Source organism: Alnus glutinosa, chromosome 3 (genome assembly GCF_958979055.1).
Source record: "Alnus glutinosa chromosome 3, dhAlnGlut1.1, whole genome shotgun sequence".
Taxonomy (NCBI): Eukaryota; Viridiplantae; Streptophyta; class Magnoliopsida; order Fagales; family Betulaceae; genus Alnus; species Alnus glutinosa.
Genome location: NC_084888.1, coordinates 2,974,844 through 3,255,217, shown reverse-complemented (window position 1 = coordinate 3,255,217; position 280,374 = coordinate 2,974,844). Strand labels below are relative to the sequence as shown.

Below are 280,374 nucleotides of genomic sequence, written 5' to 3'. Positions count from 1 at the left end.
TGTTACCAGTAGATGTTGCTCTAAGCTGCTCAAAGAAGAGGACCTGCACGACAACTCGCAAGGGAAGCCGCTCATTTTGCACTGCATGCAAGCAGGCTTCTGCTGACAACTTCCGGCAGTCCATCAACCTGCATATTCTCTTCCTCTCGCTCTTATCGATGCCAGGGTGTTCCTGCACCAAAATTAAATCAACTAGTCAAAAACCAACAGTATTTCACTCTATTTTTGGGCATACAAGTATTTCACTGTGGACTCAAAACACAAACCTATATTGGCCATTGGGAAACTAAAAGCGAAAATTAAAATTTGGTTTGATTGTTGCCTGTTATTCCATTCTGGAGCTTACCTTCAGATACATGTCAATAGCACGGTAGATTCCATCATGAGATGGTCTTGAGAAGCTTGATACCATTTCAGCAAGATTGACAAATTTTGAAACAAGTAAACTGGGATCCTTTGCAATTTCAGCAAGGTAACCATCAACCAGCTTTGCTACTATCCCCTTGGAAGCATCTGGTACAAGCCTTGGGCTTCTAATCTCCTGGAATTCATTTTCCATGGGAGAATCAGTCCGAGCATTCTGCTCATGCATTACAAATTCCTCAACTAAGTTCTGCACTATATCAACATCATATATCGTTGTTTCCCCAGCTGGGGCTTGAATCAAAAGATCTGCCACTGTAGCCTCCTCAAGCTGCTGGCCTGTTCTCCTGATCAGTTCCCGTCTTTCCATTTCTCCACATTCTAACGTTATTGCTGCTCTCAACAGCTTAAATAAGAGACTGCACGGGAGAATGCCCTTCTCTGAGGGCAGTAGCTGTACTATGGTCTCCACCAATGATATATTCTTTATGACATCCCCGCCCTGAATCATACCCTTGCCAAGACCCGGCAACCTCCTCAGGGCATATGCATTTAAAGCTTCTCCAATAACATCACCAGAAACTTTGCCTTTTGTCTTTATTGTTGTTATGACCCGCTTGTATAAATCAAGTTGAAGCTCACAGAGGTCTTCTACCCACCAGTCGTTCGGAACCATCTGCTGTTTTCTAACGCCATTCCAAACTGGATCATTCCCATTCTCATATGGCAGCTTTTTTCTGTTATAGGTGTATGACCATTCCACCTTGGAAGTGTCAATGGAAGCCTTGGAAGCTATGGAATCAAGGCAGTGGCTGACCACCTTAAGTTCCTCAGACCACGGAAGGAGAGACTTTGTGGTTTGAAGAACAATAATTGAGTCTTTCCAACTCCGGAAGATGCTAGAATTGAGGAAGACATCAATCTTGTAGACAAGGTTGCCTTTCTCAATAGATTCATACATCTCAAGGTACTCGGCTGCGCATCGAGCTGCAACCACATTGTATGCGTTGAGAGTAACTGTCATACCATAACAAAATTTGGCACATATCTCAAAAGCAGCAGGCCCACCAGGAATATCCTGGATGTGGATTTCATAGCTGTTGTCCTCATTTGCAGTTGCAACCAGTTTCTGCAAGCGTGCACTCTTGGACAAAAGAGGAAACTACAGAGATATTACAGAGTATTAGATAACCAAACAAGTAACATATTGAAAAACCAATCGGCATAAAAAAAACTACTATAATTCTGTTTCTAAAACCCTTGCTGAGGGTTATTAAATCCAGACCAATCTGTCTGGCTAAGTAGGTTATACCATAAAAAAAAGTCCACCGCAATGGTTTGACATCCTTTGACTATAAATGGCTGTCCATGATTTCAGCCGCAACCAATGTAAAGTGAATGAACCAAGGTGACCTAGACAATTAGGTGGGTCTCAATTCCCACCTTTTAGATAAGGTTTTGAGAGGCATAGAAAATTACATGAACAGACTTGGTTAACTAAGTTTAAAGCCATAATTAAGTCTACCCATGTGCCTGAATGGGTTAGTGAGCTCAAAACATTATTTTGGGCCCATTCCATAATTTTCATACACAAGAAGCTATCAACTAAACTATTACACCCCATTAAAGCCTTGAAGGTCATATGGGTTTCATACCTTATGCAGATAGAATTTCACATCGCTGATGTTAATGGCTATGTCAGTTGCCAACTCAGTCGCCACATATCTGAAAGTACAAACAATCCTCTAAGTTAATAATAAACTTGATACACATATTTAATTAAGTTTGAAAAATGTAAGCATAAGCAGAACAAGAAAACACAGATATACATCACTTCATGGACAAAGCAGAATGAAAATTGTTAAAAAGTGAAAGAATCGGGACAAAGGCTTGTCATATCATTTCTCAGGCACCACACTTGATGGTTCTGGAATGAGAAAAGTTGAATAGCCTCCCCCTCAATCCCCTTTCAGAGTGCTTTATCCATTAGTTGTGAAGAAGGAAATAACATGCAAGATGATTTTAAAAATAATAATAATAATAATAATTATTATTATTATTATTATAGTTATAACAGTTATTATTCTTATCATCGTCATCATCATTATTATAGAAAATTGCAGGCGCATATCCCTAAAAAGAGACATTACAGATGTGGAAAGCTTGATGCTCATCAACCAAATTATCCCCATGCTATTATGTTTTAAAATCTAAAATTCATTTTCTTCAACAGTTGAAAGGAAGCTAGATGAAATCCTAATGAACCAACTACCCACTATACAGGAAAACCCTCTACTTTTTGAAGGTCGAACATAGACAACATATAGGCGAGTTTGCCTAGTGGTAATGCATAGTCATCATGGAGTACTTGCTGTGGGCTCAAATCCTAAAGTTTGCCGCAAAGATCTTCGACTACGAAGTTGTACAATGACATGTATAGACTTATTAAATGCAAAGAGTACATTTATAGTTCCATAAATTGAATAAGATGTCTGAAATGTTTACAGCCTATTTCTATACCCTGGGGCAGAATCATGGCATGTTTGAAACCCTTACTCAAAACTTTCAAGCTGATCGAATAGGCCTTGCTTTAAGATGATTGAATAGGCCAACTGACTCCAAATATAAATTGGAGTGACATTCATTAGCAAGTGGAAATCAAATTATACAGAATTGAGATGGTCACATTGAAATATGGGAACTGCTATAGGAGGATTCAATCTTTACCTAATATGATTATGGGGAAAAAGTCAAAACCCTGTAATTTTCAGAAGATGAAGAACTTATCCTTCATATGAAAGAATTGAGATGGTCACATTGAGATATGGGAACTGTTATAGGAGGATTCAATCATTATCAAATATGATTATGGGTAAAAAGCTGACACCCTTTAATATTCAGAAGAAACAACTTATCCTTCATATGATAAACAAGAACTGGAAAGTTCTCTCCGAAATGCCGCAAACAGAACATTCTCTTTGGGTGTGGTATGCAGAAACCCCGTAAATCTTTAGAAGCACAAGGGAAGTAAAAGAAAACCACTTTCAATTAAGCAATTTGTGTACCAAGCCCACACTATGGAGCTTGCAATGACTTTGTATATAATTTTTCGAACAAGCCATGCCCTAAAGAAAAAGGTTTTCTTTTTTTTCTTTTTTCTTTTTTTCTATTTTTAAAAAAGATTTTTCAGAGGAGTAAGTAGCTTCAGAAGATATCTCCTACGACAACATAAGGCATACAGAAAACAAGCACATCAAAGACAATTGCCAAAAAAAAAAAAAAAAAACCCACCAACAGTGGGGTACGATGAACAAACACAATAGCACATGACCCTAATAAATTTTCGGCATATACACACACACACACACACACACACAAGAGGTGGATCTTGAAAGAAGTACATCATACTCACCTAATATTGTCCCCATCAGTCTGAAAAGAATCAGGCTTAGATCCAAGTTTCATAAACTTCATTTTTGGCGAAGACAAAATTATATAGGAAGAGAACGGAAAAAGCAGAAGAACGACCACCAATAAAATCTAATCTTCCTCAAAGAATGGGAAGAGAATCGCAGAAGCAGGGTTGAGCACCTGAAAGAGATCAACTTTATGATGTTCAAAGTAAGGACGGATGGATCAAAGAAATTTTCCTAGTATGGCCTGATCTTTTCCACAAAACAAGGTCGGAGAGAGAGAGAGAGAGAGAGAGAGAGAGAGAGTGAGTGGAGTTGTGTGATTTTTACAAAGCCTTAACTTGAATGGGAAGAGACCCAAAGAAGTGGTTGCTTCCTAGATTGGTAACACGGCCCAAGGACCCCGGGCAAAGAGGGTCAGCTTAGGAGACATTGCCAACAGATTCCTTCCCAAAGATATATAAATTCCAAAGCCAGAGACACCCCCACTTGCTGAAAACTGACACCACCGCCCTACCCTTATTTGTTTATCGCTCTCATTCTAGATATTCCCTTTCTCTTTTTCTTTTGCTTTGTTTTTCCAATGGATCACAGACCACCAAGATCATTCATAGTCCACAAAGTCTCAGAAGCCCAAAACCCAGAATTCACATTCCTCTACAAATTCTCTTTCACCTCTTCCGTCTCTTGAACCCAGAACACACCTGCAGAAGAAAACAGCATATCTCGGTATGAGTCGAATCAACCACCAAAACAGAAGATAAAAAGGCATAACTTTTGGCTGTCTCTGTTGTAAAGACTACAGGCAAACGTCAGTAGCAACACAATTGTTTCAAACTAAATGGAAATTAAGGAGAATTGTAAGGATCAAATTCAGAATGTGAGACAGAAACGAATCCAAGGACATCCCTTGTTCTTTACCAAACAAAGCATATTGGGTCCCATCATACAAATAATTATTCATCTTGGATACACAAACAAATGAAAGAAATTCAACATAACCTAACAACTAAATACGGTATTGCATCAACAGAACTATCTCTGTTTGACAATAAGCAAGCAGGAGCGTACTCTAATGCACAAAACAGAATAAATAACAAGAAGCTGAAAGAACTGAATCCCACCTCAACTAAAGCAAACCAGGCCCAAATAACAACATTCAGAATCTCCCCTCCATAAGAATTCAGAAACTAAAACGATTGTATAAACGATAAAGAGACAGGACATTAAAGTAATTAGGACCTAGCCGTAAGAGGGGTCTCCAAAACCAACCTATTAAATGTCCCAATGCACTTCTCAGCTCACTTTGCCAAATAGGAAGAATCAAATATCAGTGGAACAACGACAAGAAACACAAAACATTCACTGCATGAGCACTATATCGGCAGAGGTAGAGAACCAACCCCACATACCACTGAAACCACCCAACAAAACCCAAAAAAGGCAGATATCAAAAAGATGAGCTGTTCGTCATCTTTGACAGCCACCGCAGCTACACCAAACACAAAAAGCCAACAAGGCTCAGAATGTTCCCACTCTTTCTATCTCATCCCCTTTGAATCAGCACCACCGCCCCCACCACCACCACCTTTCCCATATACTCGTGTTTTCGCCACCCCAAGATATATTAAAAACCAAAAATAAAGATATATAAAAACCAAAAAAATCTTTGAATATTAGTCCTACTTTGTGAAAAATGAGAAAAGGTACGCGATTTTCCACTCTCTTTCCCTCTTTATTTCTCTTTTAACGACGAAACTTTATTTTGTGCAGCTCTAAGCTAGCTAGAAAGCAAAGCTCTTTCACACACACAGAGCATGGGGTGTTCATGAGGCCCTACCTCTTCCTCTTCTTCTTCTCTCTCTCTCCACACCATTTAATGCACGCCAATCTGACAAGCACAGCTTTGTTGCCCCCCTTGCCAAATACAATCTGACTTTCCCAACTCGTTTTATATTTAGTGTATGTGTCTGTGACATAGAGAGAGAGAACTGGCCGTGTCCAAAGACAACGACCGATCCATCCCATTACCAAAAGAAAGAACCTTTATTTTTATTTTTTCTGAGCAAAAGAAAGAACCTTTTTTTTTCTAATATTATAATACTACCGAAAACTTTATAAAGATGAATGGACAAATGGGAAAAGTTGTCTCTTGATTTCTCGCGATATGTTACCAAACCTAAAGAGATGGGCCTGGAGCCCTGGACCAAACTGTGGGCATCACATGGCTCAGTGATGATGGCTTCTGCGAATCTCTCTCTCTCTTCAGAGATGAGGATATACTCCAGGAGGAACCCCCCACGGATGGTTATAGTCCAGTGCATTTGACCCAAAAGATCATTTTGTGGGAGGAATATGTAATTAAAATAGAAAGTGAATGGTAAATATAAGGTTTAAATTAAGGAGGAACCCCCCACGGATGGTTATAGTCCAGTGCATTTGACCCAAAAGATCATTTTGTGGGAGGAATATGTAATTAAAATAGAAAGTGAATGGTAAATATAAGGTTTAAATTAATGACGTTTCTTCTCGACAGCAAGTCCGAAATATAACAAAACTGAGGCCTATCAAAACAGGAGGCCACCATCTAAAGGTAAGTAGATCCAACAAAAGAAATATATACGAGGGAAAGTTGCCAGACGAAGTGGTTCTTCATTCATAAAGAATTAATGGTACTTTTACAAACTGTATCAATCAACTATACCTTCTTTTTTTCTGTGTCAAAGTGGAGATTTCAATTGGTTGATCATTATAAGCACAAATAGAGTGGCGATTCTTCTACCTACCCCGGATTCACTTAAAAAGCGACGTGAATTTTAAAAACACTAGCTTTCCGAGTTTGATATGATCATTTCTGATGATGCAGGAATCCACAATACCAAGTTCACGATTGAAAAAAATAAAAAACACATAAAATCACAAAACAAATTAGCTTAGAGGCCTACTGACGTGATTCGGCATAAAGATACCTCTGATGTCTAAGTCAGCGAATTAATTGAGTCTACTGAATAAAGGTTTCTCTTTTAGAAGAAGAGTGACGGAGTATCTTATAGACATTTTTGTGCAATGAATGTGATGAGCGGCTTATCTTTCTTTTTGGATGGAATTCTCCTCTCGTACAGTTCTGCCGGGTGTCACTTCTTGGATAGGTTGCTTATTGGTTGTCCATGGTTTGCGGTCATCAGCTGTTACAAGAGATGCATGTCCCTAATAAATAATAATCCTCATTTTGACGTGGTTTAGTTGTCATTAAACGTTAACCGCTATTGTGACCGAAGGAGAGTGGTGTTTTCCCACTGATTTCTGCATGGATTATCTAGAAATTTAGCTGACAGCATCGAGAATAAGATTCAACTTAATTAGGCGAAAGGAGTGATGTATAAGGTGGTTTTCAGTATAATTTATTCTCAGTGACCCAAGTCCAAGGAGATAAATCTGAATGTATCAGTTTCATTTGTTTGTGTGGAGTCGTCCAATCAACAAGATTAAGTCTCTCCTGGTGGACGAATTGTGACCACAATGCTTTCCCTTATCTAATCTTTTATTCCCCCACCCACATGCAATGAATCCGGCCTCCAATCCCCTGCCCCAATGTCGCTAAAAATCATCCAAAGATTGTATACATGCAATTACTTGGTTTATACTTGGACCATATTCTCCTTCTTTATAATTTCAACACATCCCGATAATAATGCTGAGATTTATTATTACTACTCTGCATCAAGAATCTCATCACTTTCATATAAATTCTAAAATATTTGCTTTGCGCACCTGATTTACACCTATAGATTCTGTGCAAGATGAGATCCATTTGTGCCGCGATCTTTAGAAAGATTCTGTCCAAAAGAACCGGTCGGTTTAGGCCAACATTGAAAATTAATGTTTTTCAAGGACTCACTATATTATTTTCAGTCAAAAGGACTCTTTTGTAACGAGAGAGGGGAAGCGCTAAGCTACTTATATCTGCACTATTACTTCAAGAGATTAGTCAAGTCATAGTTGGAGTTATCTTAGAATTGCTTATAAAGATAAATCTCACGTAATAAGAAACTTATACGAGACTTAACGCTCATGAACATCTTTATAATCCGGCCACTCACTTAATATGAATAAGAGAAATGCTAAAAATCATACTTTTATGATTTATCTCACCTTGCTAATGTGATATTGTCAATCCACCCTTATATCAATTTTTATTAAAAAAAAGAAAAAGAAAAGGAGTAACACTAAAAATCACATCTCTATTAGATCATTAATTGTTTTTTTTTTTTAAGAAAAAAAAAATCAAAGATTGGTTATGAGTGTGACGTCAGTATTATGAAATAGTTGTAAGATAAAAATATGATTTCTAACATTACTCTTAAAAAAAAAAAGAGTCCAAAAATCGATCGACATTACCATATAAGTGGGACAATTGTGTCGAACTTGATGAGGTGACACTCTTTTATCACATTTTGCAATCACAATACAATTCGTGCTTGTGGAGAATTTTAGGCCGTGCATTTGCTAACTTGGAACTTTAGCATCTCAATGGGATACCACACAAGCTAAGTAGATCAAGATGTGCCCACACAAGAGATAGATAGGGAGGAAACATTGTGGATATGAGTTATATATGTTCAGTCTGTGGGATTTATGACCTACCATGTGCTCTTGCTAGCTATAGTTGAATTAGGTTCTGCCCAACATTATCTGCTACTTTTCTGAAAGAATTGCCTTTGCAGCTCAATGAGAAATGGATTCAAATAGGGGACCATTTTTTATTTAATAATTGTTACTATTATGTTTTTCTTAGTAAATCAAGAGGGGACCAAATTGGTTAATAGTAAAAAAAATGCTATTTAGTAGACTATTATACAACTGTCATACAATTAGGATGGCGTGATAGTAAAAATCAATACTTTATTTATTATTTTTTGCAAGAATTTGTTGATCAAAGGGCCGATTTTTACTACTCTTTATAATATGGCAATCGTATAACATATTACTTTTTATACCTATTTATTACATTTATTTTATGTACACTGATTGGCATGACGTACGTAGTGTTTTTTTTTTTAATTAATTGTTATAAAAAATTACTTAAAACACGTTACGTCAACCTGTGTGAAATAGGTATAAAGAGTCACCGGTTAATATATGCAGCTTAATATGCTTTAAGGACACTCTTAACCCTATTTATGGATCTTGCATGTTGAAAAGAGCAGGATTTCAATACAAAAGCATCCAAAGAAAATTGGATAGAAGTGTAGTTGAATCACATTTACAGCTCACCAGAGTACTAAATATATTTGCAAGCAATTCTAAAGGAAGGGTTTATAATACTCAAATTTATTAACATCATTATGGCAAGGCACATGGCCAATTATTCTTATGTAAAAGCTAATCGCGTAGGATTCTCATGTGTACTCAAAAAATTGTGCCACAACCATGACCTAATTATGGTAGCCAATTCTTTTTTGAACATAACATTACTACCATGGGATAGTTAGGCAACGTTTTTAGGGTACTTTTTTATGTTTAAGTAAAAAATTAAAAATATTAACCGACGATTTAAAACACAGATTTTTTAAAACTACTTTTACCTTTACGACACATCGCAACAAAAAAAAAAAAAAAAAAGAAGTTAAAAAATACTCTTTAGAAAGTTTTGTCAAACAAATTCTTAACTTTTACTATAAGTCATTTACAAATTAACTTGTAAATTATCATGTCGGCACCAGATTCAACGTGCGTGGAAAAGACGTCATGGCTAGATACCCACGGGTAGGCCAAAGTCAATGCCCAAACGAGGAGGAGGAGATAATATGATTGTAGTCGTCAGTGCATGTGCGGAGGTAGCATCAGACGAAGCGGGCTGAAACTGTGTAGAAGCCCTGTTGGCACGTAAACTGCCGTATCAATTTAATCACTGACATAGTAATTGTCAAGTAAACAATCAAACTAATTTATAAGAAATTTGTAATAAAAATTATAACCCCCCTCTCAATACTCAAATATTTATGAACGTTGAACACGACCAGGAACCTGATACTGATAGTAGTAGGCGTTAAAAGTGCATGTGGTTCATCAATGAACATGGAACCTTCCTGGGTGATAGAGCATTTCTGTCAAGATTATCAGATTATAGAAGTTCCAGTTTCAAAAGCAAATCTCTATATTAGCTGCTCAGCTCTAAAAGTGTGATGATTATAGTGACATGAAAATCAGTTTCGAATCTCTCAACAATCATATCATATCATATCAACAGTTAGTTAAAGCATATGTGGTGGACTCAACCTTGGCCTTAGTTAACGTTAAAAGGCAGTTCTTGCTTCTTGTTGAAGCGCATGACTCAGCAACAGGTTTTCTTTCGATCTAGCTACTCCTATAAAATTAGGTTCCTATTCTCGAACCCAGCTAAAGCTTGTCACAAAATGTTCATAAAAGAGGCTCCATATAATTAAGAATACATTCATATAAACAAAAGGGAGCATCGCATCTCACTATTCTCGTGTCCCATATGGGTTAGATTCAATTTCAATTATAAAATTAAAATTTTATATCATTTAATATTCAAACCAAAATTTATTCAACTAAAAAATCAAATAAATTCCAACTTGGTGCATGATTGAGTCACGAAAAGCAGGATCGACCCAGATTTATGTGCAGAGAATATATTGATTGAATATGTTCCCTGGGAGACAGATCGATCGATCACACGCTAACCTACTCATGCATGAGTTATGAGTAGAAAGGGCCACGCCGGCCCCTGCATCAGATGCCTCTGGTTGCAGCTTATGAGGACCGTGGCATCATGATGATTGATGACCATTCTGATTTTATTTATTTTTAATGATGCCCATCCTGAATATATATATATATATGCAACTTGAACGAACGTACACGTACTTTCCATTGCAACTAAAAAAGGAACGACAAAACATGTATGCCTCATGCCTGTAGAGTATAGTGTGTCTTTATTTGAATTTTTGAAAATTTATAAAGAAACTTAATTATGGTATGAAATTCATACCATAACTGGACAAAAAGGGCCGTGTTCACTAATTACTAACCAACCGTATAAGGCACATGGATTAGCGCTTTTAGGAGTAGGAGTAGAGTAGGCGGTTAACAACTGCTAACGGCCTACTCTTATATAGAAATAATACAAATATTTATGTTATATATTTAATATAAAAAAATAACTTTGATACATGAAGTAATGTTTTTAATTTTATTAAAAAAAAAAAAAAAATCTTCCATTCGCTCTAGCCTCTAAATTTTTTATTTTCTTTGATAAAAAGCAAAGATTATACTTGGGATCACAATTTATTATCAATATTTTAAAATCTACAAAAAGTTCAAATCACTACATTTGAGCCTTTAAATCTAAGATTTCGGTGTCTTATTCAATTTTTTTTCCAATGTCCTACAAGGTCAATTAAGGGGGTTTGATGAAAATCTTATCGGCATTTGAATTGGTAAGCTTGTTATGCAACTTATATTATCTTATTTTTTCATGTTCATTTATGTATATGGATATATAATTCTTTACACTTTTCATGGTATATATTGTTTAATTTTACATGGAATGGAGGATTACAGTACTTTTGTCAATGGATACGACATGAATCCTTTCAATTACTTATTCGATAAGCCTTTATTTTAAAAAAATAATAAAAAAAAATATCCAAAAAGTTAGCATATAAAAAGCAGTTACCAACAGTTAATTATATGATTTAATAATCGCTAAACGCCTAAGCAGAGTAGTTACGATTGTTAAAATTCAATAATCATCTTAGACAGTTGCGGTTTGTAGTTATACCCAATAATTGCTAACGGCAATCATTTGTACAGCCTTAGGTACGATTGGACCAATCTTTTTTTTAAAAAAAAATAAAATAAATTAAAAAAAAAAAGTGTAATTTTTTTGACATAAGTGACGAATTCCATCCTAATTTTACTCGTGAGATTGAAAACGGCTATTATCTAATCGAAAGAAACATAAATTGGGTTTGTTTAATATATTTAACATTTTGGAACCTGTGCCCTCAAACTTGAAAGGGAACCTAGGCCCATTTGTTGTATAGTAAAATTGTTACATGAATAAGTAACGGATCTTGTAATACGTTTTTCAATAGAGAAATAAGTTGGACTTAGAATCTGCTTCTTCCTACTTATTTTGATAGATTGTTAGGTTTTGAGGGAATCTAAATCTTAGATTCTGAGAGAACCTAGACCTTTTAGATTCTCAAGAAATCTAGACCTTTTTAAACACAAGATTTAAATTAATTCTTTTCGTACTTTTTATTCACGTTGCTTCTCTTTAAATAGACTATAGAATAGTGTAGGATTAAACCACAAGTTGGTTAATTCCTACTTTGACTCCAATACGTGATGATAATCATCTACGTACCAATAACAATAGACTCCTACTAACATAATAAAACATAGACTTATCAACTCACAGAAATATACTCAACTTGACAATATTCAACCAATCTAAGAGATAAATAAACAAACTAAGTCTCAAACATTGAGACTACTCAACCAAAAAAGAATACTAAAACATAATACAACTCAAACGCTTAAACCATTCAAACTAAATATAAGAAAACAATATGATAAGGACTCAAGAATAAAGCAACGCAGAAGACTCTAATAACTCGGGTGATATCTCGTGCTCATCCATTTGATAACATAAAACCTTTTTTGTAAAAAGTTTTTCCCAAATTTTAGGTTGATCATTTTAGTTGTTTTATATTAATATTTTATTTTGTGAATGAAAGTTGTTATTTATAGGTTTTATAATTATATGAAAATATTTGATGATTTTTGGCGTGAGCCAAAAGTTGAAAAATATTTTCAGAGTATTTTCAAGTTTACAATCAAACAACAAAAAATAATCCTGTATAAGATTTTTTCTAAAATCAATAGACGCTTGGCAAATTATCGAAATTGGTTGGACTCCACCAGAGATAGAAATTGCTAAGCAAACTATTCATCAAAGACACTCTCGTGTTGTGAATGACAAAGTATGAATGCTCTATGCCAAATACTTTCCCCATTAGAATTCTCAAGAATTTCTTATTGTGAAACTGACCAAAAAGCATGGGAAATCCTAAAAACCACATATGAATTAATTAAACTTGTAAAATCTACAAAACTTCAAATGTTGGCTTCTCAATTTAAAGGAATTAAGATGTTGGAAAAAGAATATTTTAATGAATTTTATACTAAGATAAGTGATTTGTGTAATTCTATGATAAATCTTTGAAAGAAAATTTCTGATGCTAAACTCATTAAAAAGATTTTAAGATTTGTTTGAAAGATTTATGATAAAGGTTACCAATATTGAGGAAAACAAAAATCTTAATAATATGAAAATTGAAGAACTTGTTGGCTCTCTTCAAACTTATGAATTTTCTTTGCCTCATCTTAAGAAAACTAAATCCATTGCTTTTAAAACTGCTAAAAAAAATAAAACCAAATAATTAATCTAATAAGGATTCTGATGATGAGAATGGATTAGTTACGTTTGCTATATATAGAAATTTTTAAAAATTTATGAATTATAGTTAAAGAAAATTTATGAACAATAATGCTAAATTTTTTGAAAATCCCAAAGGAGATTCCAAAGGAACTGATTAAGAAAAATTTGAATCTGATAAATTTAAATTTTCTTTCTTGTGTATTTTTTTTTTTTTAAAAAAAAAAAGCTGCTAGCAAAAAATCGGATGCTTTACAGACAGAATGTTGTTTCATAGTATTGCAAAGGATCCTCAGCCGGTTAGGCTTAAAAGAGGGGCAAAATTGTCTCAACATTAAAATTAAAATTGAGACAATTTTGCCCCTCATATTAGCCTAAAAGCATTTCCAGCAACTTTCTAACCATTTTTCCTAAATATAGAGAACACAACTACTTTTTAGATAATATATTTTTGTGAATAAACAATTGAATGGGAAGTGAATAGTGTTTCTCAATACATTGGGACACTTCTCAGGTAAACGAAAATTTTAGGAAAGCTGCTATGGAGGGGTTTTTGTAATTTTCTTGAAATTTTTTATAAAACTTAAAGAACATGCCCTCTTTAGAGAAGCTGCTGTAAATACTCTAACCAAGGATCCTTTTCTCCTAGCATTACTCTTTGTTTGTGTTGATGTCAAATTTTCCACTATGACGAATCAACAACAGATTGGATCTCCACAAGAAGATTGACACATGAAATAGAACCTTCAGGCTTAATTCCTTGCTCCGAACCTGTAAAACAAAGGGGTGTTGGGGTTGTTTCGGTGTTGCCTCCTCCTACGGCCAAGTTAGGAGGAAATCAAGTATGATGTTCTCCGAGAAGAGAGAGAGAGAGAGTGAGAGAGAGTGTGTCCGTTACCTCAATAAATGTGTATATTAATTATATATCACCTGTATTCCCTCTTTTTCATAAAAAAAAGTTACTTCGGTGGTGGGGATTTGACGTTGTCTTATATTTGGAAGGGAGCAAGCGGGAGTCGAGAATCAAATCATCCGTCCCCTATTGTACTTGTTCCCCTATTTCATTAAACTCGTCCTTTTCCATTTCGTAACAGCGGTGGAGGGAATTTCCTCAACAGTTTGGTTCACGAGAAAGTCGTGAGCGAAGACTCTCTCTCGTGCAGTCACGAGAGCGCCGTGATCGTTCCCTCATTTTTCTATGCATTACGTACTGCTTCAAGCCTTCAAGAGCCCATCATATCGTATTATCGTGATTCCTTCTTTTGAGAAAACTCCATATTTTCCCATATTTCAAAGAGAAAAATCTCTTCATATTCGGAACCTTTAGCTCTTTTCTCTAGTTTTGATGGTGCGTTTCATTGCTCACCTCGGCTACCTCCCTCTAGTGTACTGATTACCTCATTACCCCCCCCTTAATGAACGGAGAGCAAGTGGTATTTTGGCGGCAATCCGAAGACTGGACTACTATCTAAGCCCATTTGAGGCCCAAGTGATTGGCCCATAGAGAATAGGTCGCTCCTAGAAGAATGGGTCTTCTGCTTTTCGGTGAAGTCGGTGCTATCTCAGCCCAGGATTTTTTGTTCGCATCGGTGGCGACTGGCAAGGGATTTGAACGTTGGCGTATCAGTATAACGTTACAATGGATCCAAGATCCATGGGAGATTTATTGAAGTAAGGTTCTTTCTAAATTGACGTGCTTTATGTTTGATTTGCTATTTGGGGTTTGCTTGATTTAATTGGTTTCTCTTCGTGTGAATTTCTAGGCACTTGGAGAAGCAGAGTGACCTCCTTCTGGATTCCTATAGATCAATGACACATGAACTGCATAGACTTCAGGTTCTTTCTAATTTACCCACTTGCTTTTTTATTATCTTGCTGTGCAGTTTTAGTCTCAATCCCTGTGAATCTTTGAAACTTTCAAGAATAGCCAATTGGGAACCTAGAAGAACGCAGTGTTGTTTCTTATCATGATATGCTTGGATTATCAGTACTTATCTCTTTCTCTGAATGTACTGTTTCAAACAAGTTACAAATTAAAAGTAAATATGCATACAAATTTCTATACATACTCCTTAAGAGCAATTCAATTGCATAGTGTATATTGAGAGAAGAAGAATATCATGTAGTTATTTCTTTCAGTTTTTTAATTTTAAATGGGTCATACTGAATCTTCCAGATTTATGATTTGCAGGTAGAAGAAGAAATGCTGATGCGCAAGTTTTACGAAATAATGACAGCCCATGGTCTACTTAAAAAGGTATGTTCATCTCGGAGTTTATACACTAATCTTAGAATGACCTAAGCATCTTATTTATCACTTTCAAGTGTTCCTGGGAAAACAAGATTTCTTATAGGAGCCTAAATAAATTCATTGTAATCTGGAATTTCTTAGATAAGAAACAAAAATATCGTGCATATCATTATCATCCGCAATACTTTTTGGGTCTTTGGATTTCTAGCAGATTGTTTGGCTTGATCCTTGTAGGTCACTATGATAGTTGATTTAAATTATGTTTGAAACCTAGTACAGTAAACAAAACTCCATAGTCCCTCACGTAACACCAAGCTCGAATGAGGTTTCTTTGTAGTTACTATGGGGAGTTAAGAAGGGATGCATTCACGCCACTGATTTCCTAAGTGTGGGGCTGCTGCTTGTAATTTTCCTGTGTCCATTGGTGGCAATTATGTTCTGTTGATTTGAGCTCTAAGAATGCAAATTGCACTTAGTAGATAGTCATGCTTTGTCTACATTTTGTTAAAGGAAATTATTATGCCCCCCCCCCCTCTCTCTCTCTCTCTCTCTCTTTTTCTCACACACACACACACACACACAACTTTACGATTAACAGTTTGTTTTTGTCAAATTATAAATCTTCTAGTTGAGTTTGTATGATTTTGTTTGAGAAAGTCAAGGAGACAATAGTACGTGGTCATGTTTTATCTATATTTTGTTAAAGGAAATTTATATCCTCGGTCTCTCTTTATCTGTGAACTTCACAATTAAGAGTTTCTTGGTGTCAAATTGCTTCCTTTTCAATGGCTAGTAGCCGTTACACTACACGGTTCTGCAGAATGCAGTATACTCTTTTTTGTTGGTTCTGTTTGTTGTTGCTGTCTTACTAGGCTTGTTTTGGGCTTGTATTTGCCCTGGTATGTGTAGAATTTGTTGTCTGTTGTAAGGGCTTAGTGGGACGGATTTGATCTCCTTTGCCCTGTGTGTAGTTTGCACCAGTTTATGGTGGGATTTTGTATTGGTGTTTGGTTCTATAAAGCTTTCTTTCATCTAAAAAAAAATTGTAGGATACAATTGACTACTTCACGACTAGAAAATATGATAAATTATATATCTTCGCATTGAGTTTGTTTGAGAAAGCCAAGGAGACAATACTTTCTCTGTTTTTATGTCCAGTATTGTTCAGAACCTGCAGTATTCCTTGAGTGATAGAAATATTTGGCATAACACTCCAGAATTATCGTTCTTTATTTTCTGTTAGTTATTCCATGGCTTTGTACCATTCAAGATGGAATGGTACAAAACCATAATCATAAGGACAGAAGTAAATTTTGGTGTTGTCTCTACCATCACCCCTCCTAGGATCCGACTTAGGCAACAAGCCCTTTCCTTTTTTGTTATTTGGTTTCCCATCATGAACTAAATCGTTGAATCTTAGCAGCTTGGTGGTTTTTGATTTAATAAGTATTATTAGGGTCAAGTTCAGTTCTGCCTTGTTAGATGGTTTCTACCATTTCAGTTTGGGCTTCTTTTTTTTTCAATGTTGGTCACCTGGTTTAGTTTCTCTAATGTTACACACTTGTGCAGAATCAAGACAGAAGTAATGTTCCTGATGATGGAGAAAATGGAGATTGCACTGCAATAGTCATTGCAACTAGCGATTCACAACTGTAAGGACATGAGGTTGGATTATCTCTATCATGAATTTATGTATTTTTTTTTTTAACATTGTCCTAGACAAAGAGCTCTTCTGCATATTCTTTTAAAATGGCTGAATTTTGTTTGCAAGTGTAAAAGAAAAAAATTTCCTTTTATTATTGAATCCAACAACTTTGAAGTTAGTAATGAGATGTCAAGAGTCTACCCTTTATGTTTAGATATTCACAAATTTCACATCCATTTGCACGCTTAAGATTGAATTTTGAACCTTTTATTGGTGAAATTTTTGAGTGGAAAGTTGATTCGAGAAAATTATGGTTCAAATGATTCGACATGAGCCGATTGACTAGGCATGCGAATGGATGTGAAATTTGTGATCATGCGTATCAATTGCTTAAATGTAGTGTTAGGCAATCATACCTGCGACATTATATAGAAAGTAATAGAAAACACACTGGTGATAGTTTTATTATCATATTGCCTTCCCACTGGAAAATCAAATTATGAGCCAGCCAGGCATGTCTATCGGACGGCAGAGCTACTCACTTCCACAAAATTTCGGGAAAACTTTTTCCAGAATTCCTAATAGCCACCAGGACCAACAAGCAGCTGTTCACGTTTACCTTCAATTCTTCAAACGAATTCGTATGCAGCGTAGCATAAGAGTGGATTTCATGGCTTTTGAATTGACAAGGTTGGCAAGTGAAATGTAAAATTCGTTATTGTGGTTTAGCCCATTTGCAAATTAGCTAGAAACTCCATGTGGTAAGCAAGAAATTAAATAAGTATATGCACCCAACCTTTGTTCAAAATTTTGACAAAAACTGTTAAAGAGTACCGCGTTTGCACTAATCATAGTAATACGTGTCATTTATAATAAATAAATAAATAACATATAAATATATTTAAGGGAAAAAGAAAACAAATTTTGAGGGAGCAGATGAGCCACCCCTTTTGGCCAAGATAGGGAATGGCTTGACCACCTCCTTGTAATTGTTTTTTTTTATTTTTATTTTTTTATTTTTATTGGAAATGACATGTATTGCAATATGATTAGTATTATCGTGACACCTTGGTAGTTTTCGTGAAAATTTTGGACAGAAGTTAGGTGCAATAACCTATTTGTATTTTTTTGCTTACCTCAAAGAGTTTCTAGCCATTTTTTTAATCCATTGAGCTAATTGCAAATGGGTGAAACCACGAGAATTAATTTTTGCATTTTCCTTGAAAAAATAACAATTTCAAAATGAAATTAAGTCTTTGGTAAAATCATGGTTGCTTTTAGAATCGCAATTGGACTTTTAAAATCGTGTGTTTTTAAAAAAGGGTAATGTTATATACTAAATTTTTATTCTAAACCTATCTCACAATGTTGATATGATACTCTCAATTAACCCTTAAATTTTTTATTTTTATTTTATTTTATTTTATTTTTTTTTGTCTAACAAGGATTGATCCAATAGTTGATTAGAATTGTCACATACACATCAACATTATGGGATAAGATCAAGAGCACTGCTATATCCACATTTTTATTATACAATTATCTTACAATACTAATGTGGCAATTTTAACTAGTCCTTTTTTTTTTTTTTTTCTTTTTTAAATAATTGATTCAACGGTTGGTTGGAATTTGACTACATTTTTAAATCGCCATTTTTTAAATCGTACCTTCAAAGAGAATAGTTTTTGCAATTTTGTTTAAAAATACATTTTTACCTTGCAAAATTGCATAACCAAACAGACTCATTAATATCAAGAAAAAATTCTAAGCATTGAATGGAATAAATAAAATTTGGACAAATTATTGAATACTCGGAAGCTACAAATACTCATGTAAGTGTTTGAGTAGGAAGTGTAAAAACCTAATGGAATCTTGGAAGTTGCAAACAATGAAAGGGAACAACCAGCAATTGAGAAAAGTGTTATAGATTGAAGCAGAAGAAAGTCTCCAGTTAAGTAACGCATCAAATACCTTGATCATCACTCTGATTATTTAGCATGATATGACATGAATAAAAAGAAAAAGAAAAAGAAAAGAAAAGTGCACGACTTTGTATATTCTTTTGCTTTTTGTCCCAATCTATACCTTGATCAACTACCTTAAGCCCCCGGCCCCCAACATTTTCGCTAATTTATTTTTCCACACCTATAAAAATTCATGGGACGTTACCATTATAACTTTGACATTAAAATGACTGCGAAAGATTAATTGAACTATAATTATAACGATAATATTGGAGATTTTACTGAAATATTCTGCGTTATATTCTTGGTTCCACAGTTCAATAAGCAAACATAATCAACATGTTGTGGATGTGTACTACTTGAGCGGTTATTTTTTTATTAGATAATTTCACTTTCTGAGCTCCCTTATTTATAGCTAACTTTTGGGCTCCGACATGAGATGGCAGAATTCATTTTTATTTTGTAACACGTTTATCGTTTGAACGAGATAATTTCTTAGTCATTAAAGAACTCTTATGCGTGAGATACATGACATTCAACACAGATTTTTGATGTAACACTTGGTATGATGTTAAATCCAACATAGTATTGTTGATGTGGCGTCTGATGTAAAATGCAAATGTGGCACGGTGATGTAACATCTAATCCATGGCACACAATCATGTTTGAATGGGATACATCTCTAATTTCATTTTTTAAGGCTATTACAAGTACAATTGGTTTACACGAATCTGTTGTCCATTTTTTTTTAAAATAAAATTCCGATTGTGGAACCCACGCTCTCCGGACAATCTAGAGTGTCTATTGCACTTGTCTGAAGTAGGTGGGTCCCACAGCCCTACTCTCTTAAAGCTATCCAAATTCTTGTAAAATTCAAACGGCCTAAATTTTTTTTTTTCAGCCTTTTGTTATTCCTTTGTTTTATTGTTTTTCTTTGAGAAAATGAAGATTTTTGCATGACAACCCAAAATAAATTAGTGCCTTTAAACTGGCAGAAAGATCTGCAACCCAAAACAAAACTTTTCCATTTCCATGGTCAAGTCAAACAAAGAGTTAAAGCGCGACTAAAGCAATTGTCTATCACCAAATCAGAGTGGCGCAGCGGAAGCGTGGTGGGCCCATAACCCACAGGTCCCAGGATCGAAACCTGGCTCTGATAAATTTTTTTCCTTCAACATCCAACACCAATTTAGCTCATAATCCACCCCCGTTCAAAATTTTATAACAGAATCACCAATCTAACGATATTCAAGCAAGTCTAAGAGACAAATTTCCGAAACTGGAGAAATTAAAGCCTACCCCTTTTGTTTCCCGTGCTTCTGTTGAGTTTACTTCATACAGATTCTGAGAGGAAACACTGCAATCGAAAATTACTCGTGATATGGCTTCTAAACTGTTGCTAATCCTTGAAAGAATGATGAGAAAACTAAAAATTGTTCCTTTTACCCGAAATTTCTTCGGAAACTTCGAAACAAGTTTCAACTATTATGCACAGTTAAGGCACACAATGAGACAATTTTAGGCCAAGAGGCAAGAGTCGTTAGTTCACAACTGAAGCTCATCATGTCAAGGACGCAATTTCTATCACAACATCCAGAGTCATTGGCAAATGATAGGTAGACGTGAAACGAATATAGTCAAAGGAGAAAAAGCAACAATTCTTGATTAGAGTATATTTCAAGGATAGAAGTCAAAAGAGGCTTTCTTTTTGTGCATAGACCCAATCTAAACTATACTTATCACTAGGATAAAGGGAACAAAAGAACAAAAGTCACCTTAGAATCAGAATTCCCATATTAACGGTAACAAAACAACCCTAACAATCTCCATTGAGGCTTCCATTAATGCATCTAGTTGAGAACAAACCGACAGTGAAGAAAACCTGCAACAACCACCCTGTATCAGTAAAAAAGATTCAAAAATCCAACCAATATTTTTCGTGATAATTCTTACAGGAAAATATTTAGAGAATGATTACTTGGGTCAGCATTGATTAGCATGGCAGTCTCTCCAAAGCTACAAGTTCCTCCGCTCCTCTTGTGCTTCTGCCAGTAGCTATTGAAGGCATAAGAAGCATGTGCAAAAATGGTGTCAGGATTGTAACAGTTACCATGTGGCTGAATCTCCTCACAATCAGCACCACCCGCACCACAGGCATAGTCCATTGCCTCTTGCAGTGTCTCTGCCGGAACAGAAGGCTTAGCCACGCACCAAAGCTTCTGGATCGCCCCTGTTTCTGGAGCTGGAGCACTGGGAGAAGCTGGATTACAAGGAGGCAATGTGAAACCGAAAGGCGGATTCGCTGGATCCATAACTGGAGGGATCTCTGGAGCAGAAGGGAAGGACAATGATGGCGGAGAAGCTATTTGGGAAAGTGGGGAATGTGGTTTCTTGGCTATATTTGCAGGAACAGAGTAGCTAATGAACGAGAGCTTCCTGGTCATGGACTTTCTCTCTTCTGGACTGGCCAACACTTTGATATTTTTGAGTTCAAAAAATCCAAGCTTTATAATGGACTCTGAGTGAGAAGAAACTAAGCTCACACTTTCATCTGACAAAGGAGAGAAATTTGGAGGTGGGTTCACTAAGTAAGTTGAGTTGGTATTCTCTAGAAACTGTAGCAGCGGTTTAATAACTTTCTCAGCCAAATCATCTCTGTAAAAAGCAGAGTATGGGTGCAAACAGTTGGAAGAGAAAGCAGCAGAGAGTTTGATTTCTTTCTCCAAACCCCACCTTGTAAGAGAGTGATAAATGTTCTTGAGAGATGGGAGGACCAAATCCAACTTATGCTCTTGGCCATTGTCGCAAAGCACAGTGTTACCCGCAACAATGGTGGTGATTTTGACGGCCGGGTAGTGAGCTAAAACATGGGTCCTGAGCCACGTTTCAGCCATTAAAACACTGCTTGAGACCTCATTGAGGTTTTCAGCACCCACAGAAACTGCTATTGGAAGAGCAGAGTGAGAGGATGCTTGGAAGACCTCCGGGTTTGTCTCATAAAGGTTTATAAGTTCAACAGATTCTTGACCTGTACCTGCAAAGAAGATGAAGGAAAGCAACGAAGATGAATAAGAAGCCCAAAAGAACGACATGAAAATGGAGCATTTTTTGGAACTGAGGAGGAGAGATTGTGGTTTTGGTTACCAGTAAGAGCATAGGAACAGAGAAAGAAAAGGTGAAAGAGCAACACCATCTTCAACATTTGTGTTGCAAACATCGTCACCTGGCAGAAGAGAAGTGGAATGCACTACACAACGGCTACAATCCTCCCTCTCCCTCCTCTGTGCACTGTTTATATGCACAGTCTCAGACTCAGAGTGCATAGGAAGCCACTAATTAATACGTGTGTACCGTTGCAAAAAAAAACAAAAAAAACGATCTGCCCTTTTCACGAAATGATTAAAAAAAATTACATTTATCTTGTAATTATCACCTTATTTGTAATATTCTCACAATGCTTTATTTTATTTGTATTTCTTTTCTGTGGCTAAAACAACAGAAATCTTTTGGCAGAGAGGACATTACAACTTTAATGATAGATAGGAAGACATTATAAAAATTGAAATGTTTTTGAAGTTAAATCTAATTTTGTTTTATAAAAAAATAGTGCATCAAATAGTATAAAACGTAAAAGAGTAAAGTTTAACAACGGCAGGGGTTTCCACTCTCCACCGCATAGAAATGAACGTTGGGCATGGCTGGATCCGGGTGTGGGTGTGGGTGTGTGTGCGCCCATAATTAGACGGGGGCTGAAGTTCCCCAGATTACAACGGGCATCGTACTTTTTGTTGCCGTATATGTCATCGTTGGGACGCGTGGAGAAAGAACAAAAAAGGCAGTGTGGGAAGTGTGAGCAACAGACAAAGACGACTACCACAGTTCTGTTTCTCTACCACGAGAGAGAGAGAGAGAGAGAGAGAAGAGTTGTCGTCCTCCTGTGGGAATCGAGCTTTGTTTTACTTTCTTTCTTCTGTTTGGACCTTGAACCAGACTGGACAATCACGAGACGCAACATGAAAAGGCCTAGGGCGCGTCGTTTCAATACATAATAATTTAAGCAGTACGTTTCCGGGAAAAACCGAAAAACAGAGAGAAAAGGCAGAGCTGGTTGGGACCCACCGGCAGTCGTGATCGTACGACGGAGAGAGACGACTTGGTTAGCAAGCAACCTGCACCACACAGGCTGAGGCTACACAGCTAAATGCTGTAATAGCTGTAAGCACAGGGGCGCATGATGGGCGTTAATTGTCCACCACAAATCACACCAAAAACGCTTTAAGGTGTTATGAAGGGCTTGATTGTTTAGGGACGGGACAGGACAGCATAGTGATGTTATTATTTATATAATTTTTTTTATCATTTTTTATATTTTTAACCACTAATTAACGTTAAAACATTCTTATTTTTTTTTTATTTTTTATATCACATAAATAATTTTTTATTACTATTCAAATAAAAAAATTCACTACAATACAAATTTTTTTTCACTTTTTTATACATTTTTTTTTATTTTATATCACATCATCACTTTTTACTAATTTCAAAACTAACAACCCACTACTCTGTGTACATGTTTTTGTCAAACAAGTCCAAAAATTTTTTGAGCACCATAAAACTCACAGGTTGTGGGGGCTCCTTTATCTCCAACAGTTTAAGATGATAAAAAATAAAAATAAAAACTTTTTTTTTTTTTTTTGAAGATTGTTGAAATTTTATAAAAATTAAAATAATTTAAAAGCATTTATATTTGGCCCATAACTTCTTCTTTTTTTTCTTTCTTTCTTTTTTTTTTTTTTTTTTTTCAGCTACTCACTTTTTTAAAGTATCTATATTTTTTTTCTCTCTTTTTCAACTATCTATGTTTACTAATTCATTAAATATTTTTCTTTAAAAAAATTGAGAGGAAAGAGAATGATCGAGATATATATATATATATATATTTGATGAGTAAACTATGCTCACCAAATTTGGTGAGCATTGTAGCAACTCATTAAATTTTTTACTAGAGTAGCTAAAGAAGTTTATGACTAGCTAAAATAACATTTGACTTTAATTTTAACAATTTTCAAATAATATATTTTGGCCTAGCTGCCTAGGAAATATTAATGGGATGCATATTTTTGGTGCAGCAATTATTGATTGCTACGTCTTTAATGTTGATTAGGATCCTCTACAATTATTTATTAGAATTTAAAAGAATTTGGCAAGTAATTGTGAGAGATTATTTATAAAACCTACCCGACCAAATAAAAATTGGGTTGTCCAACCATTTATCCGGTCAGGTAAGTCTCATAAATAGTCTCTTACAATTACCTGTCTGAATTTTTTCAAATTCAAACAAATAATTATAGAGCATCTCGATCCAATAAATGCAGCCGTTTCCGCTTAAAGAGAGGCGTATAGTTAAGCTTTGAGGAGGGCATTTTTGTCTCACCCATGTCCTTCCCTGTGGACTTTCGTGTGCTTTCAATATGTATGTGATGTGAAATGCGTTTCATTTTCATGGTGGTTACGACAGTGGAAGTATGGTCCATAATGTCAACCTTGGGCTCACATCGCACTAGGAAAGCATACTCGATTTTGAATGGGCTTTTCAACAATTTTACATAATGAACGTCATAATTAAGTTGCATGTAACCATGTGAAGAAATAGTTGATTGGTGACAAATAATAAATATTAGGATAAAGTTACAATGACATTTGAGATCTAAGGAAAAATATTCAAATGGGGCCGTTTTTATTTTATTTTTTTAAAAAAATGATTTTAAAATGATTCTTTAAACTTTTTGAGATTTATTTTTCATGTTTAAGTTTTGTTAAGATATTCTCAATAAATAACATGGGTTAATCTTTCTTGTAAGATAGTCGATTTTAAGTTTCTAATTATGATTAATTAGTTATGTACTAAAATCAATGGCATTAAGATAATAAGCGATCGCAACTCGTAACAAAGATTAACTAAAATAAATGGTGTCTCATAGTTAGTACACAATATAGAATATAAAAAATAAAGAATGATAGAACCAATAAACATAAAATTAAAAGTGATGATAGAAAATAAGATAAAAATAGAAATATAAAAAAGAAAATAGGTCATGCTTTTCGTCACTTTATATATATTTAAACACTGTTTGCATGTCAAATAGCCTACTTTCATTTTATTTTTCTTGAGGCCTTTCATTTTTTTTTTAGACAAATTTATAAAATGCCTTTTGTTTCCGAGCCTTCTATAAATTGGGGGCATTGGGCGAAGGCCTAATTGGCCTTATAATTGACCGACCCGGAATAAAGTTTTTCTTCAAATATGTTGGAAGAAAGTTCTTTCAATAAAGTGGGTCAACTTAGAGGGGTAAGAATTTTCTCGAACTTAATTTAAAAGAAAATTTTGTTTATTAATTAGTGGAGTATATTTCGCGCCAAGGCGGCGTCTCCTTCCAAGTTTGATAACTGTCTATTGGTGATGTTTTTGGATTATTGGGAAAATGATGTGTGGAAATTGATCAGCCAAGAAGCAGAGGCCATTCATGGTATATGTGCTTTTTTTTATTCGACTTGAAAATGAGGGAAAGGATATACGAAAAGGTCATGCAATTGCATGCTTGCCTTGTCAACAGGGAATGCCTTAAAAAATAATTAAAATAATTAAAAAAAGAAAAAAAGTTTTCGTGTTGTCTACTCCAAATGACTTTGGTTCAATTTACACCTCCATCGATCCCACTGCTTCCCCCCCCCCCCCCCCCCCCCTCTCTGTGGTAGCTGAGACCTCTGTAAAAATATATCCAATTGCTCAATTACAGTCATTTGGGCCATGCAATTAAATCATTGAGTATTATAATAGATTTGCTTCTTATTTAATATTTATGTTAAATATATATTTTTTTTTAATATTATTGGACAGTATTGGAATATTAAGTAAATTATTAAATTCATTATCTCCTATCAATTAAAGCTTTTGAGACCGCTGATAATTTACCGTAAATATAATACAAATTAAGATTTGTAAAAATCTTTTTTGCTAATTTGGCTTCTTTTTTTAATATTTTTTTTTAAGCTAATGTAACATGTGAGACTGGTCTAGCTTGCAGTGGATAACTTAATGTTATAGGGTGATGTTCCAATCCACGTGTCTATTTCTTTCTTTACATGCATGATAAAGGGTGATGTTGACGGAGGTATAGATGTTTTTCTTCTTCCTTCGGTTTGTTTGTGTTCCTTTATTCTAGACCGGTTCGATGGGCATGGCTCTAAAGCAAAGCTAGATGCTTGACGTGCTGCCTGAGATTAGAGATATATAGTCTAGCAATTAGCAAAACATGGCATATTGGCATGAGGCACCCTGATTTGATAAGTTGACTGTTTTCCCTTTTGAGATCCTAAGTTAAGGATAGAGATGATACTTACAGCCAAAATAAAGCATCATTAATCATGATTACTTACCCCCCCCCCCGGGCTAAAAAGGTATAAATTATGATTGAAATATTCCAAGTTTTTCCTTGGAGATTATGGGGCATTCTCAGGAAAAATAATTGAAGTTTTGATTCTGAAATTTGCCCTTACATTGTGAGTATTTTCATATATATATATATATATATATATATATATGAAGGAATTCTTGTTTGCATATCGGTCGTATTGATGTATGATTATAAAATTATATAAATCAATATTAATTAATTAGATTCATTTAATTAAATGAGCCAAACAATTTAATTCTAGGGAAAACTTCAATTTACCCCCATAAAGTTGTCACCGATTTGTAATTCAACCACCAATGTTTCAATTTTGTTAATTGCACCCCATTAAGTTTCAAAAATTTTCAATCCACCCCATTCCATCCAATTGAGCCGTCTGAAGAAACGGAAGTGGACCCACGTGAGTGGCACATGCGATTTTTTGTCCAAAGTTGACAAAAATACCCTTACTGAAACGACATCGTTTTGCCAAAACACTACCGTTTTATTAAGGGCATTTTCGGTAAGTCAGGACAATTTCGTTAATTCAGACGAATCAATTGGATGAATTGGCTGAATTGAAATTTTTTGAAACTTTATGGGGTGCAATTGACGAAATTGAAACATTGGTGGTTGAATTGCAAATCGGTGACAACTTCATGGGGTAAATTGAAGTTTTCCCTTAATTCTAATTCATTACTTTTATGTTGAGATCGTATATGTTTTCGAATCATGTACAAAAGTTGCCAACACTACCATCAATGACCATACACAAAAAAGTCCATATTTCAAACTACAAATTTATGAAAGTTGAATGATCGAGACATTTAGAAAGTTATATACTCAGGTTATAATTTAAAGACGTCTACAAAGGTAAAAGCATTCCCATTGTGTCTTTTTTCTTCTTCTTCTTCTTCTTTTTTTTTTTTTTTTTGTGAGTCATTGTGTCTTTTCTTTATTGGGAATATAAATCCCCTAGTCGTTTTTTTTTTTTTTTCTCCATTTAGTTTCTTTGTATTATTTGCTAGGGAAAAAAAGAAGTTATGAAATTAAAAAAACTCATTAAACAAGCCGCTTTGTTTGACGACACTTTTTAAGTGAGATTTTTTATTTTTAACAAAATGAAAAATCATTAATAAATAACTCTCAACACAAAATATTTAAAAAACATTTAAAATTCCCTTAACCTCTATATTACACTACAAATTTATTTGAGAAGAGATGTGTTATTTATACGAATTGTGTTACATTTATAACTTTTGTATAACTCTTATATAATTCTTAACAACTTTTTTTAAGAATAACTACTGGATATGTAAGATATAGGATAACATATCTAATTGTTAGTTTAAAAAAAAAAAAAATTTGTTAGAGTCATACAAAAATTATGTCAATAATTGTACAACAATAATTTATCTATTTGTACATACTTTTTAATTTGTATGCACATTAATATTTGGTGTAGCCGTGCAGGACCCATACATGTTGGACACATTCTATATGCATGAATTACACACTAAATAAGAGTGTGTAATACAAAAATGTGTATAGAAATAACACATATATTTTACAATAGCTTTATGCATTGGGTGAACCATAGAAGCTGGAGAGGCACTCTATCATTGAAATTGTCGTAATTGTTACTACCTCGGGCGATGCTGGTGGCGGTCGGAATACCTTCCCTTGGTACAAAATTAGTAAATTTGTCGATTTTAACGACTGAATTAGCACGGTGAACCAAAAACTCCTTACCGTCACCAACTTCGCCGCCGCCCACCACTTCCACAAGTAATACAATCGAGTGTTGCTTCCTTTGGCAATGTTCTATAATGACAACGACAATGATAGTATAATATTATCAATCATGCACTTTTTGCATAACTTAAGGGCCTCACCACAGCCTCGTAAAATATAAAACCAACGAAAAGTAATTGAAAAATCAATCAACAAGTTCAGCAATACGTGCCAAAAGGCCCAAGACCGATGGTCTTGAAAATTTGTCGGTCAGTGGGACCAAATAGATACTTTTAATTGCTCCATTCAGACAATCTAATTTAGGGGTTCGTTAATCTAATTATTCCACTCTACGATGTTGCGGTGTCAATTTGGTTTGCGTTGAATTTTAGTAAAAAATAGACACGTGTCACAATTCGAATGAATGGATTGAACATGTAATTTACTGAAATGTAGTAAATTAGTGGTTTGGTAATGCTTTTTAAGGTGTATTTTTTCTTTTGGATTGTAAATGTGTCGTAAAAGTAAAAGTTATTTTTTATTGTTTTGTAAGTATTTTTATTTATTGAATTGTTTATTCACTACTTTTACTTTTTTATTAAAAAGTAAAAAAGTAAAAAAAAAATACTGTCCTAAAGAGGGCTGCCAAACAGTGAATACACAAATAAATACATGTTACGTTAACCCAATAGCTGAAAGCGTGAGAAAGTTATAAAAGGATAATATTGTCTTTGAGTTTGTGGTGCTGTCCAGCAAAAGTGGAAAGGGATAAAGCATATGCTATTGGGCGTGTGCATGTCCCCCCAAACGGTGAGAGGGGGTCGGTGGATCAATCTAAGCAAGAATAAAAGGGCAAGAAAGCACAAAACGTTAACTGAGGCCATCGAACCTTTTCCCACGAAATTACACGTCTGACCTTGACCTCCCAAATCCCCAAACAAATTCCTTTTATTATTATTATTATTATTATTATTTTATTTTTCCTCGTTTTTGCACGACGTGTTTAAAATTAGTTATTAATCTTTCAATCAAACTCATAGTCCCATGAATCACGACCCTCCAAAACTGTCCATTCAAAATAAGCAATCTCCATAAAAATGAAAATTATTATTATTTTTTTTTTAAAAGTATTTTGTGTTGTTTGTGGTTTTTTGGTAATTCTAAATTAAAAATTATTTTTTAAAATTTTCCATAATTGATTACATTTGATTAAATTAATAAATCCTCGAATTAAAAAAAACTAAAACTTGATCCGTAATTAATATGATTAAAAGAATATCAGATGAATCGTGTTACTGCGTACATATACTTATACAGTCAGATTGCTTAGAGGAGAGGAGTTCAACAAGTGAACATGAACCTGGGAATAAAAGTGCTAAAAGAGTATAGACAGAGGACGCAGGATTAACGGCAAAGGAGGGGAAAAATGGTGGAATATGTGCTTTGCCCTCGGTCACAACGAAAGGGATAATCCATTCAGTTGGACAAAGAAGGACATGAACGTGGGATTTTAATATCGCCACTTAACATGGCCATCATCGTCCATTTACTTTTCACTTAGTTACGAAAAACAAAGTAAAAATAAATAGAAAAGGAAAAAAGGAAGTGCCCGCTATTTGCTGTCGTCGTCAGCTACTTGGGCATCCAGATCTCACATTCCAGAAAAGAACCTTCCCCTTCTCTTTTTTCTCTCTCAGACGCACGCGCTCTTACTCTCTCAAACAGAATTGCAAAACAAAAACGAGAAATGAATTGGGTGAAAGAAAATAAAATTAGAGAGAGCCAGAGAAATTCACCATGAAAGCAGCTCATCAGCATCATTGGAGCTTCTTTTTTATTCTTCTATCATTGGCTGCTAACCAAGGGGTTACAGGCGTTCTAAATTCTACCAGTGTTGCTGAAGCCAAAACTCACCGAAGAATTCTACACCAGCCATTGTTTCCGGCTGGTTCGGCGCCGCCACCTGGAACCGACTCAACTTCACCACCACCACCACCACCATCGCCACCATCGCCATCGGACCCCAGCTCCGGGTACCCGTTCTTCAGCGAAGGAGGGTCCGGCTCCGGTCAGGCTCAACCGCCTCCCTCAGCCACACCTTCCAATGGCGCCAACGTGCCAATCCCGGTGGCCACGCAGCCGACGAAGCAAACAAAAACCGTCGCGATCGCAATCTCTGTCGGAATCGTCACTCTCGGAATGCTCTCCGCGCTCGCGTTCTTCCTGTACCGCCACCGCGCCAAACACCCCGACGAGTCTTCGAAGAAGCTCGTCCGAGGGACCTCGCGGGGGCTTCCCGGCGACACGCGAGTCCCGCCTTCAAATTTTCTCTACATCGGGACCGTGGAGCCGGGTCCGATCAGCTCCGTCAGCGAGGCAAGCGGAGAAGATAACAGTAACAGTATCAGGTCGCCTTATCACAAGCTCAATTCGGTTAAGAGATCGGATCGGTACCGCCCGAGTCCTGAGTTGCATCCACTACCGCCTTTAACCAAGCCTCCGAACGCGAATTCCCCATCGCCGAGGTCCTCTTCCGACGAGGAAAGCCGCGACACATCGTTTCACTCCCCCAACTGCTCGTCGCTCAGCTATGAAGAGACTAGCTACTACACTCCCACGAGTTCGCGCACGGCTAATAATTACACTAATGCCACCGCTTCTGTTATTCCCCATTCCAAAAGGACTTCTCCTAAATCACGGCTTTCATCCTCGTCATCAACAAATCATGCTCCGCCGCCGCCGCCGCCTCCTCCGCCGCCCCCTTCGACCGCAATACCAGCAATTCCATACTCTCACGGAAGGCCAAGGTTTTCGTCGCCACCACCGCCACCGCCGAACTTGGCGCGTCTTCAGGCAACAATAAGCAATCCGGCTCCTCCGCCGCCGCCGCCGCCTCCTCCTCCTCCGACGCAGCGGAAGTTAGGAAGTTCGGAAGGGAGTGTTCGTGAAACGCCTCCTCCGCAAGTGTGGAGCAAGGCGCTGTCCTGGACTTCTAGCCCCAAGGCCATTTCTTCTGAGATTGGGATAACAATGCCAGCTCAAGAAGTTAGTCGAAGCGCGAGCTCTTGCGAGAAGCTTGATTGGGACGATGAAAAGGAAGGAGCAAAGCCCAAATTGAAGGCTCTCCACTGGGACAAAGTTCGGGCCACCTCAGACCGAGCCACAGTGTGGGACCAGCTCAAATCGAGCTCATTTCAGTAAGTACCAAGTAGTGTCAGTGCTAATGCTATGCGTTTGCTTGCTTTGATACAACACACACACACACACCAATTTTCTGATCTTGGGGATGCTGGATTTGCGTGGCAGATTGAATGAGGACATGATGGAGTCTCTTTTCGGGTGCAATCCCGCGAATTCGGTTCCGAGAGAGCCAACTAGAAAATCGGTTCTCCCTCCTGTTGAAAAGGAAAACAGGGTGTTAGACCCGAAGAAGTCACAGAACATAGCTATACTGTTAAGAGCACTGAATGTGACACGAGATGAGGTGTCTGAAGCTCTTTTAGATGGTACGTGATCTTCCTTTTCTTTCCCATGTCCGATTGGTGATTTGGTTCCATATTTGCTTAGATTATAACTTACAATAAAGTAGCACAAATTCTTTTAGGTCAGGAGGGAGTATCAACAAAAGGAACAGGATGGAAGATATCCAAAACAGAAATAAGAGTTCTAGAGCTTAGATGAGAAGCCATCATAATTTAGAATTACAATTGTATGTGATATAGTTAAAACATGTGCCACTCACAACATTTATGTTAGATTTCAAGTAATCACGTCAAATCCCTCATCAAAATGACTACCTTGCTTCATGAAATAAAGATTTTCAAAAAGCAATTAAATTCCCAGACCAAAAGAATGGTCGGTGTATCTCATTTTATAAATCGTTTTACATATATCATTAAACCAGGCACGCCCAAACCTATTATGCCCTAAATGGATTCTTGTTTATCTCGGTAGAGAGAAAGCCTGACCACAATATTTTGTTTGCTTTCCCCTTTTTCTATGTCAATTTATCCGATCCCTTTGATTTACGCAAAATTCATTACATCTCTTCTGCTTCAATCTGAAAACCTAAGTTCTAAAGCCTCCATGCCTGCATCATCATCTGGCACACACCAAAAATTAACCACAATCCCTTGCCGGAATCTAGAGAGCCCAATTTAGCATGGTATCCCAAGCAAAATAGTTTCATATATCTGTAAAGTTGCATGACTATTTAGCAACATCAGGGTAAGCATTCTGCTTAAAAGAAAGACTACATTTCTGTTACACTTTTTTTTTATAGATAGTGAAACTCATTGACCTAAGTAACAAATTTATGAGAAACATTTCCAAAAAAGGATCCTCATTAAACCTCTCCCCATATGTTACTATTTACCATGTCAACCAACCTGAAGCAACACTAGTTGCTCTCTGATTACAACTACCTCGTTAACTGCACATGCCTAATGTTTCTCAAGAAATTATATATCACAATATCATTACATCACTAGTGTCTGTGTCTAAGGTATCAAAGGAAGAAATAAAAAAATCAGATTTCTTGAAATGTCTACAATGGTCTTTGCGTTTGCATCCAACTTTCTATCTAGGTCCTGCATTTTTTCCATCTGCAGCATCACTTTGCATTATATGTTTGGCACAACAGGTAATCCGGAAGGCTTGGGTAGTGAGCTTTTGGAAACTCTGGTAAAGATGGCTCCAACTAAGGAGGAAGAGATAAAACTTCGAGACTACCATGGTGACACCTCAAAACTAGGGTCTGCAGAGCGTTTTCTTAAGGCAGTACTGGATATCCCGTTTGCATTTAAAAGAGTCGAAGCCATGCTATACAGAGCTAATTTTGATACGGAAGTCAAATACCTGAGAAAGTCTTTTCTAACCCTTGAGGTATTTTGGCTGAAAGTTAACAATTAAAAAGGTTTAATTCCATATTATTTTGATCTCTTAATTTCATCAATATTGACATGAAGAAACTCACACCTTAGATTTCTTATTTGTCAGGCAGCGAGTGATGAATTAAAGAACAGTCGATTATTCCTCAAACTCCTTGAAGCTGTTCTCAGGACAGGAAATCGAATGAATGTTGGGACCAATCGTGGTGATGCTAAAGCTTTTAAACTTGATACACTCTTAAAACTTGTAGATATAAAGGGAACGGATGGGAAGACAACATTGCTCCACTTTGTGGTCCAAGAGATTATTAGATCTGAAGGTGCAGGTACTGATTCTACAAATGAGAATGTTCAAAACAAAGTGACCCCAAAAATGGAGGATTATTTCAAGAAGCAGGGATTGCAGGTTGTGGCTGGGTTAAGCAGAGACCTCAGCAATGTCAAAAAAGCAGCAGGAATGGACTCAGATGTCTTAAGCAGCTATCTGTCAAAGCTTGAAATGGGACTTGACAAAGTCAGACTGGTTTTGCAATATGAGAAGCCAGATATGCAAGGGAAATTCTTTGACTCAATGAAACTATTTCTGAAAGAGGCTGAAGAAGAAATTGTTAGAATCAAGGCAGATGAAAAAAGGGCTTTATACATTGTGAAAGAGGTCACCGAATATTTCCATGGAAATGCGGCAAAGGAGGAAGCTCATCCTTTCAGAGTCTTCATGATTGTAAGAGATTTTCTAGGCGTACTGGATCATGTGTGCAAGGAAGTGGGGAGGTTGCAGGATAGAACGATGATGGGTTCTGCCAGATCCTTTCGGATATCTGCGACTGCTTCGCTACCAGTTCTCAATAGGTATAATGTGAGTAAAGATAGAAGTTCAGATGAGGAAAGCTTGTCTCCTTGAAATTATCCGAATGTGAAGTAATGAACCTCTTAAAAGGACAATCACATTAGTAGATATACTTCCACGGCTACAGACTCATTACGAGTACATCAAAGGAGTAGAAGGATGGAGATGTGAAAGCACTTCAGAAGGTCCATCATTGTTGAGAAAATCCGAGTCCGCCCATAGACGTAACATTCAATTAACAAAGCAAGGCTTCCAGAAGAAGAACCAGGTTTTTTATGAGATCAAAGATGCATACAGTCAAATGTTGGACATTAACTACTTTTACTATGATAGAAAGCAAGCTGTGACCCTCATCCGATTGGAAGAAAAGGGCATCAAAAGACGCACATATGATTACCTTCAGGCTTCAGGGAAGTGCACGGCCAGACCAAGTAATTTCTAAATGACAAAAAAAAAAAAAAAAAAACAAATTTCATATTTCCTCAATCCAACACAGATGCCATAGTGGAGATAGGTTCTCTTCTTTCTTTTAGATCGGATTCCCACACATTTTCGAGAAATCAGAATGTTTTGATGTTACTTGTGATGCTTTTTGTCTGCATTTATTTGATAAATTCCTAATAATAAGTAGCAGTTTTTCAGCAGTTTTTTTTTTTTTTTTAAAAATAATTTCCATTTGACAGGCTCTCTGCCACTGCCTGGCATTTAGATGATATCTGCCGGAGGAGTATGCTATTTTGAGTGGGTACATATTCCTGGTGCGGTCCTTGTTTAGCAATCGCCAAGGAGAAATATATAGAATAAAAAGACAAATAATATAGGATTTCACATAATATAGACCCAACTAGGTTTATCAATCAAAGGATTAAAGCTTTTGTGAGTAGAAGAAAAAAAAAGATGGTGCCCTAGTCACTACTATTTGAATGAAATGTGCACCAGCTATCAAACGGGCGACGATAAAAAAGATAAACGAACCAAAAGAAGACAGCTCCATTTCTGATACCGAACAAAGGTTAGCCTGAGTAGGAGTGGCTAGTGTTGTTTTCACATAATATGAGAATTACTTCACTCTTGATAAGTGTTAGCCATCTTAAGTCTCATTGATGTCTTGATGGGATTGGGTTACACAATGACTTAATTGGTCATGAGAAAGCGCTTGTAGTTTTTTGCTATTTAGGCCCCTTTTGAGCAATTTCTAGTATGTGCTACCATGGTAACACTAGGTAGAGTAGTCACAGTAGGTCACCCTCCTCCTGACCTTTTTTGAGTAGGAAAAAAAAAAAGAAAAGACGAGCTTTTGCAGCCTTGGCTTTGAAAAAGCGTTACAAAGGCTCACAAATTTTTTAATGAAGACCCGCAAATTAGTTGAGGGATCTAAGCTATTTAATTAAATGCGTAAGATTAAGCTTAACTTATATAATCTTATATCTATGGTTTCAAACGATTCGAACCCTACACAAAACATTTAAGGTTGGCAAATTTGGTAAAACTCGCAAATCTGACACAAACCCAACATAAAATTAACGGGTTACGACGGAATGAGTTTGACCCATTTAATTAAATGAGTTGAGTAAAATTGATATTTATAATTTCATACTTATATTTCGACATGATCCGAATACGATATGCGAATACAAATTGCAACCCTTACTATCCCATGGCCTCGTAGCCGTGCAAACCAAGGCCATAAGGGACAAAGGAACCTGGTCATGGACTTGTGTTGGAGCCCATTGTCCTTTCTAACCCCGGTACCAACCTTCAAAAACCCTAAAACTCAATTAATTGCTCCTTATAATGTAATTACCACATCATTGGAGATGAGACGCCGGTGCAGGAACATTTTGTTTTACAGTCCCTGCACAAACAAATGCTTTCAACACTGGTGACGACGATTGCTCAGTCATAAACTTGATTGCTTGCTCAATCGGGAACATCTCCATTTGATGGTCCAAGGATTATGACCGTGAAGGACTCAAGAGCCTCACTTTTCTTCGGAATAGACAACCAGTTTGTCGTGAAGCCTTGACTAGGCCTCAAAGGAAATGTCAAATCAGCTAGCAACACCTACAAAAAAATCTTGTTATTAGCCACATATCAATAGTTGGAGTTTTTTTTTCTTCTTTTTTTTTTTTTTTTTCTTTTAATTTTCTCTTATTTAAGATACATAAGAAACAACAACAAGAAGCTAAAGTTAAAATAAAGCATAAACAAAACTAAAATTTAAAGGTAGGGCTAAAGTTAAAGTTAAAATAAAGCATAAACAAAACTAAAATTTAAAGGTAGGGCTAAAGTTAAATCTAAACAAGCCTATAGAGAATCTTTATCGCTAATAATTGGGATAGAGGAGATAGTAGAAGGATAAGTAAGAATGCTGCTAAAGTTGAATTTGGATGCGGCCCAATGTGTCACAGAATGGGCGCAAAAGTTTGCACTTCTATTGATTTTATGGGCTAACTATCAAGAATCAGTTGGGATATAGTCAGTAATATTATATATAGTGGAGGGGATTCGCCAATCTTGGAATATACTAGGTTTTTGAAGAGCCAATATAACTGCTTGTCAGTCTTCTTCCAGAATAAATCGCTAGAGATGAAAAGAGAATGCCAATGAAGTAGCCAAACGAGTGGCTAAGGCTTCACCCATGTTTGGTGAACATCTGGGACTAATTTGAGAAGTCATTCTGATAATATGACCATTATGATTATGACAAACAGCTGCTTAAGCCGAGAAAGAGTATCTAATGGCTGTATCAAAGTTGATCTTGTACCAATTACTCAGAGGTCGGAGCCTTTTTTTTTACAGGGGGCTAGATAGATGATTTCAAATTGTAGAATGCTCAAGATAAATTTTATTTTTATTCCACGAGACTTGGAGAGCATCATAGGAGATACCATCGTGGAAAGCCTTATTGCAATAGAATCAGAGAAGATCACAAGTAACTGCTACAAAAATTTGAAAACGATGGTGATCAACTTTTGGGATATGTAAGGTAAGACTACAAGAAATAATAATCTTGATCTAGTCTAGCATATTAGAGAAATCCAGAGTTGTGGAGTTAAGCGTCTAGAAAGAGTTGCACCATACCACTCTAGCAAAGACACAATTGAAGAATAAATGTTGAAGTGAATCTTCCCCTACTTTGCAAAGAGGACAAGTTGTATCAGAGTTGAAAAAGGAGATTATGGACTTTAGTCGAGCCTTTGTTGGAAGAATATTCCAAGCAATTTTTCAGATAAAAACTCTAAGTCTGTCATTTAATTTCAGTTTCCATATGTCTTTCCATAAGGTAGTAGAGATTGGAGATATTGTAGCTGAAAAATTGTTATACAAAATAGCAAGATAGGCTAAGTTAGTTGTGAAATGACGTGAACATGAGGGAATCCAAGTAAAACTCGGTTAGGACTTTGTAGAGATACGAACATTGGAAATTTCTCGAGCAGATGTGGTATCAAATACAGAGTTTAGTGTCATCAAATTCCGTTGTGTAGTCCTAGGAATAATTAAATCCGAAATAAGTAGCGATGGAAAATTCTTATTGTGAGGAAATTTCGGAGATGGTTTGAATGAATGAATGGTTGGGATCCATGCAGTAGGCCATATAGTCACATATCAATAGTTGGAGCTCCTTTCAACTGGTCATAAGGTCTCTTGCTCTCTTGCTCCTTTTAACGACACTACTCAATCCAAAAGCTTAAATGAATAAATTTGAATCTAATTTTTATTATTATGGTATGTTTTTAATGTGGGACTTAGTTGTTCTTTACTCGCATGTGTTTAGCTCTCTTGCTACAATTTTCATCAAAATATATGTAATATTCTTGTTGGTGTGAATCTTTTGCAATACAGTCAATCCATTCTCTACTGTCTCATGAACAAAGTGATATTGAACATCAATATGTTTAGTTCGTGCATGAAATATAGGGTTCAAGTGGGAGAATGTCCAACAATGAGCAATATATCAAGCTTTTTGGTGCATTCCAGGGAATGATAAAGAAGGAATGTGGTTTGGGAGGAAGTACTGATCCTCTGCTTTATAAATTCACACTCAGATACAAAGGAACGCCACTAGCTTTTGGGCCAACATTTTCTCTACAAAGAGGCAATTACAACTAATTTACAGTCAAAGCTGATTCTAGGATAAGCAAACTTTGTTGTCACGTAGAACTGGCAACTGCCCATGAAAAGAAAGGTTCTCCTGGAATGATCTTTGCTGTCAATATATTTTTCGCCAATATTCTCCACTTAATCTCGTCCTTCTTGCTCTGCCTCATAATTCTTTCCTTAAAGTTCCTGAAATGGTGCAATACTTGGTCAGTGGTCACACTTGATTTCCTGTGTTTGATGAATATGCTGGTGTGGTGTTATATGGCTACTATAAGTGCAAGAAACTCAAATCTCCCAAACCATGAGAAGATGAAATGAAAGCACATGAAAATGAAGAGGAGAAAGAAGTGTAGGCTCACCTGCACAAAGGAACTCTACAAACACCAGAATTGGCACAAAGCCGGGAGTGTAACTCCAAAAGCTGCCACATTCTCTTGCAATGAACGCAGCCACCGGGGACTCTCAACTTGCAACCGGCAAAATGGCGGACAAGCAATTCCAGTCCCTTACAGGCTGTATACTTACAAGGGACCTGGTTTGCTTTGAAGTCCTTATCATGTGGGCCAATTGTCTGGCAACCATCTCTACATATATGAACAATAGCCTCCATTGCCTCATATAATTGCAGATAAATCTTTCTCTCATTTGATTTTCTGATCCTCTCCTTTTGCATCTGCAAATGAATTTAAAACATGACTCAGAATGAGAATAAAGACGGAGAGGGGATTTTCATGAGTCTCCCTCGTGGAATATCAGAAGAAGGAAAAAAAAGAAAGAAAATTAGAGCAAATTACATGATCTTCAACAGTTACAGACTCCAAAATTTCCCTTTCTAGCACTGGGTGGCTTTGCTTCATAGCTTGCCATCCTCCAGTAGCAGAAACAGCTTTGAAGTTCCTCAGAATCATACGGTGACATACGAAGTTAAGCCGAGGGGCATCACACAATAATGCAAGTTGAAAGACGTCAATCACATTCTCTATGGTAAGCAAACCCTGCTCTAGTTGTTGCGTGCACTCTTGCTTTAGCTGGGGAACCACAAACACATGTGAAAGTACCAACAAATGCAAGACAAATTCCTCCATTTCTTCTTTCTCATAACTACATATGAAACACCAATAACAATCAGCAGAGAGTAGTAACAGGAATAGGTGAAAAGGAGTTTAGCAAATGTTCAAAACATAGACTATGATTGGCAGAGTTTATACTTGTTGATTAAACATTCAGTGAAACAAATTTAAACTGGTTTTCAATCACAGACTATGATTGGCAGAGATTCAAGTAATCACTGGAAAAATGTAAGATTAAAAATCTTGGACATCTCTGTGGCATCTAAAGATAAATGTTGTTAAGATATTGATTAAATGATTAAATTTATCTCTTTCTATTAGTTTAAACTTTTAAGAAAAGCGGTGATTTAAGAAATGTTCCATGGTCGAGTTCTTAGGTCTTAACCAGATTGTCAAGATTGTACCTCCAGCAAACCCAGAAAATAGTAAGAACTGATTAGCAAAAATAATTACCAGGAAGAGTACAAGAATCTAATGAAAACTCGAACTGCGTCATGTGGAACACCTCGGATTGAAATTGATCGCCGTCGGCCATGTCTTTTTGACTTCTTTAACATGCCTTTCATCACAGGAGAAGCCATGCCCTGTCAGCAAACATCCAGTTAATGGATTGTTATGTTTATGCACTAAAGATACCATAACAACATCCAAAACCAATCAGAATCCAGATTAAACATATATGGAAACTGAATTAACTTACAAGAATATTAGCATGAGCATAGATGATGCCACCATTGTCAGTATTGACAGAAACATCAGCTCTATACCCTTCATCAAAGAGGCGCTCCCACAAATCTTTTGTTGCTGTAGAGACACAGCAGTACCCTCTAACCCGTGATCCATGATAACTGCTTGTTGCTGCACCAGGCAATGGAGGTGCCACTGGAGCAATTTTCTCTGAAACTAGGGGAGACCCCTCTCTGTTGCTGTCCATATTTCCTATCAATTTCTAAGTTACGCCTCTGCAAATGTAAATCAACGATGGAAATCAGTTTAGTTTCTTAAAATTGACATATGCGGGAGCTATATATATTCCTGAATACTTTAAAAAAGAATATGTGACTTGAATATCTTTAAGCACTGAAAAATATTGGTCCTTTGGCAGACACTAATTCAACAAAATCCAACTAAATTGTATCTTGGCTGGGATGAAATTTTCAGGGCATCTATCAAATCATAAGCATTCAATTGTCCAAAAATCTGCTATTTATGTTCACCATCAAAATTGAAATTTCAAGATCTTGGGGGTCCATGAGAAAAGAAAGATCAAAATTACCATTTAGAAATTAACCAGAAAATAGTGAAAGAGAGCAGCAGCCATATATGCAGACGTGCAGCAGAAATAGCATAACTAAAGGCCAACAGCACAAAAGGTAACACTACCTATAGATCAAAATTATGACACCAAAAGTTTGAACACCAAGAAACTAGAACATGCGAGAACTTTCTCTTGCTTTATATTTATACTGTAATACAATTAGGTCAGACAGCAGATCGAGGAAGGTTGGCTAAATGTGACGCATGGGGTCATAGTCTTTATATGGATCCAGTCCAAGGAACATATTGTAAAAGCTCGTGTATATAATGAGATTAACAGCACTCAAGTATTAAGGGAATAGATGATTCATGAATGATGGCTCCATCAGGAAGTGAAATTTATTTGTCCATTTGTCAAACTGATACAGCCAAGAATTAATGATGCAAAAGCGGACAAATTGAAAAAGCCGCCGATATAAATATCCTACAAAGAGACATTTTCAGTACTGTTCTTAACACCATAACAAAGCCAGCCGGCCGGCCATCCATTTGCAAAATTTTGTTTGACAATAACATAAAGTTGAAAATGAAAGGTTAAAACATACTTCAATTTGCCGCTTGTATTGATTTTTACCTTTTTACTGATCATAAAGCCTTTCTCTTCATGAATTTGTAAGGTAAATAACACTAACAACCAATTTTCCTTAAAGAAAATATCATTAAAAAAAAAAAAAAAAAAAAATGCTTTTTAAGACCATTTTTTCTGATACCACTTTCCTAACACAGAAAGATCAAAACCCAGAAAATTAAGCAAAAACCATCAACTTAAAAAAGAAGAGACCCATTGACATACCTTAGTATTAATCCGCCTGAAATGAAAACAGTGAAAAATGAAAGCGGCCTGAGAATCTCTTCTTCTACCTAATGTTCGTCCTCCCGACAAACCCTCTCAACGAATTCTTTTATCCTTCAAAACCACCCACTTTGCAAAAGCTTTATGATCCTCTTAACAAAACCAACACCTTATCCTCAACAACCGAAGACAATTGATATCAAACGGAGGTACGTGATGCGATTTCCAAACACAGAGAGAGAGAGAGAGAGAGAGAGAGAGAGTCTATATATAATGTCTCTCTGTCTCTCTGGGGGGCGAACCTTCGGACGAGGATTCCACAAATCATATATATATATATAAACTGTCTTTCACACATTGTCTATCTGTCGGTCTTCTCCTTTATGCAACAGAAATATCGGAAGGAAAGTAAGAACGTGCCTAATTTTGAGTTTTGTTTTTTAGCAAAAAAATATGAATATATTTCAATCACAAAAGAAATATTAAAAATAACTAACGTGCATGGTTTAGCCATTGCTGATACATGTACACATCAGAAGCCAGTTGGTCTTGAATCTTGATCCATATCCAGTCACGCATCACGATGACATTACCAAGTTGCTCACTCATGCGTGCCTTTTGTATTTTTTTTTAATTCGAGCTCAGAAAAAGCATGCTGTTCATTCCTCTACACCCATGTTTATTAATTAAACTGGACGCAGTGACGTATGTTCTTTTCTTTTCTTTTTTTTTTAATTTTATAATTAAGTTTATTATTGTTTATCAGAGTGGAGGCATATAACTATTAAACTATTCTCCCATGTACTTTCTAAAGGAATTTTTTTACTTAGTTTCAATTTTTTTATTATTTGGAGACGGAGATACAGCTAACTTTTGCTGGCAATGGATTGTCTTTATTACCCACTTGCACTCCTACTTGAAGCCATTTGTGAATTTTTAGGCCGATTTACCCGATCGGATAAAATTTGGGATTTGACATCCAACATGTGTAAAAAAATAAATTATGGGAACCGATTCTTTATTTTGTTATAGGGAGAGAAAATTATACATGCCGGTTCTTGCGGGTTTTTTTTTTTTTTTTTTGGGAGCTTGTATTTTTAGGTTCTTTGTTTATTTGTTATTTATATATTCTTATCTTGATTTACAGTTTACTGATTTAGTAACCGCTTTAAACTAGATTTTCTTAACTTTGTGGATAGAGAATGTTTTCTCTAATCACTCTTATGACCTTCGGGCATTATTGTTATTCGCCAATGGGCGATTGTAGCAACCTTCGTTGCTTTGTTCTTGTATCGGGTGTTCTGGACTTAATTATGTAACCATTTGGAGTCTATTTTTCCAGCAAAGAAGGAGGTTATTGTGTTCCAAAAAAAAAATTATGGGAGATTTTTTTTTTTTTTTATTTAATGGTTTAGATTTAATTTTAAGTTTTTCATTAAAAAAAATATATATTAAATTTAAACTGATGAAAAAAATTACAAAAACTTTCTTTTTTTTAAAAAAAAAAATTAATTAATTTTAACGAATGAACGGCCACATTTTGATAGCATCGTACGAAAGGTCCCAATTGAAATATGAGGAGGAATGTTTGTTGAGAGGTGGGTGAATCATGAATATTGAATGGCATGGTTGCATTATTGAATGAATGGGAATAATATAAGATTTAACGTTTCTAAACTTTTGGGCTCGTGGGTTATTAGACGGCTAGAATCCATTCGTCTTATTTTCTTTATTTTCTTTGAAAGATCCTCCTCAGTCCTCCCCCACCTTGTATCTTAGATTCTTACTGTTTCTATTTTGTTTTACATAGAAAAAAATAAAAATAGATCAACCGTCAAAAATCGCTCAATTTCAAGCCATGCGCGCGTAAAAGGTCAACAACGAACGTCTTTCCAAAATCTTTTCATTTTACCTTTTTTATAACAAGGAAAACGATATGAACGGTTCACCAATCCTCGATATGAACGGTTCTCCCTTTCCCGCATCGGAAAAAGAAGACAGCTAGGCCTTTCAAATTTTTTTAAAAAAAATTTGGTTTTCAAATGATGTGTCACAATCTCATGTGATTTATCATTTTAAAAAATGTGTCACAATCTTATGAAATTGTGCCACAATTTCATGGAATTGTGACACATCATTTCGGTGTTTGGTAGAGACGAAAATAATGGTCACCCTAAAAATGATTTTCGTTTGACTGAAAATGCTTAGCAAATTTCGAAAAATGATTTACGATTTTTAAAAGCGTAAATCATTTTTCCCAGACGGCAGATACAGTCGACCCTCTTTTAAACGATGCAATCAACCTTTACGCTCAAGCAGTCAACCATCGCCGAAATCCAGCGACTGTTGCTGGATTACAGCATACTGGATTCTGGTCATCTAGCCAGAACGGCTAGAATCAAGTACAAATGGCCAGATCACAGCAACATTATTCGGAATCCTGCCAGTCAGTAACGGAATCTCATCACCGGAGATTTTTTGTTGTTGGTGATTTTTTCGTATGAGCCAAACAATGAAAAATATTTTCAGAGAAATCATTTTTCTGAAAAATAATTTCGTTGAAAATATTTTATAACGAAAACCATTTTACATCGAAATAAATGAAGTATAAGTTTTCTTTTACTTCCAAATAGGTACTTGCGTCATTCTATTGTCTAACTAATTAACAATATGTCATGTCAAACCGACTGGTTAATGTCACATAATTTTTGTTTGACATTAAATTATAAACATATTCTAAGTAAAAAATAAAAAAGTTAAAACTCTTATTTATGGAATATTTATAATTTTAAGTAATTGAATCATGTACAATTAAGGGTGTACAATTAGTTGCGATTGCAGTTATTCCCTCCTAACCCCAACCGAATTAGGTGGTTATTTATTTTTAAATAACTGCAACTGTAACCGCCACCGACGGTTATACGTAGGAGTGAGCAAATCCCCGCAAAACCCGCCCCGCCCCGCAGAAACCGCCCCGTAGAGCCCAAAACCCGCACCCATGGTGCGGGTTTAGGGGTTTTTTTTAGCCCCCCCGCGCGGTGCGGGGCGGGTTGCGGGGGGGACCCTTGAATTTTTGCGGGTCCCCGCCCCGCAGGTTTTAAAAAAAAAAAAGAAAAAAGAAGGGGGGTGGGGGGCGAAAAACATAAAAAACACAGCAGGCAGTGTTTCTAAATTCTAACCTAACCCTAAACTTTTCTTCTTTAGGTTTGTAAGTCCTTGAGCCGTTGAGCGCCGCAGCCCTGAGCAGTGAGCACCGCATCCCTGAGCACCTCATCCCTGAGCGCCGCAACAGCCCTGCCACAGTGCCACTAGCCAGCCCGCATCACCAGCCACCACTCAGTGCACTCACCAGCCCTGCCCTGAGCGCCGCAGCCGTGCCACTAGCCACCTCGCTAGTCGTCGCCAGTCACCGGCCCTCCCCGCACGCACGGACACACGTCACACAACGGTAGGCGCCGCAGGCCGCAGCAGAGGAAGGGGAAGGAAGGCCCCTGTAGTCGACTAGTCGGCACTCGGCATGTATTTTCTGGGTTTGATTTACTATGCATTGCTGACTTGTTGTGAGATCTGAATATCTGATTGCTCAAAATTTCTAACTTTGGCTTTATGCCCATTCTTTCAAGTTTAAGCTATTTTAGTTATTTGAATGTGGGTTTGCATGAGTCGTCGATATCCAGGGTTCTGCTGTTCTTGGTATCGCAAGAAAATCCCTTTCGAATAAACAAAACTTCATGTTGGACAATAACCCATCATAACCCGCGGGGATCCCCGCATACCCGCAGGGATCCCCGCCCCTCAACCCCACCCCATCCCCACCCGCCCCGTGCGGGTGCAGGGGGCAATATGCGGGGTGCGGGGTGGGGGCAAAAAAACCCCATCCCCGCCCCCCCATGCTCAGCCCTAGTTATATGGTTATTAACCCGTAAGCACTTTTCATAAAAGTTTAAAACACTCTTTTTTTTCTTAAACCATAAATTATTGCACTATTTCAAATTTGTCCTGCTAATTAGCTTTCAAATGCTTCTCCAGAAAAGCATTGTTTTGCACCATATTTTGATAATCTACCAAGAACATTCCACAGTTTCAGAGGTTGAAGATTGCCCCGGATAGACAGTCAATTTAAATTCCTATATTACTAATACAGTGAACAGTGGTAATCAAATGCATACACAAATGAAATGAGGGAGCATTCAATAAGCAGAATATAAGTGGCATTGAATAAAAACATATGGCACGTTTTAATTATTAGTATTATTTTTATATTTCTTTTAAATATATATAATATATTATGAAACTTGTTAGTGGTTACTCAGTTATTAAACACTTTTGTCAATCCTTATAATCGGAACCGCTCTAGTCTAAGCAGTTATCCGGTTGTGGTTATTTTCGGTTGTACGGTAAACGGTTAATAACCGTCCGCTTGTATACCCCTACGTACAGTTATCACATGACATGTCAAACAAGAGTCACATAACATTAGTTGATTAATCTGACATGGCATACCGTTAATTAATTGGACAATAAGTTGATGGGAGAATCTATTTTAAGCCAAATGAAAACTTGAGGACGTCAATTTTTCCGTAAATAAAACTTTGGGAGTTTGGGGGGGCAAAAAAAAAGGGAGCTAGTCGGTTAATTTGTTATCTACCGGGGGGGGGGGGGGTTAATAATTCCTTACAACGCTTTATAAATAAAAATAACCATTCATAATTACAACTTTGACAATTTTTTAGAATAATAACAAATATGTGGATTTTGTTACAAATTAGTTTGAGGGCTGCCCATGTCAAACTGTACAATTTTCTTATAAATGTTACAAAGAAGCACGCCTGTGTCTGGGCTTAGAATGTGCCCAGGTGGGCCTATAAGATTCTTTGAGGGCTGCCCGTGAGCTAAGATCTACTCCATTCAGAGGCCCAGTGACCACAATCCGCACTCATGGCCCCTCGTAGAATGTTATAAATATTTGGGGAACATGCTACTCGGGCAGCTCATAATTTAGCCCAATGGGCCTCAAATATAATTTTGAGCCCATCCTAATTAGTAATCTTCTTGCCTCTTCTCTGATCTCAATAATTTAGGGGTGTGCAAAACCCGCAATCCCCGCCCCGCCCCGCCCCGCAATCCCCGCCCCGCCCCGCCCCGCAGAGGACCGGGTTTTCAAGTTTTTTTGCAGGTTAGGGTCTTAATTTGAGAAATTTATGCAGGGCGGGAAGGGTTGCGAGTTTAGCCTTTTAAAAAATGCGGGTCCCCACCCCGCCCCGCACCGCACAAAGGAGAAAAAAAGAAAAATAAAAATAAAATTCATGTTTCTTAGAATTTTATCTATAATTAATAGGGTTTTTAGTTTAGTTTACAAGGTTAATTTCATGGAAAATGTTCTTGTATGGAAATAGGAACGATTGAAAGATGTGTCAACATGTCGAAGGACTAAATTTAAGGAGCTTTAAAATTATAATTTTTTTCTTTAATGAAACAAAGTTGATTTCCTAAAAATTTGACTTTGCATTCATAAGATTCTGTGAAAAATTAATATAAATTTAATTTTTTTATTAAAAAAACCAGTATTTTTTCGAATTTTTTTTTTTTTACAAAATAAAATCAAAATTACATAAATGCCACTCAAAATACCCGCCCCGCCGGAACCCGCCCAGCACGGTTAGTCTTTATCAAGTGCGGTTTGCGGGTTGGAAATTTCTAACCCACAAAGGTGCGGGGCGGGGCCAAAAAAGGCGGAAACCCGCACCACCCCGCCCCATGCACACCCCTACTCAATATTATCTCCAGCAATTTTGATCTCAAATCGCAGAAAATGAATTGTTTATGAATTGTATTTTTTAAAATTTGTGATTTGAAAATGCAAAAAACTGTTTTTTCAAATCGCAGCTAAGATGGTGCTTTTTTGAAAACGCTAAATTTTAAAGACTAATCTGCGATTTTGCCAAATACTTAACTTTGTTTTTAAAAATCACTTTTTTAAATCAGACATTTTAAAATCACTATTTTTAAATTACACTTTTTAAAATCGTAAACCCAAACGGACCCTCAATGAGAATTAATTTTGTTCAATGAGGTTTTTTTTTTTTTTTTTTTTTTTTAATTTTTATTTAAAGCAACTTAATAAATTTTGATTCCATAGCAGCAACGCCTTTTGCCTCATATAATACTTTAAATCATCATGTACCATGTTAAAATTACGGATAATTGCACCGTTGGTCCCTGTGGTATGCCATAATTATTTTTCGCTTCATATGGTTTAAAAAGTTCATGGGAGGTCCTTGTGGTTAGCAATAATTACAAATCAATCCCTGGAGTCAAATTCCGTTCAAAATTTTAATAGATTCCGCCAAACGCTACGTCAGCGCCACGTGTCGCCATCTTATATCATAACCAAAATCAACATGCCCACAAATATCCATCGTGTGCCATTTTGTTTCCTTGGGTTTTCTCTTCCTTCTAGATTTTCTCATCTTGTACGGGAGTTATTTCTCTTCCCACACACATGTGAGTCTCTCTTTGTCAATATTACATGCCACACTGCCATTGTTTCCTCTATCAGCAAATATCACCCATCCAATTATCTCTTGTTGAAAAAAAAAGAAAAATGTCCAAAGAGGTTCGTGCCCATGGTTGGCCCAATTCCGGCCAAAGTTGCCGATGTCTAATTCCAGGCCATAGTAGCTAATACCGGCCAAAGTCGTTGATTTCCAAGTCCAAGCAATAGTAACTGCTGCTGGCCAAAGTCGTCGCAGTCAAAGTTTCGATCATAGAAGCCGATGTTCCCATTCAGGCTATAGTAACCATTTTTTTTTCTAGCCCTATGATGTTCAAAATCAAACCTCAACGTCCGTGATCTACTGTTGGGTTTGCGGGAGCGTATGGAGACAATCGTTACAAGTACTCAAGAGACAATAGTTACAAGAGTTACAAGATGATAAATTAGATTTATTGTTATTGATATAGAAGTAGAAGAGACTTGTAATGTTTAGACTATTTCTCTATAAAATAGTGTATTTGTATACAAACAAATAAATAAATGAATGAAAGATGTAGCCAACAAAAAAGCTTTGACGTGTGGACAGGGGCGGAGCTACCCCTGGCCTTGGGGGGCCTAGGCCCCCCCAAGGCCAGGGGTTTTCTCCCAAAAAAAAAAAAAATTAATTAATTTTATCCCTAAATTTTGTTATTTTTATAGTTTTGGCTCCCCCAAATTTTTTAATTTTTTTTTCAGTTTGGCCCCCCCAAATCTTAAATCCTAGCTCCGCCCTGCGTGTGGATGCAGGCGATAGGCTGAACCGCCTTAATTGTGTGTCTTTATTTCTTATTCCCATCTCTTTGCTATATTATATGTTTTTGCGCTTTGTTCTTATTTCTTTTAGCGACGTTTACAATATAACATACTCCCATTTATAAAAGAATAAGATAATATAAATAGATTTTAACTACAATTAGGTAATAATTTTCAAATGTGACTATGCAATAGACTTCCCCTTTAGTTAGGTTTCACAGCCATCTACTATAATTAGATCATAATTTTTAACTGTAATTTAAAATTTTGAATTACAAATATACTCTTAAGACAAATAGAGCATAATCGAAGTGGAAGTTTTCTGTTTGGTGCGATCCAGAATCCGTTTATGGTATCCAGAAGAGAAGAGCCAGAAGAAGTCGGAATTTGATGGTGAAAAGGCATACATATGGCATTGGAACCATGATTTTCCCCACCTAGTCTGCTGCATCTCTGCAACTGTAAGCAAGTGAACATCACATTCAGTCAAACCCAGCTGCTGACCATCTTGGGCTTGCAAATGTTTCAGAGTCAAAGGTTCTACTCCCAGCACCAAGACCCAAGCCTTGCCAGCTTACAACAATGCCATATTTTATATTTATATATATTATATATAATTTAATTGTTATATATTATGAGTGGGTGGCAACTTTGGATAGATGAGGAGCGTCTTATTCTTTCTTATTCTTCTTCTTCTTCATGGCGTGGTCCAGCCTTTCACACGTGAAGACGCTCCCCCACCCCCCCCCCCCCCCCGCCCCTCTGCTCTCTATTATATTCACGTGTGTTATCATACTTTCATCAATACTTTTATATAATAAGACCACTGGTGGACCTTTTTTATTTTCAATTTTTTTTGGTTTTTCTTTTGGAATGTGTGAAATCAACAAGCAATATTATTAACACTCGACAGTTTTTTTTTTTTTTGGCCATCCAAAAAGACAACCCGAATAATTTCTGGTGTACCCAAAAACCAGAACAAACTCAAGTGATTTTTTATTTTTTTTTTGGCAGTATTAAATAAATGAAAGTTATTTATGTTGGTTGATGATGACATTAAGTTGAAAGTATTGTCACAATAAGGGTTGCAATCTGGGTGGGATGGATTTAAGCAACCACTTGGGTAGATTTAATTTCCAAACCCTGAATTTTTTAGGGATATGAGGGATTTATTTCATGGTATATAATAGTGTATATGTTATTAAATGGTGAATATATAACAATGTTATTTAAATTTTTTTAAATGATCGTTAAATGCAACAAAATATATAATTTTGATCATAAAATAAATCCTCCCAATTTCACTTGAAATGGAGAGAGGATCCTAGTCCAAATTTGAGAGTGCTTTGGGTGATAAATTCTCACCCCCCAACAAGTAAAATGATGATTTTGGAAGGAATCAACTCGACCTATTTCAATGGCGTGTTGTGTTGATTGTAATTAGGAACGAAACCAAAATTTCTTATATATTTGGCAGGGCCAAAATATGAACGATGGGTCAAACCTATTTTTGATAGGAGCCTAGTTTAGTTTTTAAGCCTAAAAATACATATATATTCAACTTAATAAAAAGAATTTAAATGAAAAATTGAAAACCCGATTGATCTATTAATAGTTTAATCACTGATTGTAATGTTTGTAGTAATGATCTTAGGAAATATATAGTTTCGTTTGTTAATTTTTTTAGATGAGACTTTTTAATGTTTGTTTGAAAAAAATCAAAGATGAAAACTTAAGAATTTAAGAGGAAGGAACAAAAAAAAAAAAAAAAAAAAAAAAAAAAAATCTATAAATAAATAGTAAGAGTAGAGCAGCACTCACCATATAATTTGGTGAGATCAGTAATATTATTGTCTGACTATTATTAAGAGTTACATGAGATGGGAGCTCACCAATTATATTCATATTTTTTTTGGATCTTGCGTCCCTTCCTATATTTAATTTCTATATATATATATATATATAATTTAGCCTGTTATGATTCCATTAAAGAAGTACATGAGGACCAGAAGAGAAAAACTAACTTTATTCTTTTGCTCATCCTTAATGACACCCACATAATTAATTCACTAATAAAATACGATTTAGATAAGTAATCCAACTGTCTAACTAGTCAGAACATATCAGAGAGGGGAGTCTCTCTCTCTCTCTCTCTCTCTCTCTCTCAGTTGCAAATTAATAAAGATTGCATTTATTCTCAAAATTCTAGGTACCCCCACAGCACAAGGGAGCATCACAGATTCGCAGTGATTAATTATTAGAAATATATTTAACAAAAAGTAAGGAAAGTGAAAAGTGGATTAAGATTTAACAGTATTTTTATTTGTGTTTGGACCATCATTTGAAGCCATGTATTTCTACGGTATACTTGTATATATATACACATACGCTAAACATATTTTTATAAACCTTTTAATATATTCTGATCATTCTAAATTAATTTATGATATACTACTAATATTAGTTTGTTTTGTATTTATCATTCCCTAATAATTGCATTCACTCTTGCTTACACTTATTATTATTAGGGATAAGTACAAAATCAGATCATTTAGTTATACCCATTTGCAATTAGCTCCCTCTCATATAAAAGTTGGTTGGCAGTTTCCTATAGCAATTAGCAAGCAAAAAAAAAAAAATCTGTTTTATCTAATTCACTTAATTTAATTAAAATCCTTTTATCATCCATTGAATTATCTACTTGATAATGGTATTGCTGAATTGATCATCAACATAGGTCTTAAAATAGTTTTCTACGTAATTAAAAATAAAAAATAAAAATCCCAAATATGTTGAGATTGTAAATTTAAGTCAATAGGTAAATAGTATTGTTAATGTTACTATAATTTTTACTACACTATTTTTATAAACTGACGTAACAGTTCATAATTTGTAAAAATATTGTAGTAAAAAATTATAATAGCCCTAACGACGCCTGCCGAGACAAATTTGTTCCCAACAAAAATAGATAAATAAATTAGTAAATGTACACCACGTAAGCCAAAGTTAGTGCTTGTAAAATATTTAAGAGAATATGTGAGAATATCTCAAGCATCATGTTATATATATATATATATATAAAAAAAAACCCCCCACACGGCCACACACCACATTTCTCCTATCCCAGAATCCCCTTAAATAAAAGGAAGAAAAAGGAAAAGAAAAAGAAAAAGAAAAAGAAAACGGTAAAAGAAAAAACAATGGAGAAAGAAGAAATGTAGATGATGATGATGATGAAGCCCTACGACCAAATGAATCCCTTTAATCAAATGGGACAAAACTCACCATCACACAGCTGTCCCAAATTAGGGAAACCCACAAATCAATATGCACAAATTACTCTTTCACACAATATATATCACAATCTCTTATGATATGTGTGGTAAAAGATTTTTGTTTGTGAATTTTATGTTTGGATAGTAATAAAAGGTGATTGATGTTATATAAGATTTGAATTTTTTGTGATAAAAAAATAAAGAAAGTTGTTTAGTAATAATTTTGAAAAGATGTTAGAAAAAGTGAAAAACAAAAACGAAAATGGTTGCTAAACATAGCCCAATAGTTTGATTATGCGATTTGAAAATTTGATTTTTAAAAATGTGATTTGTTTCTTTTTTTTTTTTTTTTTTTTTATTTGTCGAACAAAATAGCATGTGCTACCCAATATATTGCTAAAAAAAAAGGGCCCGGAGGCTTACATGAGAAGGAGGTACAAGACTCCTACAACTCTAAGCCAGAATGATCTGACTTAAAAAACAGCTGCCTTAGCAGAAACTCAAACCTTACAGGAATTACATTTGAGCCTCTCTTTACATTAACGCACACTCTCAAACTAAAAAGAGGGTCGATCTATTTAACCAATAAAAATTCAAGTAAAATTTAAGCAGTACAAAGACAAATTGTACTGAAGAAATAAAGGAATACACAACACAATGGCAGAAAACCCAAATACAAGACGCCGGCAGTGGAAAAATGGCCAAACTTCGCTAGGGTGTCTACACGCGCCGACACCAGAGGTACCCAACATCAGATTCGATACCGTAGACCTCAGGCGTTGCTAAGCACGTCTTAAAAAGGCGGAATGTGGTCTTCACGCGTAGTCAGAAAGCAAAGACTCTCTGGCACGTGAGGACCACGCGCCGAGCTCCAGTGATCCACGCTGCCGATGCTTCCGGCAGTAGGGGCGGAAGACGACGGGGAACATTGCTGGGTGGCACGTGTTTAGCAGAAGTTGACAGATGTGCGTAGATTTGGCTTCAAAAACCGAGGAGAAAACACTTAAAATCCGGCCAAAAAATACACCGTCGACGACACAGGAGGCCGGCCACTCCCCAAACTGGACTCCTTGAGTTGAATCTCCCTGCCAGAAACCAGAAGAAAGAAAAACAAAGAAAACAAGAAACACACAAATCACCATAGCCCAGAAGAGCTAGGAGAAGATCAACCACTACCGGTTTTATCAGGGGAAACAAAAACCTCTACAGCTCAAAGGCTGAGAGGGAGGCAAAACACACAGCCAGGAGGAGGGAGGCAACCTCCCTCCTCCGGCCGAACAGCTCTCTCTATAGACTCTCTCTCTCTCTTTCTCTCTCTTTTTTTTTTTTTTTTTTTCTCTGGACTCTTTTGATCGGGACTTTAAAAATGTGGTTAAGTGTTTAGCAAAATCACAATTTATTTTTTAAAATTGTGCGTTTTCAAAAAAGTACCAATTTGCTTGCGATTTGAAAATTTAGATTTTTTACGTTTTCAAATAACAATTTTTTTAAAGTACAATCTCAAAAAATATATTTTATGCGATTTGGTTTAAAATAGTGTTTTTTAATCTACGAAATCAAAATGTCAAATGTACCTTTACTTGATTGTTGTCATTCATATAATGTGACAACAAAAATCAGCCTTTAAATAAACACTTATATAATAATAATAATAATAATAATAATAATAATAATAATTTTTAGTTTAATAAACGCGGAATAACAACCTGCTATATAGAATTACTCAATAAAATATCATAATCAAATGCTTAAATAGCAATTAATACTCCATTTTGCCTGGGGGCTCTACTTGTATATATTACGCAGAGCGTACACCATATACGATCTCCAACCGCTAATTAACGTAACGCCCCTCTATATCTCATCCGCTCATTTTGGCGGCACAAAAACCGCTACTCTTATCTCTCACAATCTTATTAACGTGGATTTAGCACTTAAATCCTACAAGTACCCAGATATGGTTTCTGTGCGATTTTCTTGAATATACATGAAATAGCAAGAATGGGGGACTCTGTCTCTGCCACTTTGTTCTCTCCCTCTTCCCTCTTGTGCAATGAAGACGAAGTTTTCTTGAGTGAAGAGTTCTTGGGCGAGGTAAAAACCTGCATGGACTTAGACTCATGTTTTGTTTCAGAGAACGAAGATGAGTATATCAAGAACTTGGTTCAGAGAGAGACTGCTATTGGTTTTGGATCCAAAAGCTGTGTATCATCCTCGTGTGATTGCTCAAGCACAAGCCGAAGCTGGTTGAAGGGTGCTCGCTTGGATGCCATTGAGTGGATTTTCAATGTTTGTTTCTCTCAGTAAAGCTTTTTTTTTTTTTTGGATTTTTGGATTTATAGCGGTTTTAATTCTTTTATTAATATTGAACCAGCTCTTGAAGTTAGTTTAATTTGTGTTTCTTGATTCAGGCTCGGGCAATCTTTGGTTTCCAATTCCATACAGCTTATGTATGCGTGACTTACTTTGATCGCTTTCTTTCAGCGCGATACATTGATGTAAAGCAAATTTCTTGATCTTTTGGTTAATGGGTTTTCCCTGTTTTCCAAGTTTATGTAATGGTGGTCGGATGTACGTTGTTGTTGTTGATGCAGGGTGAGAAACTTTGGACTATTCGATTGTTATCCGTGGCATGTTTGTCTTTGGCAGCGAAGATGGAGGAGTGTAAAGTGCCGGCCCTATCGGAATATCGGATGGAAGAAATCAATTTTGAGAACAGGATGATTAAGAAAATGGAGCTATTGGTCATGAAAACTTTGAACTGGAAATTGGGGTCAATAACTCCTTTTGCTTATCTGCATTATTTCATCAATAAATTCTGTGGTAAATCTAGACCGAAAGGATTGGTCTCTAGAGCTGTGGAACTTATTGTGGCCATCACAAGAGGTAAAATCAACGGCATTAAAGATTGGCTCCAAACTGGTTTGTGAGTTTTCTATGTTTTCTTATCAAGTTGAATTATTTGATGCAGAGATCAATTTAATGGATCATCGTCCTTCTGCCATAGCTGCAGCAGCAGTCTTAGTATCAATTGATGATCAATTCACCAAGAAAGAATTGGAGCTCAAGATGAGTGTATTCTCATTGTGGGGGTATCTAGAAAATGTGAGTTTCCTTGTTAGTACTAATTTTTTCCACTCAATGTAGCTGATCTTGTGCATTGAAAATGGATATCTTAAAATTTTGAATTAGAGCACCAAACAAGTGTGATTCTTTAAGCTGATTTATATTTTATATTGCACACAGGAACATATATTTGCCTGTTACAATATAATGCAGAACATAGAGATGGGAAAAGTGAAGACACCCAAGTCAGTAGTTTCCCAGAATTTATCATCAATGCCTTCAAGCTCAATTGATGTTATTGAGAATCCTTCTTCGACCATTGCTGCTGGAGCAAAGAGAAGACTTACTTTCACAGACAGTGATAGAACTTGCCCAGTAAAGAGAAGCCACCGGGCATAGTTAGCAGAAATTTGATCTTCATAGCAGAGATTTATTTGTGTTTATTAAATGCATTATAGGGTCTTTTTGACTGAGAGTTGATTCTTGATATTAGATTGGTTTATAGGTTTCATGAGTGTCATCTACCATCAATCCCATGGTATGACTTGGAGCTGATGATTGGGATTCCATTTTCAAAAACCCAACAAAAGCTTCAGCCAGTGACAACCAAGAAGATAGAGAAAAGCGAAAGTAAATAAATAAAAAGAGATAGCTTTAGCCTACAGTAAGAAGTAAGAAACTGACTGAGTGTTCAAAAGGCATCAAGGATGAAGTGAAGGCCAAGAGAGTGCCAGGAGGCCATTGAAGACTGTTTGTCTATAGTGATTCTTAGTAGTGTTTGCTTTCTTGAATGTTACCACTTTCTTACCCACTTTTTCAATTTTTTGTATTTCTTTTTTTTTTCCTCCCTTTTTTGTCATATGACAGGAAATACTTATTTTTGCATACATCACTTGCCACTATACCTTTTGATGAGGGGCTTGGGATGCTCCCTATGTCTTTCAAAAGGCTGAAAGCCATAAGGAATGAGGAATTGTTTTTGCTTGATTTGATACATCTGTGTTGCATTTGGGCCATTGAAAAGTATATAAAGGTGAATGTGATTATATTTGCTTAGAATGTTGGAGGTTCCTTTCCATGAGTGGGAAGCTTCCCTTTTACTGTTAGTTTGCACTGTTTTTTTGGGTCATGAAACTCCCAAGTATACTTATTGGAAATCAAATATGAAAAATAAACCAACAAAATATGTTTAAGTGCCCTAAATCAAATATATATATATATTATCCTATAAAGGTTGTGACCAAAAAATATCCTGAATAACCTATCGAAAAACATCAATGTTCTCATTAGATGCAACTTTTTTCTTGAAATTGCTAATGCTCACTAGGCCATTGTTTTCAACAACAAATTGTGAATGCTGCAATTTCGTTCCCTTCATTGATGTAGTAGGACCCATGTTCTATCATCATGAAGTTAGAGACCCTTGTTCTGGGGTAGGGTGGGGGGAATATGGGGCATGAGATTCATGGCAAAAATGGTGTCAGAGGCTCCACTCCTCCACATGCCCTCATGGGGGACTATAGGTATCTAGTCTGGCATCGTACAACCTTGTATTTTAGTTTACAGCAATTACCCTGCCGACTTCACTCTTCACTAAAATGCAGGATAATTGGTGCTTTGTAACCAAATATCTCCAGGGAAGCTGAATCAAACTGATCAATGGATGAAAAAAATCCAGCTATTTATATGCTAGACTATGCATTTGTAGTTCTTTTCTTTTGATGTATGGTCTATCATTGTTTCAAATGAAGATTCAAAGTGATAATGCAGTTCATCGCACGATCAATCTCAGACCAAGAATGCCTGTAAGAGGAAAAATAAAGATAGATCGAAAGATTGCCAGAGATACTGGCGAAGAGTGTTCTGATTTGGTTCCGTTTTGTAGAAAACACAATCATACTTATAACGCACCTTAAAATCATTTATTTTTCTATTTTAAATTTATGTACTAACAGAATGCCATTCATTGATGTAGTAAAATCATAAAAATGCTAATCAAGCTCAAATTCAGAGGTAAGAGGACGACCATATAAGCAACCGAGTGATGTAACATGCATGCTTAATATTACTGTGATTAACAAAATGTTGCAAGAGGATGAATGCAATTGGGGATGTCTCAATTAAGAGAAATGCTAGACTTTCCAAAATTTTGTTCCCGATTTTCCAAAATAATAAATCACACGAGATTGTGACATATTATTTGAGAACCAAATTTTGGAGAAATTTTTTGAAATGTGTAGCATTGCTCCTCAATTAATGGTGACAACATCAATATGAATGGCTTGGTTGTCATCTGACCATCAAATTTGGAATGTTATCACTCGTGCGTGATGTTACTCCTATAATAGTCCATTGAATACACTGAAATGAGCAGAGTTGTTGGACCACGTTACCATCCACATCAAACAGGAGGAACTTTTTTTTTGTCATCACACAATTTATTTGGCTTGAGTAAGGGAGGGATGAAATTGGATAACAATGTTTTGAGAACACATTTTGTTAGGAGGGACCAAAAATAATACTGACCTCAGAATGCATTTAGTTTTCATTTAATTTGAGGTATATCATAGTAACTATATTATTAGAAAGATTGACACTTTGAGGAAACTTTTAGTGAGATTATAATATAATATGTTGGGGGTAAAACCCAACTCAAAAGAGCCTAATGAGTTTGGGTCAAATTATGTTATATTGACAATTTATACTTGTGATATTCAAATGTGGGACTTAATCTTTTCCTACTCACCATATCGCTCTACTCCTCAAGCGGAAGTTTATCAATCTTATGAACTATCTCTAGAATTACTTGTACGAAGGGAAGCAATTTTTGTGCATCTATTCGCATTAAAGTTTAAGGTTAAATACGTTTTTAATACCTGAGTTTTGAAAACTTTATTTTTTCGTACTGAGTTTTAATTCGCATCACATATGGTACTTTAGTTTTGGGAAAAGATCAAATTAGTACCTCAATCAAGTTTTTCGTCGAAAAACTAACATTCTGCAGGGTTGACACGTGTTTAATTAAAAATATATATATATATATTAAAAACATAAAAAAAAAAAATGAAAAAAGAAAAGAAAATCTCTTGAGTAGTCTGGGGTAAAATTTGTTCAAGAGTTTTGGCCATTGGGAGTGATTGAACCACCCCCAAGGGCCACAGGGGTGGTTTGGCTACCCCCAAGGCCGTCTTTTTTTTTTTTTTTTCAACCACTTCGTGGCCTTTGGGAGTCCAAGGACCAAAACCTTTGAACATTTTTTACTTTTTTATTTTTATTTTTTTGCCATAGAATGGTTCGGCCACCTTAGACCAGTCAACCATCCTCTTGGCCAAAATGGGGTGGCCAGCCACCCTCATGGTGGCTAAGGGATGGCTGAGCCACCCCTTTTCTTTTTCTTTCTTTTTTTTTTTTTTTCAATTTTTTTAAGTTTTTAATATATATTTTTATTTTTATTTTTTAAATTAATTTTTAAAAAGTTTTTATTTTTTTATACCAAAACACGTGTCAACTCTCAGGGGTTGACACCTGACAGACCATTAATTTTTGAACGAAAAATTTGATTGGGATACTAATTTGGTCTTTTTCCACAATCGAGGTACCATCTGTGATACGAATTGAAACTCAGATATCAAAAAATAAAATTTTTAAAACTTAGGTACTAAAAATGTATTTAAACCTAAAGTTTATTCAACATTATGGCCGTTTGATTTTAGATTGCAACATGTCTGAATGATTCCAGATTGCAAGATGTCTCTAACCAACTTGGATCGACTGGTGGCCAACTGGGGCTTTCCTGAGTTTTTTTATTTTCCCGCCGCATCAGTACATACATTCTCCTCAAGGAAATTAGAATTCAAATTTGTAACCGAAAAAAGAAAAAGAAAAAGTCTATTCTTCCATCATAGAAACCTTCCCTGTTTCATAAATGTGATACATCCAAACAGGTTCAAGCAACTCCTTGAAACTATGCAATTGCTGCCTTTCATCTTCATCATTTTCTTCTTCTATTTCTCTCTGTATTTGAGGGTAGATGTCTTGAAGAGAAGCCAACATCATATTACCCCACTCTCTATCATCTTGTCTAAATAACTTCAGGCATACAAAGTGTACAAGTCCCAGTACCAACCCAAAGTCCTTCCTTTCGAGCCCAACTACTGAGCCAGTTAGGAATATCACCCCAACTGCATCCAGTATGTTGGGATTTCCTTTCAACAAGGTAACTATCATTCCCAGAAGCTTCTTGAACACTGGAAACTCCTTGGATTCAGAATCTCTGCCATCATCCTCTTGCGGGCTAACTTCACTTATTTCACTAAGCTCAGTCTTCGCTAAAATCAAGAGCCATGATGGAAAACGGAGTTTAATGCGATCAAGTACATGAAAATGCTTCCCTTCTCTTTGAGCCGGTTTCAGTATGTGCCCAGATCCTAATGCCAGAATCAAATCAGGGAGCCAAGGCTTTCCTACTGTAACAAGACGCGCGGCATAAGCAGAGCCCAAGTATAATTCAATCGAGGTGATTAGATCAAGCAAATTGTTGGCAAGATCAAAAGCTTCCAGAGGAAGTAGTGAAGCTTCGCTAACATCTCTGTGAACTAAATTAAGTAACTTGGCTGCATAGGTGAAGGAGCTCTTCAGACAGACAAATATATCTTTCAAATCATCCTCCTTAAACTGAAATTGGTCATGAGATTGTCGCCCTAAAGCAGAGATGATGTATTGCACATATCCCAACGTGAACTTTAAGAACTGTCCATAATAGTGAGACAGAAAGCCCATCATAGAGGCATCAACAACGAGCTTGAGAATTGCGGTAAGCATCTTCATCTCAATTGATACTCTTTTTTGTTCAGCACAAAAAGATCCTATATGAAAATTACAAAATGATTAGTCACTTGGAGATATTAGACATCACTAACATGATGCAATTAAACATCGGTTTTATTTTATCGAGAAACATAGTGCACATGCAGGTGAAAATTAAAATATTCTTATGAAGTCACCATTGTTTAATAAATTTACAGCTTTCCAGAAAGACTGGAATGTTAACAAAGTAACTGCCAAGTTGGCAAATGTGGTAGAACTACAATGAACATTTCCTACCTTAACTATAGAAGAGTCGCAGTTAGTTATTGTCAAGTAGAATGAACAAAATGTTTCAAAAAAATTATTTTCTGGAGTATTGACTAAAACTACAAAGAAACACTTGGATTCAAATCTTTGCCCCAGAAAGACAAATGTGCAACCACAGACAGATTAACACACAAAAAAGTTAAGAGGAGACTGAATTCTTAATGCAGAAATGCAGTCAATCACTATCATAGCCATTCTCCTGATTGTGAAAACCAAAACTAGAAACATCCTCATTGATTCTCTAGACTCAAATCTTACTGGTAATTACGAAGGTTTGGACCACAGAATCCTGTGGTTGGGAGAAAACCAGTGATTGGCCATCATAGACCAAGCAGGGATGGCATGTGCAGAACACTTGCATTATAAGGAGTAAGTGCATATCACTACTTTTCTGTTATGAAATAAAATTTCTAATCCAATTTGTATATACCATATCATGTTATTCGGACATCCAGCTCTATCTCACCAGAAGGAAGTGTCAAAATTACTTCTCATCACGTCATATGATAGAACCAACAACCCAACTTGTGTCTGTGCATAAGTGTATCTAATCTGTGCAATTTGTGCACTACACTCCGAGTCGGATACTTACCACTGTTACTTGGACTAGAGGCATCTGCTTGAGGTTCTCTGAATTGTTGTCCACGACAAGTGGCTGTCTTATGGTTAGCGTGCTCAAATTCTGAGGGAGACTTGCTGGACAAGTCATCTGCTCCAAGTAGCTTCTCTGTACAGTTAAGCATGTGATGCACTGTCTGTTCCAACACTGTCAGCTAAAATAGAAAATGGAGTTGGGAGCCCATTAGTGACATCATACTCCTCAGTATCAAAAACCAGGATTGAAAACATTAAAAAAAAGAAAAGAAAAAACACTTGCCTCCAGAAGTGATCTTGAGGAATTAGCCCTATTATTCTCCTCAGTACCATAATCTTTTGTACTATTTATGCTAACATTTTGAAGTGTCATATGCAGAGCAAGACTTGTATATGCCAGAATGGGATGTACGTCCATGTATTCACAATGAATGCACTGCACAATGCTGACTTCGGAGATGATCTTTAAAGCAAGAAATGACAGTTCTAAAGTTTTAGACTGCAATACAGCCTCACGAGAGTTCTCAGACATTAACAAGTCCGTGATTTGCCAGGATATTCCTACAGCAATGGAATAATCCTCCACAAAACTGGAAGGTCTTTTTCCATTGACATGTTTCCACTTCGCTGAAATTTTGCTGGAGGACTTAGATTTCTTCCTTTTTCCAGAGAAAACACTGTTCTTTGGTCTTTCAGTTCCAAATTTTATATGGCAACGATAGGCAGTTTTCTGCAAACGCACTGTTAGAGCTTCAAACATATCATCAAATCCCTCACAAGATAGGAACAACTTGTGGGCAGACCTCACTTCAGCTTGCCTTTCCACATTATCAGATATACCACTACAATTAGTGACTAGGGCCATGCATTCTTCAAAAAGCTCAACTACATTATCTGGAGAAATGGTGGAAACAATTTCGAGTACAGAAGATTGAGCACGGGCAGTAGATGCTGCACCAAACAAGAACTTCACTTTTTCACCGGCAAGTAACTCCTTGAGGGCATTTCTATAACATGGCTCACTTGCTAGGCTGTTGCAGAGGTAGGCACTAGCAACAAGTAAACCCTCAATCAGATATGCACTTAGCTTATCAGGTGACAAGACAAAGCTGATGAGTACTCTGATGAGTTCCATGAGAGACTTCAGAGATGCCCCTTCTGATGCGGCAAATTCACAAAACCTTGCTCCAGCCATAGGAGACCTAGTTATCAGTCTAATGCAGCGATTGCATGCCTCTTCAACAGCTACTTTTGGGGGAAAGTATGATGGTATAAGCAGTTTTGTTATTTTCTGAGCAACAAGTGGTTGATCATTTGCTAGTGTAGATAATAAGACATCCAACCCCACCACCTACAGAGAAATACAAAGCACAAAATCAACCAACCAATATGGATAAACGCATGAGATATAACCACTGCATTGTGATGTTTGATCTTGGGAATACCCCGTACCTTATTAAACTGAAAATTCCTAAGATCTCTTAAAAGGAGGAGATCTATTACGGCAACTCGTATGGAGAAGACATTATCCAGCATCAGATGCCCCAATCTTGGTAGAAGCACTTTAAGAATTTCATGAGATTGAGGATTGCCAAGCAAATAAATGATACCCTTCAATGTGGAGTGCCTAACCTCATAGCATATATCGTGTGACATGTCATCAAAAATTTTTGTAATTATCTTTGTAATGGATGCTGAAGGGATAATTTCCCAAAACAGATGAAGGATGCGACAAGAACCTTCCACCGCAACTACTCTTACATCGGGACAATCATCCGCAAGTAATCTCTCCAACAAAAAGAACTGTTTATCAAGTAACGTATCTTTCACCTCTTTTGTGGAATCAGGATCTTCAAGAGGGAATATGTCTAAAAGTAAATGCAATGCATTTACGCGAACATTAGAATTTGCAACCTGTCAAACAGAAACATGCAGCATGATTAAACACTGCTCTGATCCAGTTGATCCAAAACCATCCACTGATATTAGAATGCCATTGAGGTATTTAGACACCCTGATCACCAATATAATGAAAACCAGATCAGATAATTCACAAGTTGATATTAACTGTCATTGAGAAATTTAATCCTACAGACAATGCAAAAGGAGTACGCAAGACGCACCACTATGAAACTACGACCTGTGGCTACCTCACAACAAAATTATTGCATTGACAGAAAATATACCCATTTGATCGCAGAAAATAACAACAATGGCAGAAAAATATCTAAAAACTATCATCCGTACACCATTATAGACAATTCAATTTCACTAACAATAACCTTCAATAATCACAGACTAGCTAAAAACACAGACAAATGTACCTGTAAAGACCGAAATATCACAGGCTCAGCAAGCCGAAAAAGAAGCTTCTCAACCCCCTCCGTTGTCCGCTGACTTACAAACCCTCCCAAAACCCTCCTAATAGAGGCAGCAAGCGCTCCTGAGCTCGCATGTATAGCTCCTTCAATTAAACCCTGCAAAAACCGACTCTCAATCTCCTCCTTAGAATCCGCTTCCAAGGCCTTCCACGCCCGAAACAATATATCCCCGTACACGTCCAACATCGATTTCCTCCCAAACGGAATCTGAGAACGAATCATCGCCAACATTTCCTTCACAAGCTGATTGCTCAGCCCAAACGCAAACGCCACGAATCGCCGCCCCTCATCGGTTTTCAAAAACACCGGCGAGATCACGCACCGGATCAACAGGAGTTTCAAGTCCTCGATGCTCTCGTCCTCGAAATCAAACAGCGTAAACGCCTCGCGCAGTGCATACACTCTACGCACATCGACCTTCTTCTCCAAAGTCAGTGACTTGGACAGCAAGAAGGGCAGAGACTGAGAAATCAGAGCCTCCCGCCCGGGAAAATCCCCCTTCCACCACTCCTCGCACAAACTCGCTATCTCCGATGACAGAACCGAGTCCTCGAAGAGAATCATGCGATCGTGCAATGCACGAGCGCCAGGAAACAAATCGGACGGCGAGAACGCCTTTTTCGGGTGCGAGACGCATAAAGTCCCGATATATGCAAGAACTTCAAGGCCTTGGAGAAGCTTCTTCTTCTCGTCTCGGAGATCGGACTCATAATTTTCCGAATCAAGCTCGACCGGGGTCTTGGAATGGCGGGACGATCGTCGAAGGCGCTTGGTGGGAGGGGAGCGAGGGGACTCCGAAGGGTCATGTTTAGGGTTAGGGTTTGAGGGGTCAGCAGGGCTCTGGAAGGATTGGATGGACCGAGAAATGGAGCGGTTGAGAGAGAGAGGGAGAGAGGAAGAGAGGTCTGAGTTGGGGTTGATGCTGTGGATTACGGTTTTGAGAGTGGGTTTTGAGGATTTCAGGCTTAGTTTTGTGGCTGAGGACAGGAAGTCCTGGGCTGAGGATTTGAGGGAGGAACGGAGTCGCTTCTCCATGGGAGGAAGTGATTTGAGAGAGGGAATTGGAATTGGTACCGTTTGGTTTGAATTTTCGAGTGGGGTTTATTGATGCGAGTTTCGTTGGACCGCCGCATATGAGACGGGCCGAGCTACGAAGTGAACTCGGCCCAATGAGGGAAAAAAGAAGAGTTAAAGTGTTTATTTGAATTTGCAATTCAAATAAAAATGTAATTAAGCGTTCAATAAAATTTTAGTCTTTAAAATTGTGTTTTTCACATACGAACTTTCTTACCGGCAATGTGAAAAAGGTAAAAAATTATTTTTTTTTAAATTGTAATTTTTTTAAAAATGCACTCTCAAGCAATATATTTTCTGTAATTTAATTTAAAATCGCACTTCTAGTTAGCAAAATCACATTGCAATACGGATCAATGTTACATAAGTATGATATAACATAATTTGCTAAACCCATATGTTTAATGAGAGTGTGTCTCAACTTGTTTTATTATAATCTCACTAATAGGTTTCTCAAAGTGTCAATTTCCATAACATATTATATCAGAATAAATTAAAGTGAGTTGTATGGTACCTGGATGATAGTGGTGCATTTCATAATTAGAACGGAGACGGTACGCATGCATGGTCGGATAGTGTGCATACTGCATAGCATGGATAAAGCACACACAAGTAATTCTAGAGAGGATTGATAACTGATAAGATTGATAAATAAATATCACAAGCGTAAAGCGGCAATATAACATAATTTATATATATATATATATATATATACCCACGGCGTCAACTGTATACTCTCTAACCGCTAATTAACGCCCCTCTATGTATCTCATCCGCACATTTTGGCGCCACTAAAACCACTGCTTCCCCTGCATCTTCTCTCTCTGTGATTCTCTCAATCTTACTAGCGTGGATTTAGCACTTGTATATGGATGAAACAACAAGAACGCCGGGTACTCCGTTTAGTACTCCCACTAGCGTCTTATGTAATGAAGGAGAAGCTAGGGGTACTCCGTTTACTCCCTTTAGCGTCTTATGTAATGAAGATAAAGCTTTCTTGAATATGGGTGAAACGGGTACGCCGTTTCCTCCCTCTAGCTTCTTATTATGTGATGAAGATGAAGCTTTCTTGAATATGGATGAAAGAACAAGAAGGGGTGATCACTCTTACACTTTTCTTTCTCCGGACCTCTTGTGCCATGGAGGCGTCCAAACTTCCTTGAATAATGAGTTATACGAGGCAAAAACCTTTATGGGCTTAAATCTAAGCTTTGTTTCATGGGATGAAGACGAGCATATTCAAAACTTGGTTCAGAGAGAGAGTAGTACTGAATTCGGAATATCCAAAAGTTTTGTGACATCTTCCTGTGATCATTGCTCAAGCAAAAGTCAAAGTTGGTTGGAGGATGCTCGCTTGGAATCCATTGAGTGGATTTTCATGGTTTGTTGCTCTCAGTAAAGCTCCTGGTTTTCTTTTCTTTGGTTAATATAATATTGAAGTTTGACTTTCTTGATACAGGCTCGGGAATACTATGGTTTCCTTTACCATACAGCTTATATATGCGTGACTTATTTTGATCGTTTCCTTTCAATGCTGCCCATTGATGTAAGCAAAAATTCTTAAAATCTTTTTAGCTAATTAATGGGTTTCTCATGTTTTTCCAGATTTATGTCATGATTAATTTGATGTTATTGCTATTGATATATATATAGGATGGGGAGCTTTTGGCTATTCGATCGCTTGCCGTAGCATGTTTGTCTTTGGCAGCAAAAATGGAGGACAAGAAAATCACGGGGCTATCAGAACTGTCAGGCTACAATTTTGAGCGGGAGGTGACTTGGAAAAATGAGCTGATTGTTCTTGAAGCATTCGAATGGAAAATGATTCCAGTAACTCCTTTTCATTATCTGCATTATTTCATCAATAAATTCTGTGGTGTCGCTATACCGCCGGGAGAATTGGTCTCTAGAGCCGTGGAACTTATTATGGCTGCCATCAAAGGTAATATATACCGTTAAAGATTGGCTTCAAATGACTTCTGAGTTTTCTTCTCAAGTTGAGTTCTTTGATGCAGAGGTCAATTTAATGGATCATCGGCCATCTATTATAGCTGCGTCTGCAGTATTAAGAGCAATTGATGGTCAATTAACTAAAGAACAATTCCAGCTCAAGATGAATGGTGTGATTTCATTATGGGGATCTATAGAAAATGTGAGTTTTCTTGATAGGATTGAAATGGGAATCTTGAAATGTGAGTTTTCTGATTCTTATTTGATATTGCTCACAGGAACATGTGCTTTCCTCTTATTATATGATAGAGAACATAGCGATGGGAAAAGTTAAGACAGCCAGGCCGCCAGGAAGTTCCTCAATACATTCAAGCTTAATAGGTGTCATTGAGAGTTCTTCTCATCCACTTGCTGTTCGCATCAGGAGGAAACTTGGCTTACGGCCAACCAAGATCAAAAGAGAAGCTGCCAGTCATAGTTAGCGGAATTTGATCTTCTTAACAAAGATGGATTGATTTATTTTTATTGATTGATTGATATTACATTGGTTTGTAGGTGTCGACATCAGTACTGTTGTCTATCATCTATTGTACGATTTGTAGTTGATTAGGATTCCATTTTCAAAAACCCAACAGAAGTTTTAGCCAGTACGTGATCACTACCAAGAAGATAGAGATGAGGAAATTGAATGAATAAAAAGAGATATTTCTGGATCTCTCTCCTCCTTCCTCTCACGTAGGGTTGTAAACGAAGTAAAGTTACTCGCAAGGATTCGATCATTATATAATGTAAATTATGTAATAAATATATGATTCATCATTTATATCAACAAGACAACAACACTTGTTTTGTATGACTAATGATTAAATATAATCTAATCATGTAAATTATATAATATGATTTAACAATTCATACATGACATAATTAAGTGCGTGTGTATATATATATATATATTGTTATAACTATAAATTATAGTCATATAACATCACATAATTCATAAATTCTAACTCATAAGTATACAATTCATAATAATATAAATTATAAAGATTAGGAACTAGTGGTAGCTGGATCACTTTCACCACAAAAAGTTTGGTATTTCTTTTTTCGAGTCAAGTTGAGCTTAATTTTTAATTTTTAAAACTCGTCATATGAGTTCATGATAAATAAGCTCGAGAGCGGCTCAAGCTCATGATAAAAAAGCTTAAGCTCGTGATAAATTTAGATGTGCCAAGCTTAGACATGCACTACTCACTCGAGCTCAGCTCGTTTACATCCCTACTCTCAAGTCTTTATAGTTTTCTTTATCTATCTCAAAGGTACGTTGGGTACACAGAATAGTAATTCATTTAAAAATAGAAATGTTTATTATTAAAAATACAAAAAGTGGAATGGAATGATTATTCATATTCTTTTGTTTAGTAACAACATACGATGTTCTTACTCGAATTGAATAAAAATTCCTAAAATACCTATGCCCCATAAATTATTGTCCAAAAAAACCACTTTTTTTTTTCACCCAAAACAATAAATAAATAAATCATCATACAACATGGGTGGCTGGTCACCCTAATAGAACACTAGGGGTGGCCGCTCATCATTAAGGATACACTTATTTGGGTCCACATATGAGTAAGAGGGTTAGAATATAAATTAAATGATTAAATTCAATGGGCAAGGAGTACCACTTCCCTCGCTACTGCTGTAAGGTATGTGAGGATCCGCTACGACTTGAACAATAAAGTTCATCTAAATTAGCCTAGAGATAGCTCTCAAAGACCCTAATTAGGAGTCTGTTATCTCTTACACGATCTTCTTGTAAGCTTTTGAGATAAATAGTATGCGATTTAACAGCGACGATTGCCTCTAGTGCTATCGCATCGCCCCCTGTGTTTTCTTGGGGTGACCACCTACCCATAGAATATTAAGAATTTTTTATATATAAATTTTGGGTTTAAAAAAATAAAAAATAATGGGTTTTTGGGAAAGTCCATTTTGTTCTACTAAGAATATATATTCCTCAATTTAAAAGAATAGTCATTCATATAAGAATGGTTATTTCAATAAATAGTGTGTGATCAAATAAATGGATGATTATTTCGTTTCAAATATCTATTTTATTTTATTAAAAAATCATGTGAAAATTACATGCTTCACAAACAAATGTCAATTTAAGTTCCCTAACCCAATTTTCGAAAAAACTGTCCATAATTTACGTAATAGAATAATGTTGCCATAGACTAAGATAATGTTTAAACATTCATATATATAATAAGACTAAGAGAAAAGCATATGAATCATGAATGACATGCAATCAAATCACCATCACACAGGTGCCCCAAATCTAGGGAGGCCCAAAAGTCGCAGATAATTTATATCACAAGCTCCGAGCGAGCATTTTATAGAATTTTTTTTTTAATACATGAAAAAAAAAACTAAAGACAATAGAAAATGAAATTACAACAAACAAAGGTTTCACCGCAACAAGAAGAACTTAAGAATGAAAGTACGCAGAAACAATGGGCAATGACGGGAGCTTATTGACTTTTAGCATTGATGCAAAAAACCTGAGCGACCAATAAAAAAACTAGGGAAAGCTAATAAGATAAAGGAACAACACATTAGTAGGCGGAGTGTGCGACTATAGCTCATGGCGCATGAAGACTACGCGATAGCGATAACAGTCAGAAACTTCATGAAAGACTGGCGGCAACCATGGAAGGCGGTGGAGGCCGTGACTCGCGGTTGTGCAATGTCCACGCGTCAGTGCATGGTGGCCGAATAGGGGTGTGGCTGGTGGCAAGGTGAAGCGGAGAGAGCCCAAATCTTGGTGGAGAGGTGCGTGTGGTGGTGGGGCTCCCTGGAGTGCATAGATATGAGTTTGAAAAAAACAAATCTATGAACTACAAGGGTGGATCCGGGGTTGAGGGCGACATGTGGAAGCTACAAACGGATCTTCTGTGGTGGAGGAGACGTTAGTGAAGAGGTTGAACCAAGATAAATCGTCTGGGCGATAGATAGGACCTCATATGAGGCTTTTTGAGCCTAAGAAGAAGCGTGAGAGGGAGGGGGAAGAAGGAGGAGGGGAAAAGGGGGGAAGGGGGAGACTACCTCCTCCTCAACTACCAACAATATCAGGTAGAGTTTCTTCAGAGGAGAGACAACGGAGTGTTTTTCGCACAGAGCGTTTCTTGTATATGTACTTGATAGAGATTTCGAGTGTACTATATATATACCCACGGCGTCTACTGTATGAGGAGTGTTAGAGCATCTCCTTGTGTTCTCCTAGAATGACATAAATGTAATTTTTTTTATTAAAAAATTGCATTTATGCCATCCAAAAGGACATAGATGTAATTTTTTAATTACATCTATGCCATTCCAGGAGAACACTAAGAGAACACCAGAAGATGCTCTAACATTTCTCCTACTGTATACTCTCTAACCGCTAATTAAATCCCCTCTATATCTCATCCGCTCATTTTGGCGCCACTAAAACCGCTGCTTCCCCTGCACCCTCTCACTCACTCTCTCTCTCTCTCTCTCTCTCTCTCTCTCAATATTACTACCGTGGATTTAGCACTTAAATCCAAGAAATACCCACATATTGTTTCTGTGCGATTTTCTTGAATATGGATGAAAGAACAAGAACGAGTACTCCGTTTCCTCCCTCCAGCCACTTTAAATTTTGTGGTAAAAATGAAGATTTCGTCATTCCGTTTTCTCCCTCTAGCCTCTATTCCGATGCAGATGATGCTTTCTTGAATCTAGACTTGGATAAGTACATGCACGTAACAGGTAACTCTTTAACATTCCCTCTTCTCATGAAGCTGAGCCTCTTAGTTTCTTGAATTTAGAGTCATATATGTACTTTGTTGCAGAGAATGAAGATGATCACTATGTTCAATACTTGTTTGACACAGAGAGTAGCGCTGGCTTTGGATCCAAATGCTTTTTGTCATCCACAGATGATCTCTCAAGCACCGGTCAAAGATGGTTGAAGTGTGCTCGCTTGGATGCCATTCAGTGGGTTCTAAAAGTTTGTTTCTCTCACAAAAGCTCTGTTTTTTTTTCTTTTCTTTAATTACCGTTGAACCAGCTCTTGAAGTTTTCGTTTCTTGATTCAGTCTTGTGGGAAGTATAATTTCTCTTCCGATACAATTTTCTTATTCGTGACGTATTTCGATCGCTTCCTTTCTGTGCTCCCCATTGATGTAAGCAAACTTCTTCATATCCTCTGTTGCCTCTAGTGATTAAACAGAGAAAATTACAATTATCATTGTGAATGAGTTTACGATCTCCGGCGACGGAATGGTCCAAATTTATTGCCGTTAATGTATGTAGGAAGGGGAACTTTCGGCCACTCGGACACTAGCTGTGGGATGTTTTTCTTTGGCAATAAAGATGGAGGAGAATTCAGAGATAGCGCTAAAAAATTTGAAGGCGCTGCTGGAAGGTTGCGATTTTACGTGGGAGGTGATTTGGATGAGTGAGCTAATTGTTCTTGAAGCACTCGAATGGAAAATGACACCACTCTCTCCTTTTACTCATGTCCGTTATTTCTTCAATAAATTCTTTGATGAACTTCGACCGTCAGATTGGGTCTTAAAAGCTGCTCTACTTATGATGGACGTCACCAGAGGTAATCTATGATTGTATCAACGGTTCGTTTCAATTTGCAGTTTCAAAAAAACGCGAGACTTGACTATAAACTGATTTGTGAGTTTTCAATGTTTACTAATGGAGTTGAATTCTTTGTTGCAGAGATCAATTTAGTGGATCATCGGCCATCCATTGTAGCTGCCGCCACAGTATTAGTAACAATCGATCGACTGTTAACTAAAGAAGAATTGATGCTCATGGCTTCGTCTGTTGTCCCATCATGGGGGTCTATAGAAATTGTGAGTTTATCTCTCTGCGTTGAAAATGGATATCTTATTGAGAAATGATATTTTTGTATTTCTTACATATATTTATTATTATGTTGCATGCAGGAACAATTATTTTCGTTTTATAAGAGAACGTTGATGGCAAGTGTTGAGACACCCACGGCGGCAGTTCCCTCAAATTCAGCATCAATGCATTCGAGCTTATTCGATTTCATTGAGAGTTCTTCTCAGCCTGTTGCTGTTCGCATTAAGACAAAACTTGCTTGCTTTCGCAAACCGTCATCAGAAGAGAAGAGGAAGCTCGTCATGGTTAATTACTGGCCGGAATTTGATGATCTTCTTAGTTCTTAGCAAGTAGCAACGATTGTTTTTAATCGATTGCGTCAATTCTTGATATCAGATTGGTTTTAGGAGTCATAAGCTTACTTGATTTGTATTCCATTTTTCAAAAACCCGACAAAAGTTTCGGCCAACAACTGTGGACGGAACTAAGATTTTTTCTTATCGGGTCAAAGCATAAATAAGAAATATATTAGGATTTAAATCACGAATCAGAATACCCTGAACGTCCTCAAAATCACGAATCAGCCTCTCATCTTTTCTAATTATCAAAGTAACCCCTTCGTACCCACATATATAGAAATTCATACGCAAAAATATCAAAAATTAAGGGAGAAAATAAATTTAGTCCTTAGGTTTTTGTGCAATTTAAAATTAGTCATTATGGTCTTATGCAATTTAAATTTAGGCCATTTTTCTAATCAATTAATTGATCTGACATGACATAATGTTAATTAATTAATTAGAAGGTAGGTTGAGGGAGTGATATATTTGAAACTAGAATAATTGTGAAAACTAAAAACTTATGGAAACTAATAGCAAGAAAATCTAGAAACTAAATTTGATTTTTTTCCCAAAAATAAAATTTGAGTATTGGGGTAATAAAAGCTTTGCACAGAAACGGCTTCTGATTTTGGATTGAATAGCTAACCTCCGGTGAAAAAATTTATTAAATATCTCTAGTAATGATAGAGATCGGATGATTGGAAAGAAACTCCAATTATTTTTGACTGAAGGCAATCTAAACCTTTTATTTTATTTTTTTACTTAAACATCTTCAGTGATTTATTTATTGGAAGCAAGCCAAAATAGGATGCATGTGTATTATATATGTTTCATTACATTAGATAAAAACAAATAATTTCATGATAGTGATCTACTTGTTGCAATAAGTAAAAATTGAGCAATATAGAGGTTAAAAGTATAAAGATATATTATTCCCAAAGTTCAGCGCTTATATATATATATATGGAAAAAAATATAAAATCAATTATTGTGATTTCACTCATTTGCAATTAGCTCCCTTTAGTATAAAAATTGGTAAAACACTAATAGGTCTCTACACCCAACTTTTGTAAATTAGCCATTGAGAGTAGACGAAACCAAAGACAGAAGGAGAGGAAGGTTGGTATTGGCCATGGCCCTCCCTCTCTTTTGAAACGTACTAAGACTAAGTTTGGTGATGTGCACGTGGCTATTTATTTATGGAGAAACGATTGGGGTGTATTGTAGCCTACTGCACCCTCAATGACCTATTTGGGACATGGAGTCTGTACTCTGTACCAAGCATCTTAAGGAGCTAGTTAAAAGAATTGCTCAAAGATGCAAGAGACAATAGATTTTCACATGCACAGTTCTAAAAGCATATAGATTTATCAGTTAGGTTTCAATAGTTTCCTTTACTACATATTGTTTTAACTATTCATGAATTTTCGTGCATGGATGGAGTACTAGATATTTTTGACATTAAACCCGAAGTTATGGCTCATTTTCAATCCAAAACATCCTTAACATTTATGCCAATTCTTATAATGATTTTTTTTTTTAGTTATATCCTTCTAGTTTCTTTCTCTTCTCTCCCCTCTATTTCTCTCTGTCCTCTCTCAACTGACCACGGCTATGGCTCTCAAGTTCCATGGTGGAGGTGGGTATGGAGGGCACATGGCTATGGTGGTTGTTTGAGAGAGGGAGAGGGACGAGGGAGAGGGTGGGAGAGAGAGTGTGTTCAGAGAGAATGTATTTGAATGTATCACATTTATGACAATGAGGGATTTTGTGATCGAAGATAAAAAAAACTTAATGATTATAGGTTTACAACATACTTTATTCATTAAATAGAGACTTACATTATAGAATAAGATAATATTAATACAACTAACAAATCCTACCAAGATAAGATAATTAAACTTATTAAAAGATAATTATCCCTAATTGAAATATTTCTCTTCATCCATCCTAATCTTATTACGAAGGGAGACTTGGTGACTTTCACCAAGATCGTAACAATCCATCACACTTATGTACCAACGGCAACGGCAGCCCATTGCATGGTGCCTTTCACTCTGGAACTTAAAAATGTCTGGTATAAAATAATTAACCTTATTCACGTTTACTACCGGAGTAGATGAAGGAATTCTAGCTATTACAACGGGACCTTAGAAAATCAGTTCTTGGCTAACAAGCCAAATAAAAGCTGAGAATAAAAGGTAGGTCACACCAAGATATCTACAGGAGTAATGCTTTTCTTCACATTAAATTTTCACACAGCCAATGTTTCACACTAAATTTTCACACCAGCCGATGTAGTTTTACGTGAGAATACTTCTTCTGCCGACAAATTTGATGACTTGGGCTTTGACCCATGTGGCTCATACAGGGATCATCTTTAAGCCAGCAGCAATTGGCATACCCAAAAATCCAACGACTACACTAACGAACCACTGTGACAAAGTGAGAGGCGATGTGTTTGCAAATGTTCCCAGGAACTCTACGATTATGATTTGGAAGAAAGCAGTGCAACTGAGAACGCACACAAAAACATAGTTATCCAGTATGCCTTTGAAAACGTTTATTTCCTCCATTTCGCGTGAGCTTATCTCATTAAAAACCTGCAGAATCAAGTAGGGTTAGAAATTGAAGTAGAATTAACTAAGAAATTGAAACTACTCCATGTAAACTAATCTTTTGAGACTCCAACAAATTGCCATATTTGATTCAGACAAAAGGCCACATATGAGTTCTAAGACAAAATTTGCAACAAACTTGTGGCGAGTAGAAACGAACTGCAGAGTTGTTTGAAGGAACTCTGCTGAAAAGATGGTTATAACCTTGGATTCATTAATATTATTGTGTGATCATAGATCGGTGAACTGGCAAACCCGAGGATGTGATGCTCCAAATAATACACCCAACAGGTGTTCACAGTAACATGTACTTTATAATGCCCTGCCAGGGTTATCAAGTCCATATGGCCATTTGACAGTGGAAAAGTGGAGTAACAATGATCAATTCTCCAAAACCATATCTAGTTTAGCAATTATATGATATCCTACTTGAGTCCTATTGCTATCATAAGAAAGGGAACACACTTTTGGGGTTAATCCTTTTGGGCTGCAAAAGATAACCATCCTTTCCTTTCCCTTTTAATTGATGCGAAGGAAGGCATACGTAAATAATTGAAAGAAACTAATGAGTTCTTACTTGAAGTTGCAAATTTTAAATATATTTGGTCATGTCAATTCTAGACGCGGATCAAGATCCTCTACAACTCCTAGGATACTGTATCATGTACAATCCTTTAAATCTAAACCATTGTTTTCAAAATAAATGGTTAGGATTTTGTTACATCAACATCTATCACTTTTAACATGTGTTAAAATATGGTTAATGCTAAGGTGGAAAATGTTGGGTGGGAAAAGTGATAAATGCTGATATAGCAAAATCTCAACCATTTATTTCGAACATAATGGTAGAGATTTAAAGAATTGTATAAATACTCCAAAAATTGTAGAGGATCCTGATCCATCTCTACTTTCACATACTTGTTTATTATTGGTATGTTATCTGTACCCTTGGTCCTTCTCAACAAGTAGGGGACAGAATTTTTGTTTAAGCAAAGTCTACCCTACATACATTGGCATCGGCAAACAACATCCAAGAATTAAAAACTAAACCTGCTTGTCATCATATACAATTCAAAATATATCACATTATACCACTTCAAACATAGTGTTCAACAAGCAGTGCTTGTAGATCTTTCAGAAAAGTTACCTGGCAAAAGACAAATGAGTTGAAAATAAGGGTGTTTAGGATCAGATCAGAATCTGGGCCTTCAAGACGAAATAGTGCTTTCCCTCTTGTCTGAAGCAACCATATTACCACAAATTGATACACAGATTGCCCTAAGATATTCCTCCACATGACATTACTGATGAAGTTTCCTTTCCTTCCAACGGGGGAACGCTTCATTAAATCATCATTTGGAGGCTCAGTTGCAAGTGCAAGTGCTCCCAGTGTATCCATGATCATGTTGACCCACAATAGCTGAACAGCTGTGAGGGGTGCATTCCCTGAAGCATGATTTGATACAAAGGCATAAGCAGACTTGGTAAATGGTTCCTTTGACACAAAGGAAGGAACAAACTAAAAATGAAAACAGATCTAATATATAGGTTTTCTAACCTGTCAGACAAGCTGAAGAGAAGTTGACAATTAATGCAACCACGTTAACTGTCAGCTGAAACTGTACGAATTTTTGTATATTTATGTAAACTGAACGTCCCCATTTAGCCACTGTCACAATTGTTGAGAAATTATCATCCAGTATTATGACATCAGCACTCTCTTTAGCCACCTGAATTTAGTACAGATTAGTTGAAATTGTCGCAAGTTCATATATATAAAATAAAATAAAAAGTCCCAGGCCAAAATAAAAAAGAACTAAAAAACCTCAACCAATGAGAATAGACCGACCACTCCATCATATAAAGAAATGTAAACAGATCAACTATTTATGCTCCGACTCTTTATCTTTAGCATGAGCTATGCTAAACCTTTTAGTCACTTTCCTTGATTGAGGAACACATTTCCACCTAAGAGGAGCCTATAATGCCTATATACTATGTCAAGCCATTTTTGGCATTCCCACTGTACCAATGAACCACTTTCTTCAGATTTAGCCTATCTTACTCATTGTCCATACTACAAAAGAAACATAATAAGAAAATAAAATGCAGATGTTTCAAATAAAAATAGAACCTAGTTAAAAATAACATATTTTTAATGTATCTTTTTTATTTCCAGCAGCCATGCATGACTATCTTTTCAGAGGGCAGTGTAATAAATGCTGCACTTCGAAAGCACTATAGTGTCCTCACCTCAGTTCCTGCAATGCCCATTGCTAGTCCAATATCTGCTTCATGAAGTGCCGGGGCATCATTTGTTCCATCACCGGTCACAGCAACAACCTCACCCAATGAAGTACGCAAGTGCTTCACCAAAGTATGCTTGTCTAGAGGTGAAGATCGAGCCATAACCTATAGAAAAAGTGAAACTTTTGTGTCACTATTTAGAGAAAACTATACTCAATGTTAAAGTATTGATTATATGATTAAATTCACTATTTCTTATTTGTTTAAACTTTAAGATAAATGGTGATTTAACTCGATATTAGAGCATACGTCCTAAGTTCGAACTCTGACTCCACAGTTTACCTCATTTAAATTAAATATTTCACGTGTTAGGCATCACTTGTTGAAGGGAGTTTGAGCCCACACATGAAAGTGAATCTTAAAGTACTAATCAAATTATTAAATTCACAATTTCCTATTTAGCTTAAGCTTTTAGGATAAGTGGTGATGATCCAATCGGTTCGCAGATATTCTATAAATAAAATTGAAAAAGCACCTGAAGTTTAGGAATTATTTCAAGCATTTCTTCTTGACTCTTCTCTCGGAAGTTTGGACCTTCAATGGCTATACCGTCATCTGTTAGAATTCCACATTCCCTAGCTATAGCCTTTGCAGTATTAATATTGTCTCCTGTAACCATTCTTACAGTAATCCCAGCTGAACGGCAAACTGCAACAGATTCCTTTACACCAGGACGTACCGGATCTTTAATTCCCACCACTCCTATGCAGGTATACCCAGAAACAGGGATAGGATTCTCTGCAGAGAACCCTTTTTCCAGTTCCATATAAGCGAGACAGAGAGTTCGAAGAGCTTCACAAGCAAATTGATCAATTGTAACCTGAAGATGGTTAACAGATGCTTCATCAAGGGGAACAACATCGCCATTGGCATTGACCACCTTGTCACAGGCAGCCAAAATTATCTCCGAAGCACCTTTACAATGAGCTCGTAAACCTCCTTCAGGAAGCTCCAACACTACCCCCATCCGTTTCTTCACAGAGTTGAATGGCTCAACTTTAACAAGTTTAGATGCTTGCCGCTCAGCCTGAAAATCCCCACCAAGTGACAAGCCAAACTCCAATAAAGCAGTATCAGTGGGTGTTCCCAGTATCTCATATCTGCCATCTTTGTTAACAACAACTTCTCCCCCAGTGTTATTAAATATTGATTGTAGCATAAGTTTCACAGCCGAGTCTGGCAGTTCAGAGCACAAGCTAGAAGCGTCATTGGGTTTGCTCACTTCCTTGACGTTCATGCAAAAGCATGATTTTACAACAGTCATGTGGTTGGTAGTTAGAGTCCCAGTTTTGTCACTACAAATACACGTGGCTGATCCCATAGTCTCACAAGCTGCCAAATTGCGCACAAGTGCTTTATCATTCATCATTTTCTTCATGGCAAAGGCAAGGCTCAGTGTTACAGCCAATGGCAGCCCCTCTGGAACAGCGACAACGACAATTGTAACTGAAATGGCAAAAAATTCCAACATCTCCAATGCATCATCTCCTGACCAGCTCCAGTGAGTTCCCTCTTGCCATTTACGGTTCAGCAATCCTTGCACTAAAACTGCAAAGGTCACAACAGCAAAGAAAAGGCCTATCTTACCTATAATAGTTGCCACTCCATTCAATTTCACCTGCAATGGGGTTTCATCATCTCCGCCTTCACTAAGAGTTGCCATCAGTTTACCCCATTGGGTCCTCATCCCAACAGTGGTAACCAGCATCTTGCATGATCCATCTTGAACCTTAGTTCCAGAGAGAAGAAAAGGATTTTCAGCACTCGCCATTATGGGCTCACTCTCCCCAGTCAAACTTGATTCATCAATTAGCACAGAAAATCCTGAAACAAAAAGTCCATCTGCAGGGACTTGGTCCCCAATAGCAAGATGTACAATATCACCGGGAAGTAAATCATATATCGACATTTTCTGCCTGTATCCATTTCTTGTAACCTGGATAGCAATCTTCTTTTTTTCCTTGTCCAAATCCTTGAACTGTAAAGATTGACGATAATCACTTGTTGCCGTGACAAAGACAACCAACAAGATGCTTGCAACGATTCCAAGGCCATCATGGGCCCCTTTTGGCCATCCTTCCATAGTAATTCCAACGATCAAAGACACAAAAGCACAAACTCCAAGGATCATAAGAGTCATGTCCTGAAGGGCTTCCCAAACAAATACCCAAAAACTCCGTCCTACGCTCTCAGTAAATTTATTAATTCCATATAAGTCTTTTCTGCGATCCAATAAATCGCCATCAGTCGTGAGCCCATCGTTGGTTGATGTGGAGAGCTTTTCTGCAATACCTGCTACTCCACCATGAAATTTCAGCTTCTTTAGATCATGACCTTCAACAATAGATCCCAGTTCATCAGCACAAATCTGAAAACCTGCAGCTTTAGCTTCCTCAGGTACAGTGTAGTCACTAGGTTGCACCCCTGCGGACATTACAATACTGAGAATGGAGAATCTTTTGACGTAATATAATTTTTTTTTATAAATTATATATATATATATATTGAAGAAACTTACCTTGGATGAACTGTAATGCAGCTTTGGAAACCAAAACAGCAATCCTTAACTTCTCCTACAATATTCAACATAGAAAAGTAGTTAGTCTCCCAACTTTAAACCAAGTTATTATCATAATCTTAGTATAATGTTGTTTGGTAATCATCTGCACAAAAAGAATTCAGGTATCCAGAATTCTTTTTTTCTTTTTCTTTTTTCTAATGACAGGAACCCCCACAAGGTAGGGTCACTTCATATACCCAATCCTGAAGAGCAAACCCAGGACCCATGCAAGGCACCCCCCCTCCCAAGACTCCACTTCGCCACGACCGTGGCCCCAAAGAGTTGTTTGCACCCAAGGAAATTCGAAGTTTCGAACCTTCGACCTAATGGGAATACCCTTAAGTCCAAGGTCTTCACCACTTGAGCCAACCCCTTGGGGTTCCAGAATTCTATTTTACAACAAAGGCCTAAAAAGAAAGAACAAAAAAATCAGGGAATGCAATCATTGACAACAAGATCTAAGAAGAACCGAAAGTAACTGAAAAAGGAAAGGGTAATACAACTGAAAGGCGAGGTGCAAAGTATGTGAATAAAGAAAAGAGGCAAAAGTCATCTTTTCAAAAGATTCAAAATACTTCAGGAGTTATTAGAAATTTAAGCATTACGAAATAACCAACTTTTGTTTGTTGTCTTCATGATTATGGAAAATACTAATTATTCATATGAAACAATTCAAAGTGTTCATTCTGCTTTAAGAATTTTTTATGCAAAGCATATGCAAGAGGACATTTTACAAACACTTGATCATCAGAGGAGGAACATTAAAAGGAAGCCTAGACGTCCATAAGTTCAATCGTGTGATCCGTCTTGGTTGATTTTAGTTTCCGTGAACTTGAGTATTTTCCTATGTTAAGTCTTTTAATTTTTATGTAATAAGTCATTAAACTTTTTAATTAGGCATGTGTGCTGCAGGACAGATTTAGAACCGTTAGATTATATTTGAATTAGTGGTTGTGATCGCGTTTTAGCTGGGGCAGCAACGTATTGTCGTATTTAAGAGTTTTCTGAAGTTGTAATAGCTTTTTCCCATAGAATTGAATGAACTTTCAACCAACTTTGGTGGCCTTTCTCTCCCTTTCGCTTCAAGATTGAGTTTGGGTGTTCTTGCTAATTTGATAGCTTGGACTAACTCTCAGATTTCCTTCTTAAACTATTTTTTTCTCTCAATCATAATCAGAATTGCATCAATTTTGAAGTCATTTCAGCTTCTCTTTCTAAGGTAAAGCTCATCTCACCACTCACCAATTGTATTCCACCAATTATTCCTACATTGCAAATTTAAGTTTAGGCAGTAAACATACAAGTCAGCTAATGTGCTCCCTTAAATTGGGACATAGGTCATATGAACTGCAATGCTAAGTCAATCAATTACATGCAGTGGTGGAGCAAAACGTAGACAGTTGGGGGCCATGGCTCCCCTCAAAAGTTGATAAACACCAAATGGAAGATTCATATAAACAAACAAAAGAAGAAGAAGAAGAATGCTATATACAACACCAATATCCCACTATTGTAATATGGCATTGCAACCCACCCTTATATCGGCCCTTGTTAAAGAAAAAAAATCAATAGTTGATTGGCAAAATCACATCAACATAGTGGCCCTTAGTGGGATAGTAATAGAATAGTGATGTGTGGTATATAGCATTACTATATATATATAGTAGTAATGCTACGTACTACTCCCACCTCCATCTCACTGAATTGATGTGGTAGTGTTCATCAATCTTCGTTGAAAAAAAAAATCCAAAAGCTTACGAGCATTGTCATATCAGCTAAGTGAAATGAAGATGTAGTATTTAGCATTTACTCATCCCAAAAATAATGCAAAGCTTTGCTCCCATCATAAGTAACTTACTTTGTCATAGTAAGTCATGGCCTTGGCTCTTGAGATTGCCATCAGTGCCAAGCCTCAAGAATGAATATGTGGCATTTTTTGCATTCTTTTAGTTTGTGATGTATATATATACATTTTTTTTTGTATTCCTATATATATATATATATATTTATACACTTTGTGTTATAAAATCCTTATTTATTTTTTGTCAAAAAAAAAAAATGGGAATACCTTATACCAGGATGGGCTATAAATCCCTCATTTTACAGCAACCAATTATAAGTGAACGAATCATAAAAAAACCACAAAATACAATAAAAATGAAAACATCCAATCCTTTTTCAATAACCCCATTTTCAATCTCTCCCTCTATGACCCACTGCAAGTTTCCATGAAATTTCATGATGATGGAGAAGATGGCCGAATAAAGGAGAGAGTAACTTCTAGGCGAAAGAAGCGATTGCTTTTAGGTGTTAGGTCTCCTTGGTCTCTCTCTCTTTGATTGATTATTTCATTCAGAAGAACAATTGGATTTTGAGAGTTTTAGGAGAGGAGAGCAGAGATCAAAGAAAATGGGTATGTTGTCGAACAAGATCGAGAGGGACAAACTGAAACCTGGGGATCACATCTACTCCTAGAGGGAAGCCTATCTCTACTCCTACCACAGTCACACGCCCTCTCATTATTCTATTATTATGTTTATATATATATATATATATATATATTATTATTTTTGTTTATCAATCCTGCATTAGCTTCCTCGACAAATTGTTGATGATAGGATTTTTCTTCTTCTTCTTTTTCTTGTGCAAGAGATGAGCACAGGAAAAAAGAAGAAAAAAAATCCAGTATTTTGGTATAAAATTCGGTGTTTTCTTGTCTAATGTGTAGTGTATGTTTATATGATGTGTCAATATCTTATTGGAGGCTACAAAAGTTGAGTTTTACAACCCATCCTTATCAAAAGGGCTCTAAAAAAAATACTTATTTATTTCTATTTTGAATTGTGTTTATCAATTTTTATTTTTTTTTTTTTGTATAAACATAATATATAAAGAGAACAACAAAAAAAAATATATCATTACATTTTAGCTTGGCCCCCCTAAATATAAATTCCTGGCTCCCCCCACTGCTTACATGATTCTCTCTCATTTCTCTTTTTATTTTGATTGATTAAGGCACCCATGACTAAAAATTCCATCACAATAAACTTGATAAGGAACGGATAAGGGAGATCAATAGTGTTAATGGCACAAGTAGCCCATGTATATACTCCCACGTCAAGTAATAAAAAATTAACAATAAAGCCTAAATTAAACTTGTGATTAAGTTAATGTGTCAATATGTATAGAGTAATATTTCTTACACAACTCTAACAACTTTTTTTTTTAAAATCAACTATTGAATATTTAAGATCCACATGTAGGAAAACAAATCCAATGGTTGATCATAAAAAAATAAAAATAAATAAATAAAAAAGTAGTTAGAATTCTGCAAAAGTTGTGTAATAAATATTACTCATATGTATATTATGGTCCCATTTGACTTGTATGGTCCACATTTACGATAGAGATGTGAAGTATTCATTTCTTATTAAGGCTGCATTTGCTTCTACATTAGATGGTTTTTTGGGAAAGTATTTTCGGGAAAAATCACCTATTTTCCACCCTAAGACCTCGTTTGGTTTGCGGAATGGTCATTCCATTAGAAAAAATGAATAGCTATTCCTGAGGATAGAAGGCGGTGGAATGAAATGGCTATTCCTACTATTTTGTTTGGTAATAACTCACATTTTAATCCGAATTCAAAAAAAAAAAATTACTAAAAAACCCTACAAAATATATATAAAAATCAAATTAAATTAAAAAAAAAAAAATTGAAATAAACTGGTGGGTGGCCGACCATTCATTGGGGTGGTTGGTCACCCACCGTTGACCGGAGGTGGCTGCAGCCACCGTCGAGTGGCCTCCAGGGGTGGCCGCGGCCATCCCCGAAGCCCATCGAGGGTGGCCTGTGCGGTGCCCAGTTGCTCCAGGGGTGGTGCGTCCCCCCGAGGCATTCCGGGGGTGGTCGCACCACCCCTGGCCCTCCAGGGCGGCTGGGGTGGTCGGCCAACTACTTTGAAAGAAAATAAAGAGGTTTTTTTTTTTAGGAAAAATGTAGTCTTTACCTCAAGGAATACATATTTCTCTCATCTTTCTCTTCGTAAAAGGATAGCCATTCCAGCTATTCCATGGAATAAACCCCTACCAAGCTAAAGAATAGCTATTTCATGGAATAGACTCCTGTCAAACTAAAGAATAGCTATTTTTATGCCATAGTCATTCCATTTCGGGCCTAAGATTACTGTAAAAAATGTCTTCCATTTTTTGGTTGGTAAGAAAATATTTTTCCATCACAATTAGACCAACCGAAAACAATTCAAAATTTCCAAATACCACTCGTGCAGGCGTCTTGGAATTCAAGACTCAATTTTTATGAATCAAGATTGAATGATTTTTTATTTTTTTAAAAGGTTTTCAATTAAAATTGATTTTTTCTGTGAAGTAAATAAAAAAGAAAAAGGAAAAGCGAGAGACCTGATTGGTACGGCGCATAGCAGCAGCTTCGTAGCGCTTGGATAGATTGGCAGTGAAGCGAAACCGTCGCTTCGGGTTCTTCACAATTCCACACAGGTTCCTCCATCTCTGAAGCACCTCCTCTGAAGAGTGCTTCGGCTTCACTTCCCCAAAATTCTCATTCAAATAGCTCTCCATCATCACCACCACCTTCTTGCACTCTCACCTTAGCCTCATACAAATATAGCCTTCAAAAGGAAACAATGGGGAAATTGCAACAAGCCTTGGGAAATTTCAAGGACGCTTCCGGGAAAGGTAGGGTTAGGTGGATCTGACAAAGCTAAAACTAATTTTTCTGTTCCCAAATTTTTCAGAAATGGAGAAGAAGATGAAGAAGAAGGATCCGATTTTTGGTGCATTACTTGTGAGATTTCAGCTTACTTCTCTGCTCTTCCCCCTGGTTTTTTGGAAAGAATAATGTGCGGGTCAAGAGCTTTTACTCCGATTAACTGCTATTTTTTAGGTCTGTTTTGAAGGTATTGGACGTAAATAAATAGCATTCGTTCAATAAAGGGAGTAGTCCACGTCCCAATCGAATCAAATTATTACTTTATTGTAAATGTTTTTCTAAAATATAAATTGCGTTAATATTTTTTAAACTATTAAAATTTGTCAATATTTTTTTTATGACAAAAATATCCTTGTTTAAAAAACAAATTACCGGGTTGTTGAACCAACCCGGGTTGCACTCAATTTTCCACTTTCTTCTTCCCAAAACAAACCCCAGTCCACAAGCAGTGATTATTGTGGAAATACCCGCAAAAGCTCCAACGGATCCCACAATGCAAAACGCCAATCAACCCCTTCTCAAACCCCTGGATGTAGGTGATGGCCCCGGTGGTGATGGCGGTGGCGGTACTGACATTGAAACTTGGGTCAAACAAGGCTTGCAAATATTTGCAAAACCAGAATAGAGACTCTAAACATAAAACCAAAAAATTCACCGACGTTAATCCACAAGTAAAATTCGATCCCGACAAAATCGTTTCAAAGAAAACCCCTTGTTAGTTGTGCCATATTCACCAAATACTCTCCTCCGCCACCATCCCAACACGCCACCGATCCATTCACCCGCCTAATCCCACAACTACGGTTCGCCCCAAGCGTTAACGTCGAGAACTCCCAAGCCGAATTCGAAGGCACATCCAAACTGCCCAGAATCGTTGTTCCCTCTGCAAACCACAAACTCAAACTCATGGGGGTGGCTCGGGCCTCGAGGTGGTTTTCGAACCACCCGGTTTTGAGTTTTAGTTTTTTTTTTATTATTTATTATTTAAATTTATAAGAATTTTTTGTTTTATTGAGAAAAAAATTAAAGTTATTTTTATTTTTCTGCTGACTTTAAAAATATAAACAATTTTTTTTTCTCTAGAATTAAATAACAAAATCATATGGAATAATGCAGCATCAGTACCGGTAGTAACGCGGTTTTCCCTTTCTTGAAATACGCGGTTCTTTATTTAATTGTTGGTACGCGTTTACAACACGGAAAAATCATAAATGGACCGTTTGAAAAAGACCATGAAAGTGTACTGGAGTACCAAACGGACCGGCCATAATTGACATTTGCTTTCATAACGGGTTTAAAACGCGAAACTCGCTTTTATGGGATAGGTGGACCCGCAACAACTCGTCTCTTAGTCTTAGTAATATAAGCCGAATAGCCTATATTAGATTCATTTGAACGGCTCGAATCCAATCACTAAAATGTTCTTCAGAGTGATCTCTCGATTGCTACACTGATAAATGGGCCATTTGAGAAGGGCTCAAGAAATTGTATGAGAGTACCAAAGGGGATTGGCCATAATTGACATTTGCTTAGTATTGAGTTTTAAAGCTATAGTGATGCACGTAGGCCTCATTTATTCTAGGTAACTTCAATCGTGGAACTCACCTGAATGGGACTGGTGACCCGCAACTCTCCTCTCTAAGTAATATTGTAGACATGAAGAAATTTAAGGATAAGAGGACAAGTTCGAACCACATCATTTCTTATTTGAACCTAATCGCAAGATATTTTTCAGAGTGAGCTCCCAAAAACTTCAATCGCTATGACGCTTCAAACGCATTCGATCGAGGGTGTTCTCAAAGATGCTCCCAATAGCCCATTGGCAATAGCGTTTGTAGGTCGTTCGAACTGTGTGCAATTTGTAAGTCTTGTTTGAATGCGACTTAATCGTGTTCAAATGCGATTGCACCATGATAGTTTTGTACTTCGCTTTTCAGGGTTGTAACCCTGTTCTATTTAAGCAAATTAAGCCTAATAAAGACGATTTGGCTGCTACAATATGTTTTTTTCATCAATTTTTAAAAATAACAATGAAAAAAAAAAAAAAAACCCCTCTAAGAGTGCCTTTTCTTTTTAGAAGAACTGTGAAACTAAAAAAACAAAATTTTCATAAAGTTTAATATGTGAAACCAATATTTTTGTTCTTTATTTTTAATAAATTTTTCATCAAGTGTTTTATATCTTATTTGATATGTGAAACTAATATTTTTCCAAAAAACAAATTTCATAAAGGACATTACGAGTGGGTCATATATACAAAAATATACTGAGGGGACTTTTTTTCTTTTCTTTATAAATTCTGCGTTTGCCTTAATAAACTATCATTGTAAATTGTAATGGCCTTGTTAATAAAAGTATTTATAGAGATGAGGTTTTTCATTTTACGACATAAAGGTCGACAGGTCGCCACAATACTTATTTATTGCCCCCGACCCAAAAAAGAAAAGAAAAGAAAACAGAGAACCCAGAGAAGAACAAATTAAAAGAACTAAAAAAAGTAGTGAAATACACGACCACGACTCTTCCCAACTCGATTCAAAGATTAGGCAAGTCGCCATTGACTGGATCTAATTCACGCAACAAAATAAATGTGCTTGGTCTCTTTGAGTATGGAATTTCTCTTCTTGGATCGTATTGCACGCAATCAATATGTATTAATCTTGGTCTCTTCCTATGGGAATTCAGTTCCGGCTGCGGAGTCTGCTACGATGGTCAAAGTTTCACCGGCAATTGAGAAATTCTAGGGTTGGCAATCCGGGTCGGCGGATCGGGTTCGTGTCGACCCGGATGACCCGATTAATAATCGGGTTGAAAACCTGAAACCAAACACGACCCACCTGCAAAACGTGTTACCCGAACACGACCTGGGTAACACGTTTACCTTCAACCAAAGTACCAAACCAGCAAAGTAAACCCAATTTGTTAAGAGAAGACTGAGATTCAGAGAAGTAGAGAACCCATTGTTTATCAAAACAAAACCAATACAACTATACAAGCTAACAGTAACAGATCTAATGGAAAATTCACCTAAATCGACATGATTAAGCTCTGAAAAAAAAAAAAAAAAGTGAAAACAGGTTAATTCGTGAGGCTATGTGAACTGTGAAGGTTGATTCTCGAAGGAGGCGTGAAACTGTGAAAGTGAGAACAGAAAATTGAAAAGAAATGAGATGCGAGTCGTGGGTCTACCGGCGGTCATGGGTCAACCGGTCAAGCTCTTCCGGTCGTGAATCAGACGCGGGTCTGTCTTCCATTCTCCTCCCTTGCTGGCTCCGGTTTTGAATCAGACACCGGCGATCGTGGGTTTGTCATCTTCTGAGGGCAAGTCGAGCTTCTCCGGCGGTCGTGGGTTTGAGAGGGGGGAGGGAAAAGGTTGGCGCAGAGAGAGGGGAAAAGGCCGGTCCGGCCGGATGGTTGGCGAACTTGGCGGTCGGGCGGCTAGCGGCGGACTCCTGGGCTAGGGTTAGTGAGATTGTGAGTATCAGACTATCGGTGGATAGTGAATGAGAAATGAAAATCACAAATGGAAATGGGCATTTCAATTTTCGTAGCTTTCGTTTCGGTTCGGGTGGGTTTTTTTTTTTTTTAATAGTAACCGGGTCAGAATCGTGTCTGCGGGTCAACCCGCGGGTTGACCCGCCAGACACGATTGTAATCGGGTTGACCCGATTATGACCCGAACCCGATTACAGTAAACCTAGAAGGAGTTCTAACATTCCTCTTAATTAAGCAAGAATCCAAATTTTATTTCCATAATTTCGGAAATACCCTTCATACCCTTCTCGATCTCTTGGGAAGTGCTTGTCCTGATGAATATCATTATGTTGGATATCAATGATAACTGCTCTCCATGTCAATTATATTATTTCAGCTTAAATAATGCTGGAAGAAAGAGTTGAGTCTTCTAAAAATTTATGTGGCTTTTAAAATTATTATTAGATTTGTAATAAACTAATATTAGATATTGATTAAATCATAATTTAAAAAACTACATCAATTTTAAAACCACATAAAGAAAACATGGATCTTCTGTCTAGGAAGATGCGATTTGCACACTTTATTAACATTAGAAACTAACCAATGGAAACTCGCGTGATAATCGACAGTATAGTGGGAATATATTTTTTTTATTCAGGGGAAGCTTGGAGAACATTGAAGCAGTTCATACACATTTAATATAAAGGGAAAATTACAATTTAGCCTCTCAAATTACCACCCGTTTTGCGTTTAACCCTACAAATTGCCAACACTCCGACTCTAGCCCCCCAAACTACCAAAACTTTTGAAAAATGCCCCATTTGACGAAATATTCCCGTATTGCCCATGCCACATGTCATTTTTTAATTAAAAAATATTATTTAAAAAAAAAAACTAAAATTTAAAAAAAAAATTTAAAAAAAAAGTAAACTAAAAAAAACTTCATTTTTTTTTTCAAAAAAAAAAAGAGAAGGAAAATAGAGTGGCTCGCGGCTACCCCAATGGTCGAGGGGTGGCTCGCAGGCCACCCCTAGGGCTCGGGGGGTGGTGCGCGGCCACCCTTGAGGCCGGGTGTGGCCGCGCGGCTACCCCCAATGGCAGGGAGTGGCCGCGTGCCATCCCCCACCCCTAGGGCTTAGGGGGTGGCACGCAGCCACCCTTGGGGTCAGGGGTGGCCATGCGGCTACCCCTAGTGGTCGAGGGTGGCACGCGGCCACCCCGTCCCCAAGGGGGTGGCTCGGCAGCCACCAAAAACCCCATATTTTCTATTTTTTTTTTAAAAAAAAATTAGTTTTAAATTTTTTTTAGTTTTTTTTTAATTGGAAAATGACAAGTGGCAGGGATAATATGGAGATATTTCGCCAAATGAGGCCTTTTGCAAAGGTTTTAGTAGTTTGGTAGGCTAGAGTCGGAGTGTTGGCAGTTTGTGGGGCTAAACGCAAAACGAATAGTAATTTGAGGGGTTAAAATGATATTTTTCCTAATATAAAACTAGCTCTATCTACTTCTTAGTATTCACATGAGCAACAAAGCAGGATAGGGAATTGCAAATGACCGTTGTTATTAAAAGAGTAATGCTATATTCACACCAATATACGTGACATCATTAATTTATTATTATTTTTTTAAAAAAAAATAAAAATAACAATGACTAATTTAAAGGTGGATTGACAGTTTCATGTCAATATAATGAAATAATAGTGTTGTAATCTTCTTCAATTTTTCTCAAATTGGTTCATTATTCAAAACTAATTGATGGGCGTATTCTATAAGGCTTCAACCTTTTTTTTTTAACTATTTTCCAAGTCGATCTCAACTAAGATGAGTCGTCATGATAGGTTGTTAAAATATTAATTATATAATTATATATATATTTTTTTTACAAATTTAAGGGTTTGAAAAATAATAATTTGTGATTTAACATGCATGGCACCAAAGTACAGATTTTAAGTTTGAGCTATGACTCTAATATTTTAAATCTCATTTCAAGTAAATATTAATATATTGAGAGGAAGTTCGAACCTATGCGTGAGGGTGATGGTTAGAATATTAATTAAATCATTAAATTTATCATTTTTTGTTTATCAACTTAAGCTTTTGAGAACTGGTAATTTAACACATATAAGTTATTTAAATTTAATCATTGGGATAATTAACCATTTGCATACATGAATTTTTAAAATTGGACATACGTATAACTGGTGATTTAACACATATAGTAAAGCTATATGCAAGATTTATATCCTCCTCTTATCCCTTCAAAGATGACATGACTTTTAAAATAATCATTTAATCAAAATTTAATAATGATTCATCTCAAATCTAATGCTAATCACATTTGGGATATGAGTATTATATATAGTATTACTCGTATACGAAACATATGGCCAAAGAAGCAACGTTGAGCTTTCTTTTTAGGGTTAATTAACTTTTTAGTACCTCTAGTCTATCTATACGTTAAATGGATTCTTTAGTTTCAAAAAGTGTTGTATATGGTACTTATAGGAAAAAGGAAACAGAGGAGGGCGGTCATTATCTCTTTATTTTTTTTTACATGTCCACACAAGAGGGGAAAAAGAAATTCGAACTAATGACATCCGCTTTATGAGACGTAGTCCCCAACTGATTGAGCTATCCCTTGAGGACAATGGCGATCATTATCATGATGGCATCCTTGCCCATCTTTGATTTTTTAATACAACGGTAGGATAAGATTGTGAAGCAGAGAGACATGAAATTAAGAGTGTAATTAATGAATTTATAGAAAAGATAAGGATATATAAGACAAAAAATTTGATTAAATTATATGTGCGCGCGCGCACGCGCGTGCGAAGGGGGAAAAGTTTGAAATTAAGGGTGACCATAGGAATTTAACTAAACAAACAAACAAGGGAAACGAGTTTGAGATCTTGGCTGGTGTTAAGTCAAGAGTTCAGACCGTCGAAAGTTAGAAACAGACCAAGTGACATACTCCAAATGAGTGGGCTGATCCCAACAGGATTATGAGGTTGTAACGGTTGCTGATGGGGTTACTTCATCAACGTGGGCTTCAGGCCCAAATCGTAAGCTAGTTCTCCTAAAATTTTAAAAATAAAAATAAAAATATATATATATAAGTTGGGTTCAACCATGATCCAGTCACCATATAAATTGTTATAATATTATTTAAATAATTATATTGATTTTTTTATTAGTTTAAGCTTTTGAAATAATTGGTAATTTAACATGCATTGCACCAAAACAAATGTCTTAAGTTCGAACCACAATTTTACAATTTAATTTCATCTCAATTCAATAATTCATTAATAAAAAAAAATAAAAATAAAAATCAATCTTTAACAACAAAATTGGGAATGGAGGGGCCGTTTGTGGCAGACACTCTGTGTGGCGTAGTTGGGGTCTTGTTATCTTTTGAAGGATGTTGTGAACGTGGAGATCTAGAACTACCCCGGAAGACACCTAAATGCAGTGGTTAAAAATACAGGGATAAATCTCCGATGGCGATTTACGGGCAATCTGAGGTCGCTTGGAGAGAGGAAGGGTGGAATTTATTAAAGAATGGGCTTATGAGGAGAGTTGGGACTGAAAAAAAAAAAAAAAAAAAAAAAGATGTATCCCAACCTGTATGGCTCACATTCCCAGCAGGGAGCTCACTGAAGATACAATGGTGGCCGACATCATCGATCAGGACACTCATGGGTGGAATACTTCTTTGATTGCATAGGTGTTTGGGGAGGACGTACACAACAGTATCAATAGGCCATATCCTGATCATTAGCTCCTTTAATGGTAGAGATCAACAGTATCAATAGACTTATAGACACATGGGGAGTTCACAGTAAGAAATGCATAGCACCTTGCAAATACCTCTGCAATGTATGACAGAGGGGAGTGTTCTTATACGAGACGTTTCACAGATACTTGGAAAAGAATATGGAAGATGAAGGTTCCCATGTGGTTAAAGTTTTCATATGAAGCGTCTGTAATAATGCATTGTCTACTAAGGCTAATTTGTTTAAAAGAAAAATTGTTACATATCCATTATTTTCTTATATGTGGGTTGGAGGAGGAAACAATGGGCATGTACTATGGATTTTCCCAATAGCAAAACATGTGTAGAGTATGTATAGTCGCAAGCTTCGAAAGAGTCGCGTGGTCCTGCCGAATTTCTCCATATCGTGGGTAATATTTAGTGATGAACCTCAGGCTATAAAGCTCCCTTATAAGGGTTTGTGGAGGTAAACTTGGATGCAACAGTAGATAGGAAAAAGAGAAAGATGGGCATCATTGCAAGGGGGAAGTATTGGCATCATTGCAAGCTCTAAAAGATAATACAACTTACCCGACTGTTGTAGAATCAATAGCAGCTTTAAGGGCTATAATTTTCGCTAAAGAGTTGGGGTGGCAAAAGTTGGATCTAAAAAAAGATGTTTTTACAGGTAGTGTACGCATTACAAAAGAAGAACAAAATTTGGTCTCATTATGGCCAACTAATGGACGATGTCAGAATAGTGCTTATTTTTTTACGACAGTAAGGGTGTCACACGTAATAAGGAAAGCAAATGGTGCAGCTTATCGGCTGGTAAAGGATGCGCTTTGTCTTCAGGATGAAGTGGTTCACATGAAGGAAACCCCTCAGTAAATTAACAACATTGTAATGGCTAAACGTATTGTTCAAAATTTTTCTCATTAATGATATGAATGCGAGATTGATTTCAAAAAAGAAAAAAAAAAGAAAAAAAAAAAAAATCCAGAATTAGGATTCTCTAGATTTGTTAAGATAGTTATGGATTTTGTTCTTAAATTTTTTATTATTATATGCAAAGTTATGAGATAATGAGTCAGGTAAAAATTAAGGAAAATGCTAAAAAGACAATTTTAACTCAACCTCAAGGTACAATCGGGTGAGACCCATGTGTGAACCCCACTTCAATGTGTCTTGGGGTTGTGCGTGCATGAATCACGACTCAAAAATTAAGAATCCTCCTAATATGCAATAAAGAGTAAGTTCTAAATCATATAATTAACGGGTTTGGCTTAATCGCTATAAAAAAAACTATAAAATAAGTTTTATATTTTTTTTTCAATCTGATTTAATTTTACACTTTCTCTCTTTCTTATGCAAAATTTGAAATTAAAACTACACCTTTGATTTTTTTTTTTTTTGTACCGCATATCTAATAATTAAAAATATTACTTTAAGAATTTGGACCCACGCACGTAACATCTTCCGATCAATCAATCGACGGTTGGCAATACGCGTGTCACCCCCAAATCGGTCACAGCCGACCGATCACACATAATTTTGCCCACGTTCGTAGCCACCACGAAAATCGACCTCTTCCATTTCCTCAACCCTTTCTCTCTCTCTCTCTCTCTAAGCAAAGATGAGCAAGGGACCGGGACTCTTCTCGGACATCGGCAAGAAAGCCAAAGGTAATCGCACTCACTCACTGACGATCTAATCTCTCACTTGGCTCCGTTCGATTTGATTTCTCTGTTACAGATTCATACTTTGCATCGATAATCACTAGCTGTTGCTTCCTTTGTAGATCTTTTAACTAAGGACTACAACTCTGATCAGAAATTCACTATCTCCACCTACAGCGATGCTGGAGTGGTACGCAATCTAGCTTTTTTTCTTTTCTTTTCTTTTCTTTTTTTTTTTAAAAAAAATCATGAATTACATTTATTTGTTTCTAATTAGGGGAAATACGGATTAGATCGGTGATTAGAGTTTTGTGGATTTTCTTGTTATTAGTTGAATTTGAATTTCGTTTTGAAGTGATTTACAACAGCTTGTTTAGTTTTGCAAATACCAAAAATGTTGATTTAGCAACCATTGCAATTAGTTGGATGTGGAACCATATAAGTATTAGAAGTGTTTTGTTTTTCGATAATTTTAGACCCTCCTAAGTTGTTTCTCACTCTAGTATCTGTTTTTTCTGAATCAATAAGCAATTGCCAGTTGTTATATTCGATTTTATTAGTTGTATTCGATTGATTTAGATATAGTACTTATTGTTGAGTTTATAGGTTATTTTTCAGTATGATTTTGATTGTTAAGTTACAAATGCATGCTGCGGTACTGAACCCACGGCCGAACCTCCATCTCGTTGAAGGAGGTGCAGCTTGAGGGGAATGCTTTAATTGAAAACGTGGACTAGATAGAGTAGAGTGATGAAATAGTTTAGTGCTGAGAGGCCATAAGACACTGTCAGTTTTAGTTAAGTTTTGGACTGTATTTATCATTCACCGGCATAGTGTGGCTTGTGGGGCGGCTCATTGGCCGTTTTAAGATAGCGTGTGACTGGTACTTTATATGATTTTTCCAGCTGCTTTAGAAACTTCATCAAGCTTTAGTTCAGTGTACATGTTGCTTTCCATTAAACTTTAGAACTGTCCTTATGTTATTTGTTTGGGTCAAGATATTGTTAAGTTGACTCGAGTTGTGGCCATCATTTGTAAATAATTTTGCTGTTGTTATTGTGTATGGCACATTATTTGCATAATCAATTATGCTGCTATTTTATTTTTCCTGCAGGAGTTTTGATATAGTTCATCCACCGAAGTTCTATGTGTGTTTCATGCCAAAGATTCTTTTCGATTTTAGGACCTTAAATTTGTTGTATGCACAGATCTGAATGCAGTATTTGTTTTTGTCTTACTTTGAGCTCTTTTATGTCTTTCTAATGCAGCTGCTAATAGTTCTCTGTTTTTCTGAAATTTTGCTTGTTTATCTGTTGCTGTATTTCAATAGTTAATTCTATCAGATGCACTTAAAAGTTCTTTTCCAATAATTAGTAGCTAGAATGATCTGCCTGTGTCATAATTTTAATTGTCTTGGTTTTTGGTCATGCTTGCTTTGGAATGTCATTTGGTGGTCATGTTAGTTATTCCTTCTTTGACTGCTGTGTGTTTTGTGAATTTATGTGCATGTGGGAAGCAACAATATCAACTGCTCTTTTTTTGTTTTATCCTTTTCTTTCCTTCTATTTCCAGGCACTCACATCAACAGCGGTGAAGAAAGGAGGACTCTCAACTGGGGATGTGGCGGCACAGTACAAGTACAAGAATGTAGTTGTTGATGTCAAAGTTGATACAGAATCAAATGTGGGTTGCCTCCTTTGTTTGAAAATGTTAGTATAGCGAATGTACTTCTTGTTGAGTTATCTTGCATTGTTCATGCTGTCTTTGCAGATCGCAACAACCCTTACATTCACTGAGATTGTCCCATCAACAAAGACTATTGCCTCATTTAAGCTGCCCGATTATAACTCTGGCAAGGTATGAATCAGCTTCCTTCCTACTGGGAAATTGTTTAAATAATTGTTGTAGCCTTAACATATATGCCTATTCAATTTTATTTTATTCTCCTTTGCCAGTTGGAGGTCCAATACTTCCATGACCATGCAACCTTCACAACTGTCTTTGCTTTGAACCAATCCCCTGCCGTTGATGTTACGGCCACCATTGGTACCCCAAGCATTGCTTTCGGTGCAGAAGCAGGTTATGATACTACTTCTGGTAGTTTTACAAAGTACACTGCTGGCATTAGCGTGACAAAACCAGATTCATCTGCTTCTATAATATTGTAAGCTTTCATACTCATCAGCGAGGACATTTATTTCAACTTACTAAAATCTTAATTATATTGAAGTGGAGGAATTTTATTCATTACAATACTTCATTAATTACAGTATTGTAAGCTCTCTCTCAGGGGTGACAAGGGAGACAGTATAAAAGCATCATATGTGCATCACCTGGATCAATTTAAGAAGAGTGCTGCTGTTGGAGAGATCACAAGAAGATTCTCCACTAATGAGAACACTTTCACAGTTGGAGGGTCATACGCTGTTGACCAGCTGACAGTGGTGAAAGCAAAGCTCAACAACCAAGGGAGGCTTGGGGCTCTCCTGCAGCATGAGGTCATACCGAAGTCGGTGCTGACAATCTCTGGGGAACTCGATACCAAGGCCTTGGACAAAAATCCCAGGTTTGGGTTGGCTATTGCTCTCAAGCCCTGATGGTTTTCTGCCATTGGATGATGTGATGTTGGAATATATACTTTCTATGATTTTTTTCGGGTGGCGCAGCATGAAAGGGAGCGCATAATAATTAGTTCCACAGATATATTTGTTTCAGGTTCTCCATGACTGTCCTGTGGATCAATTGTTTTGATACCTGAGGTCTACCATTGTCTTCTGCTTCTCAGAATTTTAACTTTTTTTTCCCTTGCCCCGTTGTAGGCATCTTGATATTTGCACAATTCCCCTAATCCTTATCTGAGGAGTTTAGCTAATTCATATGTTTTTGGTGATGTCATCTTCAAAATAAGTTTCAAGTACCCGATCATTTTTTGCTCTGTTTTGGCAGATTGATTATCTCTATTATTAAATAAGCAAGAATCCAAACTTTCTTTCCATAATTTCGGAAATACCCTTCTCTTTTCTTTTTCTTTTATTTTTTTTTTTCTATCAAAATATCTTCTTTTTTGTCTCCATTTCCTCAAGCTCTCTTTTCTCATTTTCGCTCTTCTTCAAGAGAATTGGAGATGTGCACACAGGCTCTGGAATCTAATATAAATTAAACTAATTTCAGTACCAAGGATAAGTCATTTTTTTCCGTTGGAGTGTTGGGTGTTTAAACCTCATTGTATATCGGAGGCTCATTGAAGGATCCGAGTTCAGTGAATATAGAGACAGGAGTGCGATGTGCCATATTCAAACGAACCTGTGTTGAGCAGGTCTAGAAAGGGTGTCTGGCATCAGGTAATTGAGCTCCTCACTCAAAAGAGCTCAATTTGTTTGAAATGGCTAAAGAGTACAACCAGGTGGGCATGGTGAGGATCATTGGAAAGTTAATCCCACCTCGAAAGAAAGAGCCCTCCTAATTAGACAGGAAAGGAGTGGGACGACAGCTTATTGAGAAGCTCCTCATCAGTCCTCACATACGTTTACATGCTTTTTATCAGCCTAGCAAGACTGAATTGTGAACCCCAGAATATATGCTTTTATTCTAGGGATACTTGCAAACCTTTGCAAAGGAAAGCTTACAAACTGATGTAGAGCCCTTGTGGCATTTTATCATTTGAAAATTTTAGACACAGATTCCACGTAAGATTGGTTTTTAATCAAATTAAAAAACCGGCGACGTCCCAGCAATCCCGACTAGACCCCAACCACCGTTGACGTCTGGGTCAAGAAACCGTCGGGGTCTAGGTCCCAGCAATCCCAAACGGCCAGCGACGAAGGTTTCCCGACCTAAATCCCGATGGTTTTCGACGACATCTCAGCATGCGAACTAGAAGATCCGACCGGAAACCACCGATGCTAGTGTGGGTTTGGTGGGCTGGGGTACGGATCTCTTCCTCATCCGCACTATGCTTCCTTTGGCTTCCCACCGAGCCTCCAGATCCTCTTCCTTGGTCTTTGTCGTCGTCCACCGGCGTGGATTTCCGTTTCTCTGCGCCGTCTCTATCAAAGCTCACCGGTGGTAGAGGGTCAGGGTCTGGATGAAAATGATGCACATAGATCCGGTTAGGGCATGTGTTTGTGTTGGCCGCCACAGTCTTGGCCGAATCTCTTTTTCTTTTTCTTTTTCTTTTTGGAAATCAACCGATCGGATCTCTTTTGAGTTTTAATAAATGAGTTTTTTAATTAATAAAATGCTAAATGAATGTCATGTCAATTTGTAAACTTCAGTTTGTAAGTATCTCCAGCATTTCTAAAATGTGAACCCCTGAATACGTTTTATGTTAGACTTGGCATCCTTGTAAAGTTCTATATGGGCTTTTTCTTTAAAATAAAATAAAATAATACCTTTATTTCGCATTACTAAATACACCTAATTTATATGCGCTTTTTAAAATGGGCTTAATTCAAGTTTCGAACAAAATACACTTGTAAATCCCAAAAACAGTTTAACTCAAATCAATATCTCAGTTAGAACCACAAAACATCAAAGCTCCGTTTATTAAAGTTTTTGTTTTCTGTCAAAACAAAAATACTAACAAACAATCCAAACACAAAACAAGATTACTTGAGCAGCATAAATGTCTTTTATTAGCAGCAACACCAAAATCAACTGAACCACACATTGGCATACAGAAAAGCATAGACACTCCTAATTCTAAGCGAACACAAGATCCAGGATTCAGAAAAAATCCACATCTTGAAGCCAAAATCTGGTATATTTGTGCCTCACAGCGAAATAAGAAATAAGGGCAAAAAGTTCAGTTCTTGCAAAGCAAACAAAAGAGAAATCTAACTCAAATCAAGAAAGAAATACATAGAACATAATTTCATATATCTGCATCAACCACAGAAGGCAAAAAAAGCCAGTAACAATAACACAATTATGTAGATACTACTGCTTTATTATGGGTAAAACTGAGCATCACACCTTGCAATGTCAAGGTCATTTGTTGAGTAAAGTCCCTTCATTTATCTAACTAAATCTTACATACCAATAAACTTGGTTAGAAAAAATAGCACTTTAGAAGATCAAGAGAAATTTACCCCGACATCTTATATTCTCCGACCAAAACATGTTAATAAGATAAAATTACCAATGTCATTGTCCATCAAAGTGCTAATGTGGCTAATAAGATCAAAGGAATAGAGGCGGACTGATCATACCAAATGAAACTAAAAACCGGATGAAAGTACCAAATGCAACTCCAAAGTAAAAAAGATATTATCCACAAACTATCATCTTTTCCTTCTAATCTACAGCAAAGGACAGGATGCTATAATACTAAGTACATATCCAGTAGATCTTTTCCAAAGAACACTGCATTAATAAAACAGATAGGCCTAGCTAATAAAGTTACAAACTTATTTTCATTAGTTCTTTGCACACTTCAATTGTTATTTCCAGGCTTCCAGCAATCAATCAGAAAGCAAAACTCCACATCCGGCCATTCATTAAGATGAAAACATGTACTCTACTATAAATGAAAAACTTAAGAAAAGAAGATTAAAAAAAAAACCTAATCAAACCAAGTTATTCTCAGCTGTGAAAGACGATAGGTCGATAACAACCAAACATTTACACCAAATTCAGACTTCTAAGAACCAAAAAAGAAACCGCTATTTCAAACTTCTAAGAACCCAAAAAACCAAACTGTTATTCAATAACTAGAAAACTAACTAAACTAGTATCAGAGTTTTCACCACCAGCACAACACGGCTAGAAAGCAGAAGCAATATTGGCACATCCTTGGTAGAGAATCCAAAATATCAACGCTAACACTTACATATATACTAGAAAATAAAGAAACTAAATCACAATACATGTTATATAAGACCCACAAACAAGAATATAACACATGAAATGAAACCATAGCATCTTCCAAACACCAACCTCACCAAACAAACCGTACATCCACAGGATACTCAGTAGTCAGCATCAACTGATCAACCCAACGAAATTCCAACACCAAATAAAAAACACAATGAAAATATCCCGAAATCAAAACATCATACTCAAACCAATGCAGCAATTAACATTAAAAAACACAAAACCACACAAATCTTAAAGCAAACCAGAAAGATAATTATTACCAGAAAAAACTCAGAAACATCGAATGGATTAAAACCACAAAATCCAGGTCTCATAGAAACCATAAAATATTCAGATCCAACACATTCCATTCGATGAAATGAAAATAAATCCAGGTCTCATAGAAAACCTAAAATATTGGCACATCCTTGGTAGAGAATCCAAAATATCAACGCTAACACTTACATATATACTAGAAAATAAAGAAACTAAATAACAATACATGTTATATAAGACCCACAAACAAGAATATAACACATGAAATGAAACCATATCATCTTCCAAACGCCAACCTCACCAAACAAACCGTACATCCACAGGATACTCAGTAGTCAGCATCAAATGATCAACCCAACGAAATTCCAACACAAAATAAAAAACACAATGAAAATATCCCGAAATCAAAACATCATAATCAAACCAATGCAGCAATTAACATTAAAAAACACAAAACCACACAAACCTTAAAGCAAACCAAAAGATAATTATTACCAGAAAAACTCAGAAACATCGAATGGATTAAAACCACAAAATCCAGGTCTCATAGAAACCCTAAAATATTCAGATCCAACACATTCCATTCGAAAACATTCAAAAATACTCGTCCTTTAAGTACCAAGACTAACAAAAATAATACTATAATAAAAAAAGACAACTCTTCTAGCCAACTGAAAGCGGTTCACCAACTTAATCGACGGTCTGCATGATATCTTCAGCGGTGAACTTGGAGCCTTTCTCCTTGTCGGCGGCGGCGCGGCCCTTGGCCTTGCGGTCAAGCAGGGACTTGCGGTCCTTGTCGAGGCGGAGTTTGGTGATGAGAACCTTGGACGGGTTGATGCCGACGTTGACGGTGGATCCATTGACCTTCTCACGGGTGATCCGCTCGATGTGGATGACCCACTTGCGGCGGTACACCTGGACCACCTTGCCCTCGCGGCCCTTGTAGGTTCCACGCACCACCTGGACCTCATCGTCCTTGCGCACCGGCATCGACCGCACGTTGTACTTGCTGCGTAGATCGCCCGAGAGTGGCGCGCTCATCAGGACGCGCCGAACGCTTGACGGCGCTGTGAAGTGCGCCTTCCTGTTCTTCCGCCTGGAGCTCGTCACTCTCTTGTTGTACTTCATCTTCGCTCTATCTCTCTGTTTCTGAGGAAACGGCGACGCAAAATGGAAGAGGGAAAGGATACTAGGGTTTTGTTAATATACAGTTTCAATAAGGTTTTCGAGTTTTCACGTTTTTCTGTTTTATTACCTGTGTTTTTATTTATTTAATCGGTGGTATCTGAAGTTTGAAAAAAAATTAAAGAATAATTGTACTGTTGGTCCCTGTGGTATGTCATAATTATTTTTCACTCCCTATAGTTTAAAAAGTTTATAGAAAATCCCTGTGGTATGCAATAATTACGTTTTACTCCCTGGGTCGATTTTCCGTCCACCATTTTGACGGAATCTGTTAACCCTACACGTCAGTGCCACGTGTCGTTAATAAGATGGCGACACGTATCCATCTTAATAATAATAATAAAAATAATAAATAAATAAATAAACTTATTTTTTTTTTAACAATGGGGTGGCCGCGCGCCACCCCCGGCCACTAGGGAGGACGCGGCCACCCACCCCCAGGCCATTGGGGGAGGCCATGCGCCACCCCCGCCTGCCTATTTTCTATTTCTTTTTTTTTTTCTTTTTTTTTTTGTTTTTTAAAAAATAAGTTTATTTATTTTTTTTTTAATAAATTTATATTTTTTTATTAAGATAGATACGTGTTGCCATCTTATTGGCGACACATGGCGTTGACTTGTAAGGCTAACAGATTCCGTCAAATTGGTGGACGAAAAATTAACTCAGAGAGTAAAACGTAATTATGGTAATCCATAGGGACCTCTCATGCACTTTTTAAATCATAGGGAGTGAAAAATAATTATGGCATACCACATAGACCAACAGTGCAATTATTTCAAAAATTAACTCGGAACCTATTAAGTTTTTCGTCCAAAATTTAACCCATTACATTATATAAAAAAATAATAATAATTAATTAAAATTATAAAAAATAATTGAAAAAATAAAAATAGAAGGGGCCAAGGAGGTGGCTCAAATAACCCCTTTCTTTTATCTTTTCTTAACTCTTTTTTTTTTTTTTTTTTTTTTTAAGTATATATACTTTTTAATTTTTTTTACACAGTGCCTGGCAGACCGTTAAATTTTGAACGAAAAATTTAACAGAATTATCAAGTTGGTTATTTTCCCAAAACTCAAATAGCACTTATGAAACAAATGAAAACTCATGTACAAAAAAAGAAAAACAAACTCAAGTATTAATAAAGTATTTAACCCTAATATATATATGAATTAGATATAATATTTTTATCAACAAAAAATATTAATATAGTTGATAAAGAAAAAAAAAAAATGAATAAAAAAGTTGTGCTTTGCGAAGTCATGAAAATTCAGCACCCGCCAAATTTGTATGAGGAGTTTCATGCTTAGTAGTGTTAATATTGTCATAATAATAAGCCAAAAGAGACTTTATTATCTGGAAATGTCATAAGGTTCGGGTAAACTTTAGAAAAAATAAAATTTTGAAGGAAATTAAAAATATAATGATGTTCAACTTTTTTTTTTTTGATTCTCTCTTTTTGGCAACCAACAAATAAAATGTTTGCCAAAAGCGTAAAATGTTTGCAAAATTGCCATTTCCCAATAGCAGACCCAATTGGTACTTCCCGAGGACGGTGGTGGGTGGTAGTGGAGGTGACAGTAGCGATGGGACACTAGCTTTCATGACTCTCGACTTCTCGAGGGTGCTAGGGTTTCTGTTAATTTATAATGCAAATGCTATCCATTAACAAACGGAGTCGTATTCGTGTTAGGGGTTTGTGCGCGTTAGGGCTTCCATGTTGGGCTGTGTGGGCATTGTTCGGCCCGGGCTCAACGTTCTGGCCCATATCTTGTAAGCTTGTTTAAGTTTAGGTTTTTACTTATAGGCCCATATTACTATTGGACCAAACTTGGGTCACTTGCCATTGGCCCATACTTTCAATTGGACATTGCGACAACCAATATGTCAATAACCAGAAGAGAAATGATTTTTTTTCTTTTTTTTCTTTTCTTTTTCTCTATTGTACATTTCCTGTAATCTCTTTTCTAAATTAATCATTGAATTTGTAGAATTCAAAAAGACCCACATGTAGATCTTAAAGATTCAATAGTTGATTTACAAAAGAGATGTATGAAGACTCACATGTAAATCTTAAAGATTCAATAGTTGATTTACAAAAGAGATGTATGAAGACCCACATGCAGATCTTAAAGATCAATAGTTGATTTACAAAAGAGATGTATGAAATATGGACAGAAATTTTATACAAATCGATCTGTAGAAAATTTTTAACAACTCACATATAAGAGTGACATGTGTCCTTCAAGTATATAAAAATCACATATTTTTTTTTATTAATGCTGTTAAAAAAAATGTGAAAAGCACGTATTATTAAAATATATGATTCTCACACGATGAAGGACATGTGTCAATCTTATATATGGGTTTGTTGAAAAATTGTCCATTAAAGATGTACAAAAATTGTACATGTAAACATGTCTTATTTTTTATCTTGCTTAATTCATTGCGATAGGAAACATTAAAATCTCAAGATTTTCAATGATACTTTAATTGTTTTATTTCCTTTGATTTAATAATACTGGAGTTACTTATAAAATTTAATTTGTGAAGAATTAAGGAAACGTTCAACAATTAGCTGTAGTTGACGTTGAAAATACTTTCTGTTTAATTTAGAAAGCAAATAAGAATGATTATTGTTCAACATGGTCTCTATTTCTCTTTCCTATCCTACTTTGAAGAACCACACTGATCAACTTCCTTATCCCAAGGCTGGATTGTTCGGTTCTAAGTTGCCAAGGCTAGTTTTTCATAGAGTATATAGTTTGCATTATGTGTCCCGTGCGCACCAAACACAGTGCACACAAATTGAGAATGTCCCGTGGCACTCTAGTATGTGTCCTGTATATTTAGGAACATAATACAAGCCAAAGTTTTCCTATAAAATGAAGGATAGTCTAAAATTAAGAAATTCAAGCCATTTGTGTCATCGAAGGGCACCCTATTAAAAAGATGGCATATTAAGATCCAGGATTGAGAAAAAATCCACATCTTAAAGCCAAAATCTGGTATATTTGTGCCTCACAGAAATAAGAGATAAGGGCAAAAAGTTCAGAGTTTGCAAAGCAAACAAAAGAGAAATCTAATTTAAATCAAGAAAGAAATACACAGAATATAATTTCATATATCTGCGTCAATCACACAAGGCAAAAAAAAGCATAGTACTACATGCATATTCATGCGTCAGTAACCATAACACAATGATGTAGATGTTACTGCTTCATTATGGGTAAAACTGAGCATCACACCTAGCAATGTCAAAATCAGTTGTTGAGTAAAGTCCCTTCATTTATCTAACTAAAACTTACATATCAATAAACTTCGCTAGAAAAAACAGCACTTTAGAAGACCAAGAGAAATTTACCTCTACATCTTATACTCTCCGACCAAAACATGTTTAATAAGATAAAATTACCAATGTCATTGTCCATCAAAGTGCTAATGTGGCTACTAAGATCAAAGGAATAGAGGTTGGCTGATCATACCAAATGAAACTAAAAACCGGATGAAAGTACCAAATGCAACTCCAAAGTAAAAAAGATATTATCCACAAACTATCATCTTTTCCTTCTAATCTACCTCAAAGGACAGGATGCTATAATACTAAGTATATATCCAGTAGATCTTTTCAAAAGAACAGAACACTGCATTAATAAAACAGACAGGCCTAGTCAATACAGTTACAAACTTATTTCCATTAGTTCTTTGCACACTTCAATTGTTATTTTCAGGCTTCCAGCAATCAATCAGAATGCAAAACTCCACATCCGGCCATTCATTAAGATGAAAACATGTACTCTACTATAAATGTAAAACTTAACAAAAAAAGATGGAACCAAGTTATTCTCAGCTGTGAAAGAGGATGAGTCGATAACAACCAAACATTACACCAAATTCAGACCTTTAAGAAACAAAAAAGAACCCAAAAAACCAAACTGTTATTCAATAACTAGCAAACTAACTAAACTAGTATCAGAGTTTTCACCACCAGCACAAGACGGCTAGAAAGCAGAAGCAATATTGGCACATCCTTGGTAGAGAATCCAAAAGATCAACGCTAACACTTGCATCCTAGAAAATAAAGAAACTAAATCACAATACATGTTATATAAGACCCACAAACAAGCATATAACACATGACATGAAACCATATCATCTTCCAAACGCCAACTGCACCAAACAAACCGTACAGCCAAATGATACTCGGTAGTCAGCATCAAATGATAAACCCAACGAAATTCCAACACCAAATAAAAAAAACACAAAAAAATTATCCCGAAATCCAAACATCATAATCAAACCCATGCAGCAATTAACATTAAGAAACACAAAACCACACAAATCTTAACCCAACCCAAAGAGAAATTATTACCAGAAAAACTCAGAAACATCGAATGGATTAAAACCACAAAATCCAGATCTCATAGGAACCCTAAAATATTCAATCCAACATATTCCATTCGAAAACATTCAAAAATACTCGTCCTTTAAGTACCAAGATTGACAAAAATAACACTATAATAAAAAAAGACAACTTTGGTAGCAAACTGAAAGCGGTTCACCAACTTAATCGACGGTCTGCATGATATCTTCAGCGGTGAACTTGGAGCCTTTGTCCTTGTCGGCGGCGGCGCGGCCCTTGGCCTTGCGGTCAAGCAGGGACTTGCGGTCCTTGTCGAGGCGGAGTTTGGTGATGAGAACCTTGGACGGGTTGATGCCGACGTTGACGGTGGATCCATTGACCTTCTCACGGGTGATCCGCTCGATGTGGATGACCCACTTGCGGCGGTACACCTGGACCACCTTGCCCTCGCGGCCCTTGTAGGTTCCACGCACCACCTGGACCTCATCGTCCTTGCGCACCGGCATCGACCGCACGTTGTACTTGCTGCGCAGATCGCCCGAGAGTGGCGCGCTCATCAGCACCCGCCGAACGCTTGACGGCGCTGTGAAGTGCGCCTTCCTGTTCTTCCGCCTGGAGCTCGTCACTCTCTTGTTGTACTTCATCTTCGCTCTCTCTGTTTCTGAGGAAACGGCAAGGCAAAATGAGAGAGTGAAAGGATGCTAGGGTTTCTGTTAATTTAGGGTTTCTATGTTGGGCTGTGTGGGCATTGTTCGGTCCGGACTCATCGTTCTGGCCCATATCTTAGCTTGTTTGAGTTTAGGATTTTGCTTTATAGGCCGGCCCATATGACTATTGGGCCGATTTTGGGTCACTTGCCATTGGCCCACACCTTCAATTGGACTTGAGATTTTAATATTTCCTCTCGCAATAACCAGAATATTGATGGCAACAATTAGCTGCAGTTGACGTTGAAAATACTTTTCTGTTTAATTTCTGCAAGAAAGCAAATAAAAATGATTATTGTTCAACGTGGTTTCTATTTTCTTTCTTTCTTACCTACTTTAATTTGAAGAACCACATTGATCAACTTTATTATCACATGGCTGGCTTGCTCGGTTCTAAGTTGCCGAGGCTAGTTTTTTCATAGAGTTATATATAGCTTGCATTTTGTGTTCCATATGCACGGAACACAATGCGCACAAATTGAGAATGTCACATTAGTAATTAGAGACTTGTGGCACTCTAGTTTGTGTCTTGTGTGTTCAGGAACATAATATAGAGGAATGATAGGCAAGGCAAAACCAATCGGCCCCTGCCCCATTTTCATTAAAAGTGAGTTTTTATAATCAAAAGTAACTTGCTTTTGATTAAAAATATTATTTTTTTAATAAAAAGGATTTATTGGTTTGCCCCCGACTATCATTTTCCCATAATATAAACCAAAGTTTTCCTATAAAATGAGGACGGATATTTTAATTATAATTATGAAATTCAGGCCATTTGTGTCATCGAAAGGTTTGAAAAATGTCATCCTATTAAAAAGATAGCATATTATCGATGAGAATTAAGTATATTTTCATCAGTTTTATATAAAATTCTTGTTCTTTATGATAAAAAAAATAAAAAATAATAAAAATTTTGAGCTAAAAGTTGTCAGTTTATTTTCTAAAAAAAGAAGCGTTTACCAAGAGAAATTCGAAAAGAGTAATGCTAGGAGTTAAGGCTAGCATTTATGAGGCATCACATGCATGCCATTAATGCCTCCACCAATTCATCACCCAGCAAGGAATTCCTCACCTTCCCAAAAGGCAAAAGCCCTAATGGTAACAACAACAGCATAACATTTATAGTAGTCTGGAATATTAATAGTGTGTGGCGTCTCAGGGAAGAAGAGAAGCTAAGAAGGCAATGAGGGCTTGGAAGCATCTGGGAGTGGTGGAGACCATACATGAAGAAAAAGAATACGAATCCTCCTCCACCTCCCCTTCTCTCTCCCCTTCCATCTCTTCTCCTCCCACACCTCTCCATACCAAAGTACAGGCATGGTAAATAATTAATCTTCTTTTTTTTTTTCTTTCTTTTTCTTCTAGTCTTTATATCAGTTTCACTGTTCCAGAAAAACTCTCTGTGATATTTCAATGATAAGTTATGTTAATCAGGTCGCTAGCATGGGGGAAGAAGGCAGACATCTTGATACGCGTTCATGGAAGGTGTTTTCATCTGCACAAGGTTTGTCGATTCATCGCCATGTCTGCGTTGCTTGATCCACTCTATTTTCTTGTGAAGTTGCTCACTTAATTACATTTCCAACTAAAAACAAAGAATTTGAAGAGGTAAAATTTTAATTTTTAAAAAAATTATAAGAGTATTTTAGAAAAGAATTTGATGTCAGAAATCTCGATTATTAGGCCGATTTAATTTTTGTAAAAAATTTAGACTGTCTATAAGAGAAGGGAAATGTGAGATTTACATGTTCCGACAAAGTAGATCTGGATCCTAATATCTTAGATGTTCCGACAAAGTAGATCTGGATCCTAATATCTTAGGTTATCTGAAACAAGTGTGTTTCGCAGTCTCCCTTAAATTTTTGTAAAATTCAAATAGCTTAATAAGACAACCTCATCAAATTTTTTTGGTCAATTTTCTTATTTGTAAAAGTGAACAATAAAAATGATTTGGTTGCTTATTTTTCCCTAGTCCAGTGAAATTTTTCCAGTGAAATTTTTCCAGTGAAATTTTTCCTTATTTATATAATTCTTTTAGTTACCAAAAAAAAAAAAAAACTTAAAGCCATATAGCAGGTAAAGTAATTAATGAGAAAACAGGGGTTACTTATGACATGTCTTATGTTGTTCTTAACTTCTTAGGATGCTCTGACATCAAGAAGCGCCTACCTAAAACGGGAAATAGCGGGAATCTCGGAGTTTACACTATCTCCACCGTTAAAAATAACGGCCGAAACGTTCGCTCTCGTAGCGGACTTCTGCTACGGGACCAACATCGTCATAACGCCGTTCAACGTCGCGGCTCTCAGAACGGCAGCTGAGTTGCTGGGAATGACGGGGTCTGACGGCGAAGGCGAGGAGAACCTGCTGCAGATAACGGAGACCTACTTCCATCGGATTATTGCCGTTAACCGAGAGTACGCGTCGATAGTGTTCCGCTCGTGCCTTTCTCTGCTTCCCGAGGCCGAAACGACGGCGTATCTCGTGAGCCGGTGTGTTGAGGCATTGAGTTCGGTGGAGGATAACGGTAAAGGCCGCGGCAATGTCGCTTGTTTTGATGACGGTATACCGATGACCCCCGAGGATTTCATAATAGTCGCCGAGTCCATGCACCGCCGATTAACGAGCCATGACGTTCTTTATAGGACCGTTAATCTTTATTTCAAGGTCAGGCATCGAGGCATGTATTACTCTACTCTCTCCTATTAATTATTATTATTCTATGAAATATTATATGCCACAAAAAAATAGTGTTTGAATTTGTGAAAATCTACGTTGTCGAATGATATAAATTCTAGAGAATCTTATTTCCAAATTAGAAATGGACACTATCTTTATTAATAAATTTTACGGAAAATTACATTTACCGCATCTAATTACCTCCTTTTTTTAATGTCTACTACTCTTTTAATTTTTGCAATGTTTCTCAAATTTATTATTGGTTTGCAATTTTTTTTTTCTGCGACTCGAAATGATAAAAATATATTATATAAAAATTTACAATGTGAACGCTTTGTATTGATTTTTCTAATTTATTAAAAATCAAATCTACCTTGTAGGCCAGGAGCATGTAAATCTCGCATTTTCCTTATCTTAGACCGTCTCGTGATTTTTTATTTTATGGGCAGGGATGTAGTGGGAAGCTTACAGAGGAGCAGAAGACCCATATATGCAATTCCATTGACTGTAACAAGCTCTCGCCTCCACTCCTCTTAGAGGCAGTGCAAAACCCTACAATGCCACTGAGATTCATGGTCCAAGCCATGTTTGTGGAGCAGCTCAACACCCGGCGCTCTATTTTGTCCGCCACTGACAGCAGCCAACCTCGGTGCAGGCAGCCGCAACGGATCATCCTCAGCAGCAATAAAGTCGAGGACAGCCCCACAATTACCCTAGGCGCGATCCTTCAGCGTGAAACGGCGGCTCGCCAGGCTGCTCATCTCAAGGCCGCAATGGACGCCACCAGCTCCCGCATCGTGAGCCTGGAGAAAGAGCTGAGCGTCATGAAGAAGCTCTTGAACGAGTCTGAGACGCAGAGAATTAGCATAATGGAGTCCGCTCGGTCTGCGAGCTTCCATTACGGCTCACAGAATAAGATAGAAAGAGGTGAGAGACGATCGGCTTCCTCGGTGAGCTTGCGGTTTTGCGTGAGAGGAGAAAGAGTAGGAGAAGGGTCTTCGTCGTCCTTGGAGACTCCAAGAACAAGAAAGAATATGAGACGAAGGTTGATGGATGGCTTAAAGACTGCGTTTCGGGCATCCAAGAACAGGTTTGAGAGTAGTAAGTCAAGCAGGGTGGACGAAGATGAATATGCGGAGGTTACTTTCACATAGAAGCCATCGGCCATGGATGGCTCTGTAACATTTCTTCTTCTTCTTCTTCTCTTTGTGGATGTTTATATAATTTGATACGTGTAGGCAAAAACTAATTTTATTGTTCTTATTCTTTTAGAATTAAAGTTTGAGAATCTGCCTTAATAATATTAATGTACATATATGATGAGAGGAGGCCCTAAGGCATGTCTGATGTCTCAGTCATAAATTATATACTATAACTCGGTTGTTTGAATTTACTAATTAGGCAAAATTACCCTAAGATATAACTCGTTTGCTAATGCTTTTTTATGAGTTTTTTTTTTTTTTTTTTTTTGTTGTCTTTTAATTGTGATGTGACATAAAATAATAAAATAATTTTTTAAATATTTTGTGAATGTTTACGTGTAGAATTATTTATTAATTTTTTAACCTTTTTTTTTTTAGCTAGAAAGTCCTAAAAATAATTAGCTATAAAATGTTAATAATAATAATTAATTGGTACTTACAAATGGATACTGAATTATTGTACTTTATTTTGTTCCTTTCTTATGACAGAGACATCGGCCGGCCAGCCTAAAAGGTTTTCAATAGGAATTCCTCTACACCAGTCCCCGGTCCCCAGGTCCCCAATTAATCCATGTAATTTGCAACCGAAAGTCTGGCCTGATCTTAATTGTTTGAAGTTCCAAATTAATAAGGAAATAATTTGTCGACAAACATGCGGATTGATGTGACAAGGTACCCACCAATTCAGACAAAAATAAATCATAGCAGTTTACTACCAAAAAGTCCAAGCAATTGGGGTTGTTGAAGCACGTGTCTAATGATATTGATTTTTCAAATTTTTATTTTTCCAATCTTTTTTCTCAATTTACAGTTGACGTTGCCATGTTTCTTTTTTTCTACTCAAAACAATACTCTTCACAGGCCGGATAAATAATTTAAGTCGCGAAAATGGACATTGTAAGTTGTAACTATAATAATAAATGGCATGGGGGGGATATTACAAAATCAATAATAATTAGAGGAGATAAATATAGTTAACCCTATAATTTATTATGCTAATTATCGAACGAACACTCTAATCCTATTGATTTTATCTTTGTTAAGAGAGAAAGCAAGAGTTGCTTGTGAATTCACGTTTGATAGTGACGCGCGCTTTGCTTGCTTTGGAGTTTGCCTATAATAAAGTCATAAGGTATAAGTTATGGTGTTTTCTTCTTTTTCAATGCGTCTTTTGAAAGTGAATAAGGTTTATTGGACTTTCATATGGTGTCAGGGCCACAAATTTTTTACAATAATGAACATTTCCCTCCCGTTATTGTCTACATATTTGGTTATCAGTTGCCTTACGTGAATGAGCATATATGTTAAAATATCCTACATTGTTAAGATTTTCTTTACCTGAACACTTTATAAGTTATATATTGTATCTCCTTCTTTCTACGTCTTTTGAAAGTGAATAAAGTTTAGTGAACTTTCACAATCATCTCGATCATTCCAAGAGCGAGAAACATTTATCTCAGCTATACAACAAAAACCGGCTAACAAACTACGTACAAACAGCTAGCAACCTAGCTAGTAGCTAGCTATACAATAAAAGTCAAACCACTTCTTCAAAACTCTCTACTAAGAATCAAAGTAGGAATAGACTTGGATATGAAGATTCATCTTCTTTTCCTTAAGAATCTCCATGTCTGCAAAGAATCTCTCAATCTCGTGTAGCCAAGCTAAGAAATCATGAACAGATAGAATATTGAGATCAGTCATATCTATCAATATCGTTGCATGCAAATTCCATCGTCTTTGCAGATCACAGTTGATCCGGACTAATTCAATACCGTTAGCTGAGCAAGACCTATCTATATATTACGCAAATTAAGCTTGTCGAATCTCGTTTAAAGCTTCTTGTTGTATACAGTACACCGGAAGTCTATAAATTTGGCTTTTTTAGGAGTCTCTCTCTCTCTCTCTCTCGCGAGCGTCGTCGCCAAGCTGCATGTCGTTCTCCATTGGACACCATATTAAGAAAGGACAAGGATCCTCTCTAATTCTGTCATTTCATATTTTATTTTGGACAAATTTGATCCTTCAGTTCAACTAATTGGCTTCTTTCCGGCTCATTTGAATCGAAGATAATCCAAATGCTTCAAGAATGCGGAAAGTAAATAGAATAATGGAATTTCTCTTTGATCTTAAATGATCATCAAGCATCGTAAGAAAGAATGACAAAAAAAGAAAAAAGAAAAGCAACTGCGATTACGTAAATTTGATAACCGCCTAATGCAGTTGCGGTTAACGGTTAGAGGTTAAAGTTGTCGCTAATAAGCTTTATCAATGGGGCAATTGTGATGTCTTCACTACATTTTGATCGTCGCTAATGAAAGAGTACTGAAAGTAGCAATTTAGGTTTGAGGATAAAACTAAAAATAAATAAATAAAATTGGGGGGATAAAAATTTTATTTTTAAATGGTTATATATATGTGTGTATTTTAAAAATATTTTTAAAAAGACATGGTGGCTTGAGTGGCCGAACCATATATGTAGCTTCACCCCGTGGTTGATGTTCTTGTACGTAGTGCCTCTTATTAAAATAACTTAATAATAGACTCACTGATTCAACTATGAAATAAGATTTGATAAAAGCATTTATATACACTACATATCGTAATCTAGACCGAAATCCTTTAGTTATTGGAGGAGCTAGGTTTAGATCCCTTATTATTTCCTACCTAAAAGGAAGGGCAGCGATAAGAACATGGAATTATCAGAGGGACTCTTTTGTCTGAACATAGGAGCCCTTACCCGTGTAGAGGGCCCACAAGTGGCCCTGCTTAGGTAGAGGAGCTTCTCTCACATGCCTCAACTCAAAAATAAGGGAGCGCACAAGGATATGGTTATAATCAAGTCGAGTATTTAGGATCTGTTTGGGTTTGCAATTTTAAAAAGTGCGATTTAAAAATAGCGATTTTAAAATGTGCGATTTAAAAAAAGTGATTTTTAAAAACGCAGTTAAAAGTTTGGCAAAATCACAGTTTGGCCTTTAAAATCGCAGGTTAGTCTTTTAAAATACTGTGTTTTCAAAAAAGCACCACATTGTCTGCGATTTGAATAAGCACTTTTTTGCGTTTTCAAATCGCAATTTTTTAAAAATGCAGTTCCCAAACGGTTCATTTTCTGAGATTTGATTTAAAATCGCACTTTTTCTCTACGAAATCGCAATCCCAAACGCACCCTTAATATTCAAGTTTGGTTCATTTGATTTGATTTTTATTATTTATATTTTTTTTATTTTAACACGTGTTGAGCTCGAGTTTATCATCAAATTAGATAATTTGTTCAAACTCTTTTTATTTGTTTTTCAAACAAGCTTGAACTTATTCACAAGCTATTCAATTAACTTATTCATTCTATATATAAAGTAAATATATAAAATAAATGTCATGATTGTTTATTTATTTATTTTGTAAATTCATACTAATTATTAATTAGTTATTAATATGCTTACAATTTATTATTTGAGTAATTATAGAAATGAACTCAAATCTTAAAAAATCTAATCTCGAGTTTATATTTTTATCTTATAGTATGTATATACACTCATCACATGTATATATACAAAAACCCACTCATATACACACAAATACACATCCAAACTCATAAATACAATAATTAAAGTTTTATCTATTATATTATGAAGAAAATCTCTTTTTATCATTTTAAATATTTAATATGTTCTCATTACAAAGTTAAACATACTAAAAATAAAGTCATATAAGCCTATACAAGTTGAGCAGATCTAATTCAAGCCGAGATCGAGCCTATTCGCAACTCTATTCATTTATAGCCCTAAACAAGGGTAAGATGATAGATCCCCAATAACAAGAGATCCCTTTCCTATTAGAAGGCTCTCAAAAAAACTAAAATAAATCTTAAAATTTATAGAATAATCCAAAAAATAGTACAAAAGTTTTAGAATTACTACAAACACTTAAAAATATGAAAAAGAAATGCTTGTTTTCATTCTCTTACACATATCTTTCTTGTCCATATTTGTACAAAAAATGTGTAAATCAATCATTGAATTCGTGCAACCTACATATGAGTTTCACATATTTAATGATCGATTTAACGAAATAAATAAAAAAAGATGGACAAGAGATGTGTAGAAGAATGACATCAAACATATTTCAATATTAAATCATAGAGTTAATAGAAAAGCTTGAGAAAAATGAAATAAAATAAAGAAAAGAAAAGAAAAACAACCAATAACCCCTTCGGAGAGAACAAGATCTACTCCCCACGAGAGCATAGAGCACTTCCTTCAACTTGACTTCACCCTGTGTTTTATTCCGTACCAAATACAACAGTAAAAGCTAAAGAGAAATGGCACTTGTACTTCTAAAAGCTTGATTTCTAATTTGACAGTAAAAATTAACATTATATATCACACGCAGATTACTTCATCTAAAATTTAATGATAATTTTTGCTACTATATTATAGAACAGAAACGTAATCGCATTACAACTAAAGGGGGCCATGGCTCCATTGAATTTTTTTTTTTTTTTTTTATCAAGTTAAATGAGAAATTTTAGTTATATTCATCTTAGAGAATAAGCACTTGAAAATATTGATAGCATTTTTCTTATAAAAAAAAAAAAACACACGTCTCTCAAATTTTGTTGCAATATAAAATATAATTACGATCATTGTGGGACTAGCCATACCCTCAATATCGCTTAGAAAAATTGTTTTCTTACAACTTTCTCACAACCTTTACACAACCCTTTTTTACATTGTGTGAAACACACATGTGAGACCCACTGTATCCACGTGCATGAGTTCCACATGATGTGAGAGGAGTTGGGTGAGAGTTATATGGAATGAGTTATGCACCAATCATTCATCGATTTTTAAAATTATTATTAGATTTAAAATGAATTATTATTCAATTTTAGACTAATAATAATTTTTAAAAGTTATGCCATTTTTTAAGGGGTAAGAGTTTTTTTTTTCTAATATTACTTATAAGAAGACTCGTGTTCGTTTCGTATCGATCAGTAATTTTAAAAACTACAATAATTTTTGGAAAATGTTAGATTTACAATACCAATATAACAACTGTACAACAATCCCTCACATGAGGGTGGGCCCCAGTATGTGAGACCATGTTACTACGCCACATGAGGGTGGGTCTCACATACTGAGGCCCACCCTCATGTGAGAGATTGTTGTATTGGTGTTGTACAAGAACCAAATCCCATAATTTTTAGAGGATTCAAAAACCACCTCCTCATACGACATACGTCGTTATATAGCCTTACTCATTGCCTATAAATACACTACGTCCTCGTTCGACATGTCCGTAACCGTGCCACCAAATGACAGCGAGGCTCTCCACTATCTCCTGACTCCCTCCGTCTCTCGCCCTCTCGCACAACCCAACTCCATCTGCTCCAAATTTTATGCTCAACGTAAAACCATGTTACTCCGCCCGTAATCTTGACGCCGGGTTCGTTATTCATCCAACGCTTGAGAAATGGCCACGATACAAGCAGCCGGACCGTTTTCTCCGTCGCCGTTATCGAAGTCAGGGTTTGCGAGGATCGTGAAGACTAATGCGACAAGAATTGGCCTCCACGGCGTGGATTTCAGATCGAGCTTTCTCAAGCCGATCAAAGCAATGACGAACGATTGCGGCGCTGCCATTTCCGGTACGCTCTTCAATTTCATGTTTCTTTGGGCTCAAATGGAAGTTGAAGTTGTTCAAACTAACCGAGCTTGTTAAAAAAAAATATTTAAAATTAACTGGAAGTAAATTTTTTTTTTTTTTTTTTTTTTTTTTTTAACTATCCTTTTGGACTGGTAGTTAGGCTCCTGGTTGAAGAGCATGGACACCCAAACGAGGTCGTTTCTGTTATATTAATATCTTAAGTGAAATGTTTGACTTCTAAGGTTCATGATTAATCAGGCAATTTTTTAAGATCAATTTAGAGTTCTAATTTGAAGCAATTATCTAACTAGGTAAGAATCTGCGCCAGATGGCAAAAACCGTGGGGAAGGCGACGAACATTGTGTGGCACAAATGTTCAGTGGAGAAATGTGATAGGCAAGAGTTGCTTGTGCAAAAAGGATGTGTGATATGGATGACAGGTCTTAGTGGTTCAGGTTTGTGCAATCAGATTCCCCTTTTGCTTTTATGAATCGTTGAGTGGTGTTTGTGCTGGCAACTGCTGGTGATGGATGATGTATTTTAAGGTCTTAGATTCAAGTGGAGACATGTACTGTGTAATGCATATGCACGCAATAAAGTGTTTTTCTTGATATTACTTTTATGGGCTCTGTAGTTTTAAAGTTATATATGCTTGCAGAGAGCAATATCATGCTGATATACATATGCAAAATTAGCACTAAGGAGAATTTTGCTGAAGCCTACTTTATTTTTGTGAACCTTTTCTTTTTAAGTATTGATTTGTTAAGTTTCTTAAGGAATTATGTTAATTCTACTTCAACATGGGGTAGAGCCTTGTGTCAAACAGAGCATAGTGTTGCAAAAGCATGGATGATGGACCCTTTCACCTGAATCACAAGCTTCATAGGTGGAGTTGCTGGTGAGCAGCTCTTTTTATTGGCACCCATTGTGATGAGGTCATAATTAAAAATTGAAAAATATTGTAACAGTCTCTATTAGGTGGTATCTGGAAAGTTTGAGTAATTAAGTATTTTGAAGACCTTTGCTGACTCAGTAATCATGTTTGAGTGTGATCACATTCATCAGTCTGATGCATGCTGACTCAGTAATCATGTTTGAGTGCAATCAGATTCATCACTCTGAAGCAATTTTTATGGTAACCAATTAAAATTTGAGGTGATAGTGTCTAACATCTGTGGGACTTGGAATTTTCTTAATCTTATATGAATTCCAGTTAAGGTTGCAATTCATGCTCACGTGTCGGATTTGAGTCGTGTCGAAGCATTTGTAGAAGACTATATAGGTTAACTCTAACTCAACCTATTTAATTAAAGGGTCAGACATCTTAACCCTAATCTGCTAATTTCATGTTGGGTTCACGTCGAGTTCGTGGGGTCGTGTCAAAAATTGTCAACCCTTATGTTGAGTGTTAGGTTAAGGTCGTGTCGAGGCATGGGTAGAAGATTATATAGGTCAACCTTAACCCGATCAATTTAATTAAGAGAAATGCCACATACACTCACACTTCCAATTGCACACTCTCTGACGTGACAGTCAAAAGTTATCAATCTAAAATCTAATGGTGATTTTGACTGCTACGCCAGAGAGTGTGTACTTGAAAGTGTGAGAATGAGAGTATATGTAACACTTCTCTTTAATTAAACACTTTATAGGTCAATTCTAATTTAACTCATTTAATTAAATGGGTTAGGTCCCTCAACCTTAACCTGTTAATTTCGTGTTGGATCCATGTCGAATTTGTGCGTCGTGTAAAAAATTGTCAGCCCTAATTCTAGCATAGTTTACATCTATTGATATTACTCTCTTAGTCACTTGCAATCCATATTGTCACATTCTCTCTCTCTCTCTCTCTCTCTCTCTCTCTCTCTCATATATTGGAGTCTAATTTAAGGAAAAAGCACTTTGGCATGTGCTTTGAGTCGAGGCTTGCACTCAAGAGGAAAGCTGACCTACATTCTTGATGGTGACAATGTTCGGCATGGTCTTAACAGTGATCTTGGTTTTAAAGCAGAAGATCGTGCAGAAAACATACGAAGAATTGGTGGGTGTTTATTAAGTTTGTTCCCTAGTTCATCCAATATCTTTTATAATGATTTCAAACTCCATAATTTTCATGATTTTAGGTGAGGTAGCAAAGCTATTTGCAGATGCTGGCATCATTTGCATTGCCAGTTTGATATCTCCCTACAGGAAAGATAGAGATGCCTGCCGTGCATTATTGCCAGAAGGAGATTTCATTGAGGTATGCAGTTCTCATTGAGGCAGTTTGACTTATGAGGCATAGGTTTGAGCTGTTATCACCACCAGGATGAAGTGAAGGAGTTTTGAACCAGCAGATGGTTCTTGGTCGCCCGTGATGAACTGACAATGATTACATTTTATAGGTGTTCCTGGATGTGCCACTGGAAGTGTGTGAGACAAGGGACCCAAAGGGACTGTACAAGCTTGCACGATCTGGAAAGATCAAAGGTATTGTGTTGGATTTTATATAAGAATTTCTCAGTATACTGATGAGACATGGACCTCATGGTATCAAAATGAAGTTCTCCCTCTTGGAAATTCTAGGATGACCCTTGATAACTTATCTGCTATCCAATCTCATAATGTTGCTGTCACTAACTTTAGTCTGGAAGAATGTTTCTCTGTACCAAAAAGAAAAAGTCCACATTTTTTAAAATTAATGGTGTGAAATGCATGTCCATCACCTTTTCATATCACTTTTTTTCGTCATCTATATTCTGGTAATGCAGATCATATAGTCTTACTTAGTCTCTTACCATTTTTCTAGCCTGGGCTGGTATCCAGCCATCTGAAATATGATGTGGTCTTATCACTTCTCTGTTTAAAATAGGGTGTGAAATATTTATTTTGCATTCTGCAGGTTTTACAGGAATTGATGATCCATATGAACCACCAGTAAGTTGTGAGGTGCGTAGGGTTATAAAGGAAGATCATGCATGCTGATAGAATTGAATGTGCACAAATATGTACATGCCCTTGACATTTGTTTTTACTTAGAGAAACATGAGAATTCAATACATGAAAAAAAAAGTTGAGCAATTTTTTACTCTTAGGAGTTATGGGGTTGGGGACCGTTCTATCTTTTCTTTTTCCTTTTTCTCTAGGCCAGGAACATTATCAGTTGGCCAAAAAGAATTTATAACCTGGTTAGCCAACATTTTGGAGTGACAACGGGTTTCTTCTGATCAGCTGAATGATCAGATGAAAATGTGTCAAGGTGGGAAGTCTCTAAACATGGCTAGGTGCCCATTTAATTAGACTTGTTAGAATTTCCATCAGAAGGTGCCGAGCATTAGGATATAATTGGACATATTTAATCAGCCTTTGTTTTGTACTCATCTGACTTTTCACTTCATGCCCCTTTTTTTTTTTGGCTAAATAAAATGGGATTTATCTCTGAATGTTATTTTTGCAGATAGTATTACGACAGAAGGCAGGGGAATGTGTCCCCCCATGTGCTATGGCTGAAACTGTGATATCTTACTTGGAGGAGAAAGGCTACCTTCAGGCCTGATATGTGGGAAACGTCACTTATTTCCTGGTTGTTGATGCTTCTTTTTAACAGTAAAAAAATAATTATATGCTCCTTTCCTCTGATCAGGAAACAGCTCGTTGCCTGTCTGTTCTTTTATAAGGTTCCACTCCTAGGTTAATTAATCGATCGATTAATTATCGTCACTACTCACGTTCTGGAAGTCACTTTGTGCACAGCACTATGCATGCATGGCTTCATAATTTAGATATCAATAAATTAGATGGAACCACAGGAAAAGGACCTGCTGTAAATATTGTATCATTTGGTGACAACCGTGACATGATATCTATTATGGAATAGCTTGATGCCTTCAGTAATGCAATTCGGTTGTACCGTTGTGTTAATTGTCTATCAGAGACATTTAACTCGGTGGCTGCTATGGTTTGAGATGTTCCCAAATGAGAGAAGTAAGGTTTGGCTAAAAGAGAAAATAAAAAAAAGGAAAGAAAAGACGTGGGGAGAGGTTGGTTAAGCCGTATTCATTTTATTTTATTGTAATTAATAGTATACAAAATGGAGTAATGTTTTTAACACAACTCTAAAAACTTATTTTTAAGATTAATTATTGAATATTTATGGCTCACATGTAGAAAAACAAATCCAATGGTTAATCATAAAAAAATGTTCAATAGGAGTGACCCTCTACATGTTAACCAAAAACAAATCCAAGAGTTGTGTAAGAGTTATACATGAATCATTACTCTACAAAATGTCGTGTCAATAGGATTGATCCTCTCCGTTTTGGTTTAGATTCTGTTTTGTTGCATTTAATGATGTATGGGAAATTTTAAATAACGTGGAAGATATTTACTATGCGACAACATATACCCCATTGAATATATAAAGTCCAATCTCTTCCTTATCTAATAGTTCTTCTCCCGGATGTTGCTCGCACCTTGCAGAATGGCAAAGAATTAAACTGAAAATTAATCAAATGAAGGCGCATTACATAGTACATACCATATTTCATTTTTCAATTGCATATGCTCCAGATTGCCCAGAAACAATTGCTAGAAAAAAATTGGGAAAAACCCAGATTATTTAAGGCATCTGTAGAGTGAAAATCAAATGAAGGCCATGAATGCAAGGCCCGTTCTTCCACGTTGATGTCTATCAACGGACAAAAAGCAGAAAATGAGCGCCATGGTCATGGACACCGCAGCAGACCTGACAGCCTCAAAAGTGGTAGAGAAGCGCCGCTCCTGCAGACCCCAAAGGGTTGTAACAAACAGCCCCACCCCATCCACCACCATTGCTACCACATGTGCCATTGCTCCGAAAAGGACCACACTGCCACACAGCCAATAAAGGAGCCAGTAGCCCAGAAGATTTGAATCAGAAGTTGTCCGTTACTCAGAAGCTAGCTATCTCTTTCGGCGGTGAATGCATTAATGCAGGCGAAAGAGAAGGGGGAGGTGGGGGTGGGGGGTGGGTGGGGAATGGGGACCCTTCTCTTTTGCTTTATTAAAAGAAAGTATCACAAGGATGGGGTTTGCAACTTGAAGAATGAAGATAAAGAGACCGTTGCTTCCCCGTTGCTTCCCACTTTTTATCTTTCCTTGTAGATTGTCACCGTTATCTATTCAGCGAATCAGCATTTAGCTGGAAGGGAGCGGTAAGTTGCTTCAGGTGAAAAGGCTAGGAAAGTTGCTTCAATGGATTAATGTCATCTTTATTTTCTTATTCGGACGATCCTGACCTTAAAGTACTCACGTGTCAGTGAAGCACATGTGAGAATGTCTGTTCGTGTCTTTTTTCTTTTTCTTTTTTCCTGGGTAAATACAGAGACCTAAAAGAGGGCGGAGAGTTACGGATTTGGAAAATACAATTATACGTGTATAATATATATATTTTTTCAACCGTCTTGACGTAATTTTTTTATTTTTTATTTTATGAGAAAAGATTAAAATTAAATCTGAACCATTAAAAAAAATTACAATACCTAAGCCAAATTCATCCCAACCCCGATAAGCCAATATCACGCCAACCCGGATATGCCAATATCACGTCTTATCTCTTACGCCAATAAAGTATTAAAACCATAACTTTAGGAGTAATGCTACACACTCTCACTTCTTCATACTTATTTTCACTTCTTTATGTGATTTTTAAAACCACTATTGAATTTAAGATAAATCTTCATTGAATTTTAATTCAATAGTAATTTTAAAAGCCACCTAAAAAAAAAATGTAAAGCATAAAGGTGATTTTGTTGCATGAATTGATTTTGTTGGAGTAAAGGAGTTGTTTAGGAGGTATTTGGATAGTAATTGCTTTGTTTTGGTGAGAAAATGGTGGAAATTAGAGTCTTGGGTGTTTTCGAGTTGGAGAAAAAACACCGTCCAGCAATCTCGGTTAACCGAGTAAGGTTCTCGATAGTGTCTCAAAAACCCGAGAAATACGAAAAACATTAAACAAACAACCTAAACACAAAAACATTCATAAAAATATGAAAATATTTGAGATTTGAGATTTGCTACACATGCACCCTCATCCTCCCTCATCCTTCTTTTATAATAAAAAAATTGGTTTTAAGGAAAAAGTTGTCTCTGATGTGACATCATTGACAACTTTTTCCTTAAAATCAATTTTTTTAAGGAAAATGGGGAGATAAAGGAGGGATGAGGGGTGCATTTCTAGCATTTCTTCTTAAAAAATCGGATCTCAAGGCATATAGCATGTATAAGCAAATTAAGAGGCTTTTTTTTTTTTTTTTTTTCACCCCATGCCTTGGTTTAGCTTTTATTTTATGTTATGTTTCTTCTGCAGCTCAGGTCTCAGAAATTGTAGCCGTGACTCGTAAGCACAAGTACTTCGAAGATTGAATGTAAATTTTCAACACATGTATCTTGTTCTTGTAATTTTGGTAATGTGATTATTACCTTAATATTGATACTTACATATTTACGGAATCGGAAATCTGGCAATCCCATTTTTTCAAAGATATCCGGAAGCATGTCTGCATGTATTTAGCTTGGAAAAATGGTAATTACAACTTGGCTTGAATACATTGTTTAGTCCATCAGCTTTCGGGGTGAAGCAAAGCGCTCCAACCAAAGGGCGCAGAATAACTTAAATAACAGCATGTCAAAGCTTTTGAATATTAAGCCATACCAGTTGCGTGGAATTTCTACTTGATAGAGCGTTTCAACAATGGCAACGAATGCCGTAAATCATGGATGTTTCTCTGCCAAAAAGTTGAAAAGAATTACTGGGTTAGCGCTCACAAGGACAACCACATGCACAGAACAGTCTCTTGAAGAAACTTATTTCAACCCTGAAAATTTACCTTCATTTCTCTAGCAATGGAAGGTAGCCATCTCTCTCCCCTAATCCTCTTCAGTTCTGCAACTCTTTCTTCCTCTCTTTTAGCTGCTGCTTTTGCCGCTGCATCTTTTGCTTCCAGTCTAGCCAATGATTTTTGGCATGCATCTCTTGCAGAAGCCATTATATCTTCCGCATCAACAGCGACAGATTGGATTTGTCTTTTAAACTGTTAAGTATGGAGCAGAATAATACTGAATATTAGATAATGAGCCACTAATGAGCAATGAAGAATTGATAGAAAACTGAACAAACCTTCTTTGATTTCTGGTCGATCTCTTTTCCAGGAAGGATTCTTGGTCTCTTTCTTGGTGGTTGAAGTTCATCTGGGAGCATACATATAATCTTCAGTTGTTACATAGAATTTGGCATGTGACACACTTAAATGCATCACAAGGTCAACAACAGAGAAAGATCAAATATCTGCTTATTCAAACTCCTTCAGTGACATGTCAAAATTATGAAATCAGTCTGGCAGAACTAAGCAGGATATTTAACAATGTGTGGGTGATCTCTAAAACTCTGTTATATTAAAGGATTCGTATTGCATAATGCATATGGGGCAGCAAATGTTGGTTTTTTAAAGCAGCTTTGTAATCCAAGCATGCTACTTTTTCGCTGATAAATAAAACTACATCGAGAATGCAGTATGCAGTGTCTTTTTTTATAATTAATAATAATTAAAAAAAAAAAAAAAAAAAAAGGGAGATAACGACCCCTGCATTGTAACGAATATAACAACTTGAAATGGAAGATATCAAGAAGCAAGTGATATGACTGACAGTCACACTTCCCTTACATGTATCAATAAGAAAACAATCGGGTGAATGGTGCTGAATGTGGTGTGAGTAGACCTAGATGGAGATTGGAGTCTATAGGGACAATCATCAAGCATCGTCTAAAGTTCAAGTGCAAATGTTCTTTTAATCACATGTAAAAGCAGCCAAACTATATGATGAGATTGACTTACCTATATAATCAAACACTATTCCAGGGGGAGCATTTTTAAACAAGTGAATGCCACCTTCATTAATCTTGGGATCATTATCATGGACATCAATGGGATCTGTCACCATCACTAGTGTCTTTTCTAGCATATCATCCAAAAGCTTTTGTGCCTGTAAAGAAATTCAGTATTTAATGCACAAACTGGTAAGACAGTAATTAATCAAGATTTAGGACAGCAAAAAAATTATTATAAAGAAAGACAGGGCAATAGAGAGGCAAATACATGCCATTATTCCACATTGATGGCTACTTTCCTTTAATGTTACACAACTAAACCACCCATTCTGACGTTAAAATCACAAATGTTTAAACTAAGAACACCTTATAAGTTTCGGATGTTCATCCAAAGTTTCGATTGGTTCCACAAAGAAGCACATTGGCATCCAGCCATATCCAAATCCAATTTCTGAAGAGTGTTCCCATTACATAGTCCATTTGTATTCAAGCCTCTGCAGTCGGTTCATCCAAAACACCATCAACAAGTGCAGATTTACCTTCACTATGCTAACTACATTCTATTTAATCTTTCAAATTAACAAACACAAGTTCACTCAACCCGTGTGTAATACCTTTTATAAATTTCGCAGAGTACAATTATACTCCCAAGAACTGACTACAATACATCCGTATTGGAAAAACAAGTCCTATTAATTTATGGGTAAATCAGATAAGAGCCACCCTCATTAGAAACATAAGCCTAGTCCACTCCACTTTCCGAGTAAAAACTGACTCTTTCAATCTTATACTAATAGTGGGTTCTTTTTTTCTCTCTTGGGCACCAAATTCTCACCCCAAAAACTTCATCTACCACATAACATTGATGTAATGAAAAAAGAGGGAACAAGCCCAAATCTTTTAGCTCTGAACCCACTTACCTTGAGTTGATAGTGCTTGAGCTGTTGGGGTTTTTGTTTGTAAAGGCCTCCGCCACCATCACCACCACTATCATTACCATCATCATCATTGTGGGTAATCTGAGGGGTCGTCGAATGGTTGGAGGCAGCCGAAAAACCATTGATGAAGGAAGAAACACAAGCGTAGGAGGAGGAGGAGGTGGCGATGGAACTGATTGCCGCTTTCCACTCCGCATCTCCGTCTTCATCTCCACTGCTACACTCACTGCTCCGACCTCCCATTCTCTCCCACTTCCTCTGTGGCTCTGCCCAAAACTTCGTCCCCGGACTCTAAACCTTAGGGCAAAAAATAAATAAATGGGCTTTAGGCCCAGATATCATATCGGGCCTTATTGTGGGCCGGATTGTCCCAACGGTGACGCAGTCGGCGAAGGCAAAATCAGAACTCGTACGCCGAAAAGCGAAATCCCCTTCTCTCTTCCTCCGACCCTCCCTCTCTCACACACACACACGAACGCAGAACCTGAGCTCGAGTGTTTCGTTGAGTTGCAGAGATGGGGAAGAAGCAGCACAGCAAAGACAGGATGTTCATAACGAAGACAGAGTGGGCCACCGAATGGGGCGGCGCCAAATCCAAAGAGACCCGTACCCCCTTCAAACGCCTCCCCTTCTATTGTTGCGCGTACTTACTCACTCTATATCTCTCTCTCTCTCTCTGATTCAACCTCTTCCTGAAAATTCATTCTTTGTTCAATCTCTGATTGTGCAGGCTTACATTTACGCCCTTCGAGGACGCGGTGTGCACCGCCGATGGCAGCGTCTTCGATGTTCTGTACGTATATCAATTGGGGTTTGTTTCGAAATTTGAGAAACTCAAGTGGTGTTGGGTTTGATTTTGAAAAATTGGGTTTGCAGGCATATAATCCCGTACATTAGGAAATATGGGAAGAACCCGGTAACCGGAGCTCCGCTTAAGCAGGAGGATCTCATCCCACTAACCTTCCACAAGAACTCCGATGGTTTGTATCTCTGTTTGTGCATATTTGTTCATTTGTTGTTTATACAGAATTGAAGCCTTTCAAGAGGTGCCAAAAAAAATTTAAAATTTAGTTGTTAATGCGTGTTTACTCTAGGTGTGTTCGGATTTTGTATGTTATTTATGTTACCACAGAAGTGGTTTTGAGAAGCGAGTCAATTGGGTCTAGGATGTTGACTACAGTTGCCGTCTTGTGGCACTATTGAGAAGCTTTTGTTGCTTGTTTTAGTGGCTTATCTGAACCATCTCAGCTAAAGTGGAGGATGAGTTGGTCCTTCTATAAGGTGGGGACTGCAGATACATGTGCATAATGTAATAGAAAGAAGTGCGGATACATGTGGATGATGGGATTTCAGGCATTTTGGTTCAAGCTGCTACCATCCAAAATTATGGAAAAAGAGTATAATTTAGTGGTATTATGGATTTTCTTTATTTCTACTGTGAACAGCCATGTGCAGTGTAGGAAATCAACAAACAATTAAATTGTTGTTTGAAATTAGTAATCTTGTTGTCAACTGGCTTTACAAGCAGTCGTTCGTACTCATTCATTAGCTTGCTATCAATTATTGAGTCCTGAAAATAAGATAAGTACATGTCTTTGAGAAGTAGAGCATACTTTTGCTTCACTAATCCATTTAATACAGATTGCTAATGGCACTATCTATGTGAGCTCTTAGATACCAAATCAAAATGTTATGATCGCTATTTTAAGCTTCTAGTTATTGCTATTGTTTTTTCACACCTCTTCTTTAATTTCTTATCCTAGCTAATTCGAAAACTAATTCAAAACATTTTCACAATTTTTGCAGGAGAGTATCAGTGCCCTGTGTTAAACAAAGTTTTTACTGAATTTACACACATAGTTGCTGTGAAGACTACAGGAAATGTGTTCTGTTATGAGGTTTGTTTTTCTGTTGGTCAACTGTGACACTATACTTTCCTCCTAGTTATCTGTGGTTTTTATGTTTATATTCTTCATTTCTTTGCTTTTGTTACATAGGCAATTAAAGAATTGAACATTAAGACCAAGAACTGGAAGGAGCTCCTCACTGATGAACCATTTACTAAAGCAGATCTTATAACAATTCAGGTAGTAATTGCTTTGAGATATATCCAGTTTGTTTGTTGAAAGCTTGTTAGTGGTTTTTGCTAGCATTCATAGATGTTCTTATCTTTGTCGTTATGCTTTACAGAATCCTAACGCTTTAGACATCAAGGTTCTCCTGGATTTTGATCATGTTAAAAACAGTTTGAAAATTGATGATGAAGGTCAGTTTAGCCTCCTTGTAGGGTCACCATGGTGGGTGTGTGGTGTGTGTGTACTTTAATCATTTTATGATTTTGACTTGTATGTTTCCTTTTCCCAGAACTAAATAAAATGAGTTCAGATCCAACTTATAATATAAATGTCACTGGGGATATCAAGCAGATGCTGGAGGAGCTTGGAACTGAAAAAGGAAAGCAAACAGCACTGCTTGGGGGAGGTGGCAGCAAGGCACAAAAAGAAAGGGCTGCTGCACTTGCTGCAATTTTAGCTGCAAGGTCACGCATTAAAGAAGATTCTGAATCAAATTCGAATGGAGAGGTTAAATCTCAAACTTACAGTATCGTAGATGCTGCGTCTGCTTCAGTACATGGAAGAAGTGCTGCTGCTGCAAAAGCTGCAACAAGTGATAAAACTGCTGCTAGGATAGCTATGCACATGGCTGGTGAGAGGGCACCTGTGAATGCAAAGATGGTTAGTTTCCTATGTTAAGACTTCGTTTATACAAAACAATAAAATTTAGAAGCACCATTCCAATGATCAATTTGAAATTATATATTAGGGAACTAGGGCTATTGCATTACTAATTATGGCTGTATATTAGTTGTTTCCAACTCCATTTGGTATTGTTAGTTTGTTAGACTTTTTTGCCCATGTGTTTTATTTTCCAGGTGCTCTGTTCAGTTTTAACATGAGTTTTTGCTTCAGGTAAAGAGTCGTTTTACTACTGGTGCTGCTTCACGGTCCTTCACTTCTACCTCTTTTGATCCTGTCACTGAAAATGAATTTGAATATATCAAAGTTGAGAAAAATCCAAAGAAGAAAGGATATGTACAGCTGCACACAACACATGGTGATTTGAACATTGAGCTGCACTGTGATATTGCTCCCAGGGCATGTGAGAACTTCATCACTCTCTGTGAACGTGGCTATTATAATGGAGTAGCTTTCCATAGAAACATCCGGTATAGTGACAACTCTACTAAAATTAATTCAACGTATTCAATTTCTTGCTTAGTTTATTAGTATCACTTATTTGAAGTAGTCTTATCCAATTTATTTTAGGAATTTTATGATTCAAGGTGGTGATCCTACTGGTACGGGGAAAGGAGGTGAATCTATATGGGGAAAGCCTTTCAATGATGAACCGAATTCCAAGTTGCTTCACACTGGAAGGGGTGTTGTTAGTATGGCAAACAGTGGTCCCCACACAAATGGTTCTCAGTTTTTCATCCTTTACAAGTCTGCAAATCATTTAAACTTCAAACACACGGTTTTTGGTGGAGTTGTTGGTGGCTTGACTACCCTGGCAGTAATGGAAAAGGTTCCAGTTGATGATGATGACCGACCTCTGGTGAGTTACTGTCTTCGACTCTTCGGTATACTACTGATATATTACATTTTTTAAGCATTTTTTTATGCTTAGCGTGGTGTGGATTGATACTGTTATGTGTGGAGATGATTCAAAATACTGATTGATTTGTGTTCTGTGCTGAGCACTCTGCTGTGCTGTTCTTGTAATTGTCAATTGGTCTTGAGTTTGGAAGCTGTGTATAGAAAGCAATGATGTCGTATTCTGGTTGTACCGTTAATTCTAAAAAGATAGAAGATCAGGAAAGTTCAGGTCCAAAACTAGTTTCATCTTACCTTAAGGCGTGTATGGAAAAATATTTAATGCTTTTCATCTTACAAATCAATAGCAAAATTTGTTTTGGATTAGAGAGTACATTTACTTTAATCATAATGCTCTCTGAAACATTTACCTATCTAGATCAGGAGATTTATTTAGCTACTACTGCAAATTGCCTCATTTTTCATGTTCTCTTTCTATCACTTGTGCAGGAGGAGATTAAGATAACTAGTATAACAGTATTCGTCAATCCTTACACAGAACCCGACGAAGAAGAAGAGAAAGAGAAGGCCAAAGATGAGAAGAATGCTGAGGATGAAGATAATGTTAGTTTCGAGTTCTTTGATATCAGAGTACTGGCTTTTTTGGGCTTTTATTTTTAATCTTCCAATAATCATGTTGGTGTTTTTCCTTTTGTTCAGGATAAAATTGGGTCATGGTATAGCCATCCAGTTACGGGAAGAACAGATTCTGGAACTGCCAGTGGTGGTGTTGGAAGGTACTTGAAAGCAAGAAATTCACAAGGTAAATCTGCTGCTGTTGACACTAGTCTAACAGTAACAGCGACTGATGTAGCAAAGAAAAGGAAATTAGGAGTCTCAACAAAAGAATTCAAAGATTTTTCTAGTTGGTAAGAATTTTCACCATTGTACCCTATGTAAAAAGGAAATGCTATGGAGTTGTGTAGGCCAGCTTTATGACAGTTCTTTTAAGGGTAGGAAAAGTGAAAGAAGACCGACAGAAAGGGAACAACAGTAGGCTGCATTTGAATTTTTTCAGGCTAGTATAGTAGTATGTAACATTGAGTTGCTTTTGATCCGAAATTGTTTATATTTTTCATTAGAACAAAGCGCAGATTTTGTTCCAAAAATTGTGGTCCTCTTTTTCTCCTGTGAGAGCTTGCAATCACTGTTATCAGTCTCACCAGTAGAACGCTGCCTTTACATTTTTCTTTTTTGTTATGGGCAAGAACGCTGCCTTTACATGTTGGTGTTTATAGTGTGATGGTGAATCATCATAATCTCATTATTAGAATCCACTATAATTTGATGGTTTTGAGTTTAGCTTGCGTTCTGTGTGCACAAGATGTAAGGTGGGACTGCCACATCAACAATTAGGGACGTGTGACACTTTCAGCTTGTGTCTTATGTGTTTTGGTACATGACACAAGCCAAAGCCTTGAGTTTATATCTTTTAAACTTGCAAAAAAGTTCGAAGAATAAGGATATGGGTACTTGAATTACATACAATTCGGGGTAGTTCCACAAAGAGGGAGACCTACATGAAGCAGACGGGTCTCGCAGCCTCTTTTTTGTGGGATTGTTCGAATTCTGTGCTACACCTGAGTTATGAGCTTGACTATAATTTTACTCTTATGGGCCGTGCCCAAAAATTGCTGTGGTTGAAGCCTAGCTTGGTGACTGTCCTTACGGACGAAGAGAAACCTCAAGCTACATTTTTACTCTTATTTGTATTTCGTTTTAAAAAGCAGTTTTTGGGTTTTAAAACTTGAAAAAAATTGGGTTTCATCCACGGAAAACTTGGAGATTAGGATTTGTGGAAATCGATTTTTGGAACCAATTCATGAAAAATGGCCTGAAATTGAAAAAATATTTTAGATGTTTTCAGAACTTAAAAACAGGTTTCGCTTCACCAGTCTTTATTTATATGTATTTTTCTATTTTTTAAATTCTTTTTTCTTTTTCTTTTTTTCTCTCAAAAATAGTTTTTCAAGAACAAAATTGGAAACATATCCAAACAAGCCCTAAACTTAAAAACATGGATGATAAACGTTACTACAACGTTTTTCTTCGTCAATAATGGTTATTTATTTTTCCTAGAGATTTAGGTTGTTTTGTAAATGCAACAAGTTTGACATCCTGATAAGAAATCTGTTAGGGAAATATTTATCTCCTGTTTAGAGTGGGGCTAGATTAGCCCCTCAAGTTGGATCCCGGACTCCGGACTAGTCCCCGGATCTTGAGCCTTGGTCACTAGCAGCTCTCAGTATTTATGAGACCAGTCAAATCAAGTCAGAGAAGATATCAGACGTCTAGATAGAGCCTTGTGCTTGACAGGGGTAAAATGGACATATAGCATACAGGGGTAGAAAAGGGAGTATCAGAACTATTTAACAGCGGGATCTATTTTTCTCCACTCACTCTCTCCTTCTCCCCCTTCTTTAGACACTTGACTGACTTGATCATCGGAGGAGGCTTCACCGGCCAACCCCTGATGGGTCTTTGCTGTTTTGCAAGTCAAGACATGGACGTCTCTGATGATGCCACGTCACCGGACAAAAATTTGCATCAACAAAATCATACACCATTAAATTGACTTATCTCTATTAGTAAAAGAGAGTGATGTTGAGGATGGCCATTGGTGGCAAATATTCCAAAATAGGTGGTTCGGCCAATATAATAGGTGGTTTGGGGTAACCAAATCATTCCTTAATCAAATGAGGGTGGTTTAGTCACCCTCCAACGAGCAATCTAAGGGTGGTCAAACTGCTTCATTCTCCAAGGGGTGGTTTAGTCACCTCTAAACAGTCAGAGATGGTTGAACTGCTCAAAACTATCTTATGTGGGTGGTCGAATCGATCACTCCCTAATACCAAATTTTTTACTTTACCTTCCTTTTATTTGCTGTCGTAATCTAGACCGTTCATTTGCTCGTTTGAGGGTGGTCGAACCGTTTCCTTCTCCAAGGGGTTCTCTAAGCAGTCAGAGGTGGTTGAGCTGCTCTAAACTACCTTATGTGGGTGGTCGAACCGACTACTCCTTAATACCAAATTTTTTACTTTACCTTATTTTATTTGCTATCATAATCTAGACCGTTCATTTGAAATGAACAGTCCAGAAAAGAAGTATGGCATGGAATCTAAATCCGCATTTGTCATATGTAGGGCCTCCTAAAATCTCTAGCGCAAACAAAATTCTAAGAAAATGAGATAGACTGATAGTTTCACATAAAATTAAGGGCCAGGTGAAAAAAGAAACAGAAAAAGGAAAGGAAAAAAAAAAAAAAAGCAACAAGAGGCTTCGTTTGTTAAAAGTTTTGTTGTCCTTTTTTTTTTTTTTTTTTCAAAACAAAAACATTAACAAATAACCAAATACAATCATACTCACAAAAACTCAAAGATATTTTTCATATTTATGTAACATCATAATACCTTTTCAAGCTAAAAACAAAAAATACCACCCCAAAATATATTAACGTACAAATTTATTAAAGCCTATATGTAACTAATGGTTTACTTCATGCATGCTAGCTACGTGGGAGGACTTTGTCAATAATTAGCATTCCTTATAATTAGGGTGAGAGCAGCTGTGTGGCCCATCTGTTTTGGGCAGCTTAAACTGTGAGGCTCGCTTTATATATATATATATAGCTTATAAATAGGAATTTTCATTCTATTATCAAACAATTCAACATGATCAAAGTATAGTCTTATTAGGCATTAAAACGTTGAACATAGGCCTTTAAAGCCAAACCACCTCAAATATCTTATTTTCTTAATTTATTTCTCTCCGCTTTCCTTCTCTCATATATACCTAATTTAATTTTATTATTTTAACAGTAACAATGACATAGTAGTGATCTGATAAACTTGAGACATTGAGAAAGGAAAATAGACCATTAAACCAACTGGTCTTTGTACTATGTTAGAATTAAAGACCAGTTGGTTTAATGGTCTATTTTCCCTTATCAATGTCTCAAGTTTATGAGATCGATCATTAATTATGTCATTTTTAATTAATCTCCTTTAATTTTCCCTTTCCCTAGCTTTTCCTGTATTGCACAGAAAAAAAAAAAAAAAAAAAAAAAAAAAAAAAAAAAAACTGGTCTTAGAGACAGGGACGGAGTCAAACATTTTAATGGGAGGGGGCCAAATAATTTTTTTTCTTAAGTAGGGGTTAAAGTATGAATATATATTTAGGCAAATTTTAAGTAAATTAAAAATAACCCCGTTTTAATATTTTTATTATTCCCTTTAAATTAAAAATTAATAAGTAAAATTGAAAAGAGTTTTTTGAAAAATAAAAAATAAAAAATCTCAGTTTCTGTACTAAAATTAAGAAATTTGAGTTAGATGAATTGTGTGTTTCTCGACGTTCTCGCAAGACTTTACTTGAATGACATGGCTCTTAAAACTAACATTTTCTTACTCATTTTGTTAGAACAACCCACTCTAACTAACACAATAGCCCACTAACTATTATACAAAACACACTATATTCTACACAAAACAAATTATGCTAAACGCAACACAACAAATGAAATACATATCTTCTAGACTTTTCTAATGCCATCTAGCTATATTAAAATGAATCTCCATTTCATGTTATCTTTGGCCACACATCCTTAAGAAATTGAACTTTGTCAGGTGTGCGACTCCTCAAATCCACATCTGTCTTCTTCCAATACACTGATTTACTAAATCATTTTCATTTACTTTGAACAAAATCTCTACCTCTTTGTAAAACTCCTTCCATTGTTAGCATTCTCAGACATGCATGTCCGTTACTACCCGTGAAATATTAAAAGAAATTTTTTTGACAATAAAGCTATCAATCCAAATGAGATGAAACTAGTTAAAGAGAGGATAAAAGGGAATAGACCAAGGATCGAGCCACAAAAATTTCTTACTATAGGCCAAAAAAAACCTTAAATTCTTTTTTTTTTATTGTACCTTAATTTTTTTTTTCTCAAGAGTGGGGGGGGGGGGGCATGGCCCCACCGGCCCCCATCTCTCCGTCATTGCTTAGAAATCATTAATTAATATATAAACATATAACTTATTTAATTTTATTAATTTAACATAGTACAAAGACCAGTTGGTTTGGTCTATTTTCCCTTATCAATGTCTCGAGTTTATGAGATCACTAATTATGTCATTGTTAATTAATCTCCTTTTCCTTTTCCCTTTTCCTTTTAGTGTATTGCATAGAAATAAATAAATAAATAAAAAACAACTGGTCTTCCTTTGTTAAGTAATTACCATAATTAATTCGTTTAAATTAATAGGCAAACGCGTGGACAAGTTCCACTAAACCAAAGTTAGTGCAGCAGGTCAACTGGTCAACTGCCTTTAATTTCTGGCTGAGTGGATCGGAGGCTATAAACAAACCCATGATAATTAAGCTAGCATTAATTTCTGGCTGCCTCATGCCTGAATCCCCATTCGATTCTCACATATTCCTTTTTCAATCACAAGCAATTAATAATAGTTTATTACGGGAGACTAAACTAGGAGCAATGCTACAAATTAAATTAACACTCTCTTTTTCTTATTATTTTTTTAAAATTTTTTATTTACTTTCTATTGGTTTCTAACGTGCAATTGTCACATCGGACAAAAATATTTTCCTCTCGATCCAAATTAATATAATATAATACACATAAGAAAGGTTGGACCATCCAATTTGGTGGTTGCGATCATGACCAGCCTAGGCCTCGAACGTTTGGTTAGGATGGCTGGTTACTGCCAAGGGAGTGGTCGACACCCATGCAAAAGGTTGGGCAAATTCTTTTTTGGGTTGACGATTGAGGGCAGGGGAGTAAAATGGAAGTGTTTTTTTTTTTTTTTTTTTTTTTTTTTTTTTTTTTTTAATATTTTTGCTAAGCTAAACCTATTTTAAGTACTTGGTCTGAAAACCTTGTCAAGTTGCTATCGCCATCCCAATCCAAAAATGTTACGTGTCTTACTTATTTTTAATTTACTAGTAGCATTAATAATAGTTTGTTGGGTTAATTAGGACTAAACTAAACCCGGCCATCATACTCGGTCAAAGAAGTTCATCAATTAAGCTGCCATCGCCATCACAAACCAAAAGGGGGCCCATACTTAATTATTTTGACTTATGTTGGATGAGTAACATTAGGGCCGGGTTTGATATAATTGAATCTTGTTTTGTGATTGAGTCAAATAAGTTATGATCAATTTATTGTTAGAATATTTTCGGAAATTATTATTATTATTTATGTCAATTTAATATACTGATCGAATTAAAGACAATTACTCCAACCCATTTTAAAAGAAAAATTTGTTAATTCTAGCTATAAACAATGAATAAAGACCGACCAATTGTACGTTCTTAATTACGACAATGAATTGTTAATTAGTCTAACCAAATTAAACAGGAAAAATAAGAAGGAACTAACCCACCACCAACAAACCCATCTATTATTAATTAACTTGATTTCTTACATGCATTAGCACGCAACAAAGAAAAAAAATCTATTTTGTGGTTAGAGACAATGACATTTCATCTATATTGTTGTTATATTAATCCTGAAAAGGAATGTAATTAAGTAAACAATTGTGGGCTTCAGAAATCCATAAAACATCCCTTAATTTAATTAGGACCAAATTAAATGTATTTGTCTAATTTCTATCTATCATAAACAAACTACATATATATATATATATATATATATGTTTTGCAAGTGGGGATTCTTCGATCTAGGAGAATATTTCTTCAGATAATTCTTGGGAATCGAGTGGCCAAAGTCACCAAACTGCCCTTAATTCCCAGGGTAATCCACGACCGTAGGGGTGTACTTAATTGGATTGGAAGATGGGCAATGGGCAATACCCTCTGTACTTCTCTTCGCAATGATGATTTCCGAGAACACTATTTGAACCAGGGACAGAGAGCACAAACATGGGAATTTTTCTCATGATTGATGAAGAAAACCAAGAACAAGAAGAAACCCAAAAACATCCAACGAACAAACAAGTTTGTTGCATATATATTTATATATATATCCAACTCGACAAAAAATAAAAATCATTCGAAGGTCCTAGGTATAGGTATATATATATTCTATGTTCCTTCTCCATATTTTATAGTATGTGCATGGACATACCGAACCCAAAAAAAAAAAAAAAAAAAAAAAAAATACCATCCCACCACCAAGCCATTTAGTAAGTCGGAAAAAATTGATTTGCGTTAATTTGAACAAGCTGATGAATATTCTAAGCTGGCGAGATCGATGAGATTGTCTTTCTAGAAGGAAACTATATAAGAGTGATGAGGTTGACAATGGGAGAATGGATGAGAATTCAACTTGATATATAGGAAGATAAATGCAAGGATTTTTGGGATTGTGGCAGGGAGGAGATCGAGCTAGCTATAGTATATATGGTTGGAATATGTAGATCGATCGAGAAATGGCCTAAGCTTGGTGGGTGTGGGAGGTGTGTTTATAAACAATCCTATGAAAGTAGGAGAAAAGGTTAAAGGCACCGGCCAGGCATGCCCTAGATTTTGGGGAAGAGCATATATTGGTATTTGGATACTACATTATTATATCACATTTTCGTGTATGGGTTTATCAAAGAGTATAGAAAAGGAAAAAAGTAGGATGGGTATTTTGGCAGAGTTTGGAGATGGATTAGGAGGCAGGGAATGTGAGTGGGTTTGTGCTTGGGCTCGCGAGATGGTGGGTTTGATCATCATCATGCACGCCGGCAGCTTTAGTACTCATGTCTCTCTCTCTCTCTCTCTCTCTCTTTCCCTCCCAGTTGGCACGCCTGCTCCCACTAAAAAGCATGTGACATCCTCTCTCCCTTTCTCTGTCTCTCAAAGTTTGAAAAGCTAATCCACTAACCCATTTGCTGATCTCGACCTTGTAAACTTTTTCTCCTACCTTTTTTTTTTTTTCGTCTTTTGTCAGACAATTCTAATACTATAAACACAAGCAAAGGCCTATATCAGTCAATCCCCACTCTAAAATCTAAAATATAACCCATAAAGAGTAACCTAAGCTAGAAAAGAAACCTAATCTCTCTCATTCCTCATCGATTAAACCAAAAGAAAGCAACAAAACAAAAAAAAAAAAAAAAAATCCAACCCCACTTATATTAGATTCCCTCCTAATTATGTTTTCAAATTAATCTTCTCTATCTGCTAAATTCCAACTTGAAGATCCCTCCTTTAATCATTATATCTCTATCCCAATTCCCCCAGCTGTTAAAAACTCAAACACCCATCTCTCCATTCCATATCCCAACAAGACCAAAACAGACGACTCACAGTTTATTGATGTGGGTCTCTGAGGGTTGGTTAAATGGATACCTTGTTTAGGCTTGTCAGTCTTCAATCTGATCAATCTTTCAACTCCAGTAGAACCTCAAGCAGCTCTCGATCCTCCAGACAAAACAACCATCACTACCAACAAGATCAAGACGAAGAATGCTTCAACTTTTTCATGGATGAAGAAGACTTCTCCTCGTCTTCTTCTAAACACTACTATCCCTATCAACCCCACCCTTCCACCACCACCCCCACCCCAACCACCACAAACATAAGCACCCCGACAGAATTCTCCTTCTCACCCGCCCGTGATTTTAACTTCGAATTCTCCGGAAAGTGGGCGTCCGAGATACTCCTCGAGACCGCACGTGCCATCGCCGACAAGAATAGCTCGCGTGTCCAACAACTCATGTGGATGCTCAACGAGCTCAGCTCGCCTTACGGCGACACCGACCAGAAGCTCACCGCCTACTTCCTCCAGGCCTTGTTCAGCCGCATGACAGACTCTGGCGAGCGCTGTTACCGTAGCCTTGCTTCCGCATCGGATAAAACCTGCTCCTTCGAGTCAACGAGAAAAACGGTCTTGAAGTTCCAAGAGGTCAGCCCGTGGACTACGTTCGGACACGTAGCGTGTAATGGTGCAATCATGGAAGCCTTTGAAGGTGAGCCGAAGCTACATATAGTTGATTTCAGCAACACGTATTGTACACAGTGGCCAACTTTGCTGGAAGCCCTAGCCACCCGCACCGACGAAACCCCGCACCTCCGGCTGACGACGGTTATGGCCAGCAAATCCGACACCGCCGGAGGTGTGGCAGCGGTTCAGAAACTAATGAAAGAGATCGGTAGCAGAATGGAGAAGTTCGCTAGGCTCATGGGCGTGCCTTTCAAATTCAACGTCATCCACCATGGCGGCGATCTTTCTGACTTAAACCTAGATGAGTTAGACCTCAAAGACGATGAAGCGCTGGCAATCAACACTGTCAGCTCATTACATTCAATCACAGCCGTCGGTGACCGCCGCGATTATCTGATATCAGCTTTCCAGAGATTGCAGCCGAGGATAATCACTGTCGTCGAAGAAGAAGCTGATCTTGACGTTGGGATTGATGGGCTGGAGTTCGTAAAAGGGTTTGAAGAGTGCTTGAGATGGTTTAGGGTTTACTTCGAGGCTTTGGACGAGAGCTTTCCTCGGACGAGCAACGAGCGCTTGATGCTCGAGCGCGCGGCTGGGCGCGCCATCTTGGACCTGGTGGCTTGCGCGCCCTCTGACTCGGTCGAGCGGCGCGAGTCGGCTGCTCGCTGGTCTCGGCGCTTGCTTGTCGGCGGGTTCACCCCGGCCTCGTTCAGTGACGAAGTGTGTGATGATGTGCGCGCTTTGTTGAGGAGGTACAAGGAGGGTTGGTCAATGACACAGTGCTCGGACGTCGCCGGAATATTCTTGTCGTGGAAGGATCAGCCGGTGGTGTGGGCCAGTGCATGGAGGCCTTGACTACCGCGGCGGGGTTTCACACGCTTGGGCTTTATCCGCACGTGTAATAATTTTTTCTTTCTTTTTCTTTTTTTGGTGCGTGCATGGGTTGGAATTTGTGGGTGTGTTTTGAAAGAGAGAAAAGAGAGAGAGGGAAGGGATTTGCTTTTATTTGAATAGAAATGAAGTAAATTAATCTTCATTACGTACTCGATCTTGTTTTAATTACTACATTGTGATTATTTCTCGTTTTGTGAGGGAAAAAAAAAAAAAAAGGTTATGGTTTTGATTTTGATTTTAGTATATGTACGTAGGTCTGAATTTTAATGTTTTTGGTAGAGTTTTGTTTTCCTGTTAAGCTATGTTTATTACGTAGGAATGGAACCAAGATTGGAATGGTTATTTGGTTTATAGAATACCTATTTCTCTAAAAATGAGATGAATGCTCTTGAGGCCCCTCAGATCGAACAACCAGAGGTGAACCGGTCGCATCACCTCCGGAGCCCGGTGATCGATGTAATCGTATATATAATGTATTTCATAGGATGGATGTAATTATAAATGGATCATATATATGCATGTAGTTATACATGTTGAAGATCTAAACGTACAGTAGTAGAATTAATTCAATCATCAGGATTATAATTGCCATGCATGCACTTGGTTTATGCATGACATACAAGACGGAAATATTGGTCCAATTTTGACTAGAGATGGCCTGCTCAGTACTTGTCTATATCCTTAACCTATACAATTAAGACTGAAGCAGTTCATGTTAATTTACTTAATTGGAAGCATCTTTTATATATTTTCTTAATTAATTAAACTCTCAAGTTTTATAATATTGGGGTATATATATATAGTCCAAACTTGTCATATATATATATATATGGGAGTTGGTATTTGGTGTATTAATTAAGGTGATATCAGCTAGCTGAAGCATACTAAGAGCTAAAAAGAAGGGTAACGTTTTAAATACATATTTGAACAAGTAAAAGGTCATCATCTAATTTTGGGGCCTTAGAATCCTTGGACGCCCAGCGAGTTGGGTTGTGTTTGGAGAATCTCATAAAAAGGTATTTGGTCAATAGTGGCACCAAGAGGTTTTTAGTGGCCAGCACGCTGTTCGCGTTGATATGGTCTCCTCCTATTTTTTTAATCATCTTTCCATTGACAGAAAAAGCTTTAGCCTGCCTATCACTGCTGCCCCACCCACCAGAAAAAACTCTTTCATGGCTGTACGTTTTTGCCCCACAGAAGGAGAGGGAAGCGAAAGCACAGTGGGAAGTGGGAACTTCTTTTAAGAGTCGCACTCGCACATCTTATATCCTTCTGATGAGACTTGCCCCCTCCACGTTAACCTGCTTACGCCCTTTCCACGCTACTCTCCACCTCTCTTTCTTTCTTTCTTAATTTTAGTTTTTCTTTCTTTTTTTGAGTTTTAATTAGCTTTTTCATGTGGGTTTTTGTAAAAGGTATCGGAGCTGTCTTCTTTACCTTTAAGCTATGGTTCCTCTTTTATCAAATTGACAGGACCAGCTGTTTACTTTTTTAAGGCGCGCGCCATGGGGCCAGATTCTAGCGTAACGTACACACGTTGAACAGCATTTCTGGCCAAGCAAACGCGGCCAGGCCTTACTTACATGGCCCAAATATGAATCAGCCATACATCATATGACATATATCGCACTTACGGTCCAACCAATCGGAAGAGAAACGATAAATTTCTTTTTGGGAGCGATTTATCCTTAAGGGATTTATCGGAGAGCCACCGCCGCCGACGATCGCTATCTTCTACGTTCATCTTTGTTTGGGCACTAACATATAGTAATTATGTTTAATCAGACTACTTTTAATCTATATTAGCTAACCACTCCACCAGTCCGTTCTGTGTCGCGATCGTGGTCCATTCGAATGGCATGGCAAGCCAGTAGTCCTGAATATTATTTGGGGAGTGGGGGACCGAATTTGGCGAGACATTGTATCATGCTGAGTAAAGAGAAAAAGTTGAGACATTGTAGCATATATATATGTATGTACCTAGTGAGAGTTTGTATATGTTGAAGTAATTTTTCTAGTATCCGGCCGGACGGACTACTTGTAAAATAGATAAAATGGTCATTAGAAATTCGACGGTCCAAGGAAATTGGGACACTTCGATGTTTTAATTAAGTCCGTACATTGATTGATAAAATAATTGAATGTAAAATGTTTAAAGATAGCATATCTGGATGTGTCTAATTTTGGAGACTTCATGTGATAGTCTATTGGATACTTGTCACGTGACAGGCTTAGAGCTTTTTGATCAATGGTGGAGTCATTTTTTATATAGTGAGAGTTATTCTTCATGTAGTGGGCTGCTTGAGTGGATTCACCTGTAATTTATAATGCAGATTTCTCCCCTCACCAATGACTTTACTCCTAATTTAACTTTTTTCTTTTGGTTGGGCTAATAGACATTTTCAAGCTCAAATTGGCATGCATGGAAAAAAGTGTTTGAAATTGGTGATCATAAACAAGGGTGGGTGGTTAAGGTGGCCATTGAGGTTTGATTTGGTCGGAAAGAGTGATTGTTATTTTTAGGTAATGCCTATGCAAGCACGAGACTCTAGTGAAGTTTCTTCGACAGGAATTCCGTGCAATAGGATAGTCTCATGTGAGAAGCCGTCTGAACCCCACCCGTTCAAACAAGTACTCCGACAGCTCGAGCAAGTGGAATTCGGCTGCCAGACACCTGCCCAAGCAAAAGTGACTCAAACAGGCTTTCATATGGGCTGCCTTGTTGCGTAAAATCTAAATCCAGGTTTTTAAAAAAGAAAGCCCGAAACACATTTATCCTTAATTCCTCATCTTTCAATTAAGAAGTACCGTAGTAAAGAGATTCATGAAGAAGTGAAGTCACTCCACAAAGCCACAAAGGGTTGATCGACAATGCTTGAATTACTGAATTAATTATTAGCAAAATTTCAATTGAAAAAAAAAAAAAGGGGACAATCTGGGAAAAATACATCCTGCCTCAGAGCTAATATTAACATTACCTAAACAAAGGGGACCAAGGGGTGTGTAACTTCACTGGGCGTGTTTGAAACTGAACATTCTGTATCTAAGTCCTCATGCTGTGAAATATGCAAATCCCAAGACAACAATGTTAAGCAAGTGAAAGAGTGACCAAAGAACCATCAAATATATGAAAAACTGCATCACTTCAACCCACTCCACCCCTGAGGAAGTCTCCACTTTCTATGCCAATATATTGAGAGTCTTGACCACAAAGGGAATCCGAAATTATACTCAAGTGGGCGATCAGCTGGTCCCCCAACTATCAAAGGCAACCACACGTATCTTGAGTCCTTCAAGTCAGCTGGATTCCACCTATCTGCCATGAAAATATACAAGCCTGAAAAACCTGGCAGAGGAATCACAAATGTGCTCTGAGCAAAAAACGTTGTAAGTCGAAACATTTTGCTCCCTCCGACGCATGGATTTCCCATCGTCTCCCACGGCCCCATGATTGAGTCAGCCGCATGAGCTAGTGCCTCATTTGGGGCCCAACCAGTGCAGCCTGATGTGATCATGTAATAAGTTCTCTGGTGCTTGAACAAAGCAGGGGCTTCCCGGTGGTGTCCAACAAGAATCCTTCTCATGAACTGTGTCACATCAAGATAATCTTCAGTTAGTGGTCCGATATGAAGTTCACTATTGTCATCGGAGGAGTATATCAGATACGCTACACCATCATCATCTTTAAAGATAGTCATGTCCCTGCTTTCAAATCCATGAGGCCTTTTGCTATGGAGATAATTAAAAGGACCAGTGGGGTAATCACTAACGGCAACACCTACGGAGGCTTTGGTGTAATTGGTATCGTCAATATGCATCCACATTACATACTGTTCTGTCTTGTCGTTGTAAATCACTTTTGGCCTCTCAAGAACGTTTGATTTGTGGAGATCGTGGGTTTCATTTGATTCCTCTGCTGCCAGCACAATGCCCTCATTTTTCCATGTCCGCAAGTCCTTGGAAGAATAGCAACCAACTCCTATGATGTCAACCTGAACCATTACAAAGGAATTGGTGAATTTCGTCTGCAGTTGTGCTGAACTATTTAAATTATGTATATGATGTAAATACTGAAGATGGGGATGATAATAGCATAACATGGGTTATTGGCAACATAATAACAGCACCAATGTCGGTGTTGATGTCTCACATCATTAGGCAAACTCAAAGCAAAATAAACAAACCAGTGTTGGTCCCTGAAAAGTCATTTGTCTGCAATATCATGTGGTTACAACCAGAAAGGCCTAAGATAGTGAAGAGTGTGCCCTGGTTACATGAAGCAATTGTCTTTCTTTTTCATTCCAGCTTCTCAGTTTCAAGCCACCATATTCTTCTTTTTCAAAAGAAATGTTATCTTGAATTTATCTTCTCTCAACTTTTCATAACAGAATATTGGGTGGGACCTGCAGGTCTGAATTACAGTTTGAACACAATCTTACAGACAATAAGGTCATTGATAGCCATCTAAAGTTCAACAACATACTCTCATTGAAATGAGTAACGCAGTGGCGTGGTCAAACCATGTCATCCTCATATGAATCGTTATGATTTTCACAAATTCATAAAATGTTATCTAAACAATGTTTTTACTTCTGAAATTTGATAATTGCAACCATGTAGTACAAAGGCTAAAAGTTCAATCATATCCTCCCCGTCCATTGAATTTTGAATGACCAAATCATCCAGTTCAACCACTAATTATGGCAAGTAACGGGCATCACCCAAGCATCATTTGAATTCTACAAATTTGGTGTTTCCTCTTATATATAATGATGCATAGTAATTTGTGTACTGGATCTTATTTTGAGTTCAAAGAACATTAGAAGCAAATTATTCTACAAAGTTCCATTGCTACCCAATGATCAAGAGTTTTCAGATCTTTCTTTCTATGAGACAATATGCATCCATCTATAGATTATTTCATAGCCAATCATCGCTGTCAAACTGACATCTTCTTCCTAAGAAACAACTACCACCACAAGTTTACTCTAACTGGCAATAATTGAGATTCCTAGCAAAATTTCCGTGATGAATCCTTAGTTTGTGCAGATATTCATCACATCAATGAATCCAAACTATCAAACTCCTCAAGTATTAGCATAATTTGTGGGCCCCTTGAAGCTAATGCTAAACATTACCATAAGATTTCTCATCACAGGAAGCACTCTTAAATCACAACTATAAGTACAATCCCAACGTAGTGGTTTCAAAAAAAAAAATTGCACTTCAGCAAAACCAGAATGATAAAATGGGCGGGCAAATGCACAAGATAAGATGGCGGTACTTTCAAGTTGAGAAGATATGTGCCCAGAAAATGGAGAAAACTAATATCCACACCCATGCTAGAGATTATCATCCATATTGGGTTTTTCCTTGTCTATGTATCAGTATTCCATGTGTGAAATAACCCAAGTAACGGCACTTGTTCATACTGGTGGAACTTTCACAGTACCTACATCCATGGCCACACGGAGCCACTTAATATGAAAATAGAGATTAAAGAAAAATATGTTCAAGGGATCTGTACGTCAGACTCTAAAATTGCTAGAAAAAAATTGGGCATGATATGAGCCAAAGATAGAGTCATACCTTAACCACATATACCCAAAATTAAGGATTTTCTATCAAATAGACGAGACTGAACTTATATCTTCATCCTTCATCTAATGCATAATCTATTGAATATATAAAAATGGACTAGGTTAGACTTGAGATTCTCATAGCTCACACTTCCAGTATTTAATTAAAAGGTTTATTTCTAGTTGCCAAATTCCACATGAGCTGTAAGACATACTAGGATCTCTTGAAAAATCCATCCTACATTTCCTCTCTTAAACACTTTGAAGCAAATACTAAACCTAAGATCTTTAAATCCATAAATCCAATCTTTCAGCATCAGTGCTGGCACACGAATTTCAAACTGAATCTATCACAGTATAAAAATCATAAAAAAAGATTTCCATTATATTACGGGTGGCATTTCTACAATTTTCACTCACTTTTACTTCACATTAGAAGCAGAGGGAGTAACAATGCAGTTAATTAAAGAAGATTAAAGATGCTCATCTGAGCTGTTTGGCATGCAAACTTTGACGTCATATGTACCATTTAGGAGTGCAAATATTGTTTCCAGTTCAAAGATAATAGTCCACACTACCTTCTCCGCCAATCTGAAACCTACCACCCACAGGGAGTCCACCGGTAGGGTGGGGGTGTGTAGAAAGAGGCAGCAAAGGTTTTTATGCTCCTGAGTATTAAATGTTTCCCCAGGTTCAATAGTAAAAGTTCTGAGCAATTGAAGACCTAATTCTAAGTAAGTTTATGAGTTTGGATCATTTGGCAAGTCTATTGAAAAGTCTTGTTTTGGCACGATGTGTGGTGTGGGAAGGTACCTCTGAAAACTCTTTTGCCAGATCTGTTTCTTATTGCTAGTGGCAAGGATGCATGGGTGGAGGAGAGCATGCAGAGACAAAATGGCACAATTTTGTGGAATATTTTGTTTATTCGACCTATTCATGATTGGGAGGTGGAAGATGTTAGTAGATTTTTTGAGATGTTGTACTCTCTTAAAGTTAGAAGTGAGGGAGAGGATAAAATGTGTTGGATTCCAGCGCGAAATAAATCATTTGAGGTAAAGTCTTACTATAAGGTTTTACTTAGTCCTATACAATCTTCATTTCCGTGGAAAAGTATTTGGAAAGCTAAGATTCCCCCGAGAGTGGCTTTCTTTGTGCAGACGACGACTTTAGGAAAATCCTAACTGTGGACAATTTACGAAAGAGAAACATTATTGTGATGGAGTGGTGCTATATATGTAAGACTTTTGGAGAGTCCATTGATCATTTGTTTCTGCATTGTATGGGTTGCTACAGAGTTGTGGAGTACGATCTTGCAATTATTTGGGGTGGTGTGGGTAAAGCCGTGATCGGTGAAAGATATGTTGGGGAGTTAGAGGGGGCAAAATGGCAACCGGACGTTGATACCAATTTAGCGAATGACTCAATTGTGTTTGATGTGGTGTGTATGGAGGGAACGGAATGCACACTGTTTTGAAGATTGTGAGACTGGTTTGATGAACTTGAAGAAGTTAGTGATGCAAATGTTGTTTTTGTGGAGAGAGAAACTAAAGTCTATGTCTGAGTGTTCTTATTCTGAATTTCAAGATAGGTGTTCTCTTTTTTCTTTAAATTAGGGGTTTCATTTATACTTCCTGTGTACTGTGGGTTGCGCCCCTCTTCGCTTTTTTAATATACATTACTTATTAAAAAAAAAAAAAAAAAAGTCTATCAAAAAGTTTGTACTCGGGAGTCCTAATATGCATCCATGTAAATTCCTTCTCTGCTAAAAAAATGTTTCCACTCCCCTTTTAGATTATATTAAACAACAGAAAAGACACTCTTTCTTAGTTATTTTCCATGCGCATAGGCAGGGCAGTAAAAAGCGAGCAGCGCTACTCGTGAACATGCTCGGACTCGGCTCAGATTAGCTCGACTCGGGATCGATTTGTTTATTAAACAAATAGAGCTTGAACAAAAAATTCAAACTCGTATAAATTTAGGCTCGACTCATATAAGCTCGGCTCAACTCGTATAGGCTCGTATAAGCTTGTATAACTTCATTTGTATTATTTTTAACTTTGTAACGAGAACATATTAAGTATTTAAAAAAAAAAATGTTCTTATATATATAAGGTGAATTATTGTAATCGCGAGTCTGGATATAGAAATAAGTGTATTTGTGTGAATATGAATATGAATATATAAATATACTATAAGATAAACATATAAAATTGAGAGTAGATTATTTAAGATTTGAGTTAATTTCTCTAATTACCAAAACAATAAATCTTAACCATAATTAAGTAACTAATAATTAGTATTAATTTTAAAAAATAAAAATTAAACAATTGGGACATTTACTTTATATATGGAATGACTAAATAACTCGAGTTCGTTAAAAAAATAAATGAACAGAGCTTGAACAGATTATTTGGTTTGGTGATAAGCTTGAACTTGGCTCGTGTTCGAAAAAAAATTAAACGAACCGAGCTTGAACATTCAATACTCGGCTCGGCTCGATTCGATTACAACCCTGCACATAAGACTCAAAAATAGGATATAATACAACGAACTAAAATGAAGGATTGGACAAGGTATCCTTAAAGTAAGTACAACAACACGGCCTACTAGAAAGAGATAAAAGCAGATATAAAAGGCTGATATGAGCATCCATATTGATAAAACATTTCTAAGTAAGTAAATCCACCTCCCTGTTAACCAAGGATGCACCCATTTGAAGGCAACCTCAATTTCTATGCAATAATCAAGATTCATTTTTTGGGTTGCGCCCTTCTGCCGTTCTACGCTTTGATAATAAGATTGAATTATTTATCAAAAAAACAAAAAAAAATTAATTGACAATATCTTTACCCAGTGGAGGGGTTGGCTTAGTGATAAGGGGCTTACTGTCTTGTGATTTGGTGAGGGGGAGGACATGGGTTCGAGTCTCCATGGGTGCAATGCTAAGAGGACGAGACGCAGGCCTATTAATCCCTGCCTACCGGCTTCCTATCATTATGTCCTTTGTGGGGCTAGATTCAGGCTATAACTTAATTAGTCTTAAGGGAGTGCCTACAAATGCCTCGGGTTGCAAGCCCATCAAGGTCCCTCCTGGCTAGTGCTCCAGGTAGGAAGTTCCAACCTTTGGTTGCCCTCCCCTTACCCATTTTGCGCCCCAAAAAATTGACCATATCTTTAACTATGCCCACTATAGTTTTCCACCTAAGAATTAATTAGACCACTGTGTCTCTATATAACCTTTGGCTCTTGACATGTCTACAACCCATTAGAAGGGCACAATTCTGCAGTCTAATATCACAACCCATATCTATAGGCACGGAGAAGTTGTAGATAAACATACTATTATTATTCTAAAGATAGCACCAATATCAATTGGAATACGATTTCCCAAGGGGCAACTACCAATGTTTAGTTTGATTTATTAAGGTGCATAGGGGAAAACAAATCATATATAGAGGAAACAATATAACCCCACACAAGTGCCAGAAACTGAATCTTAAATTTTAGACCTAGATTGGAACAAAAAGGGAAAAAAAGGTTATATTAAGCAACTTTGGTGGAACCAACCATATTGGGTTTAATTTTGATTGGCATACATGACTACTCGTCTCCGCTTAAGTCAAGAGAACAAATCACAATATAAAACAAAGATTGATAACTAGCAGCAGCTATGTGATCACAATGCACGTAAACAGATATTTACACAGCTAACGTGGATATAAACTATGGTGATTGCATCTCTCAATCCTTAAGGCCTGAAATTATAAAATCAACCTATACTTAAGCATAACATTATAAATTCATAAATTTAAGTAACTTACCCTTGCCGCTGCTTTTTTGTGAGCATGGTAGGTAGGCCCATCTTTATACTCTCCATACCAATAGTATGTCCTTGATTTTTGATCATACAGAATACCCCCTCCATGGGCTTGAATAGGATTTCCATCAGTGTCCAACCACATTCTCCCTGGATAATAGTAAAAGCTATCATTCCCCACGTCCTTCATTGGATCTATAGCAGTTCTCTGATCTGGAAAGAATGTACTTCTAAGTTGGGAATTCTCATCCAGAAATTCGTCAATCAGTGTGGTTGGCCGTTTAGGTTTTCTTTTTGCTGCACGTGGAGATCTCTTTCTTGGTGGTGGCATCCGAATATTTTCTTCTTCAACCTCTAAGAGTTCACGGAATTGTGGGTGTTGGCTCATGCGCAATTGGATCTCTCCACCCACCCCATCTTTGTGGCGAGCAAGGGAGTATAGATGAAGCATAAGAACACATCCCACCAAGCTCCATACCACAGCAGACGTTGAACATCTGCCCCCTGCATTGCAATTGAAAGTGGTTGGTTTCCTGTATTTGTTCTTGATCCTCATTTTCTCTTTCTTTTTTTATCTCCAAGATGATGCTGCAATTAAGAAAGCGCAACCTATGGAGATCCAATAAATCCGACCAAATATGAGTCACAACCAAACACTAATCTAGGTTTTATAGAACGCAACTTCGGTTTTATTTCATGAAAATTAAAAGGAAAATAACAAAAAGAGTTGAAAGCAAGAATGAGATTTAAAAGATATAGTCACGTAAATTGATTCTAAAGGAGTAATCAATAAAATCAGAATACCATGCTTTTGTTCACAGTTTATAAGCAAAACTAAGTATTAACTGTATAATCACAAAAATTAATTGCCAATGATTCAATGTATAAAACTGACTAAAATTCAATCCCCAGTTCATGTTATTCCAAAATACTTAACCCCAACACTTTTTTCTTTTACACTAGAAAAGATGAAGAATAAACAATGATGAACTGATGTCAGAGGATGAAACAATTCACTGCAGCACAAGCCTTCTTAACTATATGAGGGGTAATTAATGAGAATGTATTTAACTCTCTGACCGCAAAGCAAGTAGTACACACCCAGATATTGTTAGTTGTAGAGGTCTAGAGGAAATGAAACCAACGGACTCATGAGGTTTAAAATCAAACATAAACCAGCAACCACAAACTATCACATACAAATGGGCACATCCAAAATTGAAAGTTTCGAAAGACACTTCAAGCCACTAAAACACGAATTCTTAAAAAAGTACAACACGGCAGACCCACCCCTGATTTCACAAATAAAATCAACAAAATATATCAAATACAAACACAAGCATGTCCAGCAAACACCTTACCCGCGAACCCACGAACCACGAGTGCAGCTAGATTCCCAGACATGGGTTCAGACCGGAGCCTCCAACAGTACGTTCAATAAGCAAGGCAAAGCAACCCACAACGTAGTTCGCTAAATCATACATCAATCCGACAACCTCATAAGATAATTCACCAATTCTGTCAGGCCCCAGAACCCTGTTCATTCACAGGGTTCACAGGAAAACAAGACAAGGGCTTTGAGTTTGGCTGCTTAGCTTAGCTTGTTGGTTGGAATTGGATCTGAGTCTGAGATTGATGACTATGACGATGATGACGACTTGGGACCAAAGGTCTTGCCAATGGGCTATGTCGCTGTTTGTATGTTTCTGTCTTGGGAGGGTCTCTCAGATAGATATGTCTGGAAGGCTTGCAATGAGAGATGGAGTAATTTCCTCGCCATGTTGATTCCATATTAATTAGATTTTCCTTCGAAGCATCCACCAAGATCTTTGACAGTTGAATAAAGGGCCAACGACAATGCCAAATTTACTATGAAGTTCTTATCTAAAGGTTACTTCTTACGAAAAATTATACTCTATTCTTTTTTTCTTTTTTTTCCCAAAATACTAGAAATAAATATAAATATTTTTAAAATTACAGTAATAATGGGTTTCTTTTGGAGATCACCTTTTGTTAATTAAAAGTTGCAATCTCTTTAATTGAATGAAATAGCCGTACCCATTTCTTGATTTTGAGATACTATAGGCTATGGCTATCTATGTTTGTTATTGTATTTGAATAAATAAAAAAATTATGAATAAAAAATAAATAAATAATAAGTGATTATAGAAGGGTGGCTTTGCAACCACCCTCACCTATCATGGCGGCCGCATAGCCACCCTTATCATGATAGGATGGCCCTAACAAAGACAAGAGTGGTCGTGCGGTCACCCTCTTCTACTTAGAGTCGTTATATGGCCATTCTTTTTTCTTTGTTTTAATTTTTTTAAAAATTAGCTAGCTTTTGTCTCTATAAAAGTAAAGCAGTCCATTAATCAAAATATTCCAGTTTTATAAAAAAAAATATGCTATGTATTTTAAGAAGTATTTTGTATTATGATTTATTTGTGTAATATAGTTGAGTCTGAATACATAAAACAGTAATAATAATAATACATTATGTTGGCAAACATAGCGGGTATGATTTTGTTGTTTGAGAAGCTTATCTAATTATTTTTATGAAAAGTGTGCATATATATAAACCTCTTAATTATGTGATTGATTAGATAATATAATGAAAAATGTGAGTAGTACTTCTCTCAATAGCCAAGGGTTTTTTTTTTTTTTTCTTCTTCTTTTTACCTCAAAACAAAAAAAAAGAAAAAAAAAAGAAGCAGTGCCTATTAGTACAAGTATTAATGATTATTGATTGGATGGTGCATGTACATAGGGATTTTTTGATAACCTCAAATGATTGGTCAAGAGTCAAACATAGAAATTTCGGTGTATGCCTTTTAGTGCATGCCAACTTTCCACCAAATATGAAACGAATTTTTCTTATTAGAGAAAATTATTGTTTTATTTATCTAATTTATCGGTGTATTAAATTGATATCAATCCGTGAAATATATTTATCAGTTTAATTTTTATTTTTATCAGTAATATAAAAATAATTACTGAAATTAATTCTTGAATAAGAATTTTTGATTTGGCACCAGCGATAAGAGGTAGTGAAGTAGGTAGGGACCGTTTGGTCATAACCAATTAAGAATGTCTCAGATTCGATAACTATGATTTGATATATTAATTAATTTAATTTAGTTGGCGTGATTAGTTGACCAATTATTATAATCCGACCATTATGTCTTTTCTACTTCTCTTGCCTGGCCTTTGGTGGGGCCACGGACTTGGATGAGATGAGCCAATTGGTTATATATAGGGGTATTTTAGTAATTTTACATTGTTTAAAATTACCAAAATACCTTTATTCACAACTAACTGGCTCCTCTCCCATTGAAATATAACCGGAGAGGATCCTAATTCGTGGGGCCACACAGCCTATCGAATTCCCTATTTTGGAGTTCAAAAACATTTTTATATTCACTAGCCGGAAAGCAACATCCTACTAAACAAGGTTTTATTTTTTTAAAAAAAAAAAGAAAAAAAAATTATGTATATATATATATATATATATATGCAAATTAATGTAAATAGATTTTAATATATTCTTCACTTTCTTCCCTAAACACAATTAAAGGAGTTCAAGAGTGAAGGCCCTATTAACTGCAGTCATGTGGTTGAGGGCTCAATAATTGTCTTGAATTAATTGCCGAATTATTAAAAAATTATTCTCATTTCTCTTAAGCTGCGTATATTAACCTCCATGATTTAATCCACGTCTTGCGACGATCGACAATGGAGTACTGTACTTTTTTGACTTCTTACAAGAAAAATTGAAAGGTAATAAGACCACCCCACGTACCCCCAGGAAAAAAAGAAAAAAAAAATTAAAAAAAAAAAAAAAAAAAAAGGGTAAGCATTTTTGTATGTACATTTGGTTGTAATTCATTATTTTGTATCTAGCTAGGAGACTAGGATTGGGGTTTGATGGAACATATAGAGAAGCATCTTCCTCTATCTTGATAAGCTTTTGCCACCCAAATTAAGACTAAAACAGCCATGACAATGGAGAGAGATAGCATTGATGACCATAATAATCGGATTGAAACCCTAAATGGCCTGCATTGATGCGAAACGACATCAGAAAATCTGTCCTTCACAAAGCTGCATTCTGTCAAACTCTTCAAATCTGGATATATATCCAGCAAATATTGGACCGAACGACTATAAGCCGAGACCATGTCGTAAGAGGCCTCAGGAAGAAACTTTCCTTCGCTTTGGCATTCCCCGCCGGAGTAATTATGTTGGTAACAGGTGAACCTAGCAAGAAACTTTTGCAGCCAAAGGTAAGCTTTTGTATTGATCTAAAACTCGGGGAAAGCTTCAAAAAGTCCCATGCTTCACAAACACACACAAAAAGAGAAAAATGAGACGACCTTGTTTCATGACACTTGGATCTTCATCAATTTGTTGTTTGAATTGTTAGACAACAAATATGAGAAAGATTAATGAAACCCACTTGTCAAAACAGGCGTGTTAGCAATTCAAACAACAAATGCATGAGAGTCCGAATCTACCAATCTAAACAAGTAGGTAGGTTGGGTCTCACGAGAGTTCTCTTACATTTGTTGCCTGAACTGTTAGCAATTCGGACTGTGAAATTGTCCCAAGTATTTTAATTAGCACACTATATATGCTGGTACTACTAGACCTACAACTGCATAGTCGTCTCCAACCTCGTGTCGACGCGTGTGAGCAAATTGTAAAAGAGTTATGGCCAAGTTGTGTGTATATATATAACACTTTTCTGTTTAATTTAGACTTGCTTACATGTGGCAAGTCGCCTACTGTAATAGCATCTTTTGGGCAGCTTTCCGGCGTGTAGCTGTAGTTAGGTGCTCCCGAGAAAGGTTCACAAATCTTTGGAACTCCAACTAAATCCTCGCTATGTTCATATAATTCAAGAAGCCTATAATACTCTGTTATTTTAGAATTCAACTGCGACACAAAAGACACATGCCCATGTGTTAAAACAAAACAATTCCGTATATATTTTGTGTATATGCATGTCAATAAGCAATTTAGTACCTCAGCTATAAAAGTATGGACGGTGAAGCCAATTCCAACCATTATCTTTTCTGAGGATGATGGATCCATGCATGGCAGTAACGAGCTCAGACTATTATCTTGTGGGTTTTGTTCAAAATCTGAGAAGGCTGAACATGTATCTTCTGCAAAACTGCCAACGTGAAAATTCAGCAATTGGTGCTCTGTTTCTGAAAGAGGAGGGCGGGAAGGTTTTACTTACGTGTGAAGGAAGAAATCAATGCCAGTCAAAACCCAGCATAGAGTTGTTAAGATCCAGCAGCAAAAGATTATACTGAAATGATAGCAGAAGAAAATGTGAGTGAAAAAAGATTCATATCTTCACCAGATTAAACTAAATGAACTCATAAATTTTACTCACGTTATGAATCCGGGATGCCAATGCAACAAGAGCAGAACTGAGCCAAAGCAGCAACCCGTTAGTCTAACCAAGTTAGTTTTCGTTACATCTTTGTTAGAATCGACCAGATATAAAAGTATGCACAGCACAAAAGAAAGATGTACAAGTTATATATGTGATGCAGTTAATCAAGAACAAAATATATTTCTTAGCATAGAAGAACGCCCCTTTTTCCCCTTTCATTCTAAAACTTGTTTCTATTTAGGGTGCTATAAAGTAGCATTTGGTGAATTCTTTTCCACTATATGATAGCATATAATTTATCTGAAATTGTCAATTAAAGCTTGCATTCAATGTGCAAAGCATCATCCCACTAACCAACTCTTGAAGATAAGGAAGAAGAGGTGATTTTTTTTTATCTTTAAGTGTTATGCGGAAGTAATTCATGCATTTAATAAATTAAGGGTGCAATTCGTCTTCGTGTGTCAAAACATGGGTATAAGATTATAAAAGGTAACCATAACCCGACCTATTTAATTAAATGAATCATACATCTCAATCTTAGCCGGCTAATTTTGTGTTGAATTTGCTATCCGTGTCAAAAATTGATATGCTTGAATGCCTAATTTTTACTTCAAATGCCATAAGGTAAAGGAAACATACCTAGTGCAGCAACCAACATGGCCAAGTTGATAGTTACAGTCACAAGATGAGCTATGTACCTACAAACACATAAGAAAATCAATATTAATTTTGCAGATCATATGAACGACGTGCTATATATATATAGCAGATACTTTTAGTTGGGGAGACATGGATGCTTACGAAGTATGAATTGCCTGATCAATCGAATGCCCACTCTTGTCAACAAAACTCTGGATGGCACGTGACTCTCTTCTGAGTCGATGGTTGGTCATGTTCAAGCTCAGAGACGTGGTTGGATCATATGGAAGTAAAATTGATTGCATTGCTGCCATTGCCTTTATTACTTGCTTGATTGTGTGACGGGCATGTTCTCCCATTTTGAGAATGGTTGTTTTCATTTTCTCTGTTCTCCACAAGGTGCTCTGATTTGCTGCAAGGACGAAACTGGATGCAACTCTTTGAAATCCAAATACATGCACATGCAGAGACTGGATTAGTAACACTGCTATAGCCTACAGCTATATATAGAAACATGGAATTATATATGGATCACTTTAGGCACTTACACGGCGAGAAGGGTGAAGAGCAGGACCAGCAAGAACATTAGGAAATAATGATGATCCAGATGCTTTAGAAATGGCCAAGAGCTGCTGCTTGGATTCTTTATGGTGATGAAGATCCCAAATCCCAGTCCACATAGCAACCAAACTCCCGCAATTGCATAGCCATGGACTCCTGTAAATGCCGCAGACTGGAAAAAATGAGAAGAAAACACAGTAAATCAAATCCCATTTTCTTTACCCCATAAATTATTATTGATTTTCTCACATGCATCTTCTTTTTCACTATCAACATCCTCTCAAGAAAGTGGACATCTAAGTGCCATCGTATCTTATATCTATTCTTTGTCTGGGAAAAATGGGACCCCTGCTCTGAAATGTTACATAAGTGGGTCCTGTCCCCTGTTCTCGAAAAGACAACAAAATATGGCAGAGGATGTTTTGGTTATAACGAGAAAAAGATGCATTGGAACTTACAACCCAGTAATGCTTGCTCCTAACATCGTAGCCTCCATTGTAGTAATGGAAGTGGCACAGAGGATCGGGCCTCTTGAAGTTGGGTTCCTCAGTAGGCGACCCGGACGCTACCCATGTTGGTGAAAACACCGAGGCGGAAACCAAGAAAAAAACAAAATGAAGAAGAATCCCATTTGGGTTGGACATGGCAGAAGCTGTTTGGATTTCCTGTCAAAATGGCAAAAGCTTTTAACTTGAGGGAGAGATAAAGACCAGGTAGAGAGAGGTTCCAGGTCTGACTTACTGACTAAGGTAAGGATAGCTTGTGGCTATGGTTTTCTGGAATATTTGTTATGTTGAAGAAACGAAAATGAGGTAACGAATCAGTGGGCGAAGTTTCTGCTTCCCAAATTCGAGGAATTGACCACTTTTTGCTGCTTCATGTCTTTCTACGTAAGCCTCTCTTTTTACGCCGCGTCTATATAAATAAATTTGTTTGTATCTTTTCTTTTTGCTTTCTTCTGCAATATTTATAGGGAAGGCGAACAGGGACGTAGCCTTTCCTTCCTTTTTGCGTGTATCTTTTCCCATGCAAATTTCTCTTGCTCGTTGATTAAGAATGATAGATTGACTTTAGGTTAGATTTATTTATGTATGTATGATCGTCTTTTAGGGATTTTTTTCTTTTCTTATTTAGGGTAATTAGAGTATTTTTCATTCCTATTTGTTATTTATTTATTTTTTTCCTGAATTTTATTTTCAATCTTCGATTCTTAATTTTTACGGTTAATATATGCTATCAGAACAATCTTAGTTCTACCCGCGTCATGCGTGCAAACGATCGATGTTGATTGTTGAGGCGGCGGTATAAGCAATTTTATGTTGGAATTGTTAATAATTCAAGTACTACTACCCGATATTTATTCGAACAATTATGCAAGTGAACTCCATATAAAGTTTGAGACTGACAATTTTTTACATGCTCCGCAAATTCGACACGAAAATTTTATACATAAAAATGTCAATAAAACTAAATAACTAATCTTATTGAATTTGAATATTGTACTTCAAAGAATGACGCGTCCTACGTTTTCAACAAGTAAACACAAACATTAACAAATTTTCTTCAAGAGAAGCTTGAAAAACATCATCCATGAGGGAATTTTTTTTAACTTAAGTTGGAGGTATGATTAGCCTTAGAGATTAAAGAAGGCTTTCTAGAACATAGACAAGAAGCATAAACACGGCATGTAGAGCCATGGCTTTAGATAATGGATTTTAATTTCCATCAGGAATAAGGTCCTCCCTGTTTTAAGTCAAATTGAAATGAATCATTCTATAGTTTATATTAAATTTTATAAATTTAATGGTATGAATGTGGTCATTTTTTTGCCATTTTGTTTAAAAATATACTCTTCGCCTGCAAAATCTCAAACATATCATTTAAAATTTTTAAATAACGTGGCACCGTATACACCGTTAGATACAACAAAACAAAATATAAACGTTTAAATGAAAATGAGTCTATTACTGATCAAAAAGGTTTGTGGAGCGTATACAACTTCTTTGTAACTAGGGGTCATGAAAATTGGACTTTCTAAGAGTTCACTTGGTTTTGCGGTGTTAAAAATAGTGATATCAAAACATGCAATTTGAAAACTCAATTTTTAAAATGTAATAGTAGAAACCATATTTTTATCCTATTACAATCTCATCATGCTAACGTGGCAACATCAATCAGCCATTGATTTTTTTTTTTTTTTTTAAAAAAAAACAATAGTTGATTGTCACTATTACGTAAGTAGAGTAGGATAGTGGTAAGATAGAAGTGTAATTTATAACATTACTTTTTTTAAAGATGCAATTAAACATTTTGTAAAATCATAATTTGACATTTATAATCTTAGTTTGGTCTTTTAAAATGGTCTCTTTAAAAGCACATCCATTGCCTCTAGGTTTTCAAATGGTCATTTTTTTAAAAAAACGTACTACTTTTGCCATGCTAATCGCGTAGTTAAAAAGGACTCTAAAATTATTATAATATTCTATTATATAGATTTTATCAAAGGAAAATGCTATTTTTTACAGGTATAATTGTGCTATTGGCCATTGAAATTAGTATAAATTATGAATTATTTTTTGTACTACAAAAAGTTTATGGAGGGTCCTTGTGATAAACTATAATTACAATTATTCCCTGAACCTATTTTTCGTCTACCAAGATAACAGAGTCCGTTAATTTACCACATTATACCCAATAAGAAATTGACACATGTCAATTGCAATAAAAAAATATAAAAATAAATAAAACTTAAATTTTTCTTTTTCTTTTTTAAGAAAAACCACCCCGGCCATGCGAACTCCCCCAGGCCTGGAGGTGGGTGTGTACCATCCCTTCACTATTTTCTATTTCTTTTTAAAAATAATTTCTAGGTTTTATTTATATATTTTTTATTGTAATCGACACGTGTCCATTTTTTATTAGGTATGACGTGGCAAATTAACGGAATTTGTTAATTTTGTGAACGAAAAATGAGTTTAGGAAGTAATTTGTAATTATAATTTATCATAATGACCCTTCATAAATTTGTTTATACCTCAATGAATGATTCGTAATTTAAGCGAATCTCATAAATCAGTAGTGCAATTATTTATTTTTCATTCTCCCAACATATTTAGCCGATGAGTCGAGCTTAATTCTTCTCGAAGTTTTTTTAATTTTTAATTTTCATTCTCTCAATAGGTGCGGCGCATGGCCAATGAATTTCGAGAACGTTGCACTATCACCTCCATTTGGAAAGCTCCTCCTCCCTCATTGGAACGTGTGGTCTACTCGCATTGACTGAGCGTGCTATTACCCTCACTCTCCGAACTTCTTTCACCTCCCAGAAATCTTCCCTCATTGGCTTGCGTCAGCGAAACTTGCGGGCCTTCTTTTCAGCTACAATCCACTCATACGGCTCTATTATCCTACTAAAGTTGGACCGTCCATCTGATTCCTACGGCTCAGATTTGTGGCAAATCGTACTCGTTGATAGTATTTGCTTTGTGTAGGGCGAAACCGGTGGCAAAGGAGGGAAGGAAGGTCTTGCAAAGGTGAATTGGATTTGGAGGCAGAGATCTCTCTCTGTCTCTTTCTGCGGAAACAGAGACTCATAGATCTCTTTCTCTGATCAACAATGGGTTTGTGGGAAGCATTTCTCAATTGGCTCCGAAGGTTTGCTTCTCTCTCTCTCTCTGTAGTTTATTTTCAATGCGTTTGTTTCAGGAATATTGATTTTCTTTTTCTTCGTGAATTATATTTTTGTTTCGTAGTATGAAGATTAAAAATTTCGATCAGAGGCTGACTTCTCTTCCTTGGAATGCATGCTTTTGTGTTACGCGATTTTACCTTTTGTGTAAAGAAAGAAAAAGCTCATGAATAGCTTTTCTTTGGCTTCTTTGTTGTTATCTTTTGTCTTAAAGAATCATGTGTGGAGTAAAGATTCATAAGTAAATGTTCATGCTTTGCTGATTGAGTAAGATCACTGTGTGTCTGGTGGTGTAGGAGGATTGGGGATTGAGAATATTATGAAAATTGAAATATATTGAACCTGGGTTTGTCGAATAAACATCAATTGTTACGCTTGGGGGATATTTGTGGCCACGGGAAGCTTTGATGCATTCAAGCAACCACAGTTATCTCAATCCAGCGCTAGAATCTTGGGCTTTAGCTGCTAAGAACTTTGATTTACTAAATGACAGAATGGATGTTGACAATTGTAGAGAACTGGGGATGAAGAAGATGTAGATTTTGCAACATTATACGTGATGAATTATGTCGTACATGTTTGATAAGATTATCACCTGTGAAAATTTTCTAATGAGCTTGATTTTTGAAACAATAAAGGCCCCATCTCTGCTGTGCGCTTACCTGCTTGGACCTAATTCATTCTTCCCGATCCAACCCCTTGCAGAAGGACCTCCAAGGAGTTCAGATTAACAAAGAAAATATTTTTCTTTTATTATTCTTTAGGAAGTGTCTGAGAAAAATAGGAGACCCATGCATTATCCCTTCAGGCCATCATATATAATGACCACCACAGACTTTCTTACCACTGTAAATTTTCTTAGCCATATTATCCGTCAGAAGCCTGATTAGAAAACCCCAAGTAACTACCACCTTTAAAGATGTGCGCATATCTTCATGCACTTAAATATATGGTACTTAAACTCCTCCCAGACCACCCCATAGGAAATCCTTTGAAGCCTTTTAATCTTGCAGAGTATTTCGGTTGCCTCATGAATCTGGTCACATCTTATGACAAGAATATTTCGATCTTTTACGTTTTGCTATTTGATTTTTCTGAGTGACCTTGATGGATCATTTGTTTAGAATTAATGACCTTACTATTTTGTAAATGTGATTGCAGCCTCTTTTTCAAGCAGGAAATGGAGCTATCTTTGATAGGACTCCAGAATGCTGGAAAGACGTCACTTGTAAATGTTGTTGCAGTAAGTAAATTACCATATTGACTGGTATTAGTATTCTTTTATTTTTGTCCCTTTGGGCTGATGCACTGAAAACTGGCTTGTTTGTCTTGTTCGTAGACTGGTGGATATAGTGAAGACATGATCCCAACGGTGAGTAATCTTTTCAAAAGGGATATACCTGATTTTACTTTTACTGGTAGATGATATATTTTACCCAAAGCTTGCATTTTATCCTTTCAATGACAATGTTTTACTTATTATCTTGCTGGGAATAAAATATATTTATTAATGCATATTATTGGATTTTCAGGTAGGATTCAATATGAGGAAGGTAACGAAAGGGAATGTCACCATAAAGTTGTGGGATCTTGGAGGTCAACCTAGGTTCCGCAGTATGTGGGAGCGATACTGTCGTGCAGTTTCTGCTATAGTGTATGGAACCACTTTACCATCTTAATTGTCTTGATGTGTTTGGATTTGACTCTAATGAATTGCACTTGGCAGTTTCAGCAAAAAAATTCATATTTGCCAACTTTTTAGGTTTCCAATGCATTCATTGTTTATGGGGCTTCCTTGCTTGTATTATTCTGTAAATTTATGTTTTGGATTGGATATTTATGCATGGTTTCTTGCGCAGTTGTCTATCACATCTCATACGAATACTAAATTGTAAATTTTAATACTGGCTCTTCATTTTAAGTTTTCAAATTGTATATGTTGTTCATCTTCAAGGCTTTGTTAAGCTTATAGTTTGGAAAAGATTGTATAAGATTCAGATCGTCTATCCACTAAACACTTGTGATTATTGGAAGTTTACTTTTTTATGACCTATTTACATACAACCATTCAAGCATTTGCATCTATGCAATTATACATGCATGCATCCATTTATCTTTGGCAGTCTAAATTTAAGAAATTCTGGAGATTCTAAAAGTTATAGTGAAATAGATATTAAATTGAACTACTCAAGTTCAGAAATTGTCTCTTCTTTGTCATCGGTGAAGGTTTGAAGACACTCAAAGTTTAGTGCATATACACATACACACATATATCCATGCATTATGTGCTTGTAGATAAGAATATATGTTTATATCCGATTTGTCAAATTATAACCGTTTCTCTTTCCTTTTTCATGGATGGGTGTCAAAGTGCTACCTGATGTTCATTGCTACTGATTGAAATGGTTTGATTGTCCATTTCTTCTTCATTCTAAGTTGATTTAACTTGCCTGCCCTTGTCAACTACTGTCTCCATATTGTTTCTGTTAGCTTTTCTTTTTCCTGTATATCTAGACAGAAAGCTATGCTCATTGACCTGATGAAAACTGGAATCCTCGTGTTATAATCAGTGACCATGATGCAAACCTAGTTGTCATTCAAATATGCCTTTGAATGGAGGTCTTACCTTTTTGGAAGCAGAACTTTACCTTGGTGTCGCAAAATTTTTGTATAGGGAATTGTGCCTTCACCAGTATGAGTTGTTATAATGACATTGACAGTGTGATAAGGGAAGTGTCTCAGTCGAATTTCCGTTTGCTGTGTCTGCCATTTGATATTTTCACTTTCCCCATAATTCCTCTTGCATGTTCAGTATAGTTGTATATGCTACTTTTCTTGTGTAATCTAAACTTTGTCTTTTCGCCAAATGTTTCTCAATCATGAACCTTGTTTCTTGATAAATCTCTGGTCAAATAGTGCATTTTTTCAATGCTTTGTTGATTAAACTAAGTAATTAGCAGTGGCATCAATTCATTATTTTATGATGCGCGAAGAACTTGTAATAACCTGTTCCTTTCTGCAGTTATGTTGTTGATGCGGCAGATCCCGACAATGTGAGTATCTCAAAAAGCGAGCTGCATGATTTGCTGAGCAAATCTTCACTGAGTGGTATCCCACTACTAGTGCTAGGGAACAAGGTTGACAAGCCAGGAGCTCTGTCTTTACCGGCTTTGACTGATCAAATGTAAGACACGTTTTTACTTTGTGTTGGGAACTTTCTCAAGCGATATTCCAAAATAAAGCCAATTTTGGTGAATGTTGAGATGATACGAAGTACCATCTCTTTCTTTTTGCTTCGTTATTCTGATACTGAAAATGGCATTATGCTCTGCAGGGGACTCAAGTCAATTACTGACAGAGAAGTTTGTTGCTACATGATCTCATGCAAGAATTCCACAAACATTGATTCAGTTATTGATTGGCTTATAAAGCATTCCAAATCAAAGAGCTGAGTGGGTTTTCTGTTTTATTTTGGTTTTGTGTGTTATATTTTCTCCTTGGTGGTGGGGCTGTCTAATCTGGTTGCTGATTGTTTTGTCAATGTTATTATTATTATTATTATTATTATTATTATTATTTTTCCTGAGATGCTATGCGTAAGGTACTGTATATTTCTTCCTACCTAATTGAGGATTACGAGATTTTGGTTTGATCTCCCCCCCTCCCCCCCTCTCTCTCTCTCTCTCTCTCTCTCTCTCTCTCTCTCTGCACTACAAACGTGCACCGTACGGGAAGGAGGAATGTGTTCCTTGTCCAACTGTCAGCTGATCGAGCAATGGATTGATTTTTAGATTCTGTACAACGAGACTGTCTATTTGAAAGATTATCTAACCCTATTTGCTCATTTGCTTGGATAGGTGTTCAGACAGTTTAAGGCCCAACTTATTCGAATTGTTCAAACATTTGTCCGACTAAATGAGGTTTGGATTGTCTCTTACGCGATGACCTAGACTTGCATGGGATCCCGGTCGTGAATCTTCGCCTATCTGTTGACTAACATCAACACATTTTTTTATTTTTTATTTTTAAGTTTTTTCGATAGTCTTAATCAGTCTACCCAAAAAACTAAAAATCGGTATCTTCAAATATATGATCATGGTAATGTACTGACTTTGGAAGTAAAAAATATTGAAATAATAAAACCTAAATCATTTAATTAAAATAATTATTTATCAAGACTATAAAAACTTGGTATTAATATAAGGAAAATGTTATTTGTACTCTACCAATACAATATGGACACAACACCCCCTTATATGGGAATGGATCTCACACCTCTTAATATAATTGTAGACTCAATATGACTTGACGTACTTTAACAAGTCACAAATACTAGATAAAATATGAATTACTTAAGTGAAAATAATTAATCAAATTATTGAGAACTCCGCATGCTGTAACCGTAGAGGCACCGTATTATAGTTGTAAAGAAACATTTGTTTTTTTTTTGAAAAACATAAAAAAATAAAAAACACGAGCCATTCCTGAGGCTTCTTCTTTTTTCTTTTTTGTAATTTTATTATTTTTAAGATATAATTAGAATTTTAGGGAGAATAATAGTATGATGTGTTTAATTTATTACATGACTGTAGGTGAGTTGGTACCTTGTTTACGTGACAGAAATTCTTCAGTAATTTAGATGAGAAATTTTCAAGTGAGTTTTAAAGTGATGAAAACATTGAAAATGAATTTTTTAAAACTTAAGATTAATTTGTAATTACATTAAAACTTAGGAATAATTAATTAATTATTTATTTTTGTTGAGCTTAGCCGCAGAGATACATGAATAAATTTATGGCTATATTTGTTATATGGAGTATTTTTTATTTGTAGTTTGAAAAAAAAAAATTAATGACATTAAAATAAAGTTATTTCTATATTTTTAAAAAATATTTTAAAATTAAATAATTTGTTAATATTTTTGTTCTAAAAATCATCCACTTCAATTTATTTATTTATTTATTATTATTATTTTCATATGGGGAGGGGGAAAGGGGAATTATATATATGTCGCTGCCTCTTATCAGTTAACTCCCCGCTTCCACCATGGAAGCTGTACAAGGTCCCCCTCTACTTCCCGCTCCCAAATTCGAACCAGACACCGAGAAAATCAAACGGAGGCTTATCCAGAAGGGCGTGCAACACCCAACCCCCAAAATCATCCACAACCTCCGCAAGAAACAAATCCAGAAACACAACCGCAAACTGAAGCGCCTTGCCCAAAAATCCCAGACCCCGCCACCCTCCGAGTCCCAGCAACTGGACCTCTCCGACGAGTCCCACTTCCAGACCATCAAGCACGAGTACAAGGAGTTCACCAAGGCGGTAAAGGGTGTGAAGAATAGTGCTTTGATGGTGGGGAAGCCATGGGAGAGGCTGGAGAGAGCTGGGCTCAGAGAGATTGCGAGTGAGAGTAGGGAGTACAGTGGAGAGAAGCTCAAGAGGGAGAAACTGAGGGAACTGAGGGAAATGTTTGAGGAGCGAAAGCTCGAGGATTTGCAGTGGGTTTTGGACGATGATGTGCTCGTGAAGGAGGAGTGGTTGGATGGTGAAAAGGGAAACTGGGAACCGGAAAAGCGGCGGCGCAGCGAGGCCGAGGTGGTTCGGTTTCTTGTTGATAGGTTTGTGTTTGAATCCTTTTTTTTCTTTTCTTTTTTGATTTGGGTTTCTTTAAATTTTATTTATTTATTTGGGTAATGAGTGAACTCGTGGTGTAGGCTAAGTGCTCGGGAGATTTCTAAGAGGGACTGGAAGTTTTCGAGGATTATGAAACTGTCGGGATTGCAGTTCACTGAGCGTCAGTTGCTTAAGATTGTGGGAGGGCTTGGGGATAAGCGACAGTGGAAGCAAGCGTTGTCTGTTGTGGAATGGGTGTACAATGATAAGGAACAAAGACATTATAAGAGCAGGTATTTTTTTGTGGGGTTTAATGCATTCATGCGTAAAGAATTAAAACTTTGTTAGAATTGCAATCCTGTCATTTTTGGAGGAAAAATTGGTTGAGCTCATAAATTTTTCTTCCTACTAAGAAATTTGATTCTATTTGTAGGTTTGTTTACACGAAACTCTTGGCAGTTCTTGGAAAGGCTCAGAGGCCCCAGGAAGCAATTTACATTTTCAATCTGATGCGTGTAATAATCACCACCTTTGTTATTTTTATTCGTTGATGTTTCCTCTTGAATGTTTATTTGATGTTACTGGATGGATTCTTACTCTTTAAGTGATTCAGGGAGATTTCCATTTATATCCAGATATGGCTGCATATCACAGCATTGCTGTTACGCTTGGTCAAGCTGGTCTTGTGAAAGAACTGATAAACACTATCGAATGCATGAGACATAAACCTTCTAAAAGAATAAAGAATGCACGGAAGAACTGGGACCCAAGCCTTGAACCTGATGTGGTTATATACAATGCAGTAAGGGAGCATAAAATTATGCAGCTGACTTAAAATTCCTCACATACATTAATCTGCTCAATGATAACATAACTTGATCTCTTCTGAATTTATTGCTAGGTCTTGAATGCTTGTGTTTCATCACACCAGTGGAAGGGTGTATCTTGGGTATTTGAGCAGTTGAGAATGAGTGGTCTGAAACCTAATGGAGCAACATATGGACTTGCAATGGAGGTAACTATGAATCATGGCATGCATTGGCATGAAATATTTCAAGCATGGTCTTTGTTGGTTGGAAACCTAAGTTACTAGAGCAATACAATATGATTTTAGAGGCCGAAAATCATAAGTAGAATGAACATCAGAAGTGGTGTCTTATATTTAAAATTTTTTGTGCTATTATCTTTTGTCAGATTTGTTGCTAGCAAAGCGGTATTTGGCTTATGATTTTCGCGGAGAATGATCAGAATACCATTAGTATTTAGATTATGGTGTTGTCCGGAATGTATTTATATGATGTTTGAGTTGATTTGTTACATATTATGATTGATCTGTTGGGTAGAACAATTGATTTGTAATGTAAAAATGCTATTGCGCCTTTGCAGTTGTGTGATATCCGGAGGAACCTAGACTTTTATCAATATATATGATGATTTGGTGTTGCAGTTATGCCATAGACATTATAATTTAGAATTAGATTTTAGTTCTTTAGAGGCTGTTTTTAACTTGTACTGAAATTGAGGTTGGTGTTATGAGTCATCTGACTAGGAGAAGTATCGCACATGCCAGATATTGTTTGTCCTCAAATTATATATGCATTCAAGTCTTACAGGAGGTGCTTGTTGAAAGGTAATGCTGAAATCTGGAAAGTATGACCTAGTCCATGAGTACTTCAGGAAGATGAAGAAAAGTTGGGAAGCTCCAAAAGCTCTTACTTACCGAGGTGATTTTAGCTATCCCTTTCTGTAATTGGTGTTGGTGTTTGGTGGCTCATACATCTTTGACATCTGACTTCCAGTTCTTGTTAGAGCTTTTTGGGAGGAACGCAAAATTAATGAAGCTGTGGAAGCGGTCAGGGATATGGAAAAAAGGGGAATTGTTGGAGCAGCCAGTGTATATTATGAGCTAGCATGCTGCCTTTGCAACAATGGGAGGTGGCAAGATGCTATGGAAGAGGTAAGTTTCTGTGTCTGTGGACTTTGGATCTGTTGTGACTGGATTTAATCTGGTCTGTTTTAATCATTTCTTGTCTGTTTATAGATATAACTCATTTGACTATTATTTTGCATAGTCTTTGCTTGCATTCCATTTTCTTCTTCATTTGATTTTCTACGTTGATCAGATAGGAAGCCTATATTTTTGTAAGATGAGGTAGGATAAAGAGCATTTATTCAGGCTGTGTTCCTACACTTTGGTAAAGTTGGTTTATTGCAACAACATTTTCATATTGGTTTAAATATATCAAATCGTTTCATTTCAAATTTTTAATGCTGGTTGTCTCCCGATCCATCTATATCGGTAACGGCCACTGTCAGCCACCCTCCCCAATGCTTACTCCATTCACAGCTGCTTTTAATTGTTTAACAATTCTAATCCTAAAGTGTTCCTTTGAACTTTTGAAGTTTGTGTGCCACTTTTTGTTTACTGTTTTTCACTGGATTCTCCTTTTGAAATAATTTTCTTCTTCCTTTTTAACTCGCTATGAAATTGGGAAAAAGGGGTAAATTTTATATCACTCATCCTTTTGCAAATCATGATGATATATACCTTGATGGCCACATGCTTCTTACCTGTGCTGGAACTAGATAAAATGAAAATGTAATGCTGTGACATTTGTCAAAAGCAGGATTTCTTGGCATCTCTTACTTCTAAGATCTGAAGAGTACTGTTTTTCTATGTTGTAATTATCCAGAAAGTTTATTTTTCTGTAAACAATGCCTGCAGGTTGATAAGATGAAAAAATTATCTCATACTAAACCTTTGGAGGTTACCTTTACCGGCATGATAATGTCTTCCATGGACGGTGGGCATATTGCTGATTGCGTATCTATCTTTGAACACATGAAAGCCCTTTGTGTGCCTAATATAGGGACCATAAATACGATGCTGAAAGTTTACGGCCGGAGTGATATGTTTTCTAAAGCTAAAGAGTTGTTTGAAGATGTTAAGAGAGCTAATTCTGATTCTTACACTTCCCTAAATGGTGGTGGTACTGCACTTATTCCAGATGAGTACACATATAGCTCAATGCTTGAGGCATCTGCTAGTGCACTGCAATGGGAATACTTTGAGTATGTGTATCGAGAGATGGCTCTCTCTGGGTACCAGCTGGATCAAAGTAAACATGCATCACTACTTGTGGAAGCATCAAGAGCTGGGAAGGTAAATCATGTCTGTAATTTTTTCTTCTTCTTCTTCCTATTTTCTCCATCTTCTTCTTAAATCTGCTGAAGTTGTCATCAATCCATTTTACCATGTTTGTTATATTGGAACTCTCTTAGTTTTTTGGTAAAACTCGAATAATCTAGAAAGTGAGCATGCTACGATAACTAAAAGACTAGACTTTCTCTTTTTCTTTTAAATGTTATTTGTCATCTGTTATTACCTATGCTTTTATTATATAAGCTCAGATGTGGATATATATAATTAAATAATTTGGCATCTATCATTTTTACTGAAGTGGTATCTGCTTGAGCATGCGTTTGACACTATTTTGGAAGCTGGAGAAGTTCCTCATCCTTTGTTCTTCAGCGAAATGGTAGTTCAAGCTACAGCTCAACATAGTTATGAGAGAGCTGTTACCTTGGTCAACACCATGGCTCTTGCCCCATTTCAGGTCAGTGAAAGACAGTGGACAAACCTTTTTGAGAGTAACGGAGACAGGATTAGTAAGGATAGTTTAGTGAAACTGTTGGCCGCTCTTGGTAATTGTGAGGTAGCATCGGAGGCCACTGTCTTAAACTTGTTAAGATCATTGCACTCCCTCTGCGGTTCTGGCACATCAGGAGCCATCTCAAGTTCTATTTTATCGAGAAGTGAAACCTCAGAGAAACCATCCATGGATGATTGTAACAGGGGATTTGATGGTTATACTAGAGCAAATATGCCAAACTATTCTGGAAATATGATGGATGAAAACCCTAACCTTGGCAGGGACGCTCTTGTTAAAGATAGCGATGTCATATCGGATATACGATCGGTTAATCATGCTAGCCCCAAAAGAGAGGTTGATGCTGATTCAGAGACAATCTCTCTGTCACCAAATCAAGGTTCTGGAACAGATGGAGAAACAAACCTTTTCACCACAGGAAAGGGATTAGCCAATGATGATGTAGAATCTGGTACTGGTCATCTGGCTAACAAGCTCGCAACTTTTGTATTAAATGGAAACTCAAATAATCTTGATGAGATGGAAATTGAAATGCCGATGAACGGAGTGGATTCTCGCGGATCTAACATTCCCACAGCATATGAAATACTTGAAACTTGGAAGGAAAGCAGGAAGAAGGATGGGATACTCTTCTCCTTTCAGTTTGGCGAGAGATGAATGCAAGTTCTCTTTTCAGCTTTCTATCATTTTATAGGAGCTATCATAACTTTGTTAATAGGTCAATTCAGCTGAATTTTTGTTCATAGGTTTGTATACTTTTATTTATGAAGGACAAGTTAGAAGCCATCAGCTATGGTTTGTAAAAGTAGTGGAAAGCTGTATCTTAATTTATCTCCAAATTTCCAGAAAGAAACAATTCCTGCATATTCTTCACCATCACTCTGTTTGAAGCAGCTTCTACAGGAGACAACTAAGAGAGAGTCTCATTTCTTTTGTGGTCTATTGAATTATGTAAATTTTCTTATAAATCAATTTTTCTCACTTTTATTTTTATTTATTTTTATTTAAAGATTTGTACCTATTTTTTTTTTTTTTTTTTTTAAAGATTAGTACCTATTTTAAACCCCATCATATCCCCGCTCTTTAGATACTCTTGCACATAGGTTAATGAAAATTTGCGTGGGCAAGATGGACAATTACAAACACTCACACTACTAATAAAGTGAATACAAAAAAAAAAAAAAATTGCAAAACAAAAACAAACTCTTTGAAATTCCTATATTGCCCTCACCTTCCAATTTCCTTCATATTCCGTCAGAGCTCGACGAGAACCTCTGTAGTAAACCCCCCAAAACCCTGAACTCTAAAGAGACCCAAACCCTAAATTCCCCTAGAATGTCCTCCATAACCACGAAAATCCCCTCCAAGTCGCTAACCAGGCTTTTCACCCTCACTCTGAGACCACCGTGCCGCACTCTCTGCACGGCTGCCGAGACTCGCACCCAGAAGCTCGAGCGAATCGCTGACGAGCTCTTGGACCTCACCAAGCTCGAACGCTACGACTACGCGATCCTCTCGAGGCTCAGGATGGGCCTCAACAAGTACGGGGCCGCGGTATCCGGGCTCGGCTCATCACCCGCCTCCGCCGGATCCGGGTCCGGGTCGGCCGACGGGGCCAAAGCTGCAGAGAAAACCGCGTTCGATATCAAGCTCGAGAAGTTCGACGCGGCAGCGAAGATCAAGATCATCAAAGAGGTAAGGACGTTCACGGATTTGGGTCTGAAGGAGGCTAAGGATTTGGTAGAGAAAGCACCTGTGGTGTTGAAGAAGGGTCTCACCAAAGAGGAGGCCGATCAGATCGTTTCCAAGTTCAAGGATTTGGGTGCTACTGTGGTATTGGAATGAACTTCATTCTTTTTTAACCTCCTTTTTTTTTCTTTTAAAATGTAGAATAATGGTTGTTTAGATTAATGGGAAATGAGATTTTTTTTTTATTGGAAATGGGTTTCTGTGATTGAGGCTGGAAATCGAAATTTGGGTGCTTCTGTATGATCCCAGTTTGAATGAGAAGTGATTCTGTTCAGACTTCGAATTTGTGTTCTTGTTCTGCTATATTGATTTTTTATTTCTTTCTCTCTCTCTCTCTCTCTCTCTTTTACTTTTTTTTTTTTAAAAAAAATTTATTATTATTTTTTTTAATTTAGGATAAGGATTGTTTAGAATAATAGAAAATGATAAGTTTTGATAACTGAGATTGGGTTTCTGGTATTGGGCTGGAAAAGGCTGAATTTAGGTGCATTTGTGATCCCCAGTTTTGATGGGAAATTATGTTCAGATTTGTGTTCTCTTGCTATAATGAAAGTGAGATTGTGTTCTTCATTTGCCTAGGCATAACACAAACACATTCTAATTTGGTACGTTCAAAGGTTGTCTTGCCCAAAGCCCCAAAATTTGGTTGATATGTTGGTGACCTATTGACCCATGGAAGTTTTATGCATGATCATTATCGTAAATTGTGTGCATGACAGTTTATTCTTCCACCAGATACATCTCATTCAAGCATGTTCGAGGACTTGTTTTTTCATCTTAAAGCAAATTGAAATTTCTCCTCTCATTTCTTTGAGAGATGGGTTGGATTCATGTATAGATGAAAAGTTTGTTTGCTTTTTTTGTTGGCTAAGAAAAAATCATGTTGGTGTTTATAGTTTAAAGATAGGGGAGCTCATAGCCTTAATTAACTCAGAGAAGAGAAAGAAATAGAGAGTTTTATTAAGAGTTTACACTTTTTTTTTTTTATATAAGTAAGAGTTTACACTGTTGATAGGCTAGGAAATGTTTGTGTTGACTGTTGAGGCATCTAGTTCTTTGGGATGTGAAATCTTTAGCTGCTTTCTGTTTGTTAGTTTTACTGCTAGCTTGTTCAGGGCACTGAGATGGGATTTTGGTGTCACATCAACCTTTCCCTTCCTTGATAGTCAGAAAATGTATAATAATTCAAGATATAATAACTCAAAATATAGCTTTTTTCGTTGAACCATATTTTATATTCATAAAAAACCAGGAATATGAAGGAATAACTATAGAAAAGTTGAGAAAGAAATGTTTTTGCTCCTCAAAAGACTTTTGTTTCATTCTACTTAGTACATGCTGTAATTTAGATTTGCTTTCACGATGAATGAAACTGGTGAATTTTAGAGCTCATGTGAACTACTAATTAAACCCTAGCACCGTGGCAAAGGATTAGGAATGGTTTGGAGTTTAATCCTTTATCATTGACCCAGAAAAATGGAGATTGTGCATGGGTTTGGAGGAAGATTCTTCATTTAGGAGGCATTATTGGACCTTTATTGAATGCTCATTTGTCTAGCAGAGTATGGAAGAATATTTTGAGCGAACGTTTGATCAATAGAGATACATAGGAATGGAATGATGAGCTCAATTAGACAGTAAATTCATTGAAGGGTAAGAGTGACCATTGACCAATAAGAGTGGTTTTCATTGATCTAACACACAAAAAATTAATTTTTGGAACAGAAATTATTTGTATGCCGACCATTGATCAACAAGAATAGTTTTTCTTTGATCTTATAGAAACAAAAAATTATGTTTCTCGATGAAGCAGCTTGATAGGTTTATAAAGGCAAAAATGACAAAATACAATTTTTTTTTTTTTTTTTTTTGAATATTTTATAGACTATCATCCTCTCTAGGGTTTTATCTTTTTTTTGAAGGGGAGGGGGCTGCGTCAGCATCACGACCCCATACAGACAAGTGTTTTTCTTTTATTGTCTTTCAAGTTTCAACTAAATATTTCTAGGCTATCAAGAAATGATTGGAGTTACTTATAAAAAAAAAAAAAAAAAAAAAAAAAAATAAAAAAAAAATAAAAAATAAAAAATGATTGGAGTTTAAGACCGTGAGTAAACGATAGTGTAATTAAAGCCCCCTTTTTTTCTTTTCTATTTTTCAAGGCATTTTACAACTGGGCTACTACTACCTTTGACTTTTGTGTTTTTAGCTTATATATATATATATATATATATTTTTTTTAATATTTTTTCTTCTAGTTAGGTGTTTTTTATTTTATTTTATTTATTTATTTATGGTTTTTTGTTTTATATATATATATATATATATATATATATATATATATATATATATATATATATATATATATATATATACTTTCTGCTTACTTGAATGGGGCATTTGCGACTTTTTAATAAATTTGCAATTAAAAAACATATTATAGGCCGTCGCCCAACAAGATGTCCATGCGACCTCAATAGTGCATATTATTTTTTCTTTGATGCAATGATTTGGAAAATCATGAGAAGGAAATCCAAACACAAGGCTTTCATTTGGCCATAAACACAAATCTTGGAAAATGTTTCTATCTTCATTTACTTTTCCACCGGCTAAAACAACAGTCACAACAACATCTAAATATATATCTACCTACGCACCTGAAGTCCCCCCTATATGTATTTCTCTCAGTAGTCTATTACTCTTCAGACTCTAGTTCTAAAAAATTGGAATAGCTATAAGATCCTAACAAAAAGATCACCGAAATAGCAAAGACAGATCACAGATCAATCTCCCATCTCCCAGATTTACAAGCCTAGCCATATATACAGTTATAGACATATCGGCAGAACACGAAAGCTGCACCAGTATGATGCTCAGCCCAATGCACAATTCACATTCAATGATCTGCATATCCATATGTGAAGTTCACACCATCTGAAAATCTGCAAAGATACAACTAGGATTAACAACCATAAAGGACACTAATGGGACTAAATTGGAATCAGGTGCAAGAATATTGCAGCACTAGATATAGGTTTGCCAGAATTAATCTTCTTATAGGTCAACAGTAACATTCTCCGCAGAAATTTCAGGAAGTAATGAACAAGAATGAGCAGTGTAGAAAACAAAAACAATATATACATATAAGAGAAGAGAGAAGCATATATGCTTTGGGTTTGGAAAATATGGAGCAGATGGGCATCAATTCATGATTGAAAAAATCGAGACGGGTGGCATCACCCCTTGGAAAAACAGTGGAATAAACTGCCATTAACCAGTGGTGCATTGCATATGTAGAGGATTGTATAAGTCTTTTCATGGTGTGAAGTAATAATAAAGACATCCGACATGTAAACCACGTGAGTTGCATATAGGTGTCTGTCCAAAATACCAGCTAAGCTCTCAGAAGTTAACTAAAGAGTAAGTCCTAAGTTTTAAAAGGATGGAAAAAATAGCATACTTCCCAACCTTAGCTTTTTGACAGGATGCAATGCAGCATCCTAACTATAATATCCCAAGACTCAGGATGCTGACACAGTTAAGTTAAAGGGCAAACATAAAAGAAACTTTTAAGAGAACGCTTTACCAAGCACGAAGTGTTCCACATTTCAATGCGCTCATTGCTGCTTTGGCAAAAACCTGAGCTGCTTCTGCTTCAGCTTCAGCTGCTTCAGCTTCCCTTGCTGCCTTTTCAGCCTCAGCGATAGCTGCTTCCGCTTCTGCAACTGCTCGTGCAGCAGCTGCTGCAGCCTCTTGTGCAGTCATACCCTTCATCTTTGACAGCTCTGCTTCGACCTGGGTTCTTGTAAGGATGTTGATCTCTCTCTTTTCTGCTCTGGAAGAATCCTTCTGCCTTTCCTCCAGGAGTAACAAGGAAGAGCTTCTTCTTTTTTCAGAAGCTGTCGAACCTGGTGCGATCTTGTACTTGTGTTTTATCTGTCAATGCAACAACCACAAAAGGTATCCAATTCTGAGGCATGATCATACTATTTATTTTACTGTAAAATTCTATCTCCATGCTTTATGAACTTCTTACTCAAATAGTAGTTAATGACCATCACAAACATACCTACACATGCATGTCACAAACATCAATTTTCATGTCATCACCGAATAAGACAATATAATCCTTTCTGCCTATGTACATCATTTAAAGTTTCTTTAAACCGTTTTCTGCAGCACAACCTTTCAGGAACATCCATGGTTATTAAAATGTTTTATCACCTAAATATCTCCATCATACAAGATAGATATTTATATAGCCTTCAAACATGATATGTATCAAATTTAAAACAATTTTCCCAATTTCAGGAACAAATGTTTCAATCAATTAGCTTCATCGGCTCATTAGTTTCCACAGACAACTGTTGGTTCGTTTTCCCTATCATTGTTACACCAATACTTGACGGATTGAGTACCTTGATCAATCTTCCATTTGCTGTCATATTTTTCAACTTTATGGACAATAGTTTCTTGAGATTTGGTGGTGCCCAGTATCGCTCCTACGAAAAAAGAAAACCAATAATGTTCAGAATAATTTCCAACACAAGCTTTGCAAGTGTTTCTAAAATTCCTGAACTGAACAGTTCATCTGAAGTTGGGTGAGATTCTCTGATGCTTTCTGACAAAACTGATAAAATATTTCATGAAATTTGATGCGACTTTCAATAGTCGAAGACAATTTATAAGCAGACTAATAAAAATATTAATATCATCAAAATCTGCTGGATACCAGCTAGTTTTGATTGGCAACTAACATCACCGCAGTGTTGGATCTAACAGTAAAATAGTAGCAGCAATCATGTTATAATAGTGTTTCTGTTCTGTTAAAAGAATCGTGCTTAAAAGAAAGTCATTTGCATTCACACTGCAACTGTATAAAAACCAATCTATTAGAAAGAAGTGAAGGTAGAAAAGGAGATCTGCTCAAGAAAAAAATTGAATATAAGGTCAGTACAACTTATAAGCATTACAAGCACTAGATGTTTTGAAGTTTGACCACGTATTATTTTGCAAGCATGATGTGCTTATGAAGTCACAGCTGAAAGCTACACAAGTGGAAATACCTCGATGTAAAAAGCAATTGCAGCCCTGTCAGAACCCCTTGGCTCCTTCAAATTGGTAATGGCCTCTAATATAAGCTTATCCAACCTACAGACATGCAAAGGAGGTTCCAACAGAAGAAATTAATAACGTCAAGAAAAACAGGATAACATGGTTCCCTTTACCAGATTCTTATGGGCTACAACATCTGGAGACCTCCGCCTCATATATGGAGGCTTTTTTTTTTTTTTCTTTTTTTTTTTTTAAGGTTTGTAATTTATTAAACCCGCGTCTTTAGCTGTAATAAACTGTAGCATTGATCGTGACGCTGTGCCATTTGCCAAATGGTATAACCATTAAAGACGTAATAAATATTTTCACAACAGATGGTACTTTAGAAATTTAGAAAGGAATGAACAATATGTTCCACTGACCTTTTTCAGTAGAGAAATGAAGTGTGCATTAGAGTTCAGAAAAATAATGAATGGCAGAAAATCTCATACGAACTCAAATGTAGGAGCAATGGTAAAAGTATGTGCTAAATAAACAAATGAGTTTTGTAGTCATAGCAGAAGAGGTACTCTCCATTTCTTCACTCCCAATAACTGGATGTATTAATGAATTACAACATTCCACCATCACTTGGCTACGGTTTGGGAAGAGTCCATGCGAAAAACATAAAGATTAGCATAATTTTGGACCATCTGATATATTTTTTGCCCACAATTTCTTAAAGAAAAGTAACACTAGATTTATATATTTAACTACTAGATCTAAATCAGATAAGTTAAGAATGAAAACTATTTTAGCACATGTCACCATCAAAAGTACCCAAGTTTTACATGTATATATAATATAATGATATCACAAGAGATGTAACCTTGCAAACGGCTCTTTTGAATCAGCAGTCTGAAGTGTTCCTCTAGAAATCGCAAGAGGCTTAGCATCAACAATTTCTGCATCACCTTGATGTACAGTACTCAGAACCATAGTGTTATCAGTAAGTTTTGGGGTTGGTAGATCCCTTTTAAGTGCAAGTTTGGCCTTCTGCCTTGACCCCCATATTGCCGTTACATTTATATTTCTCCATTTATCCTGTCCAAAGAATATAATACTCAACTCAATAAACCCCAACACATAATTGGAGATTGTCAGATGCAACAAACAGAAGCACCATCCATCTTATCAAATTCTAGATATTCAAAGCTGGAAGCTGATCACTCTTTCTTCTAAAACAGATACCTTGAGATCCACATTCGAACGTAGATGTAAGATGCCACTGAACTCCGGGTCTGTTAGTATTGTGCGCCATTTGCCTGCCCCATGTTTAATGACTCCAGCTTTAAGGGCTGCTTCTTCTTCTGCTGTCCATTTTTGCTTAGGAGCACCCATCAACAAACTAAAAAACCCTTCTTGAACAAATTATGAAAAGTTGATCCTGCCGCCTACCAGGACCCATGTACAGAATACAGATAATCAGACAATTAATAGAGATTACCCACATAGATACTGCACATACTTAGATAGCCAACAAAGAAATCTCAACCCAACATCCTGTTTTGAGTGTACATGTAAACCTTCAAGGACCGCAATCACCCAGAAAGAAAAACAAGGGAAAATGAATGATAATATAATTCTCACGAAACATAAAATAAAACCCAACAAATTAACATCCACTACTCCCATATACATTATAAGACTGAGCGAATACGCACAATTTCAACCACAAGTATCAAAGTTTACTCGAAATCAGCTCAGATTGAACGCAATGGGAGATAGATCCTACCGCATAGAAAACTGAAACAACATATAAAAAAAAAAAGCAGAAAAAGTTCATCCATTTGATGAACAAAATATCAGCTTGAATTGATTTGATTAACGTAAGAAACAGACCTCAACAGCCGCAAAAACGTATCAAAATCTTTTGTACCCAGAAATAAACGGACAGATTCTGAGACAATCCAATTCTCAATTTTACATCTGAGGGGGGTGTGGCAGAGAATTAGAGAGAAATAGGTGGGTTTCACGTGCTAATCATTTCGGATTATAAGCCAAATTTTGTTCGAACAGTTGTGATTTTTATTGACGAAATATAGGATTGAAAAACATGGACCTTTCTTTCTTGTCCGAGAAACACAGCTTTATATTGCTCTTCCAAAAAAACCTGCGACCTCTTTTTGAAATTAAAAATGTTCTCTGGAGTTTTGAAAATAGAACTACATCAGTGCTACCGTACAATATTATGCATTAGTGCCCTTTATTTTGCCAAGAAGACTATACAAAACCATATACAGAAGATTGGCTTTTCTTTTTCTTTTTCTTTTTGTAAATAGAGAGTCAGTTTTATATATATTTGTGTTTTTTAAAAACAAGCAAGTGCAATTACAATGTTTTTTAATATTTTTATTTTTTTTAATGTCTTGTTCAATTTATTATTGAGTTTCAATGTATCATTTCGTGAATCAAAAAGACAAGATTGAAAAAACGATAATTAGAGGAGATCAATGTAATTAACTCTAATTTATATTAATTGATTTAATATCTCGCTAGACTTAAACCAACCTATTTTATTAAATTCTTAGGTATTTTTTTTGTACTTTAAAAGGAAAGAAAAAAGAGAATTGACGGGAATACTTTCAAAAAAAAAAAAAAAACAATATGAGAAACAACCATTTACAACCGAGTATGCTCTATATTAAATTCTTAGGTTACCAGAAGTGAAGGTTGGTGCCTTGGTGGGGCAGTTTTCATATATCAAGAACTAAAAGGGGGTATCTTTCCAAAAAAAAGAAGTAAAAGGGGGTACACCAGCAAATTTACCAAAATGCGTTTTAGTCATTTTACGAACTGCATTTAGAGAAGGTAGTGGTTTAGTCGTAGATAGATTCGATGGCGAACTCTGTGCAACGCATCTCGAGCCAAGCGCGTTCTCTACGGGCCACACTAGCGCCATGGTCCAGATCATTCTCCGGCGACGCGTTGGCGGAGCTCCATCCCGGTGAGATCGGCATAGTCTCCGGAATCCCAGATGAACATCTTCGCCGTAGGGTACGACCCTGACCGACCTTCTTTTCCATAGAATTGATTTTTATTTTTTTTATTTTTTATCCATTTTCAAATGGGGCACATTCTTTCAGTGTTTTGAAATTTTTCCAAATGAATCACTTGCTTATTGATATTAGCTAGAGTTTGATGACTTTGTAATTCCAAGGGTTGGGGAATTTCATTTTGCCAAGTTAGCCGATTTTCTGTAGCTTTCGAATATCAAAACTTGAGCTAGGCATGCTTGCGAGCATTTTGGGATTTTTTCTTTTTTTTGGGTTGGGGGGGGAAGGGGGGAATGGAACGTTTATATATGTGTGTGTGTGTGAACGGTTTACGCAAGATCATTAATCAATAATGTAGAAAACTGGTTCGATACAGGCACTCTTAATCTCACAGAAATAAGTGAAAATTGTTGTATTTCCAGGCAGTGGATTGCTATGTATGGATTTCTGGGTGTTAAGAAAGAGTTTAGTTGAATGTTCGATGCGTGCGCGATTAAACTTTTTTTTTTGTTGATTGCTTGTGTACTCTAGCACTACTTGACCGATGTCTTTGGAAGTATGAAGTTGAGGCAATTTCTATGTTGTCATTGTTACTTTTATGTCAGTAGATCTCTGGAGCCAGCCTTTCACTTTATTGAGGACATGTGACAAGTCCTTGGTCCAAGAGAACTCAGGGCATAACTTGAGGGTGACCTGGTGCTTTTTATCACAGGAAGCTGTTATCAGTGGATTTGCATAGTTGCTTGTGTTATGACGCTTTTTTGCTTCATTTGATAATCTCATTGTGTTTAAGATTTTCTGTCAACTTCTTCACTTCAATCTTTACATGCATTGTAGGTTGTCATTTACTCGCCGGCTAGAACTGCGACTCAACAAGGATCTGGAAAAGTTGGAAAGTGGAAGATCAATTTTATGTCAACACAGAAGTAGGTTCTTTTATCTGTATAATTCCTCTTGGTGGAGAAGCCTTTATGGGTTATCACTTCAATCATGAAATCTATTCTCTTTTGCTTCAACAATTTTCTTTGGTGGGAATATTATCTAATGTGATTCATCATGGCTAGGTAGGTAAATAATGTTCGTCGAATGCAAACCTGTTCCCTAGGCTTTCTGCTAAGCAGCCTGAATATTCTCTTAGAAATGATACTTACATATGCTAACAATATGTTGTTCAATCCATGCATAATGACAAGATTGAGTTTTTCCTGAAATTTTCTAAATCATACCAAAATATTTGACATTTACGAGTTATTATATTTCAGTGATTTATTGTCAGTGGTTATTCTTTACTTTGTAAATTCTTAAATTATTTGTGATTTCATGGATTACGAAGTAATTTTAGAATAGCCCTGTACACTAAAATTATTAACTTTTACTCTACAATTTCTTTCTTGAATTCGGGCCAAAGAGGATGCACATGGTTTGCCTGCTTGGGCAACTGAAGGTCATGCCAGCTTAATGGGCAGCACACGTTATAAGTTCCCGTAGCATGCAGTCGAGTCCTTGATATGAATTTTTTAGTTTTCAATTGAACCATAGTTTTATAACCTTGATTACATAATTAATGATTTCTCCCCACCAACTAATACATTTGTAGGTGGGAAAATCCATTGATGGGCTGGACATCCACTGGAGATCCATATGCTAATGTTGGTGATGCTGGACTTGGTTTTGACAGTGAAGAAGCTGCAAAGTCGTTTGCAGAAAGGCATGGTTGGGAATATGTGGTATGTGTTGTTTAACTTTCTGAAAATTTGCTACTGTAAGGGATTTCTTTTCTGGTCTTTGACTCCAAGATCCTTTCAAATTTAATTATTTCAATGTTCATTCTCATACTTTTGTTGCCATCACATGCTTATCTGGTCTTTTTTAGATGTGTGTTTGAGCACACACAAGTTCACATCTCTGAGTTTGTGAGAATTCTGATAAGTATATGGTGGTAGTTGGACATGAAATACGAGTTGCAATTCTGCCTTTTGTTGTTCCTTGTTGAAATATTCAGCTGTTGATAGATATGCATCTGCATGTCTTTCATAATATATGTATCTTATCTTTATTTGTATCTTCCTGCTATGCATATATTGAGGGCATTATGTTCCATTACCTTTTCTATTTTTGAAAGTTGAAATTTTTGTAACTCTTGTGTGTATGTTCTTTTTTTTTTCTTTTTTTTTTTCTTATTTCAGTTTAAAAGTCTTTATGTTGTAATGGGCTTGTAGTATTACTATTATTACTTCTCTTTCAAATTGTTTAAGTTATTGAGTGAAAACCCCATTGATTATTCTTTGATGATTGCACATTTTTTCTTCAACTTCAACTTCTAGTTCCTATTAAACCTATTGACAAAAGTTCTTGAACTCATCTGCAGGTTAAGAGACACCAAACACCATTATTGAAGGTTTGAGATTCTTTCACCTTTTCTTATGAGATTCTTTTATATTTCCATGATCCTACAAATAGCATAATTTGTATCTTTAGAATTATACCGGCAGACTCACAATAGCTGTTGTTTGATTTGATATTGAGATAATGCTTTTGGATGGCCATAAGAATAGAGAACGGTCCCGAAGTTTTGTGAAATTCCAATTACTAGGTTCTAGCTTCTCACTGGTTATAAAGCTCAGACTCGCTGCACACAGTCACTACGGAACAGTTAATGGCATGGTTCTTTGAAATTTAGCCCCCCTTGCAGTCATTTATTCTTGACTAAGACTTTCCTTAAAGATTTGAATTCTCATTACAATTCTTTCTCTCAGTTCATGGTTTTGGTACCTTTTGTTTTCCTAGTATGTTGAACCGTAGAGATGGTTTTGTGATGGCTTTGAAGGTATTATCAGTAGCATAGTGGACTTGATGTTTAGGTGAACTAAGAGGTATGCCTGTCTTTAAGCTCAATCATTTTCCTTATTTGGTTGCTTTTCCTTCGGAGCTCTTCTTGTCTCCTTTTCCTTAGCAGTTCTTTGGGTGTTCTGTTGTATTGAGCATCAACTGGCCTATGTATACTGTCAGTGTTCTAGGCATTGACTCCCCCTCTCTACCTTTATTTATTTTTTCTTTTTCAGTAGTCCTTCTAATGTTGTACTCATCCTTTAATCCATGTTGGGAAGTAGAAGATATTATAGTTCCTGATATGTCCTACTTTGCCATTATGGTTTTGTTGTGATGCACGGATACATGACACATTGAAAGTGAATATATGTTCATCAGTTGATGCAATTTATGAGCACACTGGATTCCATTGAATGCCTTACTCTTTTGGGAGTTCGTATTGTACTGTCATAAGATCTTGTTTTTGGTATGCCTTTCAGAACGAAATCTTTACAACTGCTTAACTGTAAGAAGTTAAGGTCCTGGCCTCCTGGCCTCTACTCAAGATCTCATCAAAATTTATCTCAACATCACTATATGACCTTTCCTTGCATCTAGCTTGTTTCTTTCTCTTTTTCCACTTAGAAAATGATGCTTAATTTGAAAAAGGAGAAAGAAAACACAGTAGAACATCTCTTTTTAAAAGGAAAGCAATGCTTAATTGGTTTTTCAGTTTATGTAATTCTACTTGAAAAATTATTCTCTTAAAGCAGATTAGGACTTTTAATTTGTCCTCTTCCTTTTGTGTTCTAGTGAGTGATTATTTTTTTTATGCTTTTTGATTTTTTTGGGTCCCTGTATCTTTACTCATCAGCCAAAATGTGATTTGAACATTTGATGCTATAACTAATTTCCTAAAAAAATTCTCAGAAATTGTTAAGGTGACATATTTGTGGTAGATTCAACTGTAAATATGGAGGGTGGAAGAAAAATGTGTAGCAACCTTGAGATAGATGGAGCTAGTCATGCAGAACAATGATTTTAGATCCTGTGAATGTGCAAAAAAATTAAAAAGAAGAAAAAGAAAAATGGGCATCGGAGATAATGGTTTCAAACTCAAGTTTATCCTCCAGCCAGGCTCTACTTCCAGGGGTAAATATGTCTAGAATGTTGATTAAATGTAGCCAAATAAAGTTAATGGATTTAGATGGTTATGAGTCAGTGTGTGGCCAGCCTTGCATTGTTGCGTCAACACGTCTAAAGAAGTAACATGATAACGGCTGGCCCTAGTTTACTTTTTCATCTGCTTGTTCAAAATATCCATATCAGCTCTAACTATGCAGAGCCTTTTATGTTCTGGTTGCAGGTGAGGGCATATGCTGACAACTTCAGGTGGAAGGGCCCTCCAAAAGCTGAAGATTGATATATGTCCCACCATCTTTTCTCTTGGTTCTATCATAAAGGCAATGAGCCTTGCAGTTTTCTTTGTAGCACATTTTACCTTGAAAAGTCATTTGTCCTAAATGAGTTCCTTGATGTTAATAAATGGGAGTTATGATATGTACTCTTTTGCATAACTATAGCACATTTACGTTGCACTCCCTGGTGAATTGATTGATTGTGCCTCCATTTTATACATTCAAAGGGGTGTACTGCACCAGCTTCATTGCCTATTCCTCTGTTTGATCATCTTTACCAAGTGGTTCGCAGCCACTCATTGGGGTAAGTTGCTCGTTCTCTGCTTTGTGACTTTTGTATATTTCATTTTCACGTGTTGGCATCAGCTACCTCCTTGAGAAGTCATTTGTCCTACCACACCAGGGGCTGAAAATGCAAAATTGATTGTGAAGATGATTGGAAATTAAGACCGAATGCCACTCGAGCCCAATATCCAAGCTTCACATGCATCCACGTGGTATGAAACCAGTGGCTGAGTTCGACTTCCAAAAAAAAAAATATTGCAATTTGCATTCTTCTCCGTATTAAATAGTGTTCATATCCGGTTAAAGCACGATTCGTATCGGACTTTGTGTCCTTTTATTTAGCGGGTTTAAAATTTGCAATTTAAAAAATAGCAACTTTAAAACTCAGTCAATAAAATCGTGATTTTTATAAATGTAGTTTGTAAAATTGCGGTACCTTCATTTCCGGGTAGAAGTTTTGTATAAATGTATCTACGTGCTATTAAGTATTTTGATTTTCAGTTATTTTACTTCTTAAGAGGTGGAATAGAATAATCCGATTGTATGTAAAGCATTGTATATCCCATAATACGTCTCATTCTTCCACCCTTTTTCCGGAGTCAATTTTGAACTATTGAAAGTTCCTATTGCTCCTTATAAGACTTGTGGAACGACCTGCTGTTGGATTTGATTAATCGCTCTTTGTTGTTCATTTTTGCAAATTCCTAATTGTTCCATAGTATTATAAGCTGAATTAGTCAATATCCTTTTTTGTTACCTGGAATAGTGACGATTGAAATGGGAGTAGCTAACATTTAAAATTGTAGGTTGATCATTTTAAAAAATACATTTTATTGCTTACGAATTGAAAACGTAATTTTTATTTATTTATTTATTATTTAATTTTTTACATTTCAAACCACTATATTTTTGAAAAAAAAAACTCTTAAATCAACACTTTCCGCAACTTTGTTTTAACTTTTAAAACACGCATTTGACTTGCAAAATCGCAGGACTGAATGCAGTCTTATTAAATGTTTTGATGAACAAAATTGGGATATGAACATTTTTCTCCAGTACAAGTCAAACGCCTTTTTTTTTTCTCATCAATGTATAATGTATTCAAAATTTACAAGCCTTGAAAAATAACACAGCGATCTTCAACAAGGAGTAAAACCACCCCATCTCCGAAATTAACAGTAAAACAAACACGGTAGAAAGAATCACTATGTCCTTCATTATTCTTGTCTCAACAAAGCATCTTACCAATTACATTTCCTCATATATGTATTGAAAGGTAAGCCAACTTGTAAGCAATCCTTCATCATGATGGTGGATTGAGACATTTACAACCATCCTCTTAACATTATCTGAAATTGGCCAACTTCCAGGCATCAAGAAATGGTAGATATCCCAATACAATCTGAAAACTAGCCAAGTAAGCTTCAACAGGATGGTAGACTAGTTTAATAAAGAGGAAAACTCCAAAATTCTGATACAACATGTGATATCTACAGTATACTTTCTCTTTCTGATATACTATTTGTGATTTTCCAAGTTATAGTATTGCAACTCAAATGATTGCCCTATCAACAGTAATTCCACTTCTATCAGGTAGCAGCTTCTTCATATAATACTTAGATTTACGGGATAGATTGATCTTTCTCCTTTTCTTCTCTGGTATTGATTCAATTGAACATTCAGAGAAACCACGCCTCACAAACCTGTAAAACAAAAAGTTGATATTTATTTGTCAGAAGTGAGCATTTTACCCTATTTCAGTATGCCATATAAGTAATGACAATAAACTGAGTACTAAACAAATTAATATCTGCATGGAAGGCTGGGCCACCCATAACATGACATCTTCCAATTCTCTTTTCCCTTGCAATTAGTATACATCAATCGAATTTATTTCAAGCAGTAGGAAGTTGCATATACCAATCTGCAGTTCGGGTGGTAAGTAGGAAAAGCCTATCCAATCCAAGCGAGGAAGCCTTCTTCTCAATGTAATCTGCAGATTTTTACTCTTCAGTTATAACTTGGCGGACAAAGCTACAATAAATCTGGTAACTTTTATAGAAAAGAAATACAATAACTGCTCAAAACCACATCTTTAAAAAATAACGAAGCTTCTAAAGATTTTTTAAAGAGAGTGATTCTGCTATTTTTATTATTATTCCTCCTCCAATTTGTACTATTACTCCTTCAATTTCTATCAAAATAAACTAAGGACCACCGAATATAATGAACAAGACCACTAATATGTCCAACTCTGTGTATGCAAATCTCAGAGTTGTAGAAGCACTGTGAAACAGGGAAATTTAAAATCATACCAAGTAGTTTGTCTCCTTGTCCTTGCCCACGGCAATCAGGAGAAACTGCAAGAGCAGCAACCTCTCCACACTTCTCCTCGAAGAAAGGAAAAAGAGCAGCACAAGCAATGATCTGACCTTCTCTTTCCACGATGGCAAATGAATCAAGTGTGTCAAGAAGCTATTAACACAAAAAGCATGAAACACATAAATAGCAGTTCCAGTTCAAGAAAACTTATAACAAACAATGGGCCAGTCTTTGGTCTTAACATCAATAAGCACATCAGCAAAAAACTATTCAGACCTGTTGATTAGAAGTATGAAAAGGGAGGAGTGCAAACCTCTTGATCAGTCCGACGAACCAATGCGCCAGATTCTTCCAAAGGAAGTAATATTTGTCTTATCCCAGAGAAATCTGGGACCCTAGCCGTCCGAGTTCCTTCATAAAGGTCACTAATAGAATTAAAAGCACAAGTTAGTGAATGGGATCAAGAACAGCTTAATCAAAGTATAAACCAGCATCATGACTGCATCATTCTAACTATCAAATGTCAGCTTCATAATTTAGGAGCAGATTCATGCCATCTGTAGTAGATCATTTCCACGTAAATATAGTTTCGAAAACAACAAATCTCCCAGAACTATACTAATTAGTCATATGTGTTGCATATAGACCATAATCTTCTTATTTCTTAATTTTTTTACTCATTGGCATCTATAAATAGCACTCAGGGAGATGAGCCTAAAACTGCTTCATGCTTTGATGCTTCAAGAAAGCTGCACTTGGGACTGAAACAGTAACACCATTATAAAGCTTCACACGCTTATCAAATCATATGAGGGATAAGTTATCAAAACATGACAAACGTAAGGAATTATATTTATAAAAGGATGTCCCCAAAACAATTTACTGAAACAGGATGTAAGGTAAGCTCAGACCATAAAGGAAAATCAACTGGATAAGTGCTGATCATAAGGAAATGTCTCACACTCTCACTGCCAACCTATCACTTAGAATAATTTTTGGCAAATCTCTACTTTTAAGGGACTTTCAGTTGCAATCAGAACTTATTATGGGATAATCACCAATATGATGTCTTATATTGAAGAAAACAGGACCAGGTGGCTAAAAGAAAGAGGAGAAAAGGACCAAAATAGCAAAATAGGTTAGCCAGGTTCCCTGATTGACAAAACTAAATGACCTGCCTTTCAATGCCATCTTGGCACAAAGGGAAAAGGAAAAGAATAGATGCAGCAGGTCTGCAAGGAATGAAACCCACAAAGGCTCCAGGCCAATGAAGGTTATAAACCTAAGCATTACTCAACCTACAAATCACTCTAGTTTGGGAAGCCCAGTTTCCTGGTGTGTCCCAGAAGAGGCTTCCTAGACTGTGCTCATGCCACTTTCCAATCCTTCTTGAATGCGGTTACCTTAAAGGGGTAGTAGGTACTTCAAATTTGAAAACATGTGGCTGAAGTCTGAGGGTTTTGTGAATAGGATGAGAGACTGGTGGGACTCTAATCCTCGCCGAGCTTTATTTTGACTCGCAAGCTAAAGGCTTTGAAAGATGACTTAAGAAGATGGAATGGAGAGGTGTTTGGCTATGTAGGAAGGAAGAAAAAGATAATTTTGGAAGAGTTACGAGTTCTTGAAATCATTGAAGAAGAGAGGGCTTTAGGTTACGAGAGATTGAAAGAAGGCAAAGGTGTTAAGTGAGATAGAGAGCTCCATTCTCATGAAGTGAGTTAGAGGCAGAAATCTAGAGCCTTGTGGTTAAGAAAGGGTGATAAGTACATGAAGTTTTTTCATAGAATAGCCAACTCCAATAGAAGAAAGAACTCTATTGATTCTTTGTTAGTTTATGGTTAAATTTCTACTGATCGGTTGGAGATTAATGAGCATATTGTCTAGTTTTATAGAAATCTCTATACAGAGCAGTTCAATTGGCGACCTATGCTGGACGACCTTTCTTTTGATTCTGTTGGTGAGGTTGAGGCGTATTGGTTGGAGAGAGATTTTGAGAAATGAGAAATTTTGGAGGTAGTAAAAGCTATGAATGGTGACAAGGCGCTGGACCCCGACAGTTACTCTACGGCGTTCTTTCAAGCTTGCTAATATGTTTTAAAAGAAGATGTTATGAAAGTCTTTTGTGACATCCATGCTAGAGGTAAGTTTGAAAGAAACCTAAATGTTACATTCATCGCTCTCATTCCAACAATTTTCTGGGGCTATTGATCTTAAGGGTTTTCGCCCGATTAGTCTAGTGAGTGGCATTTACAAAATTAATGCCAAGGTTCTAGCTAACAGTCTAAAGATGGTTTTGGAGAAGGCAGATCCTAGACCATGTTCTCATTGCTAATGAATGCCTTGATAGTAGAATAAAATCCGGGGAGTCAGGTGTGCTTTGCAAATTGGACTTATAAAAAGATTATAATCATGTTAATTGGGATTTTCTGTTGTATATGCCAAGGAGTAGTTTTGTGGGGAAATGGTGTAGATAGCCAATTATATCACTTTGGTGCGTCTTTCTTTATTGGTGAACGACATCCCCACTAGTTTGTTTAGTAGTTCCCGTAACTTGATACAAGGGGATCCTATGTTTCTACTGTTGTTTGTCATTGTGATGAAGGCAATGGGTAGGATAATTTCTGCCGCAATGAGTGGGGGTTGTTGTCTAGCTTCTCAAAGGGGGATGGGAATGTTGGTGGATTTGATATCTATCATCTCCTATTTGCGAATGACAATTTAATTTTCTATGGGGAAGATCCAAACCACCTCCCAATCATCATGTGTCTCTCTAGAAAAGCTCACAATCCATTGGTTGGCACCACCCAAAAAATCTAAGTTGTTCGTAACAAAGGCATCCTGCGCTTGAGCAATACCAAAAAGGGTTGGAAAAGCCACCTTAAGGGTCGTGTCTCCACACCGCAAATCATGCTAGAAGCTGATCTTGGAGCCATCCCCCACAACAAATCTAGTAAAGGTAGAGAATGAATCCCAACCTTTTCTGATGAACTTCCACACCCCCACCCCAAAGCTCCTACCGGCTCAAAAGAACACCACCCACCCTAAGAACTGCCATATTTGGAATCCACCACAATTCTCCACTACGCATCTCTTTCAGTCCCCAATCGCCACAACCATTTACCTAGGAGAGCGCAGTTAAACATTCGCAAATTTCTTATCCCCAACCCACCCTCAGAGATCAAAGAACAAACCTTGGCCCAATTAACTAGATGATATTTGAATTCTTTACCTATTCCTTCCAATAAAAAGTCTCGTTGAAGCTTCTCAATACGATTGGCCACACAAGCAAGAATGGGGAAGGGAGACAAGAAGTACGTAGGCAAATTGGAAAGAGTGCTTTTAATAAGGGTGACTCTGCCGCCTTTTGACAAATTCATCCTTTTCCAGCTAGCCAACCAGTGCTACATCATTTCGGTGCTTCTTTTAAAGCCAAAAATATTTGTAATAGCATTATTGAGAAGGTGGAGCATTGTTTGAATGGCTGGAAGTGGTTGCTCGTCTAAAGCAGGTAGGATTACCTTAATCAAGAATACTTTATCTAATTTGCTTACATACTTCATGTCATTGTTTCCCCTCCCAGCTACTATTACCAATCGAATTGAGAAGTTGCAGCTGGATTTCTTGGGGAAGGTATGGCCCAAGGTATGTTCTCCGATCACTGAAGGGGATTTAAAATTTGCACATGTTCAGCCGAGCCCTTCTAGGGAAGTGGTTATGGCGTTAAGCCTATGAGAGGCTCTCTGGAGAAGGGTAGTGGCCTTAAATATGGCAATTAATGGGGTGGGTGGTGCTCTAATGAAGTCTCTGGGGGGTCTTATAAATTAGGGTGGATCTCAAGAAGTTCATTAGGAGGGAAAGGGAGGAGGTCTCTAGATTTTCTAGATTCAAGGTGAGTGATGGCTACAAGATTAAATTTTGACACGACGTATGGTGTGGGGATCAACCCCTTAAAGCAGCGTTTCCAGAGTTGTATATCATTGCTTGCCTAAGAGATGCTTTTGTGGCTGATCATCTTCAGTTTTCTAATGACTCCCTTCAGTTGAAAGTTAATTTTGTTAGTGCGGCACATGATTGGGAGTTGAAATTCTTTTCCTCGTTTTTCAATTAGTTGTATTCTATTAAGCTAGAACAGGATGGTCTTGACAAGCTTTATTGGATCCCCTCCAAGAAGGGGTTGTCTGATGTAAAATAGTTCTATAATAATGTCTTAATCCCCCATGACAGTAATTCCCCCCCTTCCCTTGGAGGTGTATTTGGCAAAGTAGGGCCCCTTTGAGAGTGGCTTTCTTCGCTTCGCTTCGTCTACCACTTTCTTTAAGATTTCTACAGTAAACAACTTAAGACAGCTGCATGGGTAAGAAGTGTGGGAAACTATTGACCACATTTTTACTCCATTGAGAGATAGCTAGTGCCTTAAGGAACTCTTTTGGTTTATACGGCTTAGTGTGGGTCATGCCTCGTAGAGGTGAAAATGTAGGCAGATAATAACTGTCTGCATCCATTATCTGCACCTAATCGCTATCTGCATATGTGAATGCAGACGCGGTTATAAAAACCAATTATCCGCTTATGCGGATAACGGTTTTAGGGTATACGGATACGGTTATATATCATATATATTTAATCAAATTCTCTAAAACGAGGTCGTTTGAATTTGGTAAGTTTAAGACCTTTAGGTTATGTTAGATTTTTTTCACTATTATCTCAAAGCCATACATCACTACATTTACTTTTTTATTTTCTTTGGGTAATCCAAATCTCGATTACTATATGAGGCAATGCCCCTCTATGGTTGATAATCGTAAATTGTATAACAAGTGAAATCTTAATTTATTTAAGCTTGCATATAATATATTTATAACCGCATTATTTAATCTTGCATATAGATTTAAATAGTAATTCAAAACGCTAATTCCCTCATATGCGAATAGCAGATAATAACCGCAATAACCGAGCAGATGTGTATAGTAATCACATGATGCGGGTGCAGATATTACTAATAACCGCATCTGCATTTACATTTGCACCCCTAAATTGCCTCATCAGATGAGAGATCTACTCACTTGTTGGAGAAGAAAGATCGGTAATTCTCAAAGTGAAGCTTTGGGGAAGATGAACCCGCTTTGTTTGATGTGGTGCATTTGGAGAGAGAAATGACCAGAGTTTTGAAGACAGTGAGAGGATGGTGGCAGAGCTAAAGGCCTTATTTTTTTCATACCCTGTTTTAATGGATAGCTGCTTTTGATTGTTTTCACATTTCTAGTTTTCATGACTTTTTTTTTCTCTCTTCTTTTTCTGTTTAGGTGTTTCTCTTGTATACTTCATATGTACTTGGGTGAGCTCGTCGATTTTTAATGAAATCCATTTACTTATAAAAATAAAAATGTGTCACATGGTGACTTGTTAGAATGCTAGTCAAAAGTCCACTAGGAAGCCAACCAACCAACTGGTGGACAAAATCTTGAGAAATGAAGATTAGACATGAGACATAGGGCATGGGACATTACTATTAGTATATAATGATAATATAAATACAAACAGCCATTAAGCCTACCAATAACAAGCACACACCTCTTAATCAGCACATAATTAATCAGCATAGGACATAAGTCACAGTTGAAAAATCAGTTTTTCACAAGATGATAGTCATACCTAGCTACCATAGTTCCCATCCCATCTCTTTTAAACAATTCCAACAATAGAACTCCACCTTTAGTGCCATCTAACAAATGCACTCTTTGAACACCCCCCTGACAATAAAGGACAAAATAATGTTGGCAAGGTGCTTCACACCAACATAAAAAGCAGTTGAAACTTCAAAGCATTAATACACATATCATGTGAAGAGGCTTTCCCGAACCTGAGAATTTGATGAGCCATTTTCCAAAGAAAAGATAAAATTATTCTTATAGTTACAATAGTAAAATGCAGCATTCTAGTGTGAGAAAAGATAAAATTATTTTTATAGTTATTAGTTACAGATAAAGCTGCAATAAAAAAAAATGAAGGATATACCACCTGCTGTGTCTTTTTGGTAAGTAATATACCACCTGCTCATATCCACAGTAGTGAAGGTCTTGACAATTACTTAGCGTTTTCTCAAGGTGTTATTACATAGAGTTGCACACCAGAATAACAACATTCCAAATTAAATGTAGTTAAATCATCATTAACCACATACTATACGATAAACTCAAAATGTATAATGAATCCCAGCCCACCAATCAGCAGCCACAAAGAGCTCATATAGATAGATAGAGTTTAACATTTGAGATCGACATAGATAATCGAGTTCTTAACAAAAGGAAGGCATCAAGTGCATTGGAGACTAGGCAAACTCTCTATCTTTAGATTTGCTTTTGTAAAAAAAATTTGCCAGGGACTCCAAGTCCAAATTATATAATTGATAAGGCGTAACACATGTTATTTATTAGTATCCTCCTATCCCCGCATCAGCAGTGTACAGCAAAAGATCAATTTTGATTAGTTTCAACATTATGAAAATCAAAAGCAAGTTTACAAAGAAGTTGAATGACTTCATCATTAAATAGATGGATTCAACTTCCTTCTATTGTTTTTTTTTTTTTTTTTTTTTTTCTATTTAATTAAGGAAATGTTCTGCATTGCCACTAGTCAGGAAAACAAAAAAATGATGAAATAGAAGGGCATCAGGAAACATCCATCACTACCGATGTTGATGGAAAGAAAATGGGTCAATCAAGGACTTACCTTACAAACAAAAGCTGCAGCAGCCAATTCCGAGAGGTAGCCATTTAATCGACTTTGCCGCTCGTGACCACCGATAGGAAAACCCTGTTCACCAGTCCAAATTCCATTCCCATTGTCAAAACCAACACCGTTGTGAAAGGTTGGATTATGTCTTTCAACAGAAACCTTCCCATTCTGAGAATAGACATGCCCATTAGAATCATTATGTCCAGGAGAAGTGAGATCCTCTTCACCAACAGCTTTCACATAGTTGGCAGCTATCTCACTTTGTTTAGCTCGTTCACGAATCAGCATGTCCGCCTCTTGAAGGGTCAAGAAGCGAATAAGGCGTCCACTCTCATCCAGAATTGGACCATCTATTAGGCAAATAAGCTTGTCCGCTCCAATAGCTAATGCGCAAGCAGTTGCAACTTCATATGTGCTGAAATTTGAAAAGCATAAAGCACCGGTAATCAGTAAACAGGCTTTAAGCATTTTTCACAAGAAGTTTAAATCCTTCTTTCTATTGGGTCACTTAAATCAAGTTATTAGATGACAGTGGTTAATGAGGCTTAGGTAGGTTAGAGCCTATAGGCAAGGGAAGCAGGGTTTAAACATGGTCAAATTCTTAATACCAAAGGAAATAAAGATTTAAAACTAAGAAGACTAGACCCTAATATTACAGGTTATAGTTGAAAAAAACCAAAATATCAAATGCCAGGTAAAAAAAAAGGAATACCAAACTCTATATAACATACTTGCAATTTAAAACTTCTCCAGAGCTAGAATAGCCCAAGTTGCTTAATATAACTATACAACCAGCATCAAGCCTCTCTCGCATGCGCGAAACATCAACTTTCTTAACTTCACCCGTTGCTCCATAATCGATGCCTTTGACAACTCCTCTTCTCTGCAAATGAAATCAACAAGCCTCAGACCAGCAAGAATACAGAAGAAATGACAGAAAACTCAAAACCTAAATAAAAAACCTCAGAAGGCCACCAATTCTTTAACAGAAAAGGGAATCAGAGACGGTTTTCTGAAGACATTGAATAAAGACTAAACATTCTTACCTTGGCTGCAAGAAAGTTACCACTTGCAACACTAACACCGACTTCATGCCAACGACTACTCTCACCGTGTCGACGAATGTTGCAAATTGAGGGGCCAGGAGAAAGTTTTGCCTCTAGCATCATACGGATCCCTCCTGCTGCTTCCGTTGCTGCTGCCAGGGCTACCTTGTCAGTTATCCTGTATTCACCAACAAACTTAGCCTTGCTTCCTGCAAGAAGTACACGGCTGTCAATTGCTATCAAAGCATTTCATGTTACTTGGAAAAAAAAAATTAGAAATCAGAAGTAGGTAAAGAATACATTATTTTAAAAAATTAGCATCATGGAGAATGAATCTGAAAGACAGCCATATTCCATTAACAATTTAGACTCTGAAGCTCAAAATTGCACATGTACAATAAGATACACCAGGGTTCAAAAGCAACAAGGTCCTCACTGACCTCTCTCCTCCAAAAGTTTGTCAATGTGGACATGGGTGCCCGGAACAATCACAAATCTTATCCCCAGATGATGCAGAAAAGCAATATCCTGCATACAGATATACTTACGCCATAAAAATGTGAACCAAAAAGCAGCCCACCTTGTTAGTGAACATAGCTCCAAAGGGTTACATATTAGGCGCACACAAAGACATACACCCGTTACAAAAACAAAAGAATCATACTTTAGCTAGTAAAATCTTCAAGCATTTTACCTACGACACAGAATCAAATCCTATATAAGAATTTAAGGGATGGGAGGGCGTCCACGTGTTTCGTAGCGCACAACTCAACGGGTTCGCCTGCAAGAACATGGAGAATTCTCTGTTCCGCACCTCGCTCACACACACACTCTTGCTCTCTCTTTAGTTCTACAACCTAACAGAGGCTGGTGCATCCCATAAAACCCAAGTGAAGAATTGTTTTTGTAATTGCAATTCTCAAAAACAAAAACCAAGAAATGTCAATTCCTTTACGTTTTCGTTTATTGCATTTTCTCACAAACCAAACAGATAACAAAGGATTGAGAAAACAAGAGGCCGTGCCTTGAGAATGGGATCCAAGAAAGGGCTAGCGACGTTTTCACCAGAAATAATCACAACGAAGGTGCTCCCCCTGTGAGCCCACAGGTAAGGCCACGCCTCACGAAACCACCGCACGAACTCCTCGTCCTCCGCCGAATTATAGCTCTCATCCACACCCTGACTCTCACCTTCCGGCTGGCTAAGCACGTTGCATCTCGCCCGAACTCCCTTCTCGCCCTCCACCACCGACGACAACGGCCTTAAAAGTCCAGTCCTCTCTGTCCTCAATTGGAGACGCTGGCGATGCCAGCAAATACTGCTTTTTTGACTGGGAAAAACCCTTGCGAGGTTTTGGAAAGTACCGTTGGAGGAGCTCAAAGTCGAAGCTGCCATGGCTGAATGGTGGTGGCGGTGGCGGCGGGGCCCACAGAAAAGAGAGATATTTTTGCCTAGCCGCCACGACCACACTTAGGTTCAGTATTGTCTAACCATGAACGCTTCTTTGTCTTGAACCCCCTCCATTTCAGGGCCAGCGTTCAACACAAGAGGCCCACCTCAGAAAAGAGAAAGGGACTGACTTTTGGACTTTTATTAATGTCTCATGGTGACGTGATATAAATGTCGTTTTTTTGTTTTTTGTTTTTTGTTTTTTGTTTTTTGTTTTAATCTATGGAGTCCTGCACTTACTTTACTTGCTGTCAAGCGTTTTGTTGTTTCATCTAATATTTTTCCTTTTAAGAGCATTTTCAACAACAAAATAGGCAAGTAGCTATTATGAATTTATGAGTGATTTTTCGTCCTCACCAAAATAAGCAGAATATAATTTTTACTTTTTAGTATAAATAATAAAAGTATTTTTAATAATAATAGTTAAAGTAACTAGTAAAAAAATAAAATTTCTTATTTTAGCTATTACTTTTTTTTAATATTCTCTCAAACAGAATCTCTATTCTATTCTCTACTTGCATTTAAATAATACTTTGTGTAGAAAAAAGTGCTAAAGAAATAAGGAGAGAAAAAGAGAAAGAAGGAAAGTGGAAGAGAAAATAAAAATAAAAAATAAAAAACTCTTTGTAATGTTCACACTAGAAAGAACAAATCTATTCTGTCTATTTTGTTAGTCAAAAAAAATCACTCATAATTGTCAAATTTGACTACTTTTAGGTATTTGACTAGCTTGTTGGAAATACTCTAAATAGGAAAAACCTATTCATTATTCACACTATAAACAGTTTTTTATTATTTTTTTCTTTCCCTCTTTCTTTCGCACTCTCTTCTGCACAAAATAATATTTAAAGAAAATAAATAGTATAATATATAATCTATTAAAGAGTGTATAAAAAAAAACAGTAGCTAAAGTAAAGAGTTGTACTTTTTCAATGGCTATTTTGACTATTATTATTGGAGATGCTCTTCCATTAAGGATGAACACTTAAAAATATGTGTATTTTTAATTTTTTTTTTTTTTTTTTTGTATTTTAAAAAGTATTTTATATTTTGAGTAATTAGTTTAAGTTATGGGTCAAAACTCAAAAAGTATTTGTGGTGGTGAGGTGAGCTTGAAATTGGTCCATTTCAACAACTGAAAATGTGAAGATGTTTGGTCATATGGGCAATAATTTTAAATTATAACTCTATGACCCTTACCAACTGAAACTTGCAGGATAATAATTATGACCACATCAACATCATTGGAAGCCCTGAAATGATTTTCTAACCACCAATGTGTTATCTGACTCAACATGTATGCCAAAGGTCACTTTAACTAAAATATTTGTTTAAATGGCCTTTTAAGTAACCCTGAAAAGATTTTCCAACCACCATTAATATATGTTACTCTATTTATTATATTTATATAAAAAAAAAAAAAAAAAAAAAATTATTTATTTAAAGGATTATTTAAAACACTTCACGCAAGGCTACGTCATTTTTTATAAAATGGTTGTAATAATCGGGGGTGAATATTGGCATTAATAAATCATTTCAATGGAGTATGTGTGGAAATGGTCGTAAGGAGAGAAAGACCAAAGAAAAAGGAAAGGAGCACCTTCGCAATGTCTTCCGAATCAGCGCACCACAGCATCGATCATGACACGTACCCCTTTAAAATATCGTAACCCACCTAATTAAAAACACGAGAAAATGACATATGTTTTGTTCAAATTATCACTTAATTGTTAATGTCTCTTTAAATTATTAATTGTATCAATGTTCTCTTCAAACTATTAAAAAAGATGAATGATAGAGTATCTCCTTGTGTTCTCCTGGAAAGACATACATATAATTTTTTAATTACATATATGTCATTGCAAGATAACACTAGGAGAACACCAGGAGATGTTCTAGCATTTCTCATTAAAAAATGTCAATATCTCTCTAAAACCAACAAAAATACAAAAATGAACCCTTAATTTTTTGAATAAGACAAAAATATCTTTATAAATTAGAAAAAATAAGTTAAAACTAAAAAAATAATTTTTTTAAAAAACAAAATTAAAGAAAAAACGATTGAAATTAAAAAAAAAATGAAAACTTTTTTAAAAAAAAAACGAAAAATAGCTGGAAATTATAAAAACAAAATTTACAAAAAAAAAAAAAAAAAAAAAAAAAAACCAGTTTTTTTTTTATAACTTTTTTTTACTTCATATTTTTTGTTTTATTTTTTAATTTTAATAATTTTATGTAGAGTATTTTTTATCGGACGTTTTTTTAGTAGTTTAAAAAAGATATTAAGAAAATTGATAATTTAAGAAATATTTACAGCGAGGCGGTAATTTGTAAAAGTTACGTGTACTTTCCCTGAAAAACATCAAAGTTCAACCAAAAGGACCCCGGATGTTGTGTTCCCACCGTTACACTTGTTGTAAATACTGTACGTCTTCCATACAGTAGGATTATGACGAAAACTCTAATGAATGAAAATTGACTTAGTGAGAGACCCTGGTTTAACAACTTTGGAGTGATCTCATCGTTGTTCAACGTGAGATATTTCTTCACTGTTTTTCTTTTTTCGTTTATCAGGGACTCCCTCAAACATTCTTCTTTTGGGTACTGTTATGCCACAAGTTTAGATGGTTCCCCCACCGCCTGCATAAAAGGTGTTAATAATTGAGCAGAACAAGCTTAGAAATGGTCGATCGGTCAGGTTTTGGGGCTTCCCAGCCCCGTTCAGGATTTGCCGGACTTTGACTTATTTGTACAAAAAAAGAAAAAAGATCTAACAGCTCTGTAGAGAACTTCAGAGAGAGAGAGAGAGAGAGAGAGAGAGAGAGAGAGAGAGAGAACCTTGACAAGGGTATCCAAGGAAGGAGTTGCAAGGAGTTCCCCTGCTATGACCACAACAAAGGTACTGCCTCTGTGAAGATAAACATATGGCTGCGCTTCTTGAAGGGCCTCCACAAACCTCTTGTCCTCCTCCGAGATATAATATTGATCTTCATCGGCGCCGTGTGATTTCACTTCACCCTCCAACCCTTTCGCCACCGAATTACTTGTCAGGTTTCTTTTTCCCACCATTTTCAGCCGCGGAGAAGCCCAAGGCCGAAGCCTCTGATTAATTCTCATGCTCAAACCAGAATTGAAGAAACCTGGCCTGCAGTGACAAGAAGGCAGCCATGCTGCTCCCCCCTGGTCTTGCAGCCAAGTCAACGGCCTTGATTTCGAAGTAGCAACAGCCATGTTATCTACACAGCCTCTTAAAAGAAGTATGGTACTAAATATATAGAGACGGCAAGAGAGGAAACGCGGCAAACCGCTGGAGTTAAGAGAGACTCCGTAGAAAGAGCAGGGTAAAGAAAAAAAACAAAAGCAGGCTAATCTCTTGGACGCTTGTTTCTGTATATCACCCCAAGTGGGCCTCTGTGAATGACGAACGGTAGATAATGACATGCAGCATGCCATCACTTTTACGGTTCTATTCTATTTCCCTTGCTGACGATGAATACAATGTATATTTTTTAGTCGAGAATAACCAATATATTATATGGCATGCGCGGACTAAGACGCCCTTAATCCTCAAGGCAACTACTTTACCTTACGTGAAATATTTTATTTTGTTACGTTTAACGGTATTAGTAAGGAATTTAGCCGATTAAGCCCTTTGACCCACCGGGACAGTCCAAGGATGGCTTATTAATAAAAATGAACTGACTTAAGCATCGAAACTATCTTCTGTCGGACCATCCTAACAAGCTTAGATTTTCAATATTCTCCTGTACCAAGTGCCCCCGAAGCTGAAAACTGCATCAACAGTACTAGTATTCATGTTCTTAGGTGAGTAATCTCAAATCATATTGCAAGGTAACTATGCTAGGTAAGTATGCAGAGGTAAATAGCACAGTGGTCTTGTTCAAGACAGGTGGAGATGAATATAATTTTCCAATAGGACCACTTGGGAAGCTAAAAGCCGACGAAGCAAAGTTAAAAAAGAACAAAAAAGATTGGTTCCCCGTGTTGCAACCACGTAATAAAACTAGAACAATGAATAAAATATTGAAAGAGAAATGTTTAGATCAGCATCAATATATATTATGTTACAAGGTTCCTGTGGAATATAGGTATCTCATCCATATTCCTTTTTTAATCGCATGGCATCCATACTTCTTGTTTTCCTTAGCTTTCCATGTCAAATAATTTACCTTTTTTTGTTCAATTATTGTGATAAGAAATGCATCTGTTCTGCATTATTAGGTCTTTTTGTTCAATTATTAGGTTTCTTTGTTCATCTAACATAAGAAATGTTATTCCTTCACAAGGATCTGTTCTGTTTTTTTTTTTTTTTTAAAAAAAAAAAAAGAAAAAAAAAGACCAGATTTAACTTTAATTTTTTTTTTTTTTTTTAAAGCCAAACGACGTCGTGAAAGGCTAAGAAAACGTTGGATGCAATTGACGTACGTCGTCTCTTCTTCGAGGCCAGCCTAGGAATGAGGAAAAAAAAGAAATTACTCTGTTTTTTCTTTTTCCAAGTAAAATTGCTCTGTTTTGGCCTCTTCACAACCAAACCAAATCTTTCCTAAATCTGCATAACTAATGAACAATCACACACCCAACAAGCCAAACACTTCCCACATGAAAAGTGAAAAAAACTCGAGCACTAACGGACAAACACTTTGACTCAACAAGGCAGCATTCTCAACAAACAAGGAAACTCAAGCAAAACCAAAGGCAACTCAAATCAACCCAAATGTTTCCCTTTTGTAAATGTCAAACACTTGTATAAATTGCCTATGAATGAATAAGATGGCAGAGCAGCAAGATTAACCAAACACCTTCTTTATGGTCTTCAAAATATCATCCAACCGTTCGGCTCGCACGCAGAAGAGGAACCTCAATTTTCTTTTATTCTTTTTTTTTTTTCCTAAGGAAGGGAAAATGTTTAGAGTACTGTACTTTTACTACAATTTTCAGAGTATATGATTGACAAGTCCGTCGATAATTAATTTAATTAAAAAGTGAATATTTTTGCTTAATCATATCAATTACAAACTGTCATAATAGTCTTTAAAAAAAATTTGTCATTTCATTAATTAATTATGAACTGTCATAATATAATAATTTTTTTAAAAAAAAAAATTGTAAGAAAAGTTGTAAATTAATGTCTCTCGCAGTCTCTTTTAAGGCAATACAAAATGCCAGTGTGCCACGACAGTGATCAATGATAGATTATGATGAATATTTTCAGTGATTAGCTTTTATCATTATGACAAACCTAGACGACATCTCAATTATGGTTAAAGAAAAGGAAAAGGATTATCAACATATATGGCACTATTATCAACATTTTGATAATGGTCACGGTGCTTTTGTGGTCTAATTTTTTCTAGGGGTCTTTAAATCAGTTAGATTAACCTGTTTTTAGAAGATCGAGTTTCAAGTGTTGGAAAAATAAACAAAATTTGGCACAAGTTTACCGGACAATCCCAATGTTTTCCCATAACATAAACAAGAAAAATGATTACATGTTTAAGTAGTGTTGTACATATATATATATCCCAATCAAATAGATCGATCGATCGATATCAACTTAGACATTAGAAGGAAGAATAAGCATGAAATCTACTCTTAATTAAGTCTTAACATGAAAGAAACGCTAACATATATAATGCCCCTACCTAATAATGCCTAATGCCTAATGCAATCACAAACGAATGACGAGGTGCGGCTGAATCGCTGAAGGTTCTCGATCGTCAGAAGCAAGCATCCAAAAGGCAACAACAACAGAGTGCCGCTAAACTGCAAATAGCACAAAACTTTGTCAATATATTTTCTCAAATTACCATATTAATTAGCTTCATCCATCTATAATAAAAATACAACCCAGCCTCCTCAAGTATTATCTTACAACTATTTCATAGCGCTGACGTATCAGTCTCAATCATCTTTAACGATAACTGAATTAATTGATTGAAACCATCACGTTAGCATTGCAATATACATCATTAATTAATTACTTTCTCCTAAACAGTTCGTCTTAATTAAAACGGAGCCATGTTATCGGCGACAAACATTTGCTCCTATTTTAGGGTACAACATACACAAATAAGGAACTCAAATACAAAAGAGGCCATCGATCTTCACCAAGTGAATACGTACTCTGCTATATCTTACACACACCTTGAAAAAAATAAAAGAAATAAAATCTGCTATTATATATAACATGGTAATTAACGATATTGCTCTTCTAGGCTTCAAATATTCCCTTCCGGAACATACAATATTAATCTAGGTAAAATATCCTATAACTAGGTACTTTGGTATGTTACGGTGTTACCAACCGATTTGGATCCGATCCACAAAGGATAAAATACATTTTTCGTGGGCAGTTCATAGTTCATGACAACAATGCTATGCAACAAGATAATTAAAGAAAAGACTTTTGAGTGCCCTAAACGGTTAGTTTGAGATGGTCGAACAGTACTCTTGGTCATGACAGTGGTTCGTCCACCTTTCAAGATCAATTTGAGAATGGCCAAACCACTATATGTTGGTTCGCCGGTTTGGAGTTGAGTGGTTCCGCCACCCAACAATCACCCAAAAGCCACCCTTTTTTATTTTTTATTTATTCCTATCACGACATGACCCGTTCATATATATATATATATATATTTTGCATTGGATTCAAATCCATTACCAAAACAAAAGAAAAAATAGCCAATATATATGCTGAACTATGACAAAGACCAAAAAGGGGCCAGAAATCTTCAAGTTTCACAGTCTTATATACCTAGACGATTCCAAATATATATATATATATATAATAAAATTATAAAACAATGCAACCCTCTTCAGAACCAACTCAAACAATTAAATATTGGCAAGCAATCTTTGGCATGAAATTTGCCAATCACTTGAAAAAGACTGTAAAACTGATTTCCAGTGCTGAGAGACAGAGAGAGAGAGAGAGAGAGAGAGAGAGAGAGGCACATACCATCCTTCAAGGAAACCTTGTTCTTGCCTAGGAGGCTGCTGGCTGTAGTACTGTGGAGCATAGCCCTGCTGCGGCGGGTACCCCGGCTGCTGAGGGTAACCTTGGACAGGGTACCCTGGTGGAGGATAAGCATCCTTTGGATACCCTATAAGTATATATATATATTTATATATACAGATGATCAATAACAGAAACCTTATATATATATAGCAGATGATCAATAACAGAAACCCATCGCTAGTACAGTGCGTACCTTGAGGAGGAGGAACACCGACGGGAGCCTGCTGCTGGTTGTAGTAACTCATGATTTCTCTCTTCACAAGAATTCTCCTGCGCTTAACCAAAGATTTTCAGAATGAGAGGAAAAAGTGTGAGCCTTTGGGGATGCTCTTTATAGAAAAATAAAGGCGGCGAAGGCCGAGTCTGGAACCTGAACGAAGCTTCTTTCAGTGGCCAAACCGACTAGCTAGCTCTTCAATGAATTACGGCGAGGCACACGGCCACAGGCACGGTGCCGTTCTGGTTTACCAATAAAAAAGAATAAAGTTGTCGGCAACCCCACGCGTTAAGCAATAAGGAAGAAAGTCGAAGCAGCTTGTTCAACTTTTTCAACTTTAGACATCAAAGCCTGAAGAAAGGAATGAGAATACAGATAAAACAGCTAATAATTATCATGACAAAAATAAATAAAAAATTAGGCATCATGAAAAGGCATTTATTTGTTAATATTTTTTATTTTTTATTTTTAGCTTAAAAAAGTATTCTAACTTGAGATTAATGTTTTTTACACAGTACATCCACTTATTTTGAAAAACTCAAACAAACGAGAGAGCCCTATTTGTAAAAAATTAAAAATTAAGAATTTTTTTTTTTAATCCCTTCTCTACTTAGGTCACCTTAATTTTTATAATAGCTTTCTGAATTTTTAAAAAATAGTTTTTTATTCATTTTTTATTTTAGTTTTTTTTTTTTAAAATAAGGGTATTATTATTTGTAAAAAAAATTGACATTTTTTACACACGTTGATAGTTTGATAGATCACTTTAACACACTTCAAAATTCAAAAAGTCATTCTAAAATCAACTGTTTAGAGAGTTTTTTTTTTAACATAAATTTTCTACAAACTGGTTTGTAGGAAATTTTATACAATCAACATATAAAAATGACATATGTCATTTAAACATGTGATAAACCAATGTTTTTTTATTAATGTTTTTTCTTTTACGGCCTTGATTGCTGCACTACAGCAGCACAACACTCCCCCTCACATGAGGATGTGGCCCAGTGTGTGAGCTTCACCCTCATGTGAGGGATATTGTGCACATGTGGTGTTGGTGTAGTGAAAATAACATTTCCCTTTTTTTATTATCAAAATACCACTTTTATCGAAATATGTCTATTATATTCCTGACACGTGTCATTTTTCAATTATATATAGCCACGCACATTTTTTTTATTTTTTTTTTTAGTTTTTTTAATATATATATATAATAATTATATATTAAAAAATTAATTTTATTATTTATTAATTAAAAAATGATACGTGACAGTAGCATTATAGGCATATTTTGACAAAATCAATTTTTTAAAATTTTTTAATAATTTGAAGGCTACTTCCAAAACGATGGTAGTTTGGAAACTAAAATATAATTTTCTCATCCTTTTAAATAATAAGTTAACTTTTTTTTTTCTATTATTTTTCTAATTGAATGAAGCGGTAACGACAATTTGTCTGTCAGTCTTCTATGCCAAAAGCAAACGGTGTCAAATTTGAAACAAGCGAATCACGACCCTTTGTTTTGTTCTTCTGGGCAATTTGTAATATAATAAAGAAAATAATTCGTCCAATCACCCTTACCTCATTCAAAAATGCAAGGAGGGCCTGAGACATGATGATGATCGATGACCCCACTGACCAAGATGATATCATGATGCACCCTAACATTTATTATTCTCAACTTTATTTAATCTAAACTTGAAAGGAGCCTGACAAATATATAACCACGCCTAGGGTTTTTTATTTTTTTTTATTTATTTTTCAATTGAAAGAAAAGTTAAACACATAAAAAAATAAAAACAAAAGCGAAAATAATAAAATAGAGACCAAATAATTTTATGTGGTTTGGTCTATGACTTTTGTCGGATAAAGCTCAAAAGGTTACATTTTTGCTCTTATTGCTTGATTATTTTATAATATATAATACTCATATTTATAGAAGAATTGAAATAGATAAGAATGATAATCAAATCTGATTGATCTGATTATCATCAAATATAATTACAATCAACTTTATAAAAGGAAAGTAACGTACAATATCAATATAATATATTTTCTTTCAATATAGGAAATATCTTCTCTAATATTCTGGAAATATATTCTCTAACATCCCCTAATATATAGAGAATATATTCTCTAACATCGAAGATATTCAAATTTGCCATTGCAAGTATTGTAGATGAGTAATGTTAAAATTTATATTCCTATTTTACTGTATTTTTGTGACTGTCTATTTTTTAGATTAATTATTGTTAAAAATAAATTAAAAGTTGATGAACACTGTCAGATAAGGATATGATTTTAAAAATTTATCATTATAAATAGCCGGACAAATACCAAGGCTTTTGATCAGTCATTGTTTATAAAAAAAATTAAAGCTGATCAGTACTGTCACATCAACTTAGTAAGATGAAAGTGTGATTTTATATATTTTCGATTCTAAATAATCTGACAAATACCAAGGCTTTACATCAGTCATTGTTTAAAAAAAAATTAAAGCTGATCAGTACTGTCACATCAACTTATTAAGATGAAAGTGTGATTTTATATATTTTCGATTCTAAATAATCTGACAAATACCAAGGCTTTACATCAGTCATTGTTTAAAAAAAAATTAAAGCTGATCAGTACTGTTATATCAACTTAATAAGATGAAAGTGTGATTTTTTATATTTTCAGTTCTAAATAATCTGACAAATACCAAGGCTTCGACTCTTCATTTGAACTTTCTTAAAATTAATTAGCCCCTTCCATAAATTATAGTCCTAGGTTAATTTTTTTTTTTTTTTTTTTTTTTTTATAGCCTAATATTAGTTTATTATAATTTTTTTTAAAAAAAAAAAGAAAAAAAAAAAAATCTTTCATTAAAGAAATAACGTAAACTACACTTTATCCCTTCAAACTTTTACCCTTTCCAGATATACCACGAAACTTTAAATCGTTGCAACTGGCTCTAATTCAAAGTTTCGGTATTAGTTCACCCACTCCGTCCAAATCAATCGTTAACTCGGGCGGAAAATATAGGTATAATTACACATGATATGATTTTCAAAAAAAGCTCTAACAAAAATCCAAAATAAGTCATATTGATATTGACACTCCCCACGACAAAAACAAAACCTAACCCTTTTTTTTTATAAAGCGTTGGTAAAAGTAATTTTTTCCACATCATGGTGAAAACGAAACTTCGAATTAGGGGACGAGTTGCCGCGATTTAAAATTTCTTGTACATGTGAATAGGTGATATTTTGGGGTGAAGTGTAATTTACCTGAAGAAAAAAAAATTACAAATTATTTTAGATTGGCAAAAATTTTCTTCAAATTGGATTGAAAAAAAAAAATTTATTGAATTCAATCTTTTAAATTGATATCTGTCTATTGAGCATGTAATTGAAAAAAAAAGACGTCCTTTATAGATTTTGATGAATAGACCTTGGATGATATCTGCTAGTCATAGAAAATTGAGTTTAGGCAAAATTTAGCGCAACTGTTAGTCAAGCCTAAAGTAGTTCACTAATGGGTCTTGTCTTGGGAGGTTAGCTGTGTTTGTTTGGAGAAAAATATGGGGCTTTTGAAGTAGGAAAAGAAGAGAAAAAGACAAACAAACTGTAGCCTTATTTGTCCCGTCTTCCTGTTACGGAGACAAGATCATTATGCACATCGATGTCTTACACAATTCCCTGTCCCCTTAGAGAGAGAGAGAGAGAGCCTTGAAACTAATTTCTTAAACAATCTTCAAAATTATGTTTATCCTAAGTACAAGTACAACACCACCTTCTGCGAAAAAGCTAAGATTGGTGAAGCAGAGGCCACCAAGATTACTCCGTGAGTCCGTGTTATCCATAGCCACTCTATAAGCAGTGGGACACATTAAGGATATTAGTGTCCAAATAGCATACTAATCAATCCCCTCCTGTTCAAGTTACCCTATCTGGCTGGAGAGAAAAGAGAGGAAAAATATCATGATGGTCAATTGATCCTAATCCAAAAAGGTAGCCAAAAAATTATGGCTTACTCTGCATAACTATACACCAGACAATGTTACAAGATTGTGACGAATCTTTGGATTTTGTTCATTCCATACTCTGAACTTTGTAGCATCTCAAATGCGCTGCACTGCCTTAGCAAGGAACATGACAGCTGCTTAAGACCAGAAGAGCCACTTCCGACGCCGATAGGCTCTACCTTTGCTGGGTTTTACAGTGATTCTTTCTGCATTATCAATAACCCAATTGCTGAAATCAGGTGAAGAAACAAGTTCTTCCAAGGCTTTCTCTGTGGAGCCTCTCGTGAACGTTTCCCACTCGGCCTTCGAAAATATTTTCCTTTCAGGTGTAGCATGGAACGTAGAAGGGTATAACCCTGAATCTGACAGCAGACAAGGTGCTGTCCTGGTAAAACCTGAAGGATAGAATGTGTAAAGACGTATAATATTTCTTTTTCATTAATCAGATTAGTCAAATTAAGAATACAAGAGATCAATCAAACCTCGATCAGCAGAATTGCATGGAGCCAAGGTGAAATTTTTGGTTCCAGGCGTAAAGAACTTGGAGTTATCATCACTCCGAGTCTTGTATATATTTTCATCATGTGAATCTCCAAAAGGAGAAGAATCAGGCATCCGAGATCTTTTGCGTTTCTTTTTTGGAGATTTTACCATATTCCTGTAGAAGAATTCCACAAATGTAATGCATTACAAACCAAAGGGCACAAGCACAAATGAAAAGAAATATGCATGATGAAATTGCAGAATGCAGATAGTTTAAGACAAGTTGTTATTTATTAGAGCTCAGAAGGTTCGAAAAAATATGCAAATATGTCACATTTTTTTTCCAGGCCAAGTTAACAAATCATCTTCAGATTACTAGAAAGTAGAAACTGAGAATGTTTATCCCCACCCCCCAAATCAGCAAATTGTTTGTAATTGCATTTTCTGCATTATCAAAATTTGGAGACACCTATTAAACACGTTGGTGTTGAAGACCTTAATGGATGAAATGGAAGCAGATCCTGAAACCCTGATGATGGGAGGTAATCGTTAAGCTCCGGAATTGTAAAATCATACTTGTACAGGTGACGAAGGAATCTCAATCTACAGATTCTGCTCAATAAAGACGAGACCACTATTCCAGATATTAAAGCTTCTGCTGCAAGAAGAGGATCTGCAGAACCCTGGAAGCAACACACTAGTCAAAATTGTTCCGGGCCTTCAGAAAATGAGACAACTCATGTGTAGTAAATTGGATCATGGTTTTCCAAAAAAATAAAAAGAAAAAATATTGGTGGAGATGAAGAATTTGATATTTCTGAGATCAAAGAAATGAAACCTGAAGAATCATAACAGCAGCCAAGAGACGGATGGACCATGCAACAAAGTGAGATGTGCTTATATCAACTGATCCCTCTTCTGTCAGGACAAGCTTGCGGACTACCCAGAAGCCCATCCATGCCCCAGTAAGAGCAACAAAAGCCAGCAGAAATATTGCCAACTGCAATTCAAAGTTTTGAGAAACATCTCAACTTCTTAATTTGCCAAGCATTATCATCAGTGACTGCCCGCAGTCCTTGCATATTTATCACAACTACATGAATCTAAAGAGCAGGGCTTTATTTTCTAATTTAGATTAAGCTGTCACTATAACAGCAAATGCCTGCTTTAGCATAAAGGCCAAGTGCAACAGATTGGAAATTCTAATACACAAAACAGAAATCTAAATAAAATGACAAAAACAACAATGACACCAAATGATCAACACAAAGAATATTGGTGTACTTTTATGGTTTCATGTGAATCAAGTATTCAAATTTTAATTTCCACACCCAATATTACATACACTCCCAAATGGGACTCTTTTCTTTTTAACAAGTAGAGATCAATAAATTGAAGAGAGCCATTGAAAACTAAGAAAAGAGGATGAGACCCAAAAAAGAAGAGACCTTTACTTTTTATTATGTTAAAACTTCCACCACAAAATCTTGTAGGTATTAGGGAAATTTCTATGTAACTACTTCAAGGAGGCATCCCATTTTGAACAGGGATATATATAATTTTACCCCCTTTTCTTTGGGGGAAAAAGGTAGACAGATAGTTGTTTATTAGCATATTCCAAACGTAGAATTGCCCTAAACCACTTAATAATGTTACAGCAAAAATAAGTACTAACAGAGGTTTTGCCAGTCTCTCAACTGAAACTGGATAATGCACATGACTTGTGTTTGTATTTTAACTTGTGAAGAAAGCTAAACCATTACTCATTTCATTTGGATTGATAAGATTTAACTCATTCACACCCACTTCTCTACCACCGTAGCCAAAGCCAACACAATAAAGCTCAACCAACAATTTATGTATCCAAGTAAAACAGATAAATACTCGTGTAAATAAAACAAAAACAACAAAAAACAAAAACAAAAACAAAAGAAATCAAAGATGTCGACAAATAAGTAACTCCTATATACCAGAAATGCAAAGCCAATGGACTTGTTTGGTAAGTAATTGTATTTTAGAATATTTGTGTGTTGTATGGTAAGAAGTGATTGATGTGATATAAAATTTGAGAATGTTTTATAGAAAAGTGAAAAAGTTTTGTTTTGTAGAGGTTTTTTTATTTGAATAGTAATAAAATATTATTAATGTGATATAAAAAGTATAAAAAAGTTAGAATGTTTTTTATTTGATTTTTTTGGGAGAAGTGAAAAGAAAAAGATGGAGAGTTGGGAATGGTTTGTCAAACAAGCCCCAATGATTTTTGTTCACTAATTACTCATTCACATGTACAGTTAAAACAACGTCTTCCCAGCAAACAAAAGAATAACATGCAGAAAGAAGGATCTAGATGAAAGACCATGAAGTTATTCTCTCTTCACAGCAGATTTACATACATACAGGATTGTACATGTCTTCACTGATTCCTATCTCCGTAAGTACGGCACGGCACAATCCAGGTAAGTAACGGAGGAAAAAAGATCCCAAACCAACCTGACAAAAAAGATTGTATTTGAATAATGTCTTTCATCTAAATGAGGGGGTCAAAAGAGAGTCGACTTAAGTTTGATACCCACAGCAGATGAGTATATAAAAATTGCGAGCGAGTTCTTTCGACCAGTCGGCAGAAGCTTCATCCCCTGTCAATAACCAACAAGAATATTGCCATATTACAATATCAGAAAATGATGCCAAAGCAACAAAAATAATTTCTTCAGATGGTCGAGACAAAGAAATCATTCAAAGCCTCAATCCCATAAAGAAGCTGACATAAATGATAATAACAAGTCCGATAAATCAAGAGCTAATAATAAAATGATAGAATTAGAAATATGCATTAAGAAAAACTCAAAACTGAATGCAAAGCATATACATGTTCCAAACTTCCAACTGAAACTTGAACCCAGACAATTCTTTTGGCCAGTTAGGAATCCTAATCGTAATAGCAAAAGACAGTAACAAAGCTGGAAGAGCCAATTTTAACAAAAAGAAGGAATGCCACAAAAGATGTCCAATAGAAGTCAACTATCATACTTTTGCTCCCACTAATACTGAGGTTACCAATTTGAACCAAAACAAAGATGCCACCGATGAATATCAAATAGACACCACTAAAAACAAAATCGAGAAGTGAGATACTGATAAACCTGATACACGTAACTCCAAATTTCGTGCTGATAGCAAAAATACAAATAAAATAATAGGAAAAAAAAATGATGAAAAAAAAAATCTTAGGGGGAGTTTGGCAAAATTCTCAAAAAACACTTTTCAAACAGTAGTTATCTAAATGAGTTTTTAGATGTGGCCCTCAAAGAAAGAAATTTCAATTGTTTTTTGCAAGCCACTTACCCAAAAATATGCAAAAGTTAGGTATAACTGATTAATTAACATGAATTAAATACTTATTCGTAAGTCCAATAAATTTTAACAGAAAATCCAGATTATATTTACAGCTTAAAAATTGTAAATGGAATCCAATTATTAATAGTAAAGGAAATAAAAATTATATTACCTGAAAAAGGATCATCAATATTACAAGGATGACTCCAATTGAGATTGCACTTCCATAATAAAACACTAATGACTTGCTTAGAGAGGACGCGAGGCTCATCAAAACTATGCCCAGGACTAAACATATTATGCGATATAAGAAAAATTCTGCAAAACAAAATAACGGTCATTGAACAGGTTACTAGCGTAAAAATTATGGTAGGAGGGAAATCCTTCAAAATATAAACTAAAAAAAGTACCTTCTTCAATGGACACCATAAAGTTTTCTAAGGATGAACCAGCAGTCCTTATGTCTAAGATCCTGTTGTCAAAAGGTGACATGGACCGAACCCAAGAACCCTTGGCAACTTTCTCCCACTGACCTTGAGGGCACATCCCTATCCTTAGAGACATATTCCTGCAAAGGAAACATACTACTCTTATTTAATAAACAAATACTTTTAGATTGGTACCATATGCTTCAATCATTATTGGCCACGTCTACTCTTATTTCCAACCATTTAAGAATGCATAGAAGAAAACCTTTACTTATTCCTTAGTCAATAATTAAGATGAATGGGCACCTCATAAAAATAACTTTGTTCTGCATGTGCTCCTTAATTCAAGATATCAATCAATAATATTAAGTTTATCTAACCAAATGCAAAAACGCTGATATTTGAGACTGTTATTTTATTTCAGCCAAGAACACACTTCCGCACACATACTTCCCACAATTTTCAATAACAGATATAGACTGTATAGCAGAACGCTTTATCTTGAAAAAACACAAAATTGCCGCATGTAAGCCAACTTCTCCAAAGCAACAGCTAAGTTCTGAGAATTTGTAACATCGAGATTTGAGAGTATTGAATTATAAAACAGTAAACTATTTGTCCCATAAAGTCAAATCAGACTCAGATATGACATGTCTGGTGTGAAAACCACATGGTAGGATGACTCACCTATGGAAACAAATCTCAGGATTCGGTATACGAATGCTTGGATCTTTTTGTGATACATTCACCTTCACTGAGTGGGCAAATTTTTTCAAATTTTTAAGCCTTGACAATCCACGGATATGAACTCTTTCACAGACCACTGAAGTGCCGGGCTTCGAACCTGGAGAATTTTTCACTGGCAGACCGCTTGATAGCTGCAGCCTATTAGATTGAGCAACAACTGTGAAACCAAAAAGATAAAAGCAGAGTATCACTATCTATCCAAATATTCAAATGCACAAAACCCATCTCCACCTCCAGATGCTCCTAATATTAGTCTCACTCCCACAAAGGTTCACGTTAATTGCCAAAACAACAACAAAACAAAAAGAGAGAAAATGAAAGGAGAATACTCTATAACAATCTCCCTTCTTGAGCCTAATAAAGAAATTCCCATTCCATTCCTCATTCCTTCTGAGAATTCAAACAGCAGGCATAAAATCCAAATGCCACAGTACAATGAACAGAGAACATAACATCCAAGCTGGTATACCTTGCATCATATATGATCCAACATTGAAGACTTAATGAAATGCCATGAAATAATGAAACAAGAACTAAATGAGTTTTCTTTGCATGCTAATCTCTCGCTACCCTAGATTAGAAAACAAGCATTTGCACGTAAATAAGAAAAAACATCAAGAACATTTTTACCCACTAAAGGCGATAAATATGTGTTGCTAACCAACACTCAGTTTAAAAAAAAAAAAAAAAAAAAAAAAAAAAAAAAAAAAAATGGGATAAGGAAAACAGAAAAGTCGTATTTTGCTTTCATATTTTTCACAAAGAAACTACAATCAAGTATTTTACATCCAGTCAGAAAGTAAGAAACTTTCACGTCCTATTTCTACTTAATCTCTTCTAATTATCTCCGAAGCCAAACAAAACCATATCCAATTTCTACTACTGAATGCTTTACAAACTCTAAACCCTAGATTTTGGAATATCCGAGAGGCACAGCCAAATTCAAAGCGTAGTGGAAGAGAAACTACCCAAAGAGCGTTCAGTGACGGGGGCAGCGGAGGCCCGAGCCGGAATCACGAGGAAGAGAAGCCAGAGAATACGGGCGAGGATCCGAACCGGGTTTGCAGAACCCATGGTTTCGGAATTCCGAGAGGAAAAGGCGCGCATTGAAAATACGGCCAAGTTGAGAGGGCAATTCTGCTATTTTGCAGGGGCGCTACAGCTTAAATTGGGCCTTACCGACTTTAATCCAGGCCCGAATATAATCGGTTTAAACTTTTTAAATTGTAAAACTACATTTACCCCCTCAAATTATACCCAATTGTAATATTTCTCTCAAACTTTAAAAAAGTTGCATTCACCCCCTCCAGTTACCAAACCCTTTCCTCTCAAATCACCAAATCCTTTCACTTAGCCCCGTGGGTCTCCTTAGCTTGGCCGTGGTGCATGAACAAGGAAATTTCCTTTTTAATCTAAGTACATAATTGTATTTTTCACATAAATAATAGTGGTATAATCAACATTCTATTCATTTTTCATTGGAATTAATGGCAAAATCCTAACACAAGGTGACTATATAATTTGAGGGGGTTAATTGCAACTTTTTAAAGTCTAGGAAGACATTGCAATTTAAATGTAGACGGTGTATTTTACCCAAAATTGTAATACACGTACATCGTACTTTTATCCTACTATTTGGATATCGTAGTCTCCATCAGTCTTTTATTAAAAAACGAAAAAAGAAAATTAAAAATTAATAGGCACCGTCACATCAACCCATAGAGTGGGACGGAAGCTAAGTATTTATAATTATTCTTCAATTAATAGTGCCAAATGCCCAATAATGTGGTAAAAGGATGATTATACATGGAAATTTATTGTCATTAAAAAATTTAAATGACATGATAATATATACGATGGTTATTAAATTTGTGAAATTTAATTTGAACCATGAAATAAATAAGATTTTATTCCCATTTTGTTTATAAACTTGGCTACGTTTATTAAATTTTTTTGTTTTCTCTTATCTTCTCAAAAAAACAGAAACATTAACAAATAATTCAAATACAAAGTATTCATAAAAACAATTTTCAGTTTTTGAACACATCAAAATACTTTTCCTAACCAAAAACAAATGCATCCCCCCAAAACTAACAAAATTTGCATTTATCTCGGATATTGATATATAATTTATGGTAAAACTTTATATAGTCCTCCAGTCTCTTCCGCTAAACTTAAATCAAGATTTTTTATATTTATTTATCTAAATTTAAAAGAATTTAAATTGGTGATTATGAGAAACTATTTGTAAGACTTATATAACGGGATAAATAATTAAATAATTAAACAAATTAATTTTTATTTGGAAGAAAAGATGGGAGCTCAGACGCACGATTTCTCGCATTAGGAAAAGCACCTTCATTGCCAACGTGTTATGGTAAATTAGACAAGGACAAACACATGGCACAAAAATCTTTTGTGCTTATGATTAAAGGGTGGGATGATTGTACCATTGACCAATATTTCAATCGGACGACACAAACGTCGTACAGTTTCTGATTTTAAAAAAGGAACTAGTGGTGGAAGCACTACTGCACTATTGTGTTTGTTAATGGCTTTTATTTTTTTATTTTTTTAAGTGTCTTTATTTGATATAAAACTGAAAATATTTTTATGTATTTAAGGAGTGCTTTCTGATTTTGATTGTTTGTTAATGTCTTTGATAGCAAAAACACAAAACAATGTGGTTGATATATATAAAAGACAGAAAACAAAGACTTTGTTTTATAACATTTTTTTTACTGTCTAATATTGTTTTATATTTTCATAACAAAAACATTAATAAACAACTCAAAACTACACTCATTTTAAACAAAAATTAAGAATAAAAAACACCATCTAAAAAGCTTTATTGAATGTTTACATGTTTTCTTTTAAGGTCTCTCGTTTGTTTAGACGTAAACTATACAATTGCATGCTTAAATTATAAGCAATATAAACAGGTAATTACACTGGATCTCAATCAAACCCCCAAAAGCCTTCTATACACACTATCTTCCTCCAATCCTTCGCATCTCCTCGTGGTCGTATTTTTCTCTTCCTCGCAATTCTAGATTGCAAACAAACAACGAAAAATAACCATTTTTTTCTAAAATAATGTTTCACATAAAATAATTTAGGGACAACCCAAGTTTCGTGCAAGTAAATCAAAAATAAAAGGAAATTGTCAGATGACTCGGCCCTATAAATTGTTGGAATATAAGCCAAGAAAACTGGATGACAATTATACCGATTATAAGTTGAACAAAAACGTGAAACCTTTCCTGTTAAGTGATTTGAAAGAAGAAGTTAAAATGAAGTCTTTCTTGATCAGCAGAAGATCCAATAGATAAAAACAGGAAAATTGAAATACTTTCTGTTGAATTAATTGGTGAGTGCAAAAGTTAGTGCTTGCATTAATTTTTTTATATTGACTAATTAAATAAGGAGGTGGGCAAACCAAAAGCGTCTGATATTAATGGAAGAAATTCTCCATTCATTAGAGAGATCGATTATCCAAACAAAAAGAGGAAGCTTCCTGCACCCTGGTAAAGAAGTCCTCATTGTCACTACATTTTTTTTTTCTTTTTCTTCACTTTTGTGTTGGATAAAAATTTCGGGAAGTAAAGACGCCTCTAAAAAGTGATGTTCATTTTAACTACGTGAAAAATACATATTTTCTTATTAATTATGTTACTAAAAAAGCACGTTAGAAGCAAATGCTATTAAACAGACATGTGCTAAGAAACACATTACATTTTTAGAAGTTGGATTGTATGAAGTCCTACAACTGAAGTTTTCGTCCGTTTGTTTTTGTACATGAAAAAAAAAAAAAAAAAAAAAAAAAAAAAAGGAACGTAATTTTGTGAATTGAAATCACTCTAAATGAACTATCTCTATATTTTAGATGTGGACTAATATGGTCATGGTTTTAAGTTAGTACATCTAACAGTATATATGCGGTCAATATTAACACATTTTTTAATAAATTCAAATTATATAATGTCATGCATACCTGTTAAATGTTAAACTTTAAATCCTGACGGTATTCATTTGTAGAAGATCATTGTCCCTGCTCAACGGTGTGGTGACTAATCACATGATCAAATTAAGAGTCATAAATCAGAACCCGGCCACCTCCATGAAAGCACCCCACGACTTCATGCATTCATGGCCTCATGAGGTGTAAAGCGATGAGACGGTGTCGGCTGTTATAGAGTTGAATACCATAATTGAGAGCTGCAAGATCTCCTGCAGCAGACAAAGACATTTCCTTCCCTTCCTCTCGATCTCTTCATCTCCCCCTTTTTTTTTTCTTTTTTTTCTTTTTTTTTTTTGACAATAATTCTGATTTCAGTTTCAGAAAGCTACAGTAAATACCAGTGCAAGTCAGAAGCATATCTTTAATGCCAACTTAAAAAAAAAAAAAAAAAAAAAAAAAAGGCGGATATGAGTAAAGTGAAATTGATATAAGTCCAAATTTTGTTTTGTTATATTTAATAGGTATATATCTTGCCATGTCATTTAAATACTTTAAATAACGTAACAACATATTTACCATTAAATATGTAAAATTTAATATGATTCATCTCGATTTTAAAGGATCTTATTCTCAACTAATAACCAATGTCTATGGCATCTTAAACAAACAAAAACTAGAAAAGCTAGAAAAATTTAGAAATGTCTTAGGCAAGTAAGTGTCGAATATCCAAACTACAATTTAGGGTAGTCAATTTCTGACGCAACCTGCGAATCCGACACAAAATTAGCATGTTAGAATTTAGTGTAATAAGATTTAAGTCAAACCGGGTCAACTTGACTAGACACGATTAATAAACAGATCAATCTATTTAACCTACAATTGACCCATGTAACATATATAAATTTAAATTACATTTCAACTCTATCTACCTCTCAATTAATTAAATAATTAATGTTGATGCTTAGTGAGAAGGTTTTATCATGTTATTTGTTAGAAGTTAGATTATTTTTATTAATTATGACCAGCTAATTGGATACTGATTGTCAAAAATCTAGTTGTGGGTATGCATAATTGATAAAATTTATACTTATAAGATATGAACTTGTGCTAATTAGGTCGTACCAAGAATTTGGGTCAACTTAATTCATTTATATTAAACAGGTCGAAACAGGTTGAAATGAGTCGTGTTCGAATCAATTCAATATAATTTGTTTTATTAAACAAGATTATATAGAACGGGTCGTATTGTGCCATGGTTAAATGATTTGACATGTTTAATTAAATAAACCAAGTTAAAATTAACCCATATAATCGATTACACACCAACCCAAATACCCAATCCATGAACCCATTGATCAATAGATAGCCGGCGGCTAATTACAATTAAGGAGATCGAGGGGGTAATCTAATTCTAAATTCAGAGTTTCACGAGTGTCCAAATTGAGCTACGTACATCTAACACAAACCCTAGCAAGGTCTACAGGCAACATGTTTTCCAAATTAGAAAGAAGAGAACATATATTATATATATATATATATATATATATATTAAACGTTTGAAAAGAGATCGAGAGGAGGTTTGGTTGCTTGTTTTATTGGGTGGGGGAGACGATGAAAGCGAGAAGCATCGCTCGGTAGTGCGTTCAAGTTCCAACCTCTGCAATGCTCTGCAAGGCTGGCCTCCAGTGGCCCCCACCACCATGATACCTGCCCACACCTCCTCTAATACTGCTGCTGACCGTGCTGCCCCCGTTGCTTCCCTGACGGTGAACCTCCTGCTCCGTCTGAAAAAGAGAGAAGCACGCACAGGCATGGATAATGGATATTAATCAGTCAGTAGTCACACGCGTTAGGAAAGTGACAATTCACTCAAGGAACAAAAAGTATGTCCTTGTACAAGATTCTGCATCGAAATTATTTTATGTTAATTTGGAGCGTTAATGTTTTTCTTAAAAAAGAAGAAGAAGAACCAAATATTATCAAACAAAAGTCAATACAACGAGGTTGATGCCCACTATATTGAAGCAGTGTTTGGGACGTAACATAGCGTAAAATAAAAATAAATAAATAAATAAATAAAATGCTGAAAACAAATGGGGTCTTAAGTTTTACAAAAGTTGCAATTGTAAAGCATTTTGGTATGTCTACTTTTTGGTTCAATGGCCCACAGACCACATAAAGAAAAAGTTGATTCATTAGAGGCAGAAGAACAAACAGGTCAGTGAGCTAGTGGAAGAGCTTTTGCGTTATTTCTTGAGGTGCCTTTTCTTTCTTTGTCGTTGCTCAATGCTCATAATAAGAGACAAGCAAATGGTACTGGAGAATGAGAGTGATCCTTTCAGGCGAAAGACGACAAGCATGGGTTTAAAAGAATTAGTAATGTTAAAAATCATATTTTTTATTTTATTATTAATAATTAATTTTTTATTTTTTATTTTTTTTTTTAAATAAGAATTTATTTAAAAATTAATTGGCACTGTTAAGTAAACACGATGGGATAATAATTCTAACGTTGATTGCTTTTAAAGTATACACGAACTTTAGCCACCTCGTTGTATAGCAATCAATTCTCGTTAATTTACTTTTTAAAAAGAAATTGAAATATTATATACAAAAATTTATAAAGTATAGAATATAGATACACCTTAATTAAAGAGAAAAAATATATAAAATATATATATAAACCTACTTAGAAAGATAAAAAAATATAAAATATATATACCCCTAATAAATAATGTCTAAATTACAAAATTCTGCTTGCTATAGCTTTATAGCTTCAAACTACCATGAACATACGGGGATCCTCGACTCCTACGTTCAAGTCATCACAAAATAAAGGCAACCAACTACTAATTAAACCAATTACTTAAAATTCAGACATTTATAATAGACACAGGTAGCATGCATTGAGATCCACGTATAAAAGTATCTATTTCATGCTTATAAGAAAGAAAAAAAAAAAAAAAGAAAAAAAAAAGGAGAGAACAAAAAGGGATATTTAATCATCATAATTTCTAGCTAGATTCCTTACTAGTTTATCATGGGAAGAAAATATTAATGGCCATGTTTGTTAACAAGTTATATATATATATATATATATATATATATATATATCAAAGGCATATTCCGAGCTAATTAAGTAGCACCCTCAATATAACTATATATAATATTATATCTTACAAATTATCCGAAGACAACTTGGGACAAAATAAAGCGTGTTTGCCATAGAAGTCCAGATTATGCCTTGAAACCTGTAATCTAAACAAGGCCCAGATTATTCCAAACCTAGACGAGCTAGATAAGATTTAAAATTAAGGAATCCATAAGAAATCACCCTTACCTTATGTTCTATAATCTCACGCTTTTTCTCTTACCGATTTATATTCTTATTCTTTAACCTTTTGGGTACTAAATAAAGATGCCCTTTATTTGTTGAAATGACAAAAGGAATAAATAAATAAATAAATAAATAAGATTCCCAAAAAATCACATCCTACAATGACGAGATTACGCTAACAAGTTTTAGTAGTAATTAAAGAGCAAATCAATGAAGGGTTTTAACTTTTAACGTAAAAAGATGTTTACCTCAACAGAACCGGAGTTCTCGAATTTCGGTTTCGGATTCCTTCTCGTCTCAACGCCAACACCAAACCCAAGCCCTCCTTTCTCAAGCAACTTGCCCAGTTTCACGCATTTCTTCGCAGCAAACTCCTTCAACACATCTAAAACAGCACACAAACGTAAAAATAAAATCCAACAAGAAAAACGACAAATCTGACCATGACCATGTAATGGTAACACTATAGTACCTTCGAAGCTAATCAAACGATAAGCGTGGCCGATGAGCAACGTGTCATCCGGCCGGAGAAGCTTGAGCTGCTTCAATGGCGTCCCGTTCTCGGACTTGGACGTCGGGGAGGTCACCACGTGTGCCACGTAGTGCCCCGGGTTGGAGTTCATGACCTCGTGAGCGCTCACCGACCAGTAAACCCTCTCCACCTTGTTCCCCGGGTGTTGAATGACCACCGTCGCCGCCTCCGACGCCTGACAGTTCCCCATCTCGCCGATCAAACACCGCCAACGATCTAACAAAGCTCGGTTCTATAACTATTTAGTGCTTTCTTAAAGCCGTTTGAAGAGGGAAACGTTTTGCTTCAGGGGCGCGCGTTAAATGAGATGGTCAGCCAGTGTACGTAGGGTGAAAACGGACATGATCTAAAGGCGTATTAAATTGAATGTCCCTGCTATTAGGGAAGCTCCCCGTCGTCGTCGTCGTCGTCCTCGGGCTTCGGTGATTGACGTGCCAATGAGGTCACCAACGTAAAGTCGGACCCAGTTTCTGAGAGTTTCTCTGAGGGGAAATGAGAAAATGTTTAAAAAAGGCAGAGGGAAGAGAAGTGTGTGGGTTTGGAGGAATTAATGATGAAATGCTGGGGGGTGCTTAAATTACATCATCAGCTAATGAAGAGGAAGCGTAAATGGTGTACGAGCCAACAGAAACTCTTTGAGACGTGTTTAGATCTGCAAAAACACCTTGGGTTCCGTCTTGAGCTCTGACTTCTGTGACACAGAGCGCGTGTGCGTGAGTGGGGCCGCTCTGGATCTCTATTTATTTCCGGTTTTATTCGTCTTAATCTGATAAAAGCAAAAGTACATTCGAGATTATATATATTTTTTCAAAATAAAAAATTCATTTTTTTTTTTTTTTTTTTTTTTTTTTTATATATATCACATGAAATATTTTAAACATATAAGAAAAAATTTCACTTAAATTCACTAGTCTTTCGTTACTTTTATAAAAAAAATATATAAACTTTAAAAGTTGTCAATTTAAAATATCAATCTTTAATTTTTGAGAAAAATATATATTAGCCTCCCAAACTACCACCCTTTCTCCGGATGGCACTCCGAACTACCAACACTTGCACTCCGACCCTCCAAACTACCACTTTCTGATTTTTTGGCCCCATCCGTCTATTTATACCGTTAATTCTAACAGAAATTTGCCAAAAACTCGAAAATACCCCTCCCTTAACCGTGAGAATTTCAAAATGTAGGAGGGGTATTTTCGAAATTCTGTTTAAAATTGACGGTATAAATGGACGGATTGGGCCAAAAAATCAAAAAGTGGTTGTTTTAGGGGGCCAGAATCTAAGCATTGGTAGTTTGGGGGGCCATCCAGAGAAAGGGTGGTAGTTTGGGGGGTAATATATATTTTTCTCTTATTTTTTTTTTAATTTCAATCTTATGTTAGAATTTTTTATTAAATCCTATCAAAAATCTTAAAATATTCAGGTATAAGTATTTTTGTAAATTCTGACCAACATTTAAATCTTAGCAATTTTTTTCTTTCTTTTTTTCCTAAAAAAAATATGAGTATTTCAGAAATTTTTATAGGATTTAACGAAAAATTTGAGCGGATGGTTGAAATTAAAAAAAATTGAAATATGAATACCTTAAATTAAAACCTTTTAAAGTTTAAATACTTTTTTATAAAAGTAATGAAAAATCATAAATTATAAGTGAAATTTTTTGAAAATAAAAAATACAGTCTAAAAATATTAAGAATATATGTGTTTTTTCTTTTAAAAAAAAAAAAATACAATCGGGTTTTGATGCTGAGGTGGACACTCAAAATTGGGATGTGACGGAGAGATTGAAAGACGTAAGATTCCAGCTTCTGTCTCTCCATTTTATTTTTCCCTCTTTTTCACATTTGTAGATTCGTTTTCAACTTTCACTGAGCAAATGGTAGGGTCGGTTGTGATTCGTGGGCGATTTCTTTTCACGCAAAGACGCACGCAAAAATCAATTATAGCTATTTTATTTGGGCATGTTATAATAATATAAAAAAATAATTTTTGTAGAACACATTGATGTATAATATTTACACAACAAAGATATATAAGTGAAACCAATATATATAACACATTCTAATAATACAAAGAGAATTGCATGTATTATTTTTAAATTCGACTAAATCATAATTTCTAATATTAATATAATAAAATTAAAAATTCTTATTTAGAGAGTCAAAAACTTTCTCTAATAAATGTGGGACCATTGGTGCATTCCCGTCACATGTTACATGTGGGCTACTTTCGTTTTCAATGGGTCTAGATTGTTGAATATGGTGGAGGGGAAATTGATTAGCAATTAACTGCCCGTACAGTATGCAATAGGGGCAGCTATGTGAGGGTATATGGGCTTCTACCTTTTATTATTATTATTATTTACAAAATGATGGATTAAAATTTGTGTAAGATACACATAGCCTCGTATATTCAATGATAACTTTAAAAAGTGAGAGGATAGGAGAAGGACTACGAAAGGAAATGAATATTTTCTTTTTCTTTTTCTTTTTTTTTATTATTATTATTTTTTCGAATTGTCCGAACAAATGTTCGAGCAAATGGGGATTTCACCTGCTTTAGCTGTTAATAATACATTTAAGATGAACAACTCGTTGCACCTGATCCGAACAAGAATACGTTTTTTTTTTAAGAGCGAACAAGAATACATAAGTAATAAGTGATGTTACATGTATTTAAAAAAAGAAAAAAAAGTGAACGTTACATGTGGCCTCGTGTACTGTGTTTGATTAGCTCTCAAATTCTTTATGTTTTGACATTAATTTGATCAATTTGACTCACCAACAAAAAATGGTTCACCTTCTTGATCCTCCCTCTAATCGAAATGAAAGGCTACCAAGCTGTCTGAAACAGGGAATGAGTTTGCTTAGTATAGTAATTAACAAAACCCTAACCATAGGTTTAGGGTTTCACCATCATAACCGGCCTCGTGACACAATCTTGACAACCACTGATTATGAGTTGAACAGAACATCCAAGCCGGTTGTGAAAGTGGGGTTCTAACTAATTTGTTGGATTCCACTTAATTTATCCAACATTTTCAAACCTTTACCAAACAATGAGAGAGCCTTTACCACCTAAATTAAGGAGTTAGGCTAATTGCTTTTTCACATATTAGCTTACTGGTCAAACACGCTGTGGTCCTTTTGGAGGGTAAAAGGCCACCACTCATAATGAATTAGCACCTAATTAATTGTGTGCTTGTGTGCCGCCCGTTGTCAACTTTGCAAACGCAAAAGAAGATTTTTTTTTTTTTTTTCAAGTGAAATTGAGATCAATTATTTTTTTATGGTCAATATTTTATGTTCCTGTTGAATATGTTGTCATGTCATTTAAAAATTTTAAACGAAGCAACGTTGTGTACACAATTAAATAAAACAAATTAAAATCATAACCATTAAATAACTAAATTGATATTTTCACAAGCACCCACTCTCCCTTTAGGTTGAGACATATCAAATTAGGAGGTGCTACAAAAACATCACTTACACACTCTTTACACATTCATCCTCTTACATGGGATGGAGTGGGGCCTACGTGGTGTGAGTCCTCCATGTGAGAGGGTAGGTGCGTAAGGCTATCTCCAACAGAGTAGTTATTTTAACCAAAATAGTCAAATATGACTATTTTGAACATTTTTTCCCCTCCAACAGATTAGCCACTATAACTTTTTATCTTCAACATTGAATAGTGAATAGCCAACACTGGCTATTCACTGTTCACCTGTTTATAAATTTTTTATTAATATTTTCTCTCTCTTCTTCTCCCTCTTTATCATTTAATAAAAGAAAATGATTAAAAAACAATATTTTAATGAAATGAAGAGTAGAATAAAGAGTATTGTTGGAGTGTTTTTAACTGTTGGAGTAGTTAAAGTAAATATTTGTAGTTTTTGAGTAGCTACTTTAACTTTAACTGCTGGAGATAGCCTAAGGAGTGTATGTAAAGTATGTTTTTTTATCCTTTCCTTATCAAAATATATTGGGCGATAGGAAAAAGGAAAACTACTCTTCTTTCGAAATGCAATAGAAATAAAATTAGTGGAAAAAGAAACTTCACCCCCCCGGCCCATTGGGCTGCAGAGTGAATTGGTTTGCTGAATTGTATAAGGGCTTGCCAAACTTTCCACTATGGGCTTTTACCACGTCCATGTCCATCCCAAAAAAATTAGGCCAATTTATGGTCATGGGCCGGAGCTGATCAGAAGTCAACCACGGAGCCGGGTTCTAATGATATTTAATGGCCCATTCACAACGGAGTCTTTAAAGAGTCATTTTCTTCATATTTTAAACGGCATTATCTTAAATTCACTCTCCATCCGACTTTTTTAAGTTTTTTTTGGTCCTTTATTTTAAAGAGTAATGCTATTTGGGATACGATACATTTATAACTTCTATATAATTATAATATTTTGATTTGTTTTCTACATGTGAATCCTATATATCAAATGATCAATTTTTATTTTTATTTTTTTTAAATAATTGTTAAGAGTTGTAAAAAAGTTGTAAATGTATCATATCTTAGTAGATGAGAAATGATTGTTGTACGACCATTGACACAACTTTTGTACAATTTCAACAATATTTTTTTTTTCAAACTAACCATTGGATTTGTTTTCTTATATGTGGGTCATACATATCCAATAGTTGATTTTAAAAAAAGTTATTAGAGTTATACAAAAGTCATACAGAATATGTAAACATATCATATTGCAATACGATTATGATACAATTGGGATGGAGATATGATATGTTTACAACTTCGTACAACTCTTGTACAACCCCAACAACTTGTACAAGAGCTGTACAAAGTTGTAAACGTAGCATATCTTATTAGGATGACGTGAGAATAAAAATGAACCTTTAGATCAATAAGGACTTTGCAAAAAAAAAAATCAATGTCTGATTTTCACGAGATATGATTGTAAAAGTGATAAAAAAAATAAGGGTGATAAGTGAAATTTTCTCTTTATATAAATATAAATATAAAAGTCTTGAATGTTCCTCTAATTCAAAATAACGTCTCTCATACTTAGATTAATTATTCAAAATCATACTGGCATAGCATACTATTTTATCCAAATATGCATGAAAGGTGATCCCCATCAGGCATCAACTGCCTCATTACAGTCATCATCAGTGCACCCTCTTTTTTGGCTGATAGAATTGCATCCCATACCACCATTATAGCAGCCCTCTCCTCGGCCATTCGGTCAAGGAATTATAATATCAGACGATTCATATCCCTTTGGATTCATATCCCATTTTATTAGTACTGTTTTTTTTTTTTTTTTTTGCACTGTAAACTGTTTTTGGGTCCCCCACACCCAGCGTTTGCATTTTTTTTTTCCCCAGTTTCACCGGAATGGCTCAGAAAAAAAGAATGTGAGGCAACATCTACTCTGTTGTTATGTTCATATATAATGTACCCATGGACAATTTTTCCTACGTACCCTACAAAAGTTGTATCATTTTCTGCTCTATATGGAACAACCAATTTTCTCCTTGAACTAAGTACCATCGTGGAGATAACCAGCTTCTAGCTAGAATTGCGATGGGCATTCCAGAGAATGGTTTATGATTTGAAAGAAACCATGAAAAGTCGTATTCCTTTCAACAGCTAGCCCAAGAATATATGGCCCTACCCATATTTGGCTGCTCTTCAACGAAGCTTCATGGCAAAATTCTGTAGGGGCCAATTTGATTTTGCCATCTCATGATATATATATATATATGGCTTTCCCAGATGTAAATCATCCGACCCTGATAGCACGGCTTAAATTTCTCCACCCCCACTTGAAAGAGAGAGCGAAAATTGATGATCAGCTACAATATGTCGACCTTGTCCTCGGACCACTCAGCTAGTCCTAACTTATTATACTGCAGTGAAGTAGCCGCTGATGTGGTTCGGCAGGATTTGTATGAACACTCTCATACAACTCTGGATTGCCTGTCGGACGATGAGAACTCTATTGTCAGTGTCTTCGATTCTGAGACTGATCAAATGCTGGAAATTGAATCAATACATCGGCTACGTGGAAATCCTGGAATTGTTGGGGCTAGAAAAGACGCTGTCAATTGGATGTTGAAGGTACACACACACACATACATATATATAACATCAAATATTTGGTTCTTGTATGATTTCCTTCTTAATGATTTGCTTCTTTCAGGTGCATGCTTACTACAAGTTTAGGCCTGAAACGGCATATCTTTCTGTAAACTATCTGGATTGTTTTCTCGCCTCTCATACATTGCCGGTAATTAATCATGATCATTACCTCCGTTAATTAATTTCAGAACCACAACCGAGAAATTAAATCACAATGTCTGACAGAATATGTGCCAACTCGTGTTGCTCGTGTGTAGCAAGGGAAAGGGTGGCCGCTGCAGCTATTATCCGTTGCTTGCTTGGCCCTGGCAGCAAAAATGGAAGAAACAAGCGTGCCCCTTCTATTAGACCTCCAGGTGAAGGGACCCAAATTCTTGTTCAAGCCAAAAACAGTTCAAAGGATGGAGCTCTTCGTCATGTCCAATCTGAAGTGGCGATTGCGCAGGACTACCCCTTTTGATTTCCTCCACTATTTCGTTGCTAAGCTTTCATGTCTTGGCTCTCCACTAAGTGATTCCAGTCAAGTTTTCTCGCGTGCCTCGGATCTTATTATCAGCACATGTGAAGGTAATTCCTGCAGAATATTAAAACTCTCTCTCTCTCTCTCTCTCTCTCTCTCTCTCTCTCTCTCTAATTATAGCTTACATCGATGTTTTTTACAGTGATCGACTTCTTGGATTATCCTCCATCATCAATAGCAGCAGCTGCCGTGCTATGTGCAACAGATCAAAATATGGAAGACCAGGAGTTGAGCTACTTCCATAAGAGAGTAAGCAAAGTAAGCCTCATTTTGCAATTGTAAATTATCAATAATCTGCTGCCTATAATATGGCTAGCTAGGCATAGTCTTTGTAGTCTACATTTAGAAAGCTAGTTATTCCATGCCACATCAAAGCAAGATTGCTGTGTGGCTTGCAAGACTCTAATCTACTTTTATAGAAAAGAAATTCCGAGTTTTCCTCGTGACCTTTTATGAAGTGACAAACAAATATAATATACGATAAAGAATAATACTATTTTTCTTACCCATTTCACAATCTCAGAACGTCATGTATTTTAAGTAATTTTTTTTTTCTTTCTTTAAGTAGCTAACATCGTAAACCACTTAAAACACGCAACTTCTGCTAGTATGAAATGAGTGTACGTGATAAATAGAAGTCAAGAGTAGCAAATAGGCTTATGTTGGTGGGTAAAATACACACAGAATGTGAACTTATGCTTACGAGTAATGCTATAAAAAAGTACTAGAGTCCTCCCAAATGTCATATGACTTTAAAATCACCATTGGATCCAAATCCAACAATGATCATCTCAAATTCAATGGTGATTTTAAAAGGCATATGATATTTGAGAGGACACAATAAAACTCTAATCTTCCTTATAGCATTACTATATGCTTACATTTGATGCAACATTGTCACCATGTCCTTTTTTTTTAACTTCTATCAAGACCAGACACACACAAAGTGGATCTTGTGGTCCTTATAACAAGATAGAAAGAGTGATAGCTATAGCATACACTCGAAAATGACCCAAGCATTTGTACTTCTAAGCCCTCAAATGTGAAGAAACAGAAGCATACACATTTTCTTACAATAATTGTCTATTCTGGATGTAGGAATTGGTGAAAAAATGTCGCAATCTTATGAAGCAAAAGAAGTGCATTCTGGCACACGTTAAACGACAGAAGTTGCAGCCAGCACCACCAAGCCCTGTTGGCATGCTTTATTCGGTGATTGGCAGAAGCTGCAGTGCTCAAAAAACAGGGGTAACAAGGATTTGAAGTCAAGCCAAGAGTCACCAGGGAACTAGTGCTGAAATTAAATGTTTTTTTTTCTTCTCTTTTCTTTTCTTTTAAATAACCCTCCTATTTCTTCATTTCTTTGAAGGTTTTTTTAGTACGTGTGTGACTACTGCAAGATGGTTGTGAACTTGTGAAGGAAGGAAGTTTTTTCACATATGCAAAAAATAAGATGTTTGACAATATTTATCTTTGAGTTGGACAAATTCCAGTTTTCTTATCACCTTAAATTTTTGGGATTCGTGTGATTATTTAAGATGGTTTTGAATTCGAACCTTGAGTTTAAAATTTGCAGTGATCAAACTAGTTACCACATAGATAAGGCGACTTGAAATATAAATTGCCTAGATCCTGACAATTGCTGGCTGAAAATATTGACAAATTAAAGACAAGCAAAGCCAAAGTTGATGAGAGCAAAGAAGTCTTTTTTGGTTGCAGACAAAAATGACCCAAGCAAGCTAAGTGACATGAAATATGACATAATGATAGATAGATTATATACATAAATATATGTTGTTCTTTCCCTGTTCCAGTACTTTACTGGTACAGAATTCTTATCAACATGTCACTGCAACAAAATAAGGATTAATTATGAAATAATTCTAATAAGTTGGGTAGTCTTGGGTCTCTCAACTTCAAAAATTTGTTCATAAGGTGGAGTTTTTTCTTATACATATAAACTGACCACCCATACAACTCCTTCTACACAACTAATGTGGGATAAATCCTACCAATAAGTGCATGCATGGAGACTTATTCTGAAGATTAATTATGAAATTATTGTCTAAAATGATATGATTAGGTGACAGCATGTGATTAGTGAAAGCTAAGGGAATCCCATTTAAGACCCTGATTGGCAATCTCCTTTTTTTTTCTTCACTTCTTTAAAAAAAAAATCAATTTCAAAATATTTTTAATTTTTTTTTACTTTTTATATCACATAGACATTTATTTATTACTATTTAAATAATTAAAAAAAAAACTCATTACAAAACATTTTTTTTTTCATTTTTTCATATAAATTATTTCAACTTTATGTCATATTAATCACATTTTACTATCACTAAAAAAAAAAAAAAAAAAAAAATCCTCCCCCAATATAAAAAGAGAAAATTGCCAAACGGGCCTAAAATTTTCACAGTAAAGAAGATGGCACTCCCAAATGTGTTAACAGAACTATAGAAGCTTTTACAGAAGCATGAAACATGCGAGGGCTAAAAGGCAGAAGGAAGGATCCCAGCGAGGCAGCGATTCCCAGGAGGGGAGCTAGCCCATAGCTGTAGGGCATGCAGAACAAACATTGTTTTTGATTGTTGGACACTTTCATCGATTTTCGAGTTCAAAGTAGTGACTGCAAATAATAATTGACGTGAAAAAGCCAAAAAGGAACCTTCTCTTCTCCTGCAAGAAACTCGAGAGGACAATTTTACCTATCAAATTTCACTAATATCCCTTCCAGTTCAAATGAACAGAAGAGGATTTAAATGCTCTCTGTTTTGGCTTAGCCATCAACTTGCTCTTTCAATTATCTTTTTTTTTTCTTTTCTTTTTTTTTTTCTTTTTTTTTTTCTTTTTTTTTAAAAAAATGGACTCTTAATAATTTATACATAGAATTCATATAGAATTTACCTGTTTAATTAAATTTTGAGTTGTCTAATCACCTATTCGGACAAGTAAATTTCATGCTATCCAAATTGCTGTAATTTATTTGACTAAAAAATTGCTAGAGATTCTTATCCCTCTTTTCCAGATTAAATGTCTGAGAAGTCAAAATTGGGCAAGGCACTTGTCTCACTTCTTTTTAGATTTCAGACCAATTGTTATATTAGAATATTAATTAAATAATTATATTCACCCTCGCTTATTAGATTAAATTATTAGAATAAATAATTAGGGTTAACTAGATTTACCTCTTCTAGTTACTATTCTTTTTGCAATATCCTCAAATGTTTCAATTTTTACAATGTCCTTGGGAAGTATATATATATATTTTTTAATTTTTTAATTTTTATTTTGCAATGTCCCTCCAATTTACCATTTGAGTTGCAATGTTCCCATTTTGTGACCCAAAATGAAAAAGAAAAAAAAAAAAAAAAAAAAACCGCTCCACAAGATAAAATAAATAAATAAATAAATAAAACTGCCCATTTCCTGATTTTTTTTTTTTTAAAAAAAAAAAATTGTAGAGTGTATTTTTATCATTTTGGATCGCAGTAAGTAGACATTGCAACCCCAATAATAGTTTGTTTGGGAGGTGGGAGGGGAGAGGGGTAAACGTAATTTTCTCAAGAAGTGCCGAGTTAAATTAAACCTTGATTTTATAGTTTTATTCCCCATTTCACATAAATATTCTACTAGTTATATTTCACATATTCATGAAGAGTTTAACTCTTTATATGTGAGAGAATTGTGTTAAAAATATATTAATTAAATAATTAAATTTGTCAGTTTTTATTAATTTAACATCTTGAATAAATTGTAATTTAACATATTCAAAATATATAATATTACCAAACTTGTAGATTTTTGTCTCTAAACTATTGCAAATAGTTGATCGAGTCAAGATGCGTGTAGATATCAATTACATCCTCAAGAAGTGAATTGATTCAGACGGAAGATGCGAAAATGGTACGATAATTACTGCAAATAATTAATGTTATGGCTCCATTGATTGTACCATGCACTTGCTGCGTTACTTCCCATCAATTTCAAGTACAATTCTTTTACTTACAAAAAATAAAAAATAAAAAAATAAAAAAAGTATAATTCTTTTGAATTAATATCCATATAGGCAAATCTTTTGCCCGAAAGTACCATTTTATATATATAACTTATTTTTCCCTGTGCAAAACGGGAGAAAGGAACAGGACTAATATTTTTAAACATCCCAAAATGAAGTAGAGGACTAATACTCCCTCTCTCTGTCTTACTCCCTCTCAATTATTCTAACTTGAGCAAGGCTACTGTACGTCTTGTGACCTTTATGAAAAGTATACAAGCTAAGGGTGCCACGTCGGGTGGGATATTAATTATCTGTATTAATTATCCGTAACTACCCTCCATTAGTATGTAAGGATATAATTAGCAAAAATTATTATCCGCACAAGTGTATAGCGGTTTTAAGTATGCGGTTTGCATATTATTTATACCAAAATGACGTCGTTTTGTATTGAGAAATTATTTATACACTCATTTTTCACAACAGCCCAACAACAAGCTGACGTGGCTAGTAGTATTTTATTATTTTTTTACAAAAAGAAAACAAAACAAAACAAAAAAAGTAATAAAATATTATCAGCCACATCAGCTTGTTGTGGGACTGTTGTGAGAAATGAGTGTAGAAATCATTTCTCTTTTGTATTAAGTATATGTTATGTTTACATTAGTTTGATTGGCTATGTTGCTTTCTCGTGTAACACTTAAATAAAAATGTAAAAATAATGTAAAATCAATATATTTTCAAAATAATATGGCTTAAAAAAAAAAAAAAAAAAAAAAAAAAAAAAAAAAAAACTCAAAACACGAAAAATCGACTTAAATTATTTTTAAAATCATTTAAAATAGGCCATAATAGAGACTCAAATATTGCCCAAAATACCCATTACATAATATGTGGATAGCGAAATATAACTGCTTTTAATAACCAAATGAATGAGATTAGTAAAAACATAATACATATGTAAATATCTAAAAATAATATCCGCCTTTTACAAAATGATTACAAATATTACAAATAACCGTATCTGTATGTATAACGTTGGTGCCAATTCTTCGTGCACTTGTATGGTCCCCACCTCAATGTGCCTTAGTATTGTATCATTGTTGTACATTGTGAATATTTTGATCATTTTCCATTTAAAATACATGGCCTAACTTATGTCTTATGTGTACATGCAAGAGATACAAACCATGGAATAGGAACCTCTCTCCATTTCGAGCCGGCTCTTTATTTAGGAGAATAAAATTATCTAAGAATAAAATAAAATAATTTAATTAATTATCCCTTTTAAAATAAAAATAAAAAACCCACTCGTCTCCATTTCAATTCACCACTTAATGGAATCATACATAGGAGTTTTCTCTAGGGGTATTCGTGCGGGCCTACATGCAATGAGCAAGCCTGCCTAGTATGGGCCTAATCCAGTAGCCCAATTATGTGGTGAGTTAAGGACAAATGGAGAAAGCCCACGAAGTTGTACTTTTTTGGAAAATTTGTGTTTCAAAGATGCTTATAACAACATCCATCTCAGTGTCCTCAAGAAGCAGCTCAATCGGGTGGGGATCACGTCTCATGAAGCGGAGGTCATTAGTTCGAATCTCCCCTCCCCCCTCCCCCCTCCCCCCTCTTGTGTGAACATGTCAAAAAAAAAAAAAAAAAATCAATCTCAGTCTTAGCCTTTTATTTCGAAATTTTTTAACAGAATTTGACTTCAGGGATCGATTTGTAATTATTGATTACCACGATAACCTCCCATGAAATTTTTGAACTATAGAGAGTGAAAAATAATTATGACACAGGGACCAACGATACAATTATCTCTATATATAATAAATTCATCAAAACGACGTTATTTTGGTGTTTGATACAAAAATGACGTCATTTTAGATTAAATATAAGTTATGTTTACATTTATTTGGTTGGCTGTATTGCTTTTTCGTGTAACACAAAAATGCAAAAATAATGTGAAATCAATATATTTTCAAAAGAATATGGCTTAAAAAAATTAAAACAAGTCCAAAACACTAAAAATTAACTTAAATTTTTTTAAATTTTTTTTAAAATAGGCAATAATAGATACGCAAAAAATGCCCAAAATACCTATTACATAATATGTGGATAGCAAAAAATAATCGTTTTTAATAATCGCACGGATGAGGTTAGTAAAAATACAATACAGATGTAAATATCTAAAAGTGATATCCGCTTTTTACAAATATGACTACAAATATTATAAATAACTATATTCGCATGTACAATATTAGTGCCACGTTGATAATTTGAAATGCATGACACCCTAACTTATGTCGTCTTATGTGTACATGCACGAGATACAAACCAAGGAATAGGATCCTCTCTCTCCATTTCGAGCCGGTTCTTTTATTTAGGAGAATAAAATTTATCTAAGAATAAAATAAAATAAATTAATTTTGTCCCTTTTGAAATAAAAATAAAGAACCCAACCCACTCGTCTCCATTTCAATTCAATTATCCCATGCACAAACCAAAGCCTCTAGGAGTATTCGTGCGGGCCTACATGTAATGGGCAAGCCTGACTAGTATGGGCCTAATCCAGTAGCCCAATTTTTACTTTTAGCGTACTCCTGGCTTCGGTTAAAGTAAAAAAAATTAAAAATGTTTTTTACTAACAAATAAACTTTTTATATATTAAAAATACTTTTTAAAATTTCTAACGTAATGGCACTTAAGATTTTTACAAGATGCAGGTAGTTTTTCCTTTTTTTTATTTTATTTTTTAATTAGATAAGATAAAATTCATTAAAATTAAAATAAATTTATAAGAAGGGATGGTGGCTCTAATAAACACCCTAGTAACGAAGTTCATACAGAAACTGAAAATGGGCCAACAAATTGATTCGATCTGATATCTTTTTTGTCAGAAGGTCGAAAGGGGTTTCTGAATTGGTATTTTTAAAGCAGTTTAAAGAATGAGTCCAACGACAGAAGCTCTAAATAGTTCATAATAATAACTATTGAAAAAGTATAACTTTATACTTTAGTTTTTATAATGAAAAGTAAGTGGGAGAGAGGATGGGATATGTGAATATTATAATGTTTTAATTTTAATTTTTTTTAATATTTTATTAGTTATAGAATGAAAAGTGAATAGACCGTAGATCATATTCACTATTCATTTTATAAATAAAATATTTGCTTTGTCTCATCTGTTTGATTAAAAAAAAAAAATTAATAATAATCAGATTTAACTATTTTAAAACATTTAATTAGTCTACTAAAGATGTTTTAAACGAGAAATATGTCCATTTCTTAGACTTTCTGTCATTTCACTTCCAAGTAATGCGCAACTTGTCCTATCGTGACAATAACTCACCAAAGTCTTCTCTCAATTCTCTTTTTAATTATTCATTCTTTATTCTTTAAGCCTAAAAAAAAAAAAGAATAAGGGAAAAAAGAATAAGTATATATTATTCTATAAAATAAAAATAAGATGTAGACTGTTTTCTAAAAGTGATTGTTCTTCGAAAAGTATTTCAATTCTTGGCATTGTTATGGAAGCATTTGTAAGAAAAAAATGGAATTATTCTTTAAAATTTGAAGAAAATTTTAAAAGATCGAATATGAATGCTCTTACTCATTCTGTCTTCCACAAGACATGATGTTGGACTTGTTTGACAAAGAACAGAACATAATAAAGTAGTGAGTTGTTAGTTTTGGAATTAGTAAAAAGTGATAATGTGATATAAAATAAAAAGAATTTGTATATAAAAGTGAAAAAATTTTGTATTGTAGTGAATTTTTTTATTTGAATAGTAATAAAAAATTATTGATGTGATATAAAAAGTAAAAAAAGTGAAAATGTTTTGATGTGAATTGTTGTTGGAAAAAAAAAAAAAAATGTGAATAGTGACCGGCACTATTCTGTATTGTCTCTGAACTTAACAAACAAACCCGTTATATCTCAAAAGCGTGAATAATACGCTTTCATGGTTAATAGTCTTCAAAATGAAAATTTTGGAAAGTTTACTGTAGCACATATTGAGCTTTTTGTTTTTTGATTTTTTTTTAGTCTCTCATCTCCTTTTGTTTAATCATCTCTCCCTCTCTCTTCTCCTATTGTTTTAAAAAAACAATTTTGTTTTTTAAAATATAATATTTAAAGAAAGTAAAAAGTTTAATAGATGGTCTATTAGAGTTTAGAGTTTGTATTAAAATAAAATGGTAGTTAAAATGAAAAAAAAAATGGTATTTTAAGTAGCTAAAATAACATTATTGCTAAAGCTTGAATGCTTGAATGCCACGACGTGAAATATTGGTTCTATTTGATAACTACTCTCCCCTCCCTTTATTTTCACTTTTTAGAAAAAAGAAAAAAGAAAAAAAATTCAATTTCAAAACATTCTAATTTTTTTTTTCATTTTTTATATAACATAAATAATTTCTGATTACTATTCAAATAAAAAAATCAACTACAAAACAAAACTTTTTTCACTTTCTCATACAAATTATTTTTACTTTATATCATATTAATCTCTTTCTTACTAAGACTAATGATGTGCTTGAAATTGCGATTTCATAAACCAAAAATGTAATTTTAAACCAAATCATTTGAAAATTGCGTTTTTAAAAACTTATGATTTAAAAACGTAGAAATCTGTTTTTCAAATCATAGACAAATGAGTGTTTTTTGAAAATATAAAATTTTAAAGGTTAATCTCCGATTTTAAATGCCAAATTATAATTTTGCGTTTCTAAAAATTTCATTTTAAAATTACAAACCTAAACGGACCTTAAAAAAAAAAAAAAAAATCACTTTAACAATTTTTACCGAACACACTTGGACTGGAGGTGTTGAAGACAATACAAGAGAGGTGTCGATTGGTTATTAACTTATGAGTAATAATTCACCACAAAAAAAAAAATATATAATTTTTTACTACCTTGTCTATGTTATAAAATGATCTTCTACTACCTTTTGAGTTTTTTTTATTCATTTTTAACCGAAGGATTATCTTGTCCCGTAGACAAAGTAGCGAAAAAAAAAAAACATCTTTTGAATGATGATGAATCATTGCTCTTAACTTATTACAGAGGGGATATTGGATTTTGCAGTCTCCATAAGCAAATAAAGGGAGGACACCTGCTATGAAAAGGAGGAGGTGGCCGAGAAGAAGGCGACCGAACCTCCCACTAAAACCACCATAAGCCTCTCTCTCTCTCTCTCTCTCTCTCTCTCTCTCTCTTTTTGCCTCGCTGGCACTATTTGAACCGTTAATTTTCCAGAAAAATCAATAGCAACCCATCTCCAACGCTAGCGTCCAAAATTGATGGACAGAAACACTGCCAAAATGATCAATTTGGGTCCGCAAGAAGTCCATCTCCAAAATATTTTTACGCAAAAAGAAAAATATCTTGGCATCTTTCGTTTCCCACAAGTCATATTCGCCGACATCGTGTCAGGCCCAACAAACTCCTACATTGGCATCTCCGCATCTCATCGAAGAATCTCTCTCTATACAAATTGTTCACACGGTTTACGTCGAGATGTCTTGTGGGTATCTCCGACTGCCAAGAACTATCGATCAAACCGTGCCCTTCGTGTCATTACATATAATTCGACAGTAGTAATTTGTTGCGGCATCTCCTGAAGAAACTGATTGATCTCCGCCTGGAATATCTTATTATATTTTTATTGTATAAAGAAGATATAGAAGAACCCGAATAATCTCAATCTGGGGCTTCGTTCAAGCCTGGTGGTTCTTCGATTTCAGGTTCTCTCTTGTTTTTCTCATCTGGGTTTTCACTCGCTTGCCTCATTTCTTTTCCTTTTACCATAAATTTCGGTTCTTTGCAAATCTTTTGAAAAGAAAGAAGATTTTGATTAAAATTATGCTAATACAGCTGGGTGGATCTTTAGGCCACAAATATTACAAGACACTGTATATTTATGTTCGATGGTTTCTCTCCTCTCTTAATAAAGTAAGAATAAAAAAATCTTTAAGAAAAAAGTGAGCCAAAATGAGTCGAAATTTGATGAGTGGATGTCTTAGGACAGTTTTCGATACGGCAGGCTTCCGAATGTCTAAATTAGCTTACGGTAAAAATATATATTAAATGCATAAAATAATAAGTCTGTCGGTTCTATTTGAGGTATGAGCCTATGGGCAAAAAGGTGGAGTCCAACTCCCGTTAACAGTTCAACCGGGAGTTTGATTGTTAACCATATTCCTCAAGAAATTTTTATTGGACCCAAATAGAGACTCTACCCAAGTTCGATGCCCAACACTGTTAGAATTTTGATTTTTTATATGTTTCCTACATTTTTATTTTTTGTAGAATAATATTTGTGTATTGGATTGATCAGAGGATGGGTGAGGATATCAAAGAATCTTCTGAATCGATGGAGAATCATCAGACACGATCGTTAAAGGAAGGGAAAGGAAATAGTTTGTGGAAGAAGGTGAAGTACCAGCTGGTTGAATACCACTCTTTGCCTGGGTATTTGAGGGACAATGAGTACATCGTGGGCCATTACCGGCCCGAATGGCCATTGAAGCAGGTCTTGCTTAGCATGTTCACCATTCACAATGAGACGCTAAATGTTTGGACGTAAGGCTTACTGTTCCTTCTTTTTCTACGGAGTTCATTTATTATTCATGTTGTGAACTTGTGATTGTAATGGAAATCTTTTGGTTGGAGATAACTGAGGAAAGAAGATTCTTGGTTGTGTATGTAACCTCTTCTTTCTTTTCTTTTCTTTTTTTATTTTAATGGGAGTTGCTAAAAAAAGGACTTAAGTATGAAATGCTAACAATTTTCTTTCTTCTGTTGTTTCTCGAAAGGAATACCAATGGAAGAAATGTGCTAATTGACAGGAAGTGTCCTCAAAGTAATAAAGATTTAGGCTTATAATGACGAAGTTAAAACCTTTGAAGTGTCATGGTTTCATTTCATTGCACGTGGATTAGTCAAAACGATCAATCCAATCCAAACTTCTTTGTGGAATCTAATAAATTATTGCCTGATATAAGACGAGAAAAGAGATAAATATGGTGGTCTAAAAGGCTAAGTCGCCAAGGGTCTTTCGAACTAAATTGCATTCTTCGCCTTCATAAACAAGCATGGAGAATGAGGTCATGGAGTCAGTCTCTTGTGGGTGGGTGAGTTGTATTTACCTATAAAAGAATAAAGAGGTTAAATCGTGGTTAACAGTATATTTGGTTAGGAGTATCCCCTGTGGTGCGTGTGTACATTTACCAAGAAAAAAGAATGTGCTGAATTTGTAAGAACTCTTAGCAATTAGCCAGATCTATGGGATTGATCATGGTACTACATTTGGTTATGTGTGTCTATTTGGTTAGGATAAATCATGGTTTGCTTTCTTTTCTTTCTGCAACATATATCCACTACTTCCCCTATGTTTACTGGAATAGGCTGTTGGAAGGATTGTTTCTTGATTCGCAGTTCAGACAGATATAAAGATTTCCTTGTCATTTAAACTTTCTTATCAGTAAGCTTATGCTTTTTGTACAGGCATTTGATTGGGTTCTTCTTCTTCCTTTCCCTGACCATATACACTGCAATGAAGGTTCCAAAGGTTGTAGATTTGCACTCTCTACAACATGTTCCTGATGTGCTGAAAAAGGCCGACCTGCACAAAGTGCATGCAGAACTCTTGACATGCCTCCCTTCCTTGCCCAATATTTCTGATCTGCACAGACTTAGGGAGGAGTTGAAGACTACATTACCTTCAGTGGATTTGCTTCCATCACTCTCGGGTTGGAATGTCATGGAACTCCTATATAATTGCCTGCCTGAGCGATTTTCCAGTGGCAACCATACTGATGTTTGCGTTTTGGTAATTCTATCATCCTTAATGCTTGAAAGCTGGTGGTAATCTTAAAAGATTATTCATATTTACTTGATTATTTTAATTAATTTTGTTGTTCATTTATGTTTGTCCTTATAGCAGTATTTCACAGTTCTTTCTCAGATTTTTCTTGGCACAACATGTATTTTTTATTTTGAAAGGGGCAACATTTGTGATGAACTGTTGGAGGATTTCATTATAGTTTAAAATCAATATCCAATCTCTCTCTCTCTCTCTCTCTCTCTCTCTTCCCCCTTCCCCCCCCCCAGGTCTTTTCATTCTCACCCTATACTTAGTTAAAATGCAATTAATCCCAATACCAGCCAGTTACAGTCTACGATAGATATTTATTGAACTCATTCACAAATCCAGTGTAGTTTTATTGGATGATGAGATTAGGAAGTCTGTGTTGAGAGGGTTTGATCCAGAATGGGGATGATAAATGGTTGTGTTAGTTAGAAGTGGTATTGGTACTAGATAAAGACTACCAACTGTGAATTTGAAGCTTGTAGAAAGCATTGACATCATTTGTCGAGAGAAATTGAAATCCAGGCTTTAATAGTCTCCGGGTAGATGTGTTGAGGCATCAACTGATTGACAGAAATATTGAGTTCTGGTGAGGTTTCTTGTGCAGTAGCAGTAGTGGTTGAAGTAGAAAAATGTATCTTAGTAACGCATATCTGTTAAAATTGCATTATATGTTGATATGTTTCCTACCAATATGCCATCCACTTTGAAGTATCACAACAGCAGAATTCCATGAACGAGTTGTGGTGTGGATGGATGTGGCTTGGCTATGTTTGGGAGACTTCAGTTTTGGAGATTTGGAATGTTCATAATATTTATAAACAAAAAAGGAAAGAAGAAAAGGAGGAGTGATGTTACACCTCTTGTGAGAAATTTTATTTTTTGGTGGTTGATTAGAAATGTGGTCTTGGCATATTTTTGGACCTTCTCCACCAAAGACAATATGGTAGAACCTCTTTGATGCTGCCATGCTGGTCGTGCATAATTATTTTGGGATGGTGATTCTTTCATAATGCTCTCACTAACTGCTTATAATAAGTCTTCATTAAATCAGCACTTTTTGTATTTTTTTCATTCTACCACAGAAACTTCTTTTTCCTTCTTTTTTTTGGCCTATATTCACATCACTAGTTAATGCAAATCTTTAGGGCCATAGTAGTCAATAATTTCCTGCTGGAACCAAGGTGTTAATAGGTTCTTGGTGAGAGAAATATTATATAATTGAAGATTATACCTGAAAATATGGTTTTCTGGTGCAATTAGTGAGAGCATAAACAATTGAAATCATTCTTAGTACATAATCTGATGTGTTTTAAATTGTTTCTTAAAGCTACATGCAGCTAATGTCTTCTTTTTCTTCTGCTTTAATGCAGCGTAGCATGAAGGAAGACTTTCTATATATTATAGCACCCTTGATGGTGAGACCAATCACGCGGTGGCCATTTTTTGCATTTTTGGGTGGGGCCATGTTTTGCTTGCTAGCCAGCAGCATTTGCCACCTGCTCAATTGCCACTCTGAACGCGTATCATACATCATGCTCAGGCTTGATTATGCTGGAATTGCTGCCCTTATATCTACCTCCTTCTTTCCTCCAGTCTACTACTCCTTCATGTGCAACCCCTTCTTCTGCAACCTCTACTTGGGATTTATAACCCTCTTGGGAATTGCCACGGTTTTGGTTTCTCTCCTACCGGTCTTTCAAACCCCGAAGTTCCGAGTCATTCGTGCATCTCTCTTCTTTGGCATGGGCTTCAGTGGGATAGCACCAATCCTGCACAAGCTTATCTTGTTCTGGGGCCAACCTGAGGTTCTCCACACAACTGGATATGAGTTGCTGATGGGAGCTTTCTACGGGCTTGGAGCTTTGGTTTATGCCACAAGGATTCCTGAACGATGGATGCCGGGGAAATTCGACCTTGCAGGGCAGAGCCACCAACTATTTCATGTATTAGTAGTTGCTGGAGCGTACACTCATTATCGTGCAGGGTTGGTTTATCTCAGGTGGCGTGATCTTCAAGGCTGTTAATCTTGAATCACGATTAGATTTAGTGGTTAGTGAGGTCTTGTCTATTGTAATTGTCAAATTATTGCGGGAGTGGAGGTTCTCTCCAATAATCATTTCTGTAAATTTACGCATTCTAACAAATGTGGAATTTGATGGTTTGATTTTCATCAGAATAGGAAAATTGGAATGGAGTGATGCGCACCAATCAGGGTTGGATCTGTGTCTCTACCAATGGTTCTGAATTTGTAATTTTGTATGGATAAATAAGTTTGTAATGGGATGGTTTGGGCAAATTTGGTTAGAATAAAGTGCTGTGGTAATGGGTTAGTGTTGTGCTCATGTTCTAGCTGGATTTGTAGACTTGACAATGCTTCTGAATTCATAATGGATGACTTGACTGGTTTTGTGATTAGATAATATTGGCAAAATTTTGGGTAGAATTCAACATTATCCACACGAACATCTTGATTACAATTTCCAGTCTTATTCCACCGCCACCACACTACAAGAGAAGTGGGCAAAAGAAATTGCAACTTCAACATGTCTTTCCCATGTTCTCTCTCTCTCATCCGCTCAGCAAGAAAAGGGATGAAATTTGATAAAACGAATCGCGTGCTTTCATTGAGAGTCGAACTCAAGACCTCCCGCTTACTAAACGGGTGCTCTAACCAACTGAGCTATGAAAGCTTGCTGATGTCTTAAGCCAGTAAATATAAATAAAATACTATTTTTCTAGACAATTAAAAATGTCGCTTTCTCCATCCAAAATCCCCGCCATAAATCTCGTCAGCCAAACGAAGCGAAAGAGTCGTAGCAAATCTACTCTGTCTCCCTAAAAAGCCTCTTCCAAATCTGGCACGAAAGCATTAAACTCTCATTGATCCCCAGCAAGGCAGCAACCCCCATATTAAGCAACTTCCCAGAGCACCCACCCTTCAAAACCTTCAAAAATGGCCTCTTATCTTTTCCTCTTCTCCCCATGGCCCCCAAACCCACCTTCCCTAACAAAGCCTGCGCGTCTCTCTCCTATGCCTCTCTCTTTCTCGTTGGATCACTTTTGCTTCTTCTTCTACTCCTTTGCCCCTTCCGGTCCTTCCTAAACCCTAACCCTTATTTCGGGTCCAATCTGACAGAACCAAATGTGCCCGACCCTCCCGACCCGAACTTCTATGACGACCCGGAGCTGACCTATTCCGTTGACAAAACCGTGAAGAACTGGGACGAGAAGCGAAGCCATTGGCTGAAGCGTCATCCATCGCTCGCCGCTGGATCACGCAATCGGATTCTGGTGATCACGGGATCACAGGCGTCCCCTTGTAAGAACCCCATCGGCGATCACTTACTCCTCAGGCTCTTCAAGAACAAGCTCGACTACTGCCGAATCCACGGCTACGATTTGTTCTACAACAACGCCTACCTGCACCCCAAGATGAATTCTTATTGGGCCAAGCTCCCGGTGGTCCGGGCCGCCATGATTGCCCACCCCGAGGCAGAGTGGATCTGGTGGGTCGACTCCGATGCCGTTTTCACTGATATGGAGTTCAAGCTCCCACTGGACCGCTACAAAGCCCATAATCTTGTGGTCCATGGGTGGCCCAATATGGTCTACGAGGACAAAGATAACAAGAGCTGGACGGGTCTCAACGCTGGGGTGTTTCTGATCAGGAATTGTCAGTGGGCTATGGACCTCATTGATATATGGGCTTCTATGGGCCCTAAGAGCCCAAACTACGAGAAGTGGGGCCATGTCCTTCAAATGACGTTTAAGGACAAGCCGTTCCCTCTCCCAGACGACCAATCCTCTCTGATTTATTTGCTCTTCACGAATAAACCCAAATGGGGGGACAAGACCTACCTAGAGAGCGAGTATTACTTTCAAGGGTATTGGATAGGGTTAGTGAAGATGTATGATAACATCGCCAAGAGGTACACGAAGATTGATATACACACGCCCATTTTGAGGAGAAGACACGCGGAAAAACTTAGCGAGTATTACGCTGCGCTGAGAGAGCCGTACCTTGAGAACGCGGGTTATGAGAGTGGAAATGGTAAGAGGCCCTTTGTCACGCACTTCACGGGGTGTCAGCCTTGTAATGGAGAACACAATCCTTTGTATGCTGGGGACATGTGCTGGAACGAGATTCAAAGGGCTTTGAATTTTGCTGACAATCAGGTGCTTCGCAAGTATGGTTTTGTGCACCCGGATCTACTGAATCCCTCCTTGGTGGCTCCTCTTCCATTTGATTACCCTGCCTGATCGGTCATCATGATCGAAGGTATGAACAATAACTTGCTTTTATGGTTCAGATTACTAGTAATTTAAGTATTAAATGTAAGAGTTTTTAGTGCTTCGGCCTCCGGATCCTATACTCTTTTACATCTGTGTTTGAATTGTTAGCAAATTATTGTAAATTCCTATCCGAATCCTAGTTTTAATTGCAATTAAACCGAATTGGAACATATAGACGTGTTGATGGGATTGGGAGAAAAAGCCAAATCCACTTTTCAAAATCATGTTCTTTATTTGGTGTCTAATTTGTTTGTATACTTGATTGGCCAAATAGTTTGAAATGACTTGTTTACTTTTGTATGTTTATGATATTTTTAGTTACTGTTGTTTTAAAATCATAGAAGTTGTTTGGGCAGACTTAAAGGTCTGCGAGGATCATGGCAAATCTGTCCAACATTGAAAGATAATTATGCCTTCACTTTCACTTTTATAATAGGGATAATTGCACCGGAGGTCCTTGTGGTATACCATAATTATTTTTCACTCCCTATGGTTTAAAAAGTTCACTGGAGGTCCTCGTGATATGCAATAATTACAAATCAATCCCTGGCGTCAAATTCTGTTAAAATTTTTAACAGATTCCGTCAAATGCCACGTCAGCGCCACGTGTCGTCATCTTATTGGTGACACGTGGCGCTGACATGTCTAATTTTAATAAAATAATATAAATTTATTAAAAAATAAATAAAAAATACTTATTTTTTTTAAAAAAAAAAAACAAAAAACAAAAAAAAAAAAGAAAAAAACAAAAATGGGAAAGGGGTGGCCTGGCCACCCCCAAAAGGGGTGGCCAGGCCACCAACAGCCCATGGGGGTGGCCGCGCGCCACCCCCAGAGGCCGCCGGCGGTGGCGCGCGGCCACCCCCAGTGGCCGGGGGTGGCGCACGGCCACCCCCAGGCCATTGGGGGTGGCCGCGCGCCACCCCTAGATCTTCTAAGGGTGGCCCGATGGCCACCCCCGGCCACTGGGGGTGGCCGCGCACCACCCCCAGAGGCCACCTGGGGTGGCGCGAGGCCACCCCCAGTGGCCGGGGGTGGCCATCGGGCCACCCTTAGTAGATCTAGGGGTGGCCCGAAGGCCACCCCCTGGGCCTTGGGGGTGGCCGCGCGCCACCCCCGGCCACTGGGGGTGGCCGCGCGCCACCCCCTGCAGCCACTGGGGGTGGCGCGCGGCCACCCCCAGTGGCTGGGGGCGGCCAGGCCACCCCCAAAGGGGTGGCTGGGCCACCCCTTCAGCTTTTTTTTTTTTTTGTTTTTTTTTTTGAATTTTTTTTATAAAAAAATAAGTATTTTTATTTATTTTTTAATAAATTTATATTTTTTATTACGATAGACACGTGTCGCCATCTTATTGGCAACACGTGGCGCTGACGTGGCATTTGACGGAATCTGTTAAAAATTTTAACAGAATTTGACGCCAGGGATCGATTTGTAATTATTGCATATCACGAGGACCTCCAGTGAACTTTTTAAACCATAGGGAGTGAAAAATAATTATGGTATACCACAGGGACCTCCGGTGCAATTATCCCTTTATAATAACTGAATATTTTTCTGTTCATTTCAATCGGAGGGATCCAACTTCAATACTGTAATTTAATAAAGGGTCCAAATTGTGAAAAAGTTACCGGCATCGTTTTTGGTAAACTCAAAACTTTTAAAGCAAGCCTACACTTGACGCCGTTTGGGGGTAGGAAATGTGAAAAACCTTCTCTATTTCGACCCCATCAAACCACCCCCACCGCTTACCCCCTGCTACCACCACCGGCCACCACACCCAGACATACAGTACAATACCACCACCAAGTCATGCATCGGTATGTACTTTCGTCAACTTTAAACTTGCCGTGGACAGCACCGATCGAACCTTTCCATTTCTTTCACTGTAATTTATTCTTCCTCTCACCTTCATGAATGGATTCATTGTTAAAAGTAAAGCTTAATTTTTGGTACGAATACATGAGGTCTGTTTTAGAGTTTTCGAATTAGGTGTTGAATTTTCATCTTTCCTTCACACAGGAAAAGTATATATTTCTTCCTGTTTTTGTTTCTGAATTCCAACCATGGGTTCTCGGCACAAAAGATAGCAAGAGCCTAAAAAATCATGGGTTAAAAAAAAAAAAAAAAGTTAAAAAAACAAAAAGCATATCCTATATAGTCCTAAGATCTTATTCCTGGTATCATTAGAAACAACGACAGAATCAACGTTTCTCTTTATCCCAACTGTAACATTAGATATGCTTAATGAAGAATTAGAACAAGAAGAAGATGATGACGATGTAGACAAAGATGAAGAAGCTGAGGCTGTAGCTAAAGAACCCAGATAAGGAAAATTCTTGGCCATCAAAATTCTAGCATATTGACCCGTCACTCGTGGACCTTGCTGGGTCCTGCAAGCACCACCAAGACTCAACCCAAGACCCAACTCAAGTTCAAACTCAGCTGGGCAAGAAGAAGAAAAAAATTACAATGGCAGACCAAGAGGGCATGAGCACGTGCGAGACGGTCATGGAGCGTGGCCTCCGTTGCTGGGCTTGCCGCCAAGAACTAGTTTGCACAGATGTGGACTCTTAAACGGCGTCAAACACAAGACCACACAAGAAACGTTTGCTTCAATCAAGTTTGAGTTTACCAAAAACGAAGCCGTTAACTTTGGAACAACTTGGGCCCTCTATTAAAATACAGACAATGAGCTACAATCTGAGCTTTTTATTAAATTACAGCACAAGTGCTGTAGTTGAAGCCGGATCCGAACCGGAGAGAATCCTTTTCCTTCACAGCTTCTCCGATACACTAAATGGGCGGTGTTAACGACGTAGAAGGAAAGTAAAAGTTAAAACCGACAGGTATACGGAAAGAATGTTAAGTTTGCAGGCAAGTCCAAAGCAAGGCAAGGCAAAGCAAAGCAACACCAGAAAATGAAAATCTAAGCCGAGAGTGGCGGTGCATTTCCACGTGTTAGGTCGTGGGACCTCACCCTCGACCGTAATTACCCCACTAATCAGGGAAACTTTCTTTGGAGGTTGAGGCTTATTACTCACAAGTCGTCAGTGACTCACGGCTGTGAAATGTAAAACCCTCGCTGCCAAAATTAGATTGGTGTAAAAGTTCGCATGCAGCCAGCAATCTCTTGCGCTACATTAAAGGGGTTCAACGATCATAACGCTTGAAATGGTGTCACCTGAGCTGCCTCAGCTCCACACCTCTCCTCCCATGGCTAAACCCGCCGTACGGAACAAAGCCTCTTTCTCGCTCGCCAACAGTCTCCTCTTTCTCGGCGGAGCATTTGTCGCTCTTTTGCTTGTTTGGAGCCTCTGGTCCTTCGTTAGCCCTAGCTCCAACCCCACCGGGATTTTCGGGCCCTTAGGCTTAGGCGGCTCTCAATCCAAGTCCACCAGTGATTCGCGAAATTGCGTGGCGGATGTTGACCGGCGCTACGACCCGGACGAGACTACCTTCTACGACGAACCGGAGATGAGCTACTCGCTTGGGAAACCGGTGAAGGACTGGGACGAGAAGCGGAGAGATTGGCTAAAGCAGCATCCGTCATTCGTCGCCGGAGGACGTGATCGCGTTCTTATGTTGACTGGATCGCAGCCGTCGCCTTGTAAGAATCCCGTCGGTGACCACTTGCTGTTGAGGTTCTTCAAGAACAAGGTTGACTACTGTCGGGTCCACGGCTGCGATGTCTTCTACAACAACGTCTTTCTGCACCCGAAGATGGGCTCTTACTGGGCCTAGCTTCCCGTGGTCCGGGCTGCCATGCTGGCCCACCCCTGGGTTGACTCGGACGCGTTGATCACGGACATGGATTTCAAGCTCCCCCTGGACCGCTACAAGGATCACAACCTTATCGCTCACGGCTGGGCCCACGAGATTTACGATGAGAAGAGCTGGACGGGCCTGAACTCCGGGGTGTTCCTCATAAGGAACTGTCAGTGGTCCATGGACCTATTGGACGCGTGGGCCGTGATGGGCCCGCAGACCTCGGAATCCCACAAGTGGAGCCAAATCGTCAGATCAACGTTGAAGAACCTGATGTTCCCGGAGTCGGACGATCAGTCGGCCCTGATTTACCTGATCTTCAAAGAGAAAGCAAAATGGGCGGACAAGATTTATTTAGAGGGCGAGTACTACTTCGAGGGTTACTGGCACGAGATACTGGGGACGCTAGATAACATCACCAACAGGTACATGGATATGGAGAGAGAGGACGCCACGTTGAGGAGGAGGCACGCGGAGAAAGTGAGCGAGCGATACGCTGCGTTTTGGGAAGAGCGTCATCTAAAGGAGGCTGGGAACGGAAGAGGGAGCTGGAGAAGGCCGTTCATCACGCACTTCGCGGGGTGTCAGCCGTGCAGCGGGAACCACAATGAGATGTACACCGGGAACTCGTGCGGGGATGGGATGCGAAAGGCTTTGAATTTCGCGGACAATCAGGTGCTTCGCAACTTCGGTTTCGTGCACCCGGATCCACTGGATTCCTCCGTCTCGACTGTGCCGTTTGATTACCCTTGGTAAAAACAAAGTAATACTATTACCGTGTGAGATACGGCGTGCAATTGTGTATTAAAATCTAGTAGATCGAGTAGACTATGAAATGTAGGTTACTGGTCAAATTACTTTTAAATTAGTTCATGATCGAAGGATAATCTCCCTATGATGGGAGAATCATGGGCTCGTTTGTTAAGTGCCGGAACATAACACAGTAGTGGTCATATCCTATTATTTTAATTAACAACAATATCCTATCAAATATAATAAACTGTTTATGACCCGATAACCCGTTTATGGCATTTTCTTGAATTTTTATTTATTTATTTTTTTTTTTTTAAAAAAAAACAATCGGGTTGACACGCTAACCCGACGGGTAAACACTAACCCGACCCACTAACCCGAATTGCCAAGCCTATCTGCAAGTATGGTTTTGTGCACCCGAATCTACTAAATTCCTTGGTGGCTCCTTTACCGTTTGATTACTCCGCCTGATTGGTCATCATGATCGAAGGTACGAACAATATATAACTTGCCTTTAGATTTAAGATAGACCTTTACAAGTTTAAATTGCTAGTAATATGAGTGTTAAATGTGAAAGTTTTTTGTGCTCTGGCTCTTATATTATTTCATATCGGTGTTCAAATTGTTAACAATCAGAATAGTAAATTCTTGTAAATTTCTATCCGAATCCTAATTTTAATTGCAATTAAATTATTAAACGTTATTGGAACATATGGACATGTGTTGATGGGATTGGGAGAAAAATCCAAATTCACTTTCCAAAATCATGTTCTTTGTTTGGTGTCTAATTTGTTTGTATACTTGATTGGCCAAATATTTCAAATGGCTTGTGTACTTTTGTATGTTTATGATATTTTTAGTTATTGTTGTTTTAAAATCATAGAAGTTGTTTGGGCAGACTTAAAGGTCCATGAGGATCATGGCAAATCTGACCCTTGAGAGAGGCGTGGTTCCTCCCTTGTAGAATGGACTATTGCCTTTTTTATTGAGAGAATGGCCTAGCTATTTAACTTTCTTTAGACGTCGTCCTCAGGGGACTTTTGGATTTAGCGTCAAATGAATCTATGCGAATATTCATTTTGAGAGTTCCTGGAAGTAGGGTTTCAAGCGAGATTAAGGAGCAATTCATGGTTCTAAATTTAAGGGTGCTGTGCTCAATTTTAAGGGAAATAGGAAATTAAGTTTCGCCTTCTACTTATATGAGTCATGTACTTAAAAGAAACACGCGGATGATCTTTGAGAGTATAAGATGCTGGATAAAGATTCTTAACAATTTGTTGTCTAATCTATTTGTTGGTAATTTGAATAGCAAATGTGAAACAACAATTACGGGTTTTTTCTTTTTTTCTTTTTTTTTTTCCAACAACAGTTGCTAACCTTACCGCCACCCTCACTAACCTCACCGTCGCAAACACTAGGAGCCCCGGATCACTCTTTGGTTGCTTCCGGGGTGGTGGCCACATGGGTGGTTTGCCAGAGTGGGGATGAAAATGACAATACGGTTGGTGAGGATGGCGTTGGGGGTTTGGCAATGGAAAAGAGAGATGTTTCGAGGGTTTTAACATTTAGAATGACGTGTCATAACCTTAGCCGTTCACTTTAATATTATATCCTATCTCAATCCATATTTTGGTTTGTTTTTTCTTCCTTCCTTTTTTCGCTTTTAGCTATGAGAGCGTAGCGGTATCTTTGCTTTTGAAGGCCTAAAACAGTGCATGATTGGAAGATAATTTCCACTTTCAGTAACTTTGTGTGATGGAGGCATCATTTTGTTGGGTGGGTGCCTCGTGTTACTATAAAGAACTGACCTGTTTTGACTCAATTATGGTGCTTTTTGAACGAACGCACGAAAGGGCCTTATCTCTCCCATCTCTCACGTGTAAACTTTTAATGGATTTGGTGTCTTAAACTGATGCCTCTATACTCTGTAAATTTGGCTGAAGTATTTGTAGTCTATACTTAATGTTAAATATTTCATGAAAATTAAATTTAGAGTATTAAAAAAACTATAGAAGATGTAATGCAATTCTTATTACAGAGCGGAAGCGAAATCCCTACATCTTTACATTCTTTCTATTGTACCATCCAACTATCCAAGCCAGAAATATAAAATATTATAGAAGACACGAATAGTACTGATTGCGTGGAGGAAACACTTGAAATCATACTTTATTATTCAAACACGGCTAGCACATATCCGTTCAATTCTAATTAATTAAGCCGTGGGGCCTCTAATTGGGTGCATGAAGGCAGTACGTGAAGGCCATTTTGGATGACTGTCTCGTAATTATCTTTTTAATTAAGCCGCATGGCCTATATGCCTTACAAATGCACATTATGCACAACAATATCTGTAAATTATAAAGGATTTATATTACAATTTGTATTGCCCCAATTATTTTTTTATTTTTTATTTTTTATTTATTTTTTAGTAAGCAGAAAAACGGACTCACTTTAGTTGCAGATAGGCAGCAAATGGGTGTGTGAATCTGATGCTTAATTAGATTCTTAATTAGATTCCTAATTAGATTCCAGAATGCATCGATTTTGGTCAATTCTTCTATTTCATTTTTAATAGAACAAAAATTGCGATTAAGAGTAATAAAATAGTAACGTTTCAGAAGGAGCTATAATAAATCATGTGTCAGTCATTTTAATTAACAACAATATCCTATCAAATATTGTAAATTAATTTTCAAAATCAACGGTATGGATGAAGCTCGTGATTCGCGAATAACTAGCACGATGTTAGAAGGAAAGTAAAACCGACAGGTATACGGAAAGAATGGCAAGTTTTCAGGCAAGTCCAAAGCAAAAGCAGAAAATCTAACCCGAGATGTGTCGGTGCATTTCCACGTGTTAGGTCGTGGGACCTCACCCTCGACCGTACTTCACGCCCTATCCCATTCAAGCTTTGCCCATTTTCTCTCGCCCCCATGACACCCTCATCGCAATTACCCCACTAATCAGGGGAACTATCTTTGGAGGCTTATTAGTCACAAGTCGTCAGTGACTCACGGCGGTGAAATGTAAAACCCTCGCTGCCAAAATTAGATTGGTGTAAAAGTTGACATGCGGCCAGCAATCTCTTGTGCTACATTAAAGGCGTTCAACCCTCATAACCCTTGAAATGGTGTCACCTGAGCTGCCTCAGCTCCACACCTCTCCTCCCATGGCTAAACCCGCCGCACGGAACAAAGCCTCTTTCTCGCTCGCCGACAGTCTTCTCTTTCTCGGCGGAGCATTTGTCGCTCTTTTGCTTGTTTGGAGCCTCTGGTCCATCGTTAGCCCTAGCCCCAACCCCACCGGAATTTTCGGGACCTTCGGCTTAGGCGGCTCTCAATCCAAGTCCAGCATTGATTCGCGAAATTGCGGGGCGGATGTTGACCGGCGCTACGACCCGGACGAGACGACCTTCTACGACGAACCGGAGATGAGCTACTCGCTTGGGAAACCGGTCAAGGACTGGGACGAGAAGCGGAGAGAGTGGCTGAAGCAGCATCCGTCGTTCGCCGCCGGAGCACGTGATCGCGTTCTTATGTTGACTGGATCGCAGCCGTCGCCTTGTAAGAATCCCATCGGCGACCACTTGCTGCTGAGGTTCTTCAAGAACAAGGTTGACTACTGTCGGATCCACGGCTGCGATGTCTTCTACAACAACGTCTTTCTGCACCCGAAGATGGTCTCGTACTGGGCCAAGCTTCCAGTGGTCAGGGCCGCCATGCTAGCCCACCCGGAGGCCGAGTGGATCTGGTGGGTTGATTCGGACGCGTTGATCACGGACATGGATTTCAAGCTCCCCCTGGACCGCTACAAGGATCACAACCTTGTCGCTCACGGCTGGTTCCACGTGATTTACGATGAGAAGAGCTGGACGGGCCTGAACGCCGGGGTGTTCCTCATACGGAACTGTCAGTGGTCCATGGACCTAATAGACGTGTGGGCAGGCATGGGCCCGCAGAGCCCGGAATACCACAAGTGGGGCCAAATCCTCAGATCAACGTTCAAGGACAAGCTGTTCCCGGAGTCGGACGATCAGTCGGCCCTGATTTACCTGATCTACAAAGAGAAAGCAAAATGGGCGGACAAGATTTATTTAGAGGGCGAGTACTACTTCGAGGGTTACTGGCACGAGATACTGGGGACGCTGGATAACATCACCGACAGGTACACGGATATGGAGAGAGAGGACGCCACACTGAGGAGGAGGCACGCGGAGAAAGTGAGCGAGCGATACGCTGCGTTTAGGGAAGAGCGTCATCTGAAGGAGGCTGGGAACGGAAGAGGGAGCTGGAGAAGGCCGTTCATCACGCACTTCACGGGGTGTCAGCCGTGCAGCGGGAACCACAATGAGATGTACACTGGGAACTCGTGCTGGGATGGGATGCGAAAGGCTTTGAATTTCGCGGACAATCAAGTGCTTCGCAACTTCGGTTTCGTGCACCCGGATCCACTGGATTCCTCCGTCTCGACTGTGCCGTTTGATTACCCTTGGTAAAAACAAAGTATTTACTATTACCGTGTGAGATACGGCGTGCCATTGTGCATTAAAATCTAGTAGAGTAAGACTATGAAATGTAGGTTATTGTTCAAATTTACTTTTAAAAATTAGTGCATGATCGAAGGATAATCTCCCTTATGATGGGAGAATCATGTTTTGTTCCTTTCTTTTCTATTTTAAAAGATATTTATTAGGTTATGGCGCTTTTTCAATTGCATCAACGGCCATAAACCTTACACGAAGTAGGACGCCACTTCAAAGTCCTAGTTTCCTAATTTCCATTGGTCATTGGACTGTGTATCCAGGTCATCAGATCCAATTGGCCGATCATGTCCAATAATGTATAAATTATTGGTACATTATTTAAAAATTTTAAATAAATAAAACAAAATTTCAATCTTAAAATAGTTTTTTTATTTTTTTTGTCTATTTAAAGCGAGACGAAGAAGGTCCCTGATCCGTTTGTGTCTAGTAGCATTGATTTTCCATGTCCATCTGTCGCAGTTAATAACGTAAACCATCAAGCGTGAGCCTTGTCAATTATTTATACCTTTTATTAATGGACCTGTTGTTGTTAGGAGTCTCATTCATGAAAGTTTTGAACCATATATGTCTGAGACGGGGGCAAAAGTGTGGTGAGGGGCAAGTGGGCAACTAGACACCATAAATTCTCGTGCTTTACTTAGCCATACGATGTTCTTTGTAATTCAAATGTACGTTACAAAAGGATTTTTTTCATTTCAAATAAAATTGAAAATATTTAAAAAATATATATATATATTTTAACATTGACTTAATAGATACAGTTAAATACACACTTTAAATCTAGATCATAAAATTGATACTATTCATTTTATTTGAAATAAAGATGATCCTGTTACGATTAGCTTGTGCAACAATCCAACCTTACGTGGCATAAAGCTTGAGCTCATATATAAATTCATAACCGCATCGCATAACCAAAATTAAGTTTTCTTTGGTGTTTTGAATATTCCTTAAACCTCTTTTTAGGATTTATTTTAGATGGGTTTAAGCCTTTTTTTAATGAGTTGAAGGTTTCAAAATATAACAAGTTCAAGAATTTATTATTGTTTTGTTTTGATGAACAACGATCAATTTCATTAAATTCAAAATGAAAATCATATATTAAACGCTTTATATTTTTTTGTAATATATATATATATATATATATATATATATATATATATATATATATATATATATAGGCAATTAACGGTTATTATTCGCCTCTACCTACTGCTAACTGCCCATATATCAAACACACTAAAACGACGTCACTTTATATTTTATTATTATATATATAGACAGTTAGAGGTTATTATCCACCTCTACCTACTCCTAAAATTACTAATTGCTCTAGGGTGGTTAACAATTTTAATAACAGGTAGAGGCTAGGGCGGTCAGCAATTTTATTCAACTGCCTACAAAAGCAATTATATGCTTATACGGTTAGCACTTGGTTAATAACCGCCTGCTTACACCCCAACCTACAAGCATATTCAGAGAACTCTTTTCATGAATCCATTGCGCTTCAACAAAATGGAGCCCATAATTGAATTTAGCACGTCAAATGGATATCCTGAAAATGGTTCTACGTAGGCCGCAGTCCGCTTCTGCAGGAGCACGTGATAAATGTTTCCTACAGTATAAAGTAGGTAAAAAGTCAGGATCATCAATCCAAGTGGGTGCCTCATCTCTGCTTTGGCGGAATGCAGAAGAGTCTGACAGCTCGAACATGCACAAATAAATTTCCTGTGAGAATAGATGCAGATACTGAACATGCACAATGAAAACTACCAAACTACTGTTAATCCAAACTAGGTGGATGAAAAACAGAGAAAAACTTTCAAGACACCATGGTATTGGCATCATCTTCGTCACCATCTCCGGTTTCATTGATGTACTGGTTCTGAAACTCTATCAAGTACTGTGTTGATCTCTTCACATCCAAAAACAGATGATAAACTCGGTTAATGTCTTCCATCTCCACAATCTTTCCCTTCCGCTTCAGGCAAGCCAATGCAGCAGCTGTGATGAGATGAATGGCATATCTCAATGATGTTTCCACACCAATTTTGGTCAACAAACACCTTGCGTCTTCAGACATTTCCACATCTTCCTCTTGGCATCTGATGTCTAAAATCTTGCGGATTTCATCCTCTGTGTAAGGTTGGGTTGTGATGATAAGTAGGCGATCAAGGAGGTCGATTGGAATCCCATGTGGGGATTTGTAATTTGTGCCTCGGATTGTAGTAATCCCACGGTTGGTAGCAACAACTAATATTGGAGCCATCTCATTTTCCAAAGCACGATTCAGGAAAGAAAAGCATTCAATGTCAAGCATGTGCACCTCATCAATGAAGAGGACACCGGGTATAATCTCTGCCTTCCCTTCCTCCCTCCACTCTGCCACCTTTGTGTCAATTTGTTCCCTCACTTCTGCACGGATTTCACCAGTATCGCCAGTGAAGAGAGCCAGAAATCCCTGTGTCCTGAAATTCATGGGTAAGACGATAAGTGATAGAAACAGTGTAGTACCCTGCATAGATTGATCTGGGGCGTGGGGGGAGAGATATCCTCTTCATAAACCTAGTTGTTATACACATAAAATAATAATAATAATAAATCTTGTGAAAGCAGCACCAAGTGTGAACAGAAACTGTAGACAAAATTCCTCTTTGAATTAATTTAAGAGAAATATATCTGAACAATGAACAAGAATTCAACAAAGAAAGAAGTTTTGAACTTCTTTACACTGAAAAGTAAATGGATTAGAATGGATGCTTTGATGGTATAAAGGAGAACTCTAGTATTATAAACCAACAATTCCATCAGCCAAATTCTTCCAAACTTATTGCTTTCCTTCACAAAATTTAATTCTAGGAATCTTAAGTTAGTGAGTCCTGTGGTTCTCCCACTTTGGACAAATGGTACATAAATATGCTTTCATACTAAAAGAAAGCAAGAGGGTGCAGAAATATGCATCCATGTATGTCACATATTCCACTAGCCACAATCTATTATACTTGGCAAGTTTACATTAAGCACATCTCATACCATGCCAGTCTTACTCTAATGAGGACTATACATTTTCCTACCTTCTAAACTTTAGTATATTATCATTAGCATTTTCTTCAATATTTAGGTTAGGATAATCAACTAATTATGAGAAATGCTAGGGGTACCAAATTTTTTACCAAGAGATGAGTACCAAGATGATGTGAAACTTATTCATTAGAGATGATCAAAATAGTTAATAAAAAAAAATGATACGGGTACTAATGAATAAGCTCCACATCATCTTAGTACCCATCTCTTGGTAAAAGATTTTATACCTCTAATATTTCTCGTTTAGAAATGGAATCTTCAAGCTGCAAGAATAATCAGTTGATTGTGCATTCAGCTCTAATATATCCATAGTAAAACCAGTATGTAGTCCTGCACAATTTGATTTAGGCGTGTTTAGTCCAAAAGGAAATAGCACACTCAAGGGTAGTCAAAAGTTGTCCCATTTATAAGATAAGCCCGATCACTTCTCAAATGTACTGTATTTACTTCCAACTGAATTCAACATCCCCCTTTATCCACAACGAAGAGGCCCTTAAATCTCAATCATTACAATGTGAGCAGATCAATGTCTGACCAAAGACATAATATGAGGCCAAGTAGTTGAAGAGGCCAAGCATGATCTCCAACTACTCAGCTGTTTCTCATTATTTACCATAACAGGGAGCAAACTCGGAAAATATCTTATTGACATAATAGGCATAGAACTAAGACTCAGTCCCAACTCAGCGAAAGAGAGTGTGTATATGCAAATTCGTTTAGCTTTGTTCTACTGAGAATCAATTCTAACTCAGTTAGAACTTTTGTTTAACTTAATCAAGAGAGTTCAAAAAAAGAAGCTTTCGCTTCTCTATCAAGTAGGAGGACGGCAAACAAACTAACAGTGCAGTAACAAAAATTCACTGGTGGTGGTGGAAGCAACAGACGCAATAGTAACACCAACGACAGCAACCAGGGCCGGCCCTCAGGGATCCTCAACATACAGGAAAATAGTCTCAAAAATCACAGGAAATCTCTTATTAAGAAGAGCAATTCATATAGACACATTGAACAAATCTGCCATGCCCAGCTTCCATAAAACGAGATTAGCTACATAAATGAAGAAAAAACAAACACCCAAAACACCCGCATCACGCTCACACTTCTAACAACACCAAAGCATCGAACTTCGCATATTCAAAACGAGAAAATTAATCTTTCTGCTTTCAAAGAATACCACATACCTGCTGTTGATGACATCGATCTCGTGAAGCGAGACGCAATGCACGACTTCCTTGCGCTTCTGGAGCTCCCCATCGGGGCACTGCACGAACTTGGTTTGAGGCCCCATGGCGTCGTATTCCCTGGATCTTGAGAACGACCTCCCGAGCTTGGTGATCTTCCCGGAGGTCTTGTCGATGGCCACCACGTCTCCGCTCTGCACCTTCTCCTTCCCCAGCGCCTCGATCATCTTCGCGCCCAGGTCGTACACTGTCTCCATCTCCGTCGACTTCAGGGTCAGCTTACCGGTCTTGGAGGCTGCTCCGGCGACGGCTGGGCGGTCGATCTGGATCTCCACGACCTCTCCCTCGATGACCTCGGTCTCCTCCTTGATGCGCACGCCGATGGCCTTGCGGAAAGCCTGGGTTAAGGCTTCGGTCTTCGACATCTCCAGCGAGAAGAGCTCGCTGCCGGCGAGCATGGCGAACGGGGTCTCCTGGCCAAGCGACTTGGCCAGGCCCATGGCGATGGCGGTCTTGCCGGTTCCGGGCTGACCCGCCAGGAGGACCGCTCGACCAGCGATCTTGCCTTCCTTGATCATATGGAGGATGACGCCGGCAGCCTTGCGGGCTGCGGTCTGGCCCACCATGCCATCCGAGACTTGGCGGGGCTCGAGGGCCGAATCCAGACCCAGGCCACGGATGTGGGAGTGTGCGCCTATGCGCTCTATCCGCGTTAGGTCTCGGCTCTCTGAGAGTTTCAGCTCCGCCATGGCTCTTCCGTATAACGGTGGCGGTGGGAGACTAGTGGTACGAGAGGGGAAGAGAGCGCGTTAGGGTTTTAGGGGTTTTCTAGATTTTGAATGTGAAGCCAATCTTTCTTTCTTCTGAGTTGGCCACTGCGCTAACCTTTTCTATTTCTCAATATTTAACCTGTCACGTTTTAACATGGTGAAATTTTAATCAAATTTATATAAGAAAATATGCTCAAATTTCTAGAGGAGTTTTACAGAGATTAATGCTGGTAATTATTCTTATCTCAATTTTTTTTTTTTTTTTTTTTTTTGGAACATGTAACATTTGCTTCAATCTATAACTGAGAAAGCCCAAAGGGCTGTACAGAGAAAGGGAATTCAACAAGACCCCTAAACTAGCCAGAATGATCTGACTTAAAAAACTGCTAGAGCAGAAACATCAAATTTTACTAGAATTATATTTGAGCTTCTTTTACATTAACAGAGTACCTCAAATAAAAAAAGGCCGATCTAGCAACTAGCCAACAGAAATTCCAATAAAATTTGAGCAATGCATAGACAAACTGTGCAGGAAGAAATAAAATGAATACACAACATAAAGTAGAAAAAACCTAAAAAAAGGTTGCCAATAGTAGAGGAAGAAGCGGAATCCGCCGGAAACGGCGGCGCGTGAAGGACACTCGCCATCACCGATCCCACCCAGTCGTAGAGTAGACCTCAACCAACACCATGCACAGCCAAAAGAAGCGGGACGTGGCCGTAGTCTCAATTAGTAGGTAGATTAGTTATTGTTAAAAAAAAAAAAAAAAAAAAAAAAAGAAGAAGTTAAAATCGTAACATTAACATTGTAATATCAAAATATAATATTTAATATATTTTTTTTTTTACAAATATTGTGTCCCAAATAAAGACTCGTGGACACAAGCACCGAGAATGACTTATACGTTTGTGAATTATACATAAAATGGTTAATTAAAAGTTTAAAAAACGAGCCATTCTACACATCCTCCTCTCATCCTCTCTTATTACCCTTTTATAATAAAAAAATTAATTTTTATTAAAAAGTTGTCTCTGATGGTCACATCAGAGACAACTTTTTAATAAAAATTAATTTTTTTAAGGAAAAGAGGGTGATGAGGGGAGATGAGTGGAAGATCTTTAGCATTTTCCTTAAAAAACATGTCCATCTGATTCTCTACTCCTCTTTCTCTTTTTTTCTTTTTCTTTTTTTAAAAAAATTCTCTTTAATCAAAGAGTTAGTATATATTTGAAAAAAATAAAAAATTTACCAAAAAAAGGAATAAAGAAAGATATTTAAATGATATAAAGTAAAAATAGATAATTAGACTAATAATACATTTGAAAAGTCATTGGTTGAAATTTAGATAGAAATGTAAAGAATCTATATGAATGCGGTAAGGGTGCTATTCATCGGTTATTTCGAGTTATGAGTTTGTTTTTAAATAAATTTGTGAAAATTATTCTAAATATTTTTTTCAAAATTAAAAATTAAAAATTTCAAACTACAAAAATTGAAAAGAACGAAATGTGAATTGCATTCCGTAAGATCAGCTTCTATAACTCAACTGGACAGGGCTTCTTAACACTAATTTAGCTTATGTGATGTGAATTTTTGATGGGTGTGGGACAACAAATAGTACTTCATATGACACTTATGCAATTAGAGAGCTAATGCACGTTTTTTTTTTTTTTTTTTTTTTTTTTTTTTTTTTTGTATATCTGCAGTCTATTTCTTTTGTAAATTAATTATTAAATATGTAAAACCCACAAATTTAATAAGCAATTTGCGAAAAAACTCTACAAAGATAAACACCAAATGAAAAATAAAAAATCATTTCTCATGCAATTATATGCAATTTGGGGTGCATAATCTTGTCAAATGAATCATTCCCGACTTTCTTGTTCTTAACATGTGTGACTGTGTGAGTTCATTTCGTTTGTCAATATTTTTTAGAGTTTTTTCTTTGAAAAGGTGTAGTGATGTAATAATTTTGGGTGTTTTGTGTTTTAAAAACATAAAATAAAAAGAATGAAAAAGCTTTGTTTGCTAATTCACTTCTCTTTCCTTTTTTAAGTTTTTTTCTTTTTACCCAAAAAGTCAAAACATTAACAAACAACTTTCCTCACGAAAAAAAATTAAAACTCATTTTATCTTTATATCACATCAAAATGTTTTTTTTTTTTTTTTTTTGACAAAAAAACACAAAATATAACCCTTAAAAAAAGGTTACCAAACACCACCTTTATCTTTAGGGATAATTGCACCGGAGGTCCCTGTGGTATACCATAATTATTTTTCACTCCCTATGGTTTAAAAAGTTCACTGGAGGTCCTCGTGATATGCAATAATTACAAATCGATCCCTGGCGTCAAATTCTGTTAAAATTTTTAACAGATTCCGTCAAATGCCACGTCAGCGCCACATGTCGTCATCTTATTGGTGACACGTGGCGCTGACATGTCTAATTTTAATAAAATAATATAAATTTATTAAAAAATAAATAAAAAATACTTATTTTTTTAAAAAGAAAAACAAAAAACAAAAAAAAAAAGAAAAAAACAAAAATGGGAAAGGGGTGGCCTGGCCACCCCCAAAAGGGGTGGCCTGGCCGCCCCCAGCCACTGGGGGTGGCCGCGCGCCACCCCCAGTGGCTGCAGGGGGTGGCGCGCGGCCACCCCCAGTGGCCGGGGGTGGCGCGCGGCCACCCCCAAGGCCCAGGGGGTGGCCTTCGGGCCACCCCTAGATCTTCTAAGGGTGGCCCGATGGCCACCCCCGGCCACTGGGGGTGGCCGCGCACCACCCCCAGAGGCCACCTGGGGTGGCGCGCGGCCACCCCCAGTGGCTGGGGGTGGCCATCGGGCCACCCTTAGTAGATCTAGGGGTGGCCCGAAGGCCACCCCCTGGCCTTGGGGGTGGCCGCGCGCCACCCCCGGCCTTGGGGGTGGCCGCGCGCCACCCCCTGCAGCCACTGGGGGTGGCGGCCGGCCACCCCCAGTGGCTGGGGGCGGCCAGGCCACCCCCAAAGGGGTGGCTGGGCCACCCCTTCAGCTTCTTTTTTTTTTTGTTTTTTTTTTTGAATTTTTTTTATAAAAAAATAAGTATTTTTATTTATTTTTTAATAAATTTATATTTTTTATTACGATAGACACGTGTCGCCATCTTATTGGCGACACGTGGCGCTGACGTGGCATTTGACGGAATCTGTTAAAAATTTTAACAGAATTTGACGCCAGGGATCGATTTGTAATTATTGCATATCACGAGGACCTCCAGTGAACTTTTTAAACCATAGGGAGTGAAAAATAATTATGGTATACCACAGGGACCTCCGGTGCAATTATCCCTTATCTTTATGCCCATGCCCAGGGAGCTGAATGCTAATACAAGTTAGGAAAAAGATTTTTACATCACTTTGTTGCACAATATTTACATAACAAGACTCACCGGTAGAATTCATGCATATACTCACGAGTCCCGCTAATGAATCTTGTTATTTACATAACAAGACTCACCGATAGAATTCATGCATGTACTCACGAGTCCCGCTAATGAATCTTGTTATTTACATAACAAGACTCACCAGTAGAATTCATGCATGTACTCACTAGTCCCGCTAATGAATCTTGTTGTGCAAATGTTGTCCACCAAACACTTCTCTATAAGTAATATATCAGAGGAATCAAAATAAATGTTCGTCATTTTACATCAAAAGAAGCATCAAAATAAACAAGGACTTTCGGCAGTGTCTCTGTCATTTCAACCATTCAACATTCCATGGTATTCATCAAAAACCTGCACTGGCCGTTCCATTGGGTATCTGCGGCTCTATGGCTTCACCCTGTGCAGATTTCACCACGGCAACACGATTTCAGGTGAACCCACGTCCTCAGCACAAGGCTGGTCATTTTGATTGCAATTCTCCATATTAGATGACTTCAATCTTTCCTTTGCCAGCCTTTTAGCCATCCTTCTGTGCTTCAGTTTTGTTTGGTTAGCAGAAGCAGCCTCCTCTCCTAAACAAATACATAACACAAAGGGACGGCTTTACTCAGGCACGTGAAACAATTGAATATGACATTAAGTTTCTGTGCGTGTGTGGATCTTCACCTGAGTTGTCAGCTGTAGCATCAACTTTCTTCTCAGCGGTATTACGTCGACTATCTGGAGGTTCTGTCTCAACATCACCACCTCCACCGCCACAGTAACCAGCTTCGCTTTCACTTGTTGAAGGTAACAACGGCCCAATAATATTTCCTCGGCGGGATGCATCCTCCTTGAGCTTCTTCTTGCCTTCACCATAGTTGTCAACTGTAGCATCAACTCCCTTCTCAGCGGCATTACGACGAACACCTGGAGGTTCTGTCTCAACATCACGACCTCCACCGCCACAGTCACCAGCTTCACTTTCACTTGTTGAAGGTAACAACGGCCCAGCAATATTTCCGCGGCGGAACGCGTCCTCCTTGAGCTTCTTCTTGCGAAGCCTCTTCCTCTGAGCCCTCGGCAGCTTCCGACGAGGCCCGGATTCTCCATCTGTATCATCGCATGCAGAGCAACCACTCTCTTCCAAATCGTCTGCATTTTCACTCAATTGGTAAAATTGCTGATTGCGAACAATTTTTATATAAAAATAGTTCGCAAATTGAAACCTGGAATAAGATCCATATCGAAGTTTTCCCGTAATATGTTCACCGGTTCGTTTTCCTCCTCCTCTTCCCACAGTACTTGTGGAGGAGGCGGAGGTTGGGGAAAGAGCATGTTGACGACGGCTTCATTGAACCTGCGTCGTTTTTCTTCTAGGCGCATTGTTTTGAAATACAGAGAAAAGCTCAAAGAGACAGCTGAATGTCAATTTTAGTGCTCAAAAAGCTGTTTTGTGGGAAACCGAAACAATGCTGTTACACTGTTCCGACCCAAATACTACTAGCCACTCTCTCTCTCTCTCTCTCTCTAAAAATCCTGGAAAATCAAGAGAAATGGACAAAGAATCATGTAGAACGGTCGAAAGAAGAAGGAAGCAGGAGGACTTGGTGAGAGCGGCGGAAAGCGAATGAAGAGGAAGGGAAATCGGTGAGACGAGGAGGGAATTTTCCTTCCAAAATATTTTGATTTTCTGGTTGATTCGTGGAATTATTTCATCATTGTATTTGGTGAATGAATATGTAAGACTAAGAGAGAAAACGCGAAATTCTCATCTCAATTTTGGGTGTAAGAAGATGTATCTAAAGTGTTTGACAGAATGTACGCAAGAAATTTCACCTTTTATTTTGGAATCTTGATTGCTGCATTGGATCTGGTCGATGTTGAACTTGTTTGATGAGTTGAATTCAAGACGACGTTGAATAGAACGACGACGACGTGATGTTGATCCTCTCTGCCTTCTCGGTCTTTGCTGCATCGCAAGTATTGTCATTATCATAAGCAAATCGTCATCGGAGTCTGACGAAAAAAACATTTGGGCCCGGCGAAATAAAGAGAGACCCATTCTCTGCGAAATTGCAAGTTTTTCAGGTGAATGAAAAGTGAAGAGTATAACTTCTATGACTCCTATTTATATTGAAAGCAGGTGACTATTGGAAAAATGTTAGATTATTTTATTAAAATAATTTATCCCTCCATTTCAATGTTTTCAAAATTCCCTCCGCATGCTCCACTTTTTTGTTTTTATTTTTGTTTTTTCTTTTTTTTGAGATGCTTGAAAAAGAAAATTACATGAACGGAAACTCAATTAATTAGGACTGAACAACCCAAAAGACACAAATCTAATAAAATAAATACGCGAATGCAATACTTTCAAAGATGTGAGCTAATTAATTATTGACATAGATGCCAAGAACCTAAACCACCGTTAAAGAGATTTAAAGTGGTGTATAAAATTCAAAGGATCCAAACACCGATTGCGGTACTATTACAGGGAGTACAGAGAAGTTGATAAATTCCTATTATCAAATTTCATCCAAAATCGTAATAGATTTCGTTAGTTTGCAGCATTATATCTAATTATATAATGATACATGTCACTCATAATAAATAATATATAAAAACTATAAATATATAACTTATATAAAAATTAAAAACTAGTTTTTAATTTATTAATATTAAAACTAGAATTATATTTTAATTTAAAACTAAGAGTTACATTGTAAGATATATGTTTGCATTTGAAAAAGTAGATAGTTAAAATATAAGGAGTAACTTTTTAGACAAATTTTAGTAAACTTTTTCTTTCAAAAAAAAAAAAAAAATAGTTAACTTTCAAGAACCCAATACTCCAATGCAACAACATATTCTCTTCAAAATCTTATTTGGCTCCGTTGGATAAAACTTTATCTTTTATTTTATCTTATCAAAATAAAAGTAATAACAAACAATTCAAATATAAAACATTTTTAAAAACATAAAACCAAATTTCACCTTTGCCTTATATATATATATATATATATATATATATAATTTTTTTTTTTTTTTTTAAAAAAAAAACACCTGCTAGAAGCTTTACACTATGAATATGGCTACTTTTCACATCTATTTAATATATTCATTTCATATTGATAAACGTAGCGTATTTTAAGTGATTTTTTTTTTTTTTTTAAAAAGAATTACATAAAAAATTACTTAAATTACAACGCATCAGTCAGTGTAAAATGAGTATAATAAATAGACGTGAATAAGCATTACTCTTACATTGGGTTGGATTGGTAATGAACGTGGCATGCTTTAAGTGATTTTTTAAAAAAAATAATAATAATAATTATATAAAAAATCACTTAAAACATAATGGATCAGTTAGTATAAAATGAGTATAATAGTCCTCAAGGCGTAGTTCAATCGGCTAAAGACAACGCTTCATGAAGCGATGGTCACTAGTTCGAATCCCCCTCTTCTTCTTGTGTGGACATATCAAAAAAAAAAAAAAAAAACTTTCCTCCATATCTCCAATTTCTTCAGGTTGTTTCTCTCTCTGATTCAAAATGAAGTTTTATTTCATTTTTTCTTTGATCTTCAATGTAAATTAATTCTTGCATTCTGTTTCTCAATTCATAACTTTCCTACATCGGATCGAGAATTTAATTCATCTGCTTCTTCCTGTTGGTTGTTCTGGATAATATTGAGAATGGTTTTGGGGTCTTGATTCCAATCTTCATTGTCCCATGTTTGGATGCTGAGAAAATTAAAAAACTAATTTACCGAAGTCAAAATGGTGGTGTTTGGCCCATTTGGGTATTGAAAAAGTGAGTAGGTAAAGTAGAGAATTTTGATTTTGGTATAGCTATAATAGATAAACCAGTGCTAGAGATGCTCTAAGTTTTTTTTTCTTTTTTTTCCTTGGCAAATAATACAAACAAACCAAGAAGAAAAGGCAGCAACTAGAAAGGAACAAACAAAGAAAAGAAAAAGCTAAGGGGACAACATGGTAACAAAGCACATCATGGTCACTTAAGTGGCAATTATTAGCAATTTCAAGCACATCTGCTAACTGGAGCTGGTACCAAAAAGTGTTTACAGTGGTGCTTGAGAAATCCACCTTTTGAACATGGCATAGCATTCCTTAGGCCTGTACTCCGGGGCTGTGTGACCTCCTCCCTGCACAAGCCATACTAACTAAAATTCCACTCATTTTCACTTGGCATGACATTTATTCTAGAATATTATTCTTTCTTGCCTTTACAGTCGCATATGTGAGGTGGTTTGAGTATCCCCTTGTGAATCTGCATAAAAACGACAACAATCACAACTTGTAACAGAACCCTAAATTGTTAAACACATCTGTCTAACTATAGGCCTACCCGGCAACTTGAAGATCTACCAGCCATGGCCGCCACTCATCAACAATGGACAAATTTAGAGATTTGATCCACAATTGGGTTCCCAAGTATGGCATATTCATGTCATGATCACCACTGCAGAACAGGTATGTATAGTATTAGTACAGTCAGTTTTGACTTACCCAACTTAATCTTATTAATTTGTGTTGCCAATTAGAATACTACACCCACTTAAAACTAGGGGTGACAATTCGTATCGTGTGTCGAGGCATAGGTATATATGCCAACCATAATTTGACCCATTTAATCAAACGGGTTAGACCCCTCAACCTCAACGTGCCAATTTCATATTGGGTTTGTGTCGGGTTCGAATCATGCCGATATATAAGTATAAAACTATATAGGTAAACCCTTACTTGGCCCATTTAATTAAATGGATTAAACCCCATAACTCTAATTTCATATTGGGTTCACGGGTCATGTAAAAAATTACCGGCCTTGCTCATAACATCTCATTTTGTTCTTTTGCAGTTTGGTACTGCTTGCAAATAGAACATGAAGTAATGGGCAGAAAGGAATGTGATCAAACCTGTATATGAGAGCTCGACAGCCTTTGCTGTTGAGATAAAAATGATAGCTTACAGTGCTCTCAACATCCTTCTGGTAATGTAAATGCATGTTGCATCGTGTCCATACACTTACTGTTCCCTGATTTTCATCATCAAAATCAATTGTAAGGTAACATCCTTTTATCAATATCTTTCTTTTTGGGAAAGCATGTTTTACCTTTCTCACATAAAGTGCTCTCTGGACACTTTTATTATTTGCCCATATGTTGCAGAGAAAATCATTATAGTTCTGTAATATTGGGCAATCTGTCATTCATATTATCACAAACACTAAACAGACCTTTGATAAGAGAAAGGTGAGGGTTTACTCTACACCCAAATCGACGAAATTCAGGTTCATAGGACTCTCCATATCTTTCTATAAGATATCTTCGATTTTCAGCTATCTTATTCAATGGACGGTTCGAAGGGCACTTAGGCTCCAAGATGTGCGGATTGTTTATCCTTTCAGTGCACTATATAAGCAAAAAATCTAATCAATAACGCAGAAAATAGTGAGAACAAAGAGAATGGTCTTTGTCAAAATGGAAAACAGTGGGTGGTCTAGTTACCTTTGAGATAGCTTGAAGATCATTTGAGCATTGTATATTGCTGGGGTCTATCTCTATGTACTCCCCTTTGCAACTCCTTTTAGCCCTCTAAGAATAAGGCAAAATGACTGACACTTTTTACAGTGAAATATGCAGAGTTGAGGCAATTGATGATAAAGGAAAACAAAAAGGTTGCAGGCGATGAATTTTTTCATTGGACTAGGAATTCTACAAGTAGGGATGTTACCAAATAACCTTGTAAAGCTCATCAGGAATGATTGCCATACGATGAGCAAATGGAACTTTTGAATTGAAGTCAAATTTTGGATCGGTTGCTGGATTACCAAGCAAATAACCCTGAAACAATTTGTAAAACATTATTAGGATGAGTAATGCTAGGAACTATATTTTTATCCCACAACTATCCCATAAAGCTAATCTGGTAGTCTCAACCAACCTTTGGACTTATGTTAAAAAATAAATAAATCTAAGGGTTAGTTGCGATTACTACATTAGCATTATGAAATAGTTGTGAGATAAAAATATAGTTTATAGCATTTTTCTTACTGAGATAGCAAGAATCTAGCAAAGCAATTGAGGAAGTGGTATTAGATCACATACTTTAAGATTGAGTAGTGGTTCGTACCCAGCTTCAATGCCTGCAACATCATAATTAATTGGGGATTTTTGTAATCAAGGTAAGCTATGGAGGCATTCAAAGAAGGATATGTTTATCATTACCATACCATCTGATATTTTTTGAACAATGATTGGAACGATCATGCCAGAATATGAGTCACCACCGATATATAGGGGATTAGCAATGAAACTGGGATGATTGAGCAACCACTGCTTAACAAGGCCGAAATTATGGGCATAAGGGAGAATTTATAAACCACAGATTTAATGTTAGACTTATGACTTTTTTACAACTTATTTTGACATGTGTCAGCATGTAATTGGAGAGTGCTATTTTTTTAGTGGTTGACATGGCTCAAATGTTATATTGACACATGTCAACAAACTATAAAAGAATTGTAAAAGAGTTGTTGGTTTATTTGAGGATTCTAATTGCACCATATCATTAGATGGACAAACATAATGGTAAAGAAGAATCAAATACTAGGCATGCCAAATTTCACATCACCAAGTTATCAATTATTATTCCCATTTTAAGTAGTGTTTGTATGGAGTAATGTTATAAGCTATATTTTTATCCTAAGCTTTTGATGTAGCACTGTCAATCAGCCATTATTTTTTTTTTCTTTCTTAACAAAAGCTTATTGGCAGTGTCACATTAGTAAAGTTTGATAAAGTGTGGTTTTTAGCATTTATCTTTTGTATTAACCGGAATGTAATTGAATTTGATGTTGCACCTTTATTAAAAAACCATAACCCTGATTGGCGTGTGTTGTATCTGTGGTCTTAGAACCTTGAAAGCTCCTTGAATATGAGAATCCAGTGCCAGCAGGTGAATCCACAAAAATTATACTGGCAACCTTGGTATATTTCACAATTAGCCAATAAACAATGTCAGGAAAAGGGAAGAAGAAGAAGAATCTGCAAGCACAAAGTCAATAAATTGCGTGCATCTACCTTAGTCCATGAGTATGGATTCAATGCCAAAGTTGGTAGGCTGCCATTGTACTTGACCATGTTGAAATGTAGAGGACCTAAAGAAGAAAAAGGCATGTGAAAAACGTGTTTATGCTCATGGACAGTAGATCAGAGCTGCATTATAGACATTCTAAATGGTGTTTTTTTGTTGTTGGAGGATTATCTTTCTAGCATGGGCGCAGCCCTATAATTGGGGTGTTTGAATTGCATGCATAGAGGAGTTACCCTATAGAGAGGGGGTTTTCGGGGCTTAATTGTAGCACTAGGAGGATCCCGGTCTGGGTGTAAGAATGACGAATTAATGTACATATTCGGTGGTATTTCTCATTATAAAGACATAATACAGAAATAAAGAGCAACCTATCTCAAAAGTAAGTCCAGAGATAGCAGAGCAGCCAGGGCCACCAGTGAACCAGAGCATAAGGGGATCCTCTCTGGGATTCCCTTCAGATTCGATAAAGTAGTAGAAGAATTGCACATCTTCCTTCTCATTCACCCCGATGTATCTGCTTACATACATTTAGAATCTTTCTTTGATTTTGAAGATGAATCTTTCACAGATATCATAAAAGGACAAAAAGATCATATACTCACCCAGTTTCAAGTTTGAAGGGGAGAGAACCAGAAAATCCCGGCAGAGACTTAATACTGGAGAAAGGAACCGCAGGCTTCGAGAAAAGCAGTTGAAGAATAAAGTGGAAACATACACACCTGAAATAGCTGGCTGCTGCCATTGCTGTAAGTTGCTCTTGGTGTACATGAAAATATATATGAAGTCCCTCACTAGAGTTTGCGTGGCTGTTCAGGTGCTCAGAGTGTCCATTTGTTTGCTAATATTTGTTGCATGTTAGTAAGGTGGTACACGGATCAACAACCACATGGCCTCCTTTGTCCCCCCCTTTTTTTTTGAACGGGCTTTGTCCCCCTTTTGTCACACTCTGGCAGGCTGGGGTGGAACTAGAAATTTTGATGTCGGGGCCCCAAAAAAAAAAAAAAAAACTTTTTTGGGGGACGGAACAATAAATTTTTGGGGGTCTATCTTATAAAAAGATGTAAATTTTAAAATTTTGGGAGGGACAACATAGATCGGACTTTACGTTGGAACAACATAACTGTCGGCACAAATAACCCCTGAATCTTCAAGAAAAAAGGAAAAGGATTCTCAAAAGACCAAAATAACAAGTTACACTCTTTCAAAGCCAAGGGTTTCTTATACAAATACTACAAGCTTATACAAGCAGAGGTTGTGGAAGAAAATTATGTAGTATGCTTTGTCTATCTGAATGACCTGCAGAAACTAAGATTCCCTACAAGGCAGCCCACAAAGAGGGGGCTGTGGGCTCATCTGCTCTGGGCATCTTGAGGTGCGGGTTCACAGGAGTGTACAAACAGTTATAACCGACGGTTATTGGCTAAAACCACTAACCGCTAACCGCCTAGCGGTTATTTCATTTTACCAACCGCCTCCGCTAACCACCTAGGCGGAGGCGGTTATTTTTATAACCGCCGGTTAGGGGTTATTACCTTAATAACCAGCGGTTATATAACCGCTTTTGAAGATGGGTTTTGGGCCGGGTTTAAACCGGTTTTAGGCAGGGTTTACACTTGTTTTGGGCCAAGTTTACACCGGTTTTGGGCCGGTTTTTGTACAGATTTTAATTTTTTCAAGAAAATTTTTTAATACTTTTTGGGCCTTTTGCCCTTTGGTACAAAATTAACAAATCTAAATACAAAATTACAAATCTAAAACACAAAGGCACAAACAAATAACCATATAACCAAATCCAAATAACCAAATTCAAAACCAAAAAAATTACAAATCCAAATAACCACGTAGATATTCCAAATTCCGAAACCAAACAAATCCAAATAACCAAATATTCAAAGGCATTACAAATTCAAAATAACCAAATTCAAAACCAAAAAATTACAATTACAATTCCAAATAACCAAAACCAAAACATTACAATCAAATTAATCAATAACCCTTTGATACTAACATCCTTCTAGATATTAGATAAGGTCCAAGTATGTTTCGGTCCTTGATTGAGCGCCATCTACAAAAGAAGAAGCTTTAGTTAATTGAAAAGTAAGTTTCAAAAATAATAATTGCATAAATGAAAAGTTACTACTAATTTACAAACATTTACCTTCTTCATCAAAGCTTTCCACAAATTCCTCCAACTCCCGAATGTCAATTGGAGTATTCCTTATCCAAGTTTCTCATGGAAGAATTAATATTATTGATAGTGAGATTGAGAAGCACATCATTATGTTATAAAAGCATGAGAATCAAAATTCTATAAGGAAATCAAATTTCTAGCGAAAACTAAAAATGACAGGAAAAACACATTCAATCCTCAAAGGTTGCGGTTTTCACGATTTACAGAACATGGTGTATTTCTTATTCAACCAAAAATGAAAAATTGAAACCCTAAAATGAAGAAATAATTCTAACATCCAGTAAATAGAGAACAATTAGATATTCAGAACATTATATAATATATAGTATATACCAATAGCCATCACAAAGTTTAAAATCAACCCAAAATGAAAAATCGAATCCCTAAAGTGAAACCTTAAAACAAACAAAAATCGCACACGGTGACACACCCTAAAAAAGCTAAGACAAAAGCCCTAGATAAATCAAAATCCCAAACAGTACACAACACACCCTAAAAAAGCTGAGACAAAAGCGTGAGAAAGCGAGAGAAATTGAGAAAGAGTGGAGAAGCTTACAGTGCAGCAACGGCGGAGACAAGCGGCGGCGAAGAGGTAAAGGCTGGACGTCGTAGAGAGTGGAGGGGAGACGAGAGGCAGAGGCTGGGCGATGTGGGCGAGCGGCAGTCGGCAGAATGAGGTGAGGAAAATTAGAAAACGATTCAACCCTAAACCTAAAAGAGTAAAATATACTTATATATGTTGCCCAAAACGACGCCCTCCAAGTTTTTTACTTTTTAATTTTTATATTTTAATATATATATACATAAGAAGTTAGCGGTTATTAACCGTTTTTCCCAAACCCTATAATCGGTAATCGCCTCTGCATGGACGGTTAGCGGTTATAAGCGGTTGGCGGTTAGCGGTTTTAAAGCGGTTATAACCGCACCGTTTGTATACCCCTAGGTTCACCTACTTGGAGCAAGTGGGCCCTGCATCTCCCTGTCTCTCTCTCTATGGGCTGTCCAAATTGTAGTGCAATTCAGACACCCCAATCATAGAGGATTATGATTCTTAAGCACGGGATTTACAAGTTATTTAGGAGGAGATAATAAAGAAACACATTACTTCTTGAGTCGACTATTGTTGCTACAAACTCTACATTCACCTAAACCTCTACAATACTATAATTTTGTGTTCCTCAATTTGAGACAGATTTTTCTTTTTATCTTGTGTGACAAGAAAAGAAAAGAAGAAGAAGAAGAAGAATGATCTACAATAAAATAAAACTATATATATGTTTCACCAAACTTTTTAATATAAAAATATGAAGATAAAGTCTCCAAACTTTGAAGGACCCACGCTGCACCTTAGCCATATATACATCACTCTAGCAGATGTGGAACAATTGCAATTATATTATTAATATTATTATTTTTACAAACATCAAATGGACTATTAATCTTTCTTCCAAATTTCAAACTCTATCCCTCTCCATCTCCCTTGCCCGTTTATTTATTCTGCCATATCGAATCCGGATCTCCCTTGAAAGAGGATATTAAAGCTGTTAAAGTGTCCCACATTACTAAGAGATCCTTGTCTTGTAGACTTTATAAGCCATGTTAAAGTGTCTCACATTGTTAAGAGATCCTTGTCTTGTAGACTTTATAAGCTATGAACACCCCTCCTCTCTTAAAGCGTCTTTTGAGAGTGAGTAAGGCCCATAGACTTTTACAAGAGCTACCACTTGATGATAAAGGGATTATTAGAAATAAATAATAAATAAATAAATCAGTAAAAGATTGTTATAATGTTTTTTTTTTTTTGTTGATTTTGTTCCTTGAACGAGTAATTCATTGACCAATAAAATAATCTAAAGATCAAGGATAAAAAGTAGTGGATCAGTCCCATGTCTTATGATCAATATTCTCTGTCGGCATTAAAGAAACTCAATACATTCTTTATAACTAAGTTTAATCCAACAGATCAATTATAAAAGTAGTGGCTTAATGTTAAGATATTAATTACATGATTAAATTTTATATTTTTTGTCGGCTTAAATTTTTTAGGTACGTGGTGGGACAGTGTCAAAATACTAATTTAAGTAAATAAATTTATCTTAGTTTTTTTTTTTTTTTTTTATCACTAAACTGATTTAAGTCTCAACAGGCCAGAGAGTAGTGTTTTCCTATCGGACACAAATTTAATATTCGGCAAAGTACTCATAACGCAAGTATTATCCAAAAAAATTACAGCACTCCAATGCTTAAGTAAGAGATAGATATTTAAATAGTAATGTTATTTAATGTATAACAGTGAAAATCGGTCCTTAAATTAATACTTAAAAAAAATAAAACTAAAATAAATTAATAGGTGATTTGCACGGATACATTATCTTAGTTGTATGATAGTTATATAGTAATCAGATTTCCCTCCTAGAAAAAGTAGGCCTATACTTGTGCTGGATTGAATGAGAAGGTCAAAGTAACAAACTCTTTAGCAAATCCAAGTTAGTTTCCTCAACAATGACTCGTGTTGTTATAAGACTAACACTACTTAATTGAAATGCTAATTTTATTAATCGAAAAAATCTTAAAATAAAGAAAATAAAAAGAGAAATATATATGTGGTTTTATTTTCTTGAACATCTTTTGTCCATCTCTGTATAAAGATATGCAAATCTATTATTAAATTTGCGAGACTTAGATCTCATAGATCCAATAATAAATTTGTAAAAGAGATGTACAAAATATGAGTAAAATAATAACACAAACACATTTCAAATAGAAATATTTAACATTAATTACTAACCTTCAATTGAAAAAGTAGTTGATCAGGGGTGAAAAGTAGAGGGCCAATCTCATCTCATTCAACTTAATTTGTTGGCATTAAACCAATTCACAAAAACCCCAACCATGGCAATCTCACCATAAAGCTTCCACTTTATTGATGAAACTGTGTGTTAAAGAATAGACGTTGGGAAAAATTTATGTCCTTTTGATAAACCATCTTCTTTATTTATGAAATTCGATATCAAGTTTCTCTAGGGGCCTTACGATGACTTGTAATGGTGTATTTGTCACGGCACGATTTCTTTGCAGCTTGAGGGCATGAGGGACGGGATCAAAATTTCTTATTGAGAGGAGTCAAAGCATGATTGAGAGGCCAAGTCTTTAGTTTGGTACCTCGGTACCTGCTTGAGAGCTTGTTGTTATTGTGCACAATAATGATGAATAATATGAGATCGAAAAAAGGAAAATAAGAGAAAATTAATACACAGATTTACATGGTCGGGCAATGTGCCTACGTCCACAAGTGTGTGGCTATATTTCAGTATATAATTTATGGGATTTAGAGTTACAATATAACATATTTGTATGAAAACCCTACTGTACGGATATATATGAAAAAGCTGAAAATACCATGTATTGTACCGCGGAGCGTTGCTCCCACACCCACACAACCTATTCATCCTAGGTCAGCATAAACTTAATCATGCCCAATGGGCCAATTGTCGGAGCTCAATTCCATTCACTTTGCTCCACTACGCATCGACAACTGGCCACCTATACTAATATTTTAATACTACTCTTTATGCTTGAACAAATATGAGCCACTTGTTCCGACAAAACTTGTAATTCAATTTGGCATCACCAAAAGAAGCATATCACAAGAATTGAGAAGGCCTAACTCTCACATGAAGAAGAGCCCCGACAGCTTCTGTTTAACACTTTTCTCACCAACCTCGTTGGTGAATTTCTGGTTGCAAGGGCATTCAATTATGCCCTAAAGAGCAAGTTAAGAAGTACAAAAATCACATCATATTCGTGAATGCTTGTAGAAAAGGGAGAAACTCATGGCTGATGGAGATCGAAAGTGCATGTCATGACCAAATGATGTATAATTTATTGGGAAAATCTTTCAATATGGGCCTTTTTCGTTTTCATAGTGTCTCTAGCAATATCTAATTGTTTATTTTGTCTCAATTATTGGCTTATATACCATATATAATTTAACCTATCTTTTTGTGCTGCAACTTATTAGGAAGCTGATGAATACAATTTAGAAGTGAGAAAGTAGCACTAAAGGATCTAGGAACTTATTAGGACCCCTCCTTTAACCCTCGTCCCCTTTCTATTGCTTTTTTTTTTTTTAAAAAAAAAAAAACAAAAACAAAAAAACATTAGCTTTGTCAATCAGGAATACATATGGGTCCAAACTCTGAATACATGGGCTACCACCGACTAAAGCTTCAATCTTTTTCTACTAAAACATAATGGATGATGATTAGAGCTCCATGTCACGGCCGAACTACACTCAAAGCTTTTAAATTATCATCTAATTTGGAGTGTCTTCCCAAATTTTTAATTTATGAAGTGTTTTTTATTAATCTCTCACTCAATTTACAAAGTCTATCAGGGTGAGAATTTTTCGTTAAATTAAACGGCAAGAGCATCACGTGATATAAAATATCTATTAATTATACCCTCATAAAATTTGTAAATTAGAAATATACCCTTATTTTTAAGAAAAGAAAAAACTTCACTAGGAGGTGACCCATGGCCAGCCGTGGGAGGGTTTTTTTTTTTTTTTTTGTCTAAACTTTTTATCTTTCGCAAGATATTTTGCACGTAACCCGTTAGTTAGGATTTAATAGAAAATCCCAATAAAATGAAACATTCACTTCCCCATTTGGCCTAACTTCTTGTGTAGCCATTATTCAATTTTCTCATTTACATGGTAATTATTTATTGCAGGATTTTGTTACTTCGCCCATAGTGTGACCAGGGCAAAAAAATAATTTACACAAGCCAAAAACTCGACATAAACCCAATACGAAATTAGCAGGTTAGGGTTAAAAGGTCTCATTCATTTAATTAAATGGATCAAGTTAAATAGACTTATATAGTGCAATAGACGACGTAAGGGCTAACATTTTTTTGACATGATACACGAATCAAACACAAAATTTATAGGGTAGAGTTGAAATGTCTAACTTATTTAATTAAATGAGTCGGATTAAAATTGACGTATATAATTTTGTACTCATATAAACTCTGATATGACCTACACCCTAATTGAATATGAATTTTCATCTCTAATCTGTATATATATCTTGAGACGAAAATGTCATTGTAGAACTTTGCTCTCTTGGTGCTTCTAAGGTCAACAAATCTTTCCCCTTGATTGAGTACTGGGCCTACTGGCACTTAGAGAGTCAGAATCCTGCCCCTTGATTAGTAGGCAAGGCCAGGCTAGAGAAATCTAAAACGTACGTGTACATTTCTGCAAAATTGAAATAGCATAACATACTGAAGTTTTGAATTCTGTTCATCGAATTTTCACAAGTACTTGAAACAACAACATCAGACAATATCACACCACAGAATCCAAAGCCTCAAACACGAGCGACGGAAAACATACATACATACATATATATATATATATATATATATATATATATATATATATATATATACACTTCAAGATCGAAATAACAAAAAACAAAGAAACAATTACTTCAAGATCGAAATAACAAAAAACAAAGAAACAATTAACTATATATATATGATAAAAACGAGGGACAAGAAAGCTTCCTGTTCTTCAACCTCGTTTCCATATAATGTTGCTTAAAACACCCTCGTTCTCCTATTGACAGCGTAGCTTCTGCTTCTTGGATATACATGATCTGTGTTGACCTTGATATCATCTTCTCCAAAATCGCACGGCTTGTCTTCATCGATCCTCCCGAAACCAACGCTACGGCTCCGAGAGAAATTATTAGGCGGTGTAGTCGTCGGAGACTTTGCAGGCTGCTGTTTTTGAGGGAGATCCCATTGAGCTTTATTGGCTTGGCTTCTCGTAGAAGCAGCTCTCATGAGCTCCCGGAAATCTTCATTGTTGGTGGATCTGGCGCTGTTGGTGCTGAAGCTCTTTGGCAGAGTGGATATTTGTGGCGTGGGGCATCCCATGGCCATGCCGTAGTCCAGGCGTCCGGAGCATTCATTCATGCCTTGGATGTAGAGGTCCCTCAGCTTTATCAGGATTCTAATGGGTGCCTTCATGCACCAGCTCAGTTTACTTTCTTTTTTATTCTCCTTTTTTCCCATGTTACAGGACACAAAGAGAGAGAGAGAGAGAGAGTGAGAGAGAGAGTCGACAATTGGATAGTGGAGGAGGTTTATGTAGTATATGCTCCGATGAACATTGGAGGACTGAAGCATTGGAGGGACGTGTGCCTTGGTGACGACGACTTTCTTTTCTTTTTGGCGAGTAAAACGTATATATGACTGCGGTGACTTGGTCAGAATATTATATATTATTTGGAACAGAAATTAGCAACAAATTGGTGGAATCAATAATATAATAAAGTGGCATGTTGCACGTACATACATATCATGATCCTCCTAAACAATTGAACAATCCAATTTTTAAGATAAATAATTTAAAAGGATCATATAATCCTACATATATTTTTAAATCATGTGAAAAGTACATACTTTTTTAGTAATATAAATAAAAATATATGTATTTTTTACATAATTTAAAAATACATATCACTTTGTTAGATTGGTTCGTACCTAATTGTTTTAAACTAGTTTTTATCCATTTAATTGAGAAGAGGACACATTAAAGAACCGAGACATATTAAAAGAACAATAATTGAGAGAGGAAAGAGATGAAAAGGAAACGTGTGATAGCCGTCAGAAGATACTCGATCGGCCGTCGATCTCCGACGTTGAACCTTCATCTTCTTTTGGTGTACATAAATTTTGTCGATTATTAAAAGAAACAAAAAAAAAAGAAAAAGAGGAAGGATAAAATAGTAGAATATACTGCAAAGTACGGCAACAAATTAAATATCAATTGATAATTATAATCTAATCACGGGTCTAACTAATGCTCTACTTAAATGGATCAATTTTATGAAGTTGACTTCTAGCTTGTTACCAATTTGTGGACATTTTTTTTTTGGCCAAATTAGTCTTCATGTCTACGCATAATCTGGCTCTTGAATATAATTTATGTCAGTGTTAGACGTTAAAATTTAAGAAAAAGTGATCACATCATTGTCTTTCTTTCTAAAATACTCACATTTTTATTTTTGAAATATCATAATTATAAAAAAAAAAAAATACAAAGGTGACAGAACCACTCTCACGAACTTTGAGGTGGTTGTTGGCCACCCCTTTTGGATTTTACGGGAGCTGAACTACCACATTTTTCATTTTGGGTAGTTCCGAATTACTCCTGAAAAATGTGGGATACGATGGTTTTATTTCGGCCATTCTTTAGTGTTCTTTTTTTAAAAAAAAAAAAAGTTTCACTTCTTTATTATTTTATTATTTAAAAGAAAAGATATGGTATTTTAGGAAGAAATAGAAAGGGTAACAATTCGTGTGTCGGGTTCAGGTTGTATCGAAGCATAGGTATATATAAGACTATATAAGCTAATCCAAACTTGACCCATTCAATTAAAGGAGTCAAACCCATCAATCCTAATCCACTAATTTCGTGTTGGATTCATATTCAGTTTGTTGGTCGTATAAGAAATTGCCAACACTAGAAAAGAAAAAAAAAAAAAAAAAGACAAAAAGTGACCACATTCGACTCACTCACTACTTTTTCATTCATTTTAATTTCCAACCGTGACGGAATAATCTTTTTTACAATTAATAGTAGTTTGACGTATTCATACGCCACTTTTTTTAAGTTTAGCAACGTAAATGAAATTGTGGTAATAGTTTGAAAGGCTCCAAAGTGTTTTTTTCCCAAATAATAATGCAGACAAAATTAGGAACCTGAAAATAAGAAGTTCGATTTTCTTTACTAGGATTACGATTGCTATGTTTCTGTTAATATCGTTTTGTCGATGCCTACTTAGTTTGATGTAACGTTTATAGATGAAGATAATACTGTGGTCCTTTGGACGGCAAAGGATTTGTTTTCATTTTCTGTTTCGCGATATTCAAACGTGAATGAACAGTTTTTTCTTTGCCATGTGATTCAACAGCGTGCCTACGTGTCCTCATACCAAGTATCTATAACAAAAACAAATGATGGTAGTTAAGAAAATTAACACAAAAGAAAGAGCCAAAGAAAGTGACATGAGAGATGGAGGGAGAACAAAAAAAAGAGTAGAATTAACAAATGTTCCCTCCTCTTATCTCTCTTTTTTTCTACTCTCCGTTCTTATCTTTCCATTTTTTTTTTCTTTTTCTTCTTTTTAGGTGTTCTTCGATCAGATCAGTATTTTTAGCTTTTCCGCTATACATCCGTACATCCATCTCTGTGTTGTGCTGTTCATCTATTCCTCGGCCGCTACTACTGTTTGTTGGTTATATTTTTGTTTTGAATAATAATTTTTTTTTCTTCTTTATATCTGTCATTATGGGCGATCTATGACATAAATGTTAGTCAAGTATGAGGGTATCGGTACGTTATCTCTCACGACCTGGAAAGTTTGGTGTGAGGGGTTATCTCTCACGGTCGTTTTAAATAAATTTTTCTAGGATATTTAGCTACCATTATCTTAAATTTAATCTGCTCGAAGCAGATCCGCTCTTTAACTATTCTTGCACATGGGTTAGCGAAAGATGAAAGCCATAAATAACACTTTATTGTAAGAATTTTGTTTGTCTCTATGACTATATAACCCCATATATAGCATGTGGCTATGATTTGCAGAGTTTTATGTTTTGTGATTGAAGAGCTTATGCTCATGATCTTTGATCAATGAAATATTCAGATATTTCGTTAAAAAAAATAATAATAAATAAATAAATTGATAACACAAAATTATGAATAATGGGTTATCATTTGTTTATGGAAAAAAGAATGGCTTATCTCATGGAACGTGATAAATGCAAATTTTATAAAAATATTAGGGTTAAATATATATTTGCCCCCTGTGCTTTACGACCTTTATTTTTTGCTCCCTCAGTTTCACTTTTTATCAAATTTGGTACCTGTGGTATATGAAAAGACGGAAATGGTACCTCCGTCTGATTTTCCGTCCAAAACTAACGTCCACCCACGACATTTTCTGTCATGTTATTGTCTGGATGTTGTTGGAAACAATGCGTAAAGAATTGGGTTCTGGGCTTCAAATTTTTAGGTACCTAATGACGTGGGTAGACGTTAGTTTTGGACGGGAAATCAGACGGAAGTACTATTTCCGTCTTTTCATATACCATAGGTACCAAATTTGATAAAAAATAAAACTGAGGGGTTAAAAAATAAAGGTCATAAAGCACAGGGGGCAAATATGTATTTAACCAAAAAAATTAAACTGATCATTCTTAATTTATCATATGATTTTATATTAGAATTTTAAATGTTAACAAAATATATTTTTATTATTATGACTTGTCGAAATTAAAGGCTTTAGATTAATCTACCCACAGAGACCTTCTAATTAAATGGAAATTAGGCCTGCTAAATCATAGATGAAGCAATCCTTAATATATATAGATCGTGACATGTCAACTGACAACTATCATTAAAAATATGTACGAGCTTGCAAGGGAAAAGGTAGAAGGGGAAGAGTTCTTTTTCTTTTTTTCTTTTTTAAAGGAGGAGAAACTTTGTACACACATCTAATCCTAAGAATTAAGATTATATTGTACTAATGCACAAATAATATGAACAAATTCAAGTAAGTTTATATTCTTTTTTCTGGTTAGTTTTGCCCAAATTTTTCTGAAAAATGTTTAATTGCTACAATTGAGTTTGAAACTCTAAGTAGATTGCCGGTGATAAACCAAAAGAAAGGAAGAAAAAGCGAAGCGATCATGCCTTTTATACTCAATCTAGGCAACACACATGCTACAATCGTCGGGACAAAGGGTTCTAAATTTTTTGTCTAGATTTACACTCAAAATCCCTTGTCCACATTTTTTACTTCTTAGAAATCAAGGAAAATACGTTTCCTTTGATATTGACATGGCCATCTATTTCTCCATTATAGTGTTGAAGAAGGTGATTTTTTTAGCACAGGCTTAAATCAACCATTTTGGTTGATGGAAAATGTATAATTTCTGCCATTTAAACATAATCATTGGTCATGGTCACCAAATGTCAACATATCACCATTCTATTTTTCAACAATTAAACTTATCATTGAACAAACTCAACAAAGTTACATATCTTCAGTGAAAACTAGATACAATTAACTTCCTGAAAAGGGATACAAATCACCTCTGCAACTCAAACTATAGCATAACAAAACAAACATTACACCAAAGAAAACAAGTTCCACAACTGTACAAGTTTAGCATTAAGGGCAGTCTTCTTAAATCCTCCTTTAGCCATATATAATTATGAATCGAACTTCTCATTTGATTTGGTTCACCACAGCCTCTTCTGACCTGGGAGAATTATCATGACAAAGATCATTCCCGAGCTTCCATAAATGAAGCTGTTAAACAGAGCCTGCTGCATAAGTTCACAAGCAAGCTTTTACCCATGAGTCCTAATATGCTCCAACGAACTAGTCACTTCCTCCTGCTCAATAGCTGGATTGAAAATTCAAGATAAATATTTCAAATGGTGTACTTGATTTTAGTTGATTGCTATATATCCGTATGAGTCACTCTATAAACTAAGAGGAATCTGTTGAGTGCAAATAGTTGCACTTGACCGTGTGGCCAAGTTTAAGGTTGTTTTAGGTGTTTTCCCAGGCAGTTCATCTATCAAACTGTTAGGTTTTCAATTTTTTCTTTATTTATTATTTCGATGTTTGTATTTAGGGCTGTAAACGAGCCGGTCCGAGCCGAGTTTCGGCAATCCCGGACCGGCTCGTTTTAAGGAAAATTTAAACGAGTCGATCCCGAGCTCGAGCCGGGCTTAAGGATCTTTGTCCGGGATCGACTCGTTGGGGTATTACCCCAACTCGGGACTGAGCTCGAGACTGTTAAGTAAGCCCTCACGAGTTGAACCGAGTGCTCGACTCGCTCGACTCAACTTGAGCTCGGATCAAACCCAAAGAAGTTGTTTCAAGTTCGATCCGATCCCGAGCCCGAGCTTCGGGTTGAGGGCTCGACCTGTCGAGCCCTAATTGGGTAGCTCGGCCCAATTAGGGCTCGTTAGTTCAATAATTTTTTATTTTTTTATTTTTTTTAAAAAAAAAAAAAAAAGCCAGAACCATAAATAAACAAATTTGAAATTTGAAGTCTGCAATTTACAGTTCAAAAAACTACATACATGAATCAAGATTCATCTAAAGCTAATAAGCTATGAATCAAAAAAATCAACAAGTTGCTTTTACCTGCAACTTAAATTACAATTTTACAAATTAAAACATACAAACTACAAAGAGATCAGATTTACATAGTTTGAAACAGATCAAATTTTACCCAAATACATAGAGATCAAAATTAAAAAGACTACAAGTCTACAACTTCTAGAAGACAACTTAAATTACAGCACAACTGCAGCCTGCAAAATGTTAAGAACAATCTGAGTTGCCAAATGCCGCAGGTCCACAGCTCAGAGGAATCACAGGATCACACTGAACTAAGACAAAAAAAAAATTGTTAAACTATTTTTACTCCCTTGCACATTTAATCAAAGTTTTGTTTACCTTGATAAACATGTCAAGGGAGATTTATCATTTAAGATTTGTCTAAACAGACTATACATAGTTACATACCAACTGCAACTTCTCTATCTCCAACAGAAAAGGTATAAAATACAAAGAGTTCAAATTTACAAAGAGATCAGGTTTATATGAAGATTGAGTAATTCTCATTCGAGTGAAGGATTAAAAGACAACATAAATTATGACATATTAACAATTTGAAAATGAATAGTTAAAAACAATCTGAGTTGCCACTGCCAAATTTTCCACAAAACCACACTGCACTAAGACATTCTTGGGATAAAATAAATTGCATAACAGATTTCAGATTCTCACATTTCAATCTTATCATTAGTGCATAGCTTAGGTCATTTGGTAATGTGACTTGCATGCAAGAGACTCCCACTTACCTCATATGCTTGTGATTATCTTGAATTGCAAGCATAAGAGGCAAATGGGAGTCTCTTGGCATAAAAGTCACAAGCAAAGCAATAGACATGGCATACAAGTCCCAAGCAAAACACCATAGATTACATATTTCTAACTTAGCAAAGCCTAACAAAGAACATGGCAGATTGTGTTTTATTAACTAAAAAATAAACATGGCAAAATATGGAATATTACAGATGAACGAAATTTTCAGAAGCCAAAGAAAAGCTTAATTTTCTAAAGAACTCAGTGACTCAAACAAATCCCAGAACCAGAATAATAGATTACAAATTTCTAACTAAGCAGATCATAATTTTTTAAAGAATTCAGTTACTCAAACAAAGCCCAGCAATCAGCATAATAGATGAGAGATTTCTAACTAAGCAGATCATAACCGTTTATAAAGAACTCAGATACTCAAACAAAGAGTGATGTTCACCACTTCACCCAAATGGCCAAAATACAAAGAGATCAGATTCACAATGCCACGTGTGACTTGTCAAATGCCACTCCTTACAAGACCACACTGGACTAAACAAAAAGAATTGTTAAAAATTTTCACTCCCTTGCATATTTAATCAAAGTTCTTTTAACCTTGATAACATGTCAAGAGAGATTTATCATTTAAGATTTGTCTAGACAGACTATACATAACAATTAAGAGTTAAGACATACCTCATGACAGATTGTCCAGCAAGGCAGCAACAGATTGTCCAGCAAGAAGCAACAGATTGTCCAGCAGGAAGCAATTCAAGTTTTAAACAGTTCAAGTTTAAACAGATTGTCCAGCAGTTCATATTACATACTTAACAAAAAGAATTGATAAACATGTCAAGGGAGATTTATCATTTAAGATTTGTCTAGACAAACTATACATATCATTATATCAATTAAGAGTTAAGACATACCTCATGACTTGAGTCATGCCAACTTTTCCAGCAAAAATGGACAAAAGGGTATATTAGCTCAGGTTAAGCAGATTGTCCAACAGGAAGTAGTTCAAATTTCCAACAGTTAAAGTTTAAACAGATATATGACCAACAATTCATATTATATACTTAACAAAAAATAAACATATATAAAGTTAATAACCTTCGAATTATACTTAACAAAAAATAAACATATATAAAGTCAATAACCTCCGAATATCTGAATCAAATCCAAGAAGATGGTGGCAATTCAACTTCAATCAGTTTCTACAAAAAGAAGCACAAAGACAGGTAATAAAGTTAGTTCATACCTAAACAATAATCAGTGATAAACACATGTAATTTCATGCAAATTATGTGCTTAAAATGCCACTTACAGTTTCAGAAGTTTTTTTCTTGATACCATGGAGTGCTCTCACCCAATCGGATCCACACAATAGCATTTGAACGGTTTCAGTTTTTAAGGATGCTCGGTGTGGATCAATTACCCTACCACCTGCACTGAATGAAGATTCAGAAGCAACTGTGGTGATGGGTATGGCTAGAATGTCCTTTGCCATCTTAGACAAAATTCGGTACTTCAAGGCATTGAGCTTCCACCATTCCAAAGCATCGAATTCATTATCAATATCTTCACCACTGTCATCCTTATCGCCTACGTACACATCCTCTTCAAGATAGATATCTAAATCTGATTTAAGAGGCCGAATGACATCAGTAGTTCTAACATGATCCTGATACATTGATCGAGCTGTGGAAACTCTACTGACACATGGTGTAGAAACACTTTGTGAAACAACTGCAGCCTGCTCAGCAGCAGTGTGTTTCAAAACAGCAGAATTATGGGCAGTGACGTACACTTCAAACAACTCATGCAGAACGACCAGCACAGTCTGTATATGCTGGGGATACTCAAAATCAGGGTAAATAAGAGGAAAACAGAAATTGATCAACTTCATCTTGTATCTCGGATCCAAGACAGCAGCTATGGACATCAACAAATTGCATTCCCCCCAATACTTCTCAAATTTCTGAGTCATTTTTTCTGCCATTGATCTAATGTAGTCACGCCTATCAACACATTTCAACTGTAGAATTTCCTTCATTCTCCATACCTCAGGTAGAAACAGATTTGAGGTTGGATAATCACTTCCCGATATCATGTTTGTAACTTCATTAAAAACCGACAAAACCTGGTTTACATTCTCCACCTTCTCCCACTGTTCCGAACTCAAAACCCACTGAAATGCTTGATCAACTTGGTGATATCTTGGGAACACTTCTTTGAACCCTACTGCAGTGGTCAGCATCAAGTAGGTGCTGTTCCAACGTGTGGGTACGTCTAAAACCAGTTTCTTAGATGGCAAATGCAAACGTTGAGCTATTCCACTAAACTCTTTCAACCTTCCCTCCGAAGCAACCACATACTTTATTCCCTGTCTAACAGAATCAACAATGTCTCCAATTTCAGAAAGCCCTGCTTGCACCAACAAATTTGTCACATGCGCACAACATCGCACATGGAATAACCGACCCCCAACAGCCAACTCATTCCTCAACTGAAAATCATCTTTAATGATTCTGATGGCAGAATCATTTGCTCTTGCATTATCAACTGTTATTGTTAATACCTTATCTTCAATGCCCCATTCTATAAAACACTTCCTAAGGGCATCAGCAATGACAACACCACTATGAGGAGGAGGTACGTTAAAAAAGTTCAAAATTCTCTTTTGGAGGAACCAATCTGAATCTACATAATGGCAAGTAACAACCATATATGACACCCTTTGCGAAGATGTCCACATATCAGTTGTTATATTTACCTTCTCAACCCCACCAAGCATTGCTTTAATCTTTTTCTTCTCACTAAGGTATGTAGACATGCAATCACTTTTCACAGTTGCACGACTAATCTTTTTCCAATGGGGCGTGCATGCCTTCATAAACTTGTTAAAAAGATCATGTTCCATCATGTTAAAAGGGTACTCGTGGAACAGCACCATGTGGGATGCAAGTTCCCTGACTTTCTTCTCACTCCAAGAAAAATTTGTCAACGTAGCCCCCCCACCTAGCTGACGGTTATCATAGGTCAGAATCTTTTGGTTACTGTTGGACGCCACATACTTCACACATGCTACCAAATGCCTACCAAGTGTTGAGGTAGAACTAGATTTGGAAACAGCAAACAACCTCTTACACCAATTACACTGAGATTTTTTTACACCTAACACTTCAATTTGGGAGAAGTCATCCCAAACTTTAGAAGTC

At 36.4% G+C, this 280,374-nt stretch overlaps 37 protein-coding genes, 2 non-coding genes and 1 pseudogene across 50 annotated transcripts in view; 20 read left to right on the top strand and 20 right to left on the bottom strand.

Moving 5' to 3' along the window:
* LOC133863509 (BTB/POZ domain-containing protein NPY3-like) overlaps nt 1-5,762 on the bottom strand; it is a 6,454-nt gene extending 692 nt beyond the window's left edge. Inside the window, exons 1-6 of one of the 4 annotated variants that reach the window (XM_062299473.1) lie at nt 5,049-5,599; nt 4,118-4,480; nt 3,776-3,954; nt 2,019-2,088; nt 347-1,525; nt 1-172 (exon numbers count right to left, since the gene is read on the bottom strand). The exon at nt 1-172 is cut by the window's left edge and continues 692 nt beyond it. In XM_062299473.1, coding sequence (XP_062155457.1) covers nt 1-172; nt 347-1,525; nt 2,019-2,088; nt 3,776-3,837 — 1,483 coding nt within the window. In that variant the 5' untranslated portion in view covers nt 3,838-3,954; nt 4,118-4,480; nt 5,049-5,599. The other 3 variants (XM_062299471.1, XM_062299470.1, XM_062299472.1) reach the window with 3 other exon arrangements.
* An 8,922-nt stretch (nt 5,763-14,684) lies between these two features.
* Nucleotides 14,685-17,326, top strand: LOC133864767 (uncharacterized). The gene is made up of 4 exons (XM_062301181.1): nt 14,685-14,919; nt 15,012-15,084; nt 15,440-15,505; nt 17,069-17,326. Exons 1-4 carry the CDS (start codon nt 14,888-14,890, stop codon nt 17,153-17,155), a joined length of 258 nt encoding a protein of 85 aa, XP_062157165.1. The 5' UTR covers nt 14,685-14,887; the 3' UTR covers nt 17,156-17,326.
* Nucleotides 17,327-20,195: 2,869 nt separating this feature from the next.
* On the top strand, nt 20,196-20,267 carry TRNAM-CAU (transfer RNA methionine (anticodon CAU)). Its single transcript has one exon. It is a non-coding gene; the product is annotated as a tRNA-Met (tRNA).
* Nucleotides 20,268-20,753: 486 nt separating this feature from the next.
* LOC133863988 (glucan endo-1,3-beta-glucosidase 13) lies at nt 20,754-22,460 on the bottom strand. Its single transcript, XM_062300167.1, has 3 exons — nt 22,253-22,460; nt 21,087-22,142; nt 20,754-20,990 (listed from the first exon to the last, which is right to left on the bottom strand). The coding sequence occupies exons 1-3, from the start codon at nt 22,323-22,325 to the stop codon at nt 20,959-20,961; spliced, it is 1,161 nt and encodes a 386-aa protein (XP_062156151.1). The 5' UTR covers nt 22,326-22,460; the 3' UTR covers nt 20,754-20,958.
* Nucleotides 22,461-29,644: 7,184 nt separating this feature from the next.
* On the top strand, nt 29,645-34,499 carry LOC133863750 (formin-like protein 6). The gene is made up of 4 exons (XM_062299829.1): nt 29,645-31,490; nt 31,600-31,799; nt 32,936-33,177; nt 33,292-34,499. The coding sequence occupies exons 1-4, from the start codon at nt 30,091-30,093 to the stop codon at nt 34,081-34,083; spliced, it is 2,634 nt and encodes an 877-aa protein (XP_062155813.1). The 5' UTR covers nt 29,645-30,090; the 3' UTR covers nt 34,084-34,499.
* A 3,477-nt stretch (nt 34,500-37,976) lies between these two features.
* Nucleotides 37,977-41,626, bottom strand: LOC133864190 (BTB/POZ and TAZ domain-containing protein 4). Its single transcript, XM_062300455.1, has 6 exons — nt 41,314-41,626; nt 39,904-40,165; nt 39,657-39,787; nt 38,928-39,234; nt 38,493-38,806; nt 37,977-38,319 (listed from the first exon to the last, which is right to left on the bottom strand). The coding sequence occupies exons 2-6, from the start codon at nt 40,135-40,137 to the stop codon at nt 38,184-38,186; spliced, it is 1,122 nt and encodes a 373-aa protein (XP_062156439.1). The 5' UTR covers nt 40,138-40,165; nt 41,314-41,626; the 3' UTR covers nt 37,977-38,183.
* A 12,159-nt stretch (nt 41,627-53,785) lies between these two features.
* LOC133864774 (cyclin-D5-1-like) lies at nt 53,786-55,906 on the top strand. The gene is made up of 5 exons (XM_062301187.1): nt 53,786-54,165; nt 54,288-54,374; nt 54,471-54,762; nt 54,848-54,981; nt 55,123-55,906. Exons 1-5 carry the CDS (start codon nt 53,878-53,880, stop codon nt 55,339-55,341), a joined length of 1,020 nt encoding a protein of 339 aa, XP_062157171.1. The 5' UTR covers nt 53,786-53,877; the 3' UTR covers nt 55,342-55,906.
* Nucleotides 55,907-58,649: 2,743 nt separating this feature from the next.
* Nucleotides 58,650-64,114, bottom strand: LOC133862661 (uncharacterized). The gene is made up of 5 exons (XM_062298506.1): nt 62,994-64,114; nt 62,122-62,583; nt 60,953-62,020; nt 60,668-60,848; nt 58,650-59,807 (listed from the first exon to the last, which is right to left on the bottom strand). Exons 1-5 carry the CDS (start codon nt 64,083-64,085, stop codon nt 58,831-58,833), a joined length of 3,780 nt encoding a protein of 1,259 aa, XP_062154490.1. The 5' UTR covers nt 64,086-64,114; the 3' UTR covers nt 58,650-58,830.
* Nucleotides 64,115-64,992: 878 nt separating this feature from the next.
* On the top strand, nt 64,993-66,556 carry LOC133862633 (cyclin-D5-1-like). Its single transcript, XM_062298478.1, has 5 exons — nt 64,993-65,505; nt 65,584-65,670; nt 65,778-66,066; nt 66,140-66,276; nt 66,353-66,556. Exons 1-5 carry the CDS (start codon nt 64,993-64,995, stop codon nt 66,554-66,556), a joined length of 1,230 nt encoding a protein of 409 aa, XP_062154462.1.
* Nucleotides 66,557-70,475: 3,919 nt separating this feature from the next.
* Nucleotides 70,476-71,311, top strand: LOC133862627 (cyclin-D5-1-like). Its single transcript, XM_062298470.1, has 3 exons — nt 70,476-70,713; nt 70,836-70,972; nt 71,066-71,311. Exons 1-3 carry the CDS (start codon nt 70,476-70,478, stop codon nt 71,309-71,311), a joined length of 621 nt encoding a protein of 206 aa, XP_062154454.1.
* Nucleotides 71,312-73,363: 2,052 nt separating this feature from the next.
* LOC133863762 (calcium-transporting ATPase 2, plasma membrane-type) lies at nt 73,364-83,689 on the bottom strand. The gene is made up of 7 exons (XM_062299843.1): nt 83,207-83,689; nt 78,749-78,803; nt 76,706-78,654; nt 76,177-76,335; nt 75,482-75,653; nt 75,071-75,369; nt 73,364-73,908 (listed from the first exon to the last, which is right to left on the bottom strand). Exons 1-7 carry the CDS (start codon nt 83,384-83,386, stop codon nt 73,669-73,671), a joined length of 3,054 nt encoding a protein of 1,017 aa, XP_062155827.1. The 5' UTR covers nt 83,387-83,689; the 3' UTR covers nt 73,364-73,668.
* Nucleotides 83,690-92,291: 8,602 nt separating this feature from the next.
* Nucleotides 92,292-95,313, top strand: LOC133864638 (mitochondrial outer membrane protein porin 2-like). Its single transcript, XM_062301028.1, has 6 exons — nt 92,292-92,447; nt 92,564-92,631; nt 94,014-94,124; nt 94,212-94,298; nt 94,397-94,605; nt 94,732-95,313. Exons 1-6 carry the CDS (start codon nt 92,399-92,401, stop codon nt 95,036-95,038), a joined length of 831 nt encoding a protein of 276 aa, XP_062157012.1. The 5' UTR covers nt 92,292-92,398; the 3' UTR covers nt 95,039-95,313.
* Nucleotides 95,314-99,040: 3,727 nt separating this feature from the next.
* LOC133864662 (large ribosomal subunit protein uL24z) lies at nt 99,041-99,789 on the bottom strand. The gene has a single exon (XM_062301064.1). It carries the CDS (start codon nt 99,702-99,704, stop codon nt 99,264-99,266), a length of 441 nt encoding a protein of 146 aa, XP_062157048.1. The 5' UTR covers nt 99,705-99,789; the 3' UTR covers nt 99,041-99,263.
* Nucleotides 99,790-104,154: 4,365 nt separating this feature from the next.
* Nucleotides 104,155-104,818, bottom strand: LOC133864476 (large ribosomal subunit protein uL24z-like). The gene has a single exon (XM_062300820.1). The coding sequence runs from the start codon at nt 104,764-104,766 to the stop codon at nt 104,326-104,328; it is 441 nt and encodes a 146-aa protein (XP_062156804.1). The 5' UTR covers nt 104,767-104,818; the 3' UTR covers nt 104,155-104,325.
* A 1,115-nt stretch (nt 104,819-105,933) lies between these two features.
* On the top strand, nt 105,934-108,831 carry LOC133864388 (BTB/POZ domain-containing protein At3g49900). Its single transcript, XM_062300715.1, has 4 exons — nt 105,934-106,149; nt 106,264-106,333; nt 106,972-107,496; nt 107,958-108,831. Exons 1-4 carry the CDS (start codon nt 106,013-106,015, stop codon nt 108,660-108,662), a joined length of 1,437 nt encoding a protein of 478 aa, XP_062156699.1. The 5' UTR covers nt 105,934-106,012; the 3' UTR covers nt 108,663-108,831.
* A 5,173-nt stretch (nt 108,832-114,004) lies between these two features.
* On the top strand, nt 114,005-118,259 carry LOC133864083 (adenylyl-sulfate kinase, chloroplastic). 3 transcript variants are annotated; one of them, XM_062300287.1, is made up of 7 exons: nt 114,005-114,360; nt 114,671-114,814; nt 116,251-116,400; nt 116,483-116,601; nt 116,744-116,828; nt 117,241-117,287; nt 117,796-118,259. In XM_062300287.1, the coding sequence occupies exons 1-7, from the start codon at nt 114,186-114,188 to the stop codon at nt 117,892-117,894; spliced, it is 819 nt and encodes a 272-aa protein (XP_062156271.1). In that variant the 5' UTR covers nt 114,005-114,185; the 3' UTR covers nt 117,895-118,259. The 3 variants fall into 3 exon arrangements, with proteins under 3 accessions (XP_062156271.1, XP_062156272.1, XP_062156273.1); XM_062300289.1 differs by having other exon boundaries at nt 114,221-114,360; nt 114,676-114,814; XM_062300288.1 differs by lacking the exon at nt 117,241-117,287.
* Nucleotides 118,260-120,818: 2,559 nt separating this feature from the next.
* Nucleotides 120,819-123,521, bottom strand: LOC133863789 (uncharacterized). The gene is made up of 5 exons (XM_062299883.1): nt 123,123-123,521; nt 122,210-122,357; nt 121,495-121,565; nt 121,205-121,408; nt 120,819-121,102 (listed from the first exon to the last, which is right to left on the bottom strand). The coding sequence occupies exons 1-5, from the start codon at nt 123,381-123,383 to the stop codon at nt 121,046-121,048; spliced, it is 741 nt and encodes a 246-aa protein (XP_062155867.1). The 5' UTR covers nt 123,384-123,521; the 3' UTR covers nt 120,819-121,045.
* Nucleotides 123,522-123,525: 4 nt separating this feature from the next.
* LOC133863788 (peptidyl-prolyl cis-trans isomerase CYP65) lies at nt 123,526-128,095 on the top strand. Its single transcript, XM_062299882.1, has 11 exons — nt 123,526-123,783; nt 123,871-123,933; nt 124,017-124,120; nt 124,947-125,038; nt 125,138-125,227; nt 125,331-125,406; nt 125,505-125,875; nt 126,110-126,366; nt 126,467-126,755; nt 127,244-127,357; nt 127,454-128,095. Exons 1-11 carry the CDS (start codon nt 123,656-123,658, stop codon nt 127,664-127,666), a joined length of 1,797 nt encoding a protein of 598 aa, XP_062155866.1. The 5' UTR covers nt 123,526-123,655; the 3' UTR covers nt 127,667-128,095.
* A 6,788-nt stretch (nt 128,096-134,883) lies between these two features.
* LOC133862963 (protein SHORT-ROOT) lies at nt 134,884-136,749 on the top strand. The gene has a single exon (XM_062298900.1). The coding sequence runs from the start codon at nt 135,108-135,110 to the stop codon at nt 136,563-136,565; it is 1,458 nt and encodes a 485-aa protein (XP_062154884.1). The 5' UTR covers nt 134,884-135,107; the 3' UTR covers nt 136,566-136,749.
* A 2,716-nt stretch (nt 136,750-139,465) lies between these two features.
* LOC133863573 (uncharacterized) lies at nt 139,466-147,790 on the bottom strand. 3 transcript variants are annotated; one of them, XM_062299573.1, is made up of 3 exons: nt 147,362-147,790; nt 146,005-146,609; nt 139,466-140,596 (listed from the first exon to the last, which is right to left on the bottom strand). In XM_062299573.1, the coding sequence occupies exons 2-3, from the start codon at nt 146,554-146,556 to the stop codon at nt 139,745-139,747; spliced, it is 1,404 nt and encodes a 467-aa protein (XP_062155557.1). In that variant the 5' UTR covers nt 146,557-146,609; nt 147,362-147,790; the 3' UTR covers nt 139,466-139,744. The 3 variants fall into 3 exon arrangements, with proteins under 3 accessions (XP_062155557.1, XP_062155559.1, XP_062155560.1); XM_062299575.1 differs by having other exon boundaries at nt 146,005-146,588; XM_062299576.1 differs by having other exon boundaries at nt 146,005-146,504.
* Nucleotides 147,791-149,823: 2,033 nt separating this feature from the next.
* Nucleotides 149,824-153,270, bottom strand: LOC133864857 (uncharacterized). Its single transcript, XM_062301286.1, has 9 exons — nt 153,069-153,270; nt 152,598-152,782; nt 152,212-152,487; nt 152,050-152,108; nt 151,408-151,444; nt 151,249-151,320; nt 151,029-151,179; nt 150,771-150,938; nt 149,824-150,271 (listed from the first exon to the last, which is right to left on the bottom strand). The coding sequence occupies exons 1-9, from the start codon at nt 153,252-153,254 to the stop codon at nt 149,912-149,914; spliced, it is 1,494 nt and encodes a 497-aa protein (XP_062157270.1). The 5' UTR covers nt 153,255-153,270; the 3' UTR covers nt 149,824-149,911.
* A 2,691-nt stretch (nt 153,271-155,961) lies between these two features.
* Nucleotides 155,962-159,954, top strand: LOC133862901 (ADP-ribosylation factor-like protein 8a). The gene is made up of 6 exons (XM_062298813.1): nt 155,962-156,264; nt 157,460-157,541; nt 157,638-157,670; nt 157,831-157,952; nt 159,321-159,482; nt 159,633-159,954. Exons 1-6 carry the CDS (start codon nt 156,227-156,229, stop codon nt 159,748-159,750), a joined length of 555 nt encoding a protein of 184 aa, XP_062154797.1. The 5' UTR covers nt 155,962-156,226; the 3' UTR covers nt 159,751-159,954.
* Nucleotides 159,955-161,297: 1,343 nt separating this feature from the next.
* Nucleotides 161,298-166,578, top strand: LOC133862900 (pentatricopeptide repeat-containing protein At5g67570, chloroplastic). The gene is made up of 9 exons (XM_062298812.1): nt 161,298-161,919; nt 162,016-162,207; nt 162,348-162,429; nt 162,528-162,716; nt 162,816-162,929; nt 163,545-163,638; nt 163,714-163,871; nt 164,640-165,077; nt 165,376-166,578. Exons 1-9 carry the CDS (start codon nt 161,345-161,347, stop codon nt 166,240-166,242), a joined length of 2,709 nt encoding a protein of 902 aa, XP_062154796.1. The 5' UTR covers nt 161,298-161,344; the 3' UTR covers nt 166,243-166,578.
* A 196-nt stretch (nt 166,579-166,774) lies between these two features.
* On the top strand, nt 166,775-167,617 carry LOC133864085 (uncharacterized). Its single transcript, XM_062300292.1, has one exon. It carries the CDS (start codon nt 166,921-166,923, stop codon nt 167,428-167,430), a length of 510 nt encoding a protein of 169 aa, XP_062156276.1. The 5' UTR covers nt 166,775-166,920; the 3' UTR covers nt 167,431-167,617.
* A 2,288-nt stretch (nt 167,618-169,905) lies between these two features.
* Nucleotides 169,906-174,502, bottom strand: LOC133864941 (telomere repeat-binding factor 2). Its single transcript, XM_062301391.1, has 7 exons — nt 174,271-174,502; nt 173,620-173,822; nt 173,258-173,472; nt 172,401-172,485; nt 171,753-171,836; nt 170,921-171,270; nt 169,906-170,276 (listed from the first exon to the last, which is right to left on the bottom strand). Coding segments are annotated over exons 2-7 (885 nt in total). The 5' UTR covers nt 173,770-173,822; nt 174,271-174,502; the 3' UTR covers nt 169,906-170,275.
* A 736-nt stretch (nt 174,503-175,238) lies between these two features.
* Nucleotides 175,239-179,903, top strand: LOC133864913 (NADH dehydrogenase [ubiquinone] iron-sulfur protein 4, mitochondrial). Its single transcript, XM_062301354.1, has 5 exons — nt 175,239-175,425; nt 176,262-176,350; nt 177,022-177,151; nt 177,793-177,822; nt 179,599-179,903. The coding sequence occupies exons 1-5, from the start codon at nt 175,267-175,269 to the stop codon at nt 179,653-179,655; spliced, it is 465 nt and encodes a 154-aa protein (XP_062157338.1). The 5' UTR covers nt 175,239-175,266; the 3' UTR covers nt 179,656-179,903.
* Nucleotides 179,904-181,128: 1,225 nt separating this feature from the next.
* On the bottom strand, nt 181,129-194,822 carry LOC133862700 (probable amino-acid acetyltransferase NAGS2, chloroplastic). 2 transcript variants are annotated; one of them, XM_062298552.1, is made up of 10 exons: nt 194,327-194,822; nt 190,479-190,566; nt 190,039-190,247; nt 189,724-189,875; nt 188,987-189,407; nt 187,910-188,007; nt 182,571-182,682; nt 182,251-182,410; nt 181,856-181,928; nt 181,129-181,638 (listed from the first exon to the last, which is right to left on the bottom strand). In XM_062298552.1, the coding sequence occupies exons 1-10, from the start codon at nt 194,717-194,719 to the stop codon at nt 181,488-181,490; spliced, it is 1,857 nt and encodes a 618-aa protein (XP_062154536.1). In that variant the 5' UTR covers nt 194,720-194,822; the 3' UTR covers nt 181,129-181,487. The 2 variants fall into 2 exon arrangements, with proteins under 2 accessions (XP_062154536.1, XP_062154537.1); XM_062298553.1 differs by lacking the exon at nt 194,327-194,822 and adding an exon at nt 191,063-191,648.
* A 2,123-nt stretch (nt 194,823-196,945) lies between these two features.
* LOC133863868 (cysteine-rich and transmembrane domain-containing protein WIH2) lies at nt 196,946-199,076 on the bottom strand. The gene is made up of 4 exons (XM_062299989.1): nt 198,898-199,076; nt 198,721-198,797; nt 198,468-198,612; nt 196,946-197,272 (listed from the first exon to the last, which is right to left on the bottom strand). Exons 2-4 carry the CDS (start codon nt 198,770-198,772, stop codon nt 197,227-197,229), a joined length of 243 nt encoding a protein of 80 aa, XP_062155973.1. The 5' UTR covers nt 198,773-198,797; nt 198,898-199,076; the 3' UTR covers nt 196,946-197,226.
* Nucleotides 199,077-202,339: 3,263 nt separating this feature from the next.
* On the bottom strand, nt 202,340-208,907 carry LOC133864758 (uncharacterized). Of its 2 annotated transcripts, none has more exons than XM_062301170.1 (10): nt 208,713-208,907; nt 207,685-207,901; nt 206,980-207,137; nt 206,742-206,887; nt 205,807-205,869; nt 205,631-205,723; nt 204,072-204,233; nt 203,729-203,916; nt 203,233-203,408; nt 202,340-203,145 (listed from the first exon to the last, which is right to left on the bottom strand). In XM_062301170.1, exons 1-10 carry the CDS (start codon nt 208,849-208,851, stop codon nt 202,889-202,891), a joined length of 1,599 nt encoding a protein of 532 aa, XP_062157154.1. In that variant the 5' UTR covers nt 208,852-208,907; the 3' UTR covers nt 202,340-202,888. The 2 variants fall into 2 exon arrangements, with proteins under 2 accessions (XP_062157154.1, XP_062157155.1); XM_062301171.1 differs by having other exon boundaries at nt 203,810-203,916.
* Nucleotides 208,908-213,020: 4,113 nt separating this feature from the next.
* Nucleotides 213,021-216,282, bottom strand: LOC133862209 (uncharacterized). The gene is made up of 3 exons (XM_062297972.1): nt 215,515-216,282; nt 215,291-215,427; nt 213,021-213,489 (listed from the first exon to the last, which is right to left on the bottom strand). The coding sequence occupies exons 1-3, from the start codon at nt 215,762-215,764 to the stop codon at nt 213,349-213,351; spliced, it is 528 nt and encodes a 175-aa protein (XP_062153956.1). The 5' UTR covers nt 215,765-216,282; the 3' UTR covers nt 213,021-213,348.
* A 5,067-nt stretch (nt 216,283-221,349) lies between these two features.
* Nucleotides 221,350-223,606, top strand: LOC133862252 (cyclin-D1-1-like). The gene is made up of 5 exons (XM_062298026.1): nt 221,350-221,667; nt 221,750-221,836; nt 221,946-222,255; nt 222,351-222,466; nt 223,307-223,606. Exons 1-5 carry the CDS (start codon nt 221,395-221,397, stop codon nt 223,469-223,471), a joined length of 951 nt encoding a protein of 316 aa, XP_062154010.1. The 5' UTR covers nt 221,350-221,394; the 3' UTR covers nt 223,472-223,606.
* Nucleotides 223,607-231,380: 7,774 nt separating this feature from the next.
* LOC133864251 (heptahelical transmembrane protein 4-like) lies at nt 231,381-236,417 on the top strand. Of its 3 annotated transcripts, none has more exons than XM_062300537.1 (4): nt 231,381-231,958; nt 232,524-232,796; nt 233,721-234,045; nt 235,458-236,417. In XM_062300537.1, the coding sequence occupies exons 2-4, from the start codon at nt 232,555-232,557 to the stop codon at nt 236,109-236,111; spliced, it is 1,221 nt and encodes a 406-aa protein (XP_062156521.1). In that variant the 5' UTR covers nt 231,381-231,958; nt 232,524-232,554; the 3' UTR covers nt 236,112-236,417. The 3 variants fall into 3 exon arrangements, with proteins under 3 accessions (XP_062156521.1, XP_062156520.1, XP_062156522.1); XM_062300536.1 differs by having other exon boundaries at nt 231,383-231,958; nt 232,552-232,796; XM_062300538.1 differs by lacking the exon at nt 231,381-231,958 and adding an exon at nt 232,343-232,457 and having other exon boundaries at nt 232,552-232,796.
* A 286-nt stretch (nt 236,418-236,703) lies between these two features.
* TRNAT-AGU (transfer RNA threonine (anticodon AGU)) lies at nt 236,704-236,777 on the bottom strand. The gene has a single exon. It is a non-coding gene; the product is annotated as a tRNA-Thr (tRNA).
* A 136-nt stretch (nt 236,778-236,913) lies between these two features.
* On the top strand, nt 236,914-238,550 carry LOC133863806 (glycosyltransferase 6-like). The gene has a single exon (XM_062299906.1). The coding sequence runs from the start codon at nt 237,070-237,072 to the stop codon at nt 238,345-238,347; it is 1,278 nt and encodes a 425-aa protein (XP_062155890.1). The 5' UTR covers nt 236,914-237,069; the 3' UTR covers nt 238,348-238,550.
* Nucleotides 238,551-239,918: 1,368 nt separating this feature from the next.
* On the top strand, nt 239,919-243,098 carry LOC133864392 (putative glycosyltransferase 7; annotated as a pseudogene).
* A 2,710-nt stretch (nt 243,099-245,808) lies between these two features.
* Nucleotides 245,809-247,597, top strand: LOC133863100 (putative glycosyltransferase 7). Its single transcript, XM_062299093.1, has one exon. It carries the CDS (start codon nt 246,029-246,031, stop codon nt 247,394-247,396), a length of 1,368 nt encoding a protein of 455 aa, XP_062155077.1. The 5' UTR covers nt 245,809-246,028; the 3' UTR covers nt 247,397-247,597.
* A 1,353-nt stretch (nt 247,598-248,950) lies between these two features.
* LOC133864068 (uncharacterized) lies at nt 248,951-252,599 on the bottom strand. The gene is made up of 2 exons (XM_062300266.1): nt 251,710-252,599; nt 248,951-249,912 (listed from the first exon to the last, which is right to left on the bottom strand). The coding sequence occupies exons 1-2, from the start codon at nt 252,456-252,458 to the stop codon at nt 249,267-249,269; spliced, it is 1,395 nt and encodes a 464-aa protein (XP_062156250.1). The 5' UTR covers nt 252,459-252,599; the 3' UTR covers nt 248,951-249,266.
* Nucleotides 252,600-255,809: 3,210 nt separating this feature from the next.
* On the bottom strand, nt 255,810-257,973 carry LOC133864271 (uncharacterized). Its single transcript, XM_062300553.1, has 3 exons — nt 257,722-257,973; nt 256,570-257,037; nt 255,810-256,475 (listed from the first exon to the last, which is right to left on the bottom strand). The coding sequence occupies exons 1-3, from the start codon at nt 257,945-257,947 to the stop codon at nt 256,312-256,314; spliced, it is 858 nt and encodes a 285-aa protein (XP_062156537.1). The 5' UTR covers nt 257,948-257,973; the 3' UTR covers nt 255,810-256,311.
* A 1,989-nt stretch (nt 257,974-259,962) lies between these two features.
* LOC133862626 (serine carboxypeptidase-like 7) lies at nt 259,963-263,738 on the bottom strand. Its single transcript, XM_062298469.1, has 14 exons — nt 263,599-263,738; nt 263,365-263,510; nt 262,984-263,060; nt 262,764-262,886; nt 262,134-262,236; nt 262,009-262,046; nt 261,643-261,744; nt 261,409-261,495; nt 261,166-261,312; nt 261,015-261,086; nt 260,818-260,936; nt 260,250-260,363; nt 260,126-260,171; nt 259,963-260,046 (listed from the first exon to the last, which is right to left on the bottom strand). Exons 1-14 carry the CDS (start codon nt 263,736-263,738, stop codon nt 259,963-259,965), a joined length of 1,398 nt encoding a protein of 465 aa, XP_062154453.1.
* Nucleotides 263,739-270,659: 6,921 nt separating this feature from the next.
* On the bottom strand, nt 270,660-271,425 carry LOC133864060 (uncharacterized). The gene has a single exon (XM_062300256.1). The coding sequence runs from the start codon at nt 271,386-271,388 to the stop codon at nt 270,795-270,797; it is 594 nt and encodes a 197-aa protein (XP_062156240.1). The 5' UTR covers nt 271,389-271,425; the 3' UTR covers nt 270,660-270,794.
* Nucleotides 271,426-280,374: the final 8,949 nt, after the last annotated feature.

Coding starts and splice junctions, on each gene's coding strand:
- LOC133864767 (XM_062301181.1), top strand. CDS start 14,888: ATGGATCCAAGATCCATGGGAGATTTATTGAA. Junction 15,085..15,439: donor ATGAACTGCATAGACTTCAG/GTTCTTTCTAAT, acceptor TATGATTTGCAG/GTAGAAGAAGAAATGCTGAT. Junction 15,506..17,068: donor CCCATGGTCTACTTAAAAAG/GTATGTTCATCT, acceptor ACACTTGTGCAG/AATCAAGACAGAAGTAATGT.
- LOC133863988 (XM_062300167.1), bottom strand. CDS start 22,325: ATGTTTGCAACACAAATGTTGAAGATGGTGTTGCTCTTTCACCTTTTC. Junction 22,143..22,252: donor CTGTTCCTATGCTCTTACTG/GTAACCAAAACC, acceptor TCTTCTTTGCAG/GTACAGGTCAAGAATCTGTT. Junction 20,991..21,086: donor GCTAATCAATGCTGACCCAA/GTAATCATTCTC, acceptor TGGTTGTTGCAG/GTTTTCTTCACTGTCGGTTT.
- LOC133863750 (XM_062299829.1), top strand. CDS start 30,091: ATGAAAGCAGCTCATCAGCATCATTGGAGCTTCTTTTTTATTCTTCTA. Junction 31,491..31,599: donor CTCAAATCGAGCTCATTTCA/GTAAGTACCAAG, acceptor TTTGCGTGGCAG/ATTGAATGAGGACATGATGG. Junction 33,178..33,291: donor AGTCTTTTCTAACCCTTGAG/GTATTTTGGCTG, acceptor CTTATTTGTCAG/GCAGCGAGTGATGAATTAAA.
- LOC133864190 (XM_062300455.1), bottom strand. CDS start 40,137: ATGGACAGCAACAGAGAGGGGTCTCCCCTAGTTTCAGAGAAAATTGCT. Junction 39,788..39,903: donor ATGCTCATGCTAATATTCTT/GTAAGTTAATTC, acceptor GTTTGCTGACAG/GGCATGGCTTCTCCTGTGAT. Junction 39,235..39,656: donor AGATTCTTGTACTCTTCCTG/GTAATTATTTTT, acceptor TTTCATATGTAG/TTATGAGAAAGAAGAAATGG.
- LOC133864774 (XM_062301187.1), top strand. CDS start 53,878: ATGGGGGACTCTGTCTCTGCCACTTTGTTCTCTCCCTCTTCCCTCTTG. Junction 54,166..54,287: donor CCATTGAGTGGATTTTCAAT/GTTTGTTTCTCT, acceptor TTCTTGATTCAG/GCTCGGGCAATCTTTGGTTT. Junction 54,763..54,847: donor TATTGTGGCCATCACAAGAG/GTAAAATCAACG, acceptor TATTTGATGCAG/AGATCAATTTAATGGATCAT.
- LOC133862661 (XM_062298506.1), bottom strand. CDS start 64,085: ATGGAGAAGCGACTCCGTTCCTCCCTCAAATCCTCAGCCCAGGACTTC. Junction 62,584..62,993: donor TGATATTTCGGTCTTTACAG/GTACATTTGTCT, acceptor TCTGTTTGACAG/GTTGCAAATTCTAATGTTCG. Junction 60,849..60,952: donor CCTCAAGATCACTTCTGGAG/GCAAGTGTTTTT, acceptor TTTCTATTTTAG/CTGACAGTGTTGGAACAGAC.
- LOC133862633 (XM_062298478.1), top strand. CDS start 64,993: ATGGATGAAACAACAAGAACGCCGGGTACTCCGTTTAGTACTCCCACT. Junction 65,671..65,777: donor TTTCAATGCTGCCCATTGAT/GTAAGCAAAAAT, acceptor ATATATATATAG/GATGGGGAGCTTTTGGCTAT. Junction 66,277..66,352: donor TATGGGGATCTATAGAAAAT/GTGAGTTTTCTT, acceptor TATTGCTCACAG/GAACATGTGCTTTCCTCTTA.
- LOC133862627 (XM_062298470.1), top strand. CDS start 70,476: ATGGAGGAGAATTCAGAGATAGCGCTAAAAAATTTGAAGGCGCTGCTG. Junction 70,714..70,835: donor TATGATGGACGTCACCAGAG/GTAATCTATGAT, acceptor TCTTTGTTGCAG/AGATCAATTTAGTGGATCAT. Junction 70,973..71,065: donor CATGGGGGTCTATAGAAATT/GTGAGTTTATCT, acceptor TGTTGCATGCAG/GAACAATTATTTTCGTTTTA.
- LOC133863762 (XM_062299843.1), bottom strand. CDS start 83,386: ATGATGGAGAGCTATTTGAATGAGAATTTTGGGGAAGTGAAGCCGAAG. Junction 75,654..76,176: donor TGGGCATTGCAGGAACTGAG/GTGAGGACACTA, acceptor TACTAAATTCAG/GTGGCTAAAGAGAGTGCTGA. Junction 75,370..75,481: donor CTCTTCAGCTTGTCTGACAG/GTTAGAAAACCT, acceptor ATCATGCTTCAG/GGAATGCACCCCTCACAGCT.
- LOC133864638 (XM_062301028.1), top strand. CDS start 92,399: ATGAGCAAGGGACCGGGACTCTTCTCGGACATCGGCAAGAAAGCCAAA. Junction 92,448..92,563: donor CATCGGCAAGAAAGCCAAAG/GTAATCGCACTC, acceptor CTTCCTTTGTAG/ATCTTTTAACTAAGGACTAC. Junction 94,606..94,731: donor TCATCTGCTTCTATAATATT/GTAAGCTTTCAT, acceptor GCTCTCTCTCAG/GGGTGACAAGGGAGACAGTA.
- LOC133864662 (XM_062301064.1), bottom strand. CDS start 99,704: ATGAAGTACAACAAGAGAGTGACGAGCTCCAGGCGGAAGAACAGGAAG.
- LOC133864476 (XM_062300820.1), bottom strand. CDS start 104,766: ATGAAGTACAACAAGAGAGTGACGAGCTCCAGGCGGAAGAACAGGAAG.
- LOC133864388 (XM_062300715.1), top strand. CDS start 106,013: ATGAGGGCTTGGAAGCATCTGGGAGTGGTGGAGACCATACATGAAGAA. Junction 106,150..106,263: donor CATACCAAAGTACAGGCATG/GTAAATAATTAA, acceptor TATGTTAATCAG/GTCGCTAGCATGGGGGAAGA. Junction 106,334..106,971: donor GGTGTTTTCATCTGCACAAG/GTTTGTCGATTC, acceptor TTAACTTCTTAG/GATGCTCTGACATCAAGAAG.
- LOC133864083 (XM_062300287.1), top strand. CDS start 114,186: ATGGCCACGATACAAGCAGCCGGACCGTTTTCTCCGTCGCCGTTATCG. Junction 116,401..116,482: donor AGAAAACATACGAAGAATTG/GTGGGTGTTTAT, acceptor TCATGATTTTAG/GTGAGGTAGCAAAGCTATTT. Junction 117,288..117,795: donor AACCACCAGTAAGTTGTGAG/GTGCGTAGGGTT, acceptor TTATTTTTGCAG/ATAGTATTACGACAGAAGGC.
- LOC133863789 (XM_062299883.1), bottom strand. CDS start 123,383: ATGGGAGGTCGGAGCAGTGAGTGTAGCAGTGGAGATGAAGACGGAGAT. Junction 121,566..122,209: donor AATAGTGTTTGATTATATAG/GTAAGTCAATCT, acceptor GTATGCTCCCAG/ATGAACTTCAACCACCAAGA. Junction 121,409..121,494: donor TCGACCAGAAATCAAAGAAG/GTTTGTTCAGTT, acceptor CATACTTAACAG/TTTAAAAGACAAATCCAATC.
- LOC133863788 (XM_062299882.1), top strand. CDS start 123,656: ATGGGGAAGAAGCAGCACAGCAAAGACAGGATGTTCATAACGAAGACA. Junction 123,784..123,870: donor CTCCCCTTCTATTGTTGCGC/GTACTTACTCAC, acceptor CTGATTGTGCAG/GCTTACATTTACGCCCTTCG. Junction 126,367..126,466: donor GCTTTCCATAGAAACATCCG/GTATAGTGACAA, acceptor AATTTATTTTAG/GAATTTTATGATTCAAGGTG.
- LOC133862963 (XM_062298900.1), top strand. CDS start 135,108: ATGGATACCTTGTTTAGGCTTGTCAGTCTTCAATCTGATCAATCTTTC.
- LOC133863573 (XM_062299573.1), bottom strand. CDS start 146,556: ATGAGGATCAAGAACAAATACAGGAAACCAACCACTTTCAATTGCAAT. Junction 140,597..146,004: donor ACAAAAAAGCAGCGGCAAGG/GTAAGTTACTTA, acceptor GTAATGGTTCAG/GTTGACATCATAGGAGTTGG.
- LOC133864857 (XM_062301286.1), bottom strand. CDS start 153,254: ATGTCCAACCCAAATGGGATTCTTCTTCATTTTGTTTTTTTCTTGGTT. Junction 152,488..152,597: donor CTCTTCACCCTTCTCGCCGT/GTAAGTGCCTAA, acceptor TGGATTTCAAAG/AGTTGCATCCAGTTTCGTCC. Junction 151,180..151,248: donor ATTGATTTCTTCCTTCACAC/GTAAGTAAAACC, acceptor TCACGTTGGCAG/TTTTGCAGAAGATACATGTT.
- LOC133862901 (XM_062298813.1), top strand. CDS start 156,227: ATGGGTTTGTGGGAAGCATTTCTCAATTGGCTCCGAAG. Junction 156,265..157,459: donor TTTCTCAATTGGCTCCGAAG/GTTTGCTTCTCT, acceptor ATGTGATTGCAG/CCTCTTTTTCAAGCAGGAAA. Junction 159,483..159,632: donor CCGGCTTTGACTGATCAAAT/GTAAGACACGTT, acceptor TATGCTCTGCAG/GGGACTCAAGTCAATTACTG.
- LOC133862900 (XM_062298812.1), top strand. CDS start 161,345: ATGGAAGCTGTACAAGGTCCCCCTCTACTTCCCGCTCCCAAATTCGAA. Junction 162,430..162,527: donor ACATTTTCAATCTGATGCGT/GTAATAATCACC, acceptor TAAGTGATTCAG/GGAGATTTCCATTTATATCC. Junction 165,078..165,375: donor AAGCATCAAGAGCTGGGAAG/GTAAATCATGTC, acceptor TTTTTACTGAAG/TGGTATCTGCTTGAGCATGC.
- LOC133864085 (XM_062300292.1), top strand. CDS start 166,921: ATGTCCTCCATAACCACGAAAATCCCCTCCAAGTCGCTAACCAGGCTT.
- LOC133864941 (XM_062301391.1), bottom strand. CDS start 173,769: ATGGGTGCTCCTAAGCAAAAATGGACAGCAGAAGAAGAAGCAGCCCTT. Junction 173,473..173,619: donor GTTCGAATGTGGATCTCAAG/GTATCTGTTTTA, acceptor TTCTTTGGACAG/GATAAATGGAGAAATATAAA. Junction 171,271..171,752: donor CAAATGGAAGATTGATCAAG/GTACTCAATCCG, acceptor TTGCATTGACAG/ATAAAACACAAGTACAAGAT.
- LOC133864913 (XM_062301354.1), top strand. CDS start 175,267: ATGGCGAACTCTGTGCAACGCATCTCGAGCCAAGCGCGTTCTCTACGG. Junction 176,351..177,021: donor AATTTTATGTCAACACAGAA/GTAGGTTCTTTT, acceptor ATACATTTGTAG/GTGGGAAAATCCATTGATGG. Junction 177,823..179,598: donor ACCAAACACCATTATTGAAG/GTTTGAGATTCT, acceptor TTCTGGTTGCAG/GTGAGGGCATATGCTGACAA.
- LOC133862700 (XM_062298552.1), bottom strand. CDS start 194,719: ATGGCTGTTGCTACTTCGAAATCAAGGCCGTTGACTTGGCTGCAAGAC. Junction 182,411..182,570: donor TTCGTCGGACTGATCAAGAG/GTTTGCACTCCT, acceptor TTGTGTTAATAG/CTTCTTGACACACTTGATTC. Junction 181,639..181,855: donor ACCACCCGAACTGCAGATTG/GTATATGCAACT, acceptor TTTGTTTTACAG/GTTTGTGAGGCGTGGTTTCT.
- LOC133863868 (XM_062299989.1), bottom strand. CDS start 198,772: ATGAGTTACTACAACCAGCAGCAGGCTCCCGTCGGTGTTCCTCCTCCT. Junction 198,613..198,720: donor CGGTGTTCCTCCTCCTCAAG/GTACGCACTGTA, acceptor ATATACTTATAG/GGTATCCAAAGGATGCTTAT. Junction 197,273..198,467: donor CAAGGTTTCCTTGAAGGATG/GTATGTGCCTCT, acceptor TGCTATTTGCAG/TTTAGCGGCACTCTGTTGTT.
- LOC133864758 (XM_062301170.1), bottom strand. CDS start 208,851: ATGCGCGCCTTTTCCTCTCGGAATTCCGAAACCATGGGTTCTGCAAAC. Junction 207,138..207,684: donor CCTGAGATTTGTTTCCATAG/GTGAGTCATCCT, acceptor TTTCCTTTGCAG/GAATATGTCTCTAAGGATAG. Junction 206,888..206,979: donor TATGGTGTCCATTGAAGAAG/GTACTTTTTTTA, acceptor TTTGTTTTGCAG/AATTTTTCTTATATCGCATA.
- LOC133862209 (XM_062297972.1), bottom strand. CDS start 215,764: ATGGGGAACTGTCAGGCGTCGGAGGCGGCGACGGTGGTCATTCAACAC. Junction 215,428..215,514: donor TCGTTTGATTAGCTTCGAAG/GTACTATAGTGT, acceptor GTGCTGTTTTAG/ATGTGTTGAAGGAGTTTGCT. Junction 213,490..215,290: donor AGAACTCCGGTTCTGTTGAG/GTAAACATCTTT, acceptor TCTCTTTTTCAG/ACGGAGCAGGAGGTTCACCG.
- LOC133862252 (XM_062298026.1), top strand. CDS start 221,395: ATGATCAGCTACAATATGTCGACCTTGTCCTCGGACCACTCAGCTAGT. Junction 222,256..222,350: donor TATTATCAGCACATGTGAAG/GTAATTCCTGCA, acceptor TGTTTTTTACAG/TGATCGACTTCTTGGATTAT. Junction 222,467..223,306: donor TCCATAAGAGAGTAAGCAAA/GTAAGCCTCATT, acceptor TTCTGGATGTAG/GAATTGGTGAAAAAATGTCG.
- LOC133864251 (XM_062300537.1), top strand. CDS start 232,555: ATGGGTGAGGATATCAAAGAATCTTCTGAATCGATGGAGAATCATCAG. Junction 232,797..233,720: donor GAGACGCTAAATGTTTGGAC/GTAAGGCTTACT, acceptor CTTTTTGTACAG/GCATTTGATTGGGTTCTTCT. Junction 234,046..235,457: donor ATACTGATGTTTGCGTTTTG/GTAATTCTATCA, acceptor GCTTTAATGCAG/CGTAGCATGAAGGAAGACTT.
- LOC133863806 (XM_062299906.1), top strand. CDS start 237,070: ATGGCCCCCAAACCCACCTTCCCTAACAAAGCCTGCGCGTCTCTCTCC.
- LOC133863100 (XM_062299093.1), top strand. CDS start 246,029: ATGGTGTCACCTGAGCTGCCTCAGCTCCACACCTCTCCTCCCATGGCT.
- LOC133864068 (XM_062300266.1), bottom strand. CDS start 252,458: ATGGCGGAGCTGAAACTCTCAGAGAGCCGAGACCTAACGCGGATAGAG. Junction 249,913..251,709: donor ATCGATGTCATCAACAGCAG/GTATGTGGTATT, acceptor CATGAATTTCAG/GACACAGGGATTTCTGGCTC.
- LOC133864271 (XM_062300553.1), bottom strand. CDS start 257,947: ATGGGTCTCTCTTTATTTCGCCGGGCCCAAATGTTTTTTTCGTCAGAC. Junction 257,038..257,721: donor TCAAGATTCCAAAATAAAAG/GTGAAATTTCTT, acceptor GTGAAAATGCAG/ACGATTTGGAAGAGAGTGGT. Junction 256,476..256,569: donor TGCTACAGCTGACAACTCAG/GTGAAGATCCAC, acceptor GTATTTGTTTAG/GAGAGGAGGCTGCTTCTGCT.
- LOC133862626 (XM_062298469.1), bottom strand. CDS start 263,738: ATGGCAGCAGCCAGCTATTTCAGGTGTGTATGTTTCCACTTTATTCTT. Junction 261,496..261,642: donor TTCCTGATGAGCTTTACAAG/GTTATTTGGTAA, acceptor CCTTATTCTTAG/AGGGCTAAAAGGAGTTGCAA. Junction 260,937..261,014: donor GAGCACTTTATGTGAGAAAG/GTAAAACATGCT, acceptor GATGAAAATCAG/GGAACAGTAAGTGTATGGAC.
- LOC133864060 (XM_062300256.1), bottom strand. CDS start 271,388: ATGCTTCAGTCCTCCAATGTTCATCGGAGCATATACTACATAAACCTC.